At 40.7% G+C, this 277,091-nt stretch overlaps 5 protein-coding genes and 1 long non-coding RNA gene across 17 annotated transcripts; 3 read left to right on the top strand and 3 right to left on the bottom strand.

Annotated features, from left to right (window-relative positions):
* Positions 1-45,913: 45,913 nt before the first annotated feature.
* On the bottom strand, positions 45,914-73,643 carry DNAAF10 (dynein axonemal assembly factor 10). Its single transcript, XM_079941064.1, has 8 exons — positions 73,290-73,643; positions 62,689-62,789; positions 60,057-60,187; positions 57,783-57,884; positions 54,929-55,044; positions 54,087-54,221; positions 51,353-51,450; positions 45,914-47,168 (listed from the first exon to the last, which is right to left on the bottom strand). The coding sequence occupies exons 1-8, from the start codon at positions 73,470-73,472 to the stop codon at positions 46,961-46,963; spliced, it is 1,074 nt and encodes a 357-aa protein (XP_079797190.1). The 5' UTR covers positions 73,473-73,643; the 3' UTR covers positions 45,914-46,960.
* A 265-nt stretch (positions 73,644-73,908) lies between these two features.
* Positions 73,909-83,720, top strand: PNO1 (partner of NOB1 homolog). Its single transcript, XM_079940916.1, has 7 exons — positions 73,909-74,198; positions 74,433-74,582; positions 77,152-77,235; positions 77,429-77,489; positions 77,723-77,840; positions 82,260-82,330; positions 83,012-83,720. Exons 1-7 carry the CDS (start codon positions 73,992-73,994, stop codon positions 83,077-83,079), a joined length of 759 nt encoding a protein of 252 aa, XP_079797042.1. The 5' UTR covers positions 73,909-73,991; the 3' UTR covers positions 83,080-83,720.
* A 4,605-nt stretch (positions 83,721-88,325) lies between these two features.
* On the bottom strand, positions 88,326-169,607 carry PPP3R1 (protein phosphatase 3 regulatory subunit B, alpha). 3 transcript variants are annotated; one of them, XM_079940608.1, is made up of 6 exons: positions 169,581-169,607; positions 114,984-115,023; positions 98,000-98,176; positions 96,864-96,923; positions 95,156-95,340; positions 88,326-90,039 (listed from the first exon to the last, which is right to left on the bottom strand). In XM_079940608.1, the coding sequence occupies exons 2-6, from the start codon at positions 114,994-114,996 to the stop codon at positions 89,992-89,994; spliced, it is 483 nt and encodes a 160-aa protein (XP_079796734.1). In that variant the 5' UTR covers positions 114,997-115,023; positions 169,581-169,607; the 3' UTR covers positions 88,326-89,991. The 3 variants fall into 3 exon arrangements, with proteins under 3 accessions (XP_079796734.1, XP_079796732.1, XP_079796733.1); XM_079940606.1 differs by lacking the exon at positions 169,581-169,607 and adding an exon at positions 146,711-146,834; XM_079940607.1 differs by lacking the exon at positions 169,581-169,607 and adding an exon at positions 140,751-140,767.
* A 785-nt stretch (positions 169,608-170,392) lies between these two features.
* Positions 170,393-174,909, top strand: LOC307196408. The gene is made up of 3 exons (XR_013831129.1): positions 170,393-170,870; positions 171,210-171,316; positions 174,434-174,909. It is a non-coding gene; the product is annotated as an uncharacterized lncRNA (long non-coding RNA).
* Positions 174,910-182,020: 7,111 nt separating this feature from the next.
* On the bottom strand, positions 182,021-202,160 carry CNRIP1 (cannabinoid receptor interacting protein 1). Its single transcript, XM_079941063.1, has 3 exons — positions 201,851-202,160; positions 199,609-199,759; positions 182,021-183,130 (listed from the first exon to the last, which is right to left on the bottom strand). The coding sequence occupies exons 1-3, from the start codon at positions 202,027-202,029 to the stop codon at positions 182,966-182,968; spliced, it is 495 nt and encodes a 164-aa protein (XP_079797189.1). The 5' UTR covers positions 202,030-202,160; the 3' UTR covers positions 182,021-182,965.
* PLEK (pleckstrin) lies at positions 193,280-259,844 on the top strand. Of its 10 annotated transcripts, XM_079941055.1 has the most exons (12): positions 201,896-202,020; positions 208,733-208,792; positions 209,935-210,063; positions 219,146-219,304; positions 244,531-244,686; positions 244,935-245,116; positions 246,924-247,015; positions 250,091-250,275; positions 251,923-252,027; positions 255,614-255,697; positions 256,542-256,611; positions 258,134-259,844. In XM_079941055.1, the coding sequence occupies exons 4-12, from the start codon at positions 219,179-219,181 to the stop codon at positions 258,268-258,270; spliced, it is 1,137 nt and encodes a 378-aa protein (XP_079797181.1). In that variant the 5' UTR covers positions 201,896-202,020; positions 208,733-208,792; positions 209,935-210,063; positions 219,146-219,178; the 3' UTR covers positions 258,271-259,844. The 10 variants fall into 10 exon arrangements, with proteins under 10 accessions (XP_079797185.1, XP_079797187.1, XP_079797180.1 ...); XM_079941054.1 differs by lacking the exons at positions 201,896-202,020; positions 209,935-210,063 and adding an exon at positions 199,784-201,454; XM_079941056.1 differs by lacking the exon at positions 209,935-210,063 and having other exon boundaries at positions 219,146-219,289.
* Positions 259,845-277,091: the final 17,247 nt, after the last annotated feature.

The raw sequence follows: 277,091 nt of genomic DNA, 5'->3' as shown, positions 1-277,091 counted from the left end.
AGTTGTGAGGGTGAAATGCAAGTGTTTCCAGCTGCTCCTCACTAAGTGTTAATAGCTCCCTTAAACGTACCATGATGGGGAGTTTCTTCATGTCCCATCATCAGTGTTTAATCCTCTCTTTTGTTTGGGGATTTTGCCCCAGCAGGTCCTCTGAGGATTCAGGAATTCTAATGCTCTATTTCCCAATATTCCCTAGTTCCTCTCTCTCACCCCTTCAAAGGAAGAGTATCTGGAAAAGCTTCCACTGCAGTCAGTGGCCTTGATTCCCAGGACCACTGAGAAGCCAGGGACATTTATTTATTTATTTATTTTTGCGGTACGCGGGCCTCTCACTGTTGTGGCCTCTCCTGTTGCGGAGCACAGGCTCCGGACGCGCAGGCTCAGCGGCCATGACTCACGGGCCCAGCTGCTCCGTGGCATATGGGATCTTCCCTGACCGGGGCGCGAACCCGTGTCCCCTGCATCGGCAGGCGGACTCTCAACCACTATGCCACCAGGGAAGCCCAAGCCAGGGACATTTTTAATGGAGCTCCACAACTGCCTTCTGAAGGCTCTGGAGCAGCATGAATTCATCTGGACAGCAGAGACACATTTAAAGAAATGCCAAAGTGTTTTATTTCTTCACGAATGATATCTTTACCATTTCAGTGAACATGTTTTTCATTAGTCTTTGCTTCGTAGGGCAACATTGGTTCAGTTCTCACAACTGAAATTCACCCAACTGCATGATGAGTACATGGAGATTCATCATACTATACTTTTTAATATAAGCAACAGAAAAATACAGTTTCAGGTAGTTTCCAATATAAGTTCTTTTTTTAAATTAATAATTACATAATTAAATCGAAATGTGATTTTTAAGGAGAAAAAAAATAAGGGAATGATGTAAGTTCCTTCTGAACTTAAACGATGTGTTTGCCATCTAGCAAGTATTTGGATTGGAAAACTTTTGTCACCTTTCACATTTGATAGTTGCTCTATCTTAGCCCCAGCATCACACTCGCTACTCAGGATTCATCACTGTTCTTCAAGGGGCAGGAGGAGACATTTTCTGTAGAATAGACTGCTTGATTTTGCCCCATATTCTCCACCCATCCAGATGGGGGCCATGTTGGAAGTGTCAGTACTTAAAGCACTAACTGGAAACAGAAAATATAAACACCTGTTTCAGAAGCATAATTTAGAAGCCACGACTCCTCACACTGCTTCTAGTTCCCTGTCTCTGAGCTGCCAGTCCTTGAAGCTTATTAAACTACATAAAGTACCTACCAGCAGGCAACCAGAATCTTACGCATGGACTTGCATCCAGCCCTCACATAACCTTTAAGGGCCTTATTCATGGCATCTCATTTATTGAGCACCTACTATATGCAAAGTCTTCTGTTATAAGACTCCATGTGGTAAGAGACATGGAGATGATTTGCCCTCCTCTCTCCTCCTCTGAAGTTCCCAAAACAAGTTGATGTGTCTACTTTGGGGCCACCCTTGAATCTTTGTCACTAGGAGACCTTCAGCAACATATCTGGTTTTTCTTGGTGGTTCTGTAGAATTCCCACCTCTTAGAGCTTTAGTGTCCAAGTCTTGCAAGTGGTTGTTTAAAAGACCTAATCATTTCATTTCTACTTAAGAACTAAAAGTAACCTAGCTGGTTATTAACCCCAAACTGCTGAAACAATGGCTGTATTAAATAACCCCATTAATAGAATATCATGCTGCATTTCAATATACTAAAACAACAAGAACAACAAAAAACCTGTTTTATTTGGACTTGAAGGTCTACTGTAAAAAAAAATCTCAAGAAGAAAATTAATTGGACCATTGACCAGGTTATGCATTCTCATGTGTTCTTACGTGTGCGTAAGAAATTCTTCAACTTCTGTTAAAAAAATTAAAGTAAGTTCCTCATTGCGATGCAGTTTTGATACTAACTATGCAGAGTTAGATCAAATTTTAGCTAAGGACACAGTAAGCAGACTCCCCTCACCTCAGACACCAGCCCAATCTCCTGGGTTCTTTGGCCACTGCATTTCTGACAAACTGGCCACAAATTTGGAGGTTTCCACTACCCCCTCAGCCTCAATAATTCACTAAAATAAACTGACAGAAGTCAGGAAAGTGTTATGATTTCAGTTTTATTATAAAGGATCCAAATCAGGACCAGCCCAATGAAGAGACATATAGGGCAAGATCTGAGAGGCTCTCAAACACAAACCCTCCGTGTCCTCAGAACAGGTCACCCTCCCAGCACATCAGTGAGTATAACCAACAAGGAAGCTCACCTGAGTTCCAGGTGTCCAAAGTTTTTTATCGGGGCTTGATTACATAGACACGAATGATTGAATCACTGGCCACATGACTGAACTCAATCTCCAGTTCTCCTCCCATATGGCACTGATAGGGCCTGGCTCAAAGCCCCAACCCTCTAATCACATGGTTGACCTTTCCAGCCTAGCCAACCTCCATCCTGAAACTATCCAGGTGCCCACCATGAGTCACCTCATGAGCATAAACTCAGATGGGGTCTGAGGGGTTCACCAAGAACAGCAAAGACTCTCCTCCCACTTGGGAAATTCCAATAATTTAGAGGCTCTCTCCCAGTAACCAGAGACAAAAGCCAGCCAAATTCTTTGTTACATAGCACTAATAACAACTAATAAATAGTTCAAATAGTACTTGGAACCCAAGTTTCAAGCAAGGCTGGAACTGTGTACTGAAACTCTCTTCTGTTGACTTCGTATGACTACTTTTAGCAACAGTGATAGGACAACAATCCCAAGACCTGGCCTGGTGAATTAACTCATGATGAGAAAGTACTTTTGGCTCCTGAAGTGAATGGAAAAATGGGTATGCTGCTAATTATAATCGTGGTTCAGTAACTGGGCTAATTTAGATGGGAAGTTTGGGTTATCCACCAGTTTCCACGGGAGGATGAATTTAGAGGAAAACTTCTGGAGAGGCAAAGCTCACACATCCCATAACTTGGGCTTGGGGAATAACCAAGTGAAGACTGCTGGTCAATACAAGGGTCCTCAATATAATGGGAATTTGGAGTGTCCATGCCTGGAACTCAAGCCCCAGAAGCCCTTATCAAGCCAATTATCTTAGAGGATTATAAATCACAACGACTATTTGAAGAAGTGTTGAGTCCTTTCCCTAAGAAAGGCTGGGACGCTACAGGCAAAAGGAACTTGGAAGGTGAAAAAATTATCCAGACAAACTCAAAAACCTGTTTATGCTAACAAAATAAACTAAAACACGGAAACAATTATCCTGATGCAAAAGAGACTGAAAATGTTTGAGCAGAGACATTTGTAGTAATTTGCACTATTTTGGACTTGCTCTATGCCATGACTTCTGCTAAATGGAAAATAAATAGCTCTCTGTGGAGAGGACCCTGCTTTTTGGTAAATCTTCTGTAAAACCCCTGTCCCTAGAATGAAATATTCGCATCTGGATACAAGAGATAATGAGCTTGAAAATCCAAATTACCAAAATTGGCTTAATCTCAACAATATAATTAATGTCCCACATTCAGAAATTAAGTACTTAATATAAAAGAAGCGTAGGGTGTTACGACGTTCTATTGCTTGTTTTCTTTGTTTTACAGGGTGGGTAGTAGAAATTTCTCATTTTCATTAGCAACCGCTCTTGATGTGTTTCTTTCATTCCAAATGGGAGAGGAATCTCTGTTTTTATGTCTTATGTCAATAGCATATTTTTCCTTTCATATTAAATAATAAATGATATCTCACTACCTTATTATTATCATTCCCTCAACCGCCTGTTAGCCTCACTGAGCAAAAAGCTTGAAGAAATCAAGTCACACTGAATCTCTTCCCTTGGCAGCCGACACACAATGGCCCTGGGGGAGCTTCCCCAGGCCTAGAAGTATAATGTGCAGATCAACAGTAAGGAATTTGATCTGCGTTCAGATCTTGCACTTCTTTTGTAAATTCGTCAGCTAGATTTCCAGTTCTTAAGGACACTGACCTCTTTTCTCCTTCTCTAATTTCTTTTTCAGTGCCTGGAACATTACTATAACCCTGTCTAGTCGTTGATTAGCTAGTTGGTATTAAGTTCATCTTTTTACCGATTACATAAAGAAAAGCCTAGGAAATGTGTAAACTGGTTAGTATAAAGAAAGAAATCTGACATCGTTTTCCTCTCAATGAACAAAAACACAGTGGAAATGTTATACTAACAAAGTTATTAGCAGGAAGAAGCACATCTATATTTTGAAGGAAAAAAAATGCTCTGTTCAATCGGTACATCTAAATGTAATGTGTATAGAATTTCAGGAAAAAATATGTAGCTATATTAGGTCATGGCATTTGGGTGAATTTTTTATTCTATTTTCCAATAGAATTATTCTTTTCTGTGAAATTTTTATATTATGCTGAAATTAAGAAATACAAAGAAAAATCCAGACAGATACAGTTTTGTCCATTAAAAATGTCTTAACTCTTTAATTAGAAAATTTTAGAATAAAGTATTCCATTTAAAAATAAATGGACGGGGCTTCCCTGGTGGCGCAGTGGTTAAGAATACTCCTGCCAATGTAGGGGACACGGGTTCGAGTCCTGGTCTGGGAAGATCCCACATGCCGTGGAGCAACTAAGCCCGTGTGCCATAACTACTGAGCCTGCGCTCTAGAGCCCGCGTGCCACAACTACTGAAGCCCGCACGCCTAGAGCCCGTGCTCCACAACAAGAGAAGCCACCGCTATGAGAAGCTCAGGCACCCCAACGAAGAGTAGCCCCCACTCGCCGCAACTAGAGAAAGCCCACGCGCAGCAATGAAGACCTAACGCAGCCAAAAATTTTAAAAATAAATAAATTTTAGAAAAATAAATAAATAAATGGATGGGGAAAAAGTCAGCCTTTAGAAACTCTACGCTCTGAAAAGGGAAGAAAATTATATTAATAAAAGTAATTTTTACCTTTGGTTTATTGGTAGCATTTATGGCTATGACAGCTTCAGAAGTCTCAAAAATAGACTTTGTAAAGGCAACTGCGGCTACAGCCACACTATTTTAGATAAAGTAACCTTTCTAAATAGGTAATATTTACTTTAAGGCCTTAACGTAAATCAGTGAGTGAACAGTTTAGCTGAATATTGAGTACATATGTTTGTCTTTTCTCTGTTTAAATGTTTGCCTCAAACCAAATCAATTCAATTATGCTTACCCTGTAGAACTTGGCCTAGATCAAGATAACATGATAGACAAGAAAGACAGGCAAAGATTCCAGACTTATGGCCTAAGGAAGAGAGGAGTTTGTTGAGATGACCATGTTCATGAGGCCAAGCCCTACACCTCTATATTAATTTGTGAACAACTGTTATACATTGACTTGTGTCCCCCACCCCAAAAGATGTTACAATCCTAACCCCCAGTACCTATGAAAGTGACCTTATTTGATAATAGGATCTTTGCAGATGATCAAGCAAATATGAGATCATTAGGGTGGGTCCTAATCCAGTAGGACTGGTGTCCTTATAAAATGGGGGAAATTGGGACACAGAGTCAGAAACATACACTGGGAGAAGGCAGAAATCAGACTGATGTATCCAAAGTCAAGGAGAACCAAAGACTGCCAGCAAACCACCATAGGTTAGGAGGGAGGCATGGGACAGATTCTCCCTCAAAACCCTCAGAAGGAACTAACCCTGCCAACACCTTGACCTTGGACTTCTGGCCTCCAAAACTATGAGACAAATTTCTGTTGTTTAAGCCACCCGGGGACTTCCCTGGAGGTCCAGTGGTTAGAACTCCGCACTTCCACGGCAGGGGGCACAGATTCCATCCCTGGTCAGGAACTGAGATCCCACATGCTGCACAGAACTGCCAAAAAAAAAAAAAAAAATGCCTTGGGCAGTTCACTCAAGCCCCTTTCCAGTCAACCCCCCAGACTGGGCTCCCAGGCAACTAGTACATTTTTTGTCACTATAGATTGATATCACTTGTTCTAGAACCTCATATAAATGGAATGGAATCATGCAATATGTATTCTTCCTTCTCTGCCTTCTTTCACTCGGCATTTTTTTTTTTTGACATCTATCCATGTTGTTGGGTATCAGTGGTTAATTCCCTTTTATTTTATGGATGTATAACAGTTTGTCTATCTATCCAGCTGTTAATGGGCCTTTGTGTTGTTTGATTTTTGGTTATTATGAATTAAAAAGTTATAAACATTCAGGTACAAGTCTTTGTACAGACATGTATTTTCATTTCTCTTCAGTAAATATGTAGGAGCAGTACTTCTGGGTCATATGATAAATTTATGTTTATGTTTTTAAGGGACTGTCAAACTGTTTAAAAAGTAGCCATAGGGCTTCCCTGGTGGCGCAGTGGTTGAGAGTCCGCCTGCCGATGCAGGGGACACGGGTTCGTGCCCCGGTCCGGGAAGATCCCACATGCCGCGGAGCGGCTGGGCCCGTGAGCCATGGCCGCTGCGCCTGCGCGTCCGGAGCCTGTGCTCCGCAACGGGAGAGGCCACAACAGTGAGAGGCCCGTGTACTGCCAAAAAAAACCAAAAACCAAAAACAAAAAGTAGCCATAGAATTTTATACTCCTACTTTTCCTACAAGGGTCAGCAAACTTTCTGTAATGGGCCAGAGAGTAAATATTTTCAGACTTGTGGGACATGTAAAGTCTCTGTCACACATTCTTTGTTTTATTTTACAACCCTCTAAAAACATAAAAACCATCTTGGCTCAGGAGTGATACAAAAGCAGGCCTTGGGTTTGATCTGGCACCACTGCCAATTTGTATCAGTCAGGGTTCAAGCAGGAGCCCTGGGTGATACAACCATATATAGATGGCCCTTCATGTCTGCAGGTTCCACATCCGAGGAGTCAATATAAAAAAAGAAAATTTTTTTTAATTCCAGAAATTTCCAAAAAGCAAAACTTGACTTTGCTCCCCACTAGCACCTGTTTACATAGCACTTACATTGTATTTACAACTATTTACATAGCATTTACATTGTATGTCATATTATAAGTAAATTCAGATGATTTAAAATATAAGGAAGAATGTGTGTAGGTTACATGCAATGTTATATGTCGTTTATATCAAAAAATTTTGAAATTAAAAAAGAAAAAACGTAAGTAAGGATTTTAATAATGATTGAAAATATGACCCATATGCTAGAACTATTCAATCACACCTTGAGGCAGAGACAGCATCAGGCAAGGTGTGATCAATCTTTGAAGAATGAGTGAACTTTTTAGAATATAGTACAGGGGCTTCCCTGGTGGCGCAGTGGTTGAGAATCTGCCTGCTAATGCAGGCGACACGGGTTCGGGCCCTGGTCTGGGAGGATCCCACATGCCGCGGAGCGACTGGGCCCGTGAGCCACAACTGCTGAGCCTGCGCGTCTGGAGCCTGTGCTCCGCAACGGGAGAGGCCGCGATAGTGAGAGGCCCGCGCACCGCGATGAAGAGTGGCCTCCGCTTGCCACAACTAGAGAAAGCCCTCGCACAGAAACGAAGACCCAACGCAGCAAAAATAAATAAATTAATTTAAAAAATAAAAATAAAAAAAATTTAAAAGTACCTATGGTACTTTTAAAAAAAAAAAAAGAATATAGTACAGCTGGCCTGGTTGGTAAAGCCTATCCACGTGATAAAACAGGATGGTTAGGAAATAAAGCCACCACTGTGGATACACAAATGCACTGATTCTCAAACTTGCGTGTGCATCAGATTTACCGGGAAGGCTTGCTACAATACAGATCACTGCTCCCTCTCTCCTCCCCGCAGAATTTATGATTCAGCATGTCTGGAGTGGGGAGCTGAGAATTTTCATTTCTGGCAGGTTCCCAGGGGACACTGATACTGCTGGTTCCAGCCTGCATTCTGAGACTCACACAACTCATGGTATTTAACTGAACTCTGGCAATATATGCCGATCGTATTTTAACAGATATAAGTTCATTTGGTTTCAGGATGTAAATAACTTCTCTCCCTGATATTGATTACTATTAAAAATAATGGGGGAGATGTTTTCCGAAAGGCAAATCTTTTTGCCTATCTGAAAAGTTATTTAAAACCAGTCGAAAGACGTGAAGCTCAAACTGCTATCTGGGGACTCCCAGAGCATATATAAGCAGTCATGAAGAAAATGATACACACATTTAATGTTGAATGAGTTACTATTAAAAATCAACCTGTCTTGGGGCTTCCCTGGTGGTCAGTGGTTAGTACCCTACCCTTCCACAGGGGGCCCAGGTTCGATCCCTGGTGGTGGAACTAAGATCCCGCAAGCCACGTGACATGGCCAAAAAAAAAATTTTTTTTTTTAAATCAGCCTGTCTTTACCATTTAGCCTTGTCTGGACTAAATATTCCTGGGCTACAATATAACTCAGGCCTGAAATAGATTTTAAAAAGATGAATTACAGGGTTTCCCTGGTGGCGCAGTGGTTGAGAGTCCGCCTGCCGATGCAGGGGACACGGGTTCGTGCCCCGGTCCGGGAAGATCCCACATACCGTGGAGCGGCTGCGCACGTGAGCCATGGCCGCTGACCCTGTGTGTCCGGAGCCTGTGCTCCGCAACCGGAGAGGCCACAACAGTGAGAGGCCCGCGTACCGCAAAAAAAAAAAAAAAAAAAAAAAAAAGATGAATTACAAATCGAAACTGAAACTTGTTTTATTTCCCCATTTCCATCCCTGTTTATTCACTTCTCATCCTGATGGATCTTTTTCTGCCCTTTCTTTATTATTATTATTTTTTATTCAATGACTCTACTTTACTAAATACCTACAAATACTTTTTCTCTTTTTGTAGGGCCGCTAAGTACTTCATGTCAAGTGTAACAAGCAGGATCGACTGTACAAAGGAATCTATTCTAAATAGCCAGACTTAGTGGATTTGAACTAAATCCAGTGTGTTCTCTACGCGGCTCCAGATAATTTTTCCAAGCTAATGCTATTATGATGTCAAGTGGAAACGGCTCCCCTGACCCCACTTCATCTTATGAAATTATCACCCTCTGTCCTTATCTAATAATGGGTATAACACAGTTAAGTTTTCTGTGTTTAGCCTACCCACTCATTCGAACAGGAATAGTGAAAAGTCATTGGGGCAGGGCTGAGCTATGAAAGAAATATCAATTCCTCGTGTTTAGAGGAGCCCAGAAATGATGTTGATTTGTCAGCGTGAGCTCTAGTGACTGCATTTTCCCATTATCAAAGCCAGCTCACAGAAGCTTAGTCTCTCCTGGGGGAGAGGAGTCACTGAAAATATAATACTTTATTGCTTTCACATATTTGATGTCTATACAGTGACTTGGTGGATTTTATGAGACTCACATTGATGTGATTTGTCAGACTCCAGACAGCTAACTCTTACAGAGCCATGTTGAAACCCAGGCATCTCAGTTTGCTGGAGACGGACGGGGTTCTCGGGATGCAGGACTTTGACTTTTAAAATGGGACAGTCCCAGGTGAACTGGGGCAAGTTGATCATCCTAATAGATCTAGCACATGCGGATGCTAAAGCGTCATTTCTGAAGGTTCAGATGCCTTCTACAGCGCTCTGAAGCCCCACCAGAGGAGATGGCATTCATGTGAAACCCAGAGCACTTGAATAAGGAAGGTAGTTTCTACCTCCTGACTGACCAACCTGAGGACTCTAGCATCACAAGTGTCCTCCCAGAGGAGGTGGCTCCTGTCATCCTGTCACTACTTGTGGGTACACAGCTATTTCCTCACAAAGTTTTTAGCCATATTTTAGTCTGCCGTTGGTGCTTCTCACCAGAACCGATGGGGTCAGAACTTCAGCTCCCTCAGTTCTCCCTTGTAAGGTGAGGCTGATAATACCAAACACTTTAGGTTCGCTGTGGAGAGTAATGAGGTGACGAATGAAAGCAGCTAGGAGCGTGCCTGGTGCACACGTGTCCTGCAAATGTGAGGTTCACCCTTCTTTGAGTTTCTACTGATACCTATAATGGAGAAGAAAATGAATCTTTTAGAAGAGGCAACCTCTAAATGATCACTTCCTAAAGCCTAGGATTTATTTTTGTCAGCCTCTTTCATCTTTTTTTTAAGTTTTCTCTTTAACAACTTTATTGGAGTATAATTGCTTTACAATGGTGTGTTAGTTTCTGCTGTATAACAAAGTGAATCAGCTATACATATACATATATCCCCATATCTCCTCCCTCTTGCGTCTCCCTCCCACCCTCCCTATGCCATTCCTCTAGGTGGACACAAAGCACCGAGCTGATCTCCCTGTGCTAAGCAGCTGCTTCCCACTAGCTATTTTACATTTGTTAGTGTATATATGTTCATGCCACTCTCTCGCTTCATCCCAGCTTACGCTTCCTCCTCCCCGTGTCCTCAAGTCCATTCTCTATGTCAGCCTCTTTCAATGGAAACATTCTGCGAGAATATTTTAACTAAACTTGTATATTGAAAAGGTGCTGGTTTACTATGGTAACATATTTTTTTCCATCCTACATACATAATCTGAAACAGACCCGAACAGAAGATACAACTTAGGGCACAGAAACCTTGAGATCACTGAGATGACCCAGATTGCACTTAAAGGGTTTGCCTCAAAGCATTAGACATAAGAGACACTCCCTGACTTATTTACTATGAACAATAAATTGGTGCAGTGGGTGGGAAGTTTTTAAAACACTTTTTTCTATGAAAAATTTCAAACACGCACAAAAACACAATAGTACAATGGAGGGAGTTGTTTTAACATAGCTGAACTTATATTGCAACACAGGGAGCAGAGTGATTAAAGGAAAATGTTTGAACCTAAGCTTATGCCTCCAGTAATGAAGTAATAATTTATTTAGTAGTCATAGGATTCTTTTTAAAGTGTCATATGGTACTCTCTCTCTCTTTTCTTTTTTTTTGTTTTGTTTTTTTGGGGCGAGGGTGGTAGTGTTTTTTGTATGATACTCTCTTATCAGCAGTGATTAGCGCAAACCACAGTAAAAAAACAAAACAAAACAAAAAAATTTTACCTCGTGACTCATACTTTATGTATGACCAAGAGAAAAGTTTTCTAAAAGAATCCTTACCATTTGCAATGAACTCTGATTCATTCACTTACTCCTCCATTTGTTCAGTATATGTTTGTAATGTTATATAAAATAGGTGGAGTAACATCTGTTTAGAGAACAGGGATGTAGAAAAGAGAACAAATACCCCATTTGTCTCACTTGATCTCCTTTCTGAAGATCTAACTAAAATTATGCAGGAGACATAATTTCTTTTCTGCCGTAGGAAGCCCACAAACCTGATGTTCATGTAGCCTGATTATTATAAAGGAAACTTTGAGTATTTTTCTTGAGAACTGGAGAACCTAGGCACATATGTGTCATTTAGATCCTGTGACCTGTCCTGGGTCAAAATGCATAATCCTAAAGGGACTGCAGAACTTCGGCCCCCAGGCAACAGCCTCCACTCCAGTGCTCTCTTATGCCCTCTCCTGGTGGATTTTCTGCAGCAAAGTATACATCCAGGCAGCTCAGAGTCCCAAATCCTAGACAATTAAACATATCCTTTGCTTAAGCAGTGGGCAGACTACTTGAACTTCCGTTCACCCTGGACCCAGCAGAAAAAAGAAAAGGAAAAGGATAAGGAAAAAAGAGAAGAAAACATTTGGCTATGTCTAGCTTTGGTAACTCCAATTAAATTAGAATTAGAATTATTTCTCATCAACCCATCTACCACTTAGTCTCTTTTTCTTTTCTTTTCCTTTTGTTCCTTTTTCAAGAAATAAACACAAAATAGCGCATCAAAATAGCAATGACTAAGGGGTTGGGAAGAAGGAGCCCAAGTTTGATGTTGCTTTGTTTCTAACAGAATGAAAAAAAAATTCTAAACCCAAACCCTATAATTCAACCCAACTTGTCGTGACCCTCTGATTAAAGCATTTTTTAAAAATAACAGATAGACGTAGAGATCTGCACTGAGATAAGGATGGTTAGCATAGATCAAAAGGAATTGTACATATGTCAGTTAGATTAAGTGACAGGATGTGGGGAAGCGGTGGGGTCCATATCCAGTTACTTCATGCAAGAGTACATTTGTTGAATGCAGGTACTCTAACGGGAGCCGCACATAGACGGAAACTGGGGAAATGAATGGAAGGCGACCTATAACGGTTAGAGTGTTTGTTCTAATACGGATCCAGGACCACATTTCTCCTAATTGGTAATATTACTGTAATGTTTTATAACTGTCTATCTTGCCCCACCCAGGATAGTAAATTATCTTTGAAGCTTTCATCTGGCATTTCTGAGAGGTCAGCGTTATGTGGTAAGTACTCTATAGCCCACATATATAAACTTAGTCATCAGATATAGACAGACTACTTCCCCAAGCCTAAGAGAAGGAAAAATATTTAAAATCCTCCCCCTCTCCACACACACACAAAGATTCCATCTATGGCATTTTAGGGAACAAAAGGGGCAAGTAATGTAGAAGAATGTCAATAGCAATGGATCCCGAAAAAGAAGAGTCAGGAGGCTTTATGGTGAGGTGGGGCTGGGAGATGAGAGGATGAGAAGGAGAAATAGTAAAATGGGAAAGTCACGCCGTGTTTATTTTTCTGACAGGGAAATTTGCAATAGAAGAGTGTTGCTAAAGAGTATAGTTAATGCCACGTATTTCTTTGAGATGCCATTCATACATTACATTTTATAATGAAGATGATTTTGGCTAACTGAGGCCAGGCTATAAATCAGAGAAGTTAGAAAGCCATGTTACAGAAGGTCTGTGCAGCTTAACATAGGGGTTGCTTCCTTATTTAACTTAGTCACCAAAATCTAAAATTCTAGAGCTGGAAAAGACCTTCTCATTTACCTCCACCACGCTTAACTATTCCTCAGCTTAGTAATACTCAAATCGAATCACCTTTTAGCTGAAACGATTCCACACCCTTGATAATCCAACAGGTCAGGACTAGAGTGAGGGGACTGAGGTCCTTGCCTGGGGCACAAAATTTAAGCGAGATGCCGCAAACCTCAGTAATCAAGATAGACAAGATTTTAACTTCCTCTACGCAAATCCCATCTCTGTTGGATCCTGTCTTTATTTAAAATTTTGATACACTGTTCATCATGGATTTTTTGCACTGATTTTTTAAAAATATTATTTATCTTGATTACTGAGGTTTTTGACCCTCAAATTATGCACCCAGAGGCCAATGCTTCACTCACCCCACAGTAGTCCTGGACCTGTAAACCCATTCCGCTACTTATATAACTCCAAGTTCAGAAATTTCTTTCTTACGTCAAACCCAGAGTTTCTCAACTTCAACACTATTGACATTTCTGGCTCAGATAATTCTTCGTTGTGGGATTTTTTCCTGTGCATTGTAGGATGTTTAGTGGCATTCTGGGCCTCCACCCACTAGATGCTAGTAGCATCCTCCCTTTTCCGTCTCCTTACCATCATTGCCAAATCACCTCTGGTTGAAAGCCACTGATCTAAGCAAAGTCACCTCATTTCTTCCCGTTCTCAGGAGAGACAGAAAGCAGCTTTTCATCATCCTCTAAATAACAACCCCATGAAAGTCTTTGCTTTGTAGAGTGTGTGTTTAATTTACAACCTGATTAGAGTGACGATAATCATATTAGTGTGTCTAGACTTACGAAGGTCAAACCCCTGGCCTCTGCAAGGTTTATTCCTATCTTATATCTGACATCTCAGTAGACCACTTGGCCATCTGAAGCAGTAGCTTCTTCCAGAAGTTCAGAGATGCCTTGTAATTATAAACCCCTTTGTCAAACGGCAAATTCAACTCTCTCATTGCATTAGGCCAGAGAGATTCGTTACCCGGCAACCACATTTCACTCTCTTCAAAGTGAATTCCATCTTGGAATTTATCAGTAACTTTTTTGTAAGCTATCGTATCTTCTTCCATCTCAGAAGCTAAGCCTCTAATGAGTCAGATTACGTTAAATAATTCAGCAGTTCAACTTCCTCTGTGATCTCAGTTTTGTAAGTACTACAATTTGAGGAAGCCATTTTGCTTATAACAGCAGGAAAGATACGTAGTAATTTTCTTTCTTACTATTCAAAGGCCAAATTCATCACAACATTTTTAAAGCACAGAGTCAGACTTGGAAGTCAATTTACACTTGGAAGGTAAAAGTCCACTTCTGGACACCGGTTTTGTAACAACACGCTGAAAAATCCCGTAATCAGCCATGCACACTGCAACGTGAATCATAAATAGATCAATGAGCTAGAAATCATTCCCAATGATCCACCATCTTCCACCTTCACCCTCTACTCTGTTGAACTTTCATAAAATTCTGGGTCCATGTGTGTTTTTTCTTCCAGGTGGGAATGATGTATGTTGGAGTCAACCTACATTAAAGATAATGAGTCTATATATTATACCAGTCAGGGTTGTTGGCTGCAAGCAACAGAAACTAATTCTGGTTGATTAAGCAGAAAATAAAGCATTCGTTGGTGACTTGTGAAATAGTTCCAGGACTTTCCAACGCGATTGGAACCAAGCAAGAAAAGGAAACCAGACGAGGGAAGCTTTGCCGCAGGTGGACCCCAGCCAAAAGACATCATCTAACCCACCTAGTAGGGAAACCACCACCACTGATCCACCATTGAAAACTGGAAGCCACAGATTGCCTGGCAACCACAGACACCGGACTTTAGATGATGCTCCTCCTGCTACCACCCCCGTGGCACCTCTGGATTCTCCACTGTCTCTGCCTCTTTAATGTCACCAACTCCCAATTCAGAGTCTCTAGCAGAGGCATCTGTTTAGTCAGGCCTGGGTCACCTGCCTGTATTCTAGCTGCAAGAGAGGATGGGACAATGTCTGGACTTTTCAGCTTCTAAAATAGGAGGCAGGTCGCCAAGGAAATGACAGGTGTCCATTAGAGGTGTGATAAAGGGAGGTGGTTAATAATAACAGATGAAGTTTTGGTCTCTGAAGTCGGACTATCTGTATTTGAATTTATGCTCTATTACTAGTTATGTGACCTTGGGCAAATTACTTAAAGCTTTAATCATTTCTCTTTCCTTATGAGGATTAAATTAAACTATCCCTGTATGTACAGTATATGGTACATAGTAAGTAGTTCTATCTATCTGTATATGTGTGTGTGTGTATAGACACATATGTGTGTGTATGTGTGTGTATATGCCAGCATGCAACATTGATAACAGAGATAGAGTTCCTCCACCTCCGTTCCCTTCCCTCTTTTATAAACACCTACCAGATACTGAGACCGAACTTGCCTATCTTAGACTTTTCATTTAGTTTAATGCAGAACAAGGCAATTCAGTTTAACTTTGGTCTCCCCAGTTAAAGCATACGTGATCTAGGAGAGTGACACCAATGAAGGAATAATTATAATTCACCATATGCTATAGTAGCATGAAAATGAAATTTCAGAGAAGGATAGGATTAATTTTATCTGGGGAGCTAGAAAAATCATTATAGAAGGAACTTGCCTGGGAACATAATGAATGGGTAATAAGATTTTTCCAAAGAGTTGAGAGAGAAGGATTTCTACCAGGCAGCGAGAATACCCTCAGCACAGCTGTGTAAGTGCAGGGTGTGCCTGGGAATTGGGAAGAGTTCAGAAGGACAAAAGCAAGGAATTGATGGGAAGGTGGGAAAAGATGAACTGGGAAAGATAGACTGGGGCCAGACGGTCCAAACCCTCAGGGTCACACCAGAGTGGTATCTTTTCTTCTGCTAACACACATGCCAGCAAGACTGCTAAGAACTGATCAAAAGCCCCAGCAATGTGTCTCATCACTGCTACCAATATGTTAGGTCAATATTTATTCCTGATAAGATTTTTAATTCATTATTCAGAAGTTCAACCTATCAACTGAAAAAAGATGCACAACTAAAAGTTGAGAATTATATTTTATTCAGCAGACTTGCTGAGGACTTAAGCTTGGGATACGGCCTCTCAGATAGCTCTGAGGGAATGTTCCAAAGAGGTAATGGAGGGGCCAGGATATATTGGAGGTTTTGCAACAAAAAACGGGTGGTCAGAACATCAAAAATTAATTACTGTTAATTAAAGAGAAAGCAGATATCTCAAAGTAATGAACTTAGCACTTTTCTCTGTATGGGAAGATGCGAGAGTCTGGGCTCATTGAAATCATTCCTTTGATATGCACCTTAACTACCTAGGACCACTATCCTGCTTTTCTCCATCCTGAATCCCCTCAGGGTGGGTGCACAGTCGGGGCGCGGCTGCAGTGGTTGACAGTTTGATGGTTGTCCCATCCTTTGTTTACTGATATGGCAGGTGACATTTTTCGTCCACAAACCCCAGGGATTAAGGTTGGCTTAAGGGAGACAGGGGAACAGGCAAAGCTTGTCCCAGTTCTTCATTTTGTTAAGTCTTCCTGTCCCTCCTAACCTAGGTCCCCAAGGCCACCTGGAAGCCTCTGCCTGTACAGGACACCCAATGCTATACTGCCAGAGGTTTCAGGCTCTCGCTTGTGTTCCCAGCTCCATGTCCTGCCATTCTTCTTCCCCCACCACTCATCAGAGCCCCGATTTCTGTCCAGGACGAGATTGAGAATGGGCCAAACAGCTAAACCAGCCTCCACGGCAGCCCTGGTCCATGGCCATTCTTAGTAACACATTGTGCTCATCGCACAGGTCTCCCCAGAAACACCATGAACAGTTCTCCAACCTCAATTTCTGTTTGCTCCTAGACGTACATTTTTCCCAACCTCTCTTCCGCCCACCCCTGCCACAGTTAGAACAGATGCTCTCATCAGATAGAAGAACTTCTATCCACCACAAAATAAGGGTGCTCGAAAGAGGATTGCTCCAGAAAGTCTAAAGAGAGTGGCTGCTTCTTCGTTTCTCCTCAGGAAATGGAAGCAGCTTTGGGCTGGGCCTGAATCTGCTCTTTCCTTCTGCACCTAGAGTTTGGTCTCAACTTCTGCAACCCTATGAACCAACAGATCTGAGCCCAGGGGCTCCAGCCTCCGCAGGACTGGAAATGGAAGGGTTTGGCCCCTTGCTATGAACTGGGGCTTCAGCACACTGATTGCAGAGCCGAGTGGGTTTCTTTCAGCTTTTGTTTCGGCTGCCAAGAGCCTGGGGGCTCATGACCTGGGAGAAGCTCAAGAATGTCAGGGAGGAGGGGTGAGCCCAGCAAAGGCAAGGAGGCCTGGGGCTGAGGGCCATCCCCAGAGCTCAGGCTGAGAGGCCTCTGTGCTGCGGGGCCAGTCTCTTTAGTAACCTATTCTGGTAAGACACGAGGGATGGATAAAAATGAGCCATTATACACGAGACAGATCCGTTCCTCCAGTGGCAATATATTTTCCTCACATGCTTTTCTCTTCACAGCAAGTAAATGCATGTGAAGCCAGTGACTCTGAAGTCGGTCATATTGAATTTACTCAGTTTTCCTCAAGTCTTCAAGCGTGAAGTGTTACAAACCTTCATATGTACACTGGGGAAAGAAAGGATGAAAAAAAGCTCCAAGGCAAGGCCTAAGGAAAAGCCTGTGAAAGAAAACGGTAAGATAAAGCAACACAATTTCAAATCTTAATCTCTTGAAATGGTGCCTTGAAAGCCACACTTTCCACATTTCTGAGTGGAGCCTTCAAAACTCCGTGTCAAATCACGTTATAACCTTGCTTCTTATCTGTTTGTGAGAGATTTCAAGGGCCAGTAATTCCCCCAGATGTGGCAGAAAAGTTCACGGTAGAGATTTGCACACTTGACTAAGCTTCCTGCATTGCTTTTTGTGAGGACTGGTGAAGGAGAGAGATTTGTTCTCCCTTTCAGAACTAAATCATGCCACCGCCAAGGACACAGTCTCGAAGCCAACTCCCTTGGTCAGATACTCTCCAGGACAATGACTTAATACTATATACTCCCTGCTTTGGTCCAGCAAAACACGTAGCCTGGGAGAATGTCCCTGCATTTTTTTCTACCTCATTTTTTTCTTCTCAAGTAAAAACTAAGAGACAAGACCCCTCCAATGAGGGACGCCTTTGGGTGCCCTCTCCCCAGACACTCTCCTGTGATACCCCATCCCATAACCAGTGATGGCCTGGATATTTGGGTGCTGGCTGGAGGCTGCGGTGATGACAGTGCAGGGGGGCTTAGGAGAGAAGAGTCACGGAAACACTAATAGCTGTGGAGAGAGGGTGTCACCTGCCATAGGAAGGGCAGGAGACAACTTATTTTGTCTTCTTCTCTACCCGCCTGGTGGCACTCTGACCGGCCTGAGGCTTCCACAGGAAGAGGCAGGCGTGATGAGCTCTCAACAGCATCCTCAGGACCAGGGGTCCCAACACAAGCGTCAACTGGGGTCAGGCAGGTAATGTCAGTGAGTGACTCACCTCAGTTGGTGAAGTGTAAGGCTGTAAAGATGGCTGGAGTCTAGAAGAGAAAAGAAAAAAAAGAAACATCTACTGTGTTATTTGTTTGTTTGTTAAAATAAAGATAACTTTCTGAAACAAAACCAAAATTAGTGCTTCTTGGCAAACTAATATACTTTCTTGTAGGCATGACATTCATCATTCCCTTTTCCTCTTGACTGTCCAGAGGCTCAAAGCTATATTTTGTGCTTCTCTTTGATTTTTTGATTTTCCCTTTGATTTTTTTCCCTCTCCTTCCCATCCTCTTCCTCTCCCATACACACACCCACACACCTGCTTGGTAGTCTGTAAAGATGTGACATAGATAACATAGGAGTAATACTGGTTAAGTATTTCAGAGTTCTTAATTCCTTTTTATTAAGCATTAATATATGCCAAGGTCCTGTTTTTTATTTTCTTCTGTTTTATGTATTTTCATGTAAAACTCTCTACTGAATGTCCAGACTCAATAGAAAAGACTGTTAGGTTAATTCTAAATTCTGGCTCTGCCAGTGAACTCCAAGGGATTCTAATTTTAAAAACATCCTGTTATCTTCATTTTCAGGACTTAAAGTATCTCCCTTTGGAAGCTTTTTCATTTTGTTGTTGTTGTTGTTTTCTTTCAATCACTATCATCTCTGTCTGCAAGCCAAGATCATGAATAGAGATAATATATTTTAGGGAGGGGCCGTAGATCAAAAATTAATCTCTACCAAAGTTAATTCCTGCATAAATTAAGCTGAATGTGTTTTTCAACACCATAAATCCTGTGTAATAGGTATAAATAAAACGTGAACGTGGGTTTCCTTATTTATAACTTCATATCTATGACACTCCAGTGCAGAAAGGGCAAATTTGTTTTTTCTTTTTTAGAGCTGTGGCGCTAGCCATCTCAAAGGTGGTAGCAGACAGTGTAAAATTAGATTTCCTCTCTATGGCTGAAACAGCTAATAATCAGAAGCTCACAGAAAAATTTCCTCTGTGTACTTGTGCAATACCTCATGACCCTCCTCTCGGAACCAGCAAACCAGTAGAACTGTCAGGGATGATTTGAGAATGAGGTGGGAGAGAAACCAACATCTCTGGGGACTGGGAAGTTTGTTCTGCTCCATGAAGTCGGTGGCCAGGTTGTTGGCTTCAGGTTATTCTGGGACTGTAATTCAGTTCTTAGAGAATCTGTGAGGTAGGATGAAAATAGGGCGTCAGGATAACCCAGTTGATCATCCTGTGACCTGCAGGGGGCGCGCTAGTGCCTCATCTGCTTTACTTGGCCAGAACGCACACCCCACACCCCTCGACTGTCTGAATGTCCACTGCTAACAGTTTTTTTAAAAAATTTTTATAGAAATAGAGTTGATTTACAATGTTGTGCTAGTTTCAGATGTACGGCAAAGTGATTCAGTTATACATATATATAAATATATATATTCTTTTTTTACATTCTATTCCATTATAAATTATTACAAGATATTGAGTATAGTTCCCTGTGCTATACAGTAGCTCCTTGTTAGTTACCTATTTTATATATAGCAGTGTGTATATTTTAATCCCAAACTCCTAATATAGCCCTCTTCCCTTTCCCCCTTGGTAACCATACGTTTGTTTTCTATAACGTACTTACAAAACATAAATAGACTCACAGACATAGAAAGGATCTGTTGATTAAGAAGAGAAATGTAGAGTGAAAAGCACTGCTAACAGTTTTGCCTGGGAAATTATGCTCTACCTACCCTCCCACCAAAGCCAGGGCAGCCCATAGCCAATGAGAGCACAAGACGCTCACCCCTTCTTCTCAATTCTGATTTGACGTTTATACTCCAGGACTGCGTTGTCCAACAGTAGCCATGACTCTTATGTAACTATTTACATTTTAATTTAATTTAATTAAAAATTGTATGTCAGTTACACCAGCCATATTTCAAACGCTCGATGGTCCTATGTAGATAGTGGTAACTGTAGTGGATTGTGCCAATTACATAGAACATTCCCCTCAGTGCAGTAACTTCTACTGGACAGCACTGCTCCAGAGTCTACCCCTATGGATCCCACAAAGGCCCGTCCTGCTTCCATATCTGACTTCCCTGCTTCCCTTGTATTTTTTAATTTCTTTTCTTTTTTTTAATAGTTCACAGATTTTATTCTAACAGCTGTAATTATAGTGCTTGTTTGTCGAAATGAAAACTGAAAACAAGTATACAAAACAGTGGATTATTCATTGTGTATTGAAAGCCGTAAGAGGTTCCATGACGCCAAATAAACCAGTTGGGAGGTTTTCCCCAAGACAAAGTTTAACAGCTCCAGCTTCTTCGGTGTTTATCCAAATACAAAAGAAAAAAGTAGAGGTTATTGTTTTCGATGGCAAATCTGACGCTTGCAGGCTGAGGGAGTGAAAGCACATGTAGACAGGGGCTCCGAGGGGCTGGCGCTCAAGGATGACCACCCGCGCCCCTGCTGGTGAGACCCCAGAGCCCGGAGCAGGCAAGCAAGGGGACTGCAGGGCTCCTGCTCAAACCAGAGCGCTCCAACCAAAGTGCCCATGCTGACCAAAGAAAAGGCTGGGGTTCCTCCAAGGGGTCTGAGAGTGGTGGATGCAGCCTCCAGCCCATCTCCTGGGAGGCCATGTAAGCACAGATACAAACACAAATGCTGCGGTGTATGGGATGACCCGAGACAGAGCAAATCACAGGGACTCTACTGTGACCATGCAGAATGGATCATGGCTGGTTCTGCCCCGTTTCACGTTCCCAATGGGAAGCAGACCACTGGTGGACTCAGGCCATTACTGCAGAACCTACACTAGGCACATTGCTCCCTTCTGTGTGTTCAAGTCTTCTCCTTATCTTGTATTTGTAACTGTTTTTAAAAATGCACTGCGGGCTTCCCTGGTGGTGCAGTGGTTGAGAGTCCGCCTGCTGATGCAGGAGACACGGGTTCGTGCCCTGGTCCGGGAAGATCCCACATGCCGTGGAGTGGCTGGGCCTGTAAGCCATGGCCGCTGAGCCTGCGCGTCCAGAGCCTGTGCTCCGCAACGGGAGAGGCCACAGCAGTGAGAGGCCCGCGTACCACACACACAAAAAAGGAATACAGTTCAATTCAGAGTAGCCGCATTTTTTTTTAATCAACGTGTAGTTGACTTACAATGTTGTGTTAGTTTCAGGTGTACAACAAAGTGATTCAGTTATACATACATATATATCTTTTCTTCTTCTTCAGATTTTTTTCCCTTATAGGTTATTACAAAACATTAAGTATAGCTCCCCAGACGAGCCACTTTTCAAGTGCTTGCTGTCACCGTATTGGGTATTGCAGTTCCAACCATGGCCTTAACTTAAAATCTGTCCATCTGTCAGTATATCAGGAATGAGTTCCATGAACAAGGACAAATAAGTTTGTCTTCTGGGGCCTCATGTACAACTACTTGATCTCTAAAAACCCCTCAAGCTCTAAAATTCTTAAGCTCTGTGATGTCTGTTTCCAAAGTCTCCTCCAGCTGATTCAACCAGTGTGACCTACTGCCTATCAAACCAGCAAGATTTGAGGTAGTGAGCTATCCATTCGTGTGTGTGTTTGGGCCTGTGTGCAAAAGTCGGCCCGTTTTCAGATGGCATAGGCTGTCTGCAACTGGGAAAGGAGACTGGCCTGTGAAAAGAGTACAGTTTGGTTCATGGCTTTTAAAGATAATTAAATTAATTTTAAAATCATTTTTTAATTTAGTTTAAAAGCAGTGAGCTTTACCCATCTATGTGTAAAATTTAACTGTATATCCACACAACTATTAAGTAAATATATACATACACACAGGGATATTCATTGCAATAGTTTTTAATATAGCAAAATATTGGAAATTAATTTTGTCTACCCAAAGGTAGCTATTAAAAAAATAATAATAAGAGGCAGTTCTACAAACTAGTGGTTACCAGTGGGGAGGTGGGGAGGGGTAATATAGGAGTGGGGCAGTAGGAGGTACAAACTATTGGGTGTAAGATAAGCTATAAGGATGTATTGGACAACACAGAGACGATAGCCAATATTTTGTAATAACTGTAAATGGAGTGCAGCCTTTAAAAATTGTATTAAAAATTGAACATGCATGAAAATAAAGCCATAAATCAACTAAAAAAAATGAGGCAGTTCTAGACTGAAGTGGAAAGATCCCCAAGAAATTTTATAAAGTGAAAAAAACTAGATGCAGTACAATGTATACTCTCACGTATAAGGGGAAAAGAAAATACACGCACATGTTGCAAGTGCATAGAACAGTTCTGGAAAGTTGCAAAATCAACTGGTAACAGTGAACAGGTGGATGTCTGTGAGGAGGGCAACTATATAGTTTCCTAAGGAATAGAAGAGGGGAGAGATTGACTCTTACTCTTGCTGTATACTTTTTCATACACCTAAACTTTGTGCATATATTATCTACACAAAATAAAGTGCAAATGATTAATTTTAAGTGAGATTAGAAACAAAATAATTTAGAACAAGTGTTTCCAAACAATTAAACGTGTCCACCTTACAGAGGATTTTAAGGTCAAATAATATTGCTCACGTGGATGCCCTGCACAGACTGCCATGGAGTAGGTGTGAAATAGATCATCAATAAGCGTGAATTAAAACAAGAAAAATTACAGCTACCCTCATTTACATTAAATAGTGAATTCCTTTAAAACCTATGGCTTTCCAACTGTCATGACACTATTTCTTTGGAAGGAGCGTGATGGGCTGGAAAAAAAGAAGCCGGTGGGATTAGGTGGGCTAGACTGGAATCCCACTCAGCCACTTCCTAGATGGGTCACTTTTGACAAGGTGTTTCACTTCCCTTTAAGCTCCACTCCACATTTGGGAGTGAGGCGGGGAGGGGGGTGGGAAGTCTGCCAATTTGTAGATTAACCGATTCTGTGCATGGGTTTAAAAAGACAGAGCCACATACAGAAAATCTCACCCTCTCTTAGGAAAGCCAAATGGGACACACTTTAAATGTTCTCAACGTTGCCCAGATATATGCTGCATTCACTTCTCCCTCTTGCTTTCCCTTACTCTTCTCCAGTGGAGCTCCTTTGCCATCAATCAGGCATCCAGCCTGGAGATTTGTATCAGAACAGGACACTCCATCTGTATGATAACGGCTAGGTTTGTCCGTGGAAAGAAGGAAGAAGTAGATAAAGCAAGTGGGGTGAGACAAGGAGGGCAGTGTAGAACCACCAGTTATCTGGACAAGAAACTTCCTAGTCACCAGCCCAGGAGAAAAGAAATCTGGATAGGTGGATAGGACAGTAATGAACTCTCCTCCTACAGAAAAGCGTAAAGGAAAGCCTCTGGATTCTCTTTTGCAAAAACATTTCATCTGGTTCCGGAGTATCTCCCCTGGGATTTACGATGGCCCTGGGTGTGGCCCCAGGTATGAGAAGCAACCTCACTGCAGAGGCTCTGCCTGTAGACTGGTCCATAAGGTCATGCAAATAAACATATTCTTCAAAGACTGTGGTCTGAGACCACACAAAATGCAAGGTGTTCGCAAATTGGAAATAACAGGATAAACTTTAAACAGTCATATTAGTTACTTTTTTAAGAATCAGCTCAGTATGTTTTCAGGTGAAATATCTCTAAATTTAAAGCAATGGGCCCAATTTTTAAAAATCCGGGGCCCAATTTTGAAAAAATTGCAGTAAGACCTCCATTTTTAATGTGTTTCTCAGACTTGTGAACACCCTTCGGAATTTCTGGAATGTATTCACAGTAGTCCCCCACCTTATCCATGGTTTCTCTTTTTGAGGTTTCAGTTACCTCGGTCACCTGAGGTCTGGAAACGTTAAATGGAAAATCCCAGAAATAAACAATTCCTAAGTTTTAAATTGCATGCCATTCTGAGTAGCATGATGAAATCTCACACCATCCCTCCCCATCCTGCCCAGGGGTCCCCAACCACCAACATCATCTGCTCCTGATATGTAACCATCAACATCATCATGTCTTAATGATCCAGGATCACCCAAAGTCGATGATCCTCCTTGATGTATTTTTATGTTTTGTTTTGTTTTGTTTTTTTTGCGGTACGCGGGCCTCTCACTGTTGTGGCCTCTCCCGTTGCGGAGCACAGGCTCCGGACGCGCAGGCTCAGCGGCCATGGCTCACGGGCCCAGCCGCTCCACGGCATGTGGGATCTTCCCGGACCGGGGCACGAACCCGTGTCCCCTGCATCGGCAGGCAGACTCTCAACCACTGTGCCACCAGGGAAGCCCCCGTGATGTATTTTTAGAAGGTCAGTAGTAGCCTAACGCTCCGTCACAATGCCTACATCATTCACCTCACTTTATCTCATCAAGCAAGCATTTTGTCATCTCACAACATCATGAAGTACAGTGAGTCCAGTACAATAAGATATTTTGAGAGACCACATTCACATAACTTTTATTACAGTATATTGTTATAATTGTCCTATTTTATTATTCGTTACTGTTTTAATCTCTAACTGTGCCTAATTTATAAATTAAACTTTATCATAGGTAGGCGTGTATGGGAGAAAACATGGTATAATATATATAGGGTTTGGTACTATCCACGGTCTCAAGCATCCACTAGATAAGGGGGGACGACTATATTACTTTTTTTTTTTTTTTAGAATTGTGTTGAATTGTCAGGACACCCAGCTGGTGTCTGGAGCATTGCTTGGTGGTGTGGAGGAAACCTCTTCTCATGTTGGAATCGGTAACAATCCTTTTAGTAAAGTAACAGTAAGTTTATCCTATAATTCCCAACTTTGCAGATATCCTATTGAACCACTTGGTTAAAAATGCAGACTCCTGTGCCGACTCCAGACCTACTGCAAGCGCGTTTCTGGGAGGGTAAAAATTTGCATCAGTAGCTGTCCTTCTCTCCCAGGTGATTCTTACATATACCCAGGTCTGAGAAAAGGACCCCTCTGGATGGGCTGCACAGGCTACTGCATAGCTGTCAGCTAAGACAGATTCTGAGGGCCGACCGCAGTCCATCACCTTTGATGGGACTCACAGCAGAACGGGCTAAGAGCACCAGCTCTGAAGTCAGATATGCTGGCCTGAATCTTGGCTCTACTGAAACCACACAACTCAGATGGCATTCGAACGCAGCCAGAACTCAGATTGGGACTCAAACCCACTGTCTTTTAATTCAGCCCCCAAACTTTTTGGCACCAGGGATTGGTTTCGTGGAAGACAATTTTTCCACAGATGGGGGGGGGTGGGTGGGTTGGGAATAATGCGAGTGGTAATGCGAGCGATGGTTCAGGCGGTAATGCAAGCGGTGGGGAGCGATGGGGGCAGGCAGATGAAGCTTCGCTTGCTCGTCTGCCGCTCACCTCCCGCTGGGCGGCGGGATCCCTAACAGGACTTGGACCAGCACCTGTCCTCGGCCCTGGGGTTGGGGACCCCAGGTGCGTAATTGAAATCACACACCTGGTCTTAGGACTTAAGAAGTTCAGGTTCTTTATGTCTCAGCGCGGAAAGAATTCAGCAAGAGGCAAAGTGATAGGTAAGAAGTAGATTTATTGAGAGATAAACGATCCATAGACAGAGTGTGGACCATCTCAAAAGGAGAGAGCGGCCCTGAAATAGGGGGTGGTTAGTTGTTTTATGGGCTGGGTAATTTCATAGACTAATAAGTGGGAGGATTATTCCAACTATGTTGGAGAAGGGGCAGAAATTTCCAGGAATTGGGCCACCGCCCACTTTTAGGCCTTGTATGGTCTGCCTCGGAACGTTCATAGCACCTGTTGATGGGGCATTTAACTAATGTATTACAATGAGCATATAATGAAGCCAAAGGTCTATTGGAAGTCGAGTCTTCTGCATCTTGGGCCTAATCAGTTCTAACCAGATTTTGTCGTGTTGTCAATGGCTATGTCATCCTTTTCAAGGTTGTGCCCTGCCCCTTCCCTCCTGTCTCACTACAGTTAGTCCACTACATAAGAATCTTCAAGTTGCAAACTTTCAAAGATGCTAATGTGCATTCTTGTGTCCAATCATGGAAGTTAGTTCACGTATCTGGCGTACATTGTCACCTGTGTGCATCCTCGACAAGTGGGGTTGTGTTTTTGTGTACTTTCCTGTACAGTACTATATAGAGTACAGTAGTACAGTGTCTTTATTTCAAGCCCAGGATGTCGGGAAAGAAGCATAAAAGCACAAGTGATGTAGCTGGTACTGCTAAGAAGTGCCAGGTGTTGTACCACACTACTGTACTTTTTAAGGTACTGTAATGTAAGATTAAAAATGTTTTCTTTACTTTTTGTGTTTGTTTTTTATGTAGTATTTGTGTGAAAAGTATTATAAACCTATTACAGTACAGTACTACATAGCCGATTGTGTTTGTTGGGTACCTAGGCTAACATTGTTGGACATACGAACAAATTGGACTTATGAACTCGCTCTCGGAACAGAACTCGTTCGTATGTAGGGGACCTATTGTACCACTTTACAGCTGGGTGACCAAGAGCAAGCTACTTAGACGCTTAACCTTTGTTTCCTCATCTACCAGGTAGGGTTAATGATTGCACCTAACTCGTAGGGTTGTAAGGATGCCATCAAGGGAAGTGACGGTTAATTCTGTGTGTCAACTTGACTGGGTGACAGGATGTCCAAATAGCTGGTAAACGTTATTTCTGGATGTGTCTGTGAGACTGTTTCTGGAAGAATTGGTAGGCTGAGTAAAAAAGGTCATCCTCACCAGTGCAGGTGGGCACCACCCAATCTGTTGACAGTCTGAATAGAACCAAAGGGCGGAGGGAAGGTCAACTTGCTTTTTCTGCTTGAGCTGGGATGTCCATCTTCTCCTGCCTTTAGACGTCAGTGCTCTTGGCTATTGGGCCTTTGGACTCAGACTGGGACTTTCACCATTGTCTCCCCCCTTTCTCAGGCCTTCGGGTTGGGACTGGAACTACCGCACCAGCTCTTCTGGGCTTCCAGCTTGCAGAGGGTAGATGGTGGGATTTTTCAGTCTCCATAATCATGTGACCCAACCCCTCATTCTAAATCTCTCTCTATCTCTATAGATCCTATTAGTTCGGTTCCTCTGGAGAACCCTGACTAATACAGACTTCAACATATCTTTTTTAGGGGGGCACAGATCAATCATTTATTACATGACACATGGCGACAGCCAGAGAAGATCAAAATCTGAGGAAGAGTTAGGAGCTGGAAGCCATGGACAGAGGACCAAGTCAGGCATCAGGCATCAGGCCGTGGATCGTACTTCCTGAAGTTAAGGGTTTGAAGGAGAGTGAAGGCGGTTAGATATGAGCTGCTATTTCTGTCTGTCTCCAGCCGAGGAAGCCAACTGCAATTCCAAAGAACACAAAGGGAAGCGCTCTAAAATGTGCCGCAAAATGCCCAGTTCCTGAGCCAGACGCTGTACTGGAGCTAAAAAAAGAAGAAAGTGGGGGCAGAGGGTGGCTTTGTACTTATTTTCCTCCAGTCCCAAGGGAACAGACAGTTTTAGCTGGAGACTTTTACTGCCGAGATTCTAGCAAGGTTTTTCAGAATGCCCCAGTCATCGGCACATCCATTATTGCTTGGGAATCCCAATTTCTTAGGCATTTTCCACAACCCATTCAGACTCCGTCAGCAACCAAATCCTCCTACAGGGATGTCTCTTGATTTAATTTCATCAGACCTGAATGACTTGGCTGGAGCCCTCAGGATGCTTCACTTAGACATTACGCATTCAGAGTGAACATCCAAAAACATTCTGACGCACAAGCCACATCTGCTGGGCATTAACACAAAGATTCTGGCCCTTCATACTTAGAATTGGCATCCATATACGTGCTTCTTGGCATCCATATACGTGCTTTTAAATGCTTTGTCGGACAAGCCTTGGCTATCGCTCATGCTGATGCTTGTGAGGGGGGCGTGGAGAGGAGAGGGTCTGGATGCTAGCATTAAAGCTGAGATGCACTGGGGTCCTAGAGGTGAAAATGAGTGGATTACACCCCGACACATGACCGTCGATGAACCTGATTGCACACAGTGACCAGAGGGAGGGAATATCCAGAAATAAAAGTAATAATAATAATTGCTCCTTACATTTTCTGAGCATTTACTAAGTGCTCTACAAGTATTATATAAGCCTCTCAGAGATAGGAACTTATTGCCCCCATTGTAAGGGTGAGAATACTGAGGCTTGAAGGAGCTAAGTGATTTACCCAAGGTCATACAACCAGTTAAGTAGCGGTGACTGAAACACAGGCAATCTGACTTTGAAGCCAGCCCTACTCTATTTTTTATTTTGTTCTATAATAATTGATACACACACACACACACACACACACATATATATGGCACATATGTTACAAAGTGTAGTAGTAACGTAAATACTCATAAACCCACCATGCAACTTAAAAGATGTGTCATTACCAATATCTTTGAAGTGAGCCACATGTTTCCATATGTCCCATCTCCTGCCCACCCCCAGCAGAAACCACCATTCTGGGATTTTGTGTTTATCACTCTCTTTGTGTTGTAAAACAGCTTTTATCTAATAGGTATATATCCTTAAAATTAAGTTTAGTTTGGTTTTGAGCTTCAAAAATGGGGTTATATTATATACAATCTTCTGTGACTTGCCTTTTTTTTTACTCAACATTATGTTTCTAAATTTCATCCACATTGTACTGGTTAGCTGCCCTTTCATCATTTCCACTGTTGGGCTCCGTTTGTTTAAATAGACCACAATTTTTTTTTGGATGAATAAGTGTTTTATTCACATTTTAAATTATAATTCACATTTAATTGCATGGAGAAACAAGGATCTTATATTGAGAAAGATAATTCAGGATAACCTGCTTGAAACTAATTTACTAAGTTCAACCTATAATCTCTATGCAATTTCTTTTTTTATTGAAGTACAGTTGATTTACAATGTTACTGCTATACAGCAAAGTGACTCAATTATACACACATATACATTCTTTTTTATATTCTTTTCCATTATGGTTTATGCCAGGATATTGAATATAGTTCCCTGTGCTATACAGTAGGCTCTTGTTGTTTAGACCACAATTTATTTATACATTCTTCTATTAAGGAACATTTGCATTGTTTCCAGTTTTTGCTGTTACAAACTATGCTGTTATGAACAATTTTGAACTTGTCATCAGGTACACATGTACAAGGATTTCTCTAGATATTGCAGGGCCAAATTATTTTCCAAAATATTTGCATCAAAATACACTCTTCAGATGTGTATAGGAGTCCTTGTTTGTCCACATTTTCACCAGCACTAGGTATCGTCAGTCTTCTTCTTAGTGTTTGCTAAGTTGGTGGGTGTGTAAAATGGTGTCTCACTTGGTTTCAATTTGCATTTGTATCTTATTATTATTATAAATCATATTCAGACAATGTTTGTTTACATTTACCTCAATTTAGCCTTCAGGTTTACTAGGTATTTTTGCTCATCACTCCTGCTTATATTTCTGACCTTGCTACTGAGATAAATGTTGCTTCTTCTTGAATTATATCCTTTAGAAGTTCATGTTGTTAAGAGCCATTGGTTGTAAATCCTCTCATTCTTTGCTACTCTGAAGATGCCTCTATTTATTCCTTGTTCTTAAAAAAAAAAAATCTCCTGGAACACAATCCTATTTTGACAGTATGTTAACCAACTTGAAGATATTCTATTGTTGTCTGTTTTCCTTTGTTATAATTGAGAAGTTTGCCATCAGCCAATTTGTCTTTACTTTGTGGGTGATCCTTTTTCTCTGGTTATTTTTGAGATCTTCTCTTAGGCTTTGGTATTTGGTAGAATCATACGGATATGTGTCTAGGTGTGGAAATTTTTATCCCGCTTGATACATGTTGGTCTAAACTCCACTTGATCATGGTGTATGATCCATTTAATGTGCTTTCGGATTCTGTTTGCTAGTATTTTGTTGAGGATTTTTGCACCTATGTTCATCAATGATATTGGCTTGTAGTTTTCTTTCTTTTTGATATCTTTGTCTGGTTTTGGTATCAGGGTGATGGTGGCCTCATAGAATGAGTTTGGGAGTGTTCCTCCCTCTGCTATATTTTGGAAGAGTTTGAGGAGGATAGGTATTAGCTCTTCTCTAAATGTTTGCTAAATTCGCCTGTGAAGCCTTCTGGTCCTGGGCTTTTGATTGTTGGAAGATTTTTAATCACAGTTTCAATTTCAGTGCTTCTGATTAGTCTGTTTATAATTTCTCTTTCTTCCTGGTTCAATCTCGGAAGGTTGTGCTTTTCTAAGAATTTGTCCATTTCTTACAAGTTTTCCATTTTATTGGCATATAGTTTCCTGTGGTAATCTCTCATGATTCCTTGTATTTCTGCAGGGTCAGTTGTTACTTCTCCTTTTTCATTTTTAATTCTGTTGGTTTGAGCCTTCTCCCTTTTTTTTCTTGATGATTCTGGCTAATGTTTATCAATTTTGTTTATCTTTTCAAAGAACCAGGTTTTAGTTTTATTCATCTTTGCTACTGTTTCCTTCACTTCTTTTTCATTTATTTCTGATCTGATCTTTAGATTTCTTTCCTTCTGCTAACTTTGGGATGTTTCTGTTCTTATTTCTCTAATTGCTTTAGGTGTAAGGATAGTTGTTTATTTGAGATTTTTCTTGTTTCTTGAGGTAGAATTGTATTGCTATAAACTTCCCTCTTAGAACTGCTTTTACTGCATCCCATAGGTTTTGGGTCATCGTGTTTTCATTGTCATTTGTTTCTAGGTATTTTTTGATTTCCTCTTTGATTTCTTCAGTAATCTCTTGATTATTTAGTAGTGTATTGTTTAGCCTCCAAGTGTTTGTATTTTTTACAGATTTTTTTCCTCTAATTGATATCTAGTGTCATAGTGTTGTTATTGGAAAAGATACTTGATACGATTTCAATTTTCTCAAATTTACCAAGGCTTGATTTGTGACCCAAGATATGATCTATCCTGGAAAACGTTCCATGAGAACTTGAGAAGAAACTGTATTCTGTTGTTTTTGGATGGAATGTCCTATAAATATCAATTAAGTCCACCTTGTTTAATGTGTCATTTAAAGCTTGTGTTTCCTTATTTATTTTCATTTTGGATGATCTGTCCATTGGTGAAAGTGGGGTGTTAAAGTCCCCTACTATTACTGTGTTACTGTCGATTTCACTGTTTATGGCTGTTAGCATTTGCCTTATGTATTGAGGAGCTCCTGTGTTGGGTGCATAAATATTTACAATTGTTATATCTTCTTCTTGGATCGATCCCTTGATCATTATGTAGTGTCCTTCTTTGTCTCTTCTAATAGTCTTTATTTTAAAGTCTATTTTTTCTGATATGAGAATTGCTACTCCAGCTTTCTTTTGAGTTCCATTTGCATGGAGTATCTTTTTCCATCCTCTCACTTTCATTCTGTATGTGTCCCTAGGTCTGAAGTGGGTCTCTTGTCGACCACATATATATGGGTCTTGTTTTTATATCCATTCAGTCAGTCTATGTCTTTTGATTGGAGCATTTAATCCATTTACATTTAAGGTAATTATTGACATGTATGTTCCTATTACCATTTTCTTAATTGTTTTGGCTTTGTTTTTGTAGGTCTTTTCCTTCTCCTGTTCTTCCTGCGTAGAGAAGTTCCTTTAGCATTTGTTGTAAAGCTGGTTTGGTGATGCTGAATTCTCTTAACTTTTGCTTATCTGTAAAGATTTTAATTTCTCTGTCGAATCTGAATGAGATCCTTGCTGGGTAGAGTCATCCTGGTTGTAGGATTTTCCCTTTCATCACTTTAAATATGTCCTGCCAGTCCCTTCTGGCTTGCAGAGTTTCCGCTGAAAGATCAGCTGTTAACCTTATGGGGATTCCCTTGTATGTTATTTGCTGCTTTTCCCTTGTTGCTTTTAATATTTTTTCTTTGTATTTAATTTTGGATAGTTTGATTAATATGTGTTTCTCCATGGATTTTTCCTGTATGGGACTCTCTCTGTTTCCTGGAATTGATCGACTATTTCCTTTCTCATGTTAGGGAAGTTTTCAACTATAATCTCTTCAAATATTTTCTCAGACCCTTTCTTTTTCTCTTCTTCTTCTGGGACCCATATAATTCAAATGTTGGTGCATTTAATGGTGTCCCAGGGGTCTTTGAGACTGTCCTCAATTCTTTTCATTCTTTTTTCTTTATTCTGCTCTGTGGTAGTTATTTCCACTATTTTATCTTCCAGGTCACTTATCCGTTTTCTGCCTCAGTTATTCTGCTATTGATTCCTTCTAGAGAATTTTTAATTTCATTTATCGTGTTATCATTGTTTGTTTGCTCTTTAGTTCTTCTAGGTCCTTGTTAAACATTTCTTGTATTTTCTCCATTCTATTTCCAAGATTTTGGATCATCTTTACTATCATTACTCTGAATTATTTTTCAGGTAGACTGCCTATTTCCTCTTCATTTGTTAGGTCTGGTGGGTTTTTACCTTGCTCCTTCATCTGCTGCATATTTCTCTGTCTTCTCATTTTGCTTAACTTACTGTGTTTGGGGTCTCCTTTTCACAAGTTGCAGGTTCATAGTTCCCGTTGTTTTTTGTGTCTGCCTCCAGTGGGTGAGGTTGGTCCAGTGGCTTGTGTAGGCTTCCTGGTGGAGGGGAGTGGTGCCTGTGTTCTGGTGGGTGGGGCTGGATCTTGTCTTTCTGGTGGGCAGGGCCACGTCCAGTGGTGTGTTTTGGGGTGTCTGTGAACGTAGTATGATTTTAGGCAGCCTCTCTGCTAATGGGTGGGGTTGTGTTCCTGTCTTGCTAGTTGATTGGCAAGGGGCGTCCAGCACTGGAGCTTGCCGGCCGTTGGGTGGAGCTGGGTCTTAGTGCTGAGATGGAGATCTCTGGGAGAGCCTTTGCAGTTTGATATTACATGGGGCCGGGAGGTCTCTGGTGGTCTAATGTGCTGAACTCAGCTCTCCCACTTCAGAGGCTCAGGCCTGACACCAGGCCGGAGCACCAAGACCCTGTCAGCCAGGCAGCTCAGAAGAAAATGGAGAAAAAAAGAAAGGAAAAAAAAATTTTTTTTAATTATTAAAATAAAATAATAATAAAAAGAAGAGAGCAACCAAACCAATAAACAAATCCACCAATGATAACAAGTGCTAAAATCTATACTAAGATAAACATAAGATTCAGAATCAGTCACAGACAGCACACCCCAAGTCTACAGTTGCTCCCAAGTCCACCACTTCAATACTGGGATGATTCGTTGTCTATTCAGGTATTCCACAGATGCAGGGTACATCAAGTTGATTGCGGGGATTTAATCCACTGCTTCTGAGGCTGCTGGGAGAAATATCCCTTTCTCTTCTTTGTTCGCACAGCTCCCGGGTTCAGCTTTGGGCCCCGCCTCTGCGTGTAGGTCGCCGGAGGGCGTCTGTTCTTCGCTCAGACAGGACGGGGTTAAAGGAGCCACTAATTCGGGAGCTCTGGCTCACTCAGCCCAGGGGAGGGAGGGACGCGGAGTGCGGGGCGGGCCTGCGGCGGCAGAGGCCGGCGTGACGTTGCACCAGCCTGAGGCGCGCCGTTCGTTCTCCCGGGGCACTTGTCCCTGGATCCGGGGACCCTGGCAGTGGCTGGCAGCACAGGCTCCCCGGAAGGGAGGTGTGGATAGTGACCTGTGCTCGCACACAGGCTTCTTGGTGGCGGCAGCAGCAGCCTTAGCGTCTCATGCCCGTCTCTGGGGCCCGCGCTTTTAGCCGCGGCTCGCGCCCGTCTCTGGAGCGCCTTTAAGCAGCGCTCTTAATCCCCTCTCCTCGCGCACCAGGAAATAAAGAGGGAAGAAAAAGTCTCTTGCCTCTTCGGCAGGTCCAGGCTTTTCCCGGACTCCCTCCCGGCCAGCCGTGGCGCACTAACCCCCTGCAGGCTGTGTTCACGCCGCCAACCCCAGTCCTCTCCCGGCGCTCCGACCGAAGCCCGAGCCTCAGCTCCCAGCCCCGCCCGCCCCGGCGGGTGAGCAGACAAGCCTCTCGGGCTGGTGAGTGCCGGTCGGCCCTGATCCTCTGTGCGGGAATCTCTCCGCTTTGCCCTCCGCACCCCTGTTGCTGTGCTCTCCTCCGCGTCCCTGAAGCTCCCCCCTCTGCCACCCGCAGTCTCCCCCCGCGAAGAGGCTGCCTAGTGTGTAGAAACCTTTCCTCCTTCACAGCTCCCTCCCACTGGTGCAGGTCCCATCCCTGTCCTTTGTCTCTGTTTATTCTTTTTTCTTTTGCCCTACCCAGGTACGTGGGGAGTTTCTTGCCTTTTGGGAGGTCTGAGGTCTTCTGCCAGCGTTCAGTAGGTGTTCTGTAGGAGTTGTTCCACAACTCCTGATGTGTTTGTGGGGAGGAAGGTAATCTCCGCGTCTTACTCCTCCGCCATCTTGAAGGTCCTCTCTCCCAGCAAATGTTTTTAAAGAGAACACGCATGCTCTTCATGCCCTTCCTTCCACCGTGACCTGGAGTGTGCATATCTGGAGCCCTAGCAGTTCTTAGATCATAAGAACAAGGGCCCTAACTGAGATCTCAGAGGATGCACTGACCGGCAGGAAGCAGGTCCCTGACAAATTTGTGTTAAACCTGCTCTGGATACCTGCTTCCTGACTTCTTTTACGTAAAAACAAATAAAACCATGTATGTTTAAGTCACTATGACTTTGGATTCTCTGCCAGGGGTGGCTAAATTTTGTCCTAAGTGACATAATCATTGCATCTTGTTTCCTTGTGTGTTTGGTAATTTCTTATTTTGATCTTTTTTTGGTTTTACATAATCTGTGGGAATCCTGAAAGCCTGAATTAATGACACCTTCCTCCAAAAAGGATTTGCATTTACTTTTTCCTGGAGTCATGTGTCCTACCAACAGGGAATGGCTTTAAACTTCTTAATGAGGGCATGGGCCCTGGCAGCAGGCTCAGGGCTTAGCTTCCAATCCCTACGTTTGGGGCTGACACTGGCATTGATCCTCCAAGCCTTGCAGTTTGCTTCCCTCTCTTGATTCTAGTTTTAGCTCATTATGCATGTATGTGTATGTTCTATTATTTTGTTTTGTTGTCATTGGAAATTTCCCGCTGTTTCTTGTGAGAGTTCAATGTATTACAAAGCATGTTTCATCTGGATCTAATGCCATTGTAGCAGAATATTACATCAGGGCATCATTCTGCCAGCAGCATCCCAGTTTCACCCTTAAGATGTGCTGCAAAGGCTTCACATCTGCTTGGCCCACTCAACATTTGGGTGCAAATTTGGTCCAAGCAGAACTCTTCTGGAAGCTAGGTTAGTACCACTTTCTCTGACCACAGACTTGACTCTTTTATTTGTGTCAGGAGTTCAGCTCAGTCATGAATTATGTTTTTTAGCATTTCTGACAGCTCTTTCAAATTACACAGGCTCATTTCTCTGTCTGCTAAGACTCTGATACATCTCCAGGAACATGTATAATAAAATGTTACTAATGGGATCATATACTTATTACAATATGTATAATATCCTGCAGCTTGCTTCTTGGTTTAAGAACATATCCTAGTCCATCTCAATACTTACAGTCGCCTCATGCTTCTTTCATAGATGCAATACTATTCCATCATATTACCACAGTGTTTGAACAATTGGATAATCGATGGACATTTAGGTTGTTTCCAATTTTCTATTATAAATAGTGCTGTGCTGTAATAAACGTGTGTGTGCGTACGTATGTGAGAGTCATCTGTAGAAAGGATTTCTAAGAATCAAATTTTTGGTTCAAAGAGTATGAATATTTCACATTTTGAGGGATGTCACCAATTTGTCTCCCTCCAAAACTGTGCTAATGTAATGGTGCTTGGGACAGAAACTACTAATGCCAACGCAGTGTCCATTTCCCCCTAATTCCTTAGTAAGAGATTCCCTTTTTCGTTTCAGAGTGGTGTTTTTGCCTAACTAAAAGCTGCATTTCACAGCCGCACTTTCGTTTAAGTGTGACCACGTGACTACCTTCTGGCCACGGAACTGTGAGTGCAAGTGTTTGTGTGGAACATTCTGGAATACTGCTTACTGGAAGTAATGCCGCTTTTGGCCCTTCTGCCTTTATTCCTCCTTCCAACATGCATGGTGGTTGGATGGCTAGCATCCCCCTAGCCATCTTGGACCATGAAGTGATGAGAATAGAAACCATGCACTAGGCATTGTGGAGAAGAAAGAAAGGAGGCAGAATCATGGAGCACCACCCTACAACCCTAGACTGCCTACATCTTGACTTCCATCGTATTGAGAATAAACCCAGGATCTTCTGGGTCTTTGTTACGTGCAACTGAATGCAATTCCTAGATGACACCTTTCCTTCCAAACATTTAACCAATAAGCCAGTCTTTACTGAGTACTTGCTATGACGAGCCCAGTCATGTGCTGTGGATTACTATCACAGTGCCCTTGCCCATCCCCAAATTGGGCTGTCATTCTTGGAGGGGTAAGTGCCACCAGGTGTGTGGCCTTGTACATTGACTCCCCATCCTTTCTCCCTCAAAGGTGATCTCAATCCACAGGACTAACTGAGCAAACTTGACATTCTCATCTTTGGCGCAGATCACCTAAGGAAATCAGTCTATGGACGTGCACACACAGACACATACACACAGACACACATAGACACACAGACACACACGCACACACACACACACACACACACACACCAGTGCATACAGAAAACCAAACAGCTTCTCGCAGGATCCACAAAACTTCCTTATCTTCCAGTCTCAGGAGTTTTCCAGAATAACCCTTCAGCACTCTTTAAGACAGGGGTCCCCAAGCCCCAGTACCGGTCCGCGGCCTGTTAGGAACAGGGCCGCACAGCAGGAGGTGAGTGGCGGGCGAGCGAAGCTTCATCTGCCGCTCCCCCATCGCTTGCGTTACCGTCTGAACAAACCCTACCCTCCCACCACACACCCCAGCCCGGTCCGGGGAAAGATTGTCTTCCACGAAACTGGTCCCTGGTGCCAAAAAATGTCGGGGACCGCTGCTTTAAGAGACGTCCTGCCTGATGACTGATGTGACACGTCTACGGAATAAAAATGTGCAGAGTTAATAATTCAAAACTACTATTGCATCAATGCAATTCTTGTTGGTTTGTCAATATGGACTTTTTCAATTAGACAGTTTTATTACAGTGATGAATATCAACAGCACAATTAAGAGACTACTGTCCTAACTCATGGTTGGCTTTGCCTAACAATCCGTATTTGCTATTGAATAAATGTGGTGTCTGTGGCCTTCCGAAGACTGAGGGGCCTTTATCAGCAGCGGAGCCTCTCCTGTCCCTGGTGAGGATCTGGCAGGAGTGACCTTGCCGCCAGAATCCTTCCTGACCGTTGTAGTGGCCCATCACCTCCCCTCCCTCCCCGGGGTCTTCTCTACTCTACGTCAGGAGCCCCACCCTGCTGGCGACAGGTGTCACAGAGAGTGCCTGACAAGTAAGCTCTGAGTCCCAAACCAAATCTCACTTTTCCTGGTAAATAAAGACAGCAAATAAAATTCCTTTTCAATCTCCATGGGGTCCTATAGAACTCGTCAAATGGGAACCATGTGTGGCAAAAGCTCAGTCAAACCAAGGGGATCTCTGTTCTGAGTAATCATTCATCGCCACCTGAGTCATTTTGCCTGTTTGTAGGGGAAGGAACAGAAGTCTGGGGACCGAAGCTCACTGGCCTGGCTGGGCCTGGGCTCTCCTGAGCTAATCGGGATGGTCAGAGAGAAGGAGTGCTTCCATCTCATGACCCAGGCTGATAAAAGAAATGATCACATACTGAGGTCTGGGGAAGTCATTCTGGCTTAGCCATGAGTTAACTTGAATTTTATGTCAACAAAAACAGCCCGTTTGGGGTCTGTCAAGCATACGGTGTACATGTGCTTTAATTATTAAAGAAAAGGGCACATTGACCAGAAGTAAAGATGGTCCATGTTAAAAATAAAGATTAAATGCCTCCCTTCTGGGACACCAATGCTGGTACTCCTTCCGTGGTAAGACTTCCTTTCCAGGTGCCAAGGCCATATGGACCCACTGTGTACGTGCTGATGTGGTTTTTTGTTGTTGTTGTTGTTCTGTTTTGTTCTGTCTTTTTGAAACCTTGAAGGAATATATCCCTGACTTGTTCAATGTTCTTTGTTCTGACAACATAGAAAACTGTGCTGGAAACCATGCCTTTCCAGAGGCCTTCCTCAGTCATCTGAGAGTTTGTCTCCCAGGCTATTGTCCTCCATTGGCTCAAATAAAACTTTCTATTCCTATTATAGATTGTTTATTGATTATTTTCATCAACAAGGCCCAATCATAGGCCCACAGATTCTAAGCAACGTGAAGTTTGGGGTGGTTCCCACAGCAAAGTCAGGCTGCACCCGCAGAGAAGCAGGCCTGCAGCTGGGCGGCCGGGACCGCAGATGTGTGTAGAAGGCTGGGTCACAGTCTGCCCTGTGGACACCGAGCTCCGGCATCAGACCTGGGGGCGGCAGCCTTACAGAGACTGCTTAACCAGATTCCACAAGCTGTATGGTCACATCCCTGAAACAAGCCCTAGTGACTTCGCTTCTCTGATTGAACACCAACTGATACCCACCCCCAATCCCCCTAATAGAGTCCTCTTTAATATAAGTTATCTAGAGTCTATTTCTGTTGCTTGCAGCCCCCAAATCCCAAACCATACACATTGCATAATGCATGTGAAAATGTTTTCAAATTATAAAGCACTACATACATGCATGTTCCTGTTCCTTTTGCTAGTATAGACTGTGCTAGAAAGATGAAAACTCTAGGGTCAGACGGACAGATGCACATCTGAACTCTGCCAGGTAATACTTGGATGACTTTGGATGAAGATACTTACTCTTTCTGAGCCTGAGTTCCCCTTTGTAAGATGTGGGTGAAAGTCAGTAGTTAGCACGAGTATCCACGCATACAAGAAATTCCCAAGCTGTCTCTGGCTTAAAAAAGAAACAAGTTCATTTGTCTTCAGGCAGCAGTGAAAGTAAACAGGCTGGGGCAGGCCGTTGGCAGAGGGGGGTCTCCCCGGCCATCAGGCCCCAGGCTCCCCACATTCTAGGCTCTACCGTCTTCCTCAGGGTGCCCCCCTCCCCATGGTAGCCACATCTACCTGAAAGGGAGGCCGACAAGTGTAATCTTCATTATGTGTTGTAATAAAGACTGGGCTTCTGTTATTGAGGAAGGGGGAAATCGTGGGCACCGGCTGTCGTTAGGTGTGGTGGAAACCGGTGCCAGTGTACCCGTGAGGGGTAGTTTTCCTTCTCCCCTGCTGCCCTTACAGTGCTCCCTGCTCCCTTATGCTCCCACCAGAATCCCTCCCAAAGTCTCCCTTCATTCTGATAACAGTTTTTTTTTTTTTTGGCGGTACATGGGCCTCTCGCTGTTGTGGCCTCTCCCGTTGCGGAGCACAGGCTCCAGACGCGCAGGCTCAGCGGCCATGGCTCACGGGCCCAGCCGCTCCGCTGCATGTGGGATCTTCCCGGACCAGGGCCCGAACCCATGTCCCCTGCATCGGCAGGCGGACTCTCAACCACTGCGCCACCAGGGAAGCCCTGATAACACCTTTTAACAGGACTTATATCCTTAAGTTAAAGGGGCAAAATTGATAGGAAAAAAAAAATGCACCAACAGCTTCCACCAATGTATCAAAGAGGTGAGGTTCAGAGTTTGGGTTCTAGAGATGGACAAACCATGTTTCCACTTCCTGCTTCCTGGCTGTGGGGCTTTGGGCAAACCTCCTAGCCTCTTGAAGACTTTCCCTCAATTGCCAACATCCACAACGACAGTGCTGACCTCAGAGTTCTGTGGTGAGGACTGAAGAATCTAATGCAGAAGGGGAGACACTTAGAATAGTGCACAGTAAATATCACCTGCTATGATTGTCAATATTACTATCTATATATGTTATCTCGGTCAAGTCTTTCTAGAAGCAAGCTAATGGTTTTCCCTCCTCGTTCACCCTTCACGGGCTTCTTCAGTTTCAGTAGCCTGAACAGTGAGAAAGAGAATGAGGCTTCTGACGTTTCTCCTAAGAAGCTTTACCGAGCAGATCTGGGAAATCCAGAGCAAGCCTGATGGCCCTTTGCAGATGAGTAGGGACTGTGGCCGCGAGCACTCCCGAGACTTCTGGGTACGTCCTCTTAGCCTGTGACCACCCCCCCCACAGGAGCTCAGCACCCCCTGGGCGGGTGTTAACATTTCCCCCCATCTATTGTTCCCGAGTCCATCGTTCAGAGCCACTGTTCTGTGGCTGTGAGGACCAGGCCAGCCCCACTCTTACTGCAGGCACAGGCTTCCTCGAGTGTGAATGTTATCTGTCACCAGATAACGGATGTGCTCAGCCCAGGTCAAACGCTTGCTTATCTGCAGGCTGCTGAGCGCCAAGTCTCTGCTTCTGTTCCTCCAGGTCGTTTATTTGCTACCCTTATCGCCTCTGACCATGGTGTGGTTTGCACACCGGATCTCAGATTCTGGTTTGTGGCCTGAGAAGGTGCCCTGCTTCTAGGGAACTGGAGTGTAGAGCGGCCTCCTCGGGCAGCGCAGGGAGAAGAGCCCTGGGCCAGGGGTCAGGACACGCAGCACCCAGTCTGTCTCTAAATGATCGGATTGGGCTCAGCGGTCTCTGATGCTTCTTCCAGAGCCAATATGCTGATTTCCTACAAAAGGCCCAGCGTGAGCATTCTTAGGGCCTGTGGATGAGGAGTGTCGCCTGCCGTATCAGTAAACAACGGATGTTGCAGCCATCAAGCCCTCAGCGACCGCAGCTGCCCAGACTGTGCACTCTGAGGGGATTCAGGATGGAGAAGGGCAGAATACTGGCCCTAGATACTTAAGGTGCGTGTCAAAGCAATGAGTTCAATAAGCCCAGACTCTTGCACCTTCCCATACAAAAAAAAGTGCTAACTTCATTAATTTGAGATGTCTGGTTTTCTTGAATTAACAGTAGCCTTTTTTTTTTTTTTTGCGGTACGCGGGCCTCTCACTGTTGTGGCCTCTCCCGTTGCGGAGCACAGGCTCCGGACGCGCAGGCTCAGCGGCCATGGCTCACGGGCCCAGCCGCTCCGCGGCATGTGGGATCTTCCCGGACCGGGGCACGAACCCGCGTCCCCTGCATCGGCAGGCGGACTCTCAACCACTGCGCCACCAGGAAAGCCCAACAGTAGCCTTTTGATGCTCCAACGACTGGTCTTTGTTGCAGAACTCCTGTGTATCCTGGCTACTTCCTTACCTCTCGGGGCAGAGTCCCTCAGAGCACGTGAGAGGCTGCCTCCTGGGCTTGAGTCCTCAGAAAGTCCGCCAAATAAAACATCATTCTCCAATTTTAGGTGGTGGGCTTTCTTTCAGTCAACAGGCCAAAGAAGAAAAGTTGAAGAAGATTTAAAATGAGGAGCAGGAAGTGGGAGTGTCTTCAGCCTCCTAGTGAGGGAAAACCGTGAGTTCCTCTTGACCGCACTGTGGATTTGATGTTGCTTGTTTTAGCTTGTGTGGTCCACGGCGCCGAAAGTGGGCAGCTGGAGGCCTCCCGCTCATCGACTTGTTCATTCGGAAATAGCTTGCAGGGAAATTCCCTGGCGGTCCAGTGGTTAGGATTTGGCGCTTTCACTGCCGTGAGCCCAGGTTCAATCCCTGGTTGGGGAACTAAGATCCCGTAAGCCACAAGATGTGGCAAAAAAAAAAAGAAAAGAAAGAAATAGCTTGTAAAAACAATGACTATATCCCATGCAGATCCCAAACAAGGTGGGGGAAAATTCTAGAACGATTGCAGGAAGTTAAGTAATGGCATAAAGAACTCCTTACTTTAAGAAATACTTCACGTTACAAACAACTTACAGAATGAACTGGTGGGGGGTGGTCGAGGTATATACTATTTATTTACTTTATAAGATGATTCCTCACTTTATAAAAAGCCAGATGTCTCCTCTTGGAAGTCAGCTCTCATGGTGCACTAAAAGTACGGTTGACACTATAATAAAGCTAATTAGACAACTTTTGAGTAATAAACCCATTGTGTAAAACAAACATAGCCATGTTATACAGTGTTATACACGAAGTGTTTTGGGGTTTTTTGTAATAAACACACTCACATTTGGGGGATAAATTTCTGTTAAGATAATGTCTTTCTCAAGGTCCAATGTGACTTGTGTGCCTACTGTGAATTGAACAGTGAAGATTTTTCAGGTGCATGTGAAGGCAAAATCCATTTTCTTCTGTGATGAAAGGTCTGCAATGCCCACCTTTTTCCACAAGGCGGAAGCGTGCAACAGGGTAGTTAGTTACAGCAAAGGCCTGGGGTTGGGAATGCACAGCCTTGGGCGAGAGTGCCTCCTTCCCCGAGGAAGACAATTCACTAAAAGTTGAGCAGAGGCAGATCTGATGCTGCCTTGGCAAACCGAAAGCCCAAAGTACAATATTTGCCAGGAAACTTTTGGCTGTTCTCCTGCAGAGAAAGGATGAAATCATTTTGTGTGATGGACATTCCTTAGACAGAAACAAATTATTTTTCCTATATAAATACAAAATTTGTCCATCTAAGTCATCAACAAATGTGATTTTAGGTAGATACCAATACACACTGAATCATAAACATATTGTTTTCCCTTCAAGTTTCTTTTGTGAATTTATAGAAATGCATGAGTTAAAATAATTCATTCATGTTCTAGTGCTTGTGTCTTTGGACAAGCCCTGGATGGAAAGAGTACTTAAGACTTGAAGTAAATTGTTAGTAAAAATAAATTCCCAAGGAAAGAAATTTAGGGTAGAAAATTAGAGTTTGGCTCTTTGGTTTTTTTTTAGAGGGAATTTCCCTTTCATATTTTTGTACTGGGCTGTACTTCCATTGAATGTATGTAAAGGATAATAAAATGATTTAACAGGTCAGGAAAACAAGTGATTCTACTGTATCTTGTCTATACCAGCTGAAGGAGAAACCAAAGGGCCTATTAGGTGCCAAGACCCAGATCTGGCCTAAAGCAACATGAATTGATCACTCCATAGTTCTCACTTCATGGGAGAACCTAGCCAGGGGGACTTTATGCTTGACTATGTGGCAGAATCCCATTTCCCTGTCTTCCTCGGTACCAGAGCTCCCAGCTGTCAGCTGAGTATATCACTGCAGAGAATAAAGTCTATGTTTCTCAGACTTACTCTGTAGGTGTAACCAAGCCATGGCCAGTGGGATGAAAGCAGAAGTGGTGTTCTTTAAAGTGGCAGAGCATTACTTTCCTGATGGTTGAAATGTGGATGTGATGGTTGGAGCCGGAGCAGCCACACTGGGTGTTGAGGAGAAAGGTGGATCATGAGGAGGGTGGAAAAACAGGAAGGAGAAACCCAGGTCTCTCATCATTATGGAGCCATCATAGCAGCCTGGACTGCCTACCTAGATTTTTATGAAAAAGAAAAATACAAATATTTTGTGTTCTTAGTTACCTGTAGCTGAACCTCTACATCAATAGAGGTATTTTGAGAAAACAGGTCACAGGTAAGATGGAATTTTTACTCATTTTGTCATTATTTCATAATTTTTATCACCAATCAACGCTTAATTGAACATTGTGTGAAGGACAATGCTGGGTGACCTGGTGTTATCCTTAAGGATGGAGGTGGATCAGGACACCATAAGCAAAGGTCAGTTGCTAAAAAAAAATCCTTCAAGAAAATTGCTCCAGCACTACTGTATAAATGCCGCTATATGTGGTCACAGCCATAGCTGTGTTTTCCCTGGGAGCAGAGGTTGTGTTTATCCTGACTTTCTCTTTGTGATCTAAGAACACAAAGTCAAAAGACTGTTCCTCCCTTCAAGGCTGCTGTTTGATGCAAAACATGCAAAACCCATGGATACTGCATTAATAGCTGTGGCATTGTGAGGCCAAGATGCATCTGTTCCCTCTGTGCTGTTCTGATTAAGAACCACTTTTCTGGTTCTAGGTTGAGGATGGGCAGGTTATTTTCCCTCTAGATCCCTAAACAGTGTCACAGATTCTAAATAAATGAGTTCTCGTGCTGTCCCTTGTCCACGCTAGCCCCATAGGGAAGATGGAGTGGGGAGTCCATGGGCCAAAGGATTTCTCACCACTCCAGGGGTGTAAGGTCAAGTGGGGCAGGGGACATCTTCTAGCAGCCTTGAGTCCTTAGCAGGCTGGGTGAGGGACAGGACTTCTGTCAGCAAGTCCCAACAGATCTGAGAGCGGCATGTGCCCAATGCCCAGGCGCTCTGAGGAGCAGGGTCAGGCCCTTATAGGGACTTATTATACGACTTAGAGGGCCTGCTGGGTCCAGCCTAGCTCTAAGGGAGAGCTCCGTGCAAACAGGGGCCTAGCAGCCTCATCTCATCCAGAGTAACACGGTGGGGCTGCACAACACGATGACATTCCAGGAGGAGGCTTCCTGGGCAGAAAGCAGCAACCAGTCCCTTTCAGACAGAGCTAAAAGCCAACGGCTCACTTATTTTCCAAACCAGCCATAGCATCTGAATGCAGATGGTGGTATTATACTCACGTTGCACCAGCCAGCTTTATAAAATCCAAAGCCTACATGCTTCACCTACTTCAGGGGACAATCTGGTGACCAAAGGAGAAACATTTCTCCATGAAGCAGCCCTTGCCTGGAAGGGCCTAGGCCCCATGGTGAGAATTATTCCTGGGGTTCCTTACCAAAACATTCCATAATTTACCACCCCACCTAGCAAAGTGCCACATGTTAACACAAAAGAAGAGTGGAGACAAACTTGCAGTAAGAATGTGCCCGATGTCCGAGGGACTCCCTGAAGACAACAGAGAGGCATGTTTTAAAGAAGTGTTCCATCACCAACAATTTGACAATATTATAAGAAAAAACACGAACATTAATGACTCAATTCAAAAATTTCTTCCTCTGAGTAGGAAGAAATTTGAGGAATACCATATGCAATTTATTTTGTATATATTTTCCTTTTAAAGGACGTACAATATAATGAAAAACACCTACATCTAAATAAGTTTAAAAGAACATTCAATGAATATAAAAGAAATGCTAAGCGATAAGAAAGCATTGTATCAGTTTCATTGGCAGTATTTTTCTCAGTGGTATAAGATAACCTCACAATCAATGACATCTTAGATTTAATGAAATTCAAGTGTTTATTGTTTTTGACTTAAGCTTCTCTACTTATATCACCAACTATAAGTGTTCTAAAAGAATTTCACAAATTTTTCATTTTTTCTTTGAAAATTAAAAACAAAACCCATCAGGGATAGGCTTTTTTAAAGTTCAATTTAATTTTTACTTTCATAATTATGTCCATAGTATTGCTCTATAAACACTTTGGGAATTTCTTTTAAAGTTTAATTTTCTGAATTTAATATTCCAAACAAGTGACTTTCCAAGAACTCCCGAAATCACATGAATTTTATGAATGTTTTAGGTGATTCTGTCTCTTGAAAGGGGGGCGGTGCTTAATTAAAGGGTGATGAATTCAATTCCTCTGAGCTTAGCTACAGACATGGTGGGCACTGGAGAAACAAAGTGACTTAAGAGGTACCTATTAAGCATTTATAAAGCAAAAAAAGGGACTGTGTTGGCTTTATTACTCCCGTTAAAAGAATCAAAACTTCTAGGGCTTCCCTGGTGGCGCAGTGGTTAAGAATCCACCTGCCAATGCAGGGGACACAGGTTTAATCCCTAGTCCGGGAAGATCCCACACGCCACGGAGCCACTAAGCCCATGAGCCACAACGGCTGAGCCTGCGTTCTAGAGCCCATGCTCTGCAACAAGAGAAGACACGGCAACGAGAAGCCCGTGCACTGCAACAAAGAGTAGCCCCCGCTCTCCGCAGCTAGAGATAGCCCGCGCGTAGCAACGAAGACCCAACGCAGCCAAAAATAAAATAAATAAATTTATAAATAAAAAAAAGAATCAAAACTTCTACAGATTTCAAAAACAAAATTTATTCACAAAATATATTAGAAAGTTTGACAAAAAAACAAGGCTACAAAAGCCCCACAATCTTATACATCTCAAACAACATAACCACAATCAACAACCAGAAAGTCTCAGGAATTCAACTCCTGTTTTTTAAGTTAAAAAAGAGGTCTCTGTCAATCATAGTATTTCATTTTATGAGTTAAATGGTCGAGACCAATGGCCTAAATCTTGGCTGATCATGTCATTTTGGTATTTTATAAAGTAATGTTCTTTACAGAGATTTACTGACACTGAAATGTCTCAAAGTGTATTTATTTATGAAGGTTAATTCACAATAGTCTTACCAAGGCAAACTATTTTAAACCAAATTAAGTCACTGCTACGAAACTGTAAACTCTAAAATGCAACACAAGTATTACTACAGAATATGGAACTTTGGGGATGCAAAATGAATTTAAAATAATTAAATATAGAAAACTTTCAACTTTTTACTAGAAATAGAGGGGAAAGGAACAGAGTTGGCGCTGGAGACTCTGGTGCCCCCATGTGCAACAGCAAACCACCATCCAGTCCGGTCACTGGACACACCATGTGGCCTTCACCCGGAGGGATGCTGGCCCAGAGGTTTGCATCTGGGTCCTTTTTTCATCAGTCAAATCCCACTTTGTTCAATGAGAATCAGAGGATCCCAGAACGTAGTCTAAATTCTCTGAGTGTTGCTTTGGAAGGTTTCAAGTCCAAAGTCTTCAGATCAAATTTTGTTGAGTTTTGTAACAATCAGTACTCTTACCATTTGATCAAATGAACTACAGATGCACAGACCCCTCTTATCTGGACTCCAGTCCAAACTTGAAATGGGCTGGGTAGACAATGTAACATTCTGCAGAAGGCTGACCGAACCTGCAACTCCCATCTCTACACCCTCGGAATCTTTCTTTGACCGCTGAATTGGGTATTCGCTGAAAACAAGATCAAAGTGGTAAGAGGAGATAAGTCTTAGCATCCGTCATTTTATTCTTATACATATACTCCAATAACTATTTTTATTTCTCACTTGACTACTGGAACTGATAAATACTTAAGGCATCTTTCTAATAATGAGTTGTATGGAAATAAGGAGACAATATTTCAACCTCAATCCCAGCCCCCCAAAGTCTCATAAAGAAGCATTCGATCTACTAAAAACGTTTAAACATCATTTCTGTTCAGCATGAGTAGGTATCTTTTCTTTTACTATGAAAGTCCTAGGTTGATCTAGCATTCTTTAATAAATTGACTTGGTGCTCTAGACGTCATTGCCTCAAAAAAGAAAACAGTGATTCCTAGAACATTTGATTTTCTATCAGCTGAAAATATAAATTTATAAAATGATAAGGGCTGAAGGGTAACAGCTCATAACTATGACTTGGTCTAGATTTGAGAGAGGGAAAAATGGAACACCCCTCCCCCATGGAGGGATACAGGGGTATTCCTCCTCAGAAGGTCTTTTAAAGCCTGTTAGGTATCAACTATGATACTACCTTTATTTCAAAAGTGCTAATAAAGACCAAGACTTTAAAAGGCATGAAGCAACTCAGAAGCAGAACAGAAACAGAAGTAGTGATAAGCAGATAACATTCTATTCTTTCTTCCTCACAGACCCTACACCTTCTTTTGATTTTTTTTTTTTTTTTTTTTTTTTTTTTTTGCGGTACTTGGGCCTCTCACTGTCGTGGCCTCTCCCATTGCGGAGCACAGGCTCCAGACGCGCAGGCTCAGCGGCCATGGCTCACGGGCCCGGCCGCTCCGTGGCATGTGGGATCTTCCCGGACCGGGGCACGAACCCGTGTTCCCTGCATTGGCAGGCGGACTCTCAACCACTGCGCCACCAGGGAAGCTCCTTTTGATTTTTAAAAGGAATAACACATTCAGACGGATAAACAGGTTACAGAACATTTTTCATGTCTCTTGGCAGAGGCTGCAGTTATTTAGTATTTAAAAGATAACATCAAGATTTTTTTTCTAATCCTCCATATCATCTATTAAAGTTTTAAGAGCTCACTGAAAACTAACTGGAAACTGGCAGAAGGGCTCCTGTACAACCAGGGCTGCAAGAGAGATACACAGGTAAGTGGGAAGGGAAGAAAAGCGATCAGGTCAGGACCTGTGCCCCTGGGAGGGGACTCAGGAAAAGGGAGAATACACAGGCAGACGCCCACCCTGGGGAGTGACTGATGAGAGCTACAGATCGGGCGCCCCCAGTCCCCAGATCCTACGTTGGGGAGACCAGCCCCCTTGGCTGGTTGGAGGGCCGCTGGGACCAACAGGAAGGCTGTCAGAAGCCCAGGCTCTGTTCGTGAGGAGTGTCCACATGCTGGCTTGCCCCCAAGGCAGGGCGGAAAGGTCTGCCCTAGTGGCTGCTGGATTTCCCACAACTGCCTTGGCGTGTGCCCCAGCCCAAGACAAGCGAACACACCAGCCCCACTGACTCCACGGCACAGCATGGCACAGGATCTGGGGCAGCTATGATCAGGGAAAAGACTCGATCTTGGAACTCAGAGGCGAGCGCCCCAGGGCGGAGGCCGGTGGGGCAGCAGTGCCTCTTGCTGGCTCTTCACTCAAGCAGCACACCAGAAGCGGCCTGTACCTCTAATGGCGGCCGCTGCCCCACACAGCTCACCCCTCCCGACACAGGCCAAGAGTCTACACAGGCCCCTGCCGCCCTGCAGTGTGGCTCCACAACAGCGTGGGGCAGAGGGGGCTGGGGACAGTGCTCAGCTGTGAGGGACAAAGGGGACTTGCACCCGTGGATACACCTGAACAGAGCAAGGGAAAACAACTGTGGGCGCCTACACAGGCAGCGCATTAGAGACAGCTTGGACCTTGGTCCGTGGCCAACACAAGCCGAGAGCCCGCACGGGCCGCACCTGCTTCAGCACCTTCCCACTCCAGGGCAAGGGTGCCGGTGGAGGAAAAAACACACTTAAAGAGCATAAAGCTAGCTTGGGCCGACCCTCCTGGCTTCTGTTCCAGCAACTTGGGATCAGATCCCTACCCTGATAGGGCAACAATGGCCACTGAACAGAGGGGACATCCCACCTCATACGTGGCTCCAGCTCTAGCCCCTCCATCTCCAGCTACATCTCCGACCAGGGTGATAGCTGCCAGCACACCCCAAAGATGTAACTTGCGTCCACGTCAAATCCAGCTCTCTCACCAAAGAGCCTCCCATATGAGAACACCCCTTTAAGACTTAAATAAGTAACTATTTCAACTAAATTCATAGAGGCAGAGAAAGTTAAGCGAAATGAAAAGGCGGAGGAACTGCACTCAACTGAAAAGGCAAGAGAAAACCCCTGAAAAAATAAATAATGAAACAAATAATTTACCAGATAAAGAATTCAAAGCACTAGTAATAAAAATGTTAACTGAATTAGGGAAAAGAATAGATGTACACGTGAAAATTTTAACAAAGAACTAGAAAACATAAAAAGACCCAATCAGGGACTTCCCTGGTGGCACAGTGGTTAAGAATCCACTGGCCAATGCAGGGGACACGGGTTTGATCCCTGGTCCGGGAAGATCCCACATGCCGTGCAGCAACTAAGCCCGTGAGCCACAACTACTGAACCTGTGCTCTACAGCCCGTGCTCCGCAACAAGAGAAGCCACCACAATGAGAAGCCTGTGCGCAGCAACAAACGCGCAATGCAGCAAAAAAAAAAAAAAAAAAAGACCCAATCAGAAATTAAGAACTCAATAGGTGAAAAAAAAAATACAAGAAGGAATGAATAGCAGTAAGTGATACAAAAGAACACATAAATGATCTGGAAAATAGGATAATGAAAATCACCCAATTAGAAGAGCAAAAAGAAAAACAAATCTTAAAAAATGAAAACAGGGACTTCCCTGGTGGCACAGTGGTTAAGAATCCGCTTGCCAATGCAGGGGACACGGGTTCAAGCCCTGGTCCGGGAGGACCCCACATGCCGCGGAGCAACGAAGCCCATGCGCCACAACTACTAAGCCTGTGCTCTAGAGCCCATGAGCCACAACTACTGAAGCCCGCATGCCTAGAGCCCATGCTCCGCAACAAGAGAAGCCACCGCAACGAGAAGCCCGCGCACCACAACAAAGAGTAGCCCCCGCTCACCACAACTAGAGAAAGCCCACGTGCAGCAATGAAGACCCAATGCAGCCAAAAATAAATAAATAAAATAAATAAATTTATTTAAAATAAATGAAAACAGTTTAAGAGATCTCTGGGATAACATTAAGTATACAAACATTCTAAAGGCAGCAAGAGAAAAACAAAAAGCCATATACAAGGGAATCCCCATAAGGCTATCAGCTAATTTTTCTGCAGAAACTTTGCAGGTCAGAAGGGAGTGGCATGATATATTCAAAGTTCTGCAAGGGAAAATTCTGCAACCTAGGATACTCTACCCAGCAAGATTATCATTTAGAATAGAAGGAGAGATAAAAAAACTTCTCAGACAAGGAAAAACTAAAAGAGTTCAATACTAAATCTACCTTAAAAGAAATGTTAAAGGGTCTTTTCTAAGTGGAAAAGAAGAAAGAATCTATAGGAAAGAGAAAAGCCCACTGGAAAAGGCAAATATATAGTAAGGGCTGACGCTCAAACGCAATGACAAGGCTTTTCCTGGAGACCAATTAGGGTCCTCATGCTCTGTGTCCATTCTATCATAGTGATGTTACCTGAACTTGGGCAAGTCAATTATCAGGAACCGAAAATAAGAATTTCAACCCTCTTCCTTTCTTCTAGAGGTACTGCTCTAATGGCTGAATTATAATATTTCACAAAAGCCTTTGGTCAAAGTTTTCCTATTTTTTAAAAAAACTAGCAAAAAGCATGATTTCAAATATATGAAAAGAATTGTTCATAAGCTACTCTAATATATGGAAGATGTCACTAAAATACATATTTGGTGTGTCAAAAGAATGTTAATATTTACAAAGTATAAAATAAGTATATGAGTAAAAAAAAGGCTTAGAGAGTAATGCTTATGTAATACCATGAAATTTAAAATCATATCAAAATGAACCAAGTCAAAGGAGGAAAAACAGACAAAAAGTTTAATCGAATCCTACTTTACACCCACAAGTAACTTAAAAAGGAGCACTGTGCACTGGTAGGAACTTACTACTTCCAGAGGTGCAGGCTGCCGGCGCCTCCCGCTGTCAGGAAGAGCTCTCTGTTCTGTGGTAGGTGTCGGACCTGCCACACAGTCGATTTATGAGCCTGAACAGAATGAGAGGCACACAAGTGGTTTATAAGTTTATATGATAAAGAAAGACTATCCTACACAGAGAACAGATTTGTGGTTGCCAAGGGAGAAGAGGGGTGAGGGAGGGATGGATTGGGAGCTTGGGATTAGCAGATGCAAACTATTATATACAGGATGGTAAACAACAAGGTCCTACTTGTATTGCGCAGGGAACTATATTCAATATCCTGTGATAAACCATAATGGAAAAGAATGTGAAAAATAATGTATACATATGTTAACTGAATCACCTTGCTGTACAGCAGAAATTAACACAACATTGTAAATCAACTACACTTCAATAAAATAGAGGAAAAAAAGACCATCCTAGAAGAGAAGCCTGTAAAAAAAAAAGATTTTTACCTCTATCACTTCAACAACAATTTCAACAGCTTCTATCACTTCAATTATAGTTACTATTATAAAAGTTAACTATTTTCTGGCACTTCTCTTTATAATGGCTACAGAGAGTTACAGGGGCTCATCAGGAATTAGGAAAAGAACCATTCCTCTTTACTGCTTTACAAAACAAAGTTCTGCTGGATTAAAAAGAAAGATTATCAGATTAAAAGTCTTAACATTTAACCTTATAGTATCATACAAATTACACAAATAATTTAAATATCTCTAGCTCACTCTAAGGAGGAAAAAAGCCTCAAAATACAAAGAAATACTTCTTCCTAAAGGGAAAGAAAGGATAGATTGAACTTCTTTTTAATAGACTTTATTTTTTTAGAGCAGTTTTATGGTCACAGCAAAACTGAGTGGAAAGTACTGAGAGTTCCCATAAACAGAATGAATTTTAATGTAAAGCTCTCAGAGTCTTACCTTCAATTTACACTATTTGACTTGTCTAGTCTTCAAAATAAGTACCGGGAGGACTTATAGACGGTGTTTATGGTTATAATAAGCCCAGGCCTTTATCAGTCATATTAAACAAAAGGATAGAAATGGCAACTGGATGAAGGTTAACAGCTTGTAAATCAATCCTAATAATGCTACATTCACTGTGGAGAATTTAACAAGACAGGGAGAGGGAGAGAGAGAGAGGGAAGGAGGGAGGAAGGAAAGACTTCTGCTTTACAGAAGCAATGAGACCAGCCAACTTGAGCTAAGCCACACATAAGACACTTTGCATTTTAGTTGATGATCAGTCTTGACATTTGATTTTAAGTCTTTTAAGAGAATTACCATTAGCAGAGAAAAACACATATCTCAAAATGCACACTTTAAGTGTGTGAGAGTCCTCAAGTGATTAGGTTCAAGCTGTTAAACCTTAATTTGTTTTGTAGCTTAAACTTCTCTTTTTCTCCTGGAAGTTGATAAAAAGCAAAAAGAGGGGAAATGACTTGTTAAAATATACCAGTCATGTATTTGACAGATTTAGCAATTACTGGATTAACTAAACGTAACAAAAAAATTTTGGAGACACACTATAATTTCCCGTTAATGAGAAATGTGTTGCACTCGTATTTGGAACAATTTAGTAAGTGCTTTATGTTGTGGACAGATACTTCTGAAATGACAAAGGCAAACAATATTATAGTGTATAGTTAGTTATCTTAAGAATATAGTTCATCAGGCAGTAACAGTAACTTACATGCAATAATAATTATTTTAATAATGAAATAAGACAAAATAGGAAGGTCTGGGAAGTACTACTGACTCCACGACATAGGGAAAGGGAGCAAGGGAGTGAATTTTTATTTCCTGAGCAACTTACATATTTTAATCTTATGGAAACTACAAATCTATAACTGATTTTTCTTTATTTTTATATTCAAGAAAGCTCAGAGTGACATTTCCAACCCATCTCTTGCAAGTGACAGGATGTTTCAGCACGAATTTTATGCAATGCCCTTACTCCAGACATCAACTTCAGTTTTTTAAACCAGTGTTTTCCATTTGTGCAGCTTTCTTCATCAATTTTTCTAATGTTGTAATACCAAATGTTTCCCTCTAAGCTACCTAAAATACTATTGGGAACAAGGCAAAGTATGCATATATGTATGTATGAATAAATAAATTTGTATTTACATTGCTACTATGTACCAATCACAGTGATTTGCACTTTAAATAATCTCATTTAATATATCAAACTGGAATATAAAAATAAAATGTGATGAAATGACATAATGTATATATGTTGATATACTTTGCAAAGTATATAATTAGTATTGAATATATATTGGCATATACCTAAAAGTATATAATTAGGTATTAATACAAATATATATTTATTAGGAAACACCAGGCTAGGTTTTGTTGACCAAATTCCTAAACCAGCTAGTTTTCTTGCGATTGCTCCTAAACTACAAAATAAGAGTCATTACCAACTGAGGCCTTTATTATAATCAAGAAGTCTAGCAGAGAGTGGCACAACACTGTAAATCAACTACACTTCAATAATAATTAAAAAAAAGTCTAAAATTGACAAACTTTAGAAAAGTACTCTTTGCACAGAAAAGCTTGTCAAGATCCTGCAATATATTAAAAATAGCTCCCTTCATATAAAAACCTGGAAGGAACTTGGTGACTAATTCTATTTATCGTCTAAAACAAGCTATAGCGAATATTCCTCTTCATAGAAAGACATTTCCCTCGTATTTACCTTTTCTGAAACAGAAGCAAAACCTTTGGTTGGATGCTGTGTTCTCATGTCAAAAACATGAAACTTTCCTTCCAGAGACGTAGCTACTAACTTATTCATACTTATGTCTTTTCTGTCAAACTCCAAGCTACATACCTGAAAATAGAGAATATTTATTGGTGATCATTCATTTAATAATGATTAATTCAAGAGGTTCTTTCAAACTAAGTAAAACAACTTTAACATTATCAGTTCATGTGAAAGCATTTTAAACAATCACTTTACCTTTGAATCCATATATCAAATACTTGTAACTATAAAAATCTCTTCTTGGTTAATAAGATCCACAAAATCATCTAGGGTACCCTGTTCTCGTGGGTACATTTGAAAAGCCATAATTTAGCTTTTTACTGTTATTATGTAATTATTTTATAAAGTTAAGTCAAGGCTGACTAGAGAAAACAGGAGGGAACCACATTCTTCACTAAAGATGTACAACCTGGGAACCAAAAACCTGAAAGTACTTGGGAGGCTATTACAAGTTCAAGCTTCCTGATGTTAGCAGGCCTCTTACTAGGTCATTTTAATACCACACTGCATGGTCCACAGGAGTCCACAGATGGACCACAGGCGTAGTGACTCACCTGGTACATCACACCACATCTGGGTGTGTGTTCACTTTCTGATGAGAGCATCCCTGATTTTTATCAGACCCTCCAAGGTTAAGCCCCAAAAGGTTAAAACCATACATGCACAGAGGGGTTTTACTGAAATGAGTTATTAGAGGAGCTTTCCTTTTGTAGTAGTTCAGGGTGGGTAAAAACACATTCAGAGAATCTGGAAAGAATCCAAATGTACATTACCCCATTTTTTATATTTGCCTCCCACCGTAAAGACATATTTCTGAGATCAAACAGCTTGATATCTCCGTTGTCATAGCCAGCACACACTACACGTTCCTCTTGATTGTAAGCACTGCCTGGAAATCAAAACACAACATTTCAGACCTTCATAAATGCTCACATGAAGACTGCTAAAAAAAAACTTACGAAACTACACAGATAACTTGTATCAAATCAGGTGAAGAAATCACATTAGGTAGAATCTCATTTTATTAACCCTGACAGGACATCAAGATTATTAATTTGGTATCTAATATTGTTTACAAGAAAGAGCTCATTCATTGAGATTGTACACTCAAGGGATACATAAAAGTGTTTATTGGATTTCAAATTCTCTCTATTCTCTATTTGCAAAGACTAACAGTTCAAATGGTAGTAGGATTTGGTAGAATAAATACAGCTAGGCTTCCATTGCTTTCTTTGGCAGTAACTATATTTGAATGCCAACAGAAACTACTTTAAACTTATTTATATTTTGCAAAATGTTGTTCTGGTGTTATCTCGTCTTTGCAAGGAAACCTCAGATAAGCTGTGGTGCACTGTGATGTATTTTTAGTTGTATGGATGACTGCACCCAAAGTAAATCTATAATCTGCAGTGAAACACATCCTGCTCGGATCCAGGGATTTTTTTTTCCAGAGTACCTCTTGCTGAGGAAAATGTGTTAGGTGAGAGGGAAGCCCCTGTTAACTGTGCCAGGCTCTGTGGGCATCTTAACCCAATGCCTTTGTTCTCTGCTGCTTGCAACTCCCTTTTTCTTATAAACTCCAGCCCTGCATTTCCACTGTAGGCTCCACCGAGATGACACGACAGCATCTGAAACTCATGATGTCTGAAACTGACCTCACCATCTTCCTTTACAAACCATCATATCCTCTGTGGCACTTCTTCAATTAATAACATCATTCACCCTACATTCAGCCTCAAAATTCAGTCACCTCGGAAATAATCCTTCCCCTTGTTCCTCATCTCAAAAAACCTGCCAAATTTTATTTCTTTTGCCACAATATTATCTTCTGAATCGACCCGCTCTGCTCCCTTCTTATTGCATCTAACCTACGTGTTTCCTGGAATATTGCAAAGAGCTTCGGAACTCATATTCCCTCTGCCACTCACCTCTCTCCCCTACATGACACCAGTTCAGTTTTCCTAAAGCTCTGATCACATCTCATCCTTGCAAAAGCCTCCAAAGGTTTACCACTACCTCCAGACCATCGAAACACCTCTGGCCATGGCCCTGTGCCATCTTTAAGGCTATTCCTACCACCATTCCTTCTCTGTACTTTCCTCCCAATGCTTGCAATCCCCTCCCAATTTCAGTGGTTCAAATGCTACATATCCTTGGTCTGAGGTTAGTATGTTCTTCCTCTCCAGTTATCACTCCCTTGGGATTCCTTCTGCATTTATCCATGCTTCTGTGACCTTTTATCACTCCTACCTCATACTATAATTCATGTAGATAGCATGCCCTCTTTATTAAAATTACAAGCTTCTTGAGGCAAGAATATGAGTCTGTTTCACCTTTGTATGACCACAGCTATGCACATACTTGGCATTTACAAAAACAAACAAAAAATGGTCAAATCAATGGATAAATGTTCTTTCTTTAAATTTAATGTCCTACATTTAAAATGGAACTTACGTCCCTTAGATCAATGATAAAAAGCCTTTAATGGACCCAAAGTTAATTACTTTTTAATTACTACATATATTTTTATATGATGATTCTAAACACTAACTCTGAAATTTCTGCACAAGTGTGCATGTCTTCAGTTTATATTATTGCTTGTAATATATATACACACAGAGTAATTTTAATATACACACACAATGAAATCTCCTCTCAATTTCAGTGGTAATTTATTTTTAAAATCGGAAATCTTTCCTCTGATTAAATAACAATTCAATTTAAAAATAACATAAAAAGCTAAACAGTTCACATATATCATTTAATCTCACTTTTATGTCTGTTAACTACACTGGATTATATAAGAAAATAAAGGTTTAAAATGAAATATGGCCCATATCCTTTCTTCCTTTTTTTTTTAAAATCTTTGGCTGCACTGTGTGGCATGTAGGATCTTAGTTCATGGACCAGGGGATCAAACCTGTGCCCCCTGCACTGGGAGGGCAGAGTCTTAACCACGGGACCACCAGAGAAGTCCCGGCCCATATCCTTTAGTAGCAAAAATGATTGTACTTTTGGTGCTCAGTAAGAGATACAAGGGCAAACATCAATTAGTCCTACAAGATCAATATTCATTTTAAGTATATTACTAGAGGAACATGGCTAACAACTTTATAAGAAATAATTCTGTAATGGCATAACTATTTTCTAGAAAATAAACATACTCTGTACATAGTAAAATGTAGGATTTGTTAGGTTACCATTCGCATCTGAGGCTCTACTTAGTTTCACTAATGGCATTTGGTTCTAAACTAGGTCAATATTATCAAGTTAAACAGAAGTACACAATAATAGCAAATATTTTTGAGCACTTAATATCTAAGCACTTTACATGTACTAACTGAATCCTCACAACAACACTATTATTTGTTACTTGCATTTTATAAATGAAGCAAGCAAAAAACAGAGAAGCTTGATAACCTGCCCCAGGACACACAACCAATAAATAGCACAGTGAGGATTCAAACCTAGGCCCCAGAGGCTGCCATTAAACACCATGTCTATTTGCCTCAATAAACTGTCAGATAATCCACAAAACAGACTATAAAGAGGCTATTAGGACTTTCTTGAAGCACTGTCCTTTTTACCATCTGATACTTCAAATGCAAGGGTACTTTAGTAATTTACCAAATGCCACCGTCCAACAGTCTCTCTTGTTTTCTCCTTGTACAGGTTCCATATTAGCAACAGGATCATCTTTTTGCCTTGGGTCCCACACCTTCACGGTTCCTGACATTAAAAAAAGTGAGTTGGCAAAATTCAATAGTGAATGATGACATTTCCTTCTGCATTCTCTTCATACGGCTTCCTATGTACATGAAGATATTATAGATGTTATAGTATCTGAAAAATATTCACATTCTTCTGACTTCCAATTGGGCAAGTTGCACTTAATATCAGAGATATAACCCACATGTTACTGCCTGATTTGGTTTCCGATTAATAGATACACACAAAAGCCAACAACTGTTCCTAAGTCATCATCAACAAGGTATGATTGACAAGGCAAACACAAATGTTATGTAATTCAAATCATGTCTCACTTTCTTGGTTTAAGACTAAAACAAATGTAGTATTTATTTAGAATAAAGCCGGCGTCATTTTAATGCTTTTTCCTTACTACTCATATAATCATTGCCATTTTTCCTATGCAGATGAATAAAGTAATTTTTACGTCTACGATTTCTTATTTGGAGTTTTAGAATACCATTTCATATACAATTAAGTTTAATTTCCCCGTGGCAATAAAGAAGAAAGAGGAGTTAATAAAAGTAACAAATAATTCTTCTCAATTTAATTTCAACTCCCTCATTTTAATGCAAATTACACGATAACTAACTAGCTAGTGTCACTAACTTTGAGAAACACAAAGACATAATAAAGTGGCTAAAAGGCGTAAGTGAGAACAGGAAAAGGGTAAAAAAATTATTAAAAAACGATACTAAATCCAGGAAAAGGGAAGATATTCCACTAGACTTATCAGGGATAAAATAAAGTTGGTCATTAAAAAGGCTGCTTCAAGGAGAAATAAATTTCCTACAAATGTGATGAGTTACATCATTCTACAGGGTTCATACAAATTGATAACATTTATATTAAGTCTGTAACAGTTAAATGAGAAAAGAACACAAATAGACAATTCACAAAGCAAAATTAACTAATAAACAAATATAGAAAGAAGTTAACACAAGTCGGAATGGAATACCATTTTATCTCTAAAATTAGGGGGGGAAAAAGGAAATCAATGCTGGTAGGGTAGACTGGAAATCTACCTCACCTACTGTAGCTGATAAGGTAAACAGGTACTTTGGAAAGTTTGACAATTTTTTTAAATCATAAAGTATGATTATTCCAAAAGAGCTATATACATGATAATCTTCTCTTCATTATTTTAAAGTCACTCTCCCAAAATAAACAAAAACTTAAAGCAAATCGAATGCTCATTAACAGGGGCATGGCTAAGGACACTGTGACACATCCACAGGATGGAATATTATGAAGTCATTAAAATGATAATTATGAAAACCACATGGAAACAGCAATATTTACCTAAGGACAAAACATTAAATAAATAAGATACAAAATCGTATTTACACTGATAATACATGTAAAATTGTATCTATGACTGGAAAGGAAAATAAATCTAATAGTTATGCTGGTGTAGCAGACTGTTATTTTTCCTTCTATATTCCACACTGTTTCTATGATTGGAAAAAAAATACCTGATTTCTAAAACACAGCTGCTCTTGAGAAACTATTAGAAAATTAAATTCCACTTTTCTTTGGAAACAATTTCCTCATGGTCTTGAGCAGCCACTAAAAAACTAGCTGAACCAACTAGGGTACCAAATCACTTACATATCCCTTGTGAAGCAACAAAAATTCTGACTCTGTTACATTCAGAACAGCTCAGGACACCGAAAGACCTTCCCTTGTTCGTCACTGCAGGCGGGAAAAGCAGAGTTGGAGCTCTTGGAGCTTTCTACAATGCTCAGCGGAAAGACCACAGAACTGCAGTGTTCAAGCAGCTGTCAATATGACCATTTTCACAAGTACTAATTCTGCTTTGCAAAGAAAGAAAAAAGCTGCCACCCACAGTATATCATCAGCTGCCTCAAAAACCTGTAGAGACATTTTAAATCCTCAAGGTTCAGAGGAAACTATGGTTGTTAATAGTTGAACTAGCTCAAAACTAAAATAGTAAGTGCTATGCCTCTAACTTGAAATACCCCCGAAGTCTGAAACAACTGAGGGATATGCAATCAAACCTGCCTATCAAAAAAGTAGAATGTTAGCTTTAGGGGATCAAGGATTGAGGAAGATTTCCACATAGAATATACTGTTGCACAGAGACTTACCTAAAAATAAAAAAAGTAAAATACACAGCATATTCTGACTTACCGTCTCGGCTGCCGGTCACAATTTCAGGTGCCCCTTCCCCGATTCCGAGTCCACCTACACCATCTATAGTATTTATAATTTCTTTATGGCCCTGTACAGAATATACTGGGATCTCTGGAGCTTCCAAATTCCTAAACAACAGAACACAGCTTCTTACTTACACATGCCCCAAATGTTTAGTATACTACTCAAATTTAAGAATGCATGCCATATTGAGATTTTTGTTTAAAAATAAGGGTTTTGCAGTTAAGGTAATTTACACACTTACGTCCACATTTTCCTCTCCACTTTAGCTTCTTTCAAGGCCTCAATGAGAGTTGTCATCATTCAACTTGGAATTCTAAATCCTGAGCCCACTTTCCTCAGTGGTCCTCAAAGATGATCGATCTAGGACCTCTGCACATGAATTACCACGTATGCTTGTTAATAAATGCAGATTCACGGGCTCCTCCCCAGACATAACGAATAAGTATCTCTGGGATGGGGCCCCAAATCTGCTGACTTTCTGGTACACTGAGGTCTGATAATCACTGCTTTAAATACAGAGTAAATGCAAAGTGATTTAGAATATTTCCAAAGTAGTCTTGGTAGTTTGATCTTGGGATCTTCTGAGAGATTAAAATATGAGCAGTGTTTACTTTGTATACCTTTCTTCCTTAATAATATATTATTTTCTCACTGAGTTCCACACTGATTTTCAACTAGGTATGTTTTTCAGTTTATCATCATGCTGGTCACAATAAATATTATAGTCAAACTGGATGAAGTTTGTCTAATTCTAGGTTAGTTACGTGAAGGGAATGCAGGAAAGTACCCACTCCTATGTGTGTCTGAAGACTACACTACAGGGCTGGGTGAGTGGCTGAAGTAGGTTATGCTAATACACCCTTCTCTTGCCTCCCAGCCCTTGCCCCCGCTCTTCTGCTTTTCTACTGGAGCCTCCTTCCACATTTCTTTTTAACAAGTCAGTTTTTAACAACTTATATTTCTTCTTTTTTAATGAACGTAGCTCTTCATGACACGTAATCCCAATTTATTACTGGGCCCAGATTTATCAGTAAAATCTTGCAAATCAAAATTTGAGAAGTTCAACCTAGTTTAGAGTTGATGTTTATCTTTGTGGCGTAATTGTGAAAGCATCAAGAGACTAAACAGGACTGAGGTTCTATTTAAAAGAACTGTTTCCACAGACTTTGAAACATCACTTCTTTTAACATGAAATTATGACTCACCAATGAAAATAAAGCAGTAATACGTGCACTAGACTAGGAAGCTCTATTAGGGAGATAGTCAACCGTTATATTTGTTGCATATTCTTGTGTTGAAATATATTTATTTTAAAAAATAATACTCAGACTGGTCTCTCTCCCAAGTTCTTTGAAAGTTTATGACAGAGCAGGTAAAAACTAATGCATTCTAATAAATGCTAACTTAATTATTAAGTAGTTAAAGCAAGGGAAATTAAAATAGCTTCATTCTATGTTATATTATGACTCTAAGACAGATAAATATATCAATGTAATTTAATTACAAATAGCAAATTCTAAGTTAGAATCAAGAAAGGTCAGAATAGAAAACATAATGTAGGGAAGACAGCTCCTCTAGAACATTACTGTATACTTTACATGATTAAGAGATATTGCTGAAAAGTAATTACAGAGGAATTTCAATTTATTCAACTCTAATTTAAATATGAGGAAATAACTCTAGGTAAAACACGAAAATTAAAAGCACTTGGGGGATTTCCCTGGTTGCGCAGTGGTTGAGAATCCACCTGCCAATGCAGGGGACACGGGTTCGAGCCCTGGTCTGGGAAGATCCCACATGCCGCAGAGCAACTAAGTTGCTCCGAGTGCCGCAACTACTGAGCCTGCGCACCGAGTGCCGCAACTACTGAGCCTGCGCACCTAGAGCCAGTGCTCCGCAACGAGAGAAGCCAACTTAATGAGAAGCCCGTGCACCGCAACGAAGAGCAGCCCCCCGTCTGCCTCAACTAGAGAAAGCCTGCGCACAGCAACAAACACCCAATGCAGCCAAAAATAAATACATTTATTAAAAAAAGAACATTACAAAAGCATTTGGCACACTTGTGATTTTGCTCATTCGAAACAGGTTTATCTTGATTTACTCAACAGATGTGTTCCTAAAAACTTGTACTCAGCTAAAGCATTAAAAGAAAAAGTTTTAATGAATTGAGAGTTCTATGTTAAAAAATTAAAACATACAAAAATACAGTGTTTCATTCTGTAATGCCAAGTATCTTTTAAAAATGTAAATGATATCTAATGTTTTAGTGTTATACACGAGCATTTTTATATACTGTATCCTTCATGGTGGAGGGGAAGAGCCCTTTATTTACAAATATGGATCTTAAATGCTAGCACCAAACAGCACGTGTGGAAATAAATATTAAAAACATTATCTGAAATAGCTAAAGAAAAATAGGTTAGTATTTTAAAATGGATATTGAACATGAAATCTAAAAATATATATGAGGTAACTGTCATATTCTCATAAATAGTTAAAATTTAACAAAAAACATTTCAAAGTTAGAATTCTTTCAGAGGAAGAGTAACACAACTATCAAAAAAATTGCTTATCTCATGTCTTAACACTGATGAAATAATCTTACCATATATGAAGGTTTCCAGCAAAATCTCCAGTAGCTAAGTATCTCTGCTGTAAAGATGTGGCACCAAATGTTCCACATTTAATGGGTTTGGCCTTTTCAATCTTGATGTAAGGGAAAGAGAGAGGATACATTATTTATGTAAGCAGCTATCCATAATCCACGATATTTATGGCTCTATTATGGGAATTAAATAAGGCACAATAAAAAAGGCAATTAAAACGTTTTCTGATTTTAAAAAATGATCATGCTTTTCCTTTAGTCATTTTTGTATAGTTTAAAAGTACAAGCAGACCTCAGAGATATTGCAAGTTCGGTTCCAGAACACCACAATGAAGCAAATGTTGCAATAAAGCAGGTCACATGACTTTTTAAGTTTCTCAGTGCATGTAAAAGTTATGTTTATTCTATACTGTAGCCGTGCAACAGCATTATGTCTAAAAAGACAATGTACATACCTTAAATAAAAAATACTTTATTGCTAAAAAATGCTAACCACTTTCTTTGCTCATCCATTAAGAAGCAACTCCTTATCCATTAATGTTCTCTCATAAGATTGCAGCAATTCAGTCACATCTTCAGGCTCCATTTCTAATTCTAGTTCTCTTGCTATTTCTACCACAACTGCAATTACTTCCTCCACTGAAGTCCTGAACCCCTCAAGGTCATCCATGAGGGTTGGAATCAACTTCTTTCAAACTCCTGTCCATGTTGAAATTCTGACCTCTTTCCATGAATCACTAACGTTCTTAATGGCATTTAGAATGGTGAATCCTTTCCAGAAGGTTTTCAATTTACTTTGTCCAGATCCATCAGAGGAATCATTAGCTATGGCAGCTATAGCCTTACGAAATGTATTTCTTAAATAATAAGACTTGAAAGTTGGAATTACTCCTTAATCCATGGGCTGCAAAATGGATGTTGTGCCAGCAGGCATGAAAATAATGTTAACCTCATGGGTACATCTCTATCAGAGCTCTTGGGTGACCAGGTGAATTGTCAATGAGCAGTAGTATTTTGAAAGGCATTTTTTTCCTGAGCAGTAGGTCTCAACAGTGGGCTTAAAATACTCAGTAAAATATGTTGTAAACAGATGTGCTGTTATCCAGGCTTTATTATCCCATTTATAAAGCACAGCCAGAATAGATTTAGCATAATTCTTAAAGGCACTACGATTTTCAGAATGGTCAATGAGCACTGGCTTAAAATTAGAGTCACCAGCTGTATTAGCCCCTAACAAGAAAGTCAGCTTGTCCTCTGAAGCCAGGCATTGCCTTCTTCTTTCTAGCTATGCAAGTCCTACTTGGCACCTTTTTCCAATAGAATGCTGCTTCATCTGCACTGAAAATCTGTTGTTTAGTGTGCCCTCCCTCATGAATTATCTCAGCTAGACCTTCTGGATAACTTGCTGTAGATTCTACATCAGCACTAGCTGCTTCATCTTGTACTTTTATGTTATGGAGACATTCGTGTGTTCACCGGAGAACTTTTAACTTCCTTCGAGGACTTTTCCTTTGCGTTCACAACTTGGCTAACTGTTTGGTGAAAGAGGCCCAGCTTTTGGCCTATATCGGCTTTCAACATGCCTTCCTCCCTGAGCTTAAACATTCTTAGTTTTTGATTTAAAGTGAGAGACCTATGACTCTTCCTTTCACCTGAACACTTAGAGGCCGTTGAGGGGCTAATTTCAATATTGTTGTGTCTCAGGGAATAAGGAGCCCAAGGAGAAGGAGAGGGAGAGGGACGGGGAAAGGCCAGTCAGTGGAGCAGTCAGAACACATACAACATTTACCAATTAAGTCTGCAGTCTTGTCGGGGTGTGATTCGTGGCACCCCAAAACAATTACAACAGTAACATCAAAGATCACTGATCACAGATCACCAGAACAAATATATTGTGAGAATTACCAAAATGTGACACAGACACAAAGTGAGCAAGTGCTATTGGAAAAATGGCGTCGATAGACTTGGTCAACACAGGGTTACCAAAACCCCGCAATTTGTAAAAAATGTAGTATCTGCGAATGCAATAAAGAGAAGTGCAATAAAAGGAGGTATGCCTGTATGTCCAAAGGATGAGTGTTGCCTTTCCTCTCACCTCGCTAATGAGACATTCAAATGCTGGCACCTCTAACACCTTCACTGGTTTGCAAATATGCAGATTTCAGCATTTAATGTGGTATTCTTCTTTAAGATCCTCAAAGAATAAGGACAAAATGAAGGTATTATTCTTTCCAAGTGACTAAAGAAACAAAAATGCTTATGCGTCTCTTATAGTTTTCCCTGAAAAACCCTATAAACTGAGAATGGTTATGTCCTCTGAGACCCCTTCAGCACACAGAGATTTGTACACCTGTGTGCACCAAAGGCACTGCTATCAGCATGGATTAGCCAATCTTTTGAGGTTTCTTTAATTTGAAAGGCTATTGGGAGTTCCCTGGCAGTCCAGGGGTTAGGACTCTGCGCTTTCACTGCCGAGGGCCCGGGTCCAAACCCTGGTGGAGGAAGTAAGATTCTACAAGCCACACAGTGCGACCAAAAAACAAAAACAAAACTATTGCTCCAAGTATTATATATAACAATTGACCCTTGAACAGCACAGGAGTTAATCCACATATAACTTATAGTCAGCCCTCTGTATCCGAGGTTCCTCTGCAACCGTGGATTCAACCAGCCTTGAACTGTGTAGTACTGTAGTATTTACTCTTAAAAAATACCTGAGTATAAGTGACCCGTGCAGTTCAAACCCATGCTGTACAAGGATCAACTGTAATCACATCAGTAAAACAACCACATGCAAACTCCACCTGCCCAAGTCACTGAATCAGTCAGTCTCTCTTGGAGTCTACCTGTCCGGCTGCCTTGGCCCCCGGAAACTCTAGGCAATATGGAATTGAGGGCTGCCCCACACCACACTCTAGATGTATAATAGCACCTTCCACTTACTGTCAGCCTCAACAGGGCAAAACAATTTCTCTTAGTTTCTTACAATCTTTTTTTTTAATTTTTAATTAATTTATTTTTTTTATTCCTAACATTCACAGAAGTAATACGTGTTCCCTATAGAAATTCAAACAAAACTGTGGAATCTAGAAAAATGGTACAGATGAACCGGTTTGCAAGGCAGAAATAGAGACACAGATGTAGAGAACAAACATATGGACACCAAGGGGGGAAAGAGAGCAGGGGGGAGATGGGAGATTGGGATTGACATATATAAGAACCTGGTATATAAAATAAATAAATAAATAAAATGAAAAAAAAATTCAAACAAAACCAAAGACTGAAGGATGAAAAGTGAGTTTCCCTTCGACATGCCTCAGAAGTAATCCCCATTCTTCTAGACCCTTTTCTACACATTGACAACCACATATGGATTTGTTTTAATATGCAGAGGGTCATAATATAGTGTTCGTTAACTTGATGTTTTTTCACTTAGCAGTATATCCGGATGAACTTTTTTCCCCTCCACAGAGTTCTCCAGTTTCTAGGGCACCTCCTCTTGTAACCCTTCAGTTGCTGAGCCCATCTTCAACCCCCCACCCCACCAGGGTGGGTCCGACTCACATACTTTGTGAAAATAATTTCCCCGCCACTTTCAATGTTTGGTTGGGCATTTCCACATAGGATATACATAGCAATTTTCAAAGAAGAAAATAAAATTCACGTAACACAAACTATAACTGAACTTTTCCTTCATGATTCAAAAGACATCAACATATGCTCCAGGGCTTTGGAAACTCCCACCTTGCTGAGCTTTATCACTGTTTGGGATCTGGATAAATTAGCAGTTACTATGTAGCCTGGTCTAAAATAAAGCATTCACAGCCTCCTTGGAATTGCCCAGTAAACTTTGATTAAATTGTGTTTAATCAGTCGCCTATAATAACACGGTTATAAAAGACCGTATTGATGAGAAGCACAAAACCACAGAATGTTATTTTTCTCCTTTTTAATATAGGTGGTCCAAGAGAGCATCAGTTATTCACTACACCAGAAAACTGATATTCATTTATTTCAGCTATTTTTCCAATTTTATGAAAAACCTATCTCACAATGGGGCAGCATGGAGATCAAAATCTTGTCAATTTAACAAAGCAGACAGTTTCCAACTCCAAATCACTTATGTTCTCCTCACCATCCCCTCCCCCAAATAAAAGTACCTGAAATAACATATTAATAGTGATATAGCGGACTTCCCTAGTGGCGCAGTGGTTAAGAATCTGCCTGCCAATGCAGGGGACACAGGTTTGATCCCTAGTCCGGGAAGATCCCACATGCCGCAGAGCAACTAAGCCTGTGCGCCACAACTACTGAGCCTGCGCTCTACAGCCCGTGAGCCACAACTACTGAGCCCACGTGCCACAACTACTGAAGCCCATTGCCTAGAGCCCGTGCTCCGCCACAAGAGAAGCCACCGCAATGAGAAGCCCACGCACCGCAATAAAGAGTAGCCCCCGCTCACCGCAACTAGAGAAAGCCGGCACGTAACAATGAAGAGCCAACACAGCCAAAAATAATTTTTTTAAAAAAGGAAAGCTTTGCTTAAAAAAAAAAAAAGTAGTGATATAGCTAATCATTCTTAATTAATTAATTAATCACTGTAGCTAATCACCTAATCACACTATTAGAACACACTTTTTTTTGGCTAAACTAATTCAGACTTCCAACTGAGGCCAACTGATAAAATAGCTACCCACCCCTTCCTCCCATTTGTTTCCCCCAGCACCAAGTCACTGATAATGGCTCCCATGATCTAAGGCAGAGGGTGAAGACAGGCCTCTCAGGCAAGAAACAGCTGGGCCCTGATGGACAGGAATATGCTTCCAGGGATTCGGGTATTAAGAGCTGCAGGAGGGCTTGCACCATACACTGATATAACTCTCTGGGAAAATTCTTCCCCAAGTAGCCCTGGGAAGACTGGTCACCCATTTTCTTCTCTTCCACCAGCTAGAGCATTCTGCTTCCTGTAATTCCACTGCTATCCCCGGGAGCCTCTGATCGGATCTCTATTCTTCTTAGGCCATGGAACAGATAAAAGTTGACCCCTACTTTTCAGTCCCTACAGTAAGCACACAGTTCTAAGAGTTTACTGCTGCTAATAAAAAATTGGGAAGCAAAAGCTTTCCTGTTATGGCTTTACCTAACTTTTGCCTTTAGGCCCTTTGGAATAGAGAAACCATGCAACTGGAACCACTGATCTTCCAGTACCAACATAAATTCTCTTTCTCTCTCTCTCTCTCACACACACACACAGCTAATGGATATGTTTTACTCAAATTTAGGTTTTCTTCAGTAATTTTTTTAGCTTGTCTATTAGGAAATACTAGCTAATAAAAACCAATAAGAAAACCTGGAAATGAGGATTAAAAATTTTATGTATGGTTACTTCTTGTGATCTAAAGATCAGAGTATGTATAATATAGTCAGATTTTTCTACTGGGAAAACCCTTCCTTGTGCAGAGATGGAACTGATAATTGCAATATTTCATGGTGTTCTAAAAACAGCACCATAATGTCCAGATGTTCTGACACCTGAACACATCTGAGAATTCCACCTTAGGAGAAACCAAACTGGGAACCATTCCATTACATGATGGGCCCTATACTAGTTTCACATTTGTCATCGCAGATTCTAAAAGTGGGTTTTATTGCAAATACAATGAATGAAATGAAACAACATGTATCTACATTTAGAGGCACAGACTCACAAGAGTAGTACAAAGGCCTGTGGTATATAAAATGTACAAAGCCCTTTGAAGTCTGACCTTGCCTGTCTCTTTGACCTCATTTCCTGTTTCTCCCCTTCCACACTCCAGCCACACGTGCGGCTTTTTGTTCTTCAGATTCACTGAAGTCATTTCTACCTCAGGGAATTTGCATTTACTGTTCCCACTGCCCCGACTGCTCTTCCCTCAGGTCATCATGTCCTCTCCCAACTCAGATTTCAGTTTAAATGTTACCACCTCTAAGAGGCCTTCCCTACCCTTCCAAATCTGAAGTGAAACCCCCAAATCACTATCACTTGCCCTCTTTAATCTTCATTTCACTTATCAACAAAATTCTTGTATTCATTCAATTACCTATCTCCTCCCTTTCTAGAATGAGTACCAGGGGAATGGGGCCGTGCCCAACTTGTTCAACATGTAGATGGTGCTCAACATTTGTTAAATGAAAGTATAAATGAACATGGATTAATCGCTCAGTCCTAGCGCTGGGGAGAGAGAAACCACTGCCAGAGGTCATGTTCCTATTTCTCCCACCATGTTTTCACCGGACAGACTGTACAGTTTCCGGTGTTGTTTATATGCAATAATGAAAATGGCATCCATACAGGGAACACTAATGTATCAGACACTATTCTGGATGCTCTTCTGTACTAGACCATCCTTTCTCTTTCTAACACATGCAACTGCAAACTAAGTGTTTGAGACACCCCTTTCCAGATGAGGGACAGGCTTGGAGGACTAAGTGACTTGCCCAAGGTCCCCAGAGCCAAGTAGATTCCAAGCTCCTTCTACTAAACTACGTTGTCTCCAGGCCTGTATGTAAATCAATTAAATAAACATTTTCTTATGTAGTCCCCATTCTGTCAACCTGAGTCATCAGAAGTACCAAAGAAATGTTCCAATCCTGAACTAGACTGGTGAAGTAAATGAGGCCTGAATTAAACCTACTTTCAGATTTGTGTCCTTTGGTTTTACCTTCATTCATGTCTTTATTTTTTTTTACATCTTTATTGGAGTATAATTGCTTTACAATGGTGTGTTAGTTTCTGCTTTATAACAAAGTGAATCAGTTATACATATACATATGTTCCCATATCTCTTCCCTCTTGCGTCTCCCTCCCTCCCACCCTCCCTATCCCACCCCTCCAGGCGATCACAAAGCACTGAGCTGACCTCCCTGTGCTATGCGGCTGCTTCCCCCTAGCTATCTACCTTACGTTTGGTAGTGTATACATGTCTTTATAAAATACAAATATATGGTATTCATGCTTCCCTGATTCATCCTTAAATCAAATCTCTTTTATCCTTGTATACTTATATCAAAGATTTATAGGTACTAGTGGTCTGTTCTGCAAGAATCAAATTAAACTCAAAATATAGAAAGCTACTGAAAAATAAACTCAAATGTATAAGCATCTTGTCATCTGCACTGCAGCGAGGGCTGCACTTTGCTCAGAAAGGCTGAGCTATGCTGGCAAGTGGACTTAAAAAAGCAGAGGTGTTTGCTCTTTCCTTAGACATTCATGGAAATCATAATAGTAGCTAAATTAAGAGGACACTGGAATGAAGCTAATTTTTTTTATAGTTCATAAAAGGGCCCCCTCCCTGTCCCTGTTAAATCTTTTACCTTTGGAAAAGGAAAGATGCAAAGAATTCAGCAAACACTTAAAACTTTTCTTGTTGGAAAACTGGGTAAAAAAAATAAAGATCTATTTTGCGAAATTTGTCCCACAAAGAAAATTAGTATATATTAACTTTTGCCATATGATACTGAAAATGACCATCAGTGATGAGCATATTTGACCTAGCTGTTGGTTCTCTTTGCTCTAATAAGTTAACCTGACTAAGGAAGCCCAGGATCCATAATTCCCAGCAGAGCTATTTTTGTTCTGTCTGTGGGTGGGTCTAGTACAGCTTGTCAGTGTCTCCTCCGCCACATCCTGGCACCACTTAATTAACGTTAAAAGGTTTAGTCACCCAAATGTTAACAAGCAGTGAACTCTGCTGCACAGGGACTAAAAAAGCAGAACTTTATTAGCCTATTACTAATTTTTAAAGTGTAACTAACCCCAACTGTGATTCCACTTTGCAAGGCCACCCCTAGTCCTTTGGGCCAATTAGAAAAACAGGTGCCCGCTATGGGCTGAGGGAAGTCTCACACACGCAAGGCTTGATGAGAGACAGAGATGGATTACAGCTCTCTCTTGAACCCTTGGCCAGACACCTGTGTGCACTTCAACAAACTGCTTAACCATATATGAAGGCCCTGCCTTCACTCCCTATCTATCTGCTTAGTAACAAGATAAGGAGGCACCAACAAATACCCATTTGCTTCCTTCATTTTATCTTGGACAAGACTTGAATTCTACAAGGATATAATCAAGTATGGTTCCTAATATTTTAACAAATAATTCATCTAGCCCAATGATAGTCAACCCTAGTACTTATTAGAATCACCTGGTGGAAGTTTAAAAAATACCGATGCAAAAAAAACAAAACAAAAAATCGATGTCCAGGACTCACTCTAGTCTAGAGGCGAGAGTCCCAGTGCATCAGAATTTCTAGGGGTGGGACCAAGGCACGAATATTTTAAAACACACAGACAGACACACAGACAGACACACACACACACACACACACACACACACACACCACAATAGCAGCAATACACATTCGGGTGATCCTGATGCACAGTAAGAGTTGAGAATCACTGAGATTGTATTTAACATATATTCTTTCCACTGCATCATCACAGCTAAATACAATGTAAGCTCTCAAATTTGTTTGTGCATTTGTTTTATCCTCTCTTTAGACAGTAGGTTCTTTAGGAGGAGGGACTCACCTTTCAAATATCTTTGGTTCTTCTTTAGCGTAGTACCTTGAAATGACAGGTTCTCAATGGACAGTTTATGGTAGAAAAAGAGAAGAGCCAAAGGATATAGGCAAAAATATAAAAAGTGGTTACTCCTAGTGTTGAGATGGGTGACATTACTTTTCTCCTTTTTCCTATCTATATTTTTGGTATATTCTATCATGAACACACATTACTTTCATTAAAAAGCAAAGTTATTAAAAAAAAAAACCTGCTAGAATCTTCCAGAATCTCTAGAATAGACAAAGAGCACTGTTTCTCTTTACATAACAAGTGTATTCCTGAAATGTACCCAAGTCATACAGCCTTATAAAAAGAAGTCAGCAGTCTATAGATACTCTCTGGTTAAGCTTTGACTAGTATTTGTTCCTAATAATTCACTTTTCTTTCTGCAATTCCAATGTTTCCTATTTGTTCCAACTCCTGACCCCAAGTGATTAATGATCATCAATAAACCAATATTTAAATGTCCCAAGTTATATTTTTTTACAGACATAAATTTACTCATTCTTTTAACAAGTAATTTATTGAGCGGCTGCTTCTTACATAACACATTAAAGAAAGAACTACTGTCCTTACTCTCCGGGAGCTTACAATCTAATTAGAGATACATGGGATAGAATGATATATTTCTGGCACAGATAATAAGTACCATAGGAATGCAATGTAAAGAAAAGTTACTTTGTGTTGACTGGGGACTAAGTGATGAACAACATAAGGAAAGGTAGAAAAGAACAAGCCATGTTTAGGAGTAGAGTGCCTGGCTAGAGAAGACAAACTGAACAAGAAAAGTGGCATTCATAGAAATTTAAAGTGGGATGAGCCTTATGTACCTTCGAATGTAATCCTTCCTATTGCAAGTGTATTCACCCTTTACCTACCAGTTTAAGCCCTAAAAGCCGTAACTCCTCCAAGCAGATTCTCTCCATAGCTTTTGGTCCCTGGAGTTACAGACTTCCCTGCAGTCTATTAGGACTCTAAACATCTGAGTATGACTGATCTTTTTTTTTTTTCAGGCAACCCAAATAAAGACATTTAAAAAACTGTAAACAGGTATAAAAGTGTTATTTAATATAGTTATTCTCCAATTCTTTCACTAGTAATCTTTTACAAAACTTGTAAACCTGATCGTGCCACACCCTGCTTAAAGCCCTTCAGTGATGTCCCATTTTTCTTACAAAGAAAGGCATAAATCTTTTAAATGACCTACAGCTCTTGCAATGTCTGGTCCCTGCTTACTACTCTTTTTGTTTCTGAAGGAGATAAATGTGTCACCTATCGCTGAGCTGCTTCCTCTGGAGCTATCCTCTACTCCTAATTTGGCCTAGTTAGCTTCTACTCAACCCAAATCTGTTTTTTTGTTTTTGCTTACTCTCAAAGAACCGTGTTCCTTTAGGTTAGAGAATTCATCTCGGTTTGTGTTTTATGTATTATTGGTTTGATTCTTTAACTGATTCTCTCTCTCACTAGAAAATAAAGTCCATGATATCGGGGACGTTGTCATTTACATGCCTGAGAATACCAGGCAATCAGCTGATACTTGTTGAATGAATAATTGTTGTTAGATTGTCTCCTCCGATTACATAGCAGGCAGTCCAGTGCCTGCTTTGGCTCTGCTTGTCTGAAAAAGCATTTTACTAACTTGTACCTATTAAGAGACTCTCCACAAACAACTGCGCGCTGCCCAGAAAGGCCTCGAATTTAAACAGGAAGTCGTTACGTCACTTCCACGGGGTGGCTGGAGGAAGGGACCCGCGGCGCGCGGATGAACTAGCCCGACGAGAATTCAAGTCTCCAACCAAAGCGTTTTGCCTCTGAAGTATTCCTCAATCTCGGTCAGCTTAGCTTCTCCCGCGCTGCTCGAGCGGAGCTCTGGGGGGACGCTGAGCAAACGCTTTGGCCAAAAGGAATACAGACTCCCCCCCCCGACCCCCAAGATCCGCACTCTCCCCCCAACGGCAGTCCCAGATCTTGGAACTGGGCAGTCTCGAGCCGGCACCTACCTCCCGAAGCAGCTTTAGGTCCCCCTGCTGGATCTCATACAGCTGAATGACGCCGGTGCCGCGTGCGAAGTTGCCCATGGTCACAAATTTGGCGCTGCAGGGCACCCACTTACAGTCAAACACCGTGTAATTGAGGCCCTTCTGGATATGGGTGATGATCTGAGGCTTCTCGAAGGCCGACATGGTCCAGCCGATTGATTTCGCCTCCGCCAACAGGCACACTGCCGACAAACCCTGACAAAACACTAACCTGGAAACCAGACTCCAAACGTCAAGAATAGTTTGTCCCTCCCGCTTGCCGTACGCGCCCGCAGACGCCCTAGCAAGTTGGTTTTAGGTGTCTCAGATAATGCCGGATGCTCTACTGAAGGCACAGAAGATTTTTCTTCACCAACAACACAGACTTGTTTATGCCTTTACCTTCTACCTTTAGTACATATACAGGTTAGAGATTACAAAAATTTTGGCTGCGAGCGGCGGGGCAGAGGGCGACCATAAGAATCAGTCATATTTTAGGACAGCCCTTCCCCCTGCCCAACAAACACACACAAACTCCTGCTCCAGGTCCCCTGCCTGGGACTTCTTAGGAAAGGGGGCGGAGCCCTAGGGCTGGTTGGCGAAGGCTGGGTCCTGCGAGGCGCGCCTGCGCTGTGCAGCCCAGCACGTGTTCGAGCAGCAAGCTTCCGCTGGAGTTTCTTGAGGATGCAAACCGAGATGGAGGCACAGAGTCCCTTGGCCGAGGCCGGCTTCACCCAGGTCACCCGAAAAGGTGGCCGGCGGGCGAAGAAACGGCAGGCTGAGCAGCTGTCCGCACCGGAGGAGGGCGAGGACGCGTCCCGCATGGACACCGAGGAGGCCCGGCCTGCCAAGAGGCCCGTCTTCCCGCCCCTCTCCGGGGACGGGTTTCTGGTACTGGCGGGGACCGAGGGACAGGAACGGGGCAGGGGCCAGAGGCGGGTCAGGACGGTGGCCTCTGGGTGATGTTGAAGCTTCTTCTGGCATGAAGCTCTTAGAGAGGTGACTCTCCTGATGTTTAATTCGTCCAGTTAAAGGGGTGTTCTTGATAATCAGCTGTTGTTTCATATCTCCACCCACCCCCTATTCCTCCAGACAACTCCCGAGTTGTGTTTTCTTGTATCATAGGGTGGGAAAGAAGAAACCAGAAAAATTCCAGTCCCAGCTAACAGATATACTCCCTTAAAAGAGAACTGGATGAAGATATTTACACCTATTGTGGAGCATTTGGGACTTCAGATACGCTTTAACTTGAAATCGAGGAATATAGAAATCAGGGTGAGGATAATGTTAACTATTTTCAAATATACTGCGGTTTCTCTTTTCTACGGGGATGAAAAGGTATGAATAGACTTTCCTTAATGAGGCTTATTTTGAATGATTTTCTTCCAGTTTTCTAATATATTTTAGTGTTTGAACCTCTCAAATGCCTTCAAAATTTGCATACAACACAATTATTAGTTGAACTCATAAGTTCGGTCTGAAATCATACTAAAATACCAGCTGTGTCTTAGAAGACTTTTAATAATGTTCTGTTTTAATTGAGAAAAGGCTTAGTAAAGAGGTTGTCATGTTTCAGAAGTATTTAAATAAGCAACCAAAGTATTTGCTGCAGTACAGGTGCTATATATTTTAGTGGTATTTTTTTGAAAAAAAAAAGTATTAAGTGTAAATTATGTATAAGTGTGTTTATTTACTTTTTCATTTGTTCATTCCATGATGTCAGTCTAGGAGTTAGACAAAAGTAGTAAACTTTGGGGTATTTTGGTTTTTTGTTTTTAATTATTTATTTATTTATATTTGGCTGTGTTGGGTCTTCGTTGCTGCATGCAGACTTTCTCTAGTTGCAACGAGCGGGGACTACTCTTCGTTGCAGTGCGCGGGCTTGTCACTGTGGTGGCTTCTCTTGTTGGGGAGCACGGGCTGTAGGCGCGCCGGCTTCAGTAGTTGTGGTGCATGGGCTCAGTAGTTGTGGCACACAGGCTTAGTTGCTGCGCGGCATGTGGGATCTTCCCAGACCAGGGCTCGAACCCGTGTCCCCTGCACTGGCAGGCAGATTCCTAACCACTGTGCCATCAGGGAAGCTTGGGGGGGGGTTCAGGGTGCCAATTTTGTATCAAAATCAGTGACCAAAAGTAATTATATCTTCCTTTTTAATGATTCATTATCAGGACTGGTATAGACTCATCTCTGTTGAAGGACTAGAATAATGGAATAAAGCAGGGAGGCACTGGTCTAAATAGTTGGCAAAGTTTAAAATACAGAACTTGACAGTAGAATTCCTCTTTGTTCCCATTGGCACTTTCATTCAGGTTTGTATGGCTTTCTGCCAAAACCTCTTGTTTGCTTATAAGTGTCCTTTACCTCATTGCTTTAAACCTCCTTTCACCACTCCATCCTCTATGCCAGAGCCAGATTAATTTTCTCAGACCACACTGGTTTTATTGATATCTTGGTATCTTCAGTAATTCTGAAAGATAAAAGTTTTTGACTGAATTTGCCTTTCAAGTAGAAGTCTCATTCCCAAGTTCTCTCACCATCTCTTTGAACATTTTTCTGTCCGTCATTATGGATGGATTTGCTCTCTGAAGGCCCTCTCGTCCCTACTCCCTTTTTCTTCCTCAGTTTCATCATCTTTCAGGGTCTAGCTCAAGTTCTTTCTCCTTTACCGTCAGTCCATTTTTCAGTCTTGTCTTCAGGGCCTAAACGTTTATTGTGCTTAACTGTCTTATGAATTGCAGCACCATCAATTTGGATTCCACTGACATTTGTTGATACTGCTTTGTGCCAGACACATAGCAGTGGTTTGGCAGGCACTACGTCATTTTGGTCTTCAGGACAGCCCTATGAGGTAGATGACATACCCCATCTAACAGATGTGAGGAAACTTGCCAAGGAGTTTCTTGGCCAAGGTCATCAGTGCTAGTAGGGACTCTTCCATTCCAACCTCCTTATTTTACAAATGAGAAAACTTAAGACCTAGAGCATTCATGGGACTTGCCTAAAGTCACATATAGAATTGCGACTGGGATCTAGTTTTATATGTGCCATTACACAACCCTGTATGGCTTCAAATTTGTCAAGTATGTGGTCTCCTCAACTCAATTGTGAGTCTGTGTGGGGGAGGAGAAATGATGGTTTTGGAATCAGATCTGTGTTCAAATCTTATTTTTTTACTTTTTGGTACTTGAGTTTCCTCAAATACAAAAGTATTTATCTTACTTAAATTTAGGTTGACACGAAGATTAGAGCTATAGTGTGTCAAGCACCTTTGTAGTACACATCATTTACAGGGATGGGCATTTTATGAATAGCACCTGTATCTGTGATTATGGAATAAACTCTTTGAGGGCAGGATCCCCTGCTTAAACCATTCTTGGTAATTAGTACTAGAGTTGTGGCTTTGGGAAAGAAAAATCAGCACAGGAATGATGGTTGAAGTCGGGAGATTAGATCAGGACTCCCAGGGAGACTGCATTGAAGGAGAAGAGAAGAGGACCAGCTTGGGTGGGATGGGCCGAGGATGGAGGTCCTTCAGAATGGGAGCCATTGGAGGAATCTTGCTGGTAACTCCAGAGTCAGATCAGCCTTGGAGTACAGTAAGTCATTTGACAGTCTTTGGGGGCACTGCCCAGTTATGGAGTTAGCAAAGTTTTGTTTTGAAAATTAAACACGGTACTTACCAAAAACTGGGTCATAGAGAATATATTGGGGAAGGGTGGTAGTGAAGGAAATTATAATAATTGGAAAGGTCAGTCCTAGTAGTTTGTTAGAATATTATCTTTTTCATTCCGAGCTATAATTTGTGCTCCATAGCCACACCTTTTTTTTTTTTTTTTTTTAACAGACTTGTAAAGAAACCAAAGATGTTAGCGCTCTGACAAAAGCAGCTGATTTTGTGAAAGCCTTTCTTCTTGGGTTTCAGGTAGAGGTGAGTGATTTCATGATATCTGAAATGGGGGCTCGGAAAATACGCCATATGACTGTTTTGATGGATTTGGGCTTTTTTATGTTTTGTTTTTTAATTTGAGTGTTGTAGTTCTACAATTTATGAGAGTTAGCTTAACACTCATTCGCAGGTGCCTGAATGGAAGAGCTTCACAGTGTGTATTTCTGTATTGTAGGACGCACTTGCCCTCATTAGGTTGGATGACCTCTTCCTAGAGTCTTTTGAAATTACAGATGGTGAGTGTATGGTGGTCTTTTCATATGAACTACTGGATGGTACTTTTCTGTTGCTTTGTCTTGTACCTGAGTCTCAGCTTTCCAGTCACATCAGTTGAGTTGTGTTATTAGCAGCTTTTCAAAAATGTGTTTTATGTCTTTCAGTAGGGAAATTTGGCTAATGATTAAACTTCCCATGGAAGTGGGTGATGCTGGGATGGCTTCCCTCCTGAGGTCTTGCTTTTCTCATTTAGTTAAGCCCTTAAAGGGAGACCACCTGTCGAGGGCAATAGGAAGAATCGCTGGCAAAGGAGGAAAAACCAAATTCACCATCGAGAACGTGACACGGACGCGGATAGTTCTGGCTGATGTGTAAGTATGTGATCTTGAGAAAATTATTGTCATAATTTATAGTTGATCGTTTGCTGGTTTCAAGAAGTGATAAAGATTGTATTTTACGTATAACGTAGCCACTAAATCTTTGTCAGGATATGGTTCTGGATGAATAGTTACCTACTTTGAAAACAGATTTCGTTGAGAAAATCTTAGATATTATAGCCTTTTTCTCAATTAGTAATGAAGGAACTGTTTAGAATCACTGTTAAAAGAAATTATATGACAGGTGAAGATTGAAATAGTATCTCAGGAGAATCTATTAAATCAGTAGAGGAGAGCAAGGAGTAGGTGTGTTGAATGCCATCGTGAGACTTTCCTTTAAAAAAGAAAAACATAAATGTATATACACACACATGCACGTATATATAAAGGCCTTTCATAAAAGGAAGGTGACCATTGCACATTGTGGGAAAAACTAGAGAGCAGTTATATGTGAACATCAATAAGATGATACAGGCTTAAAATAAGGGTGCAGGAAGTCAAGCTGGGATTACGCTTCCCTGCCGGAGGTTGAAGCCGCTCTGTTGCCAGTTTGGGGTTACTGGCAGATGGCGCAGAGATTATATAATGCCGTGAAGTTGGGAAATGAAGCAGTTGACTGAGAGGAGGAGGGACCTGCCTACTGCTAAATCCAGAAATAATTTTATTTAAAATCATCTCATCTTTGCTCTGAACCAAAGTACTCACCATTATTTTCGAATCTGAATTTTAGACGATTTTTTATACTGTAAATAGAAAACTGTTAACACTATATTGGTGGCCCTGTTTACCTGAAGACAGGTGTGTTATAATTTTGACCTTTTATGACTTAAGCCTGGAGTTGGGACCACGGAGCCATGGGAAAAACTCTTTTGAACTAGAAATTTCAAAAATTGAAATGTTTACCACACTTTAAAATATCATAAACAGCCCTAAAAGTTTTTGTTAATTTAGAAATTTTAAAATGTAACTGATTTGCTAGTCCAATTATGGTTAACGCATCATATTAAGTTTATAATTTATAAATGTATCAGTGTATTTCTAAGGGTTAACTTAAAATTTACTCATTGAACTAATTTTTTAAACAGCTGTATTACAGTGTGGTTTACATACAATTAAAGTCACCTGTTTTAGGTATATAATTCAATGGGTTTTTGGCAAATACTCTGCAGTCCTGTGATCCCACTGTGCTCATTTCCATCAACCCAAAAGTTCCTTGTGCATCTTTGCGGCCCCTCCCAATTCCCAGGCAATCACTCATCTCATTTCTGTCACTATGGTTTTGCCTTTTCTCGAAATTCATATGGGTGGAAATACACAATATGTAGTCTTTGATATATGGCTTCTTTTAATTAGCATGTTGTTTCAAGTTTCTCCATTTCGTTGGGGGTTAGTAGTAGGTTTTTTTTCAGTGCCAACTACTGGCAAAGAAATGTACTGTCTTGCAGTTTTTGCTGTAAATAGGCTAATTGGAATCCACATGTTCAACAATTTATATTAGTTGTGATGCAGCCATAAGATGGACTGTTATGTACCCATAAATGTTATTTTTGATGAGTTGCTGAAAACCTGGCAAAGATCACAGTAGGATGTGAACAAAATATAAAACTGAAAACCATTTGTTCCAGATACATTCAGGATATCAAATGGGAAAGAATGTGACCTATATGTCCTGGGACCTGTATGCCATTCCAACCACTGCCCCATTGCTTTGGTTGTTTTAGCAGCAAAACTACTCACACTGTATGTATCCTTGCTTCTGTATCTCCTCATCTTTCATGCTGTACTTCACAGAATTTTGTTTTTATCGAAGTTACACATACACATAACTTTAAAATAATTCCTCCTGTCTGCTTCCATTTCCCCCTCCTCTGAGGGAGGAAATTTCAAGTCTTCAAGTTCAGCTAGCTGACTTGTAAAAATTATTTTTCCTCTGTATTTCCAAATATCTTTGTATAGCAGCTTAATTTTTCCCCCTCAGATTCCCTGTTGCTTTTCTCCTGTGAAAGATGAAGATTCCTCTTTTGGACTTCCCCACCTCCGCTCACATGCTCAACCTTTCCAGCGCTCCCGTTTGCTTGCCCCTCCCTTTACACTGTGGGTTTGGTTCGACTCAAGCTCAGTATTACCTGAGCATGAAATCGGTGCTCAGGGTATTAACAGCTGAGCCAGGTGGTGTACTGTGGTTACTTTATCTGTCCTCTGCAACTTTGTTGTCACATGAAGAAATAATTCTTATGTTTCTGTGTGCTTTCTCAATATTTCAGTGTACTAATTGAATAGAAAGCCATACATTGTCTGTATCTCCGCTTGGTGGACTCAGATGCATCAGACATTTTAGAAATCTCTCCTGGAACCTTCTGTTCCAGAAGCGCTGCTACCCTCTGCCTGGCACACAGTTGCCATCCCGGCTCCTTCTTTCACCATTGCCCCTTTGGTGTTTGAATCCCTTGGTTCTTGGATTCTTTGTCCTGCGTCCTCCTTGTTTTGGTGGTAGGTAGTCCTGGAGCTCGCTTAGCACAGGAAGGACATTTTGTGAGACCTGGTTGGGAAGATGTCTTCTATTCTGGCCGAGTATACAAATCTGTTGTAAATCATTCTCATTCAGAATTCCTTCCTGCAACTTCATCTTCTAATCCTTCTATTCAGTTTTCTTAACATCCTGTTGTCAATTCATGAGTGCCTGAAAATTGCTTTTCTAATCTCACTGGTTTGGGGGTTTATTTTGGTTTGTTTTTCTTCTTTTCTCCCTAGAGTTTCTGTTTCTGTACTGCTTTATTCCGCTTGCTGGTTGTGCCTTCTACTCTTTTGCACTGGGTGCTTTCCTCGGATTCTGGTTCCTCAGTGTGGGCGTCATATGTTAAGGGTGGGGCCGTAAGGAGCAGACTAGAAACCTGGGCTCGGGATGCTTGTGAGTGGGCTAGGGGCGGGGGGCTGGTGGCCTGTAGGCTTCACTTAGGATGATTGCCAGCCTGTTTCTTTGGGGAAGCCCCGATGTCAGTATCTTTAGTCTTTCCCAATGAGCAGGCCAGGCTCCCCAGAGAAGTATTCTCCAGTCTCTCTGCTGACAGACTCTGGGAGCCCAGTCACGAAGACAGTTGGAAGTCTCGCGGCTCATCGTGCAGACGTTTGCTTGACATTGCCCCTGTTTTCGTCATGGTGCTCCTACTTCCACTGTGCCTCGTGCCCCTGGTCCAGCCCCCAGGGCTTTCACCTTCTGCAGTGAGCAGCCCCACCCCTTAATTTTACCAGAGTTACAGAGGGGTAGTAAGGTGGTTGCCTGGTTGCCCGGAGTGGGGAAGGAAACCTGGGGATCATCCTGAACAGACTTAACTGATTCTCTTGTTTTTAGCCTCGTTTTTACCCCAATTTCAGAAATGCCTGAGCCTTTGGAAGGGAGAGGGTTCTGTTTGACGTCCCCCCTGAAGATTTTGGTGTCAGTTTACTAAGTTTACTGATATTTTGGAAGATGGGCTCAGAAAAGCAAAATGCTATGTTCTCAGTCTAATTTGAACTATTTGGCAAGGAATGCCCAGTAAAATGGTCTGGATGATCTCCAGAGAGTACTGAAGAAATTTAGAGAATCTTAAATCTTTTTTCTTTCTTTTAATTTATTTTTATTTATTTATATTTGGCTATGTTGGGTCTTCGTTGCCGCGTGCAGGCTTTCTCTAGGTGCAGCAAAGGGGCTTCTCATTGCGGTGGCTTCTCTTGTTGTGGAGCACGGGCTTTAGGCACATGGGCTTAGTAGTTGTGGCTCGTGGGCTCTAGAGCGCAGGAGTTGTGGCGCACAGGCTTAGTGGCTCTGCAGCATGTGGGATCCTCCCGGAGCAGGGCTCGAACCCATGTTCCCTGCAGTGGCAGGCGAATTCTTAACCACTGCGCCACCAGGGAAGTCCCTAAATAATCTTCAGAAAGCTTTGCAGTTAAAATACAAATATGTTTTAACTAAGTACAGTATTACCTGCATCTGGGTACTTTAATATTCCCAGCTCTGCCAGTGCGTCATCTCGGACAGGTGTTTTGATTTCTCACTAACTTGTTTCCTCGTATGTAAAGTGGGAATAGCTTCTGCCTGATAAAGCTCATGCAAGGATTAAATGAGAACATGGATGTAAAGCCCTAGCGTATTGGAGAGCACTCAGTGGATAGGAGCCATTATTCACCAAGGGTCTTAAAGAACTGAGTTGTTTTTTAATTTTTTATGTCTTTCCCTCATAATTTTTTACTGGGATGTAATGCACTTATCATTCCCCTTCAGAGTGGTTTTCGGTATACTTACAGAGTTGTGCGGCCATCACCACCACCTTTATTTAGGCATGTGTATCTATCATGAGTTTCCAGAGTTTCTGGATCATGGGACTTCGTTAAGGAAATGCTTTTTGTTGCTAACCTGTCTCACTTTATCTCTTGCAGGAAAGTTCACATCCTTGGTTCTTTCCAAAACATCAAGATGGCAAGAACTGCTATCTGCAACCTCATCCTGGGTAACAGCAGTTTCTTCCTATGTTGTCTTCTCTGAAGGAAAAGAACAGGGAATTTAGGAACTCAGATCCCATTTGCAGGTCACTTTAGGGTCAGGGTGATGATAAAGGTAGCAAGCAGAAACTCTTGGGGGCTGGCAAATGTGGGCCCAGAGAGAAAGCAGGAATCTTTTTGCTTGGATTCCATCTGCAAACCCGAGAGAAAGGGTTTATTGGATTACATTGCTTACATCGTCGCCGCGTCCCCTGATGAGGTGCGCTAGGGAGCCCTTCCAGAATAGCAGGCAGCATTGTTTTAGGTTCAGCCAAAGGGGAGCTGCTGAGCAGCATCAGTCAGTCATCTTAATCGATTGACTTAGTCCCATTTTCAAACCACACTTGCGGTCAGAGCCATGGGTTGTAGCGCGTGCTCGAGAAATGTGTGGGATCCACCGTGGTGCCCAGGTCAGTTGTGCCCAGGTCTGACTGGCTGCTTTTCGAAACGTTTTGACAACTCGGAGTCTTTGGCTGTTAGGATTTAAAATGTGCTTTGGAGAATATTTATGTGGTTTCCTTTATGGTTCTTTTGTCGATTTAAGGTAGATCCAGCGGAAAATGTCCCTGTCCTTTGTAGAGTTGCAGACCATTTTCCATGTAGCATCTATATGTATACGTGTGGATAATCTTTTTTATTTTCTCCTGCAGGAAATCCTCCATCAAAGGTTTATGGCAATATCCGTGCTGTGGCTAGCAGAGCGGCAGACCGATTCTGATTTCAAATCAGAGACTTTTTACCTTGTCTTTGAATTCTAGAGAAAATGCCTTTCCCCTCTACAAGTGGTCACCAGACACCATGTGAAGAACTTTTCAGTCGTGGATACCATTATTTATACGAGCACATTAAGTATAATTTATTTTTTCCGTTTTAAATCACATATCGATTTGCATAGTTTATAATCCTCTCATTTGGAGGGAAACTTATTTAAAAAAACAGTTGTATATTAGCTTCCAAGTTCTTTGTTTATAAATTTATAAAAAGTTATTTCTTCTCTATGAGTTGTAATTAAAAGAATTATCTCAGAAAACCTCTCTTGACTTGTGACCCTTAATACTGGATGGTGTGTGAATATTTTAGACCCAGGTCATAGCAGCAGTTTGGATATACTCTGTGGACCAAGGAAGGCTAATATTTGTACCTATTTTTGCAGTTTGTAAAATTAAAGATTACATCACAAGGTTGATGTGAGGAAGGAGTTTTATTTTTTAAATAAGTGTTTAATGAAAGCAGTCAGACCTTACCAGTGTTTGGGTGTACTACTTCTAAGTAGTAAAGGTGAAATATGATAAAAGAATATTTTTACCCCTAAGAAAACTACTATATTCTGCAAATGTAATAGATTGTTTTAACAGGTGTCTGCCTAAATGTTCTGATTTATATTATGCATTTTTTTAATGAAAGGAACCTACTTCATTAAACTGATGTTATTCTCTTGTACATTTCTGCAACCCTTGACCAAAACTTTAATGATAGGAGTATTAGAAAGTACATGTAAGAACTAGAAAAAGTGTTGTTTTAAAGTATTGCTATTAAGCTTTCTATTAGTTACATGTGCCACTATCCCAAACTATTTTGTACATTGCATTGGGATTAGATATACTTAATATTACAGTGGGAATCCAGTGGGAAATTGCTGGAAATGTCCCAGCAGTAATTTTTTTATCCTTTGGCAACACAACAGCATGGAGAGTGTATGTGTATGTTGATATCATTTTACTCACATCCTTTTGAAAAGGAATTTGTCGGGACTGCCTCATTCTGGAGCCTGCAAAGGCTTCAGGAGGTACTTGCCTACCCGCCACGCTTTGTCCGGGAAGTTATATGCAAAATTGTGAGTGCTTAGGGTGTACTTTTCTAAGGAATGGGTCCACAGTTTTAATCAGGTTTCCAAAGCGCTTGGCTGAGATGAACCATCGCTACGTAACCATAAACATTTTGTGCTGATTCTTAAAGAGCATCATTTTGATTGGAAAAACACGGGTTTTCTATGTTAAAGTGAAGTAATCTTCTGGTATTTACTTCCTTTTGAAGATTTCTTACGTAGTTAGAACTATCAGTAATATAAGAGCAAATATATTTCTTGGGCAGTTGCTAAAATTTGGGATACTGAACTTTTACCGTCTTGAGTTTTGGGCCTCTCCCTGGGCAAACATCCCCCAACCCCCAGGGAATCAGCACTGCTTGGGGCTTGAAAGGGAAACAAAATGTTAGAGGAAACCCAGCTAATTCCTGGAATGGAATAATGAAGAAAAAATAGAGGTAATAAATCTGACTATATCACAGTGGTAGTTGCAGTGGGAGTTGATCTTGACCTGGATCAAATCACTTCTTCAAATTCTTCTCTAAGGCCTGGACATGAAATCTAATAACCAAAAACCTCAGCGATGCTTATCCGTATTTCTGTGGCGTCTGTCATGCTAACCTGTGATTATTTTAGTGTCTGCCTCCCACCCTAAAGCCTCCGATCTTTAGATTCTCAGTATCTAGTACAATTTCGGACACATCATGTAACAGTTTATTAACATATTAATTGCTACTTGGCTGGGGAATGGGCATGAAAGAGGAGTATTTTCTTAGATATTCAGTGGCCGGTAAGGGAAGAGAACTTGTTTCCTCCTAGTCGTTCCAGAAGATTTGGACTCCAATTCTCATCCTATCTAGAGAAGAAAGCTCATGTTCATTGAGCATCTGGGAAAGAGACCTGATTTTCCTGATTCCAGAACCATGGGACAGCATGCTTAATGTTAGATTATTGAGTACACGGTGACAGTGTACATAACCATCCTACAGCTTGCAAAATGCTTGGATTATACAAATGTTAATTACTCATTTGGTGAAAGAAATCATTCAGAGACACCAGTAATCTGAAGGAGGTTTGGGAGAGCAAGGACTCGCTAATTTGATCTGGCTAGCTGATAAATTTATAATGCCCAAGGTTAGTAAAAGGTGGAAGTGGCAGTGGACTTTAGCTTAAAATGTGAGCTAATTTAATGAGCGATTTTTGAGCATGTGGGAATTTCTGAAGACTAAGAATTGTTTGAAGAACTTCCCTGGTGGTGCAGTGGTTAAGAATCCGCCTGCCAATGCAGGGGACACCGGTTCGAGCCCTGGTCTGGGAAGAGCCCACATGCCGCACAGCAACTAAGCCAGTGCGCCACAGCCACTGAGCCTGTGCTGTAGAGCCCGTGCGCCACAACTACTGAAGCCCGCACGCCTAGAGCCCATGCTCCGCAGTAAGAGAAGCCTGCACACCGCAGCTAGAGAGAGCCCACGTGCAGCAGCGAAGACCCAATGCAGACAAAACAAAAATCCATTCTATGAAACAAAAATTGTTTCAAGACATATATGAGCTTGAACAGCATTTCTTTCTAAGTCCTGGAGGGTATCCAGAAAGATTTCTACCATCTTGTCTACTCTTTCTTTTAAACTGTGGTAAAATATACATGATTCACCATTCTAGCCATTTTGAACTGTACCGCTCAGTGACACTAAGTACGTTCTCATGCAACCATCATCCACCATTTCCAGAACTTTTATCTTCCCCATCTGACAGTGTACCCATTCAACACTAACTCTACCTCCCCCTCCTCCTGGCCCTTGGGAACCACCATTCTACTTTCTGTCTCTATGAGCTTGACAACTCCAGGAACTTATATAAAACACACAGTATTGGGCTTCCCTGGTGGCACAGTGGTTGAGAGTCCGCCTGCCGATGCAGGGGACACGGGTTCGTGGCCCGGTCCGGGAAGATCCCACATGCCGCGGAGCGGCTGGGCCCGTGAGCCATGGCCGCTGAGCCTGCGCGTCTGGAGCCTGTGTTCTGCAACGGGAAAGGCCACAACAGTGAGGCCCGCGTACCGCAAAAACCCCCCCAAAAAACAGTATTTGTTCTTTTGTGACCGGCTCTTTTTTCTTAGCATGTCTTCAAAGTTCATGTGTGTTACAGCATGTGTCAAAATTTCCTTTTATGGCTGAGTAACATCCCATTGTATGTATATACCACATTTTGATTATCTATCTGTCATGGATGTTTTGGTTGCTTTCAAGTTTTGGCTACTGTGAATAATGCCGCTATGAACACGGGTGTGCCAACACTTCTAGTCCCTACTGTCACTTCTCTTGGGCAAGTATCCAGAAGTGGAATTTCTGGGTCATATGGTAAATCTGTGTTTAATTTGAGGAACCATTATACCATTTTTCCACAATGACTACACCATTTGATATCCACACCAGCAATGCACAACAAGCCTTCCAGCTGCTTCATATCCTTACCAACACTTTTATTTGGCTGATGGCAGTGCTGACGGGCCTGAAGTGGTATCTTGTTTTAGTTTGCATCTCCATAATGACTAGTGATACTGAGCATCTTTTCACGTGGTGGTGGCAATTTGTGTATCCTTCTGGAGAAATATCTCTTCACGTCCTTTTGCCCACTTTTTAATCAGGTGGTTTTTGAGTCGTCGTCTTGACATATTCTAGATAGCAATCTCTTAGCAGATACACGATTTACAAATGTTTTCTCCCATTCTGTGCATTGCTGTTTCACTTCGTCATCTTTTCTACTCTTAAGACCATTAGAACTAGGTAAAGAAAGGGAGACCTAGGGTTTAAAATGTTAACTATTGGTTTAGGCCTAACTAACCTATACTCCTAGTTCAAAGAGCCAAGGAATCCAGTGCACAGTATCTCATAACTAGTGCATGCCTGACAATATGGGTGTTTTGGGTATAAAACACCGAGAGCCCATAATTCACGTGGGCCAGGTACATCATTTCCCGTCACAAGAACCTCAAGTGCTTATTACAGCGCAGGCATGGCGTGGGAACCCTCCAGAGTTGCTGAATGAATAAAAGTCTCAAAATTATACTAATGCTTACCTTTTATGAAGTGAGAAATTAGTGGATAGAATTTAACATCACAACCTGTAGAAACAAGGTGTCTCCTATTACCTAATTCATTGATTACGTATTCATTAAACACTAAGAACTAGGCAGAATCTAGACAACCAGGTCTATCAGTGAACAAGGGACAGAAATCCCTGCCCTTGGGGAGCTTTCATTCGTGTCATTTCCATAACCGGGGAAGACAAATACAAAATGCTTAAGTGAATCATGTCAGAAGAGGTTAAATGCTATGGAAGAAAACAGTGGGGTAAAGGAGAGTCAGGTGTATTAGTGTGTTTAAATGGTGGCCAGGAGAGTTCCTGTTGAACCAGGACACGGCTGAAACCCTTGGAAGCATTCCCTGTGGGTAGCCTGGCGGGTGAAGAGACGGTGCACAGGCCTACAGAGGAAGCACGCCAAAGGCTTGGGGAAGCACGGAGGCAAAGGAGGCTGGAAGCAGAGGGAGGGTGACACACCGGGTTCTGCAGGTCACTGTGATGACTTGGGTTTTCACCCAGTGACAGAGCAGACTTACTTATGGCTCATAGTCAAAGATCAAATGTCAACTTACTAGAGTTTTTAAAAAATCTGAAAGAGTGAAAAAAAGACTATCCAACGGCCGGGAAAGCCTGAAGACCACTGTGAATACACTCAATCAAGTTTCAAATATTTTATTTTCTTATTCATACAGTATGAAGTTTTCTAAAGATCCCACAACATGATGTTTCATGCAGAAGAAAAACTAAACATTCAACATAAACCATCCCTCCCCACCCACCCACGCACGCTAAAAAAAAAAAAAAAGAAAAAGGAAAAGAAAAAACCCTCAGTCCCCAGTAAGGAAATAATGTTTGCACTATTTTTCTGTAATGCCAGCCAAGATATGCACAAGCAAGAGAAATAGAAAGCATTTGCTAAAATATCTGTAACAAATACTTATGTACAAAAAATTCACAAAAGACTAGTTCCCCCCCTTGAAGCAGAGCACATGGCAGTTGACACTGGAACAGATCAAACCACTGGCTGGGATTATAAGCCACGTACTGATCCAGAGGAAGAAAGTTACATGTAGTGGAGATTTTCAGTTTGAACATTAACATTTCCAAAGTTTGGCAACATTATGTTTTAAAATTATGCAAATTATGTAAACAAGAGGTACATACTTTAAATCGATCTACATGCAAAACTCCATGTCATGCAAGGACACCAAGCACCGGGATTTCTCTCACAGACAGAGCCCATGGCGTGCAGCACTCAGCTGAAGGAACAGCGATGGCAGGCGGGTGTGCCCAAATTAAGATTCTTTCCTCTTGATTCAACCTGCCTTTTCCCACTCATGATTATAAAACCAGTTTTCTAGAAAAACTATATAGGGAAAGACTACAGTCCTACAAAGCTAACCAGAATGTCTTCTTCCAGCCAATAGTACCTTTGCAGAAAAGGGAAGGGATAATATCAAGTGGTGGAACATGGTAAACTACTTTTATATCACACAAATTTATTAAGTTACCTGTTACGTATGTGGGCAAATCAAGAACACCATTATGCACTCTCTAAGCCTTGCGGTAAAGAAATTTAAGAGGTATAAGTTTGGATATAATTTTGCTCTTCTGTGGCATATAGATGAGTAAGGTTTCTCCCATGTAAGTCATAAATAAGTATATGTGGGTGTAGAGATACACACATGCACATTAAATATCACCAGTTTCAGATTAGCTGCAAGTCTTTTGAAACAGAGAAAGGAAATTTATGGTTTAAACGTAAGCTTAATGACAATTTACCACCCATGTAATGAAACAAATAAACGGATAGCCTAAGCAGTTACATGATTATTTCAGGAACTCTTCAATAAGTCATGTCCGAGATAAATCAGGATTGCCTCAGATAGCTTCTGTCCTTTGCGAATAAAATCACAACAAACTGACACTTACTCAGGGACATCTAGTGAATGTAATGGCTCCTAGTTATGAAGTAACAGAATGAGGTGGCCATAAGCTCTGTGCTGTTGCTATATGAACACAAGAGCAGCAGCGCTGAACTATACTTTCTGCTCAAGCAGAGACGTCGTCAAAGCTGCGCAGCAATGAGACACAGTCCCTGGAAATATATCACAGGTATAAATAAAGTTACAAACTCCTTTGTTACAAAAATGTAATCAAGGTAAATAATAAGATGTTAACAAATGCTTTGTCAATCTCTCAAAAGAGAAAGGGCAGGACAAGGAAAATAGCTGGCCTAACACCTGGCTCAAATTGTACAATCTTCAATCTATTTATAAAACTGTGTGAAATAAAAGTAAGGATGTTGAATGTTCTGCTTGGCACTTTTGTACTCTATCATTTTGCTTCTGAATCAAGTATATTAAATTAAAGCCAACCTACTACACATATAGAAAGCTACATATATCTATATATAAATATTTACATATGTATATATAGATACTTTCTTGTTATAAAAGATGAAGAAAAATAAATTAAAAAGCCAACCCCTTCCCTTTCTTCACCACATTGATATGCTCTTTTCATGCTGCTGTCCTTCAGCTTTAAAGTGCTACACTGAGTTATTGAGAGAATAAGAGTTCAATAACACTTAGTTGGCTTCATGAGGCTCATGTTGGAAAATGTGGCTTCACAGAGAAAAATACTTCCATTTAAATACACAGAGAGCATTGCTGGACGTCTTGAGCAGATCTTCAGAGATGGAGAAGAAAGCAAAAGTGTTGGGTGGTACTCTTTACAGAAGAGTCACACGTCTACCACCATCTTTTTGTGAATATCGAGGCCGCCTACAACCTGCAACAGAGAGAACAAATCAAACTTGACCAGGTTCGACGGACTCCCTTGTACTAGTCTAACCACTTACCAAAACTACAGCTTAAAAAACATACTACTTTAGCCATTTCCAGAAGCTGTTGTTTTTAAAAACCTGCATTGCCTTTTGTTAGAACTTTCGTGGCTTCCTTCTCCTAGGATAACATTTTCTTGTGTTCTAGCACTAGGGCTGGCAAATTTTTCTGTAAAGGGCTAGGCAGTAAATATTTCAAGCTCTGTAGGCCATGTATAGTTTCTCTTGAATTCTCTTCTCCCATTTTCTTTTTTAAACACCACTTTAAAATGAAAAAACTTTTTTAGTTCAAAAACATACAAAACAGGCCACATGCAGGATTTGGCCCACTCTTTCGTCTGTCGTTTCGACATGGCCTTTAGTAGTTTAATATTAAATGATAACCAGATGTTACCATAAAAACTGTCAGAAACCAAATGCAGGCTTCGCTGTCAGTCTGTTCTACAATATATCAAAAAGTAATAAATGAATAAAATTTTCTGCACATTACTTTCCCATGGAGTCAAATACTTGTAAAGTTGTTACAGACACCTCAGTGAATACTGACATGGCCATGTGAAGTGCAATTACCTGTATTATTATTTGGGGCATAAGTTTTATTAAGTATAACCTGTATAAAGAAAGTAAACCATAAATGTTCACAGCCTGATGAATTTTCAGAGCGAACACCCAAGTAAACAGCAGCCAGGGAGGGCATCACTGGGGCTTCCGTGGCCCCCTTCCCGCACTGGCCACCTCCCTCCTCCCAAGCCACCGCCCGCCAGAGGTGGTCACTATCATGATTTAACACCATAGGTTACTCTGGTCTGCTTTTATACATTTTATAAATGAAATCTTTTGTGTCTGGCTTGTTTCACTCAGCGTTGTTTGTGAGATTCATCCATGTTGTTCTGCATAGCTACATCTGTATTATTTTTAAACCTTAAAAATTTTTTTTTGGAAAAGAAAGCTTAAACAGCCAGCTAGTTCTACAACTTCTGTTATGAAAACAGCAGTTTGCTATCTTGCCCTCAAATTTCTTTTTACTTAGAGGCAATCATTTAGAATTTTCAGCTGATTCTCAGTATTTACCTATAGGTGTCCAAATAACACCCCTACATTGCTTTTTCTTGGATTCAAAGTTTTAGGCATCATCCACTGACTTCCCACCACAGAAGATGAAGATTATACTTTCACACACACCTCTCCCTTCTGTCTCCTACCACATATACTTCCCACCTCTCCCACGCTTCAAAAAATTGTATCTTTTTTTTGATTAGGCAGAAATTCAGCATTTTATTTATGACTATATAGAATACTACTTACAGCAGAAGAGAATTGTGTACTATAGTTACTTTTTCTTTCCTGCACATTTGTTTTGCTACAGTTAATAACTGATCTTTTTCTTTGCCAGGTGTTCTATGTATTTATCATTAATTCAACCCTAAACTTTGTTCTAAACGCACTTAAATATATTATGTAATTCTATCAATTTTACTGTCTTGAAATCACTCCCAGAGCTTTCCAACCTGCTCCCATCCAGGCCTGTCATCTATGGATCCTCCTTCACCATCATCCTAGAGATTTCCTTCTTTCATGTTGGACCTTCTGCTTCCTGGATCCCACATTGTCTTCTTTTTTTGATTTATAACCTTTTTATAGTGGGAGCACATCCTCTAGTAGTTTCCCAGAAAGGGAGGCCTTGCATACCTAAAATGTCTTTATTTCCACCACCTAGTTTGAGTTTACTGAGAGTTCTCACTTGAAAATAACTGTCCCTCAAAATTGTGAAGGCAATGCTTCCATTGCCTTCCAGTTGCCAACTCTGCTGAGAAATTTGCCACCATTATGATTCTTTGTATGACACCCTTCCCCTACCCCTCTACTTTAGCTCTTTGGAAGTTTGTAGAACCATCTGTTTGTTTTAAAATTTCATGACAATGTGCCTAGGCCCACATTTTTATATACTATGCTGGGTACTCAGTAAGTCTTTTTGGTCAAAGAAGCTCATTACTTTTGATTCTGACATATTTTCTTGATTCATTTTTGACATTTCCTTCCTTGCATTTTCTTTCTGGACCCCTAGCATCTGGGTGTTAGACCTCCTAGAATCTACTTCAAAGTTTAAATGTCCGAGAGCTCTTTTATATATTCTCCAATTTTTGTTTCAAAAATCCAATATATTATATCCCTGAGGATAACCATGACAGATTTTTGTTCTACTTTGAAAGTTGTCACTGGCCTTGCATAGCCTGCTTCTCCAAGCTTCTTTTTCAGGTGTTATCTCATCTCTATAATCCATTTTAGAGGCTTTCCTTGAATGTTTGGTGATCCATGGCTCTCTGCTCCTGTGGAAAGGGCACTAGAGCCTCCACATACAAAGTGGGGCTGTTGACTGTGGCCTGCGCTTTGAGTGATCAGTTAAGACCATTTCTGGAGATCAGATTTCCCAAAGAGGGCTGTCCCATCTCTTGCCTGGAGGGTACAAGTCTAGCTGCCAGGGAATCAGGTTAGGGAACTGAGCCTTTCAGGGATTCCACCTTATAAACCAAGTTGCTTCTCAGCTTTCCAAGTTTCTAGCTTAGAATTTTTACTCCTGTCTGCTAAACCAATTAACCATTCAACTTTGTAAGTTGCCAAATCTAGTTAACTATCCTCTCTGCTATTCACTTGGTCCTTGTGGGTTTATAACCTTTTGTTTTTAACCCATTTAATTTCAGTGGAGGTTTGAGAGGAAGCAAAAGTAAATAGATGTGTTCAGTCCACCAACTTTAATCCTGTCACTAATCATTTATAATATTTGTGCATGGTAAAGTATTCTGAAAATGTTAAAGTAGGTATGTAGTATGTGATCTTATTTAAAATAACTTCCTTGGGACTTCCCTGGTGGCTCAGTGGTTAAGAATCCGCCTGCCAATACAGGGGACACAAATTCAAGCCCTGGTCCGGGAAGATCCCACATGCCATGGAGCAATTAAGCCCATGCACCACAACTACTGAGCCTGCGCTCTAGAGCCCATGAGCCACAACTACTGAGCCTATGCACCACAACTACTGAAGCCCATGCACCTAGAACCCATGCTCCGCAACAAGAGAAGCCACTGCAATGAGAAGCCCATGCACCACCACGAAGAGTAGACCCCGCTCGTCGCAACTAGAGAAAGCCCATGGACAGCAATGAAGACCCAATGCAGCCATACATACATACATACATACATACATAAACTGTCTTTCTCTTTCACTGTTATAGCTTAAGAAATCAGAATAAAGAAAAATCAATGAAGCCAAAGTTAAGAGCTTGATAAATGTTCCAAAAAGTTGGCTTAATACACAAAACATTTTTCTTCATTCCTGAACTATGCCCTCCAAAAATACAAGTAAAGGCAATTTATCACAAAATGCTGAAAAACAAACTCAAAGCTTAGCTTATGTCTTCAGTGTAAATAGTACCATTTCTATACCTCGGGATGTATTTTAATTTCCTTTCACTGGTAAGTGATTTACATGCAAGTTTTAGTTTATATTTACTAAATGCAAGTAGTCTTCACTTATATACATCCTTTCCATTAACACTCCAGTCAAGAGTTTCCCTTTTTTGTTTTGTTCCCTCAAGTCTTGGAATTATTTTTTTTTCCTTCTTTCGAAAACTGGCTGCTACCTATGATGCCACTACCAGCATGGTCTCAGGTCGCACACAATGCGATGTCCGTCCACGGGAGTCCTTCAGCAAGTACTGGCAACAGTGAAGGAGGAAGGACTTCCCTGGTGGCGCAGTGGTTAAGAATCCACCTGCTAATGCAGGGGACACGGGTTAGAGTCCTGGTCTGGGAAGATCCCATATGCCGCGGAGCAACTAAGCCCATGCACCACAACTACTCAGCCTTCGCTCTAGAGCCCATGAGGCACAACTACTGAAGCCCAAGTGCCTAGAGCCTGCACTCGGCAACAAGAGAAGTCACCGCAATGAGAAGCTCATGCACCGCAACAAAGAGTAGCCCCCGCTCGCTGCATCTAGAGAAAGCCCGTGCACAGCAACAAAAACTCAACGCAGCCAAAAATAAATTAATTAATTTATTAAAAAACAGTGAGGGAGGAGACACAACGGAGGGACAGGACACAGAGCAGTACCACCTGGCACGGGTTCCAAATCTCAAGGCTCAAGCCTATCTAATCTCTTCCAAAAAGACCTCGAGTGTTCTTTAAACTAGAGCACCACCCTACTTTTTGAAACAAAATGCAAAGATAGTATTCCCTTGAGATGAAGAAAGATCCTTAAAGGATCACGTGAACTTCTACTTAAATGCTGAAGTAGATACTTAAGTCCTTATATAACACACAAAGTAATTTGTTTTCCCTGGTGTCATCTAAGTAAAAAATGAGAAGAGGAGGAAAGTCTTTTATAGAAAGATTTCCCAGTCATGACTGAAATTTTTCAAAACTTTTTCTTTGTTATCTTTGCCTTTCCTTTGCATTGCTCAGTATCTCTAGCTTACAGTTAAAACTGCTTTTAACACATCAAAAAGTTAGTATCTTTGCTTTAGGGGCAGGAGTAAAGAAGAGAAGTAGTAAACTGGAAGCTAAGCCGTTGCCCCAGTTTCCACCTAGAGCTAGTTGTCGAGGCCTTCCCACAACTGTAGCCCCTGCCTCTGTGGAGCCCTTGCCCCAGCGTACAAGGACTACCCATCAGTAGCTTAGAAAAATAAAATCACCCTTTTACAAGGCCTAGCTGCTGAGTTTAAGACGGACAGGGACTCCATTTCTGTTGTCCTCATGAAACCAAGCCTCTGGATTCCTAGCTGAAACTCATGAACTCATATTTCCCACAAAAGTATTTTCAAACAACCTAGCTGTTCATTTGGGAGGCTACCAATAAGTAAAAGTTACTAGTACCATTCTTGTGGCATTTTATCAGACAATCACTGAGAATAAAATCAGTAACACTTACAACAAAGAACATTTCAAAACCTTGAATATGGAGCAATTAGGCAAAATCAAAAGTAGAAATGTCTAGGGCAAAATAAAGGAATTCTCTATTAAGTGGTATTAAAAAGGTTTTCATGAAGTGTAACTAATGAATGTACTTACAGCACAGAATTCTTCAAAGGATATTCTTCCATCTCCATCCTTATCTGCATTTATTATGGTTTTGTCCACGATTTGCTGTAACTGTGTATCTTTCAGATTGTTCCCCACCATCATCTTCAGCACCTGGAAGAGTTCCCCATTGGAAATATAGCCATCTTTATCCATGTCATAGATACGGAAAGCAACTAAAAAGAGAGTAAGGAAAATCAATGGCAAAATCAAAGGCAATCACAAACGAATACTTTCAATGAGAGAGAGAACAATAAGCTGCCAAACAATTAGAATTCTACTCTGAGGACAGCTCCTTCCTACACAGAGATGTCTCTAGGTGAAAATGGTTAAGAGTATATGGGCTATGGGACTTCCCTGGTGGTCCAGTGGTTAAGACTTCACCTTCCAATGCAGGCGGTGGGTTTGATCCCTGGTCAGGGAGCTAAGATCTCACATGCCTCATGGCCAAAAAACCAAAACATAAAACAGAAGCAACAAATTCAATAAAGACTTTAAAAATGGTCCACATTGGGCTTCCCTGAATCCGCCTGCCAGTGCAGGAGACACGGGTTCGAGCCCTGGTCCTGGAAGATCCCACATGCCGTGGAGCAGCTAAGCTCGTGCACCACAACTACTGAGTCTGCGTTCTACAGCCCGCGAGCCACAACTACTGAGCCTGTGTGTCACAACTACTGAAGCCTGCGTGCTAGAGCCTGTGCTCCGCAACAAGAGAAGCCACCACAACGAGAAGCCCATGCAGTGCAACAAAGAGTAGCCCCCGCTCGCCGCAACTAGAGAAAGCCCACGCACAGCAACGAAGACCCAATGCAGCCAAAAAATCAAAAAAAAAAAAAAAAAAGGTCTACATTGAAAAAATCTTAAAAAAAAAAAAGTGTATATGAGCCATGGAATCAAGACTGCTTTGGCCAATTAGTGTAGCCTAGTGGTAAGTTATTTACCCTTCCTAAGCTTCATTTTCTGCACATATTTAATTGGGGCTAATAATAGTTCTAACCTCTCAGGTTCTTTACAGTACCGAATGAGATAATATACAATCAAAGACAGCAAATGCTATTACTATTATTCTCATTTGTATCAAAAAGAGTTCGTTTGCAAAGGATGTTTGCATATAGCCTGCACCTCAGAGAACTGTTATAAATACAACATCTCTCTAGTTAAGAGCTGAATGTTTTAAAAAGATATCAGATGTTCCCTATGATAGAGGCAGCCTATGTAAACCAAAATAGTGGACTTCTGGCTAAATAATTCTGAATACAACGAGTGTAAATAAAGTTAACCTAATCATATTAGAGCATTTCTTCTCACTTTCATGCCAACATTTTATAATAACTATAAATGGAATATAATCTTTAAAATTGTGAATCACTATATTGTACACTTGTAACTTATAAAACACTGTACATCAACTATACTTCAATTAAAAAAAAATCTCTTATCTAAGACATGTAATTCATATGGCTGTAGAAGGAAATTCTATTTTCCTTCTATCCAACTAAAAGCAACAATGACACATCATTAAAAAATGCAAACTGCAAATGTCCAGAAAGGATTTTCTCCAGAATGTAAAATTTTTGTTATGTTTACTAAGGATCTAGAATAAAAGACATCTTTTAGAATATTTTAAAAGGAGGTTATAATGCAGTATGGGGTAGTGGTCTTAAGAGGGAGAATGAACTCAGTGAAGAGAAATACTTACACCTCAACTTCTGTTCCTTATCTCCTTTGACACTGAACTGAGAGACTCCCTCAATGAACTCTGAATAAGAATAAAATATGTTTACAAATCAGAAGTTTCAATTTTTTACAAAGAAAAACAACACATACCCCCCCCCACACACACACACACAAACCCCTACGTGCTGACAAAAAGATATTTTCTTGCTGCAAAAGAAAATATTACTAGCTGTGTTTAAAACTGAAAAAGCCAAATTTGAAACTTCGTAACAAACGAGGTTCTATATATATACATTTTAATCTGAACCTGGAGTTCTCTAAAGTCAAATCAATTTAAACAAATATTTACTTACGCTACAGAGCATAACACTCAAAAAAAACCCCATATTCTTTAAGCTATTTAACTCTTTTTTCTTAGAATATGACAAAAGGAGGCTTTAAAAAAATTTACATTGTTTGGCAGGAAAAAAAAAATTTTGGATTTCTGGCTCCAAAATTCAGAATCATTTAAATAAACTGTTGGATGTTTCATTAACAAATGGTCATTTTTCTTCACTGCCTGCTAAACACTAAATCATAACCAGTTTTAAAGCCCTTCACTTATAATCCAATTCCTCAAACTAAAATAACAAAATCTGTTGATTCCCTGGTGAAATGAAATGTTTATTTACTTTAAAGTGTAGAATCAAATGGTTAATATTAGCAAAAGCGCTACTGTCTTCGTAAAATCTTAGATTAACTAAATTAATCCTTTCTATGATAATACTCATATCCTTATTACTTCAGCTTACTTTTTATTGCTGACTTAGTATTGTCTCATTCTTTTATAAAAGGTTTTAAAAATGTAGCTTCTAATATTGTAAGTTTCCCTAAAGTGAGACTAATTTTCGAACAGCAAAAGAAATTCTAAATCCCATTTTTCAGATTACCTTAAAGGGCAATTTGATCATTTATGACCCCAAAAGTAAAAGATCTTATTAGCCCATTAAGGTTCATATATCACAGACTTTGAGGTTTTAATGTAATCTATCTTTATAAGAAAACCAGTAATACACATTCAAGAAAAACTAAATTTTTCAGACATTTTTGTACACAGAGCTGTAAGATGCTATTCACAGATTATCTAACTGGTAGTTTAAAAAAAAACTACTTCCTTACCTTTAAAGTCTACTTCTCCATTCCCATCTGTGTCAAATATATCTATTACTCGCTGTACTAAGGGATTCTGTTGTAACTCAGGCAGAGACATGAACTCTTCCACACTCAAAGAACCAGAATTGTCCAAATCGAGCTTCTTAAATCTCTTTCCTAGCCTTTTAATTTCATCAGCATCAACTAAAAGCAAACAAAAAGAGGCAGCAAGATTTAACAAACAATTTTGTGATAATTATAGGAAAAAAATTCACCACTTATCCAAGAGTTTAATTTCCAATTTAAAGAGTTGCATATACGATTGACTAATTTCTTATAACAAAGAAAATATATCATAAAATTTTTTTTGTTACCCTTTTGTTTGTCTGCACCTGCCATAACATACAACCAACTGTATGCTGAGTAAGATATTACAAGATTAACAATGCTAAGCTGATCATGGAAGTCACGTGGTTTTACCAGGCAGACTAAATCAATCTCTATGTACCAGGCACTCTAATTTTCACTTATCTTGTAAAATTTTAATTTAGTTTATTTCTAGCAGTTCGTGGTTCAAAATTTGAACATGGTTTGAACACAGTTCAATATTCAAAGCCTCCCTCCAACGTTGCCAGCTTCTTGAATATTCTTCTAAAGATATTCTTTGCAAATATGAGCAAAGAAAACCCAGCATTTTTAGATTTTAATCCTTTAATTAAATTTTTAAGAAAAAATTTTATAAAGGTTAAATTTTTAAAGGTTACTATCCGTTTACAGTTATTACCAATATCCTAAAAATCAGGCCCAGATCTTTTTAAAACAGATCAAACCCGCCTTGGCAGCACCATCAAGTGCTTCAGCTTTGCACTTCGTACAAGCTAAATATAAAGAATTCCAACTTTTGGCACCAACTTTCATCAAAGATTTTTTTCTGCTACTTGGGATCATACTCCCTTAAAACAGATGAACAAGGAAAAACAAACAAACCTCACCCTTTTGACTCATCTTGTGACTCAGAGATACTGTTTTTCATATGTTTTGCCAAGCTGAAACTCATGTTATTTTTCCACTTTTTGTAAGGATACCTTTGGGAGGATTATCTTTTTTAGTAGTTGGAAGTGCCTACATATTCAATTTACATTATATTATACAAAGTATTGTAATAGTTAATCGTATAGTCATACATATATGTATGTCTCTAAAATTTAAGATATTAAAAACTTAGATATTTTAGTCTGAGTTTATAATATAGGTATATATTATAATAATATAGGTATTACTATGGAATGTTTACATGGAAAACAGCAAATTAAATTGTTGAGACCATACCCAGATCACTGCACCCTTGAATATACTCAGGAATAAATGTGAAATCTAGATGGTTTCCTATTTTAACAAGTGATTTCAAGAATCTTATTAATATTACCACATAAAATAATTAAGAAGTTGCCTTTAGAGAGCTCATGTTGCTACAGTAAGTTTAAATAAATATTTCCAACTGGACATATTAACGCTAGAGAGTATATAATATTAATAGAGATAGAAAGGTTGCTTATTCATTCATCATCTTCTCAGATGAAGAAACATTAACCACCTCTCTTTATTATACATATATTTTTTATCATTTAGAAAAAAAGAATGTAAGAGATTCCCAACAGTAGCAAAGAGATGCAGGCCTCTGGCTCTTCAAGCACTGTTATTACTACACACACACACCAAGCTGCTACTCCACTGTTAGGTGATTTTGAGGTTTCTCAGCATGAAAAGGAAAAGGAATAAGCAGAATGGTAGAAAAATAGATTTTCCTCAAATTTTAGCCAATTCTCCAAATTTGTAAAACAGTAATAAGTAGCAACAAGACTACTCCTTCAGGAAATTCTTTTAATAGCCACTTTATAAATAATTTATTACCTATTAGTCCATAAACAATTTAAAACAAAATAAAGCAAGTCTTATCAAATCTTCCTAGTGATAATCGTATCTTCAAAGAAACAACTAAATGCAATGTGGGATCCTGAATAGAATTCTGGAAAAGAAAAACTTTCCAGTGTCACAATTTCTTTTTTCACTAAAATATACAGTTTAACAGTACTGTAAAAATGTTAATTTCTTGATTTTGATAATGATAATTGCACTTCAAGTCTGTGAGATGTTACCATCAGAGGAAGCTTGGGTGAGTGATATTTGGGAACTCTATGATTTTCGCCACATTTTTGTAATTTTTCCTTAAGCCTCCTCCTATTTGTAACAACTCTTAATTTTTCTCCTTGTGTTTCATGACTTTGAAACTTCTGATCCAGTATTTTGTAAAATATCCCTCAGAGTGAGTTGCTGATGTTTTTTTCATGATTAGAATGCTTTGGGGCAAGAATACCATAGAAATGATATGTCCTTCGCAGTGCATCATTATCAAGGGGTTCATGTCAACATGTCTTTTCACTAGTGATGCTAATTTTGATCACTTGGCCAAGGTGGTTTCTGCCAGATTTCTCCACTATAAATCTACAATCTTTCCCTCTGTATTAAAATATATTGGGAGGGGGCTTCCCTGGTGGCGCAGTGGTTGAGAGTCCGCCTGCCGATGCAGGGGACACGGGTTCGTGCCCCGGTCCGGGAAGATCCCACGTGCCGGGGAGCGGCTGGGCCCGTGAGCCATGGCCGCTGAGCCTGCGTGTCCAGAGCCTGTGCTCCACAACGGGAGAGGCCGCAACAGTGAAAGGCCCGCGTACCGCAAAAAAAAAAAAAAAAAAAAAAAAAAATTGGTGGGGGAATACTCTGAGACTATTCAAATATCCTACTTTCTCCTCAAACTCTGATCTAATTGGAGCATCATCTAGGTAGGTCTTGTTTGCAAAATTTTATTACTGTGGTATTGCCTAATAATGATTTTCTTTTTCCCTCATTATTAACTGGACTGTTCCTGTCAAAAAACAAAACAAAACAAACCTGTCCCCTTTCCCTATTTGTTTCTTTATTCAATTATTCGTATCAGCATGGATTCATGGGTACTTATTTTATCCTATGGGTTAAAATCCAATGTCACATTACCTGTTAACCAAATTATTCCAGCTTTCTTCTTTAGGTACTACCTCAAGCTGGCTCCTGTGTGACTTTTCAACAATCCCCAATTTGAGCATTTCCTTATTTTCTGGCACCATAAAATGTTCCATTCTCATCCTGACTATGTATTTAAGAAGATATGCCCCAATCTCGTTTGTATGGCAGGATATTTAGAACTATGCTATAGAATGAAAACTATAGATCCCTAATAAGGGATCTTAGAGGTACTGTGGAAAGAGCCCTCAGATATGATAAAATTACCTATGGAGAAACATGTGTTTTTTTTTTTTTAATTTATTTTTATTTCTGGCTGCTTTGGGTCTTCGTTGCTGCACGTGTGGGCTTTCTCTAGTTGTGGCGAGCGGGGGCTACTCTTGTTGCGGTGCGCAGGCTTCCCATTGCGGTGGCTTCTCTTGTTGCGGAGCACAGGCTCTAGGTGCGCGGGTTTCAGCATTTGTGGTGTGTGGGCTTCAGCATTTGTGGTGCGTGGGCTCAGTAATTGTGGCTCGTGGGCTCTAGAGCGCAAGCTCAGTAGTTGTGGCACACGGGCTTAGCTGTTGCACGGCATGTGGGATCTTCCCGGACCAGGGCTCGAACCCGTATCCCCTGCATTGGCAGGAGGATTCTTAACCACTGTACCACCAGAAGCCCCGAGAAACATGTATTGAATAACCTTGTAAAGACTAGCACAAGAATGAAGCCTTATAGTGTTGTCGATAGAAGCTATTGGGTAGTTTTTCAACATAAAGATTAATTTAAAAGTTTTAAAGTCTTCTGTAAAATTCATCTTCTACAAAAGTAATGACTGTATTTCCAATGTTATCCCAAATAAGAAATCAAAACCACTAGGGGGCGCAGATAAAACCTTCATAAGCAGCTCCAAAAAACTGCCTAATTTTATAACAACCTTGTGATTACCCTAGCAGTCTAATATTTATATTCTACACAGAATACTTTAACAGAACAAAGCAAAGAAAGCTCCCTATTAATACTGAAAGAGAATCAAAAGGGCATATTATGAAAAATGGACATTTGTGCTGTGTCTTTTCCTTACAAATGAAAAACTTTCATCCACTTTAAAAGGTCTAGGTTCTAGAGGTATATCATAATTTTCCAATGCAAGAGGCAACACATGCTCTTGGTGTTTCTAGATTAAAATTATGACACACTTAAAAATTATTAATTATCAAATATACAAGAGCTACACATCAGCACCAACAAAAGAATTATCAAGTTGTAATCAAAACGCTAAAAAGAAATTTTAAACCAACTTTGGGAAATAACTGATATTCCAAAAACGCATTATTAAATATACAATTCTACAGGTTTTGACAAACATATACACCTACGTAAGCAGCACTGCAATCAAGACAGAAGCACATTTCTATCATCCCAAAATGTTTCCTAAGGTCCTTTCCAGTCAATCACAAACACACCGCACCCCCTCCCCACCACAACCCTAGGCAACCACTGTCCTGCTTTCTGTAACTAAATTCTGTCTAGAATTTCACATAAATGGGATCATAGATACGTACTCTTGTGTCCATCTTCCTTTTCTCGTTAAGTTTTTGACACTAATCCAAGTTGTTTCATATGTCAGTAGCTTCTTCCTTTTTATGGCACAGTAGTATATATATAGTCCATTGTACGGATATACTACAATCAGTTTATGCATTCATCTGTTAACAGACATTCCTATTGTTTCGTTTGGGACTATTAGGAATAAAGATTCTAAGAATATTATACTTAAGTCTTTTTGTAAACAAATGTTTTCCTGGAATTGCTGGGTCATAGGGTAAGCATACATTTGACTTTCAGAAACTGTTAAAAAGTTTTCCAAAGTGGTGTACCATTTTACACTCCCACTGGCAATATCTGAGAATTCCAGGAGCTCTACACCTCCTTGCCAACTCGTGAAATTGTGAGTCTTTCTAAGTTTAGCCACTCTGCTGGGTGGCAGCACTATGCAATTATAGTTTCAGCCTGCGTTCCTCTGAGGATTAATTATCTTGAGCATCTTTTTCATGTGATTATTGGCAGCTGATATATCTTCATTTAAGTGACTTCAAATATTTTACCCTTTTAAAAGGTGGGCTGTCTTTAAAAAGTTGTCTGATTCTCTCTTTATACTGATTAGTGCAAGTCCTTTGTCAGGTGTAGGCATTTCAAGTATCTTCTCCCAGCTTATAAGCTGCCTTTAAGGAGCAAAAACCTTCAATTTTGATGAAACCCATTTTTTTCTTTTATGATTCATGTTTTACAAATAAACTAAAAATCCTTGCCTATGGTGGTCGTGAAGATTTTCTCTGATGTTTTCTTCTAGAAGTTCCATAGTTGTGGCTTTTATGTTTAAATTTTTGACCCATGTTTTTTGTACAAGTAAGGGTAAACTTTTATTCCAGTTATTTTGTTCAAAAGGCTCCCCTTACACTGGTACCTTTGATGTTTTTGTCAAAAATCAGTTAACTGTATAAAGTAACATGTTGTACACCTTAAATTTACACAATGTTACATGTCAAATATCCAATTAAAAAAAATTTTTTTAATCAATCAATGGACTGCCCTGGTGGCGCAGTGGTTAAGAATCCACCTGCCAATGCAGGCGACACGGGTTCAAGCCCTGGTCCAGGAAGATCCCACATGCTGTGGAGCAACTAAGTCCATGCGCCATAGCTAGTGAGCCTGCGCTCTAGAGCCCGTGTGCCACAGCTACTGAAGCCTGCACGCCTAGAGCCCGTGCTCCACAACAAGAGAAGCCACCGCAATGAGAAACCTGTGAACTGCAACGAAGAGTAGCCCCCGCTTGCAACAACAAAGACCCAACACAGCCAAAAATAAATAATTAATTAAAGAAAAAAAAGTTTTTATCGAGTATAGCTGAATAAAAGACTAGAGTTATTTAAAAAAAAAATCAATCGAATACACACACATGGGTTTATACCCTCTACTCTGTTCTACTGATTTATTTATCTTATGCTAATACCACAGTTTTATGTTTTAGTCTTTAAATCAGGGAACACTGTCCTCACACTTCGTTGTTCTTTTTCAAAATTGTGCCAGCTCTTCTAAGACCTGGGTTTTCCCATATAGAATTAACAATTATTTGGTAATTTTTATTAAAACCCTGCTGAAAATGATTGGGATTGTCTTGAATCTACAGATCAATCTGAGTAGAACTGATACCTTAACAGTATCAAAGTCTTCCAATCTATGAATATGGTACCTCCCTCCATTTACTTAGGTCTTTTTAAGTTTCTCTCAGTGACGTTTCATAGTTCGGTGTATAGATCTTACATATATTTGGTTAAATTTACACTTGAATATCCCAATGTTTTTATTCTATTATAAATGGTATCTTTGTCAATTTCTTTTTTTTTTCAATTGTTCACTGCTGTTATAGAGAGATTCCACTGCTTTTTGTATATTGCCCTTGTATCCTACAATCTTGCTAATAAGTTCACTTCTTATTTCTAGGAACAGGATTTACTACATACACAACCATGTCATCTGAGAATAAAGACAGCTTTACTCCTTCCTTTCCAATCTGAACGTATTACGTTTCTTCTACTGGACTTAATGTACTGGCTAGAACTTCTAGTACAGTTTTGACTACTATTGGTCAGAGTGAAAAACTACTTTTTTCCCCATGGAAAGCATTCAGTCTTTCATCATTAAATAAGTATGATGTTAGCTATAGGTTTTTGGTAGGTGCCCTTTATCAGGTTGATATAGTTCCCTTCTGTTCCTAATTTGCCAAAACTATTAATCATGAGTGGCTACTGAACTCTGTCAAACAAATGCTTTGCTACAACTATTAAGAAGATGTTTTTTCTCTTTTATTACATCAATATAGTGAATTACATTAATTGATATTTCTAGATAAAATCGTACTCCTGGGATAAACTCCACTTGACCATGCTTTACTGTCCTTTTTACATATAGTTGGATTTGACTTACAAATATTTAAGGATTTTTACACATATGTTCATGGTGAATACTGGTCTACAGTTTTCTATAATGTCTTCGGTACTGCTATTGGTATAACGCTAGCTTCTATTTTCTTAAGGATTCTTTATTTTTTTCCATTAAATGTTTGCTAGAATTTACCAGTAAAGCCATCTGAGCCCTGGAGTTTTCTTTGTGGGAAAGAATTCAATTTTATTAATAGATATAATGCTATTAAGATTTTCTATTTCCTTTTGTGTCAGTTTTAGGAACAGGCATACCTTGAAGATATCGCAGGTTTGGTTCTAGACCACTGCAAAATAGCAAGTCACATGAATTTTTTGGTTTCCCAATGCGTATAAAAGTTATGTTTACACTATACTGTAGTCTATTACGTATGCAACAGCATTGTCTAAAAAAAACAATGTACATACCTTAATTTAAAGGTAAATTAAATTATGCTAAGTTTAATTAATAAATTATGCTAAAAATGCTAACCACCATCTGAGCCTTCAGCAAGTCGTAACAGAAACATCAAAGGGGCTTCCCTGGTGGCGCAGTGGTTGAGAGTCCACCTGCCGATGCAGGGGACACAGGTTCGTGCCCCAGTCCAGGAAGATCCCACATGCCATGGAGCGGATGGGCCTGTGAGCCATGGCCACTGAGCCTGTGCATCTGGAGCCTGTGCTCCACAACGGGAGAGGCCACAACAGTGAGAGGCCCACGTACCGCAAAAAAAAAAAAGAAACATCAAAGATCACTGATCACAGATCACCATAACAAATATGATAACAATAGTGAAAAACTTTGAAATATCGCGAGAATTACCAAAATGTGACAAACAGACGCAAAGTGAGCAGGTGCTGCTGGAACAATGGTATCAATACACTTGCTTTATACAGGGTTGCCACAAACCTCCAGTTTGTTTAAGTTTTTAAAAAGCCAAAAAACAGTATCTGTGAAGCACGATAAAGTGAAGTACAATGAAAAGAGGTCTGCCTGTATTCGTTTTTTCAAGGAATTTGTCTTGTTTCATCCAACGTGTAGAACTTATTGGAATAAAACTGTTTATAAAATTCCCTAGTTATTCTTTTAACATCTGTAGGTATGTAAGTGATGTCAGTTGTTTCATTACTAATATTGTTAACTGTGTTTTCTTTCTTTCTTCTAGAATGCTTCTTCAAAATGTGAATGCTATGTACCACTAACTTCCTCCTACCTTAGGTAAAAGATACAGTCAAAAATGATTCACCACCTCAAAACTCACAGAGGCAAATGAATACTGTCCAAAGATGTCACAAAAGAAGCTACACACTTAATCCTAAAAATACATTCTTAGAATTGTCTTCAAAGCTCACTGAGTTTCGGGAGAAAATCTGTAATAGAAAAGCCATGTAATGTAAAAAGTTGGAAGAAACCTTGGAGATGAAAAACTCCAGATGAGGATAAAGACCCAGAGAGTTAAGTAAGTTGCTCAGCCTGTAAAGCTTGATGGCAAAAGCTGGGCGACGGGATTTCTTGAAATACTTTCCGATCTAATTTCTTTCCTTGTTAGTTACATCAGAAGAGTTAACATAGAAGGTTAGGCTAAGAGATACTAAACACTGTTGTTCCTCAACCTGCACTCTTGGGCCAAGTATGGAGAAAAGGGAATAATAAGAATATTTCCACTTCAGATAGATAAAAATCAAACAACATATTTTTAAGATGTTCTCCTACTGGTTTTCCTGCTGAAGGTGTTTGTATTACTGTTGTTCTTCTCTTTTCGGTTTATTTACATTGTGGTTCAAATGAGAATATGCAATAAGCATATATTTATAAGATCATAAAAGCACATCTTCAAGTTTTCTCACTAAGTTATTAATAACCCTGGCTTGAAAGTCACACACTTTTTTTCTTTTAACCTAAGTATACTGTGTAGGTCAGTAACATATCTTAATCAAAAGATATGGCTCTCAAAGAGTTCCACTGTTTTTGTACGTCAAATCCAACCCTAACCCATTATATCACATTCTCCAAGCTTTTCTTTTATCTTTTCCTATGATATGCTGCAGTTAAACATATTAGTTGCACTTTTCTTTAGCTTTGTTATCAGTCCCCACCACCAACTCCCCCCAAAATATGGTATTTTCACAAAAGCATGCATATTCAAGAGTCTTCTTTTACTTTCAGCCCCATTTAGTCAAAAGACTTATTTATGGCTGCTCGAGAGCTCAATCTGGTTTATCGCCAAGAATGTAATACTGCATCCCCAGTCTCTGCTTTTTTCCCTTGCTGCCTTGCCTTTTACCTTAACATTAAGAAATTCCAGCATACAATTTATATAATGACTTTTACTTTCTTCTTGATGACATCTTCCACAGACAATTCTGGCTTCTTGCTCTAATTTGAACCACCTGCTTTCCAGGTCCCTGGCATAGTTGTTATCCCGGGATCTTCACTGGTGTCTTAAGAGATTTAGTTTCTTGGATCTTGTTTCATCTTTTTTCTCTAACTGCTCCTTCATTTTTCTGGGTACATATTCAAGAACGTATGAAAGGTAAATTTCCCAAGTCCTTACATTTCTGGAAATGTCTTTAATTTGGCCTCTCACCTGAGTAATCATTTGGTTGCTATCAAATTCTATATTTAGGAACTCAGAACGAACTTTGAATTAACTGCCCTATTGCTTTCTAATATCTATTGCTGCTGCTAAGAAATCCAATGCCAGTAGACTCTTTTATTCTTTTTGAGGCCAACCTTTTCCCTGTCTAGCAGCTCTTAGGATTTTCTTTTTGCTCTTGGACTTTTAGAACTACAAAAGAGGTTGACACCAAATGGAGATCTTTTTTCATCTAAACTTCCCGAGTATCAGAATGCTCTTTCAATCAGAAAACACGATTTTTTAGGTGAAGAAAATTTTCTCCTACTATTTCACTGATTATTTTTGCTTTTATTTCATGTAATATAACTTTTGAGATGTCTTTTAGACAGATGCTATTACATTCTGTATTTGTTCTCCAAGTTCCTCTTTTCTTGCGTATTTTTCCATCTCTTTTGCTCTAACATTCTGAGGGAGATCCAAGAATTTATACTTTTGCTAAATGGCTAGCTAGGCTTTCTTAAACCAGCTAAAGTAACTGTCTTCTACATACCAGCTACAAAATTAATCAATTTTGTGGTAGACTATGAAATTACTACATGCCACGGACTTCACTGCTGAAACTACCAATTTGTTAAGTGCTACCATGATGCCAAAATTTGACAGTATGGATAAAGAAAACAGAGCTAGCACTTCACTTTTCTTAAGACTACTCATCTAAAAACCTGAAATTTTTAGAATACAGTAAACAATCCAGGCATTGTTTTTTAAAAAGGTACTGTGATGGCAAAACAAGGTAGCAACTTCAAGCCTAGGCGTTCAAGTTCGTGCACTATACTTCATTACTCAGCAATAAAGCTTTACTGAAAGAAAACAGAATATAAGTAATTCTCAGTGGACTAGGTGAAATAAATTAGAGTTCAGGATCACTAATTACTAAGTAAATGATAAATCATGGCTGGTAGATTAAGCAGCATGAATTATTTGATACATTTATGAAGATTTAAACCTAAAGTAACAAGTGTACAAGTCAATTTCAAAGTTAGTGACATAAAATTTTTATGGATATTAAAAGTTTCCTCCAAAGATTTCTGAGATGATAAATAAAGATTTGGGAGTAAACCAGAAATTACTCTTTAGAACACACATCACTGAAAAATTAAAGTGAACTGGAGGGCAGGAGGCGCTGGCGGGACGTGGGCCTGCAAAACCATGAGCGAAGCGGGTTCGGGCCCTCGACGGTGGACGCGAGTGTCCCGCCTGCTCTCCTTTAGCGCAACCCATCGGCTCCACAGGAGGCGATTATGAAGCCCCTTGATCATAAGAAGCTGGATCTGGATGTGCCATATTTTGTAGATGTCGTAAGATGACAGAAAATGTAGCTGTTTATATCTGGGAAGACCTTCAGAAATTTCTTCCTGCAGGAGTTCTTCATAAAGTAAAAGTATATGAGGGCTTCCCTGGTGGCGCAGTGGTTGAGAGTCCGCCTGCCGATGCAGGGGACACGGGTTCGTGCCCCGGTCTGGGAAGATCCCACATGCCGCGGCGCGGCTGGGCCCGTGAGCCATGGCCGCTGAGCCTGCACGTCCGGAGCCTGTGGTCCGCAACGGGAGAGGCCACAACAGTGAGAGGCCCGCGTACAGCAAAAAAAAAAAAAGCATATGAAACTGACAATAATATTGTAGTCTATAAAGGAGAATAACTCTTAGAGGTTAGTACTATAGAATGATTTAATTTCTTTCCATATTTGAAGAAGATCTTTATCCCCTTGGACAATTAAGAAGTCATCACATAACTGTTACATCTCCGAATTGTGTTCTGGAGCACTTGATTTACTGGAATCATTGTGAGTAAGACCTGTTTTAAACTCAAATCTATCTTAAAACCAAATTGTAATGTATTCTGAGTATCATTTAAAGAGTGCTTCACCTATAGATTAAAATCATTTCAGCAACAAAAGAAAAAAATTAAAGTGAGTTAAGCTGGTACATATAAGAAAGAAAACATAAAAGAATGCAGAAAAAAATAAATGTAAAATATTTAAAGCAAACTCAAAAAAAAAAGAATGCAGAAATGAAGGAGGAAATCAAATTAACTTTAGATTAACCTTTTCTGTGAAAAAGTTTTCTGTTTTCAAAACAAAGAAAAACCCTAGTCTAAGTAAAAAATATGAACATGTAAACCTCGCTGAGACAACTGTGAGCAGAAATTAACAGCACAAATTGAAGTCAATATCTCTATGTTTTCAAGTCACTTGTAAGTATTTAAACCAGAAACAAAACTGATTGAATGAGACTGTTTACTCAAAATGAGAGCAGTGTCCTAATGGCTAAAGGTGTCTTCAAGGTTTCTACAGATAGTTCATTATGCAAAGGGAAATGTTCCTTCAGAGGCTGCCAAGCTCCTCTTGGTTCACATTCTAACGAAAGAAAATTGAGAAAGCTCTTCAGATAAAAGACTGTTTTAGTCTTTCATCTACATTCAATCTACAAAATAGTCCCTCTGTTCACCAACTTTATCAAAATTATTCAGAATTATACTGGTTTTATCAACAGTAAAAAAATATTAGTTGAATCTGACTTTCCACTCATACTTCCTCCCATGCTCCAATCTAGCCCTCTGCTGAACTATCTAACCTAGTATCTTGCACTCAGCCACTTTTCCAAATTATCATGCCAAGTTACAACCACAGTCTCAACTTTGAGCAAATCACCCCAACAGAGTATACATTTCCTACTCCAGACAGGCTAGCCAACAGACAGAAACAAAGTCACAATGGCCTAAAATAATTTAACTCAACAAAAAGCAAACACTCAATTAAGAGACCAAAAAAAATCAGAGAATACCTAACTATGTCTTAGACAAGTCCAGTTTTGCCTAAAATCGTTCATGTAGACAAACATAACATTAAACTTGTAAGAGTTACTATAAGAGAGGCTGTACAGTATTGTGATTAAAAATATAACTCTAGAGCACGACTGCTTGAGATTAAATCATGGTTTTGTTACTCCACCTGCTGCTGTGTGATCTCAGGCCAGTTACTGATGCTTGTTTTCTCATCTATACAATGGGGAAAGTAACAATACCTCTTTCATGAGGCTACTGTGAGGATTAAGAAGGTAAATAAATGTATGTGAAATGCTTAGAACAGTGCCTGGCATGTGTTAATGCCACGTAAGTACTTGTTATTATTTATGAAAACAAGTGGGGTGATTGGTAACTACTGCGTTTTTCTAAAGATACAGCCTTTAAAATTATCCAACTAGCTGTCTCTACAGTCCAGCTCTGAGCTCTTACTAGGTTATTCAGTCAACAGATACTTACTCAGTATCTGCTCTATGCCAGGCATCGCACTTCCACTTCCACTGTCAATACCTCAAACCTTTTACGGGTGAAAATGAGCTCAACCGCCTCTTATTATTAAGGCATGCTATACTGCATGCCATACTTAACTATAATTAAATAACTACTTCTCCTTGATATTACTCTTAGTTATTTCCCGCCTCCTTTTTCCACTCATTAAAAAAAAAAAACAACTTTATAAGGGAAACTTTCAAACACGTACAAAGGTTGAGAGACTCATAAAATGAATCCCACATATCTATCACCCAGTTTCAACCACTGACACATTAGAATCTTATTTATACACCCACTTCAATTATTTTAGAGCAAATCCCAGACGTACCATGTCCTTATAACTGTTCAGTATTTATCATCTATCTCTAAGGTATTCTTTTAAACCACAATATTATTACAACTAAAACATTAATTATTAATAATTAATTCCTTGATATTAAATAATCAGTGCTCAAATTTTCCCAAATAGCACAAATGATTTTACAGGTCTTTCCACTCCATCAGATTTAGCAATTAGGCAATGTGTCAGTAAAATGAAGGTGACCATGGGAATTCTCTGGTGGTCCAGTAGTGAGGACTCTGTGTTCTCACTGCCAAGGGCCCAGGTTCGATCCCTGGTCGGCAAACTAAGATCCCACAAGTCACACGGTGTGGCCCCCCCAAAAAATAAATAAATAAAACAAAATAAATAACTACAAGGAAGGTGACCTTAATAACAACAGTGTCAGCAAAGTAGTAGGAGATGAAAGCCAGATTTGAGCAGGCAGAAATAAGGAAATGGAGATCACTGTATATGCTCATGCAAAGCTCAAATATGAGAAAGAAAGGAGAAGAACGGGGAGGCACGTGCAGGATCAGGATCAAAGGGGAGTTGATTATGTCTGTAACGTGAAGAAAAATGAAGAAGCGGAGACACAGGTAAAAACAAAGAGAAACTAAAAACATAAGGTCCTAGAGATGAGAGGGGATGAGATCAAAAGCACAAGTGCCAAGGCTGACCTTGAATAAGAGAGGTATAACCTAAACTCTGATATTGAAAGGAAGGAGTTATTAAGCATGAGTACGAAAATGGGAAAACTTCCGTGTGTGGCAGGCAGGGGGTGATGGGGTGAGGAGGTAATGAGGTTAACACTTAAAAATGTTCTCGGTTTTCTCAAGCATTCGGAGATGAAAATCACTGATTAAAAGTAGGGTACTGGAGAGAATTATGCAGGGGGTTTAGATAAAATACTGAAGATCTGGATGGAATTTAAGGAAACTGAAAGGGACAAATGACCAGACAGGTGAAAGAATTAATCAGCATTCAAATCTTATGTAGATTTCAAAAAACAATTTCAAACATCACCCCTTCCATGAAGCTTTTCTTAATTTTCTTAACCAAAGGTAATTTTCCCTCCTTGGAACCTTTGCTTCTATTGCTCATAATGGTTTGTTTCCACTGTAAAAATTGATGCATTTCTTCTCTTTATCCCAGTAGCTAGACTGTAAGCATTCTGTGGGTACTTATCTGTGTGTCACAGGGTTAAAAACAGTACTTTACAGCATACAATTTAGAATCTTACTACCGTTTTAAAAAAGAGCATAATTTAAATACTAAAAGAACATATGAGACAGTAACTACTAAGGTGAGAGGACTACTGAAGGCCTCACAGAGAACACAGACCTGAGCTAGGTCTGGAAAGGAAGAGAAAGCACAACTTGAACAGGGGAAGTGTAAAAAGTAAAGTGCCTCAAGGATTGGTTTTAACATTTTATACATGGTAACAGCTGTTTACAAATAACACTAAGCTCTCCCATTAATAAAGAAGTTTTGCAAATGAGCAAAACAAGACTTACTACAATGTGTGGGTGGGGAAAAAAGTGGTGGTTTTAATGTGAATAAGTTCAAATTCATCCAAATCATGTATAAAATATATTATAGTAAACCAATTAGAAAATAGAGGAAAACTACATTTTTACTGGATGACAGAAGAATTCAGACAGATTCATATCTAGTTGAACAATCACTGACAAGTACAGATCTTTACTGACAAGGCTCAAATTTCATCAAAGCACAGATGAAGTCCTAAGAAAGAAGACTTACTAAGTTCTAAAGATAAAACGGAAAGAGAGAGCTTTTAACACTGTATGAAATCTATTTCAAATACTTACTATTTAAAAAAACTTGGCTTTCACCATCCTGGATGTAGCGAGGGGAACATCCATCTTGCCTTTTGCCCTGGTACATTTTTCTTTGCAATCAGGTAAATGACCCTCAGTCCCAGATCTTAAAGGAGTGCAGAAGGTAAGAACCTGGGACATCTTGCCCCCTTAGGACCTCTGTTCCCTGACCAAGAAACAAAAACTAACCTCCTAGTACCTCATACTTTTCAGAGCTGTACTCCCAACAGCCTACCCAACTCTATTTGCAGCCTGAATCCTAGCTAATTACAGGCTTCTACACCTCCTTCTTGCCCACTAGCAACGGGAGGAAAACACCACAGGCTCAAGCTGAACAGTAAGTGGCAAGGCACAATTCTGAGCAGAACTCTTTCAATTCTAAAGAAACTATACAACTGACATGTCAATTATGGCACAGACAAGAATTATAGATCTAGATAACACTCGGAGCACTAGTCTGTAAGTACTCTATCTTGACCACATTTCAGAGGTCAAACAAAAACAGCCATAGACAATGTGAGCAAATGGGCATGGCTGTGTTCCAATAAAACTTTATTAAAAAAACTGTAGATAAGGCAGTAGTTTACCAACCTCTGGTCTAGAGAGTCATAATTAGATTTGGTTTTGGTCAGTTCTAACAATACACTGGATACAACATTTTATCTTCATGTTTAAAACAGAAATACACACCTACACATGATCAAAATTATATAAGAAATTCATAAAGGAAAGCCTGGGAGGAAACAGTAAAATAAAATGTAAATAGTAGTACGGATGGCCAAACTATGGGTCATTGGTCATAGAGTATCACCATAAAAAAAAAGTTTAAAAAACTGTAGAAATTACAAAATGGAAAATAAAATGGATTAATAAACAAGTAATTTAAGCTTATGGTAACTGTTCTAAAGAAAATAAACAGGGTACTGCCCATGTTAGAGAGAATCTGAAGAGAGCATAGAAAGAGAAAACATCTCCAAAGAGGGGACATTTTATAGGAGACATTTATGCTGAGATCTGAAAGACGATGAAGTTGCTCAAGAAAAGAGCTGATGGAAGAGCATTTATCCAGAGCTCATAAGCAAGCAAAGGTGTTGATGAGAATGAAAGAAACTGACAAGTGTTCTGGGAAAATAAAGGAGACTAATGAAACAATGAGCAATGGGGAAATGGTTTTAATAAGACAAAAAAGAAGAGACATCTCATTGCAAAGTAAGATGTCTCCAAACAAGGCAGGACCAGCTTCATCAAACAGGGATGGCAGAAAGGGCAAGGAAGGTTCAGAAGAGTTTGGGAATTCTGGGACCTCAGGACGGTATCTAAACTTACCAGCGTCCCCATTCCAATTCTCATGACCTCCCTCTTCCTCAATCATTGTACTTTCATACAAGAGACCTTTTGATTTTTATTTAAGCTCCCTGGTCCTCTGATCCTTGAATCAAGAATTTCTAAGATTGTCATTTTCTTTCTTTATGTTCTCCAGTATAGTCAGAACAGCCAGCCCACCCACACTTCTTATACTCCTCCTCCCCAGAAACGTCTTGTACGATAGCTCCTTAGTCTCTCAGTTTTGCCTTCAATAAGCACTTCATTTTACATAACCACAAGTTAAGTAAGTTAACTGTTTACTTGCAGCTTTGTTAATCTAAAAAACTTCAGTTGGGTTAAGCCACTGAGATTTGAGGGTCGGTTTGTAATTACAACATAGTGCAGACACTAATAATAAAGAGGTCTATAAAAAAATCTTTCCCTATTCTGGTAACTCAGAAACACTCTAAGTCAAATTCACTGCCATTTAAAATGGTTAAGGGCTAACTTCGCTATATAAATTTATAGAGGCGTAAGATTTACATACATACATATATAGAATGTGAAAATAAAAGAAGTTCTTGATAAGAATATTTGACTTACAGTGTGAGCACATTTCCAAAGGATAACTTGCCTCATTTCCCTGGAGGAAAAAAAAAAAAAAATTAGTCATAAAATTGGCACAAATGTCTTTAAAAGATTGAACTTAAATATTCTGAGTCACAAAACATCGGGAAATAAGCCATAAACGAAATGTGTCTAGATCTATAAATATTTTTGATGAAAAAATTATACAGTATGATAGAAAGAGCTCTTGCATTAAACAGGCCTGAGTTGTGGCCCTGTCACTTAAGATTTATGCAAAGATTTGATTAAAATTTATTCGAAATATTTTTAACACCCTAAACATACTGTATATCAAATTTTAACACACTACAGACTGTCAGTGCACTAAGCTGTCTTGCTGGATGAACTCATTTTTGGGTAGAGCTCAGAATAAAGCTTCTCCTGCCATTTCTATTTAATTGAAGAGTTTACTGAGACTGCAAAGCTGTTAAGAAAACAAAAATCCTTTTATACCTGCATTGAAACAGAATGTTCTGTACGCTATGCAACAAAAATAAGAAAAATATTAATAGGAAGGTAGGTCCAATGTAAGACAGCCAGCCACTTGAACTCCAAATTTTTCTTTTCATGAGAAGTCTTATCTCATGGATAAACCCTAATATAATTCGCCTGAACTCCTAATTTACAAAAAGTTTACTTAAAAGTGCTCTAGAAAAACTACAGACCTGACCCAATGCCTACATTTAAAATTCTTGATGACTGGGTCCAGGGAGGTCAAGTAAGCTGGTGAAAGATCACACCATTTGATTAGCAATGGAACCAGAAGTAGTTCTAAATCTAAAACTGTAAAAATTCCAAGTATAACAGACTCACACGAAGTAAAAATCATGAAGAAAATCTTTTTAAAAGTCTACAGAATTTAAAGTAATACAAATTGAATTTTTAAAGTTCAACAACAGATTGAGTATACCATGCATCCTATATCCCATCTATCTAATCTTGACCCTGTCTAGCAGCAAGTGTACAATGGGATTAACATTTAAATATTGATATTTGAATATACTTATGTATCCTAAGAAGTTATTGAGTGCCGCCTGAAATAAGAAGTACCATTTTAGTGTGGCTGGCTAGCTTTTAAACTCTTAAAAGTATCTCTTATTCTGAGTAAACTTAAGGTCTGAGAAAAGTTTATCAGTAAATTAGCATCTTTAATTCCTATCTTGCTGACAATAATTAGTCTTTTCCTTGAAAATTATAGCAGATAATTTAACTGGTTAATCTAGTTTTAGGTCACTTTAAACATCAAATATATATTAAAACAGAGACAGGAGTAGCAAACATTAATAAAAATGACATTATTAATTAGCAGAGATGGAGTTCTACTTATTTTGCACCTTACTTAATTGACCTTAAGATTCTTACCATGATTCCTATCTTTTACTGTCTCACATATTCTTTCATGTCTAAATTTTTTAAATACCCTTTAAAAAATATTATTCCAGGGCTTCCCTGGTGGCTCCCTGGTTGAGAGTCCGCCTGCCGATGCAGGGGACAAGGGTTCGTGCCCCAATCCGGGAAGATCCCACGTGCCCCGGAGCGGCTGGGCCTGTGAGCCATGGCCGCTGGGCCTGCGCGTCCGGAGCCTGTGCTCCGCAACGGGAGAGGCCACAACAGTGAGAGGCTCACGTACCGCAAAAAAAAAAAAAAAAAAAAAAAAAAAAAATTAATCATAAAAATACTCAATCCAAAAAAAGGCAGATAAATAGGAAGGATCAAAAATCAAATGAGGAAAAAAATACAAAGTAACTAGCAAGATGGTAGATTTAAATCCAAGCATTTTGAGAATTATATTAATTACGTTCAACGTAAATGGTCTAATAACTCCAATTCAAAGAAGATACAACTATATACTATCTAAACGAAGTCTACTTTACAGATAGGCTGAAACTAAAAAGACAGGAGGAGATATACCACACAAGTAATAATCAAAAGAAAGATACAGTGGCTAAGAATACTGGACAATGTAGAATTCAGAACAAGGAATATTACCAGGGATAAAGAGGACTATTTCATAACCTTAAAAGAGTCAATTCATTAGGAAGATGTAACAATCCTAAATATATTGTGATATATAATGAGAAATATCCTTGGGTCCTCATTCATTTCTAGCACAAGAGCTCCTTAGAATGTCTCAAGTGTGGAGAGCTATAAAGATTTCTTTTGTTATGTTAATGAGGTGACTATAGGAAAGGACTAAAGGTAGGGGTTGGTGGCCAGGAGAACCAATCGTGTGATTAGAGGTTGGACCTTCCAGTCCCACCTTCCAATCTCTAGGGAAGACAGATAGGCTGGGGGTTAAACCATTCGCCAATGATTTAAGCTGGGCTGGAGACTGAGCTCAATCACCACTGATAGTGATTTAATCAATCATGCCTATCTAATGAAGCCTCCAGAAAAACCAAAAGGATGGGTTGGAGAGCTTCTTGGTTGGGGGGCATGTGGAGATGCAGGGAGACTGGAGCACCTGGAGAGGGCATGGAAGCTCCACACCCCTTCCATGCACCTTGCCCTAGACATCTCTTCCATCTGGCTGTTCCTGAGTTACATCCTCTTATAGTATGTCAGTGATCTAGGCAGTAAAATGTTTCTCTGAGTTCTGAGTGGCACTAGCAAATTACTCAAACTCAAGGTGGGGGTTGTTGGAACCTCCAATCTATAACCGGTTGGTCAGAACTTCAGGTAACAACCTGGACTTGCAATTCGCATCTAAAGGAGCGGGGGAGGGGGCAGTTTGTAGGACTGAGCCCGTAACCTGCGGAAGCTGATGCTATCTCTAGATAGTGTCAGAATTGAGTTGAATTGCAGGACACCCAGCTGCTATCTGAGAATTCTGTGGATGTGTAGGGAAAAATACGTTGTAACTGGGTCCCAGAACCCTTTCATATATAGTTATCCCTCAGTATCTACAGGGAATGGGTTCCAGGACCCTGGCAGATACCCAAATCCATGCATTCACTTGGATCATGTAGTATCGATGCTACAGTATTTATTGAAAAAAATCCCTGCATTAGTGGACTCACACAGTTCAAACATCTGTTGCTCAAGGGCCAACTGTATATACTTAATAACAGGGCTTCAAAATTAAATGTGTCAAATACAGAGAACTGAAAGTTAAACAGACAGTCATATTTGGAGATTTTAACATTTCTCTCACAGTAAATAACAGAAAATAAGTAGACCAAAGGAAAAAATAAGTTGTGGAAGATCAGAACAACACACTATCAACCAAGATGTCCTAAAACAACAAAATATTCTTTTCTACTGCACACGAACATTCACGAAGACAGACATTATTCTGAGCCTAAAAAAAAGTCTCAATAAACTTTAAAGGTTTGAAACCATACAGAATATATTTTTTCATTACAATGGAATTAAGCAAGAGAGGTATTTAGAAACATCCAAATATTTGAAAATGAACAACACAATTCTAAATAACCCATGAGTCACAGAAGAAATGATGAGAGAAATCAGAAAATATTCTGAACAGAGTAAAAACGGAAGCTATCAGAATTTAAAGGATGCAGGTTAAGCAGTCTTTTGAGGAAAATGCTATTACAAGGGAAGTCCAAAACCCAGTGATCTGTTCCCACCTTGAAAAGCTAGAAAAAGAATAAATTAAACCCAAGGTAAGGGGAAAAAGAGAAAAAAAAGCAGAAATTAATGAACTAGAAAATGGACAAACAGAAAGAAAAATCAGTAAAACCAAAACTCATTTTTTGGAAAAGGTCAATAACTAACACCCCAGGCAAATCACTAGAGATTTTACAGACATTAAAAGAAAAATAAATGGATATTCAAAAAAAGTATGAAAATAAAATTTATAACTTAGATGAAATGGACAAGTTTCTTGAAAAATAAAATCTACCAAAACTGACTCAAGAAAAAAATAAAGTTGAACAGCTCTATTGCTATTAAAATAAACTGAACTGGAGTTTAAAAAGAACACACAAAACCTTCTTAACAAAGAAAACTAAAGACTTTGATGGCTTCACTGGTCAATTCTATCATATATTCAAAGTCTGAAAAACATACCAATCCTATACAAATTCATTCAGAAAGCAGAAGGGGAAGGAATAGTTCTAACTCATTTTATGAGGCCAGCTTACCCTGACAGCAAAATCAGACAGTGCCATTACAAAAAAGAAAACTCTACTCCAATATTTCTTCATGACCATGGATGGAAAAATCCTTAACAATATTTGATGAAATTAAATCCAGAAAAATATTTTAAAGAATAAAAATCATGACCAACTGAGGATTATCCCAGTAATGCAAGGTTGGTTTAATATTCAAAATTAACATGGTTCATTATACTAACAGAATAAAAAATGCCATACCTATGGTCATCTCAACAGATAGAATAAAAGCATCTGACAAATTTAAATACCCCTTCTCAACAAAACAAGAACTCAGGAAACTAAGAATCTTCCTCAGTCTATAAAGGCTATCTACAAAAAGCCTACAGCTAACATCATACTTAATATCGTGAAGGAATGCCTTCTCCCCAAGATCAGGAACAACATAAAGTTATCTGCACCAGTGCAATAAGGCAAGACAAAAGAAATAAAAGACATACAGATTGGAAAGAGGAAGTTAAACTGCCTTTACTTGCAAATGACATCATTGTACATGTAGACAAATCCTAGACAAACTACAAAAAAGCTATCAGAACTAATAAATGAAACAAGGTCACAGGATACAAGGTCAATATATAAAATCGAATGTACTTCTACATTCTGCAAGCAATGAAAAATGAAATTAGGATCCCGTTCACTTAGAAAATCATCAAAAATACAAAATATTTAGTAAAATATGTGCAAAGATTGTACAATGAAGACCATGAAACATAACTGAGAGAAATTCAAGATGATCTAAAAAAACAGAAAGCTATATCATGTGCATAGATCAGAAGACTCATTAAGATGGCAATTCTTCCCATACTGATTAACAAATAAAAAACAATCCCAATTAAAATCCCAGTAAAATATTTTATAGAAGTCAATACACTGATTCTAAAATGTATATGGAAATGCAAAGGATATAAACAGCAAACAAGCTGAAAAAGAAGAACAATGTTGAAGGACTTAAAACTTGAAGAATTATTATAAATCTAAAGTCATCAACAGAGTAACAGTGGTACAAGAGTAGACATAAAGTTCAATGGAGCAGAATAAAATGAAGAAAAAAATACATAAACACCCAGAGTCAAGTGATATCTAACAAAGATGTCCAGGTAATTCAGTGAGGGAAAACCTCTGCAACAAGTGATGCTAAAACAAATGGATAGCAGTATACAAAAGAAAAAAAAAGAAAAAAACCCCCAAAGATCTGAATAGATATTTTACAACAAAAGATATATACATAACAAATAAGCACACGAAAAGACGTTTCACACCATTAGATATTAGAGAAATGAAAATTTAAACTACAGTGTGATACCACTACATGTGCAACTAGTGTGTGTTTGTGTGTGGCTAAAACTTAAAAACAGAGATACCAAGTGTTACTGAAAATGTAGAACAAATGGTTGTGTGCTGCGCAGAATCCCAGGATGTCCTGAAATTTCCAGCCTCTGGTATATAAACATCTCCCAGTTATTCAAACACTAATCTAGGTACCGCTGCAAAGTGATTTTGTATATGTAATTAAGGTTCCAAAACAACTGATCTTAGGATAAGATTATTCAGGTTGATCTGTTCTAGTCATAAGAGCCTTTTAAAAAGAGAGAGGGGAAGTCAGAGATTCAAAGCCAAAGAATTCAACACCAGGGAGATGGAGTGAGTCTCTAAGAGCTGAGAGTGGCCTCCAGCTGACAGTGAGCAAGGAAACAAAGATCTCAATCCTACAACGGCAAAGAACTGAATTCTGCCAATAACGTAAATAAGCTTGGAAACAGAATCTTCCTCAAAACCCCCAGATAAGAACTCAGTCTGGATGTCAGCTCTGTGATCCCTGAAGACCCCATGCTAAATTTCTGACCTACAGAACTATGAAACAATAAATAGGTGCTGTTTTAAGCTACTAGGTTTTTGGTAATTTGTTACTCAGCAATAGAAAACTACCACCCAGACATACAGTACATGTAGCTAAAAGGAAAATGTTGACATATCAAGTGTCAACTAAAAATGAAACTCTTATACATTGCTGGTGGGAACTAAAATGAAAACATGGCCACACAAAGATTTGTACTCATATGTCCATAGAAGCTTTATTGTTAATAGCCTAAACAAGACACAACCTAAATGTCCATCAGCTGTCAAATAGATAATACTGCGGTGTATCCAAACAACGCAGTGCTACTCACTAATGAATAGGCAAAGACTACTGATACACATAACATAGATAATTCTCAAAAGTTACGTTAGAAGAACGCAGATACAAAAGGTTACATGCAGCATGATTCCATTTATAAATCCTAGAAAAGGCAAACTATAGTTACTGAAAGATCAGGGGTTGCCACGGATCGGAGGGTGAATGCAATGGGGTACCAAGTAACATCTGAGGGTAACAGAAATGTTCTACATCTTGATTGTGGTGATGCTTAAAAAACTATATACATTTATCAGGACACATTAACTGTACACATGAAATTGGTAAACTTTATTATATGGCAAGTTATACCTCAATAAAGGTGATTTTTATAACTTAATAAGGAGTCCCAGGTATAATGGAATTGTTTCAGAACACATAAATTTAAGTCTCTAGTTAAGATAAAAATCTTATCACTTCTTAAAAAATAATAATATAGTTTCCAGTCATGCTATTATTCCAAAACCATATGGGATCTTTAGTTTCATAAGACACATATGCATTTCAAGATAACAAATTATATATTTTTCAGATTATCTTGTAGTATCATGAGGAACCAGAAACTATTTATTAGTAATCTTGACCCTTATAATTTTTTTCATCTGTTATTTAGTCCCTTTCTCAGATTATAAAGTCCAGGATGGCAACAATCTCTTATTATCTTTTTATATCCCTAGCCAGATTTAACATTATCCTAAATTTACTGAAGGAAGAGTTTTACAGGTGCATGTAAAAATCTACATAGCCTTAAAAAACTTGGTTTAAGTGGAATTTTAAGCATCAATGTGTTGAACAGTGAGCCTGTCACTTTGAGGAAAATAACTGACACATGAAACATGAAATATAGAAAACCTCAGCAAAGAAATAAAAGATATAAAAAAGAACCAAATAGCAATTTTAGAACTGAAAAACAATAATTGATACAGTAACGCAGTAAGTAAACTCAACAGAATAGAGCTGACAGAGGAAACAGTCAGTAAACTGGCAGATGGAGGAAAACAAATTACCCAGTCTGAACAACAGAAAGAAAAAAGACTGAAAAAAATAATCTACAGAGCCTCAGGGAACTGTGCGACTATAAAAAAGATTTAACACTTGTCTTCTACTTCTGAGAATAAAGAATATCTGTTTTAAAAGTTACTAAGATGGTCTGATTTTATCCTAGAAAAAAAACTGATTTGTGGTAATTGGCAAACTTTGTCTTTCAGCAAATAAAGACATTTGGATTGATTCTAACTTTTTCCTCAAGTCCATATTATTCAGCATTTTAAAAATAAATTTATTATGCTTATCAATTTTGGTATACAAAAAAATCAGTAAGAATATGAAAATATGTTCTAAAGAAATTTTCTGGCAAAGAAATGAAAAAAATATTTTTGGATCTTTTTATCTCATTTTGTTTAGAGTTTCTTTGATCTTAAAGTGTCAAGATGTGAGAAAACCAAAATAAATTTTATAGATGCATACTGTAAAGTTTAGAATATTTTCAAAGGGCATGCTGTCAGAATATTTAGACATTCATCTTTATGTAGCAGACTTTAAGAAGTGACAGCATTGTCTTATTTGGTTATAGACTCTCCTTGTGAAGTATAAATATTATTTCAGTAATAAGAGTAACTGCTTGCTTATCTGAAGTGCATATAAATGCTTAAAAGATAAAAGTGAGCATCAAGGAAAGTAAAAATCTAAAGTTTTTTAATAACTGAAATTTTAAGAATTTGATTCTCCCAATACACCATTAAGGATAAGGTAGGTTTTTATAAATGTTCCTTATCTGAGTTAGCTCCTCCTAAGTATCTTTTTCCTAAATGTTTTTTTTTCAAATTATGAATGGGTCCTGAATTTTATCAAATGCTTTTTCTTCATCAACTGATATGATCATGTAATTTTTCTTCTTTAGCATGTTAATATGGTGTATTAGTTGATTTTCAAATAGTGAAGCAGCCCTGCTCCATCCCTGCCTGCAATGAGCCATAAATTCTATTTGCTTATATTTTGTTAAGGACTTTTGCATCTACATTGATATAGTAATACTGACCTACAGTTTTCTTCTTGGGATTTTTTTTTTTTTTTTGTATCAAGGCAATAGGGCTAAACTACCTAATTCATATTGGGTGAGATGTGGTGGTCTGTATTTTTCAAGAAACTGGTCCATACATCAAAGTTGTCAAATTTATGTTTGTAGGGCTTCCCTGGTGGTGCAGTGGTTGAGAGTCCACCTGCCGATGCAGGGGACATGCGTTCGTGTCCTGGTCCGGGAAGATTCCACATGCAGTGGAGCGGCTAAGCCCGTGAGCCATGGCCGCTGAGCCTGTGTGTCTGGAGCCTGTGCTCCGTAACGGGAGAGGCCACAACAGTGAGAGGCCCACGTACCGGGGAAAAAAAAAAAAAAAAAGATTTTTAAAATTTATGTTTGTAGAGTTGTTCATAGTATTCCCTTTATTATCTTTTTCATAACTGCAGGGTCTATGGTGATACCTTTCTCTTTTTTAAAAATTTATTTATTATTATTACTTTTTGGCTGCATTGGGTCTTCGTTGCTGCGCGCAGGCTTTCCCTAGCTACGGCGAGCAGGGGCTACTCTTCACTGCAGTGCATGGGCTTCTCATGGTGGTGGCTTCTCTAGTTGCAGAGCACAGGGTCTAGGCACACAGGCTTCAGTAGTTGGGGCTCGCGGGCTCTAGAGCACAGGCTCAGTAGTTGTGAAGCACAGGTTTAGTGCTCCGCGGCATGTGGGATCTTCCCGGACCAGGGCTCAAACCCATGTCACCTGCACTGGCAGGCGGAATCTTAACCACTGCGACACCAGGTAAGTCCAATACCTTCTATTTCATTCCTGATACTGATAACTTCGTTTTTTCTTTAATTTCTCTCAGTCTTGCTAAAAGTTTGTCAATTTATTGATCTTTTTGAAGAACCAGCTCTTTCATTGATTTCCTTTACTGTTCTTCTGTTTTCAATTTCACTTTTCTTTATTCCCTTCCTTTGGGTAGATTTTTCTTTCTTTTTGGTTCTTGAGATAGAAGCCCTCTTTCTTCCTCTCTCAGGAATCCAATGAGACAAGTGTTAAATCTTTTTTATAGTCCCACAGTTCCCTGAGGCTCTGTAGATTATTTTTATCAGTCTGTTTTCTTTCTGCTGTTCAGACTGGGTAATTTCTTTTCCTCTATCTGCCAGTTTACTGATTCTTTCCTCTGTCTGTTGAGTTTACACACTGCATCAGTTTACACACTGCATCACTGTATCAATTATTGTTTTTCAGTTCTAAATTGCCATTTGGTTGTTCTTTATATCTTCTATTTCTTTGCTGAGGTCTTCTTTATTTCATGTGTCAGTTATTTTCCTTGAAATGACAGCCTCACTATTCATTTTTGAGAACGTGTCTGTCAAATACTCAAGTGTGAAGGACCAGATTTTGTCAGTTGTTTTCAAGCAATTTTGGTGTTCTATGAAAAAGATAGCTACTTCAGCTTAAAAATCACATAAGTGCTTGTTTTCCCTTAAAACAACCACCATAAATTACATACGCAGAAGTGATGATTTATACATATCATTTCGTCATACAGGGTATTAAAGATACATGTAGTGGTTAGATTTGATAAAATTAATACTTTTTACTGCTTTACCAAGGATATTGTGAAACTGGTATTTTTTAAAACTGCAATTGCATGGCAGTGAATACAATGATTACTGGTACAGTACAGTGTCACTGTTCTGATTCATGCTAAGGTATCAGCAGTTTTACCAGCCAGTGCTTTTGCACCATCAGTGCAAATGTAAACAGAGTGGATTAAACAAATATTATTTTTGTGTTATAATGAAAACATTTTGACCTCATGGACCCCCTGAAAGAGCCTTGGGGATTTCCCGGGTATACACGGACCACTCTGAAAACTACTGATCCAATCCAAAGATCATATTTAAATTTTGCAAATTGAGAGTATTAGCATTTGAAGAGAAATTCACCAGTGAAAAAGAAAGCAATCCAATACAGCAACAAAACCAGTAGACTATGGATCTATTTTCTATTTGTTCTAATACTTTATTATGGTTCCATAATAATATTCTATATTATTCTACAATACATATGTCCCAATAGCATTCTTTATAGAAAAAAGAAATATTGGATCATGTATTGTATTCAATAGTCATGTCTCTCTTTAGCATACTTTAAGTCGGAACAATTCTTCAGTCTGTTTATATCTTTCATGACTTGTGTCCACCGCATCGGCAGGCAGACTCTCAACCACTGCGCCACCAGGGAAGCCCCCTTCAACATTTTTTACTTTGCTTCCTCCTGCAGGGAAAGATTTCTTTTTCCTTCCTATCTATATGTACTTAGGTATTTCAGTATGGACTTAATGAATTTTATTTCAATGGGTTATAATCTTTTATCATTATCTAATTTGATGTTTAAATTGTCCCACATTTGGCCAGTGGGAACCTTCCCCTTCAGGCTGGTTCCTGTGTCCTTTTAATATATTCCCATCATTCTATGGGCCTTCCTAACCTTCTGGCACAAGACGTTCCAAGCATACATTGTACTTTCCCTGCCCCAGTCCTGAAATCAGCTATTTCTCCAAGGAGCCCAAGATTCTTTTAGTGGAGAATGGTTAATGGTACCACTTGATGAGGAAAAGTTCTTAATTTTAATGCAGTCTAACTTATTTATCTCTTATTTTACACTATGACTAATTCATAACACACCAGATTATTCTTTTACTGAGCTGCCTGAATATAAATATAGCTTTACTATATGAATTTATAACTGTTTATATTGCTTTATTAATATTCTGAAATATTTTTCTGCACGTAAAGAGCCTGCTATTTATACCCTTTAACAGAACAATTAGTGAGGAGAGGGGGAAATGCCCATCCATGTGTCATACAACATGCTAGGCACGATCAAAGTATAAACACAGCAGATTCTCAAGTCCCCCAAACATACAATTTTGAAACTGTAAAGGGGCTACGGACATGCAGGTAGATATATCCAGCAAGTACAGAACCTGGGCTCAGGGGCCAGATCGTGACTAGAGATACGATTTTGGAAATATCAGCATACAGATAATAGCCTTCACCACTAAAAGGAGAGTCCATTAAAAAAGGGAAAATGAAATAAAAAATAGGAAAATACTAACACTTAAAAAATTATATGAGAAATTCACTAAGAATAAAGCAAATTATTAAATACAGAAAGAGAATCAGTAGAATACGGATCTATTTTAATAGTTTAATATTCCGTCATGGCTTTATCATAATCTATATTATTCCATAATGTTTTCTTAGACTATAATAGAGCATATATAGTATTTTGTTTCTATTATGGATCATATTCTTATATTGTTCTAGAAAGCATACAAGGAAAAATTTTAAGAGGGAGTTAAGAGTCATAAAGGAGACAAATAACAATTATTCCCATTTTGGGGTGTAGGTTCAGACTTTATAAAGTCATACTATTAAAAGCAAGGTGTAGGACTTCCCTGGTGGCACGGCGGTTAAGAATCCGCCTGCCAATGAACCCCAGGGGACACGGGTTCAAGCCCTGGTCCGGGAAGATCCCACATGCCACGGAACAACTAAGCCCATGTACCACAACTACTGAAGCCCACATGCCTGGAGTGCACGCTACGCAACGAGAAGCCACTGCCGTGAAAAGCCCGCGCACCGCAACGAAGAGCAGCCGCTGCTCGCTGCAACTAGAGAAAGCTCGTGCGCAGCAACGAAGACCCAACACAGTCATAAATAAATAAATAAATACATTTTTTTTTTTAAAAAGGCAAGGTGTAACCTTAATTTGCTCAGTAACAACTCTTAGTTATGCAGATTGCTACACAAAGAGCAATTACCAACACTAGCCCTACAAAACTATCTCTAAAATGATCTTAATTGAGGGCTCTTTTCATCTGGTTTTATTCTAACAATGAAATTACTTTTCTTCAAATTAAGACAATTTACATGAAGTTCTAAAATCCTTCAGCTACTTTAAATGTACCAATCTAAATTTCAGTAACTACTTTAGCTCAAACTAAACATGCAATTGGGATTTTTTTTAACTTTAGTTCTTTTAAAATTATTTATTATTTATTTATTATTTACTTATTTATGGCTGCACTGGGTCTTCGTTGCTGTGCATGGGTTTTCTCTAGTTGTGGCGAGAAGGGGCTACTCTTCATTGCGGTGCACGGGCTTCTCATTGCAGTGGCTTCTCTTGTTGCGGAGCATGGGCTCTAGATGTGCAGGCTTCAGTAGTTGTGGCACACGGGCTCAGTAGTTGTGGCTCGCAGGCTCTAGAGTGCAGGCTCAGTAGTTGTGGCACACGGGCTTAGCTGCTCCATGGCATGTGGGATCTTCCTGGACCAGGGCTCAAACCCATGTCCCCTGCATTGGCAGGCAGATTTTTAATTTCCTTTAGAATTATTTTATTAAATCATAAACGTACAACTGCTTCTTAACTCTACACACATACAAAGTTTTTCAAGGAATAACATTCTATCCTATTGCACTATGATCCTGGCTAATATTGTTTCAGAACTTTGAGAAAAACTGTTAAAAGTATTTCACATGTTACCACTTACACATTTAACATTATCTAAGAAGGAATGCTCCTGTTGCAACAAAAAATAGAAATGAGGTTTTTCCTCTCCTGGTAACAAGGAAAATAAAGGGAAGAGTGAACAGGCTAGGGAAGCAGCCTGAAAGAGTTAATCAATCCTAGTTATCTTGTAACTGTTACTAGTCTGTATTATCTGTAACTAGATTTGTCCTTCACAAAGCTAACCTCTAACACTCTGACTCTGTGTGAATTACATCCTGCACCTAACTGCAGGCGGATTCTTAACCACTGCACCACCAGGGAGGTCCCTGCAATTGGGATTGACATGTACACACTGCTGATAAAATGCCTTTCCATGAAAACAAACAAACAAACTAAAAATGCAATACAATAAATGTTGTTACTCTGTCGAGTTCTAATAGATTTTTTTAAAGGTAAAAACTGATGGATCTAGAAAACAATCTTTAAAAGTTAGCTTTGTGAACATAAACATGGATGGAAAAAGGAAAGTTAACATCACAGAATACAAAAAAAAAGTATTATGTGCTGGGTACTCTGTTAGAGACTTTATATACCTTCTCATTTATCCTCCCAACAATCTTCTGGGTAAATGGGATGTCAAGGTTAAACAGTTTGCACAAGGTCACACGGTTGGTAGTGGCAGAGATCAAATTTGAACTCAAGCTAATATAATTCCCATAGTATTCTTACCAATATATCATAAAGCCACACGCTTTCTGTATTATACAAGAGAAGAAGTAAGTTAGTGAAACTGTTTTCATCCCAACTTAGAACACTTAAATTCAAGTGGCTTGTTGCTGACAACTCACACAAAGCCATTTAAAAATGTGTTGTTCATATATCTAACACAGTAGTAACAATCACAGAAACATGACAATGAGAGGGTGTGAGATAGGTGGAGACAGCTGAGAAGAGGAGGAGTAAAGGGATGGAATACTTTACATGGAAACAAACTGTCCAACAACTTCTTGTAGAGAACAATACTAATTTGGTACTCTATTTTAATTTAAAAACACACACAATCCCAAAACAAAACTCTAACGTCATAGCATTTTCAGTAATTATAATTGAGAAAATAATCTCAAAACAGGAAATAAAGTCCTAGCTGTGGAAGAGTTCTGGATTATGGTAAGAGACCACCCTGCCTATGGCCATAGGATATAGTTTTAGTAGAGAGAAAGTATATGGGGTTATGGAGGTTAATGTTGCTAAAGCAAGGGTGTACATGAAGACAAAGTGATAGTGGAACCTAGAGGGACAATATGACACAGGTACTTAAATTCTGAATGAAAAACTGTAGTATCCAGAAAGATGTCAGATGATAACAATGCGAAGAAATTAAGGAAGGTTCAGTCAGAACAAATGACTTTGCAGGAGAAATTAGAAGTAATAATCTGTTAGGTAGCCAAATCAGGCCTACCACCTCAAGTATTTTTTTTTAACTGAGATATAAGTAATTGACATATAACATTATATTAGGTTCAGGTGTATAACACAATGACTCGATATTTGTATATGTTGCAAAATGATCACCACAATAAGTCTAGTTAACACCCAACACCATATACAGTTAATAATTTTTTTTTCTTATAATGGGAACTTTTAAGATCTACTCTCCCAGCAACTTTTAAATATGCAACACAGTATTAACTATAGTTGCCATGCTGTACATTACATCCCCATGAGTTGTTTATTTTATACCTGGAAGTTTGTACCTTTTGACACCTTTACCCATTTCCCCCACCCACCACCCCTTGCCTCTGGCAAACACCAACTCTTACCTGTTACGGGTAAGTTTGGTTTTGGGGTTTTGTTTCTGTTTCTGAGATTCCACATATAAGTGAGATAAGGTATTTGTTTTTCTCTGACTTATTTTAGCAAAATGCCCTCAGGGTCTGTCCATAATATTCCAAATGGCAAGACTTCCGTCTTTTTTATGGCTAATATTCCATTGCATATACAAATAGATATACCACAATTTCTTCATCCATCCATCCATGGACACTTAGATTGCTTCCATGTCTTGACTACTGTAAATGCTACAATGGATGGGGATGCATATATCTTTTTGAGTTAGCTTTTTCATTTCTTTTGAGTAAATACACAGAAGTGGGATTGCTGGATCATACAGTAGTTCTATTTTTAATTTATTAAGGAAACTCCATACTGTTTTCCATAGTGGCTGTCACAATTTACATTCCTACCAACAGTGCACAAGGGTCCCTTTTTCTCCATATCCTTGTCAACACTTGGTATCTCTTGTCTTTTTGCTAACAGTCATTCTAACAGGTGTAAGGTAATATCTCATTATGGTTTTGATTTGCATTTCCCTGATGATTAGTGATGTTGAGCACATTTTCATGTACCTGTTGGCTACCTGTACGTCTTCTTTGGGAAAACGTCTATTTAGATTCTCTGCCCATTTTTCAATCAGACTGTTTTTATGCTATTGAGCTGTATGAGTTCTTTATATATTTTGGATATTAACTCCTTATTGGATACATAATTTGCAAATACTTTCTCTCATTTGGTAGGTCTCCTTCATTTTGTTGACGGTTCCCTTTGCTGTGCAGAAGCTTTTTAGTAGTCCCACTTGTTTAGTTTTGTTTTTGTTGCCTTTGCTTTTGGTGTCATATCCAAAAAAATCACGGCCAAGACTGATGTCAAGGAGCTTATTGCCTATGTTTTCTTCTAGGAATTTTATGGTTTCAGGCTTTATGTTCAAGTCTTTAAACAATTTTGAGTTGATTTTTGTGTATGGTGTAAGATAGTGGTCCAGTTTTCCCAACACCATTTATTGAAGAGACTGTCCTTTCCCCCATTTTATATTCTTGGTTCCTCTGCCATAAATTTATTGACCATGGATGCATAGGTTTATTTCTGGGCTCTCTATTCTGTTCCATTGATCTATGTGTCTGTTTTTATGCCAACACCATACTGTTTTGATTACTACAGATTTGTAAGGGTTTTTTTTTTACATAATAGCTTTATTGAGATATAATTCATATACCATACAATTCAACCATCTAAAGTGTACAATTCAGTGGTTTTTAGTACATTGACAGAGCTCTGCAGCCATTACCACAATTAAATTTAGAGCATTTTCATCTCCCCCAAAACAAAGTCCATATCCACTGGCAGTCACTCCCATTTCCCAGCTTCACCCCAGCCATAGACAATCACTAATCTAACTTTCTGTCTCTTCTACATATTTGCCTATTTTGGATATTATATATTAATGGAATCATACAATATGTGTTCTCTTGTAACTGGTTTCTTTTACTCAGCAGAATATTTTCAAGATTCATCCATGTTGAAGCAAAAATCAATACATTTCTTTTTACGGCCAAATAATGCTTCGTTATATGGATATACCACATTTTATTTATCCATTCATCAGTTAATGGACATTTGAACTGTTCCCATTTTGGGGGCTGTTCTGGAACATTTGTGTACGTGTTTTTCATTTTATGTCTTATGAGTATATACTTAGGAATGGAATTACCAGGTCTTATGGCAACTCCATATTTAACATTTTGAGGAACTGTTTTCTAAAGCAGCTACAACCGTTTACATTCCCACCAGCAATGTTATGAGGGTTCCAATTTCTCCACATCTTCAACAGTTACCTGGTCTTTTTGATTACAGCCATGCTAGTGGGGTGTTAAGTGGTATCTCACTGTGGTTTTGATTTGTATTTCCCTAATGACTAATGATGTTGCCCATCTTTTCATGTGTTTACTGGACATTTGTTTGTCTTCTCTGGAGAAATGTCTATTCAAATCCTTTACCCATTTTTTAGTTGGGCTGTCTTTTTATCGTTTAGTTTTAAGAATTTGTTATATATTCTGGGCAAAAGTATCTTATCAGATCTACAATTTTGGTTATGGTAAACTTGGTACAGAAAATATTTGTGTTAATGAGGCTGACAACACGGGGTGGCAGCTATGTATTGGTGAGGGAAGAGGTACAGTATAACATCAGAAGCCAGATATAATTCTCACTGCCAATGTTCCCATCAAAAATCTGGGACTTTTGTTCCAAGTACCAAATAAAATATTGATGAGGCTGTTTTTAGTACTATAAGGCCTATCCTCTGGTGATGTAAAGTAAGCTAGCCAGCTAATAAAAACTCAGCTGCCTGAATAAGGAATTTGGTCTTTTTTGTGGTATGCAAGAAACATGCAAAACACAACGAGACCTAAGAAAGAAATTGCTATGAGACTTGCAAGAAAGTTTTTCCTTTCTAATAAAGAGAACTTGAGGAAGTGTCCCCTGCTCTTCCTCAGCCAGATGGTAGTGTCAAATTATGACAGCCCTCTCCTGACACGCAGAGCTGTAAAGTACACTGGACTTACGTCTCTGATGAAACTGATGAACTGCTAAACTACCCTGTAACTGTCTGGCTCTGGGCTTCTTATTCTGTGAAATAATACATTCCTTATTATTTAGGCCACTTTTAGATGGGAGGATACTGTTACTTGTAATCCAAAACATTCTGATACATTTTCTACTTTGTCAATAAGCACATTACTGGATGGACAGAGCTATACAGAAATTAGAATGAAGTGATTATGAAAGCTAGATCTGCCTAGAACACTACATACTAGTTTTCAGTAGTTTGATTTTTAAAAATGTAAACAGTATTTTGCACTTTATCAAACATCTTAGGTACTAACTTACCCAATACCCACCAGAACTCTAAATCAGGCAGTCTGTGGCTATTTTACAGAGAGATATATATATATATATATAATCCTCCAGTATAGGTCTTCCAATTCTATATCCCATGTGTGTTCTACCACATCATAGTATGTCTCTTAGTATCAAATACAATGCATTAAAAGCAATATAATCAATAAACCATATGGAAAAGAATATAAAAATAGTATGTCTATACGAGTAGTATAACTGAGTCACTTTGTTGTGCAGCAGAGAGTGGCACAACACTGTAAATCAACTGCACTTCAAAAAAAAGCACCATAATCAACAACAAAATGATTGCAGTATTCTTTCAGCACTTAAATAACTGCTTGACATTATACAACTCTATGAGATGAGTAATGTGACTAAAATGAATAATAAAATGTCCAAAGAGCTGCTATATGTTAAGTTTAAACTGGGCAAGCAGAGTGACCAGAAGAAATCTAGCACCTTCTAATAGCTCTACTGAAGCACTTACAGTGTATTAAAAATTTTCCCTCTACATGCCTGACTCAATCTATGCTGTGAGGTCTCTGGGGCTATTTATTTTTTCCTGACATCTCTGCACCTAACACTATGTTTGACATATGTAGTATGTTTGCTAAATTAAGAAATCAAAGATTTAGAGTCTCAGCCCCCCTTTACCAGCTGTTCTAGAATACATCTAGAAAATGTTAAGATAAATCAGTTTAAGTAAACAAAATTAAACGTTCTTTATAAATTTTGAGTGTTATTTATGAAAAAGTTTGCTTACCATTTAACAAATGAAAGTAACACTCACATATAACTGACACTTTACTCAGATATGTAAAAAGAATCTTAAAGCATAAAAGAGTCCTATAACTTTTAGAATCAACAGCAATTTCCTTTTTGGTAGCTTTCCCGTTGTGCCTCACACACTTGTGCTTTCTAACTGTTTATTCACAGGACTTTCAAAGACCTCCCTATCCCTAGACGACAGATATAACTAATTCAGTTGCACCTCAGCTTCCCAAGCCACCAGGACAAGTGCCTACCTACCCATCCTGCATTAGCATTTACATGCCATGAGAGATACTGCACAGGGAACTGGCTTTACCAAGATGAATAAAAATGCATGCTCTGCCCATGGCTTGGCAGAGGAGGCAATGACACACAATGAAATATGGGGTGTACTATAACGACAGTTACTTACAAATGGCCACTGATTGCCTGGAGGAGCTGGGAAATGCAACTGGGACAGGATCTTGATGTTTGCCAGACAGAGAAAGCAAGCGGAAGGACATTCAGATGGAAAAAAAAGTACATACAAAGGCACCAATAAGTAAAAAATGATGAGGCACTTGAGAACCAAGTAGTTTGACTTGGTTATAGCATAAGCCTGGCTAGAAATAAGGATCAGAACATGAGTGCCATGAAGAGGAGTTTAAATGTTTAATTCTGAAGATATGTCACTGACTTTTAAATAAGGTAGTGACACTAGATTTCCTTTTCAGAAGAAAACCTAGTGGCAGTATGGAAGACAGAATGAAGAAGAACTTGGGAGGTAAAAAGGGCAAAGCCTCAAGTAGGCTATAGAAATAGTCCAGGTGAGAAATAAATGAAACTGCAATGATGCCAGTGGCAGCGGGGATAAAGAAGAATTTGACTCAAGAGATATTTGGGGATCTAAATGACAGGACACACTTACCATAACATGATACTTATGTTCCTGAAAAATCTCCATGTTCTTAAAACTACACATTAAAACAAACAGTCGCACATTAAAAATAACATGGCTTAAGGAAAAGAGTTGGAAGCAAGACACTCAAAACCTGTGCAACTCTGTAACCAGAGTATTAACAAAACCAACAAGAATCCTAATAAGCATATTAACATAGTTAAAGATGTGCTAAGTAACTAATAAGCCTGGCACTTTCTAAAGGCACAGCTCAAACAAAGTACAGCTGTCCCTCAGTATTCACAGGGATTGCTTCCAGGACCTGCCACAGACACCAAAGTCCGCAGATGCTCCAGCCCCATAGTCGGCCCTCGGTATCCACGGTTCGCATCTGCAGGTTCAACCAACCCCCACGCTCGCAGTACTGTAGTTATTGAAAACAATTCACGTGTTAAGTAAGTAGACACACGTAGTTCAAACCCACGTTGTTTGAGGATCAAATGTAATAGAAAAAAGTGTAAAGGGTATTTGAAGCTAAGTTACAGAAACAAAGAAAAAATGCACAAACATCTGGGGGAAATGTGCAATAAATTCTTTCAACACAGATAAATGGCCAAAATCAGTCAAGAGGAAGAATGTGGTATATGGACAGAGTACACAGAACTCTGTCCTTCAGTAGCTTGCTGCTGTCACCTGTGTTGGTGTACTTTAGATTCAGCTGCCACTGCTTACGGCAGCAAGCATTGATATGCTGGGAACGTTGTTAAGTACATTTTCCTCTTTATGGACAGTATGTGAGCCAGTCTGGAATGCCTCAAAAGCCCCTCGAGTGAGTGACTAAGCCTCCCACCTCCAAACCAGGTCAGGAGGTGTTCTGTGTCATACTTTTAGTACAGACTGTAACTGATGATTGCTTTAGGTACTAGTGAAGGGGAGTAAAACATATACACCAGGTTTCCAGATAGGAGTGAATGGACAGATACTGTTTCCATTAAGAAAAATTAGGGAATAATGAAGCATGAATATGAAGATAATATAATGCATGTGGTTTTTGTTATGCTGAGTTTGAGGCGTCTTACAGACATCCTTATTTAGATAAATATCAAGTAAGCAGTTAGAACTCTGGACTAGAGAAGAAGAGAATGATGTGGGCTGAAACTATGAATCATCAGTACACAGGAAATGATGAAACTTTGAGAATAAACAAAGAATTCATGCATTTACTCAATTCACTCATTCAATAAATATTTATATAATATATACGAGCCTACACTGGCAGTTAGGGGGGTATAAGAGGGAAGAAGACAGCCATGATGCCCACTCCCACAGAACTCACATTATATCATGGGGAGACAGAAAACAGCCAAACACCCATAGAGCTAATTAATCATGTGCTACAAAGACATAAAAGGTACTAAAAGAGTATAACACAGGAACATGGCCTGACCTGGCATGGGGGTGGGAGGCTCAGTCACTTGAGGCACTTTGGAGGCATTCCAAACATAGTCCATGCAAAAGGCTCTGAGAGTAGAATAAACAGATGGAAAAACAAACATAGCATAAAATACTGAATAAACGTAAGGTTTAAGTGGCTATAGTATAGAGAAAGCAGAACATGGTGGAAGAAGCTGAAGTAAACAGCAAGTAGAACGAATGAAGTCTACAGGCTATGCTAAGGATTTAGTCTCTACAATGTATGAGATTTTAAATGGGAAAGTGATACAATCATATTTAAGAGGGCCCTGGACCAAAGCCAGATGAGAGGCAAGCAACAAAGATCAAAAATGGTCAGAGAGGTAGAGGAGCCACTAGCAGAAAACGTTACAAAAGCCAGAAGAGGAGAGAATTTTAAGAGTTCCCTACAAGGCCCAACATAACAAAGAAGTCAAGTAAGAAGAACGAAGAACCAAATACATTTAATGAGTGATTTCCAGACACTCTCTATTGTCACCACTATCTCAGGTGCTGTGATTCCCATTTTACACATGTACTAAACAAGGTCTACAGTTTATAGCATTTGTTCAAGGTCACTTAGCTAGAAAATGGCAGAACCAGAATCTAACGTCAAATCTTCCCAACTCCCAACCTCATGCTGATAATTAGAAGAGTACTGCCAACATACTAAGTTTCAGTAAAATGCAGATGCGTTATCATTCTAGACCAGCGCTGTCTAACAGACATTCATGCAATGCTGGAAATCTTCTATATCTGCGCTAATGCAGTAACTACTAGCCATAAGCAGCTACTGAGCACTTGAAATGCAGATATTGTGAAGAACTGAATTCGCAATTTTATTTCATTTTAATTAAAGTTTAAATAGCCACATGTAGCTAGCAGCTACTGAACTGGACATCACAGATCTAGACTGTAGAAGACTGAAAAACAGAAAGTAAGCAAATACAGATGAGTCAAAAGTATGATGGTAAAGAAAGAATGACAGCTAGACAGGAAGGCAGAGCTGAAGTATACCTGTTCATTCATAAATTCACTATTTGAGAAAGATTACTATGAGCTAGTTTATAATTCATGAAATTCTATTTATTAGGAAAACAGTTGCAACGTGAGCACACATAAAATCACAGATTTCCTTTATTTACCTATTAGCACTTGTTTTTCCTGACATTCTAATTTTTATTAAAGATTACCTTATAAGCAAATAATTAAAGACTGCCTTACAATCTGGCATGCAATAAGCTGGATGCCAGCTTACTGCATGCCTATAATAGGAGGTTGCTTGTGGCACTGCACTCAGGAGCATATGAAAGAAAACCATCCCTGAAACTAGATAAAGTATAAATAAATAAAAGTGCTAACAGACAGCTCTAACAATGCCAATGGTAAAGGTCTGACTCTTTTTGTAGGTGGCTGCGCTTCACACTCTCATCCCTAGGTTTTAAACTGCATACCTAATTCTTTTTTTTTAATTAATAAATGTATGTATGTATGTGTGTATGTATGTATACATGTTTGGCTGCATTGGGCCTTCGCTGTTGCATGCGGGCTTTCGCTAGCTACGGCGAGTGGGGGCTACTCTTCGTTGCGGTGCGCGGGTTCTAGGTGCACGGGCTTCAGTAGTTGTGGCATGCAGCCTCAGTAGTTGTGGCTCGTGGGCTCTAGAGCACAGGCTCAGTAGTTGTGGCGCATGGGCTTAGTTGCTCCGTGGCATGTGGGATCTTCCTGGACCAGGGCTTGAACCTGCGTCCCCTGCATTGGCAGGCGGATTCTTAACCACTGCATCACCAGGGAAGTCCTGCATACCTAATTCTAACATACAAGTAAAAGTGAATTCTCTGTATTGTTCACAAAAGTCAAGAGAGACCTGGCTAGAGCACAGTTGAATTTAATAATGCTCCCAGAACACAAGTCAAAGTGCTATCTCATTTACAGAAATGTTTTCTGGGATAGCAATGGGGCTACCACGTGGCCCTCCTGATGATACTGGTAAGAAACGGCTTTAACTAACAAAACAAAACTCTGAGAAAGTAACCTATAAGAACCTATGACTTGCTGAATTACCTGTACTAAACTTTAAAGGATTTCCTATAGAAATCTTCAAATGTTTTAAATATTTTTATAGTACAAGACTATAAAAACCAAAGACAAACCCAGAAACATTAATTAGTCACATTTCATTTCAAAATTTCATTCCTGCACCAGATCTATACATTAGCTATAATTACTGTCAACCCATGACCACAAAGTGGATATGGGAGTCCAAGGAAAAATCAGGAAAGGGAGAAAGTGAATATGGACTGTTGAATAAAAAGTTTATTTGGAAGGGCAAAAGTGAGGAAGAAATTTTAATCTGGCAAGCTTGAAATAAAATAGATGCTTTCTCCACTACACTTCAGAGATCATTTTCTCTTTTTAATTTAAAAAATTGTTATCCATGTTGTTAATAAGGTGCTAAGTGGAAAAGTAAGTACAAAAAATGTTCTAGTAAAATAGTATTTTCCCTAGAGTAATTTCATAAGAATATTGACATAGTTCAGACCCTAGCTGAAGTACCAACCTCAACCATTATGAAACTGCTAACTAATTTAAAAAATTATGCTGAGTTGTTTTTGACTCAATGCTTACCTTGGAATAAAACTGCCTGTAATCTGTAAACTACAGCATGACATCATTAAAAATCTCTTTAAGTCTGACCTTTTTAATCTTAATAAAAGCTAAATTATAAAAGATTAATAAATCCACACACTGGCATAGCTTAAAAAAAAAGGATGGGGGGAACACACCAAAATAAACTTCTTGTAAGAATATACGAGAAACCTAACAATGATCAACACAAGGAGAATGGATGGCCAGGAAAGACTTTCCACTGTATACCTTTCAGTGTGGTATTATTTTTTAAGCAAATGTATTGTGTGCTTAGAACTTTAAAAAAGTTTTAAGAGTATTAACCTTCAACTAGATGTTCCCCTTACCATAAAACCTGAACTCAGAAAACAGTTCCTTTTAGAACTGTAATTTGATCAGAAATTACTAACGCAAAGACTGACAAAGTATTAAGCTATTTTCTTGTTAAAATTCCTGTTTCCTAGATTAATTTCCTAAGTCCTGGGTCCACCTACTATTTAATAAGGTTTACTTAATACCCTGTTAACTGCCTATCAAATCTTTCAAAATCTATACTGTAATCGTTTGTTTTCCATACTCCTCACCCTCAACCTCACCCCATTCACCTCAGCCTCATTCTCAACTTCAGCAGATGATCTTGCCTCAAACTAGCCCCAGTTGCTGAGGTGATTTTAGGTCACCTAGTTTGAACTCCATTATTAAAACATACCTGTCATCATGGCCTACTCTCCTCACCTTGTTTTTTTCCCTCTTTTTTGATGTCCCTCCTTTCCTTTTACCCATCTTCTTTCTACCACTTCTAGGGCTCATTCCACTAATCATCCTCTTCCTCACAGATCCCTCTCCCTGCTTCTCTTCTAACTCTAAAGAATACTGACATTGGGACTTTCCTGGTGGCTCAGTGGTTAAGAATCTGCCTGCCAATGCAGGGGACACGGGTTCGAGCCCTGGTCCGGGAAGATCCCACATGCCACGGAGCAACAAAGCCCGTGTGCCACAACTACTGAGCCTGCGCTCTAGAGCCTGCAAGCCACAACTACTGAGCTTGTGTGCCACAGCTACTGAAGCCCATGTGCCTAGAGCCCGTGCTCTGCAACAAGAGAAGCCACCACAATGAGAAGCCCGTGCACCGCAATGAAGAGTAGCCCTCACTCACCACAACTAGAGAAAGCCCATACGCAGCAACGAAGACCGAACGCAGCCAAAAAATAAAAATAAAAATAAAAATACTGACATCTCCTATCCTGCAAAGAATTACCTCAACTGTAAACGACTAGAGTTAACTTTTCTTTGTCCATTTTTCCATAAATGTCTCAAAACTGACGCTCACTGCCTCCACTGTCTCATCAGCACTTACTCCTTTATTCTACTTATTTGTCCACATGTTCCTTCTTCAAACGCTACTTAATTATCTATCATATATCAAGTATTTGGAATATAACAATGAAAAGACAAAGACAAGGCCTCTGCATTCTCAGTTTACATTTCTTTGCAATTTTATTTTCATTACCTAGGGCTTAATTGAAGTTGCTGTCTCAAAGATTATAACCTCTATAATAGTTTTCATTTTTATCTCCTCTCTCCCATGTCAATGGATGAGAAAAATCTCTCTTCTTGTCTAAGGAGACTCATTATACCCTCCTACCTCCCTGGGGCCCTCAAACTATTAAGAATTCCATCTTTTCTCTTTGAGTCTTCAACTGCTCCCTCCTTCCTGGCTTGTTCTCTTAACCCCCAAAATAAATTCTTCCTCAAACCTAAATTTTCTAAATTTCATCATCTCTCCGTAAGTCAAAGCATTAAAGAACAGTCTCTACTCAATCTCTGGCCACCCATTTATTACTCAACTCACAGCATCCTGGCTTTCCTTGCTACCAGTACAAAATGGTGTTTTTCTGTACTATTGCCAAAGTCACCAGAACTCTTCTGATCCCTCCAAAAGACACTTTTTTTTTTTAAAAAAAGGGAACCCTAGTACACTGTTAGCGGGGATGTAAACTGGTACAGTCACTATTTATTTATTTATTTGGTGGCATTGGGTCTTTGTTGCTGCGCGTGGGCTTTCTCTAGTTGCAGAGAGCGGGGGCTACTCTTTGTTGCGGTGCGTGGGCTTCTCGTTGCCGTGTCTTCTCTTGTTGCAGAGCACGGGCTCTAGATGCGCGGGCTCTGTAGTTGTGGCGCACGGGCTTAGTTGCTCTGCAGCATGTGGGATCTTCCTGGACCGGGGCTCGAATCCATGTCCCCTGCATTGGCAGGCGGATTCTTAACCACTGCGCCACCAGGGAAGTCCCCAAAAGACACTTTTAAGTTCTTCTCTTTCCTGATCTCTGCAAAATCTAGACACTGCTGACTCCTTCAAATATGACATCACTCTGCTAATTTTCCAACTACCTATTTATTCTCAGACAACACTGACAGGTTCCTCATCTCCTACCTGCCTCTTAAATGCAGTGTTCTTTAGGGTTTGTCCTCTTCTCTTATCGTTTTATATTCTTTCTCTATGGGATTTCATTCAGCTTCATGACTTCAATTACTACCTAGAACAAATACACACAACACTCAAATCTTTAATATAAGCCCACATTTCTCTTCCAGATCCAGATATAGCCAATTACCTGTTGGTCATATCCACCTAGGTGACCCATGACTACTTTATTTATTTATTTTATATAAATTTTTTTATTTTTATTTTCGGCTGCGTTGGGTCTCCATTGGTGCACGCGGGCTCTCTCCAGCTGTGGCAAGCGGGGGCCACTCCTCGCCGCGGTGCACGGGCCTCCCACCGCCGCGGCCTCTCCTGCTGCGGAGCACGGGCTCCAGGCGCGCGGGCCTCAGCAGTCATGCCGCACGGGCCTAGCCGCTCCACCGCACGTGGGGCCCTCCCGGACCAGGGCCTGAACCCTTTTCCCCCGCATTGGCAGGTGGACTCCCAATCACTGCGCAACCAGGGAAGTCCCCCCATGACTACTTTAAATTCACCATGTCCAAGGTAGAAATCATCACCACTCCTCCAAATCTACTTCTCCTGTATCTCCTAGACAGAGAATGTGCATTTCTAACAAGGTTCCAGATGATGCTGATGCTGCCAGTTCAGGATCCACATTCTGAGAGTCACTGCTCGAACATGCTGCCCCTTCCTACCTCCAGGCCGTCAGGTTCCCACATTCTGAGAGTCACTGCTCGAACATGCTGCCCCTTCCTACCTCCAGGCCATCAGGTTCCCACATTCTGAGAGTCACTGCTCGAACATGCTGCCCCTTCCTACCTCCAGGCCGTCAGGTTCCCACATTCTGAGAGTCACTGCTCGAACATGCTGCCCCTTCCTACCTCCAGGCCGTCAGGTTCCCACATTCTGAGAGTCACTGCTCGGACATGCTGCCCCTTCCTGCCTCCAGGCCGTCAGGCTCCTTCTGCTAGCTCCTAGACCATGGTATCTATGCAGCAGGCACTGTTAATATTTCACAACACTCTATCTTATTGAACTTAGACTCGTGCAACATAGCATTCTAAGCAGTAATTACCAAATGATGAGAGAAGACTAGAGATGAAACAACAGTCAACCTAGAAAGCTGGATGTTTCTTGAGGGCGGAATAGCATTCTAGGGTATCCCTCGAATCAAATCTTACCCAAGTACATAGGCTCTTGATAAATATTTGCTGAGTGGATGGCAGTATTATCTATCCAGTCACCCAAGCCAGAAGCCACAGCAAGATTCACCCCCTCCTTCCCCATAATCCAAGTCACCAAGTCCTATCTTCTGCCTCCTAAATGTGTCTCATACCTGGTCCCTCCTCTCCATCTGCACTGTTATTATGTTCTTTCAGGTCCTTAATATCTCACTTTACAGTAATAATTTTTTAATTGGTCCCCATGTCTACATTCAGCTACCCTATTTTATCCACATGACCATAAGATTGATCCCTCTAAAACAGTAAATGAGACGATGTCATTCTCCTGCTTAAAAACAATAACTTCCCACAGGCTTTAAGGAAAAAAATATTAATTCCCTCATGTGATATGCAAACCCTTCTAGGATCCTGCATCAATCTACCTGACCACTCTGTCTCTCCATTCCACCCTACCCCCCTACCCTCCAGCCATGCTGAACTGGCTTATATATTCATTCCTCAGTGGCTTTAAACATAAAGCTTTCTACCTAGAGTGTCTTTCCCACTGGCTAAATATTCATCCTTTTAAGCCTCAGCTCAGGCACCGTCTCTTCCATGAAGCTTTCTTTGAGTGACATTCCTTCATCTCTCCATCCAATCCCCACCTCAGCTTGGATTACACCTCTCCGCTGCCATGTGCTCTTACAGCACCCCATGTTTAGTCTGTTAATAGCACATATCACACTGCATAATAATTGTCTTGTTCACCTAGTTGATTAAGTTCCTTGGAAACTATAATTATGTCTCCTGTTTGTATAGTCAATGCTAGGTATATTAACAGACACTCAACTAAAATTTAAATAAATACATTCCATGCTATTCTCTAAACAGTGGCTCTCAAAATTTAGCATAGATCAGAGCTACCCAGAGGTATATAAATCTAGACTGCTTGGCCCCAGCCCCGGAGTTATAGATTCAGCTGGTTCAGGGTGGGACGTAACAGGTTCCCAGATGATGCTGATGCTGTCCAGGCATCACAGTTTGAGTGTCAGTGCTCCAAATCTATGTTCTCTCTTCCTAGCTCCAGGATTTAGAGTCTTTTCCTAGCTACCTCCAACTCTGCCTACTGCAATGCTAATCTTTTTAGACCCAGCTCAATTGTCACCTCCTTCATAAAACTTCCCCTAATCCCCAAAGAAACTGATTTTGCTCTTTCCTCAATTTCTGTCCAGCTTTGTGTATATTATTCATATGGTAACATGCTAACTTTCTTTCACACCTATTGGCAGTTGTCTCATGTTCTCTACTTAAATGAAGGCAGGAAACCTGCCTTAATCATTTTGATATCCTCCACAGCCTGGCAGAGTAACCAGTGAAATGCAGACGAAACCTACAAGTATTTGTTCATCTGAACGAATCCCTGCAGACTGCCCCGACTCTGGGCCCACAGGTCTGTCTGACTGGCTTAATCCTCCTGGCCCAAGCTGACTTCTTACACTGCCTTGTACTTTTGCTTGCCTTACAACCTATGACAGATGCCTGATCCTCGCACACTTGTCTGTCCCTCTCTCATTGCTGACTGACCCTTAGTCAGTTTCTTTGCCTTGTACTCTGAACGCTTTTATTTTCTTAACCACTACGGGACATAGTAAATGGAGAAATTTTCTCTTTATGATTGATCTGAATTTTAATTCTGCTGGCCATAAGACAGGTTGCTTGCTTTTTTCTGAAGTAGCCTTTCTTGGTCAGAGAATTCAAACTAAAATATGCTGTGTACAACTCCAAGTGCAGTTATTGTAGACAGCAATAAATGTGTTTTAGGTTCTATTTACAGATGGTGGAGATAATTGTAATACAAAGTTTAAAAACACAAAAACATAAAGAAGGTCACTTATGATATGTAAGGTTGGCCTAAGAAACAAAACTTAAAAGAATAACTAATTATTTATGCACTATGTTCACATATGCATCCAAAACAAAATTTGTATTACCTATTCCAACGAAAAAAAGATACCAAAACACCTGGTCATATTTCTGAGTTACACTAATGACACAGTAAAAACTACATCTGATACATAAAAAGTTAACTGTTTCTAAAAATGCCCCTACAAGATTTACTCCTTCAAAAATTACTGAGAGGCTGTTTTCAATCACACCGATCTAAACATTCTACTTGATTATTTTATTCTTATTTTACCTCTGTGTGTAACACTTAAGTACTCTATCTAAATCTATACATACCTACCTAGAGAAAATATTGATGATATATTTATTTCAATAAATAAACATCCATTTATTTAATCATAGACAACTGACCAGTAATGGTTCAAGAAAAATTCTTTGGAGCTCAGTACTCACATTTTTATATGCATATGCATAATTTTCAGCCCATCTGCTCAACAGTTTAATATGACCCAAATAGAGATGAAGGGATATAACAGGAAAAAAAGAAGTAGGCTACTTTTAAGGTAGCAAGTAAAATTAATACCTGTCAAAAAAGATTCTTGATAGGCTCAATTCAATCTCTAAACCTTTTTACTTTCCCCTTACTTGAATTAATCACTGATATTCATAAATTAAAATCTGCTGACAAAAATGTATGTCCATAACACTCAGTAAAAGTTATAAAGATTTTCCAAAGGGAATGAAAGTTTTCAGAACTGTATGCCCAATTAACAAGATAAATGAACCAGATCACTCCAAAGTCCAATTTATTTGAATTAATCAATATTCCATATGGCAGAGTTGAGCTACAGTCCTGACACTTTCGAACCAGTGCTATATTCAGCAGACCAACATAATCCTAAAAGTTGAGGGGCCACTGTCACAACAAATTATGTCCTGAAATGTTATTGAGAGGACGGCAGGAAAAAAAGCCAAGAGTGAATCAGAAAATAAATACTAAAAAGGAAACTGTAAAGAAGAGAGAAATAATGACCTGGAAGAAAAAAATCTCATACGGTGATTTTAAAATATTTTTGAAAAATAAGGAAACACTGAGTATCAGGAAGATAAATTTAAGACCTAAAAGAGAATTTTCAAAATTCAGCGTGTTGTTCAAGAAAAAAAAACTATTTGGAAAGCAGATCATTCTGCTATACACTGCATAAACAACAAGACTAGGTCACTGTTCCTCAAAACGTATCATTTATAAATAAAGGTAAAAACACTGGACAAAGATCTTCAAGATCTGGACCTTCAGGTAAAATACATGTATAGAGAAGTTGTATTAAAGCACTAAAGTTCAATTCATAACTCCAAAAGATTATGCAAAAAAAAAAAAAAAAAAAGGCTGCACTATGAATGGCTCCGCTCTAACTTGTTTTCTGTAGGTCTCGAAAAGCCTAAGTTTTGACTCGGAAGGCCAAAATCGTCTCTGAGCTGCCTCCGAAGTTGGCAGGGTAAAACTTCCTCTACATATCAAAACCACTAATCATTTATTAAGTCTGCTCCTAATCTGAATTTTAAGGACACTAATAGGTGCGCTTAATCATTTGTCCTGTTTTAAATAAAAGCTGACTTACTTGACTAATGTCACTTTCTTCCCCCCCAATCACACAAATTGATCCCAAGTTGCAGTCCACAGAATTTCTCTCTTCACTCACCCACCGCTCTATTTTGAAATGCTTAATATCTACATACAAGGTGAAATAAATGCAATTACAAGGTGCAAGACATTACGCCAAGCAATCCGTCGAAAAATCTTCGGACAACTGTTCAAAGACTTGTAGAAAAAGCCTAACGACCAAATCAACTGTTCGGATATCTGATATAGATGAAAAAGCACTGCAAACTTTTTCTACTATGCATGCAATTCTTGATTACAAAGAGGAAACTGCACCGGCTAGCCGGAGCGAGAAAACCGGTAGGGTAACAGGCTAAAAGGGCGTCGTTGATTTCTTGGCTACAGTGACAGAGGCGGGAGACACACCCCTAGCGTCGGTCGGAAACACTACAGCAGTGAATTCTACCTAGGGATTAATGTGAGGCTAAGGAAAGACAAATTTAAATCGCCATGATTCAAAAACAATCAGCACAGGAGAGACTTACGAAGGTAACAAAGAAAACGAAAAACCCTTGGCAGTAAGTAAGCACTAAAAAATAAGTATCTCCGTTTATCACAAACCGAATTTAGACTTGTTTTCATGAATCTACACCTTAGACCTCTCCGGTTCGCCACTGCAGAGTAAAGCAGCAGCGAAAAACAACCAAAAAACAAAAAACCTCGTACGTTTGCAAACAGCAGTGAAATAAACACGAACTGGAGAGGGGGAAGTAAGGCAGAATTCCTTCCAAGGCTCGTTGCTTGAAAACAGAGTATGAGTGGGAGAAAGAGCAGCCCTGGAGAGAAAGTGGGTCTTATATAAAGGGCCATTTGCCACACATGATTTCCACAGGATTCCGGAATCTCCCCGAACTTGAGAGAGTGAGTCTGGGGGTGAGGGGGGGGCTCCACGTGGAAGAGGGTCCGGAGAAAGGGAAGGCAGGCCGATCTGAGGGCTGTCCGGAGCGGACGGCCCGGGCAGCGGGGTGTCGAGGCCGGGGCGGAATCCCGGGGGCGCGGGGGGGTGGTGGTGCGGAGGGGCGCCCCGCGGAGGCCCGGGGGCGGGCGGCGGGGCCCCGCCGTTCTGTCAATAGGCCGCCCGCCGCCCCCGGGCCGCTGGGGCTCTCTCGGGTCTCTCGAATTTTCCACCGGGGGAAGCCGCCCCGGGGCGTCCGGACTCGCCCCCGCCCCTGGAAGCGGCGGGCGGGGAGCGATGGTGCGTGGGGAAGCCAAAGGCTCACCATTTTGCTGGGCGGTCGGCGGCTCGCTCGCGCGGAGGAGTGTCGGCGCTCAGACTGGCTCCCGCAGGAAGCTGCGGCGGCGGCGGCGGCGGCGGCGGCGGCCCAACTACGGTCGGCTGGGGCGGCTGCGGCCCTCGGGACGCCCGCGGGGGAGGGGGTGCGGGCTGGGGGAGGGGAGGCGGCGCCGCGGAGACCGCGCCGGCCGGGTGACTGGGCACACGCGGGATCGGGCAAGGAAAAGAGAAATTAAGGTCGAGATTCAGAGAAGGAGAGCGCGGGAGGAGAGACGGCGAGAAGGGGGAGAGACAGAAACGGGGGGGAAAGGGGGCCAGGAGGCTCGGGGGCTGCAGCCTCGCGCTCGTGCTCGCGCCCGCGCAGGAGCCGTAACGGACTCACTGCAGTGGCTCGCGCTGACCCGCAACCTCAAGGCACGAAAAAGGGGGAGGGCGGGACAGGGAGGGGAAAGCGGAGCGCAGCGGCGCTCTGGGCGGAGGGCGGGGGCGCGCGCGGAGCCGGCAGCGGGGGCGGGGCTTCTGCGAGCGCCGCACATCCGGGAACCCGCGCGCCGGCTCGGCGGCGGCCGCCGTGGCGGCGCTCTGGCGAGCTCTGGTTGGGGAGCTCGGAGCGCGCCGACCACGTTCGCCCCTCCGCCGGTCGCCCCCTGCGTGCGGGGCGGGGGGAGCGCGGGGGCGGGGGCGCGGACGTTGGTGACGTCGTGTGGCGGAGCCCTTCCTGTCATGTGGCTGCAGGCGGGCGGGGTGGGAGGGTGAAGGGGAGAGACGCAGGGCTGGGAGCAGAAAGAGGAAATACGAGGGTGCCCGGGGAGGGAGGAAATGCAAGGGGTGCGCGAGCATCGGGCGAAGGGAGCCCTGGACCCTGGAGTGGGAGCCTCGTTGGGGAGGAGGAGCAGATGAGCGGCCTTAAGGTCGGAACCACCCAGGTTCCTCACCAAAAAAAAAAAAGGCAATCCCGGTCCTGGGGCTAGAGGGAATCAGTTTGCACTCGAAGACAGGTATCTTTGCACCAATGTGATGGCTTGGACCCCCTACAGAATGCATGTCGCATCTAGACAGTTGTCACCCCGGTGCAGCACCCGCAGGCCCACACTCCAATATGGGTTGGCAGTCAGGAGCCGGGTTGGAAAGACAGGAGAAGAGCCAGAGTTGGCCGCAGCTTGAGGCGCGGGGAGTCACAGGACAACCGAGTAGAGGGGCTGCTTCCCACTGCCGCAAAGCCCTTGTCACCCAGCTCTGGATTTTCCTTAAACCCTCCAGGCTACCTTTTGACACGGGGAGGCAGTGTTTGTTTTGGAAAAACGCTATAAAACAGATTGACCACTTGTCCCTTTAGTCGTGCTGTATCCACTGTGGTGGCAATTAGCATTCCCGGAAAATTCAGACAGCGGTGGGAAATGGAGTACAGAAAAGCATAAGGAGGAAAGTTATGAAAAAGCTGCCAGGAGAGGTGTGATAAACATAATGAAGAAAACATTTTGCAACAGTTTTAACCACTTCTTTTCAAGTCTGGATAATCTCCTGCGTGTGTGTGTGTGTGTGTGTGTGTGTGTGTGTGCGCGCGCGTGTGTGTGAGTGAAATAGAGCAAGAGATGTTTACTGAGTGGTCAGAAACTCCTTATCGACAAATCCTTTTGAGTAGTTTTATAAAAAGCTATAGTGTTTTTAAAGGCAGTCTGTTAAAGCTCCTTACGTGAGAGTTTTATTCTTATGCGCTGTGATAAGCACTCATCTTTTGTAACAGAAGCTCAGTGATGTGCGCTAGGTCTCCCCACCCCACCCCCGTTTCTTTAAGAACTACTTTGTTTCCGTGTCAGAATAAATAAGGAAAAGTAACTTTGATGACAAGCTGTATCACACAGTGAATGTATCAAGGAAAGGCCAAGAAATGACCCTGTTTCTTCCACCGTTTAAGAGTCTTGACTTAGATATATTGCAATTTAGATTCTAAAATGTATTCCAAAACGGGGAAATCCCTAAGGCAAATTGTCATTTACGTTTTCTAGGTATATTATTTTTCATTAGTTTTTCATCATATAATTAAGACAGGCTCATTTTTTTTAAAGTGCAATATTTTAAGCATTCCTCCCCCTCAGCTCCACATCTCAGAGATAATATAATCACTGTAACTGCGTTTGTGTGTCCCTCAGACATATTTAGTGAAAATCAAATTTATCATTTTGACTGAGGATTAAATACTAAGAAGGAATTTGAGCTATATGGGATGCAGTAGGTTTAGAGTAACCCATAATTTTGTCATGATTTGAGCCAATTCAGAGTATAATCATTTAACAGATATCTATTGTGAACCTAAATCAGGAATTCAGGAGCTCAGCACTGTGAAAGGTTGGTTAGCCTCTGTGACTGATGAAAGCAAGAGACACAAGGCCAGTTCACTTGTTTCTTCCCATCCTGCAAAGGTACCAGAGTTCACCACTTACATTCTCCCAGCTTTGTGTATACTGCATAAAATACAGACACATAGCAGGTAACATCTCTGACACTGAAACAAATTATTCGGAATCCATTAAGAGAGGTAAATCCAAAATGCACCTTTAATACCCTTGTTTTTCCCCTGAGGTCAAAAAAGAAAGTATGATAAATAATCACTCAACTTTTGTCATTTTCCACTAAGGCAACAGGTACCAAATAGCCCTGCCAAAAACGCACATGTTTTTAAATAATTAGAAAAGTGAAGAGGCAAAGGACGTATCTAATAAGTGGATTGTTATTCCTAGAAAACTTAGCAACCAAAAGATGATTCTTGGGAAGCATTATGGAGGTGAGTTGGAAGGAGAGACACTTAAGATAGAGTTACCAGTTACAAGAATGGTAACAGCTAGGCATGCAGTAATGAGACGTACCAATGGTGGACAAAGGAAGGGGTCAACAGGAAAGACATGGAGTAAAAATGGACTGACTATGCAACTTAGCAGGTGTAGGGAACAAGAAGAGGGAGAAATATAAGATGACTAGTTTTAGTTTGGATGACAGAAAATAGTGTTACCGTTGAGAAAAAGAAAGAAATCAGGAGAAGTTTGATTGCTGAGTGAAAGAGATGAGATTGGATTTTAAATGCTAAATCTGTGTTGCTGGTGAGATATCTTTGTGGAAGCACCCAAGTAGAAAGAAGCCGGAGGTGCAGGGTAGAAAGGGAGAGAGATGTGGGAATCAACTGAAAAATAGAGATTGTAATTGAAATCTTCAAATGTCCCCTCACTTAGTGATAAGAAAAAGAAAGGACCCCAAGATCGTAATAAAGTTGCTAAGTAGAAAAAAATTTTTTTTAAGTTTTAAGGAAGAGAGAGAGTAATGTTTACAGTCATATTTGACCACAGCAGCTTTAGGCTTCAGTATCTCCATGGTTATCTTTAAGAAGTTAGATATGTCACAGGTAATTTTATCCAGATCGTTGTGATATCCAGAAATCTGCCTAATAATAAAGGTCTGATTGCTGTTATTTACTTATATATCATATATAAGAGTGGCAGAGGAGCTAAATTACCACTTCTGTAGTTATTTAAGACATTCCAGTGCAGTATTACCCTAAAATACCCACTTTCATTCATGATTATATTGACTAATGTCAACGAGAAACCACATTTAATTTTATACACGTACATGGGAAGAAAATGCCAATTGAAAAAGAGACTCAATTAAAACAACTTATCAGTAATGTCTGTTCCTTTTTAGTACACATAACATACATGTTAACATACATTTAGAGGAAACGTCTACCTCTCCTCCTAGATAAAATATATATGTCCCAGCTCAAGAAGCCAAGATTTAAGAATATTTTGTACCCTTCTGCCACCTAGTTTCACACACAATTCTCTTTGCTGTGGGCACCAAGGTTGCATGGGGAAGAAATCACCTTCCTTCCCAGAATCCCTTTTTATACTGAGAAGAAAGCAGGGATGCCAGCTAGTCCCCTGCTCCAAGGTGTGGTTGAGCAAAGGTTCCTTGGCACCTGAGATGGCAGGGAAGTGGCTAGCTCCCCTCTTGCTAAGCAGCAGAGGTTTGAGCCAAGGATTCTGAGTTCCATCTGGGAAACTCATTTCTCCATAGAAACCATTTCACAGAGAGTTCTATAAACAATGGCCTTCTTAACAAAAGCCTACTTAAATTATAATGTAGCTGAAACTCTGTATTTGCTATTAAAAACACAATGATAGAAAACAGTGCTGTTAAAAATATATAGCTTTATGAATTAATGAGTTTAAGGGAAATGTATACCAAGTGCTGGATGGAATTTTTTTTTTCAATTTTAAGCATAACTACTTTTTAAATTATGGAGCATATGCAACTTTAAAGAGAATTAATAATATTGAATCTGTTCAAAATAAAATCTTCTCTATCATTTACTTTTCAGATGAAAGCCAGATTAGAAATATTTCTTAATTAGGAAAAGTTTCCAAAAATTATGTGGTAAATTGGCTGTATAAGTTATTCCTGTATTATATACTGGACAAAAAAGGAAAGGGGGTGAAGGAGCTTCCAGGGATTGATTCCTGAACCTCTTAAATCCACATCTAATTCCACGTGCTGAACAAAAAATCCACAGTGTTTTTAAAGGCAATACGTTAACACCTTTTACATGATGCACTTTATTATATTTCTATACTGATTATTTTTCTATATGATAAGTACATTACAGTTGAGTAATTATATGCATAAAGATGACAGTTGAAACCATGAGAAAGAGGACAGAAATCAGAAAGCATAGAAGCAATAGGGCCAGACCAAGGGCAGAACCAAAGGTAACATCTACATTTAAGTGGCTGAAAGAGAAAGAAGTGACAGAAAAGAAAATGGACTAGGCAGAAGGGCAGGAGACCCAGCAAGGATGCTCAGGAAGCCGAAGGAGAGGGGTTCGAGAGAAAGGGGTGGTCCAGCAGTGTTGTCAAAGAGGACCAAGACAGATGGGGTAGCGCAGGGAACTGGTTTACATTCATACATATCCATTGAGATGTCCTAGAGTGTGTCTTGAAATAGTTTTTCGAATTAGAATTCTCACTTATTTCTTTGCTCTCTTACACATAAAAATGAGGACCAAGAAAAAGCCATTTATTTGGACTCTGATAGTATTTCCATTTTACTAGTTTACGAAGAGTATTTACCTTATAGCATTTACCCAAACAGTATTTACCTAAACATAACAGAAAATATGATTTAAATGAAAAACAGATATAACACTAGAGAAAACCTGTTTGTCGTACTTGTTAACTCTCATATATACTTGCACACTCACATTATCCCCACATGCTCCACACAAGACCCTACTTCTGATCCCACCTCTGGCTCAGTCCACTTCTGAATGAATTATGAATTTTCCGTTTATGAATTTTGGATAGTTGTTTAAATCTAAGTCTGTGTTGTGTAGTGTGGTAGCCTCCAGCCACTTGTGGCTGTTTACATTTAAGTTAATTAAAATTGAATAAAATTCAGTTCTTCTGTCTCATTAGCTACATTTCAAGTTCTTGATAGCTGTATATCTAATGGGTATCATACTGGCCATCACAAAAAGTCCTATCGAACAGCACTCATCGAAATCCTTTACCTAAAAATATTCATCACCAACCAGTAAATAATGTTTGTTTATTAGGAGGGTAAGCAAATTTCAAATACAAGTTAATTGAAACTAGCTTAGGTGCCCTTGGCATTTGAACAAACATGTAATAGACACACACACACACACACACACACACACACACACAACAGAAAAGTATATCTGGACAAATGAAAGTGTACTAATCTCAGGAAAAAACTGCAATGTGGATATATTAGAAAAAGAGAGAGACTGAAAAATTAAAAATTTAAAGATTATTGTCAGTACTTATACTGACAAAAAATGCATATATTCTATATTAAAATGTTTAACATAGCTTTTTCAACATCTAACTGTATTGCAACAAACATAAAAAATTTAAAGTTATAAAAATATTTTTAGCAACTGCATAGAATTAATAGTTAATTTACTTTGTTTTCATTACAGACATTTTTTAAAATTTATTTATTTATTTATTTTTGGCTGAGTTGGGTCTAAGTTGCTGCGTGTGGGCTTTCTCTAGTTGTGGCAAGCGGGGGCTACTCTTCATTGCGGTGCGCGGGCTTCTCATTGCGGTGCGCGGGCTTCTCATTGCGGTGGCTTCTCTTGTTGCAGAGCACGGGCTCTAGGCACGCGGGCTTCAGTAGTTTTGGCTCATGGGCTCAGTAGTTGTGGCTCATGGGCTCAGTAGTTGTGGCTCACGGGCTCTAGAGCGCAGGCTCAGTGGTTGTGGTGCATGAGCTTAGTTGCTCCGCGGCACGTGGGATCTTCCCGGACCAGGGCTTGAACCCGTGTCTCCTGCACTGGCAGGCGGATTCTTAACCACTGCGCCACCAGGGAAGCCCAAAAGAGTTTTATTTTTTACTGTAATCTGATCTCCATATTTTACCCACAGCATTAATACAGATTTCAGGTAGCAATCAGGACACTATAGAGAAGTTTTAAAATGCAAAGCAAATGTATAAGGGATAAAGTATGAAACCTGTCATCTCACAGAGATTCCTAAGAGATCTTTAGTAAATAAGGGATCAGGGTTTCAGTTTTATAGTCCATCTAAAAATAACATTCCTTAGTGCTGAATCAGGACTTTGAGCATACAGCATACTGAATCCTCTTCTTTCAATGACCGGGGTTTTTCTCAGGGAATTTTCAAGGTAGGCCTTGGCTTCCAAAGGAAAGGAAAGGAGTAAGCTGGCAAAACAAGATTGGTTTGGCATAGAATATCCATTCACTGACTTAACCCAGCTGATATATGAAAAGGTAGGCACACAAGGATCAGGCTAAGCCCTAGAAAAGGGAAGAGTGTTTTGCAGATTATAACCCACAGGTACTAGGGATTACTCATTTTAGATGGCAGATCTCAGAAGTGCCCCCAGACTTTTCCTGGGAGTGAGGAGGCAATGCAATGCCATTGCAGTGCCATTAAGGGAAAACCATGCCCTTACGGTATGGTAAACCATACCTGGGGCATAGCTTAGGATGGCATTTCCTAGACGGATGTGTGGAGAGTGGGGAACTCTGAAGCTCAATACGAGGCATTAGTAACCTGTCCTTTACCTCCATTGTTTCCACTAGAGGGAACTACTCTGAATGGTCCACTTTTGAGCAAGCCTGGTTCTCGCTTTTGCGTGCCACTGGACCCTGGGTAATTGTTTAGTGACATAAATGGAAGAGCTTAATTCGAAAGGGCCCCTGGGGGAAAACCATTGGATCAGTAACATGGTTATTATGGAAAACGTTTTACATACAGAAAATTACAAAAAAAAAACCATCTGTAATCATGTTAGCAGGAGATATCATTATTTATATTTGAATGTGTATCCAATCTTTTTTCTATGTATATACACAGGAAAAAAATTATGTATGTATAATATATAAATGTATATGATATATAAGTATATTATATATATGTTAAAAATTGGGACCTACTGTCTTATATTTTTCTACTTACTATTTTGGAAATGTTTCCCACACCTATACATATTCTTCAAGAATGTGATTTTTAATTTTTATATATTCATTAATGTTAATGTATGCCATAATTTATTTAATGACTCCAAAACTTAATTTTGATTTTGGTTGTTTTCAGTTTTTCCTATTACAGACAACAGTATATTAAACATTTTTGTAAATCTCTGTGCACATCTCTGATTGTTTTTTTAGGATACATTCATAGTAGTGGAATTATAGAACGAAAGGGTGTAAACATTTTAAAGGTTTTGTATCATATATATAGAGAGAGAGAGACAGAGAGACAGAGTCTCAGATTACTCTCAAGAAAGTTTGTACCCATTGTAGACTCCCACCAGCAGTGCACATTTCCCAACAACTGTACAAACTATGTATTGAGATTTCTTTTTTTTTTTTTTTTTGCGGTATGCAGGCCTCTCACTGTTGTGGCCTCTCCCATTGAGGAGCACAGGCTCCGGACGCGCAGGCTCAGCAGCCATGGCTCACGGGCCCAGCCGCTCTGTGGCATGTGGGATCTTCCCAGACCGGGGCACGAACCCGTGTCCCCTGCATCGGCAGGCGGACTCTCAACCACTGCACCACCAGGGAAGCCCTGAGATTTCTTTTAAATGTAGGTTTTTAAAAAACTGGCACCTCATCATAATTTGCATTTCTTAGTTTACTGGTAATATTGAACATTTTTCTTAAGTTTTGATCTTTTAACTCAACTGCTGAGAATATATTCCTGTGACATACCTGTTCATTGCTCACTTTTCTTGGGGAAATTTGTCATTTTTAGTGATTTATAAAAACTTTTTGTATATGAAGGATATGATCCCCTTATCATGTGTTAGGATGATTCCCCCCAAGCTTGTAGTTTGACTTTTGATTCTATTTGTGGCATTTTTAAAGATTATTTTTCCATTCTGCATATGAGGGGGAAATAACGTATGGATGACAATTAAAATGTTCATACCTTTAATATATAAATATCCTTCTAGTTAAGTAAGAACTTTTTTCATATAATTAATCTATCTTTCCTATGCTGAACATTATAGAATATATATTCAATGGTTAAACTGGAAGGTAGACTAGTAAATTACCAACCACTATTTACTTACAGAGTATGTGTTAATTAAGGCTGACTTGACAGTGGCTACTAACTCTGTTTTCTATGGAATAGCGAATCCAATTCATTCAAAACTTCATTTGACCTTAAGGAGAAGCAAAACTGATCTGTCAATCATATTCTTCAATGAAGAGGAAAGTAACGTATGAAAATGTTGCATCAAAGCCACGTAATGAACTATACATGCAACCAAAAATTAAATCTTCAGAGACTGAAAATAGCTGAAGATACCTTCTGAAATTGTCAATGACCTAGGGTCAACTGTGTGCATTATTTTGTCATAATTTTGTATCAGTTGCACACATAGCCTATACAATGTATATGGTTATAAAATGGTATGTGGGATACACATTACTTTATGTTTTTTCTCTATCAAGTACATACACTACTCAAAAAATTACACAAAATTGTATATCGTATTTTTCTTTCTCTCCATGGTATCCTAAGTAAGGTAAATTACAGAAAATTAAACCAGCCTATTATTTGTACATAAATGTAACTGCAACATAGTTCCTCTACATTTATATTTTATGAATACATGAAAACAATCTGCTTCAACAAAAGTAACATCATAACTAAATATAGTCATAAGCCCAAGATCCATTCTGGGTAGTTAATTCGCATTCCGTTTTTCTGCTGGAATGGGTTCTTCCTTGTGCAATATTTTAAATTAGAAATATCTTCTGGGGACTTCCCTGGTGGTCCAGTGGTTAAGAATCCTCCTTCCAATGCAGGGACATGGGTTCGATCCCTGGTCGGGGAACTAAGATCCCACATACCGCGGCGCAACTAATCTCTAAAGCCCATGCACCACAACTAGAGAGAAGCCCACGCGCCCCAATGAAAGATCCCGCGTGCCACAACTAAGACCCAATGCAGGCAAATAAATAAATAAAATTTTTTAAAAGAAATATCTTTTTTATAAAAAAAGAATTGACTAGTTATATCAGTTTTCCTTGTAATGATTAATTTATCATAGGAATTCGCTTTTTCAGGACAAACTGGTTGGAACAAAAATTTGAATTTTTCACTAGCATATTCTCTATAATGCTGTTCTTCCAGAAAATGTAAGAGTAAACAAAAAGGCATATTTCATTTTTTAATTTTTTTGCGTTATGCGGGCCTCTCACTGTTGCGGCCTCTCCCCTTGCGGAGCACAGGCTCCGGATGCGCAGGCTCAGTGGCCATGGCTCACGGGCCTAGCCGCTCTGCGGTATGTGGGATCTTCCCGGACCGGGCCACGAACACGTGTCCTCTGCATCGGCAGGCGGACTCTCAACCACTGCGCCACCAGGAAAGCCCAAAAAAGGCATATTTTAAAGAAATAAAAATATACAATGTAATGTTGTAAATTAAGAATATTCAGTAAATGAACCATGCCTGCATATTCAAGACTGTATCATTAAAATTGAGTATGCTTTTTAAAAAGTAATTTCCTCTTTTGAAAAGAATTTATGAACATATATGAGATACAAAAAATTTATAATACTATAAAATAGAACTTGTTCCATAAAATTGGCAAATTAAACTAGTGTTAAAATTCTCAAGGTCATAGCTTGAAATTGCAGTGTAGATATATTTTATGCATTTTGTCAGATTGGGGAAGTTGACTGTATTTCTAGGAAAGTGTTTTAATTAAAAAGTTGTATATTTTTGAGTAAGGCTGAAATGTTTGGTAAATAAGTTTCGTCCAGTGGATTCTGTTTTCTGTGATTTTAAAGAGCATCTTCAGGTCTTCATAAAATCAGATAACATTCTCTTAACTACTCTGAGTGACAAATCAAAAAGAAGAGAGATGTTAACATACAAGCAGATCACCTTTGCCCGGAAGCAATTGAGTTTCAGGACCCATTCCACCCTAGACACAAATTTTGTCAATGATGATTGTGCTTAGTCTCTATTAGCTTTTTCCATTTTTTTTCTTAAATAGCTGCTCATATTAGTTCCAAGACACTACTATAATCATTAATTACTTCGTCTCAGCAGACAAGACTCTCTCTTTCACTATCAAAGCATTTACAATTAGCAGGATCTTTGTCCTCTTCCAGCGTCAGCATCAGTAGCCTTAGAAGCACAGTTTGCCAAGAAACAAAAGGACTCTGCAAAAGGCAGTGGGGAACAGTGAAGAGTAATAGAAGGAGGAAACAGTAGAGCCTCCGGTCCAGCATAACAACTGCATCCATGTCCACCCAGAAATCCAGATTCTAACTGTACTCTTCCTGTTCACCACCTCCTCCTTTCTCGCCCCTACGCTAATCTCAAGCTCTGAGCTTTGATATCCTCAACTTACACTCTCTTCCAACCCACAGTTGGAAGACCAGTTGGAGACCCAGTCCCTGGGTCTCCCTGTTTCCTTGTTTCCTTTTATGGGATTCTATAAAACACTAAAATTAGCAATTAGGATGTATCCACCCAAGAGCCAAAGGATGGTTTTATTTGCAGAAAGCAGGTTACAGAAATTTCTTTAAAATTGATTGCGATGTCTAAATGCTGGGGAAATACTTGGCTATGACTGAACAGAACCTGTCCGTCATGCAGTTGAATAAATTGCAAAGTAAGAGCACAACCCACCATGATATATTTTAATCTGCTATTCACTACAAAACAATCTTGATGCTATAGAAGAAAGACTTTCTTCTAACAGAGAAGGCTGAAACCCTATGGTCCTTTTAAACTGTGACTATATCTCTCATTTTTACCTTTTCTAAGTTATGCAGCAATACAGGAAACTCTTCTTAATGATATAGGATAAAGAAGGGTTTGATAAAATGAAAACTTTTTGCATAATAGTAGTCATTTTAAGTTAACTAAATATGTCAAGATCTGATTAGTAATGGATATTTTCAGTGTAGACTAAAACCTCATTAATCGGGACACCAGAGATGTTGAAATTCATCATTTGCCTTTAGCAGATGCCTTGAGGAAAAGACTGGTCTTTGGAGGACAAAGACAAAGTGGTCCTGGTGCTCAAAGGGTGTGTGTTTAAGAGTAAGGACTTAGAGGGTTGAGATCAGGAAAGGGGGCTCAGCAGACTCAAATCAACTAGTGGCTGAAGTGCGCATGTTCCTGTCATAGAATGAATAGGCGTTGGACAGGCAGGGTCTGCAGGATGTTTACACAGTGGTGGGTGGAAGAATTAGGCCCTATAAAGACTGAGTTTAAGAACTGTGAACCCCAAAAGAGTGCTCCAGTACCAAGCGTTGGTGAAGCAAGGAGGGATCTGAGCTTGGCTGTCGAGCAGGGTATAGAGAATCATAGGTGTTACTGGAAGGGCATGGGAGTGAGTATGAACAATTTGTAAAGATACAAACTTAAGCACTTTGAAACTCGTACCATATTTTTAATCTTTTTAGTTGACTGAAAATAATTTTGTGGATCTAAGAAGAGTGGAGGTTAAGTTCTGGGCCTGGAAGTAGAACTCAGGTCTGTGTGACGCCAAAACTCAAGCTTTTCACCACTATGTTATACTGCTGTTTGGTGCATAACCATGGTGTATGCCTGTGTGAGTGTGTGTCTGTGTGTGTGTGTGTGTGTGTGTGTGTGTGTGTGTATGCACACATTCACCGTTTTTATGTGTTTGATTTTCCTTTAAAATAAAATAATAACTAGGCTTCCCTAGTGGCACAGCGGTTAAGAATCCACCTGCCAATGCAGGGGACACGGGTTTGATCCCTGGTCCGGGAAGATCCCACATGCCGCGGAGCAACTAAGCCCGTGCGCCACAACTACGGAGCCTGTGCTCTAGAGCTCGTGAGCCATAGCTACCGAGCCCACGATCCACAACTACTGAAGCCCGCAACCCTAGAGCCTGTGCTTCACAACAAGAGAAGCCACCGCTATGAGAAGCCCGTGCACCGCAACGAAGAGCAGCCCCCGCTCACCGCAACTAAAGAAAGCCTACGCGCAGCAACAAAGACCCAACGCAGCCATAAATAGATAAATAAATAAATAAATTTATCAAAAAAATAAAATAAAATAGGATCTAAATGCTGGAGAGGGTGTGGAGAAAAGGGAACCCTCTTGCACTGTTGGTGTGAATGTAAATTGGTACAGCCACTATGGAGAACAGTACAGAGGTTCCTTAAAAAACTAAATATAGAAATACCATATGATCCAGCAATCCCACTCCTGGGCATATATCCGAGAAAACCGTAATCTGAAAGGATACATGCACCGCAATGTTCATTGCAGGAGTGTTTACAATAGCCAAGACATGGAAGTAACCTAAATGTCCATTGACAAATGAATTGATAAAGAAGATGCGGTGTATACACACACACACACACACACACACACACACACACACACACACACAATGGTCAGCCATAAAAAGAATGAAATAATGCCATTTGCAGCAACATGGATGGACCTAGAGATTATCATACTAAGTGAAGTTATTCAGACAGAGAAAAACATATCCTATGATATCACTTATATGTGGAATCTAAAAAATGGTACAAATGAACTTATTTACAAAACAGAAATAGAGTCACAGATATAGAAAGCAAAGTTATGGTTACCAGGGGGGAAAGGAGGGGAGGGATAAATTGGGAGATTGGGATTTATATTTACACACTACTTTATATAAAACAGATAACTAATAAGGACCTACTATATAACACAGGGAACTCTACTCAATACCTGTAATGACCTATATGGGAAAAGAATCTAAAAAGAGTGGATATATGTAGATGTATAACTGAATCACTTTGCTGTACAGCAGAAACTAGCACAACATTGTAAATCAACTATACCCCAATAAAAAAGTTAAAAACTAATAATCAAATAAAATAAGGTCACTCTGTCTTGTAACTCTTTTGTTCATGTAACACACTAGGCTTTGGAGAGCTCTGGTAACAATGGTTCCAGGGCCCCAACCCTAAGCCTAAGAAGCATATTTAAACAAAGGTCAATTCCCTCCATAAAGAATCATCCCAGAAGGCCATACTAAAGCTACCAATGACTTGAGCCTTTAGTCTGTCAGATAGCAAGCCCAGAAGTTGAGATGAGGGAAAAGACAATGGTCCAACTTCTCTGACTTTGTAAAAACAGCCAAATCATGGATACATTTGGGAACATTCATGACCACAGACTCACCAACTTTTTCTCATTTGGAATTTTTTTCTTATTTGGAATGGGGTATTATGTAGAAATAGCAGAAATAGAATCTTCTCCTCTGTCTTCTCAACTAGTGTTTCTACCTAGTAGATAATCATATGTAACAGTAAACTTTAAAAAAATCACAACTTTGTTTATACAGTAAATAAATGTGTTTCCAAGATACACAGGAAGCAGATATATGAAGAAAGTGAATTTTTAAACTATCTTTTTTTCATTTTAAACCCAGCTATGGTTTCCTTGCTTGAACACGTAGCCCTCCATAATACTGTTTTATTTTTATATTTCATGTTTGGAGTTTGTGATTATATAAAGTACATCAGAGAGTGTATTTTATTAATATGGAAGTTGGTGAATCAGATCCAGGTCCTTAAGTTTTGTCCAGAGTTTTGCTCTGCATTTGCTCGCTTTTTTCAGGGGAGCAAAATAGTCCTTCCCTCCAATTCCTCCACCATGTGGATGGAGTAATCACAACAAATTTGGGGGTCCCTGTGTGTTAGTAGGGTATAAATATTGTTGAAATGAACCGCAATTTTAAAAATGGCTTTAGAAAAATAAAAATAGAAAACATGCCTCTCAAGATCACAATCCCTACCTGGGATGCATTTTCACATCCCTAACATGAAGGATTTAGAATAAATGAGGACTAAGCCTCATTCCTTCCAGCTCTAAAGGTCTATGCTTCCATTGTTTCTAACAGACCTTGTGAACCTGCCAGAACAAAACCCAGCAAACTCCAACTGCAGCCTCGGAGAGAACAAAGAGGCTCCTCTTTATTTCCTGGGCTCAGTAACTATTTCACTTCAGAATCTCATTTTAGTGGCTGCAAAACTGGGACCTGCCACTTTCATTTCAACCAGGATCACATGGATCAAAGTCAGAGAGAATCGGGCATTCTTATTCAGGATATACACCTGAAAATAAATTTAAAAACGAAAGCTAGGGAATATACTGATAGAAAAAAGTTCCCATGACAAAATAATTTTTTTAAAAAATATTTATTTATTTGGCTGCACCAATTCTTAGCTGTGGCGTGTGGGATCTAGTTCCATGACTAGGGATCGAAGCTGGGCCCCCTGAACTGGTGGGCGGATTCTTAACCACTGCACCACCAGGGAAGTCCCCTGGAGCTTTTTTAAAGAAGGAAGTCTACTAGTAGATTAGACTCTAATATTCCAAGAGAATCTTTGGCGTAGAAATAATTTACAATGCCCATACTACTAGAAGAGTAGGTGATAAATGGGAGAGAAAACAGTTTGAAAATCTTTATAAATAAAGGTCTCCTAAAAAAGCACACACACAAAAGGAGAATTAGTTAAAATTTCATGTAATCACTTAAGGTATTTAAAGGCTCTGTTGTCTTCCTTCACTTAAGCCCGCATAAATTTCTAGAGTTTTAAAAACTCAAAATACTTAATTTATTCTGTATTTATTTTATCTGTATTCAATTATTACGCAATGAAAATGTTTCCTGAAGATTCCATCAGCGACACAGTGTGTGCATGGCACACACGCCATAGTACAAATTGTTCTTAATCGATGCCATCAAAAATAAATCGAATCCACAACCTAAGAACCAATCTGGAATCTAACTTCTCTGTGGTGGAATTAGGTGTGTTTTAATTCCAGGTAATTGATTAGGTCTAATTACCGAAATAGAAAACTTCTAATTTGCCAGCAGTCAGTGTTATAACTGGGGTACACCACTGGAAGGTAGCACTGGAATTAAAGCATAGACCTGAATGTTAATTCACCCACGTTCTGCCTACTAGCCCCATTCTCCTCCTGAACTACACCCCCATGTGCCTTTTGCATGCAGAGATCTCTTTGAAGCTGTAAGAGCTTCATGCGTGGGAAATCAGGGGATTTAAGCTGCCTTATACAAAAGCATATGATTTGGAGTCCAGGGGATGCTGAAAATTACTACATATTAGTAGTCTCCTTCTGGGGAGCTCATCTGAGTATGAGACCCTCACATTTTGCATTCCTTGCACCTAGGGTGTTTAAATTGGTGGCCTCAATCCTGTAGCACCAGGGTTTGTTTTCACACTTACTTAGTTCCCCTGGATTTTTTTTTTAAACCTACTTTGACAAAAAAAAAAAAAAAAGGAGCAAAATAGGAAAAGAAAGCAGGGGCGGGGAAAGAATAAATCATTACACAGCTCTCAACCTCCACAGGGAAACAGCAGTACAAACCCACAGATCCAGAATTGTCAAGCAATGGGGCTGTTTGTTTACAAGTCTTAGAATCAGTTATGTAACTAGATGAGTTAAGGAAATCAAGTGAGTGTTGGAAGGCCAATACTTTCTGAATTAGTCAAAAGACTTGTCTCTGAAATAGATTCATAAAGACTTTGTTTACTTATTTTTAGTTTCTTTATGAATTTCATTTTTGAGTTAATTGTACCAAAAATACAGTGTTTCTATGCAGATAATGACCCCTCATTCTTGATCATTGATTTTGGATACTTGAAAGCACTTTCCCACCACGGGATTTGTTAAAGTGATAGCAAGCATTTATAAGGGAAATTGGAATAGTTTTTTATCCACTGACCCAGAATTCCTCTGTCTGATTTAGCAGGAGGACGTATTATATGACCAATGGATTAATTCTAATTCCTCTCCAACCCTCACCCCGTAACTTCTTTTTTAAATTGGTTATTTGTTTTATTTTTTAAATTCTGCGACCATATAATGTTTACAAAATGAAGACCTTTAAACCTATTTCTTTTTCTTTTATTTATTTATTTTTGGCTGCACTGGGTCTTCGTTGCTGCGCGCGGGCTTTCTCTCATTGCTGTGAGCGGGGGCTACTCTTTGTTGCTTTGTTGCGGTGCGCGGGCTTCTCCTTGCTGTGGTTTCTCTCTTGTTGCGGAGCACGGGCTTTAGGCGCGTGGGCTTCAGTAGTTGTGGTGCGTGGGCTCAGTAGTTGTGGCTCGCAGGCTCTAGAGCACAGGCTCAGTAATTGTGGCGCGCCGGCTTAGTTGCTCTGCGGCATGTGGGATCTTCCCAGACCAGGGCTCGAACCCGTGTCCCCTGAGTTGGCAGGCGGATTCTTAACCACTGCACCACCAGGGAAGTCCCAAACTTATTTCTATATAAATAAATTTGGGGGGGAACTGAAACAGTGTAAAAATTTCAACTCTAAAGAGAAGTTAGAAAATCAAATGATTTAAATAAGTCATTATATTGGACTATAAATTTCATAAATAAGTTACTCCCAACAAAGCTCTTAAATAAAAAAGTTTTTATGATCTTTTAAATACCTGCATTTATATTTAATACTCTTTAAAAATATGATTTTTTCCCTGAAATCTTACAGCCAGGATTCAGTGCTATGAGTATAATTAATCAACTTCTAATAGCAGGTTAAATTCAAACTACTGAGGTTTCAGTCAGTAAGTTTATGGAACATTGTTTTTTTTCTCATCTAGCTAACTTGTCCTTCAAATTAAGTTGGTTTAGTGTTATATGTTACTCCCTGGGGAAAACCCTAAGGGAATTGTTGGAGAAGAATTATGTTTTTCACCAGGCAGACAAAAGATGAATTCAGGCCCTCAGAGGATCTCCTCGGGGTGTTTTCTGCTAATGGTGCCAGAGCCCCATGACCAGAAGGGAGCTGCACAGCTGAGACATGGTACCCAGAGGGCCGCTTAGCTGTTGTACCTGCCACAATAGACACTGAGAATAGGGATTAAGTCCAAGCCAACCTTTCAAGGTAGTATATGGGGAATGGCTACTTTGTTTTCATTTAATTTGAGTCTTGGCATAGGGCAGGATATTTGGTGGCCTATGTCCTTCTACCTAAGTTAAAGGTAGGGTTGAGTTGATTCATTGTCTAGAGAAAAGAGGAGTGCAACCAACTATAATAAAAGACCTCTGCTTATGGGTAATATTTCAATAAATATGTGTTCCCAGTCCAGGAGCATCACTGAGTCTCCATAATTGGGGGTCTGATATTTACCAGCCTACAACAGTGATGTGAGTTTGATAAAGGCTCTCCACCCATTTAATTGTGAGTGAATATTAAACAGGAATATGAGTCAAAATGAAAGGACAAAGATGAATATCTACTTAAGACTGACTTCTCTCAATTGCTATTCAAATTCTTAGGTACTTCTGCACTTTAAGACCATATCATTCCAATAATAGGCAATGAAGATGATTTATTCCATTTACGTGGAGGTAAATTTTGTGCATATTTATACATTGTATAGGTTGTTAATCACTGTTTAAAGATAGTGATAGTGTGCCTACAACTGTTTAATTATCTTTATCTTGTCTTGCCTGCTGTCCAAAGACATAAGAAAATATATTATTATCATGTAAGTGATAATCACAATTATAATAATGCTTTACCAATAATGCTTTAATATAAATAATGAGCTTAACCTTTCAAAGCACTCTTAGGTATATGAGCTAATTTATACATCATTAGAGCTCATTATTCCTTATATACATTTTTCTGAGATGTGAAATGGCATCTTGTCTTCACAAGATGAAGATGGGATGGATTTTAGACATCTCAAAAATTAAGTATACTTTATTTCTATATGTGTATTATACTTCAATACAAAGTTTAAAGACTTTGATAATATAACATGCATTTTGATTCGGTATCAGAAATTACTAAGACTGAGTGGGCTAAGTCAATTCTCAAGAAAGGATATAGGTAGCTTTTATTTTTCCTTCAATAAAAATTTATAAAAGTGTCTTTTTAAATTTTTTTTGGCGGTACGCGGGCCTCTCACTGTTGTGGCCTCTCCCGTTGAGGACCACAGGCTCCGGACGCGCAGGCTCAGCGGCCATGGCTTACGGGCCCAGCCGCTCCGCGGCATGTGGGATCTTCCCGGACCGGGGCATGAACCCGTGTCCCCTGCATCGGCAGGTGGACTCTCAACTACTGTGCCACCAGGGAAGCCCCAAAGTGTCTTTTTTAAAGTCATAAACTGTCTATCCTTCAAAATAAGTTTTACCACATGATTTGGAGGTGCTCTTGGGCTCTCTGGGGATGGGATTGAAGTTCTGTTAGAATATCTTAGTTTAATTTTTAAGTTCTGAGAGAAGATGGGGACAGAGAAGAAACGCATGTCTGTACAGAGCAGGGGAACTTTTGGTATAACTTCTTGGAAGTGGCTGTTTCAGGTGGTGAAAAGAGCGTGGACTGTCCAGTTGTGCGGGTTTCAATCTCTGCTCTGTTATTTAAGCTCACCGAGCCTCGGTTTCCTCATCTCTAATACGAGAATGTGGCTTTGCAGAGTAAGTGCTCAATACCATTACTGCAGGCAGGAGACATCAACGAAACGACCCCTTGGATGTCCTTTAAATGCTAGACTTAAATCACTGTAAAATAGATGAACCAATTCCCTTTCAATAGTGAGTAGTTGAAAACATCCCCAAAGATGGCAGAATAAGCTATTAAAATGGGTTTTATAAAGAAAAAAAACCCTTCTTCCTTTGGCTTTTATCAACTATAAATGAAAGCTACTCTATTCATAGTCTAAAGCCGAGGAAATAAGCTTTTGTAACATGCTAATATTTTCACCTCAGGAAAATAATTGTTCCTAGGAAAGACAAGTGTTCCTACGCTTAACCCTACTGTTTGAAGTATAAGGATTTGTTATATTTTTTTGCCTGAATCGAAAAACCAAGGACGGTTTGAAAAACTTTAAGCAGTGATCAAGTGCCATGTAATTCTGAGTTATGAATTATCTGAGGACGTTAATGGAGCACGTTATAAATATTAATTAGTTTTTACCAACACCCTGTGGTAACAGCTTTATTACCCCTCCTCCCCTTTTAACAGGCAAGGAAACGAAGATTCCATGAGGCCAAGCACCTTACCCTGGGGATATGAGGAAGAAGTTGCCCAGCCAGAAAAGGGAATCAGAGAAGGTTGGAATCAGAGCCCTGTGTGTTTCCAACTTAAGAAGAGACTCGTTCCTTATGTATAAAAACATTTCTGCTTCTCTTCAGATTGATATAGTTGAGGGAAAGTGGTTTATGTGTCCTCCTGAGACTCTCAAAAATGTTAGCTATTTGTTTCCAGGACCTGCAATCACAAATCATGTGTTGGTAGTACTAACCCTTCCAACTTTGAGATCTAAATTTATTTAGTAAATTTCAGATTGTTCCTATAAATGGATTAAAAATGGAATTTAATAAAAACAATAAAAATCAAAAGCAACAAAGAAAATAAAAGATTTTCTCCCTAAGCAGATAAGTGATTTACATGTTTATTGTGGTTTTACTTTTAGATATTTGTCTCAACATTGTAACTTGTAAGGTAACCCACAGATTATTTTACAATCTCCTCTTCTGAGTGTTTAAAGGGCACTCAGTAAAGACTTACTGGTTGAAACACAGATACCCCTCCCAGTTATAGATCGACCAGTGACTAGTATAGAAAGTTTTATAATTGATAACACAGTGTATACACAGCTACTTATTCAAATATTCAGTTAATAAAGCACATTTACTGGTTTAACCAAGTAAGTTGTGATTAGAAGAAAGAGCCAGAATTAGCCATTATGACTTCAACTCAGTTAACTTTGATAAATAAACACCTCGTGTGATTTCTTCTTCAAAAGATCAAACTTTGACAACAGGAGTCTGATGTATAACTTTTAAAAAACAGAAAGAGATTGAATGTGTCAAGAGTCAGAAAAACATACATTGTCCAAATTTTGTTTTCCAAAAAATCACTTATCCTAGCCAAGAGTAAATAACAGAGGGTCCTTGATCATCAGTATTGGGTAGTATGAAAGATGGAAATCACCATCACTGGGTAGGTTTTTTTCCATAATAAACTACAATATTGGTTTATGTAGCATCCATATAACTCTTTTCTGTTATACTTTTGGAGTTGCCGTGTTCAAAGTAACACCTGGAAATTGTTGACTATAATACAGAAAAATAGAATTGAATTTGGTCTTTTTTTTTTTTTCTCCTCATTTATTGAATTTGGTCTTATGAGCTAGGATTCAGCGTCGAGGTACTGCAGCATACTTCTGAAAATAAGCCTTGCAAATGTTTTCCACTAGAATATTTATGGATATAGTAATTTAGGCAGTCATTCCCTAGAGTAGATTATGACATGCCAGTAGCTGAAAGATGAGAATAAAACCTAAAGTGTCCAGTTGCAACTAGAGAGAGCCATAAAAAACCCACATTAAAAATATTTTTAAAAAGCACCTTTTTTTTTTTTTAGATTGGTACTAAGTTAAAAAGATCCACACATTTGGGAAATTGTCTTTATGACTTTTTCTCACAGACCACTTTCCTTCCTGTTTGTCGATTAAAATAAATAACGCCTGAGATTTTAATTTTAGTTTCTCAAACAAGACAAAACCAGTTGAACTGCTTTATATTGTCTCCTGAGCCAGGAATTGAGGTCAACCGTCACGAAAAAATAACCACAATTTGACTTTTTGTGTTTTGTAGGTTAATACCAGCAAAGAAGGGGGTGAGTTGTTTATATCCTTAAAAATAATTTCAGAAGAAATGAAAGTCTTCAGCTCACTATTAATCATATTATTTCCCATTTTTTTTCCGGTGAAGAGTTTATAAATGCCAGTAAAGGCCTTCCTTTGTAGAAGTTACTGAGTTTAAATACATGTGAAATGCCATTGCTTCGATAGATAGCTTCATAGACAATGAGATCAAAGCTGTTAACATACATTTCAAGAGCCTTGGCCGACTGATGTTCTTACAACCGTCATATTTTAGAGACCTTTCGAAATCATGAGTTACATGAAATAGAGTAAAGAACCTAAGAAAAAATTAGGCAAGATTGTTTCATTGAGCTGTCCCTTTCCCCTCTGGGGCCTATTAACTACTACACAAACAAGGCTGCCTCTTATTTCGTCTTATTTGGCGTTGGTACACACCTCTAAGTGAGTGGAGCCAGTCCTCTAGAACTGGCTGTCTCCTCTTGAACAGTTTGTTATTCATATTTCAGTCGCTTTTTTTTTCATGCCTCTTTTTCACTTCATGACGTCAGGGTATCTGATACTGATCAAATCAATGGAGGTAGCCTAGGGTACAAGCATTTCAGAATAGGATGTTAATGCAGTACTGGGTATATCTCACTCACTGGCACAAGCTTTTTGATGTTGGAGCAGAAAAAAACTGTTCAGAAATGTCTCCTTGCCTCCCTCGCAGGGTTATAGTGGTTTACCAGGCCAAGAATTAAACAGAGAAGAAAGGAATCCATTTTTAAAGGCACATCCTTTAGATGACAGATGCAGAAGCCACATGTATTGGCATTTCATTACTTAGAATCTTATTCGAGTATCAATGTTTATCTGAACACAAAGGAGGACGGAGCCAAAGATTCAAACTGTGTTTAATTTGGACTCACGTAATTCATGCTTGGGAAAAACTTAGGGGTACGGAGTCTTCTGCCCATTCACGTGAAACACCCATTACCATTAATAGGGATAACCATGTTTGTTGAAAAGAAAACCTGTCCTTTAGAACTAACTTAGACCTTAGGGACAGAAAGATGTCCCCAGCTAATAGCTGATGGGAATTGTACAGTCTCACATTTGCTCCCTGCTGACCTGGCATCACTGAATTTGGAAAAGCAGAGCCAGGTTCACCCGGGGGTAGCAGAGAAGAAAACTGTTTTGAAACAAAAAAAAAAAAAAAAAAAAAAGAAAGAAAGGTGATTATACTTCAGGCTTTTAAATTGAGTCACAGAAGTCCCTGCCTAATTATATCATGAAAACAAGCTCCAAGTTCCTAGGAAAGAGAAGGTAGTGGTAGATTTATTCTTGTTTACTCCTTTCAACCAACCACACTTGAAAAGGTTTTCTTAAAATAATGAAATTAGACTCATCTGATTAGATGAAATATTTCAATTTGGAAACCAAATGACATTTCATTTTCAAGGATTCATGGTAAGGGAAAACAGATGGGAAAAATAATCTTGAGCCACAGAAAATCACAAACCTTGGGTATATCCTATCACTAACCTTCTTGACCCCAGATGTGAACAAGAGGCCAGCCAGTCACTGAGGCAATACAGTATTAAAAAACCGTTGTGGGTGGAGCATATTGGGAGGTGCTGAGGGGAGACAAGAAGTCACGGAAAAGCATAGTTCTTACCTTTAAAAAGTGTATGACGGGGCTTCCCTGGTGGCGCAGTGGTTGAGAGTCCGCCTGCCGATGCAGGGGACACGGGTTCGTGTCCCGGTCCGGGAAGATCCCACACGCCGCGGAGCGGCTGGGCCCGTGAGCCATGGCTACTGAGCCTGCGCATCCGGAGCCTGTGCTCCGCAACGGGAGAGGCCACAACAGTGAGAGGCCCGCGTACCGCAAAAAAAAAGAAAAAAGTGTATGATGAAGTCTAAATATTAGTACAAAGCATGTGGATGTTTGCATTCACTTTCTCGCCTTGACATTTTCTCTCCCCTTGGAGAGGATAATAAACTACAGGGTCGGGAGGAGGAAGACTTGGGCTTCTCAGTAGTCTCTCAAATGGGGTGTAAACAGATCTCTGAACAATCAGAGCCCTTCACTAGCTTCAGAACAGGATAAGGATTAAGAAGACAAGCTTTGAAAATAGATAAACCTGAGCCTGTCACTTGAAAGTTTCCAAGTCTCTGTTCCCATATCTGTAAAATGGAGCAATGATGCTCAACCACAGGGTGGTTGAGGAAATCAAATAAGATGAAATGTATGAAATACTTAGCACAGGGTTTGGCAAATAGCAAGAACTCGAATGAACAGTAGTCTTTGCTATTATTAATGATGGATAGTGGCTAATACTCATTTAATATCTAGTGTCCTTTGCATGGAATGTTCCTGACCCTCCCCTCTGGTGTTTATCTGTGGCTCAACTGGCCACACAGGGAGTGTCAAATACAGCTCTGTAACCTTGGTGCCCTTCTTGGGTTTTATCCAGAGAGCAACTCAGCACAATGCCCCTGCGGAAAGGATGGGGTGGGAGTTGGGGATAAAAAGGTGAAAACTCATGCCAGGTGCAGTGGGGATTACGATGAGAAGCGTGCCTTAGCCAAGCGAGAGCCACTGCAGACACCTCTTGGCATTCCACCCATGGGGACTGAGTAGCTTCTGTGTGCCAGGCTGGCCACATTGGTGTCCTGAAGAGAGCACGTATTTTCACTGCTTCCTGCTAGGCTATGCTATCTTGGGGATTGGGAATCTTAGGCACGTGATTTTGGAATGAAATATTGCTTTAGAAGAAAGAACAAAACATTAGCTAGTTTAGACCAGTCCAGGATAGGAGAGGAGATAAGCCCTGCTGAAGAGCCCTGTTGAAATCACAAATGCTGCATTATCGTGGGATGGAGAAAGAAGATAAGTGTAACATTTCTGTCTTCTGCCCACATCAACTGAGGTGATGGAAGATGTGACTGCCCAAGAGAATTAAGGGTAAGTGGATGGAAAGAAAGGCCTGGTCCTGGAATTAGGGAACCTCGGGTGATGAGGTTGCATCACAGAGAAGAGTTCGATTATTTTTATGCATCTGATTAAGATTTGACTTTGGAATATCATTGTAAGGTGGAGATCTTGAGATGAACTGAATATATGTGAACCAAACTGTACAACTTAGATTGATACGGAAAGAACTTTTTTTTTACTTGAATATATTTTTATACCAATTAAATAGAAAATCCTCTTCTCCCATCTAAAGAGGAATAAGAGGGAAGTCTGCGGCTTGGAGCCCTGAGCTCTAATAGTTGGTGCATTAATTTGTTTCACTCTTTGAAGTTAGGAAGTTAGACCCACATTCAGGTGTCATGGAGGAGCCCAAGAAGCTTCAAGGTCGTCCAGTCTGTCCTGCCGCCGGTACCACCTAGTGGCAGCCAGGAATATGTGTAAGTATCTTTTTAAAAATTGCTGTAAAAACTTACAAAAAGCATACATCAGTAGAACTCATTGTTAAGACCAGTTTAAAAACGCGCGAGAATTTAGAGTAAATTGTCAAGGGTTCTTCTGTTCCCTCTCCCAACCCCACTGCTCTTCCTTATTATTCTTAATAGTAACCTGCCTTTGCTATGTATTTCCTCAAATCCCGACCTCTCTCTCTGTCTCTCTCTCTTTCTCCTTCTCTCTGTCTCTTTCCCAATCTGTCTCCCTGCACTTAGTTTTTAAAAACAGAAATGGAGGGGCTTCCCTGGTGGCGCAGTGGTTGGGAGTCTGCCTGCCGATGCAGGGGACACGGGTTCGTGCCCCTGTCCGCGAAAATCCCACATGCCGCGGAGCGGCTGGGCCCGTGAGCCATGGCCGCTGAGCCTGCGCGTCCGGAGCCTGTGCTCCGCAGTGGGAGAGGCCACAGCGGTGAGGGGCCCGCGTACCGCAAAAAAAAAAAAAAAAGAAATGGAATCAAACTAAATATTATGGGGTGATTTTTTCCACTTCCCAGATATCTTTTTTAATTGAAGTATAGTTGATTTACAATGTTGTGTTAAATTCTGCTGTACAGCAAAGTGACTCCGTTGTACATATATATGTACATTCTTCTTCATAGTCTTTTCCATTATGGCTTATCTCAGGATATTGACTATAGTTCCCTGTGCTATACAGTGGGACCTTGTTGTCTGACTTACCAGATATCTTTAAACCTATTCCCTAGCACAGCAGAAGCTATCACCAAAGGGCCCAGACATGACAATATGCTCACAAGCTCCAATGTCAGGTTGGCTTTCAAATTCTGAGCTGGAGGAGGTATGTGAGCATTGAAAGTACCTTCCCTTGGATGAGCTTCTTGACTCAGAATGGCCCTTATCACGTCCCCTGCTGGATGTGTACCAGCCTCGTTCCCTGTCCTGAGCTCCAGCCGCTCTACCTCTCCATCCCGTGGCCTGAGCTCTCTCCGTATTCTCCTCAGAGACCTCTCTGCCCCCACGTGCAGTTGTCTGGGTTTGGCCTCCTCACCCCTCACCGTGGCAGATGCTTCTCTTCTCCTCTCCCTGCTCCAAACAGGGAGATCACTCTATACCACACACAGCATCTGGTCACTTTGTGCTTCAAATACTCCTGCAGCTTCCATTTTCTATCGGGCAAAGCCAAAGCTGCTCAGCCTCTGTGCAAAGCTCCCCATGGTCAAGGCTCTGCCTCCTTCCTCCTCCACCATCCCCTGTGCTCCAGAATCCCTTCTTCTGGAGCGGACCATATGCCTTCACCTGCGATACCCTGTCACACCCCTTCTATGCCCCAGATGTGCTTTCTCTCATCCTCCTGAAGAGAATCATTTGTCAAGATGCAGCTCCAATACCATCTACGAAGCCACCTTCATCTCCTGCAGGCTCCTCCTCTATCCTTTCATGTATTTTGTATCCCCTTCTAGCCGAGCGTTTACCACATTTAATTATAACTATTTGGCGATGAGCAACTGGAATATTTATCGTAGTACCCTCACCATTTCCTGTCCCACAGAGTAGATGGCACACGAATGTTTATTGAACAAGTAAATGAACATTAAAGAGAAGGACTACAGTCAATAGACCTTAGGGCAGTGGTTTCTAAACTTTACTGTGGTAAGGATCATGACGGTGCTTGTTAAAATGCAGATGCTTTTTTTTCTTATTGAAGTATAGCTGATTTACAATGTTGGGTTAATTTCTGCTGTACAGCAAAGTGATTCGGTTACATATATATATATATATACACATTCTTTTTTTAAATATTCTTTTCCTTTATTGTTTATCATAGGATATGAATATAGTTCTCTGTGCTAGGACCTTGCTGTTTATCCATTGCATACATAATATCTTACATCTGCTAACCCCAATCTCCTACTCTATCCCTCCCTCAACCCCCTCCCCCTTGGTAACCACCATGCAGATGCTTTGGAATTACTCTCAGAGAGTCCACCTAATTTGTCAGGTGTGAAAATGTAGAGCTCAGGAATCTACATTTTAACAAGCATCTGAGATCACTCCGATGGCCTGTGAGAGGCCCTTGCAGATTATTAATGCAAAGCAAATAATCTGAAAAAAAAAAAAGAAAAGAACCTTTGTTCCTGGAGCTGGCAGACACTGGAGAATGTGCTTATGCCCATAAGGGATGCCTTGATGTAGTGGTTGTTGGCGCTCCTGAGAATAAATGGATACTAGCCTAAGCTGAAGAGACCACGGTGCAGTGAACTCCGTGAAGACTCTCACGATGCACCAGGCTCTATGTATACAAGGCCTGGACTCTTTCTTTTTCAGACCAATTGTCGTCAACTCCCATCTGTTTGTTTTGTTCCAAGAGTCACTATTTAGCCAGGCCCAAGCTGGCTTAATCATTAATATATTGCATTTCTGACAAGCCTCTCCCTGGATGTTCTCCAAGCATTTTAGCAGCTTTCAGCCTGTCTTCTCTCATTCCCTGAGGGAGGAACAAGTACAAGTTCACGCCAACGCATTCGAGAGGCATTGCTCAGAGCAGCTCCTGGGGCACCAGATGCAGGAGGGAGGGAAAGAGTGGGATAGCTCCCAGCCCCCTCTCCTCTGTTCCATCTCCTTTCCCCACCCACCCTGCCAAATGCTCCCTGGTGTCTTCAGCAGGTGGCTCCCACCCCTGCCTTCAAGTCTGCTCAGGCAATTTCCCTCCTGAGATAAATGAGCTCCGAAAAGATTCACGGGCTCTAGACGGTGCGGGACTGCCAAGAACCACATGTATCTGGCCAAAGTGAAGGCTCGAAACCACTAAGCAAAGGGCTCTTGCAGAGACAGAGGTGGACACAGCTTAGGCTCCTGTACAGAGGTGGGACTTTCAGGCAGCCAATGTCCACCGGGGGCAGAGCTCCAGTTCTCCGGGGTCCAGGCGCTCCAGCCTCGGCCACGTGGATCTGCCTAGACTTGCCCTGACTTCTCATTCCTGTGACTTTCCTTCTGGTAAACGCCTCTCAGCTCTACAGACTCTGATTTCCTCAGATCCACTGAGGTTAACCCAGTTGAATTAACCCAGTTTCTGATTTAGGTTCTTCTCTGACCCACATTTGCTAGGTCCTGCCTTCTCAGGCGTGGCCTCCTTGGCCTGCCTGGTCTTCAGCCTCATGACTCCAGCCTTGATGAAGACACACAGAGGATCAGCAGACCGTCTGTGGAAAACACTGAACTCTTCTCTGATTGTTTATGAGGAACATCTGACTTGTCAGTTTTCCGGAAGGATTTATATAAATGAAGGAAAGAGGAGAGGACTGCACTGGCATCTACCCCTTGGAAGTCTGTTCAGTGGTCTGCCCTCTGGAATTGTATTCCCTGATGCTTTGTGGAGATGGTTTGACCCCAACAGCTTGATTTCTAGTCTCAGAGGCCCTTCTGCATCAGTGTCTTCAGGTTTTGAAAAAGTAAACATACAGTAAAATGAACTCTGTGTGTGTATGTGTGTGTTGCGTCCGTTTCTATGAGTTTTAACACCTTTATAGATTCATGCAAATACCACCACTACCAGGATACAGAACAATTCCATCCCCTAGGAAACTCCCTCATGCTGTCCCTTTGAGTATCCAAGTTTTATTTTAAGGCCTTAGATCTCATAAAGATCACTAGGGAAAGGTTAAGCTCCATAGCAAAGTTAAAGAAGATAACCTGTGTTCAATATTTGAAGGGAATGGTCATTCAGGACTGAGGTACTTCTACAGGATGAGGACAGATTCTCACAATCCCAAGTTCTAAATGGGTTCTTAGGTTGTCTTCCCAAGGAAGTTGGCTCAGCTCTCCCTTCCTACTCAGACAAGCAAGAGCTACTTAGCTCATGGGCCATGTCTCTCTGTGGACAGCCTTTTCAGTGGGAGGGAAATGTCAGCTTCTGGGGCTGTCAGAGATCAAGGGTTCGTAGACTTCTTTTTTTTTAACATCTTTATTGGAGTGTAATTGCTTTACAATGGTGTGTTAGTTTCTGCTGTATAACAAAGTGAATCAGCTATACATATACATATATCCCCATACCTCCTTGACTTCTAGTGGAGGATAAATGTATTGGAATCATTTGGGTTTTCATTCTGCCTCTTCCACTCACACTAGCTGTGATATTAACCTCTCTGAGCTTAATATCCTCATGTCAACAATGAAAATCTTATGTATATTATGGGGTGGTTTGAAGGATGTCACAAGATCCTATACATAGAACATCTGCCACAAACCAGGCGCACAGTGAATGTGATTTTTTGCGTTTCTTTTCCCCATTTAATCCATCCCCCCCAACCCGCCTCTAAACAGAATCCTATCCAAACTAGCTCAGTCAGCGTTTATCTTATTTTTAAGCCCATAAGAGAAAAAAGATGGCTTAATCTTTCTCCTAACTCATCCCAGGATTTTTAACTTTCCCTGGCAGGAAATGATTTCTTAGAACTAACTTAAAACAATTAAAACCAACTTAAAACACTTTTTCTTTTTGGAGTAGTTCCACTATAGAGTCCTCAGCAGAAAAAGAGAGTAGCTGGCCGGGGCAACTCAGATGCTGTAGAGAAGAAAAGGCTGGATTACGTTGTGATAATACACACCCCCCAAATCTCAGTAGTGTTTTACAATAGTTTCTCATTCTTCCCCCCTCCAAAAAGAGGGATTGATGTAGCTTAGAGGAATGGATGGATGGATAGATAAGTGATAAAGCAATGATAGCAAAATGTTAACTATAAAATCCAGGTGATGGGTTGTGGATTTCGGTTGTACACTTCTTTCAATTTTTCTGCCTATTTCAACATTTTTCACAATAAAAGTTTAGGGAGAAAAGTTTACTTCTCACTTATGCTCTAGGTCCAGTAAAGTTTGGCTAGGGTTCTGCTTCATGTCTTCTCACTCCAGGATGCGGGATGATGGATCATCTTGAAAGCGGACGGTTGCCATGGCAAAGGGAAAGCGAGCTCTGCTGGGTATTGCACAGGCGGTTGGCTGTTTCAGCCTGGAAGCAACATACATCGTTTCAGCTCACAACTCATTGGCCTGAGCTCCTCTCACATGGCCCTACCCCAGTCATGAGAGTGCAGTCCTGTCATGTGCCTAGGCAGGGGAGGGCTGGAAACATTTTATGGGTAGCACAAAATGACGACCCTGACATAAATAGACTCCTTCAAAGCACCGCACACCTTAACCCCGTCATCATTAATAATACTAACATGAAAAGGCATATTCACTTCAAGAAACATCAGAGAGAAAACTCAGATGCTTTTTCTTACTCATCTACCTGCCTTCTTTCAGTCTCCTTTAAAGGGAGCAGGACTAACCCATTAAAGGCTAATATATTCCAAACTCCTTGACTTTTTTTTTTTTTTTTCCCAGCCAGTCAGCCATCCAGCTAGCTCTTTCTAGAATCTCATCACTTTTTTTACTGAGTCAGCTCATTCTCACTGAGTCAGTCAGAAAACGTGGAAGCCATCCAGAGAACTCCAGAAAGGCAGAAGTTAGATGGAAGCTGGTGACGCTTTTCAGAAACGGGGTCATCAAAGAAAATATCTGAATAAACACGATTTCAAAATTATTCTTGACTCGACACTTTAGAGGAGTCAGGAAAGACTTCATAGCTGATGTGACATTTAAGTTGGCACTTGAAGGCATCTGCTAGGAAGAAAATGGAGCAGGGCATTCCAAGCAGAGGGTACAGGCTGTGCAGTGTCGAGGAGGCTGTCCCAGCTCTGAATACCTGAAGGAGAATCAGAAATCCACTGTGGGCAGAGGCTAGAGTGCCTGTCAGGATTACTATTCCAGCACAAGAGTGAGGCCAAAAATATTGTCATATTTTTCATTGGTCAGTAAATGGGGAATAAAATACCATACTTGCTAAAAAAAAAAACAGAATTAGTCTTATCTAGTGCTCGAACACTAGTTCCTATGACTTCAAGTAGTCAAGGTCCTCTTCAAGTAATTTGCTGTGCAGAGAGCTATAGGTTTCTAACTGAATACAGAGTTTCTAGAAATGGAATGCTTTTATTTATTGACAATAATTTAGAGTCATCTATATAGACTTAATCGATTCACAGTAATTTTGGGGGAGGGGAAGGCATTGATCTAGTAGACTGCAAATAAAGGAAGGCAAAACCACCGGTTAAAAAAACAAACACGGCGGGAGTGTGGGCACAGGATGAAGTCATTTCAAATAAAATGCATCAGAAGGAGGGTGATGAGGAGAAGAGAAGGAAGGTGTTTTGCTTGTGACATTATTTAATCCTAACACACTCTGAAGTGGATAGTATTGTCACCATTTCACAAACGAGAAAACTGAGGGTCAAATAAAGTCATTTCTTGTAAAATCAGCTGTTTAAACTTGAGCCTTATTTTTCAAAATCTGAGACATTTTTCTTCTGTAAAACGGACATATGACATGCGTTGCCTACCTCACAGAGCTGTTGGGAGGATTAAAAGACATAACAAATAGGGACTTCCCTGGTGGCGCAGTGGTTAAGAATCTGCTTGCCAATTCAGGGAACACGGTTCGATCCCGGGTCCAGGAAGATCCCACATGCCGCGGAGCAACTAAGCCCGTGCGCCACAACCACTGAGCCTGTGCTCTAGAACTGGTGAGCCATAACTACTGAGCCCGTGCACCTAGAGCCCGTGCTCCACAAGAGGAACCGCCGCAATGAGAAGCCCGTGCACCGCAATGAAGAGTAGCCCCCCGTCGCTGCAACTAGAAAAAGCCGGTGTGCAGCAACAAAGACCTAACACAGCCAAAAATAAATAAATTTATTTTTAAAAAAAGAAGAAATAACAAATAGAACTTTTGACATCACTCTTGACATTTATCAGATTTTGAAGAAATAACAAATAGAACTTATGACATCACTCTTGACATTTCTCAGATTTTAAGTTCTCTGATTCTGTCCGGATGTTTGCATATTATTAAGAACTGGGTCTTTGTAAAAGAGACGCCCTGGTGGCGCGCAGTGGTTGAGAGTCCGCCTGCCGATGCAGGGGACACGGGTTCGTGCCCCGGTCTGGGAGGATCCCACATGCCGCGGAGCGGCTGGGCCCGTGAGCCATGGCTGCTGAGCCTGCGCGTATGAAACCTGTTTGTGGAGAAAGTCTTTCCCTAACATACCTTAAAATACATTACTTCAAACTATTTATTTTTAAATAATTAAAAATATTGTCTCTACATACATTCTCCTTCTCTTCCCCCTCCCCCTCCTCTTTCCTTCTTTTCCTTCTCTTTCTCCTCCTCCTCTCCTTCCTTCCCCTCCTCCCCCTCATCTTCCTCTTCCTCCTTCTCCTTCATCATCTTCTTCTTCTTCTTCATTTTTTGTATAAGACCAGAGCACAAGCTTTGACCATCACCCATGCATGGAATATTCTTTTAAACACCTTCAGTTTTCCTCTTTGCATTTTTAATACTTTTGTTTAAAAATGTATTTTGTCCTCTCTGACTTTTTAAATAAAATGTACCAAGTAATAATGTTATGTGCCAGTCACAATTTTATCTACATTAACGTATTTAATCCTCACAACCACTCTTTAAAGTAAATATTTTTATTATCTCCATTTTCCAAATGAAAAACTTTAAACACAGAACTTCCCTGGTGGTGCAGTGGTTAAGAATCCACCCGACAACGCAGGGGACAAGGGTTCGAGCCCTGGTCTGGGAAGATTCCCACATGCCACGGAGCAACAAAGCCCGTGCGCCACAACTACTGAGCCTGCGCTCTAGAGCCCGCGTGCCACAACTAGTGAAGCCCGTGCGCCTAGAGCCCGTGCTCCACCACAAGAGAAGCCACCGCAATGAGAAGCCCGCGCGCCGCAGCAAAGAGTAGCCCCCTCTCCCCGCAGCTAGAGAAAGCCAGCACGCAGCAACGAAGACCCAACGCAGCCAAAAATAATTAATTAGTTTAAAAAATGTAAGCGCAGAGATATTAAGTGACTTGTCTAAGGTCACACAGTTAATAAGGATTTGAATTGCGGCATCTTGGCTCCAGAATCTGAACTCTTAAACACTGGGTCATGATGAAACATTTGTGAAAATAATGGATAATCTTCCTAAATAAGAGTCATGATGATGTATATCAATTTTTATTTGATATCCACAGAAACTATTGTGGTTTAATTCAGGATTATGTCCCTATCTATTATAGTTTTTGACTTATTTTATCTTCTTTCAACATTTTTTCTTGGTCCTCTCTCTGTGAAAAAAATTTATTTTCAGTATATCTGTCTCTACAAATTGCCTTCTTTCCTCTAATTATTCTGCATCCAATTTCCTAAGAGCCAGACACTAGATCACCTTATAAGTTAGAACCGTCTTTAAAATACGAGTCATGAGGCTTTGAGTGAAGACCCAAGCCTTTAGTGGATGGACTTGGTGACATCTGTGACAGAGATCTTTACTTTTTGGCATGTTTTCTGTTCTCCACTGGGATCTGGATGGCTTAGATGGTTGGATAAGTGACTTCTCAATAAGCAAGGTGTCACAAAATAGAAATTCAAGGCATTTCTACTCTCCCACCTGTTCCAAAGTGTTTCAGTCATCATAATAATTAGAAGGATGGCCTAGTTCCTCAAGCTTCTGGGTAGCCACCCGATGCTTAGAAGTAGAGAGACATGGCTACAACTTGTATAAAAATAGCCTTCCAGATGGCTGAGGGGCAAAGTTACAACTCAGCAGCTTGATATAGCTGAGCACTTGAATCTGGAAGTAGGAGGAGAGCTATGCTGAGAAGTAGCCAGAGAGACTGGGCTTGAGTCCAATCATAAGTAGAACAGTAGATGCCAGGAGAGATCACTTAAGGTGGCAGATTAGCTGTTAAGATTTCCTGTTTACTTCATCTCCATCCCCTCCCCACCTCCCTTGATTCAACCTTACCTCTTAGCCTCAAGGGAAACATACACACATGCGCACACACACACATTTAAACAAAATAAGGAGAATACAGTAGAGGTACAAACCATAAATCTTAATGTGCTTTAGAAGTCTACTAGCCGAACTCATCTTAGCCACAAGAAGAATGATGGTGAGCAGTTGAACTCACCCAGTGTGTCTCCGGGACTTCGATGCTCCAGCTTCTGGGCTGGGGCTCTTCGGTGGGAGGGTGTGTCCAGTGACATGGGCCATGTTTCCCCCAGCCCTGCCTTAAGTCATTCCCAACTCAAAAATGGAAATGGGCAAAAGCCGCAATATTGCTTCCACCCCTCAAGGCAAATACTAAGACTCTGATGGATGAGTCACTAGCTTGAGAGTCCTTGTTTCCCAAATGAAAATATTTACTCATCAAATGTTTCAATAGGCTAAGATATGTAGTTTTCACATTTGCCCACCTTCTAATAACTGCATTTCCACTGGATATTCTGGAGTAAAACTTAAGCCTCTGTCTATGGTAAACCCATTGCTTTAAATATCTCAGTGTTTGAAGAGTGTTGGCTTTTAAAATACAGTAATTAGGAGCGGATTAGCGCTTATATTTAGCAACAGTTAATAGACACTATCGTTTTTGAAAAACAAGCGAATTGAGAAGCATACTCCTCTCTTTTAACACCGCTCGTGATTAGCCCAAATCCAAGGCATTACTGTGCCCTGCTGGCAGCAGAGCCTCATTGCAGGTAAGTAACACAGGTGCAGAGGGTTTGGGGCCAGCCTTCCAAATTCATTTCCACAAGAAACGGATTCTTTGCAATAGTCCCATTAACCTTGCATATTCTTACATGGAAGGTTCACAAGGCAACAAAAAAACAAATCCCCAACTGACTTTTTCCAACCCAATAGGATTTGTGCTTCCCAAGTGAACATTACAATATTGTTACCTTTCAAGAGAATGTTTCTTTGCTTCTTAGGGAATTCATCCTCAATCTACATGGAGTACAGGCTTTGTGCCAGGTACCTTGCAGTGCCTGGGAGCAGGCAAGGAGGTCTCCATCCTGATGCACATGCACTGTTACAGCACCACATCCTAAAGCTGCCCAGCTATATAGCTGGCTGATAGGGGTGTGGTCACCCTGGAAGGAGGAATGGAGAGAGGATAGGAACAAGCATTTTTTTGATTGTCCACCAAGAGCCCAAGCCTGTGCTAGCTTTGTTGCAGCCGGTAGAGTATTCCCTGTTTAATGGTCAGAATTGATCTATGAGTTAAGTGTGCTATTTCTACTCCAGGTATATCCCCCTCACCCTGCAACACAGATGGCGGTCTTGTAACAGAGAAGAACAAACCTGACTCCGTATTGGATCTATTCCTTTAGCCCTAATCCTTGTGCTCTGTTGCCTGTGCTTGGTCATGCTGGTTCTGCACCTTTGGTAAAAGAATGTTGCCTATAGTCTGAAATATACAGGATAGCCCATTCTCAAGGCTCTGACCTTTAAAAGTGTAACACTTTCCCAATCATAGAGAGATTAAAAAGTTGCAGAAGAGAAAATAACATTGTTTTGTTGGAGGTTTACAGGAACATCGTGACCTGACCTACATGGACAGCTTCAAGAACAAAGGATTCCGGCACCAAGAAGTTTGCAACAAACAGCCACACCGCCTCCTCTTTCAATATAAAAGATGCCTGAATTCTAATCTTTGGGACAGTAGTCCACCATCTACCTGGTCTGCTGGCTTTCCGAATAAAGTCATTATTCTGTGCCCCTCCACCTCATCTCTTGATTTACTGACCTGTCGTGTGGTGAGCGGTACCTGCCTGGATTCAGTAGCAATCTTAGTAGAGCTGGCCTGGAGCAGAGGTCCACCTGCTAGACAGATATTGCCCAAATTAAGAAGGCAAGTCAGGGATGATTTTCAATGCCTTTATTAAGAAATATCAAAAGTTGATTATAGTTCCATACACAGTTTTACAAAGTTCAAGTGGAGGGGAATGTAGGGAGGCCATCAGCATGCCTGTTTGGACACCACAGTCACTTGCCAAAGAGTTAACCCTGTCACTTTGGTCACCTTGTGTAACAGTGGTCCACACAAGGCTCGTTCCCACTTCCACTAGGCCACAGCACAATACCTTACATTATTTGAGTTGTAATACGTTATAAACACTTCTTAAATATTTGTCCTTTTCTTTCGTCATTATTCTTCCCTGAAATAGCCGAGCTGTTTATAGAAAGCACAACACTCGAGTCCCATGGACTGCTGTTTGCATCACATTTTCACAAAGGCTACTTTGACACAGATGGAAAACATCCCAAGTTACATGTTACCCTTGCACACTTGGGATGGAACCCAAGCACACTGTTATTTTTTATTTAACATTTAACAAAAAAGAGGGAAGCACTCAACTTGGAAACGGAAGAGCACAGTCATTCAGTGGAAAAGTTAAGTGTGGGACACAGCCTGCGGATTCCACGGAGCTCCTCCAAGTGGCCACCAGCATGAGCAAGGGCAACTGGAGGCAGGAACACCAACACAGAATACAGAAAGGGAGTCTCTTGGGCAGGGTACATCATGACCTTTTATGTCAGGGACATTGCATCAGAGGGGAATTACACATTCAGAATAATCAGGGCTGGTAGATAATTGGCACCCAATGGGAGACAGCAACGGAGTGGTGTGCCTTGGTGAAGGCTTGTGCTGGGTTATCTAAAAGTGGATCTTTGAAGAGACTGTCCAACAGCATCAGAAAGCGCCATCTTTAGAGGAAGGACTCCTTGTTCACCCACATGAGACTGCGGGTCTCATTGGGCTTGCATTCGTACTCAATGACGGAGAAGGGGCTTCCCCACTGGCAGTGATCTCGCTTGTGGTAATTGTAAAACTTGACCTGCCACACCGTCTCGAAGGTCCCAATGTCAGTGAACTGAGGGAAGAGAGACATGCCCCATCAAAACCTCATTCTGCCATGAGCAAACGTAAGAGTTGACGTTCGTGAAAGAGATATAATGGGGAAGAACAAATCTGACTCCATATTAGATCTGTTTCTTTTACTTCAACCTTTGTATTCTATTGCTTTTGCTTCGAGTTAAGAATGTTGCCTATGGCCTGCAATATACAGGACGGCCCATTCTCAAGGCTCTGACCGTTAAGAGTACAACACTTTCCCATTCATATAAAGATAAAAAGTGCGGAACAGAGAATAACATTTGTCTTGTTGGAGGTTTACAGGAACATCGTGACCTGACCTACATGGACAGCTGCAAGAACAAAGGATTCCTGCACCAAGAAGTTTACACCAACCAACTCCCCCTTCACCCCTGCCCCTCACCTGTTAGTATAAACGAAGCCTGAATTCTGACTGGGGTAAGATGGTTCTCTAGGACATTAGTCGGCCACCTTCTCAGTCTGCTGGTTTTCCAAATAAAGTTCCCCCAATAACTTGTCTCCCGACTTACTGCCTGTCATGCAGCGAGCATAGTGACTTTAGACTTAGTAACAGATGTACTGTGTAATGAGGTGTAATCTGTGTAATCACTCCAGGCTCTTGTGGTCTGAAAGCTTAGGCCCTTACTCTAATGAACTATCTTCCTTTATTGTGAGAGAGATTTTCCTGAAAAGCTGTCTGTAAACCATTTATTTCTCTATAAAATCTTATTCCCATCCCACTCATGGCATTTGTTATCATATTGCCTTTAATACAAATAACTCCCCAAATGTATCTGTTTCCCATATTTAGGTTCTGGAAACTTCTCTCAGAATCTCAGAATTTCAGAGGTTGCCACAGAAGGGAGATTGGGAAGAGAAGAGAGGGAATGGTGTTTAATGATTGTCTTTGGTTTCTTTTACGAAAAATAGCTGTACAAAATAACATGTGCACAACGACACGAAACAAAAGCTACAACTGCCCTCCATCGCTAATTTCAATTCCAGGGAAAACTATGTTATCGGAAGCATTTGTTTGTTAAAGACCCTACTTGGACTTTCAAATACTATTGAGTGTTTATAAGCCACGCCCATGTCTCAGGTTCTGATTTTACATCACCCAACACCCTATGTGAGTACCTACTGTGTGCCTCGTACATAGGAAAATTTGTATAAGGCATGATCCTTTGCTCTCAAGAAGTTTGCATTCTACTTCCAGAAGGTAGGCCCTGCAAACACTGCACGGAATTCTACGGAGTCCTGAGCACACAATTCTCATGCAGCTGAGAAGAGGGCACAGAATACCCTAGAGGCCATTGGGCAGGGGCTCAAGTGGCCTGTAGGGTAGCCTGACCCTGCCACTGCCTCCTGGAGCTATTTAGGGGATGTGGCAGTAAACAGCATGATGCCTGTCGTTATTTTCTCCTCTGACCCACCCCCCGTCATGGGAAGAGGCCAGGCCTGACTTAGCAGGGTTCTTAGACTTGTCAGGAGCCAGAAGACATCGTGGGGGAGGGCTGTGAGCAATAGGAGCCTTATGCTTGCGGCTGCTACAGGAGGAGGGCGATCAGGTGCTCCCCAGATAGCCTTCCAAGATGCTCTCAAAATCATAGCCTGCCCCATTGCCTCATCCTGCTAATCGGACTCTAAAACAAGGTATGGCTTGCCTTTGAGAAATCTGCTTGACCTGAAACAGTAGGTGATGTACCTAGAGTCCACAAATCTTCTCCCAGGTAAGAAAATGAAGGATCTCTTTTTAGAGAGTCGTAGCTTAAAGACCTGTGTACATATATGCAGCTTTATTCACAAAAGCCCCAGCCTGGGATCAACCCAAATGTTTCATCATTCACCTGGTGATAGACACATTTTGGTACATCAGTAAAATGGCTTTCTTCTCAATAAGAGAACATACTGATTCAGGCAGCAACAGTGATGGATCTCAAAGACATGCTGAGCAAAAGAATCTAGACCCCAAAGAATACATGTACTATATGATTCCATTTACATCCATATATTTTATATCTCCATATAATTTATAGTGATAGAATATCATCTATGCTGACAGGAAACATCTGTGGTTACCCAAGTTACCTGGGGTAGGAGGAGGGAATTGATGATAGATGAAAATGTGCAAGAGGGAACTTTCTGGGGTAATGGAAACATTCTACATCTTGATTGGGGTGGTGGTTACAAGAGTATACGTATGTGTTTGTTAAAACTCATTGATCAGTACACTTAAAATGGGTACATTTGTTATATGTAAACTATACAACAAAGTTGATTAAAAATTAGAACTATGGATTTTTAGTGAGCACCAAGGAAACAGGTATTCTGAACACTGCCAGTGGGAACTGAATTACATAGCCTTCCGGAAGGGTGATTTGTATCAAGTAAAGGTGTGAACATACTTGGGTCCAGTAATTTCACTTATAATTTACCTTAAGAATACCACAGGGTTTCGAGTAGTGAAAAATTGAACACTAACTTTCCATCCTTAATTAATTATGGCATATGTGTATAGTGGAATACTATATAACAATTCTAAATGTAAATATTTACTAAAATTTTTCTAGTATATTCTATATTGTCACCTGAACTAAGCAGAGTACCAACAAGACTGTCTAGTGTTAATTCCATTAAAATTATACATGTGAATGCTGATGGAATAAGTTTTATTTTCTTCTATGTACTTATTTGTACTTTAAAAATTTAATGATTGAATTGTACTTTTATAATCAGAAAACATGTTAAGGCAAATTGTAAGTATTTACAAGTATTACCAAATAGCTAATATCCTTAATATAAAATATTATATGAATTAACTAGTAAGAACTACTAAGAACATTTGGATAAAACTGGACAGTTCATTAAAAACTTGGCTAACATCTGAAAAATATTCAAATGTAATATTATTAGTAATTAAAGAAATACATACTTTACAGAGATATTATTCACCTATCAACTTAGCAAACATTTCCAAATACTGGAAGCAATTTAAGCATCCAACTTTAGGAAATTATTATGAAAATGGTGGAATATCTGTACTATGAATTTATGTAATCACTAAACAGGAATTTAGTTTTAATGATGAAAGAAAATGATTACAATTTTAACAGAAAAAAGATTAAAACACTTTATATACATTATGAGTTCAAATACACAAAATAAGATGTATAGAGAAAAGAAAATGAAAAAATATTAACAATAGCTCTCTAAGAAATTGTTTTTATATCTTTTCTACTTAGGTTTTCTGCAATAAATAGTTACTTTTATAATCAGAAAGAATATTTTAAGTGGTGAAATGAATCTATCACCCCTGAAAAATGAACATATATATCCCTTGAACCCTAGGGATTTAATAAATTCTATTAAGGATACATATATGCTAATGAAAATATTACAACTTTGTTTACAATAGGGTAATGGTGGTAATAACAAACCGATATCTCATTTTACAAATCACCAAGATGACTTATGATTATTTTTGACCAGCACAGGACACTGTACATTTTAAGTGCAACTGAATTAAATTAAGTTATAAAAATATTTTACAAACACCAGCTAAACTTTTGAGGGAGCAGTTTGATATCAGGCTAGGTAAGTGGGAAAGACAATACCTTTTCTGAAACAGATATAAATAAAAGTTGGTCACAAAAACAAACAAAGATGATCACGACCACAGGCAAAAACAAAACAAAACAAAACAAAAAGGCTTAAGGCACTACACTTATACCTGAATGACCTTAAAATTAATAAAGTCTCAATCTAAGAGTTCTCAGTAACACAGGAGACCAAAATAGAAGTCTGTTGACAGCAAGTCACAGCTAAAGATATGGGATGTTTAGGTGCTTCTACTTTGTTTCTGTTATTAATGTTGGACCCAAGGTCTTATTAAAGTAAACTTAACTGCTAAATAGGCATATGTCTTCCTCTCTCCCACACCTTAGTTGTTTTAACTTCCCATTAACCTTCCTATTCTTCCTTCTAGAGTTCTATTTCCTGGGCATCTCTCTACCTAACTCAGGATTTCTTCTCTTCTGGCTAAGAACAGATGTGCTATCCAAAGCTGACATTACTCTTGAAGAACAGAGGAAGCAACTACAAGCTCTCCATTCCCTCCCAACCCATCTGTGCCTTCCAAGGCAAATTTACCCGGGCAGGCTCCCAGGTTATGCAATTATACATGGTATAATTCTGTGCATTTAATAGTTCTTTTTTTTTTTAATACAATTACTTTCACATATGTCATTGCACATTGGTGTTGTGACTGGTTGTAACATCTCCATTTTAAGGATGAAAGAACTAATATTCAGAGAGGTTAAGTGAGTTGGCCTAGGTCTACACTGTGCAGCCAGCTAATGCTAGAGGCAGGTCAAGAAGCTAGGTTTCCTAATTCCCATCTAGACACTATAATCAATGTACCAAATTATTTATATAAGCAAATAAGCTAAAAGGTACTGAACGGTTTTTCTTTTTTCTCCCTGAGTGAGAAGAACATCTATGAACTGCCGTGTGTAGAGTGCTTTAGGACACTACTATGGACTGAATGTGTGTAGCTCCCCAAAATTCGTATGTTGAAGCCTAAATCCCCAACGTGATGGTATCTGGAAGTGGGGCCTTCCAGAAGTAATTAGGGTGTGAAGATGGAGCCCTCATGAATCGGATTAGTGTTCCCTATAAAAATAGACATGAGAGGGATGATCTCTCTCTTTCTCTGCTTTCCTTCATGTGAGAACACAGCAAGAAAGCAGCTGTCTGTGAATCAGAAAGCTTGTTCTCACCAGATACCAGGTCTGCTGGCGCCTTGATCTTGGACTTCCAGCCTCCAGAACTGTGAAAAATAAATATTTGCTGTTTAAGCCACCCAGTCTATTCTGACACTGACACTCTACTACGTATCTGGACATTTTATTTGCCTTAGTGTTCTTATAAGTTGCAAGGCTTGGTACACTTTTATTTCACAACCAATGTGAGAGAGAACCCATCAGCTTCCAAAGAGAGGAGACTCATTTGTTGTGTTCAGTAACAAATGAGGAATCTGAAGAACTCGTTTTAAACAATTTCCATGGTGGTCTTACAACCAGATGCCCTAGAATCCCCAGAGTACTTCTCTCTACTCACCATTCCACCCAAATCCACTGGAGACATGTGAAATTCACCAAGAATAGAGTCACTTAGAAATCCACTGACTTGGGAGCACAGAATGAGATTATATTGATAGAGACATGATGTTATTTCCTTAGTAAATAAAATCAGTATAAATAAGCATCTTGGGGCTTCCCTAGTGGCGCAGTGGCAAATCGAGGCAACACAGCTTAACCATCCATGTTACAAATAAGTTTTTCACCAACCATCGTTTGCCTTTTAATTTAAATTGCCTTTTAAGGAAAATTTAACTTTGTTTACAATGTTTAACAGGAATTTTACATTTATGTAATCAAAGCTTTCCATTTTCACCTTTGGATTTCTTCCATTTCTTTAAGGTTTTAGATTAATTCTGTTCATTTTGATTTTTTACAAAGTTGACTTTTTACAGATAACCCTGGGATCCATCTGAAATATCTTTTTGACGCATGGCATCCAGAAAGAACAGCAGTGATGTTTCCCCCAAATAGCCAATTACCCTAGCATCATTTAGCCAATGATTTATAAAAATCTGACAAATGACTCTGAGGTAAACTTAGACTCATAAGAAGTTGCTTTGGTGCACCTTTAATTCAGCTTCCCTTGCTGGACTCACCTACTTGATTAACTGCATTTACTTGGGGATCTCAAGACTTCCTTATTACCTGTGAAAGTGGTTGTGTCTGTAATTTACAATACTTAAGCTTGACAAAAGTCATAAAATAGTGTTAAAACATATGTAAGGCTTTCATCACTAGAATGAAATTTTCAATTAACATTATAGCCGCTGACTTGATCAGGAAACCTTCTCTAATTTCAATTAATAATAATTCTAGGACTTCCCTGGTGGTGCCGTGGTTAAGAATCCGCCTGCCAATGCAGGGGACACGGGTTCGAGCCCTGGTCCAGGAAGATCACACATGTTGCAGAGCAACTAAGCCCGTGCGCCACAACTACTGAGCCTGCGCTCTAGAGCCTGCGAGCCGCAACTACTGAGCCCGCACACCACAACTATTGAAGCCCGTGCACCTGGAGCCCATGCTCCACAACAAGAGAAGCCACCGCAATCAGAAGCCCGTGCACCACAACAAAGACCCAAGGCAGCCAAAAAATAAATGAATAAAAAGTTTTAAAAATAATACTAATTTCAATTGGAATAGAATCACGTATTACAGATAAAATACAAATGCATGGCCAATGCTCACACCAAAAGCTGTGCCATCACTGTTGGAACAATCATTCACCTGCTTCTTCTAGAGTGGAAATTATATTTAAGAGCCTAGGCTTTGCTGCTGGGACTCATAAAATGCTAAATACCAGCTTAAATCTTTTGGAAAATGATGTACAGTATAAACATATAAATCAAGTTTGAATAAAAGGAAAGTTAAATCTCATAAAATCCAAAACTATGGGAAAACCAAAATAGACTGTCAACTCTATGGGAAAAATAACCGTCTTCATTTTAAAAGAAGAAATCATAACAGAAAATGAAAATTTTTAATGTAATTATATTTCTACACAATGGAAAATAAAAATAAAGCGATAGTGAGAGAAATATGACAGATATGACAGATTGGTTACCTTTATTAGGAGTCTGAGTTTTTTAAAAAATAATTTCCAACAGAAGTATTGATGAAACATGAAAGAATAATATACACAAGAAGAAACAAAATTAAATTAACAAGTAGAAATGTTCATTCTTGTGATAGTGAAACGTAGAATAGAAAATCTATTTTTTAAAGTAATTCTCAATGATGTCATAATTTTAACAAAGCCAGTAGACTTTATTGCTAGTAACATTGTAAAATAGTATGTACATCTTAAAAAAAAAAAAAAAAAACCACCAAAAAGGCCATATGTGGGAACAGCCATAAAGATTCAGTTCTTTTGACCAAGTATTTTTACTCAGATTGAGGTAACTATATGCACAAAACTTTACATTATAGCACTTTTTATGAAGGGACAATCAATATATCTAATATCTGGGTAAGAGTGTAATCATTATGATATATTGTGATAGAGTCTTATGTCACCCTTAAAATTATAAAAATGAATATGTAGGAAGTTGTACAAAATATGTATTAAAAGCTATTGCAACTACAGAATGTATATATGTGGAAGGTAATCTGAAAATGAGCCATATCAAAATGTAGGGATTACTGGTGCTTTAAAAGTTTATGCACATTTCTGAACCTTGTCATGATATTTTACAATTTTTTAAGAAAATCATGCAAAGCCCTTGAAATGCTGGGATGCGTCCCCACACTTCTCTGTGAGTCTGTGCCCAACCAGAAAGGAATCCTACATAAATTTGTGGGATTTCAGTCCTATTTGGTGTGATCCTAAATGACAGTATTTGAGAATCTGACTTTCTTCAGCAAATAATTAGTACCACACCCCTAAAGGTAAGTTTGTAATTTTCACACCATGTTAGGGCTGACAGTGGTCTTAGTGATCAGATAGCGGAATCCACCTATTTGCATTGAGGAAACAGGCCCATTGAATGAAGGTTTGCCTGGAATCACAGTTAATTACAGAAGTAGATGGCATCCCAATACCTTCATAACTTCCAGGTCTAATTCTGACATTCTAGACGTTTCCTCAGGCACCCATAGCACTGATGTTTCCCTTGGTGAAGAATGCAAATTTAATAATCCAGGAACTTCCTGCTTAATTGATTGCATTTACCTGGATATTTCAATGTTTTGGTGTTGTCTGTGAGAGTGGGGTATGTCCATACTTTTTAAAACTTAAGTTTGAAATATTGGTAACTTAAAAACATTGTAGGATAATGATGAAGGCTAGCTGAAAGCTTCACCACTAGAATGAACATTTGAATTTAACATAAGAGCTGCTGACATGATCAGGAAACCTCTAATTTCAATTGTTTTCCTTAGAATCAGCCTATTACAAATAAGATACAAATGCATGGCCAATGCTCAAACCAAATGATGTGCGATCATTGTTGGAACAATCAACTATCAATCACCTGCTTCTTCTAGAGTGGAAATTATATGGACGAATCTAGGTTTTACTGTTGGGACTCAGGATTCATTAGTTACAGCATAGAGATTCTTGTCAGTACAACATCCTCCAAAGCATCTAAACCTTTTAGCCGTGCCTGGACAGGCAATCCTTTTAGCCGTGCCTGGACAGGCAATCCAGACTTACGGTGAGTAAGAAAATCTTTCGTTTCATGACTCGGTCTAAATCATTCTCACATTAAAAAAATACCTTTGTTTCATTCTCATTCAAAATTATGTAGAAGTTCTCACTTTACAGATCCAATTAAGAAGTGTTTAATTGAGTTCTTTCTAAAATAAGTTAATCTTCCTCCCTAGGGTTCTGTTTACACCTATAGCAAAAGAAGTATGACTCCACCCTTCTAAAACCAGAGCAAGTTATACCTCTGGTCCCCTCAGCCCATACTGGTTCCAGGGAGAAGGTGGGGAGGTCTGCTCTCCTGCTCTGTGACCACAGATGGGGTACAGTCTCATCTATGGTGACCACTCCTGCACTTGACCCAGTGCTCAGTACCAGCTCAGTGAAAGAATGAACAACTTAAAGTTAGCTCACTGGCCCTTGGGCTCTCATTAAAATTCTGACAGATGGCCAACAGGCACATGAAAAGATGCTCAACATCACTAACTATTAGAGAAACGCAAATCAAAACTATAATGAGGACCACTTCATACCAGTCAGAATAGCCATCATTAAAAAGTCTACAAATAACAAATGCTGGAGAGGGTGTGGAGAAAAGGGAACCTCTGTACGGTTGGTGAGAATGTAAATTGGTGCAGCCACTATGGAAAATGGTATGGAGGTTCCTCAAAAAACTGAAAATAAAACTACCACATGATCCAGCAATCCCACTCCTGGGCATATACCCAGACAAAACTATAATTTGAAAATTATAAATGCACCCCTATGTTCATAGCAGCACTATTTACAATAGCCAAGACATGGAAATAACCTAAATGTCCATTGACAGTGAATGGATAAAGAAGATGTGAGATAGATAGATATATATATATATATATATACACACACACACACACATACATACACACACACACACAATGGAATATTAGCCATCAAAAAGAATGAAATAATGCCATTTGCAGCAACATGGATGGACCTAGAGGTTATCATACTAAGTGAAATAAGTCAGAAAGAGAAAGACAAATACCATACGATGTCACTTATACGTGGAGTCTAAAATACTATACAAATCAACACATCTATGAAACTGCAGACTCACAGGTATAGAGAACAGACTTGTTGTTGCCAAGCGGGAGGGAGAGTAGGGGAGGAAAGGAATAGGGGTTTGGGATTAGCAGAGGCAAACTATTATATATAGGATGGAAAAACAACAAGGTCATACTGTATAGCATGGGGAACTATATTCAATATTTTGTGACAAACCATAATGGAAAAGAATATGAAAAGAATATATATATCTATATATATGTATAACTGAGTCACTTAGCTGTACAGAAGAAATCAACACAACATTGTAAATCAACTATACTTCAACAAAATTTTAAAAAATAAACAAAAATAAAATTCTAATAACTTTATTTTTTTATTAATTAATTTATCTTTGCTGTGTTGGGTCTTCATTTCTGTGTGAGGGCTTTCTTTAGTTGTGGCAAGCGGGGGCCACTCTTCATCGCGGTGCGCGGGCCTCTCACTATTGCAGCCTTTCTTGTTGCGAAGCGCAGGCTCCAGACGCGCAGGCTCAGTAGTTGTGGCTCACAGGCCTAGTTTCTCCGCGGCATGTGGGATCCTCCCAGACCGGGGCTCGAACCCGTGTCCCCTGCATTAGCAGGCAGATTCTCAACCACTGCGCCACCAGGGAAGCCCTCTAATAACTTTAGTATTTGCAGTTCTGCTTCGAGTTAATGTTTCCTTTCAACTCTAATTACATATGCTATTCTCGATACACTATGGTAGAAGGACACTTATTTGATTTAAAAGAGATTTATTTTGATCCACCAGCCCTTTGTTGGATGTGTGATCTTCAAATATTTTCCTAGAAGTCTAAAAATACCTTTTAAAATGTGTTTCTGTAGAAATGGATGATTTCCTCAGAAAAACAACTAAAATTGACTCAGTAAAATCTTCAAAGCCCCCCAACGGCAAACATTATGGACTAAGTTGAAAGTTAGGGATATTCCTTCCAAATACCATTATTTTGGATCCTGACTTTTATGGGGAAATTCTGTCAGACTTTCAAGTAACAGCTAAATTCTATGCTATGCAAATTGTTTCAGAGCACAAACTATGAAAATATGCCCAATTCATTTTATTAAGTTATTAACCCTCACACCACATCTTAAATGGTGAAGAACCTTCCAATTGTCCTTTGCCTATCTCCTACATATTGCTACTAGACCGATTTTAACAACATGCAAATCTTGTCACATTATCAGGAACTGGAAGCCCTACATTGAAATGTTTTTAAAAATGGGGAGTTGGTGGGTGAAACTTACGTAGAGAATTAGAAAATCTGACAAAATATAAACAAAAACTATTTGAAGGCTTTAAAAAGCAACTCAAAGCAGGACAGAAACCAGAGTTACCCTTGAAAGATCTCAACTATAACAGTTAAGAATTGTCCGTGCGGCTTTTTTGCTTGAGGTTACTCCCCAATCCCCCGGCAGTTCTGGCCCAAGTAAACGGCACCTTTATCTGCGAGAAGTGGCAGAAGACAGTGTTCAGGGATGGCAGAGCAGCTGGAAATTTAGGGAGAAAATCCTGGAAACAAGAGAGCTACGGAAGAGGTGAGACCCAAAATCTGACTATAACTCTGCCGTAATTCTTCCCTAACTGCTTGTATGGGCTGGTGGGAGGGGGCTTTTTCTGCTTGAAAAAGCGGACAAACCAGTAGAGTCTTTTTTTTCTTTCTTTTCCAAACAACAGAAGTTTATTGTCTCACAGTTTGAGAGGTTAGATGTCCCAGATCAAGGTGTCAGCAGGGTTGGTTTCGTCTAAGAGAAGACTTTATTCTTGAAAGAGAAAATTATGTTGAATAAGATTTGTAAGTTCACTTTTTTGTTTGTTTGTTTTGGTTTTTTAATTGAATGCATTCCCAAACCTGAGAAGTTGGAGTCTTACTGGTTTGAAAGTATCAAAGCAAAGGGCTCAGGACTGGCAGAGCAGCTGGAAATTTAGAGAAACCTCAGGGTGGATGGATCCCAAAATCTTAGTATAAACTGTCCAATTCCTTGGCTGACTGCTAAACTCCACTGGAACAAGGGAACCAGGCTAGAAAAGCAGCAACTGGAAGTTGAAAAAAATTAAGCAGAGATATCAGCTGCTACCCTGCTGAGAAGACAGAATTTGTAGTTTGAGTCCAGCAATGTTACCGCATGCTAGAATTTAAAAAGAGACTAATCCTCAGAAGAATAAAAGAAACTAGAATCAATAATATATTATCTACAATGTTTAGTTTCTAATCAAATATTATCAAACATGTAACAACACAGGAAAGCATGACCCACATTCAGGAAAAAAAGTCATTCCTACTCTAAATGGGGCCAGATACTGGATCTACCGAACGAGTATTTCAAACCAGCAATTATAAATGTGCTCAAAGAAGTAAAGGGGCACATGGTCTCAATGAGCAAACCTAGGGAATCTTGAGTGATGCAAACTATAGAAAATACAACTAAAAAACTCTAGAGCTGAAAAGTACAACGACAGAAAAAATTTCAGAAAATAAACACAAGAGTAGCCTGGGAATGGCAGAAGAAAAAAAATCACTGAGCTTGAGTATACATCAATAGAAATGATCTAATTTGAACAACCAATTTTCTTTTCTTTTAGAAAACTGGACAGGACTGTAAAGATCTGTGGGATAATACCAAGCTGTCCAATGTGTAATTGAGGAACTACAAGAAAAGAATAAAGTTGAAAAGAAATCTGAAACAAAATAACAGTTAAAAATACCCAAATTTGGAAGAACACTAACTTACAGATTCAAGAAATTCAGTGAGCCCCAAGAAGAAAAGATTCAAAGAAATGCACACTTTGGTGCATATAGTCCAACTATGGAAAACCGAACTGTACAATATACAAAGAGATCATTTTACTCTGTGTGTATATGTGTGTGTGTGTGTGTATAGCCTCAATTAAAATACCTTAATGCAAACAAAAGAAGGAAATAAATAATTAAGATAGGATCAGGGGACTTCCCTGATGGTCCAGTGGTTAAGACTCCAGGCTCCCAATGCAGGGGAGCTGGGTTCGATCCCTGGTCGGGGAACTAAGATCCCACATACCACAACTAAGCCCATGGGCTGCAACAAAGACACAGCACAGCCATAAATAAACAAACAAACATACAAATAAAAACTAACTTTAAAAAAAAGATAGGATCAGAAATCAATGAAACAGAAAAATGGGCCAGTGGAGCATATGAAAACAAAGCTGGGTTTTTGAAAAAGCCAATAAAATTGATAAATCTCTAGCTAGACTGGTTGGTGGGGGGGGGCATGGCAAATTATTAATATCAAGAATGAAAGAGTGGACATCATTAGAGATCCTAAGACATCAAAGAATGGTGGAGGATTATTACCAACAATTTTGTGCCAACAATTTGACAATTTAATTGAAATAAATGAATGATATCAAAGACCAATTACAAAAATTAACTCAAGGGACTTCCCTGGTGGTGCAGTGGTTAAGAATCTGCCTGCCGATGCAGGGGACACGGGTTCGAGCCCTGGTCCAGGAAGATCCCATATGGCACAGAGCAACTAAGCCCGTGTGCCACAACTACTGAGCCTGCACTCTAGAGCCCACGAGCCACAACTACTGAGCCTGCGTGCCACAACTACTGAAGCCCTCACGCCTAGAGTCCGTGCTCCGCAACAAGAGAAGCCACCGCTATGAGAAGCCGGTGCACCGCAACGAAGAGTAGCCCCCGCTCGCTGCAACTGAGAAAGCCTGCGTGCAGCAACGAAGACCCAATGCAGCCAAAAATAAATAAATTTATAAAAAAAAATTAACTCAGGGCTTCCCTGGTGGCGCAGTGGTTGAGAGTCCGCCTGCCGATGCAGGGAACACGGGTTCGTGCCCCGGTCCGGGAAGATCCCGCATGCCGCGGAACGGCTGGGCCCGTGAGCCACCGCCGCTGAGCCTGCGCGTACGGAGCCTCTGCTCCGCAACGGGAGAGGCCACAACAGTGAGAGGCCCCAACAGTGAGAGGCCCGCGTACCGTAAAGAAAAAAAAAAAAAAATTAACTCAAGAAATAAAACCTGAATAGCCCAATATCAATTAAGGAAATTGAATTTGTAACTAAAAACCTTTAGACAAAGTGAAATGCATGCTTTTATTGGTGAATTCTATCCAACATTAAATAAGAATAATATTAATTCTATACAAACTCTTCCAGAAAACAGTAGAGTGAACAACTTTCCAAATAATTTTATGCAGCTAGTATTATTACTCTGATACCAAAAACCAGACAATGACAAGAAAAGAAAACCATAGACCAATATTCCTCAGGAACACAGATATAAAATCCTCAATAAAATGTTAATGAGGGATTTCCCTGGTGGTCCAGTGGTTAAGAATCTGCCTTCCATTGCAGGGGACGCGGGTTTGATCTCTGGTCGGGGAACTAAGATCCCACATGCCATGGGGCAACTAAGTCCGTGTGCCACAACTACAGAGCCCGGCCGCAACGAAGAGCCCACGTGCCACAACTAAGACCCGATAAAGCCAAAAAAAAATAAATAAATATTTTTTAAAAAATGAAAAAAAAAATGTATCATACATAGAAAAGCTTAGGGATTCTACAAAAAAAATCCCGAACAACTATTAGGACTAATAAGTGAAATCAGCAAGGCCTCAGGATTCTAGATGAGTATAGAAAAAAATCAATTTTATTTCTACATACTAGTAATAACCACCATTTATAGTAGCATTTAAATATGAAATACCTAATGGTAAATTTAACAAAGTACGTATAAAATCTGTACAGGGAACACTGTAATACATTATGGAGATGAATGAAAGAAAACCTAAATAGGCAGATATATTCATGTATCAGGAGGTTCAACAGTAAAGTGTCAAATCTTTCCAAACTGGCATTTAGATTTAATGCAAACCCAATTAATACCCCATTTTTTGGAGAAATTGACAAGCTCATTCTAAAATCTATATAACAATGCAAAGGGCCTAGAATAGTCAAAATAACTGAGTAAACAAAGAGGGAAGATTTAGGCTATCTGATTTAAAGACTACATTATAGACCATGAAACAAAACTTTTTGGGCTCTTCTAGGTCTTTTGCATTTCCAAATTTAAAAGACTGATATATAATTAAGTATGTAACGTAACTGGAATTCTCATACATTGCTGGTTGAAATATGAAATGGTACAGCAGTCTGGATATTTCTTATATGGTTAAACATGTACTTACCATGTGACTCATCGAATCTCCTCTTAGGTATTTACTCAACAGAAATGAAAACATCCTCACTCTAAAACTCATACTCAAATATTCATAGCAACTTTAGTCATAACCTCAAAAGCTGAAAACACCCCAGCTGTTCATTTATTGGTGAAGGAACAAATCAACTGTCGTATATCCTTCCCATGGAATACTACTCAGTGATAAAAGGAACCAACTATTTATGTGACAACATTATGCTACAATGACGTTATACAAGAACATTATGCTAAGTGAAAGAAGTCAGACACGATGCTACGATTCTATTTACATGAAATTCTAGAACTGTTAAAACTAAGTTATTGAGACAAAAAGGTCAGAGAGGGCTAAGCCTGGGGCCATCGATTACAGATGGGCCTGGAGGAATTTTTGGGGATGACAGAAATGTTCTATATTTTTGTTGGGGTGGTGATTATACAGTAGTTAAAATCTATGTAACTGAATACTTTAAATTGGTGTATTAATGTATTTACATACAATTTGTATGTAAATTGCTTATCAAAGTTGACTTACAAACCTTCAATGAATTCCCACAGGCATTAAGATAAATTCAATAAGGAAAGAAGGTCCTGTAACATCTAAACCCTACTTTCCTCTCCAGCTTAATCTTTATTTTTTTTAATTTTTAAAATTTTTATTGGAGTATAGTTGATTTACACTGTTGTGTTAACTCTGTCTTAATCTTGAGTCAGTCTCTGCCTCACTGTCTGCTCCAGCTATACAGGGCTTCTACTCATTCACTGAAACACATTCTGCTCTCCCCCAGCTGTTGATCCTTGTACCTCCTTTTTCCTCAAATGCTCCCTCTTCCCTCAACTCTTACATGTCTTTAGTTCTTTCTCAAGAAAGCCATCCCCTAAATCTTGAGCTAGACTAAGACCCCTGGTATATATCCCAAGGGTACCACTACTGTTTCAGTACATTTTGTCTAATAACAATTATCTACTTTATTATTGACAATCATGTATAAAGTATGTTTTCCTCCTCTAGATAAGAAGCCCCATGAAGCCAGGGATATCTATTTTGTTCACCACTCTTCTCCCAGTGCCTGACATATATAGGAAATCCTTATATATTTGCTGATAAATCAACCAAACAAACAAAAATTTTAAAACCCTAAATGAAATATTAGCATATTGAATGTAGTAATATATTACAAATAATAAATGACATTAAGTAGTGTTTATTTTAAGAAATAAATGGAAGTTTAGTATTTCAAAGTATATTTTATATTTATTCCATTAATATATCAAAGAAGAAAAACTATCTCCGTAGATGGGAAAAGGAATTAGAAGAAATTCACACACCTCCCAATTTAAAAAAAATACCTCTTAGTGAACTAGAAACAGGATGCTTTAACATAATAAATATTTGAAACTAACGTTGTATCTAACAGTGAAACCCTGGAGACAAGGATTACCACTATTAGTAGGCAACATTATTCTAGAAACATTAGCCAACGCAGGAAGGCCAGAAAAAAAAATCAAAAAATGACACAATTATATGTAGATTATGACTGTCTATCTGAAAAACCCAAGATCGTCGAATGAAGAATTTTAGTAAGCAAGTTCAGTAAGGTGACCAATTACAAAATACACAAACACGTACTGTCAAAGCAATGTATTTAAAACAATGCAGCTTTGGCGTAAGTGTAGACAGATCAATGGAACAGATTACAAAAATGTAGGGAGAGACTTAAATTTTTGCCACATAAGAAATTACTATGAAACCGATCACTGGAGAAGCATGGATCATTTAATTAATTGTACTTGGACATTATGAACAAATATATTCGAACATGAAACCATGAATTGAAATAATGTTTCGTATTTTCTTTTCCATGGTTTCCACTTGCCTTGGCACCACACTCCACAATCCCAGGCAGGCCTTACCGGCATGGTGATCTGGATGGGCTGCCGTTCTCCACTCTTGGTTGGGGCCACACCTTCTGTTTCATATGTTCCTGTATATACGATTCTGTCCCCATCAGGCTCTTTAGACTTCAGTTCCAGCGGGACAAGCACACCACCAATGGAAATGTTCCTGCAACGGACTTGAGTTGACCACATATGGTAGGAATTAGCTTAGGCGCCCTGTCCTGGTCTGGACCACAACTCCAGGCAAAAACCCCATAGGGTGTGGCTAACAAAGACACTGTGGTGTGGCAGAAAGTTCTGAGAGTTTAGGGGGCTTGACTTCCCCAGCTAACCAGTCATGTGACCCTAGGTCAACTACTTAATCTCTCTGGACTGACATCGGTATTCTCATCCAAAGTACTTGCACAAGGCTGAGTTATACTCTGTCAATGGTCTTCCTCTTTAGTTTCTCATCTGTGGAGCTATTAAAAACCTACCTATACCCACCCCATCTCAAACCCCAGAGAATAGGATTCAGTTGGTCTGGGGTGTGGTTTGGGCACTAGAAAATTTATTTTAAGGTTGCATAGGTGATTCTAATGCACAGGTAGGATTGAGAATCACTGAACTAGTTCTCTAATGGTTTTTTCTTCTGTTCCAACAATCAGGGGTCCCATAATTTGGGGTACTCTTCCTCAAGCCAGCCACACACCAAAAATTCTCACTGGCATCATTTCTTCATGTTAGGGTAATGGTTCTCAAAGTGTCATCCCTGGACCAGCAGTATCAGTATCACCTGCCAACCATCAGAAAGCAAATTCTTAAGCTCCACTCTAGATATAGTAAACTAGAGTTTACTACATCTAGGATGGGGCTCAGCCACATGTGTTTTAACGAGCCCTCCAGGTGATTCCGACGTAGACTCAAGTTTGAGAACCACTGGGTTAGGGCACTGAAAAACTTTGATAAAATTAAAGTGTAACCCAAAAAAATAGTTTTATCATTAACACAAATTTGTTTTTACATTCACTTGAAAAATAGAGAACTATCTTGAACGAAATAGAACAGATAACTTGGTAGAAGGGGTTTTGCCAGGAAAGAAGGGAAAGAAAAAGTCTGCATTATAACCAGATGCACAGAACACTGGGGAATGTGAGGATAATGGGTGCTTGGAGCTATCAGTGATGGGGACAAGTAAATGGACCAAGAGCATTAGACACACCTCAGGTTTGGCTCTAGGTCATTCAGTTGGAGCCTGGCATCTAGAAGGCCAATACAAGTTTGTTGAATTAAGAACTACTGGAGGACACTTAAGCTATAAAAGGTGCCAGGTGGAGTCAAAGCCCTCTCCACCCCACCTCCCAAGCTCAGCCAAAGGTAGATACAGTATAGGATGGTTTATTTCCTCTTTCCACACTGGACTTTACACCATGCTTACGTGGAAGCTGAGAGGTAAAGGGTTCCAGTCCTGGATACTTCCCCATAAGCTACTGCACCCTCCTACACTGACTTGCCAGCCAGAGCCTACTGGATGCATCAACCTCTGGTAGCAGAGAAGAGATAAACCTGCCACGAATAAATAAGTATAAAAAAACCATCCTTTTGTTGTCAGGATGTTGCTAATCACCAGGCTGAACAGACAATTCGGGAGAAAAAGAAAAACACCAGGCAAGGAAAACCGGGAAACTAGGCCTAAGCAGAGGAGGCTGCCTTCCGTCTTGCTCTTCCAGTTCCGGGGTCCCAGGCTCATAAGGGTTGATGGAGGAGTGGGGAGCATCCCTCAGGGAGCCCCAATAATCACCCGCCCCCGACTTTACACCTCATTCCTCAGCCTTTCTCCTTCCTTCAGCCTCACAGAACGGGGCAGAGGACCGAGATTGCGGTAAGTGAACTCCGCGGCGAGCTTCTCCCCTCTGCCCCACCCCGGCCGCCTGCGGGTCCGCGCCGATGGCTGCACAGAAGGGATGAAAATTCTACAAGGAAAGAAAAAGCCCCCAACCCCTGGCTTCCTGTCGCTGTTTTAAACATCCCACCCCGCGAGGCGTGGAGGGAAGCGAGAACAGCGGAGACAGTAGTGTAAGGCAGAGGACGGGACCTAGGGTGCAGGGAGCTGACCTTATACCCGCCCCCCCACTTCCTCCCCGCCAACCTCCTGGGCCCGCTGGGCGCGGTGCGAGGCAAGAGGTGCCCAGGAGAGGCTCAGGCTGTCCCGGGGGCCTCGGTCCACCCCGCGTACCCCAAGTGGGGCCGGTCAGCCGCTGCGCGCGCCCGCACTCACTCGACCTGCAGCGTGGTGGGCTTAATCTTCACCTCCACCTTGTAGGAGGAGCCCGTGAGCAGTTTGATGGTGCGGTTCTGGCCGAAGCGCTGCCCGTCCACCTTGTAGAAGACCGGGCCGTCGTTAGGCTGGATGCGCAGCGCGATGGAGAGGCGCACAAGGCCCGGCAGGTCCCCCATGGCTGGGCGCGGGAGGGCGGGCGCGGCGGCTCAGGGGGGGCGGAGGACTGCGCTGGCTGCGACCCGGCGGCTAGAGCGCGGTGGGCGGAGAGGAAGCGAGCGGAGGGAGAGGGAGGTGGTGGAGAGAGGCTGCGGCTAGGAGCCCGAGCCGTCGCGGCCGTCAGCCCCGGCTTCCGAGGAGCAGCTCCCGAGGATGTGACCCCCCGCCCCCCTTGGCGAGGAAGCGCGCCCCAGGGACAGCTCCGAAGTCCCGAGCTCCACCATCCCCCGCTTCCCGTGCCTCGCCCTCCGCGCACCAAGGGGCTCGCTCCGGCCCGCAGGCCGCGGGCTGCTCAGCGCAGCTGGGTGGGAGAGAGTTAATCCTGTTTACGCACTACAATCCCCTCCAGCTGGGGAAGAGGACATTTTGGCTCCTCCTAGAGCGGCGCGGGGCGGGGGGAGGAGAGGATTGGGAGGGAGTGGGTAGGTCCTGGGTTTAAGTGGCACTACACCAAAGGGCGACACCTCGGAATCTGGACACCCCCTCTGTCAGCGAAGGACTGCGGATACCATTGCTTGCAGATCGAGCCCCAACCAGGCAGGAGGAGGCTGAGAGGCGAAAGGGAGCCGGGAAGCGGGGCTGGAAACCGTTAGCCAGTGATTTTAATCTCAGGAAACATGTCTTTCCAAAGCTTAGGGGACATGGCTGAGGGAAGGCGCAATTCCATCTAATGTGGACTGCACGCCATGCTGAACTAGGAATGTGTGCAAGAAAAAGAAAATAACCAATATATATTCAAGGGGCTACATCTTCTCATGGGTGTTTATTTCCATTATGCATGTCCTTGTCTCAAGAATGACACCGTGTAATGAATCACATATATTTACACAGATCTTGTAGGATGAGCTATTAATCCTGTCACAGGTAACTGGCATGTCTCTAAGGCATACATAGGTGGTGACAGTGGCCAAGGGGAGGGATCGGTCAAAAGATTAATGGCAGGGCACCCGGTGCGACACCCGCAGGGTTTAGGTTTGCATATTAAGCATGAAGTCAGTTGACAGCTCGCGATTTTGGAGACAAGGGGAAACCAAGGGTGTTATGGCTCCACTGGGAATGACTTCGGATAGTGGACCGTGGTCACCTGCTTCAGCACCGCCTGGTGGATAGTACCAGGGCCGGTGAGCACACCTGGGGAATGGAGAAACGGGTTAGTGAGGACGAACGGGTAGGGATGCGTCTATTTGGTGGTTTTTGTTTACTCAAGGTAGTACCACTTTTCTTTAGAAATAGCACCATCTCGAAGGTGTGATTTGTCTCTTGGAAATGGTTTTCTCATCTGTAAAATGGAGGGAGGGAAGCAGATGCTATCTTTTTTGGTAGGGTTGTTGTGAGAATCAAATGAGAGAATGCACATTCCAGTGCCTGACTCTAATATTTGCAATTATTATTAGGTGGAAATGCAAATGGTCGATAAGCATATGTAAGGATGCTCACCATCGCTAGCAGAAGAGCCAGAGGAAAGCAAATTGAATCAGTAATATCAAACTATTTGGCCTATCAGCTTGGAAACATTTTAAAAGACTTAAAATTCAATGTTGGTAAAGATGTAGGGAAATCAGCCCTCTTAGAAGTAATCCGATGAATTTATTAAATTAAACCATATATATGTGTATATATCTATATCTGTCTATCTATATATCTTGAGTCAGAAATCCTACTTTAAAAAAACCTGCCCTTCAAAAGAAATAAAGGCATCATTACATTGTATATAATTGGATATATGTAATTGTAATATGGGTGTTTATTGCAGCATTGATTGTGAAAATCAAAACCAAGCATAAACTGAATGCTAACCAATGAATAAATGGCTGGAACAGTTCTCATACACCCATACTATAGGATTTATGCCACTGTTAAAAATAAGTTGTATGTTCTATTGGCAAACATGTATATTTAAAACTATTAATGATAAAATTGGGGCAGCTACACAGTGGCAAACTGTGGAAGCCTGAGGGCAGGCATTTGTGCCTGTGTCATTCATTGCTGGATCCCTAGAATACACAGAGTAGTGCCTGGCACATAGTAGGTGCTCTGTAAATATTTGTTGAATTGAATTTCTGTCCTTGTTTTTTTTTTTCTGCGGTACGCGGGCCCCTCACTGTTTTGGCCTCTCCCGTTGCGGAGCACAGGCTCCGGACGCGCAGGCTCAGCGGCCATGGCTCACGGGCCCAGCCGCTCCGCGGCATGTGGGATCTTCCCGGGCCGGGGCACGAGCCCGTGTCCCCTGCATCGGCAGGCGGACTCTCAACCACTGCGCCACCAGGTTTAAAGTTTACAGTTCCGTGGCATTAAGCACAATCACTGTTGTGCAACCATCACCAACATCCATCTCCAGAATGTTTTCATCTTCCCCAGTTCAAACTTACTTTCTTACTCAGTGAATGCTCAGAACAGTGGCAGAATGTCTGGCTGTAACACAGTATTATAGGTTGTATCTGATTGGTGAGGTGTTTAATACTAGGCACATGATAATAACTAACAGATGTCTTTTAACATGCAGGTGTTATGGCAATTTTAATAATTTTTTTCACAAATGCAATAATGTATTTTTAAATGCACTTTAGCTGAAAACCACATAGTGCACCACCAGATAATTGATTACTATAATAATTATATTTGCAGACTCTTACATAATTCTGTACTTTTTTCTTTTTAGTATGACTTATGTTTCCTATTCTTTTACTTACACCACAATACTACACCTGAATTGGATGGGATTCATTTGCAAGTGGTTGCAAGTAAGGTAACTCAATTCTAACCAGTTTAGGGAAAGACTGTCTGGGTATATTATGTAACAAAAGGCAGAGTGGATGAAGCAATATATAGCAGAGGGAAAGGGTCAACTGGACCTCAGGAATAACTGGAACTAGAATTTTTAGAACCAAATGTTTGGAGAGAGAGAATCATTTCCCAAAATAAGGGGTGCTGTTTCCCAAAGAAGGCCCAGTGAAGGTGATGGGCAGGAAAAAGAAAACAAATACAAGAACAAAAATAAATGATGGAGGGGTATTTGAGCTGAGAGGGTCTAAGTCTGGTGCCCAAACTCTGAGCCTAGTGCCTGGTAACCCTGTCATCATGGATAGCCCTTGTCAAGTTAGTCAGATTCAGCTCCCTTGACCCTGCCTAACTTTGTAGAAAATACGACGATGGAGTTCAAAGACCAAATGGGAATTTTTGATGATCTCTTGAAGTTTATTCTGCATTTAGAGTTCTCTGATTAATTAAGAAACAAATTGAATAAGGGAAGTTAGAACAACTGGGTGTTTCCCACTTCCCACCCCTCGTCTCTCTTCTCCTCCTGCACACATGTGCCCACACGCTCAGGTGACTGAAACCCCTTCACACTGGAATGGAATGCACAGTCCCAGTCACTTTCTAAATGTATAGGACGTGTTTGTGGACATAAAGAAGTTCCAGTGCCCTGAAACCACAGAATACAATGCGATGATTTCCTGCTAATGGCTGGCCTGACTCCAAGCTTCTGTTAGGATCATGTGATTGACTTGGCAGAGTGATCATTATTTTCTTGCTTTTCCTGCCTTATGTTTTTCAAAATGTCATCTTGAACAATCACAGGACCTTTAATACTGACAAGTAAGAAGCAATAAACAGTGGGATAGATTGTGCATTGTCACTTAAAGCACCATATACTGTCTGCAAAGATACTGAAAAGAGTGATTGAGGAGAACTGGAGAGTTACACAGCAGGTTAAGAAGCAGTGAATAAACTTTTTTTTCTTGAGAGGGAAAGATGCTTTAAACCACAAAATTCAGAAAATCTGACCAGTGTTTTATGGAAAATAATGTGCAGGAAAAAATTCCCCCTCTTCTTTTACTAGTTCCATATGTGACACACAGACATTCCAAAGGCTGGAGTTAAGTCTTGGTTTCAGGGAGTGTCTTAGTACAGCAGGGTTCGTAGGCTGGGCACCCAGACAAGGGGTTGGGTTTTGAGTCAGAGCAGAGGAGTCTTGAGAGCAGCAATACGTGAAGGGTTAGTGTTAGGAGCCCAACAGATCTTGGTCTAACATAGGTGCTGTATTAATTAATATGCATGCATAAAAAATTACCCCCAAACTGAGCAGCTAAAAACAATACATACTGATTATTTTACAATTTCTGTGGGGTTAGGATTCTAGGGTGATTTTATTGCAGAGTCTCCTCTCCCATAAGGTTGCATGCAAGCTGTTAGCTGAGGCTGCAGTCATCTGAAGGCTCGACTGGAAGAGGAAAATCTGCTTCCAAGCTCACTCACACGGGTGTTGTCAGGAGGCCCCAGTTCCTCTCTGATGTTGGCTGGAGGCTTCAGTTCCTTGCCATATGGGCCTCACCACACAACATGGCAGAGATCTGAGAGAGAGAGCATGCATCCGAGACAGAAATTTATAGTCTTTATAACTTCATCTTAGAAATACGCTTAACATCACTTCTCCCACATGCTATTGTGATATGGGAAGGGACTACACATGGCCCATGAACTAAGAATGATTTTACATTTTCAAATGGTTGGAAAAAAAATAAAAAGAATAATTATATTTAATGACATGTGAGAAGGACGTGATTCAAATTTTAGTGTCCATAAATACACTTTCCTGGAACACAGCTATACTCACTTGTTTAGGTATTGTCTACGGCTGCTCTCACTCTGAAATAGCAGAGTTGAGTAATTGCAACCAAGGCTGTATGGCCTGCAAATTCTAAAAGATTTACCATCTGGCTCTTTGCATAAAAAGTTTGCCAATCCCTGATTTAAAAAAACATTTAAAATAATGTCCTTGTTACTCATATTGGCAAAAGAATATGAAGAACTTTAAAAATTGATAGTAGAGTATATCTTAGGGATTAATATTTGTGTAATGACATAGGAATAATATATTAACTCTTATAGGCACTCTGATATTTCTACGTTCATTCGGCATATATCCAATTCAGATATTTAATGGACAATGTGCTATACTTCAATAGATAATGGGAGGCATTTTTAAACACTTCTGGTGTTTGATGAGAACAAATTCTCCTTATTTGTTGTATTTAACATCGATTTAATCTTTATTTTTTAAAAAATAATCTTTAAATTGTCATCTATTTTGTATAAGTTGTTAACTTTTTAAATATATGTATTACAGAAAAATCAGAGTATAATATCAAAATCAGAATATAATAAAAGCAAAACAAAGAAAAAATGTCTACAGTTTCACTTACCCTGTGGAATATAATCACTGTATATTTTAGTGTATATATTTATATATTAGGACAGAAATTATAACATTTCCTAGATCCTTTAGTTTGATACAGTACATTTTACATATCCAAAAATATCATATAGTATACAGTGTTTCCCAAATGTAGTTTGACTGCCAAAACTCTTTCCTCAAAATTAATATTAATATCACCGAGTGCACTAGTGTTCTATAAATGAGTGTTCCCATAAGTATTGAGAGATACTGTGTTGGATACACATCTGGGGATGTTCTCTTTTAAGTGTCATTTGTTGAGGGTCTAGAATAGACTCACATCATCTACTAGTAAGTTTTAAATAAATAGAATCAACCTCTATTTCGCTTTAATTATGTGTAATGTACTTAGGGGGACTGTGGCCTCCCGTCCAGTGTGGACTCCTCTTCTCTCCTCTGGGTCACCCAGCTCTCTTTGGTGGGATGAGAGGCAGGAAGGGCATGGAGGCAGCAGAAAACCACAGTCCTAAGCAACTGATACCCAATCAGGAAATCCACCAGAATGAGAGTCAGCCCAGGGTTTCTTTCTCACAGCAGTGGCGATAGGTGTGGGGCAACATAAATTCATGAACATTTGACTGTGACCACACAAAGGAGGAAAAACAGGTGGCCCAGTGGTTTGAAACACTCCTTTTTATCCACTCTGCTTTGACTGTAACAGAACCACCGCACATCCATTTGCACGGGCTCTCAGGCCCTGCCTGATTCCCTGCAGTCTTAGTGGGGTTGCCAAATACAGTGCTCCGTGCTGGCCAACATGCAGGGAAAAAAAGCAGTTTGGAGATGAGTCCTAGGGAGATGGTGATTTTCACTGCTGCGGGCTGAGGGCCACCAAGGTTCCCGTGCTTTTTGAGGCCTGAGCATTCTACTTGAACTATGGGAACTTACTAGTGTCCTCCTAATAAATACTTTTTATTATTTAAATAACTGAAGGGTAGCAGGATTTGCCACCCCCAGATATGGCATTTTGGCATAATGATTAACTTGAGCCGAAGGCATCTGAGAAGAACTGATACGAGAAAAGCTCTCTGCTCTCCCCTATTTGCCTAAAAGTAGGACATAAGTTTATAAAGATGTACCCCACTCCTCTCTCTATCAGGAAGGTCAGAAGTTAACCACCGAGACTATTCTAGACCCTTATCAACCCAGAGAAGGCACCAGAAGAATCTACACAACGAACCTAGCTGAAATTAGCTCTTATCCACTATTGACTTTCCCATATGTTTGCCTTCCCATAATCTGCTGCCTGCCCCTAGAAACTCAAAGTCTTTTTCTTTAATCTTGTCACTTTACTAGAAAATTATTGTTCTTTGCTAAGATGCTATATAAGCTCTCTGTGTATTCCCAGGTACAAATGTGATATGCCTGTCAATAAGCCTCTGTTTGTTTTTCCCTTGCTAACCTATCTTTGTCTGTCTAATTTGCAGGATCCCAGTCAATGAACCTAAGATGAGTAGAAGAAAATGAAAATTTCCTCCCCTGCATAGGTCAGAGTCAGTTTTTCTTACTGGCAACCAAATAATAATAAAGTGTGGATGGGTGTGGGGATGGTCTAACCAGGGAATGTACACTAATGTTTCAGAAGTAACAGTTGCTATTTTTCTTCATTTGTTGTGTCTATATTTCCCACAATGAATAATGAATATTGTATTAATGTATTGCTTTTATGATACAATATGAAAAGATAATCAAACTACTTTTACAATTGGGATCAGAGACAGAGATGGGGCCGGGCAGCTGGGATGCATTGGTGACCACAAGTGATTTTAATTTAGATCTGACCTTTTCGGGAGTTAAGGAAAAAAGTTGAGACAGGAAACACATGGGTTATTTAGTCTGATAAAAAGAAGGACACATATTTTTCTAAGAAGACAAGGTTTTTCCTGGCACTGAACTTGAGGATGGATTTTGTATGTGTGGGTTCTTGTTTAAGGTACACTGAGTAATCTAATAGATATCTTAAGATGTGTTTTTGCAAAAGACAGAATGTTCTTAAGATGATTTTTTTAGATTAGCATGCTGTAAAAATTATGAGACATCTTAATATGGTGGAAACATTTCTGCCAGAGACCAAAATAATAAGATCGAAGTAAGTTTCACTCTCCAGATATTACCCGATACAAGTAATAGGCCCTGGCTCCCACTCTCACCTACCTCAGAGCCAAATTCAGAATTTCATTGCTTCTTCCAAAGTAGATCCAAATTCACATTATTATAAAAAATGGACATATTTGTGGTTGGTTTGTGATTCACATCCCTCACCAAACAGCAAGAACTTAATCAAACTCATCCAGTAGAGTTTGTTCCTCTTTCCAGTTACTCCATTTTGTCCTTTCTCTTCCCCAGATTACTACAAATACTCTCTGTGTTCCAGGTTTAGCTTTTGTCCTCAGTTGAAGACAATCCAGCTCTTGTCTGTCTTGTTCAATAAGACAAAAGCCTAGTTTGGTTAGTGGAATAATTTCCATTTGTTGTTCTCAAGCAAGACCCTTAATGCCTTACCAACCTACCAAGAAATGAGATCTGAAAGTCTTCTGCTTTTGACATGATGGTGGACCAGATATCTCCTCTTACAAAAAAACCAGAACTTACAAAAAGCACAATTTTTATTATATTGCTTGTATCACAGCAAACAGAGAACTTTCCAAAGGAAAAAACAAAACCTCAGTGACTCTCGTGCCTCTGAGAAGACAGAGTTGAACAGGAGGGAAATGAAATTACAATATCAGCCCTGCAATCCAGAAACTAAGCTGTTAAGGTCAGTGGCAAGACGGAGGAGGGAGAGGAAGGGAGGGATGAGCCCAGGACTCCTGATGGTCCAAATATGGGTTAAAAGTGGTTGCAGGTTCGCAGCAATCCCAAGCTCCTGGAAGACGTGAATAAAAATCATATCTGGAGGAAGCATCCTCAACTTGGGCCACAGATTTTAAACAGATGAATATCAACCCAATGTCAGCTTACAATCAAAGATCACCAAAGCCATCTAGATAAAAGAAAAGAATGAGATTCCATACAAACAATAAACAATAAATTTAGACTACCAAGAACTCCAGATATTAGAATATCAGACAGCAACTATAAAATAGCTATGGATGAAATGTCTAAAGAAACAAAAGATGAAATCACGATGATGTCGTAGGTCAAAAGAGACTATAAAATAGACTCAGGTGGCTATGAAAAAGAAGTTTAGAGTCAATGAGACCAAGTAGCAACAATCCCTTTCCAAAAAATATTTGGGGATAGAATCAAATATTCACCAGCAGTAGAATGGATAGGTTTTGGACAATAAAATACCATACTTCAATAAAAACTAGAGCTATATGCAATAATATAAATGCATCTCTCAATGCCAAACAAAAGAAACAAGATCCTCAAGAAATACAAATAATAGGATTCCATATAGTTCTAAAACAAGCAAAATTAAGCTACAGTAATCAAAACCGTATGGTACTGGCATAAAGACAGACATATAGACGATAGAAGAGAATAGAGAGCCCAGAAATAAACTCTTGCATATATGCTCAAATGATTTTCAGTGGGGCAAAGTATAGTCTTTTCAACAAACCGTGTTGGGAAAACTGAATATCCACATGCAATAGAATGAAGTTGAACTCTTAACTAACGCCATAAAAAATTAACTAAAAATGAATCAAAGCCTTAAATGTAAGACCTAAAACTGTAGAACTCTTAGAACAAAACATAGGGCAAAATCTCTGTGACATTAGATTTGGCAATGATTTCTTGAATATAACACCAACAGCTCAGGAAATAAAAGTAAAAATAGATTAATTTGACTACATCAAAATTAAAAACTTCTCTGTGTCAAAGGACACAATCAACAAAGTGAAAAGGCAACCCATAGAATTGGAGTAAATATTTGTAAATCATATACCTGATAAAGGTTAATATTTCAGAATATATAAAGAATTTCTACAACTCAACAACAAAAACTCAAATAACTATTTAAAAATGGGCAAATGACGTGAATAGACATTTCTTTAAAGAAGATATAAAAATGGCCAATAAGGTGCAGCCACTGTGGAAAACAGTAGGCAAGTTCCACAGAAAACTGAAAATAGAACTACCATATGATCCAGCGATCCCACTCTTGGGCATAAACACGGACAAAACTATAGTGGTTAGAGATACACTTCTGTGTGTGCATTAACACGTGCATATAAATTACAAAGGAAAGCACAGTTATTATCAAACAGTCAAGATAATGGTCATCTCCAGGAAGAGGGAGACGTTTATGCTATGGAAGGGCGTATGTGGTTTCTAGGCTGCTGAGAATATCCTATTTCTTGACTTGGGTGATGGTTACACACACATTCACTTTGTAATTTTTCTTTAAACTGTTCCTATGTTTTATTCATATATATAAAAGTTTTAATGTTTTTCTTTAAAACGTGTGTATACATTTACACATACATATGTGTATATATACACAGTAGTGAATAAAACATAGAAACAGTTTAAAGAAAAATTACAAAGTGAATGTGTGTGTATATATGTATATGCATGTATATATGTATATGCATATGTATATATACATATCTATGTATACGTATGAGTTTATTTCTTTTTCCTTCTGTAACAAATTACAACGAAGTTAGTGGCTTAAAACAACATAAATTTATCTTACAGTTTGGAGCTCAAAATGTTTCTTCTGATGGCTCTGGGCGATCCCTTTCCCTGCCTTTTCTAGCTTCTAGAGGCCACTTGTACTCTTGGCTCGTGGCTCCATCATCTATCTTCGAAACCAGCAACGTAGCATCTTCCAATGTCTCTCTCTGCTTCTGTCATCACATCGCCTTTTCCTGATTCTGACCCTCATGCCTCCCTCTTACAAGGACCCTTGTGGTTACACTGGGCCCAACTGAATAATCAGGATAATCTCCCATTTCAAGATCCTTAATTTAATCACACTTGCAGGGGTTCTCTTGCCATGTAAGGTAATAGGATCATATTCACAAATTCCAGGGATTAGGCTGTGGACATCTTTGGGAAGCCATTGTTCAGCTTACTGCAAAGTGTTTAATTTTGGGGGGTCAATTTTTGTATTTTTTATTAAGTTTTGAGATTTCTTTATCTGTTTTAGTCTTAATACAGAAGTGATCTGTGAATGTTTTCTCCGGATATATGCCTTGTCTTTTCATTTTCTTAGTGGTGCCTTTTGAGGACCTCAGTTGTTAATTTTGAAGAATTCCAATTCGTTTTTCTTCTGGATCATGATTTGCTGTCATATCTAAGAAATCTTTGCCTAATCTAAGATCTCAACAAAATTTTTTCCTATTTTTCTTCTGCAAGTTTCTTTTTTTAAATTAATTTATTTATTTCTTTTTGGCTGCCTTGGGTCTTTGTTGCTGTGCGCGGCTTTCTCTAGTTGCGGCGAGCAGGGGCTACTCTTCGTTGTGGTGCGCAGGCTTCTTACTGTGGTGGCTTCTCTTGTAGAGCACGGGCTCTAGGCACACGGGCTTCAGTAGTTGTGGCTCGCGGGCTCTAGAGCGCAGGCTCAGTAGTTGTGGCGCACAGGCTTAGTTGCTCTGTGGCACGTGAGATCTTCCTGGACCAGGGCTCGAACCTGTGTCCCCTGCATTGGCAGGCAGATTCTTAACCACTGTGCCACCCGGGAAGCCCAGCAAGTTTTTTAGTTTTAAGCTTTACATTTAGAGTTATTATCTATTTTGAGTTAATTTTTATATAAGGTGTGAGTCATAGGTCTTAAAAATTTTAAGGTTTAACCATATGGTATCATTTATATGTGGAATCTAAAATATGACACAAATCACCTTATCTACGAAACAGAAACAGACTCACAGACATAGAGAACAGACTTGTGGTTGCCAAGGGGAAAGGTAGAGGTGAGGGAGGGATGGATTGGGAGCTTGGGGTTAGCAGATGGAAACTATTATATATAGAATGGATAAACCACAAGGTCCTACTGTATAGCACAGGGAACCATATTCAATATCCTGTGCTAAATCATAATGGAAAAGAATATGAAAAAGAATATATATGTATAACTGAATCACTTTGCTGTACAGCAGTAATTAATGCAACATTGTAAATCAACAATACTTCAATAAAATACATTTTAAAAATAAAAATTTAAATCTTGAATGAATGATGCAAAGACCAAAATATAGTGAGAATTTATCAGCTGCAGGGGTGGTTAGTATTGGATGCTCTATACTAGCAGCCTCTTGGCCATAGTATTCCTTCCAGAACACCTAGGTTTCTGTCTTCAAGTATGACAACTATACTGAAGATGAAAATTATATTTGTGTTCAACAAAACATAAAAAATCCCTAAACAATGTCCCAAAATAACAACAAACAAAAACACCTTCCTTAGAAACCAGTTTGTGATGATAAATATTCTTTTCTCTACCACATTTTAAAATGTTTAAATAAAGGTTTTATTACAGACACTGAACAAGAATAAGACCAACTTACATTGTACTCATTGTTTGAGGAGTTAGCTAAGGAGACCTGAACTGAACAGTATACTTTTTTCTATCCCGGTGATATTTAAATCGATGTCTTAGAATATTGCTTGTTTGGCTGGTCCCTTAATGCATCTCTTTGTTTATGTGTCTCTTCTCAGGTTTCCATGATGGAAAGAGATTTCCCCCTTATTATTATATTCTAATATTTTGATCTTATTTGGTTGAAATTTGGGAGAGGAGGGAAGTGAAATAGGAGTTCTCAAAACACTCTGGACCTTTAAATGCTTAAAAATTATTTTTATGTCTACGTCTGCCTTTTTGATGTTGTCCACTGTGTTTGCTTTATACAAATAGTATAAAGCAAATACAGATAATTTCTAAACGAGCACTCTCAAATGCTAAATGCTACAGGATCAGAGATGGGAGAACATGGGTCCTGGCACTAGGTAGGTCCTGGCTTCAATCCCAGCTTTGGTGCTTATCAGACTTTAGAGAGTTTCTTAGTCTTGCTGAGCCTCAGATTTCCCTTCTGCTAAATGGAGAAAATTATACCTTCCTTGGATGCACAGACTAGGTGCTTTATAAACCTAGTTATTTGGAGGAGGCCATGGGGCTTGAGAGGAGGCAGAATTCGGGGCTGGATCTTGAGGGATGGATGGGATGCTTTCTCTGACTTTTGCTTTTCACCAGCTTCTTCGTCTCTGTGAAAAAGTAGCATCCCTCCTCCACTGCCTGCCTTTGCTGTTACCATGGTGATCCAGGTTCCATTTAGCCAGAGTTTGTGACAGGACAGATTGGTTTCGCGATTTGTGAAATCTCACTCTCTAAAATAAGGACCAGGCAGTCACGGCAGCAGTAACAACATGGTGTTGGGTAGAGCTTCTGCAACCTCTCAGTCACACAGTAAGTGGAGAAGCTATTGTCAGCCTGGGTTGGTGCTGTCTTCTTTTTAATATATATTTTTTTGGTTGCGTTGGGTCTTTGTTGCTGCGCGTGGGCTTTTCTCTAGCTGCGACGAGTGGGGGCTACTCTTCGTTGTGGTGCATAGGCTTCTCACTGCGGTGGCTTCTCTTGTTGCAGAGCACGGGCTCTAGGCGCACAGGCTTCAGTAGTTGTGGTGCGTGGGCTCAGTAGTTGTGGTGCTCGGGCTTAGTTGCTCCACGGCATGTGGGACCTTCCCGTACCAGGGATTGAACCCGTGTCCCCTGCATTGGCAGGCAGATTCTTATCCACTGCGCCACCAGGGAAGTCCCGGTGCTGTCTTCTTATTTTTTTTTTTAATTTTTATTGGAGTATAGTTGATGTACAATGTTGTGTTAGTTTCAGGTATACAGCAAAGTGAATCAGTTATACATTTACATATATCCACTCTTTTTTAGATTCTTTTCCCATATAGGCCATTACAGAGTATTGAGTAGAGTTCCCTGTGCTATACAGTAGGTCTTTATTAGTTATCTATTTTATATGTAGTAGTGTGTATACGTCAATCCCAATCTCCCAATTTATCTCTGTCCCACCCTTATCCCCTGGTAACCATAAGGTTGTGTTCTACATCTATAACTCTATTTCTGTTTTGTAGATAAGTTCATTTGTACCCTTTTTAGGAGGGGCTGTCTTCTGGACTGATAAGATATAGCAGTTGAAGATTGCCATTAGCTTTTGTTTCACTTTCCTTCAGTTTCTTTTTTACATCACATGCCTTCGTGTTCCGCCCTTTCTACCATCAAAGGCCTGCTCTTAGCTCATTTGTTCTTACTCAGCTGACATAGTAGAAGTCATGTAGTGGGCCTTAAACTTAGAGATTTCTTAGAATTGGTTTCAGAAAACTTTTTATTATGGAAAATTTCAAACATTAAAAAGTAGACACCACTCATCACCCAACCTCAGTAATTATCAATTCTTGGCCAATGTTTACCTCTTTGCAATTTCACCCTCACCCATATTTTTGAAGCAAATCCCAGAAATTGTATCACTTAGTCCATAAATAATTCAATAGAATCCCTAAAAGATAAGAATCGGTAAAAAAAAAAAAAAAAAGATAAGAATCGGTGTGTGTGTGTGTGTGTGTGTGTGTGTGTGTGTGTGTGTGTGTGTGTAAAACAGGACCACAATACCATTTACAATGACCTTGGAGATACCCTTCATCACTCTTGGAGAAATTATGAAGAATAAAATTATTGACTTGTGTTTCTTCTCATGAAGGTTTAACTGAAACAAGAATTTCTTTCCTGTAATAAAAATCTAGAAAATTAAACAAAATATATGTGACAACTATTGCTAGACAGTGGATGGCAGGCAGCATAGGACTGTGAAATACACAAGGGGAGCCCTATGGTAGAGTCCCAGCTTGCCGTCTGTGGCCACTTCCAGGCTGTGGTGCAGGAAGGAGAATGTAAACAGAGCCTAGTGGACACACTGGATTGAGGAGCAGAGATCAGAATTATTGGAGACTGGCTAGAATTTGCAGGGCAGAATATCAGTGAGGGGGGGATTGGCAGGGGGACCGGTGGTGGGGAGAGAGAGAGAGAATGAGGATGCTCTGGATATCTGCAGGGCAGTCGCTGAGAATCTTTGGCTAACTGATCGTGTGGAGTGAAATTCCATGAGATGAGGAAAGAACCACCAGAAAGCACTAGGTTGAATAATTCCTGGAACTCACACAAAGCTGGGAATGGTTTGCATTGCTAGCAACCAGAGTGGAAAGACCTTGTAATAGTTGCAGCTCCTTTGTTGTACATTACCTTTGATTTGGTGAAAATAAGCAGTTAATGGGCCAAAGTCTATAAAAAAAAAAAAACTTATGTAGATAAGTATTGTCTGAATTAGAGCCCTGATACAGAGCCCACCCTATGATAACCGGTTAGCAGGAACCGTCTTCTATTAAATCTCATCATTCTGAGTGATATAAAGATAGGCAATGCTGTAACCCTATCTTTTAAGTTTATTTCTCAATGAATTTTAACCATTTTTGGATCAGCTGTAAGCTTCTCCTCATCTGTCCATTTGTTATATAGGAAATAGAAAAAAATATGTCTTTCTCTGCTTCACTATATGTACTTTTAGCTGTTATCTAACTATGATCAGAAAGCTTAATACAAACACCTTAAAAGCCGTTATTTTTTATCAGCATCCTTCCACTCAAAATTATTGATTGGTATTCAACAACTTCATAGGGAAGACCAAGATGATTAATTACTTTTGGTATATTACTTTTCAATCTTCTGTCTTAGTGGGATCACTATGATTCTGTGTTGTTTAACATCCGCCTATCTACTGCATCCCACTCCCAGCTTTGTTCAGGGCCTTTTTTTTCTTACTGTGGCATGTTCATGTCCCTAAGAGCATCTAGAACACTATACTTCGGGAAGCAGATAATAGAGCTATCCTAGTAATGTCTGCTTTTGTACTCTTCTAGTTCAAAATCACTATTGCCTATGATATACAACCTTGATTAATCATTCACAAATTTATATATATATAAATTTTAGAGTGGACCACCAACTGTTTTCCAAGAAGAATCTCTGTCCTGGCATAAAAAAACCCTGCAACCACCAAATGCAGAAGTGGTATATTCATCTGTAAGGTGTGAATTATTTGTGCATTTGACTGGAGTTAGCCTGTGAAGAGGGAAGCAATATTAATCTTTTTACACAAAGGATAATATGCAGTGTCATAGTTGTGTACCCTGCTCTTTTCCACTTAGCAACATACTCATTCATCCATTCATTTATCATTTAAATATTATTTATAGAGTTCTTAATAAGTGTCAGGTCCTGTTCTAGATGCTGGGCATGCAGCCTGCCTTTTGATGTTTGTCTTGCCACAAGAGTAGCTCCTGGCAATCCAATTGGCAGGACTCAATGGGACTGAGTCTAGCAGTAAGGTTACTCTGTTGATGGAAACAGGTCATGGAAAGCAGCACACAAACTTCTTTGGGCTCATCAGTGATCCAGTAGGGAGTCCAAACATAGTTTCCATGAACAAGGTCAGGGTATGTGTGATTCATCTTGAAAAAGAGACCTTTCTGCCCTAGTTCCCCTCCTGTCTCTTTATATGATTCCAGTTATGTCAGCCCAAGGCTTGAGTGCCCATTTGCTACTCTCTCAGTAAACAAGACAGATAACAAAAAAGTAGTATGTAGTGGTCCACGTTTATGCAAGGAAGTAGAGCTGTGAGGAAGCAAACCCAGGATCAGCTCCCCAAGCAAGTCTGCTACTCACCCTTTACTTACACACATGCACTCGAGGGGGAGACAGACAAAACAAATTGTGTATCGGTAGGTGCTATGATGACCAAGAAGGAGAAAGAAATAGAGGATGATGCAAGGTGCTACTTTATACTTTGAGGAGGGGAGTCCTTGTATACTTGTTATTCGCACACCGGTAAGTATATCCGTAGGATTTTTGCTCAGAAGCAGATTTGCCGGGTCAAAGAATATGAGCTTTTTGGAATTTTGATTTAGCCAAATTTCCTTCTGTAGCGTTTGCTCTCCTTTATACTCCTACCAGCCACGTGCCTATTTCCCTACATCTTCAGCAACACAGGATGCCATCTAACTTTTGACTCTGAGCCATCTGATATGTAAAGAATTGCATCTCATCTTTTTTCGGGTTCACACATTTTTCATAAGTTTAAGAATCATTTGAACTTCCTTTCCCATGACCTGTTCATGTTCTCTAACCATTTTCTATTGTCTTTACCTTATTTCTTTGTATGAATGTTTAGTACATCAAGGAAATAATTCTTTTGCCTGGGATATGTAATAAAATATTTTTTTCGATTTGACACATTTTTTGCTTTTTTCATACATAGTTTTTTTTTTTAACTTTTATGTAATTTAATCTATCAACCTCTTATGGCATCAGCACTGTGGGATTATAAAAATAATTTTATCTCATGTTTTCTGAGAGGAATTTCCAGATATCATTTTTAGTATTTATATTTTGATCCATCTCTGGAATTTATTTTGACATAAGGTGTGAAATGTAGAATATATATATATCTGTAGAATATATATATCTGCTTTTTCTATATGTCTATCATCACTTTGATGTATCGAATAACAACTTGATATAATTTCAGAGCATATACATCTGCTCTTAATTGGCCACCTAGAATATGCACGCTTTAGGCCTTTGCCAAAGATTATAACCTCAAATTTTTACTGCTAAACTTTTATCTTAAGCACTTTGATGAAAGATGATTTACATGGAAGATTGTTTAAAGGATATTCTTCTGAGATTTTATATAGGTGTGTGTGTGTTCAAGTTTTATTTCTGCATTAAGACAGAGAGTTTTATATATAACTCCTATTGGTTTTTTTTTTTTTTTTTTTTTTTGCGGTATGCGGGCCTCTCACTGTTGTGGCCTCTCCCGTTGTGGAGCACAGGCTCCGGACGCGCAGGCTCAGCGGCCATGGCTCATGGGCCCCTCCGCGGCATGTGGGATCTTCCCGGACTGGGGCACGAACCCGTGTCCCCTGCATCAGCAGGCGGACTCTCAACCACTGCGCCACCAGGGAAGCCCTAAGAAGGTGAGCCCTTTGAAGGTGAGCATTTATTTCCTTACCTCAGATTTGTTGAGAGATTTTAAGAAATTGCTATACAGAATCCAAGATTGCATTTATCGTAGAGATATTTTATTCAGTGACTTCTGTATAGAAAACACAGTAAGCGTTTTTTTTTTAAAAAATGAAGAGTCAATGAAGCTTTGTTTCTTCTTTTGAAATGGTGACTCTTTTTGGGGTGGGGTTGATGTGAATTTAATGATGGATTTCTCTTGGCTGCCAAGCGCCTGAGGGACGGTATGCCAGGTATTGTGTGGAGCTTGTAGGCTCTGGAATGAGACAGATCTGGATCAAATCCCATCCAATTGTCCTTATGAGCTGAGCTGCCTTGGGCAAGCCATTTATTTATTTATTTGTTTATTTATTTATTATCTGAGTGTTCTCATTTATTTTTATGAATAATGTTTGTCCTTTAAATAATTTTTTAATTGAACGATAGTTGATTTACAATGTTTCAGGTGTACAGCAAAGTGATTCAGTTATACATACATATAGATTTTTTTCCATTATAGATTATTACTGGATATTGAATATGGTTGCCTGTGCTATACATTAGGTCCTTGTGATTTATCTATTTTATATATAATACTGTGTATCCGTTAATCCTGAATTCCTAATTTATAACTCTTCCTCCTTTCCCCTTTGGTAACTATAAGTTTGTTTTCTGTGTCTGAGTCTGTTTTGTAAATAAATTCATTTGTATCATTTTTTAGATTCCACATATAAGTGATATCATATTATATTTGTCTTCCTCTGTCTGACTGACTTCACTTAATATGATAATCTCTAGGTCCTTAGGCAAGTCACATAACTTTTCTGTGCTCACTGCCTCACCCGCAAGCCAGGTATAATAACCAGTTGCCTCGTTAGATTGGGAGGATTAGATGAGGTTAAAATAAATGAAGGGTTAGCACAATGCCAAAACATAGTAAGCGTTCAATAAATCTTAGCTTATTATTATTATTGATTCGTGTTGATCAAAGTGTTAAGAAGTATGCCATTTTAAAAATGGTTTATAGCATTTGGAAGATTAACGTAAGTCTTAGATGCATTGACATCTGTCCTTCCCAGGAGGAGCTGAATTATTTCTCTTTTGCTATTGTCCTTAACATCCTAGAAACCAGGGGCTTGAAAAAGATCAAACTGTCAAAAAACAAACAAACAAAGCAAATGTGAGTGAATCCTGTTCATTTCATAGAATCATAGAATCTAGGTGTCAGAAAGGAATTTAGATGTTATTTGGTCCAGTTTCCCTTCCCAGAGTTATTTGCTAAATATTTAAATAAACCCCAATTTTAACTTTTTTCCCCTATAAATGACACTAAGGTGTCTTTTTTTTGGCGGTACGCGGGCCTCTCACTGTTGTGGCCTCTCCCGTTGCGGAGCACAGGCTCCGGACGCGCAGGCTCAGTGGCCATGGCTCACGGGCCCAGCCACTCCGCGGCATGTGGGATCTTCCCGGACCGGGGCACGAACCCGCGTCCCCTTCATCGGCAGGTGGACTCTCAACCACTGCGCCACCAGGGAAGCCCTACGGTGTCTTTTGAAAGAAATGGGAAGTCAGTTTGAATCGGAACGAAATGTGTATTTATTATTTCTAATTTGTCAAATATTTACAGAACCAAATCAGGATCTGATATTTCACTTGGTTTAATTCTTTTGGGAAACAATTTCCTCCATCTTTCATGGGAGGTTAGCTGCTAGCGGGTGGGAGATCTCACAGCGCTCCTGGCACCCACTCAGATCTGGTACCCACTGTGGTCCTGCACAACCAGGCAGTAATCAGCAACCACTGCCGCTGCTGCAGAGAGGACGTTGTGCTGACCCGGGAATAACAGCTCTGAGTTGATGATGTCAGTAACTTTTAAAATAGCTTATTTAAAAATCTCTTCCGTGACCTCAGCTATACTTAATGCCACTTAGCTCATCTAGACATGGGCAGGAAATGTAAGAAGGATAGGTGACAACTGGAACTCCAAGCAGCTATATCTTCAGAAGCCCATTTTAGGAAAGAACTTGTCTGAGCAAGTTGAAGATTGAAGATACACTTGGTATCAAGTGACTGTGATGTAGATATAGAACTTGTGTATCCCCAGCCCTGCAAGTCTGGGGAAAGTCTAGCTATACAACAACAGTTGTACATGGTATTTCTCAAGCTCTGCACATACCTTCTGTGATGGGAGCTCTGGCTCCCTTCTCTGGTCCCCTGTGTGTTTTGGAAATTCTGCAGAAAATGATTCATGGGGACTCATGGACAGCTCTATCAGTTACCGTGTGTTTCCCCCGTTGGCCCTTCTTAGCATTCTCTCCTGCAGCTCAGGCTGCCACCGCAGCAGGCCATGCCTCCCTAGGTCTGCTGCATCCAGGCTGAGGATTCGTAATGCCAAAGGTGCTGATGTCTGCACTGAGAGCACGTCCCCCACTTGCATAGCCACTTGCAGAGGGTGCCACTGCCAGTCCCTGACAAGCTGTGCTTAGTCTTCTGGAGCCTTCAGTGTAGCTGAAGCAACTCCAAACCAGAGGGCATATTTATCTGTTCATTGGACACCAAAGCTATACCCCCAAATCTCCAGCAATCTATACCCGTTACTATTAAAATTTTTATAGACCATTATTAAACATGCTCTTATTAAAAAATCGACAGTTGATTCCACAGCACCTAGATCATCACAGAACTCAACAACTTTTCAGCCTAATAAAAATTCCAAGTTTGGGGCTTCCCTGGTGGCGCAGTGGTTAAGAATCCTCTTGCCAATTCAGAGGGCACGGGTTCAAGCCCTGGTCTGGGAAGATCCCACATACCGGGGAGCAACTAAGCCTGTGCGCACAACTACTGAGCCCACATGCCTAGAACCCATGCTCTGCAACAAGGGGAGCCACCACAATGAGAAGTTCACGCACCACAATGAAGAGTAGCGCTCTGCTCGCTGCAACTAAAGAAAGCCCGCACAACAACGAAGACCCAACACAGACAAAAATAAATAAAAAAAAAAATTAAAATAAAGTTCCCTTTAAAAAAAAATTCCAAGTTTGTTCTGCAAAAATTAGCACATAAAGTTTTGAACTGGTTCACGTCCTGTTTTTTCCCCACTTATTTCTATTGAATGCCTTTATTTCAGTCTATACATGCTTTGTAATTCATTTAACCAACATTTTATTCTTGCACATTTAGATGTCCCCCTAACTTCTCATTACAGTGGTCCCTTGGTACCCGTGGGGAATTGGTTCCAGGGACCCCTCTCAGATACCAAAAATTGGCAGACACTCAAATCCCTTATATAAAATGGCATAGTATTTGCACATAACCTATGCACATCTTCCTCTATACTTTATTTTTTTTAATACATTTATTTATTTATTTTTGGCTGCGTTAAGTCTTCGTTGCTGATCGCGGGCTTTCTTTTTAGTTGCAGTGAGCAGGGGCTACTCTTCATTGCGGTACGCAGGCCTCTCATTAGGGTGGCTTCTCTTGCTGTGGAGCACGGGCTCTAGGCACGCGGGCTTCAGTAGTTGTGGCACACGGGCTCAGCAGTTGTGCCTCATGGGCTCTAGAGCGAAGGCTCAGTAGTTGTGGCGCACAGGCTTAGTTGCCTCACGTCATGTGGGATCTTCCCGGACCAGGGCTCGAACCGGTGTCCCCTGCATTGGCAGGGGGATTCTTAACCACTGCGCCACCAGGGAAGCCCTTCATGTATACTTTGAATCATCTCTAGATTACTTATAATGCCTAATACAAAGTAAATGTTATGTAAATAGTTGCTGGTGCTTAGAAAATTCAAGTTTTACTTTTTGGAACTTTCTGGAATTTTTTTTTCTGAGTATTTTCTATCTGCGGTTGGTTGAATCCTTGGATTTGGAACCTGTGGATATGGAGGGCCATATTATAAACCACACTGCACAGAACATCCTCATGGCTGTATTTCCCCCTCACAACTATAATTATTTCCTTAAGGGGGAAAATTCCTGATTGCTGAGTCAAAGGAGTTGTATTTTTTTAAGGCTTTTGCTATACACGATCTAGTTGCCCTCTGCAATGGTGGGACTGTTTTACACTCCTACCATGCTCTTGACAACTCTGAGTAAATCATTAAAATAAATGCTTACTTCATTTATATGTAATTACTGCAAGAATACATGCACACTGTAACAAGTTCAAATCATAAGTGATTGAAGTGGAAGGTGAAAGCCTTCTGACTTCCCCGACTTCCTAAAACATTTGGGGTTATGTTAACAGTTTTTGTTTGTTTGTTTGGTTGGTTGGTTTTTTAGTTTTTAGTTTTTTGCAGTGAAAGCACAGGGTCCTAACCACTGGACCGCCTGGGAATTCCCAAGGTTAACAGTTTTGTGTGTTTCCTTCCACTTTCCTGAGCAGTGCACCTAGAAGAAGGCAGTTCTGAGACTTTGGCATTTACCTGCTCTGATGTGATGAAAAAGACCCTGTTGAAATATAAAATCACTGCTTTTAATGGAAAACACTTAAAATATCAATTCACCCTCTTTCATTTCCATATTTATTTCATTCCTTTCTGTACTGTTTAAAATGTTTACTGGTTTGTACTATTTTGATAATCAAAAAAAATCCATGAGTATATTTACAAATATGTTAGAATTGGGATGACCTCTAAGGGATGTCACCTGTTCCCCAAAACTATAAAAAAGAAATTTGTTATATTTATTATAGTGTATGCATATGACAGAGTGCTGAGAAAACTGTTCGAAATTTAGTTGAGGGGTTTTCTGTTGCTGTCCAGAGTTAAGGACAAAGGATCATACTGTAGCCTGTTCCCCTAACCTGCAAAAAGCAGGCGTTCCCTCCCTCAGATTAGGAGAGGACAAAATGGCAGGCACATGGGCTAAACTGAGCTTGCCACCTGCTTTTAAGTGGCCTGCAAGCTAAGACATTTTAAATAGAAAAATCAAAAGAAGATTAATATTTAGTGATACACGAACATGGTATGAAACTCAATTTCAGAGTCCACACAGAAAATTTCACTGGCACATAGCTGCACTCATTCATTCATTCACATATTGTCAATGGTGACTTTTGCGCATTTAAATTTTGAGAGGTACCAACCACATTGTTCCCCAAAGAGATTTTTACTAATTTATATTTTCACTAACAGTATATGGAAGTGCACTCATGCTCTCACCATTATAAAAAAAAATTTAAGTCTGATGGGCAAAAAATGGTACATCCTAATTGTTTGAAGTTGCATTTTATTTTTTAATTGAAGTATAGTTCATTTACAGTATCGTGTTAGTTTCAGGTGTACAGCAAAGTGATTCGGTTATACATATATATGTATATATCTATATTCTTCTTTTATTTTTCTGATTCTTTTCAATTATAGTTTCAAAAGATATTGCATGTAGTTCCCTGTGCTATACAGTAAAACCTTGCTGTTTCTTAAGTTGCATTTTTAAAATTACTACTGAAGTGGGAATTTTTTCATCTTTATTGGTCATTTATACTTATTTTGTGAAATGCTTTTTCATATCTTTTGACCCTTTTTTTCTCTTGGGTTTTTTTCTACTAGATTGGTAGGAGTCCTTCCTGTATTATGAAGAGTAACTTTTTGTATTTCATACTTATTTCAAATATTTTTCCAGGCTGTCATTTATGCTTTCACTTAAAAAAAAAAAAACCCTAGTATTTACTAAGCACTTACTATTCAATACATACCAGATACTCACCTAAGAGCTGTTCGTACATTACCTCATTTACTTCCCATAGCAAGTTTATGAGGTGGAGACTATTATTTTATTTATTTATTTATTTTTTAGGAATTTATTTTATTGAAGTATAGTTGATTTCCAATGTTGTGTTAATTTCTGCTGTACAGCAAAGCGATCCATTTATATATACATTCTTTTTCATATTCTTTTCCATTATGGTTTATCACAGGATATTGACTATAATTCCCTGTGCTATATAGCAGGACCTTGTTGTTCGTCCACTCTATATATAATAGTTGGCATCTTCTAACTGAGGCAGGGACTATTATCACCCTAGTGTTAAAAACAAGGAAACAGAGTCTTAGACCACATGGCTAGGGAATAGTCGAGCTGGGATTAGAACCCAGACAGCTGGGTCTTGTGCCATAATCTTCGCCACTCGTCCATACGGCCTTCTTTGCAGGCATCACCCAACATCTCCTGTCATCTTCACAATAGTCCTAGAGGTGGGTGCCGTTGCTATCTGCATTTTACAGATGAGGAAATGGAGGCTCAGAGAGGTCAGGCCATTTGCCCAAGGTGAGAGGTAGAGCTGGAATCTGAAAGTGAATCTGTCTCCAAAGTCTGTGTTCTTACAGTTTCCCAGCATCTCCCACTTTGAGGACCTTTCCCAAATGGAGGAGCTCTCAGCAGGGTTGGCTGAGCTCAGAAGGGCTTGGGAAGACCTTGCTAGGAACTGCAGGAGTCACAAGGCTTTGTGTTCAGGCCTCCTGAGCTCCATTAAGCCCCGCCCAGTTTTCTGACCTTGCTTATTTAGAAAACTCCCTTCCTCCGTCCTAAACTTGCCCATGCATCACAGTGGGATATGGCATTTACGCGCTGGTCAGTCTCTAATGGGACCCTTGAGTCTGTAGGACACTTGTATCTCACAAGGCCCCTTTCTCCTTGTTCTGGACCACATCCTGCCTCCTACCTACTCTTGTTTTTGGAAACAAAAATTAATGTGAGAGCGCGTGGGTGGTGCTTGAATACACCATCTGTGTGAAAGGAGATTTCAGGGTCTGTGTTATGGGCAGCCTTCAAAAACAGTCACCTTATGGTGAGAGCTGGAGCAGGCATGTCAGGCCATGGGATGGAAATCATGTGTCAAGGACGTAGAACAACCAGATCAAAGGGGGTCTGGATCCCAACCCCCCAGAGCTGTATTGAGACACTGGATTGTTTAGGTTCAGCTTGTCGTATGAGAGACGAATAAATGTATCTTGTTTAAGCCTCTGTTTTATTTGCTTTATTTATTTATTTATTTTTTGGCGGTATGCGAGCCTCTCACTGCTGCGGCCTCTCCCGTTGCGGAGCAGAGGCTCCGGACGCGCAGGCTCAGCGGCCATGGCTCACGGGCCCAGCCGCTCTGCGGCATGTGGGATCTTCCCGGACAGGGCACGAACCCGTGCCCCCTGCATCGGCAGGCGGACTCTCAACCACTGTGCCACCGGGGAAGCCCAGCATACATTATCTGTCAGAGGCAATAGAGTAAATATTTTAGGTTTTGTGGGTCACATGCTCTCTGTCACAACTGCCAAACTCTACCTTTTAATGTAAAAGTGGCCGTAAACAAGGCAGGGATGAATAAGTGGCTCCGTTCCAGTAAAACCTATTTATGACCCTGAAATGTGAATTTCATAAAATTTTCATGTGTCACAAAAATCTTCCTTTTTTTTTCCAACCATTTAAAAATGGAAAAACCGTTCTCAGCTGATAGGCCCTACAAAAAGCAAGTCGTGAGGGGGCTATGGCCTACAGGCTGTAGTCTGCTGACCCCTGCGCTAGACTATTGACAGAGCGCTTGTAAAAGAGGCAAACAAGCTCTACTCCCATCAGTGATCGCCCGGCTCCTGCCTGAGTATTGAGATTGGAAAGGTTGGGGAGATTTCCTTGGAGAGCCGTCCGTGTGCTGTACTCCCATCCCACTTCCCCATCCCCCATTTGGAAAGGGAGGACATGCTCCCTTCCCCTTGGACCAAGTGGAGAGGATTCAGGGGTACTTTCAGAGTGCTCCAAACTGGAAGTGTTTAAAGAAGGGAGCCCTTGGGTGGAGTACTTCTCACTAGGAGGCAGAGATGAAAGAAATGCACTGGAGCAAAGCTGCAGTCTCTCTGCCTGGAGGCCCAAGAGCTTGGATTCTGGGGCCAGATGCAGACTCCTTGAGGGGAAGCCTGCCTGGGGTAGCTTAAGAAGGATCCTTTCCACAGAGACCAACAGGAAGGATGAAGGGACCCTTTAAGGACAGCTTATCTGGTGAAACTCCAGAGGCTGCGGGGTGATGGCGGGGAACATCCAGGAGGGAGACCTTGTCCACATGGACGGGATTGTTGCCATCATCAGCAATGGCGGAACCAGGATGTACATCTTGGGAGAGAAGGAGCCAGGCACAGTGCATCTGCCGAGCGCCAGTGCCAGCTGGTAGCTGTGCCAGTCAGGCAGGACCCAGTCCAGGGCTGACACAAATGAGCTCAATGCAACTGAATGAGTGAGCAGCGCTGCTCATGGTGAGTGAGTCCACTGGAAAGGAATCTGCACCGTAGGGCATCTTTCATGCCCTTTAGGTTATCATGAAAAGCAGAGTTTTTCAAATAGTTTTAATGATGTACAAAACTGAGGAATTAAGGCACAGTGCCTAACAGTCTCTCCCCTCCCCCTAAGCCCAGGAGCTAAGGCAGATGTCCGAGATGTTTGACCCAGGGTCAGGCCTGATGATGTATCTTTCGCCATATCTACCTCCCCCTTAGATCCCGGAGAGTCCAGAAAAACCTGACCTAGCAAATAAGATTGGAGAAGGATAGGGCGAAGAAGCTGAGCAGAAACTTCCCTCTTCACTCCAGGGTTCAAATTGGGGCTGGGGAAACTGTAAGTTAAACAAAAATGTTTGGAGTGTTTAATATTAGACTGGACTATAGTTAATACGATTTATTAATCAAGTTAATACGATAGGCTGATTTGGGTTGTTTGTTTTAAAAGCTAAGAGTTCTTGGGAAATACGTGGAAACTGCCCAAGATTTCACCCAAGGGGCCGAGAAGGAACTAACTGATTGTCAGAGTGGAGCTTTGAGAAAAAGAATAGGTACTTTGTGATTGTACCCTACTGGGTCTAGCTCCTTCAGGAACATGTTACAGTTGGCACTATCAAATCTTTTCAAATGTGCTGATTTTTTTGTTTGCTCGTTGTTCTTTAAGAGAGAGCTCTATATCTTTCAGTGTCAGAGTTGAAATGAGCTCTATCCCTGTTCATATCTTTCAAGCCCATTTCAAGGAAGTAGAAAAAATGTTAGATTTACTAGTGTTTTGTTTTAAAAGACCAGAAGCCTACTTGCTTGGGATATAGGCAAGGAAATGGAAGCGAGGAGCTTCTGCAAGCTTCTGTTTGAGTTGCCGCTTGGTAGTCGTTTGGGGAACTCCTTTGGGCTGCAGCTAGCCTGTGAAGGGTCTATTGTTCATGGCAAAAGGCACCCCCTCTGGGCCTAGCAACCTCAGGATCACGGTGCTTAATTGGAGGAGGATACTATTGCATACAAGAAAAAGGCATCCCTTCCCCAGGGCAGCACTGCTGGAGGTCTTGTCAGACACCTTGAATCTCGCGGCTGTGGCAAACTGTGCGCGTGTTCTATGAGCCTGCAGCTCCCGCTCGCCCACCCTTTCATCCAACAATTGCCCCTATCTACAGGCAGCAGTAGCATTGCCCCTTCTCCTCCTTCAGATCCACTCTCTGTACAAGGAGTGAGCTGACAGTAAGTGCCCAGCAGCGCTGTTCCACGGTGCTTGTTTTCCTGCACTTCTCCGAATGTGCTGGCAGGACTGGGATTTGGTTGGCATCGACCTTCAGCAGTCCATACTTCCAATAGCTAGTCCTCTCAGCTTGGCTGTATTAGTGGGATTCTTCTGGGGACCTATCTTCTTAGTTTTTGGTTGTCATTGTTGGTGTAAGACCTTTATTTAATGATATCTCTAAAAATCTGAAATTTGAGTGCTTTCCATCTTTAGACAATTAGAGACTTACACACTGCATTAAAATCTTGAGATCACAAAGGTACACTCTTTTAAAAAGCAGTGTTCTCTACCTCCATGATCTTTACAGGGAGAGGAAGAACTGACAAAATGAAGTTTCCACTGCAAAACAGTCCTGAATGAATTTAAAGCCTTTCTGAACAAATAGGATGTAAACCTAACAATACGGAAATTTTCCCGTCAGAATCTCCATCTGAATGGGATAAAAATTAAGAAGGTGAAGATAAATCGGAAATGCTTTCTTTTTATCACAGTATTGAATACATTTTAGAATAGTTATAGATTTACAGAAAAATTTAGACAGTACAGAGAGTTCCTAAATGCCCTCTACCCAGTTTCCTCTATTATTAACATTTACATTAATACGGCATATTTGTCACTATTCATTAACTGATATTGATACATTATTACTAACTAAAGTCGATACTTTGTTTAGATTTACTTGGTTTTCCCTTAATGTCCTTTCTCTGTCCTGGATCCCATCCCATGTTACATTTAGTCCTCATGTCTCCATAAGCTCCTCTTAGCTGTGGTAATTTCTCAGAACTTCCTTGTTTTTTGATGACCTTGACAGTTTTGAGGAATGCTGGTCAAGTATTTTGCAGAATGTTCCTCAATTGAGGCTTGCCACATGATCAGATATCAAGAGTGCATACTTTCAACCTGACTTAACACCATTGATGTTGACCTTGATCACCAGGCTGAGGCTGTGTCTGTCAGTTTTCTCCACCATAAACTTACTCTTTTTTTCCTCTTTCCATGCTGTACTCTTTGGAAGGAAGTTATTATAAGCGGCCCATGATTAAGGAGTGGGGATTTAGCCTCCATCTTCTTGAGGGTGGAGTATTTACACAAATTAGTTGGAATTCTTGGGATAGATCTGCCTTTTCTCCCTCATTTATTTACCTGTTCAATCATTTATTTATCTATTTTATTCTTTGGGCTATAGTCCAATAGTGCTTTATCTATTTTGTTGTTTGAATTGTTCCAGCTTTGGCCATTGGGATCTCTTTCCGTTGGCTCCTGTGTCCCTTTGACGTAACCCATCATTGTGGTTTTATTTATTTATTTAAAAAACTTTTAGCACTTCCTTGCTTTCTGACACTACAAGATGCTCCAGGCTCATCTTGTATATTTCCTGTCCCAGTCCTAGAATCATCTGTTTCTCCAAGGACCCCTAGTTCCTTTCATTGGAGATAGTGTATCAAGATCTGGGCACTAGTGTCTTGATCAGTTTAGGTTGCTGTGACAAACTACTGCAGACTGAGTGTCTGATAAACAACAGAGATTTATTTCTCACAGTTCTGGAGGCTAGACATCCAAGATCAGGTTGTCACTGTAGTTGGGTTACGATGAGGGCCTTCTCCCATGTTGCAGACTGCTGTCTCCTCATTTTACCCCCACATGGCAGAAGATCAGAGAGAGAGAAAGCAAGCTCTCTTGTATCTTTTTATTAGGTCACTAATCCCATTCATGAGCGCTCTACCTTCATGGAGTAATTACCTCCCAAAGGCCCCATCTCCTAATACCATCACATTGGGGATTAGAATTTTGGAGACATATAAACACTTAGTCCACAGCACTGTGAACGCTGCTACCAGGGTGTTGTTGCTTCTAGGCTCTCAGTTGACAGAGCAAGGAAATACATGTGAAGCAAATGGGTATATGCATATATATACTTTTATATTTCTTTTCTCATTGCCGCATGAATTCTGTGTCTGTTGGGAAGAATTGCTTAATATGTGCTCTCAGTTATGCATTTTGAGCTGGAGGCCCATTGGGCAGCAACTAGATATTCTCTAATGGGTTTAAAGAAATCAACAACTTAAGGCTTTTCTTTCATTGGGAGATAATTCTCTTTGGATCTCTTGTGCTTCCTCACAATTGGCAAGGAGAGACACTATCTTTTCAAGGATGTTTGTACAGTGAACAGTAACCTTGGGAGATGGAGATAGGATCTCTCTGCAGAGCAAGGGCAGATTTGTTTACTGTCCAGTGTAATGAGGATAATGTCTCCTTCTGAGGCAAAGTTTGGGCAGGTTTGCTTGCAGCCCATGGTCAAAGATTGGGGCTCAGTAAGCTCCTGTATGTGCAGCATCCCTCTAGGCTGCTCCGTCTTTTCTCACAGCAACTGGGGACAAGAGGAATGACACAAACACGAAGCCTATCCTGCCTACTGTGTTGTGAGTAACAAAGTCCTTTGTCACATTGTAAGGTCCGGAAGTCTGGTGTCTTCCAGCGGCTTCCACAAAACTGTGCAGACTAGTTGTAAGCTTGCACATAGGTACACCTCAGACTTTTCTCTGGTTCTGACACCTTCATTTAGGTTGAGTACTAACAGTATTCCGATATTTCTCAGCTAGAGGTAAGCCTTTTTTGGAGTTACCAATGCTGAAGAATAAGTTTTTAAAATTTTAAATTAAAAACATTTAAAACGTTTCAAAATAAAATCATCACTCACATACAATAAAAGGAAAATTTTATTTAGCTCATGAATTAAAGTGGGAGCCAGCCAGCTGTCACAACTGGTTCAAAGGAGAAGTCAAAGACAAATTGATATGGAGTAAAGGAATGGTAAAATCAATTTACAAATGGACAAAAAACTGGCTTTTTCCACGGGGAGTAGGGTGGGCTTGAACCTCCACCAGACAGAATTTATTTGCATGTCCATAGACAAGAATTATTTGCATTGTTATCAGGTATCCACAATTTATAGAGTTGTACAACAATTCAAATACATGGAAAGCACAAACTCCATAGAATCAGATAACCTGGAAAGGTGTGCTGTAAATGATGCCTAGTTTTCCACTGGAGACATGCACTAATCTTTTTTGCTTATTCCAAAGTCTTAAATATTCTTTACACCAATAAAATGTACTGTAAGAATTGTTTCCAAGGTATTGATCCAATGTGAGAGAATTAAAAGGAGGACAGAAATAGAGTTTTAAAAGTAAGCCTAGAAATATACACATAAAAAAGATATTGGAAGAGGTTCTAATTATCTGATCTGGGAATAGAATCCATCAGAGCAGAAGAGCATTTGCTCAGACTCCGTCCAGTAAGAGAAGGAAGTCCTAATATGTCATTGATTCAGACAGTTCCCTCTAGTGACCACTAGGGGTCGCTAAGCAGGCATTTGGACCCCTGACCGGAGAGGCAGGGGTGGCAGCGTTTAATCCAGCCGTGGTAATGCTCACCTGCTTAACACATCTGGGAAGCTCATTGGTGGCAAGAGATTTTTCCCTAGTCCAGGGCCTGGCACATAGTAAGTATTCAATACATATTTCTTGAAAAGAATTATTCAGGATGCAGGGGGTGTTTTTACACTGTAGGCATCTAAGAGATACGATATTTCAGAGTAAGGATTCGTTAAGACTTCTGGTCATATTAGGACAAAAGGAGAAAACATTATAAATTAGAAGTCACTAGGTTAATTAAACAAAAAGAGATACATTTAGCCATGAAATTAGACTTGGTAAATCTGTGAACAGTTTCCATTGCCTGTACAAACACCAATGCAGCAAAATACTTGTTTCAGTGCGGACCTGGCCGTCCTCCTTTTCTTTGTTTCTGTTTTGCTCAGATGCCATCAAATGTTGATTCTTCCACTCCTATCCCCCCAAACTTTCTAATTTCTTACTGATTTTGGTGCAATGAGAAACTGATGGCAAGTCATCTATAATTCTAAGGAATCGATTAGGATAAGATGAAAAGTGAAAAATAGAGGGGCAATGACTAGGGGTTAGATCCACAGCTGGAAGGAAGGAGGAGAGCGAATCAGGAGGCTCTTAGAAAACCCCAGGAACAGATCTTCTCCCTGCCCTTGACTTTCTGGCTCCTGACACGCCTTCTGTGGACATCTGTTGTTTTTGCCTGCCTAGGGGCCCTTCCCTCTTCTACTGTTAAGAGTGCCTTGATTTTACCCTGGGGGGATGAGCCCCTCCCCGACTGGACGGGGCTGTTGGTTCATGTGCTCCCCCCATCAGATGGCTGAGGGGTAAGCACTAAGCAAGCTAGGCCAACCAAAGACCCGGTCACTGGAAACTCTTGTAGAGCCTGAAAACCACCGGACTTCTTTCAACTTGGTGTCTCAAAGAGACCGTCCATTACTTCTTGCTTTGCAGAATCCCACCGCTGTGCTGTTTTCCATCCTTTCAAAGACCTGAGTCTTTATTTTTTCCTTCAAGTCCATAGCCACCCCACATTCATCTAGTAAATTCCTATTTGCCTATATAAGCCAGAGTTTGTTTCTTCGTGACTGCAGCCAAAGAATGCTGACTGATGTAATGGGAGAAGGAAACTAGTCAAAAACCTAGTCCTATGTTACTTCTATAATCTCAGTTGAACTTATCATTGAAAAGAACTAGCTGTAAGGAAATGGAGACTCCTTGAAAATGAGGCATTACTAACGTTTATAGACACATTATGTTCTAGACACTTTTCTAAACATTTACAAGTATTCTTATTTAAGAATACTTACCTAAGAATGACCCCATTGAATAAATGTTATTTTTTCCCATTTTACAGATGAGAAAACTGAGGCACAGATGATGAAATAACCTGCCCATTTTCACATGGCCAGGTTCACATTCTCAAAGTTTATTCTGTAGAATACAAGTTTTTCAGACGTGTATTAGTTTCCTAGGGCTGCTATAACAAAGCACCACAAACAGGGTGACTTAAAACAATAGAAATGTATTGTCTCACAGTTCTGAAGGCTAGAAGTCTGAAATCAACTGGCAGGGCCATGTTCGCTATGGCTGCTTTAGAGGAGAATCCCGGCCTGCCTCTTCTAGCTTCTGGTATTTGCCGGCAATCCTTGGCATTCCTTGGCATGTAGAGGTATTCCTCCCATCTATGCCTCTGTTTCTCTCTGTGTGTCTCACTCCTCTTCTCCTAAGGACACTAGTCATATTGGATTAAGGGTCCACCTACTCCAGTATGACCTCATCCTAACTGATTACATCTGCAATACATTTATTCCCAAATAAGGTCACATTCTAAGGTACTGGGGGTTAGGACTTATTTTGGGGGTCGGTCATTTTTAGATATTCATGTTAAACATGTTTTTGAGGGGTTTTTTTCCACTTTAACTCGTCACAAGAATGTTGATAGCAATTGCTCAAAAAAAGAATTATGTGGTCAAATAAATTTGAAAAACACAGGATTAACCACCATTACAGTAGGATTCTCGGCTGTAGTGCTTTGGGAGGGTCTTTAATTTGTTAAGCTGAAAGGGAGCCAGCAAACTGGGACTGTAACACACAATTTCTCAAACATGTTTGGGTATGAACTTCTTTCTACTGTGGGGTTAGTGGTGTGTGTGACACAGATCACAGGCCCGATGCGAGGTAGCAGCACCCTGTTAAGGACCCTCCCTACTCTTCTGGTCCTTAAGACAACTGCTTTCTTCTCTGAGCATGAGTTTCCTTATGTCTAAGATAGAGGCAACAATATCCTTTCCCCTGTGGGTTTCTTATAAGAACTATGCTAAATGAGGTAGGCTGAAACACCCCTAGGAGAACACCTGGGACAGAAGTAGACATTCACTTAATAGTAGTTGCCTTTGTTATGCTAACCAGACAGTTCTGAATTTCTGGGCATTTTGATTCAGCCTTTCTAGACTCTCGGATATAACTCCTAAGCCAGGAAAATTTCCACCAGTAGGGTTTTCTTGTTCATTTTCCTTTTCCTTTCACCATTTTTTTCTCTTTAGGAGAATTATTTCCTTTATGATAATAAAAATTGACCTTAGGTAAATATTCGACCCAACTGTACTTTTGACAAATCTCCAATGTTAGCAAAAAATGGGTTGTTTCACTCTGCAGTTCCTTATTCTAATCTTCCACCCCGGTGAGGGGAAGAGGATGTGATCACGTGATTGCCAGCAGAGGGGAAACTGTGAAAGGGCCCTCGCTCTAGAAAAGCAGCCCACAACAGCCCCAGCTCTCAGAGGAGGGCGAGCTTCTGAGGCGACTTCTGCGGCGGGACTCGGCCATCTCTTTGTCCGTCCGACATGGAACCAAAGCGGATCAGGGAGGGCTACCTTGTGAAGAGGGTAAGCAAAGTGCCACCTAAAAGGGTGTCCCTGGAGATAGGGTGGGGGAGGATTGGAATCCAGCTTTGCACTCTCTACCTGCTGAACCTATTGGGCTGAAACGGGAGAGCATCGCAGCCTGTAGAAGGTTGGAATGGTGCGGAGAAGCCAGTACGCGTTCCATTGCCTTGTGGTTCTTAAAAGTGAATGAATCCAGCTCAGGCGTCAGCACAGCTTGATTTTGTGGGGCTGAGAATTCCAGACGACAGGGTCTGGAAATCCTTCAGGATCTAAAGCATCCTTTTCAAGAGTCACACATGTGTGTTATGCTAGAAGACTGAAACTCTTCTTCTATAGAGGTTACTAGGAGAAACTATTCATTTGTTATTTAAATTCTTCTTCCCCTCTTTTTTTGTTGTGGAAAAGAGGAAGAAGAAAATATTAAAGATGAGCGGATATAATGATACAGTCATGGTAGCTTATTCATCCTTTTTTTATTGGACTGAAATCTCTTCACTCACAGTTCTTAGTGAATTTGTATAACGTGCTGTTAAGGTGGTAGGTAGATTAACCATTTTAAAGATTAGAAAACAGAGACACAAGTTTACTCAAAAATGCTTGGTTTCACTGGTGTGGCATCAGGAAATTGAATTTCATTAGCACTGCTGGTTTTTCTCCTGATGGTGGGTGTATGCTGTGTCACTGTGATACTCCCCAAGAGGGTGAGTTCACACATAGGGCTCGTTGGCATCCTGTGGACAACACCTATAGGAACATGTAACTCACACCCACCCAAGTGAGTTCAGGGTATTAGAAGTGAACTGAACTCAGTACGTTCCAGTTTTTAATTGAATGAGAGCATAATGGTACTCTGTTTTAGGCCATCCATGCTTTAACATTTTAACCTGAAAATTCTACTAAGAGGAGGTTAAACTGCTCACAGTGCTGCCTGATTCTGTTTTGATTTAAATCTGGAAGGGGCCTTAGACCGTCTGACCTCATTCCCTCATTTCCACAAGAGTAAGCGGAGACCCAGAAGCTGGGTGACTGCTCCAAGTCACATGGCTGTGACAGATTTGGGACCAGAAACTCACTCCCTGACTCCTGGCACTGAGCTCTGTCCAGTACACTGGGATTTTCATTGAGTAAATTCAATCTAAGTTAGGGTTTGTAATGTGTCTATGGTCGTGAGATTTACGAGTAGATGCCAGAGAATAAATGAGCCTTCAGCTGGTATTCTTTCTAGCTAGCCATATTTTGAAACATCCTTTGGAAAAGACACATGTATATACACAGAGGTGTATGCAGACTCTTTGCAATAGGCACTAATACTCTCTTGAGAGCCAACAGTAATTAATGTTGACATTTCTTTCCTGGTCACTTAGGCTAGTATCCTGAGAAGAACAGGTGAATGGAAACATTTTCTGCAAAGGTTTTTTGTTTGTTTGTTTTTTTAAAAAAACAATTTAAGCATTTTGTAATTAAAATTGCTGTTATATTGTATACTTACATTTTAAACTCTATAAATTACAAATGATTAAAAGACTCAATCTCTAATAAGTGAATCTGCCCCACTAGAATATGATGATGAAAGAGTTAGGGTTGGCAAGCATATGGACTTAAATTAATAAATTTTTAAATCAGTGAGAGTAATTCTCTCAGATCATAGCCTGTAAAAGTCAGTCTAGAAAAAGTACCTAGAAAAAAAACATGGTGAAATTTCATATTTATTTTTCCAGTTTATATCTCCCATAATTTTCATGTCTACAATTTACATCTTCATACTTTTTGCATTTTTCTCTGGGGCCTTTTGAACACTCTCTGTTATAATGTGTTAGGATTCTCTAATTTGTTATTTTAAAGAAATACTTGATTCAGAGATTCCCTTTGTCAGCTGCAGAACTGAAGTCAGAATTTCCCAGTAAGGTGCTAAACTTCCTAACTTCTTTAGACGTCATTTTTTTTTTCTTTCAGATACTTCATATACATGGGTTAAAAAGTATTTGTCAGGAACCTAGCACACAGTAGATGGTACCTAAGTCACAATGATTATTAATATCAGTATTGCTGTATACTTCAGTAGATAGGCAGTCCTTCTTAGACGCTATTGGTCATATGCCCTGCTTCCTGGATTGGTTGCCAAGTTAATAGTGAAGAAAAGAGCATGAAGATCTTTCTCTGACAAGGCTGGGAGATGCCTTGACTATAGTCATTGATGTTAAAGCACGACAGGCGATAATATATGTCTCCCTCGGTTCACCTTTTTTTCTTACGCCGTTTAAGATATCTGGGTGGTAATAGAGAATATATTTCTCCTTATTCTTGTTTTATGAAATAATTTTATTGGATATAAAGATGTTTTGGGTGGAAAAAATATAACATTAGAATATGCTAGTACAAGGATTTTATCAAGTCAGTAATCTTGGGGTCAGTAGTCAATGGTATCGACTATATAATGTTTCTGCTTTTCTTCTGTGCAAGATAACTGTCCACATTTCACAATTCAGGTTTCCTCCTTTGCCTCCCTCCTGAGATCTTTAAATAGAGTTGATGGTTAAGAGCAGGAGGGAAAATACATGATTCTGTCATTTTGCAGCTTTTTCATTCTAAAGAAGACCCGGATTTTCTTGCCTCAAAGTCTTGCCACTTTGACTTCAAAAAAAAAGAGCACTTAGAGCCTGCCATGTAGCAGCTAGCCACTGTATGAACTCCATCTCATTCAATCCTATCCACCCTATACCCCTATCCCCATCTTACAGATGAGAAACTGAGGCTCAGAGAGAATAGGTGGCTTGCCAGTAAGAGGACAGCCTGGGATTCAAACCCAGGCTTGTCCAACCACAAAGCCCACCATCTCGTTGATCCCAGGAAGCCTTCTGAAAAGCAGGCTTCCCAAGCCAGCAAAAGGGAGGTGAGATGAACTTTGCAGAGCCAGAGTGGGGCCTGGACAAACTGTACTGTGGGCAAGAGTGTGTGTAGTGACCTCAACCTCCCTTTTCCTCTGATTAGGGGGTTACTTCCAGCTAATAAGCATATTTTGGAGGTCCTTGAAAATATACTACTGATTTGGATATGTTTATAATCATAGCTTAAAAAGAGGGAGAGGGGCAGATTACACGCAACCAATAACCTAGACTCCACCAAGTCACGTCACCAACCAGTCTCATTCCTAGAGGTTTATGCAGCCAACTGTCGTTTCTATGACAACAGCCAGCATGTTGAGTGGCAGGGCTGACCCAAGGAGTGTTTTAGGAATTTAGGTGGCCTGTGAGGCTGGGGGAAAGCACAGAAATCGGGGTGGTGAGAAAGAGAAGGACAAGAGGCTTGGTCAGGAAAGAAAAGGGCTGCAAAAAAGCTGATGTTCTGATAGAAGGAGGAAAGCCTGGGGCAAAACAGAGAGCAGGACTCAGGGGTCTCTGCCCAGCAATTCTTTCGAACGGCTACCTTGTCTTCCAGACACCATGAAATAATCCCTCTTGATTCGCACACGTTGATTCATTGTCATCAGAGTAGCCAACATATGTAGAGCTTACCCTGCAGCAGGGACAGATCTAAGCATTTAATGCATTAATGCAATATATATATAGTGGGTACAACTATTACCCTTACTTTACAGTGGAGGAAAGTTAGGTACAGAGAGGCAAAGGGCCTTGCCTAAGGTCACACAGCTATTCAGTGGCCGAGATTGACTGGAACCCAGCAGTGTGGTCCCAGTGTCACAGAGAGCTGTGCCTAACCGTGTTATACGTGGCCCTCATGGGCTCAGATTGCAGTGATTTTCTCTTCCAAAGCACCGTTGCTGTGATGCGTGGTGCCCAGGAGAACCTTAGGCCAGAATGACTTCATAGTATTGCCTACAAAACTGTGTCATCTTATCTGCCTATATGGTTACCATTTTTTGAGCACCTACTACAAGCTAGGCATAGTGATCAGCCCTTTAAGTGTATTATCTTATTTAATCTTTAGAACAATGGGAAATTGGTAGTATTATTATTTTCATTTTATAAGTGAGGAGACTAAGTTTTGGAAAAATGAAGTAGCTTGCCTAAGGTCACACAGCTTAGAAGAGGCAAAGTTGAAATTTGAACCGAAATCCCTAAGACTCCAGAAAACATGCTGTTAAGACACTTTGTGTCATTTTTCTATTGCTAACCTAATATGTTTTTATTGAGAAATTGTCCAACCTGGAGGAGTTTTTTTATGTAAAAAATATTCTACTGAACAGATTCGTTTCCTTGCCTTCAAAGTATTCAAACTGGCACAAAATGACCATTGATCTGGGATGTTATACAAGTGATGTCATAGATCAGGTTGGACAACTAGATGAAGCAATTTATGATGTAGCAGAAATAAGGACTTCATAGAAGCAACATCAACTTAAAATAACATGTCCCATGAGTGTGGGAGCATAGATGATACTCACTCACAGTTCTGCTTTTGTTCAATATGTCATTTTGACCATCATATAGTTTTCCTTTAAATTCTAGCTATATGTCAACATAGGAAAAGAGAAGTTTGAAGAAAAGGAGAAGTGAAAGGAGGTGTCTTCACTTGGTAGGAGATGTCTGGGAGGGGCTCGGCACCACAATCAAGCTGTCCCCTCCCTCGGCAATGAGTCATGGCTTCTTTCTGTGAAGCCACACATGCGCAGGAAGGCCTGTCTCAGTTTGTGCATTCATCACACCGCCCTGGAGTTGCAGGTCCAGGTCACTCTCTCCCCTGTTAGATTGTGAACATCTTGAGAGCAAAGATGGCGTCTTGTTCATGTTTATACCCCAACACCCAGGCCAGTGTCTGAAGCATGGGAGCTGCTTTATCTTTCATTATTTGTAGAGAAACCAAAAAAACCTCGGGGGTTCATATTATAGTAACTTAAAAAAATAATTTCTAATGGGGTCATTTTTAGGTATTCATGTTAAATATGTTTTTGAGGGGATTTTTTTGCAGTTTTGTTTTGTTTTTGCTTGCAGGTGAAGCCCAAGTGTTCAGATGAAGGCAAGGGCATCTGGAATTAGAAGACTAAAGGCATAATAGTAATAACACGTTTTTAGAACAGACGTGTAGAATCTGAGGATTGAAAGGAATGTAACATATTTTGATAAGCATTTAACTGAACTTCTCATCTGTGGCCTGAATTTCTTTTACTACTCTGTTCACAAGCGTGCTAGAAGACCTCTTGTGCCAGGGAACTCACTAATTTAACTTTCTCCCTTAAGTTATGCAGCAAACTGTTTTCTTCTGAAACTTTCACCTACTGAGACTTCAAAACAATCGAAATGTTTCACACCCTTGAAGACAGTCCTTATCTACCCTGCCTGTCCCTTTCTGGGCTAAAACCTACCAGTTCCAACAATTTCCCCAAGAGAGATGCCATCCTGTCACTCTCTTTTGAACAGCCTTCACTTTATCTGTAGCTTTGAGGTTTCCTGAGGTCAAGTTCATTCTCCAGGTGCAACCATAAGTACAGAATTACAGGGACTAGATACTATTTATTGGGTGCTCCCTATGTTCTGGATATTGCCCTAAGCAATGTTCGTGGATTATTTTATTTAATCTCCCAATCATCCTAAGAAATAGGTGATAGCATTATCCTCATTTGCCAGATGTAGAAAACGAGGTTTAGGGGCTTCCCTGGTGGCGCAGTGGTTGAGAGTCTGCCTGCCGATGCAGGGGACACGGGTTCGTGCCCCGGTCCGGGAAGATCCCACATGCCGCGGAGCGGCTGAGCCCGTGAGCCATGGCCGCTGAGCCTGTGCGTCCGGAGCCTGTGCTCCACAAGGGGAGAGGCCACAGCAGTGAGAGGCCCGCGTACTGCAAAAAAAAAAAAAAAAAAAAAAAAAAAAGCCTGGGCCACCCAGCTCCATGGTCACCTACCGGTGATGCTCCATTTAAAGTTAGAACGTTGCTTTTCTATGCTTCTATTTATATAGCCTACAAATGACTTTAGTTTTTTTGATAGCCCACATCAAACTGCTGACCAATAGAGCTCCTTTTTTTTCCCCACGCGCCCATTTTCCCAAATCTTCACCAATACATTTTATAAATCTTTTAAAAAAATGTATTGAAGAATAAGTTTATATTTTGTTTAATATGCATTTGTTTAAATGCTGTTGAAGCAGTACATTTTTATGTTTATTGGACCCAAGCATTTCTTCTTTTGAGAACTGGCTGTTTCTATTGTTTGTCCATTTAAAAAAACATTGAGAGGGTTTGTATATTTATTATTAATTCTAAAGGGTTAAAAAGTATATTAAGGGGCTTCCCTGGTGGCACAGTGGTTGAGAGTCCGCCTGCCGATGCAGGGGACACGGGTTCGTGCCCTGGTCTGGGAGGATCCCACATGCCGCAGAGCGGCTGGGCCCATGAGCCATGGCCGCTGAGCCTGCACGTCCGGAACCTGTGCTCCGCAACGGGAGAGGCCACAACAGTGAGAGGCCCGCGTAACCCCCCCCAAAAAATATATATATTAAGGATATTAACCTTTAATTATATGATACTATATTATAAATATTCATACCTTTTAATTTGCTTTTCAGTTGTTCAGGGTTTTTTTTGTTGTTGTTGTTTGTTCATTTGTTTTTTTACTGTACAGAAATTCAATTTTTTTAAGTGGTCAAATATCTTGAGCTTTAAGATTTCTTCTTTTGGTATCATGCAACGTCAGACTCTTATGCACTAAACTAACCACTTCCATGATGATGTACAGTGACTCACTTGGAAACTTTAAATTTGACTCAACATTTAAAACCTGCCCATTCTGACATGTAATTGTATAGGTTTTGTCCTATAATGGAGGAAAGCAGGCATATGCCACATATATATTTACTTACATATATAAACCTTATATATTTATAGTATCATAAAACATATTATTATATAGGATCATATTATGATGTGATTTACAATTTAGATGTTTTATGATTTCATGTACACACATATACACATATATGAGGTTATATATATAGCTGGCTAAGTGGCCTAAAAATTGATTTAGATTCAAGAATGACTCAGTGAGAACCAAAATGAAGATGGCATCTAAGGGGAATGGAAAGAACATAAAATTAGGAATCAGGAGGCCTGGATTCTAATCTCAGTCCCACATTAACTGGTCAGGTGTACTAGGCCCAGTCACTTAAAGTGGCCTCAGCTTTCTTACGTGTATGATGAGGCTGTTGGTAGATGATCCTAAATGCCTTTCTGGCATGGGCAGTCCGTGATCACACTTCTGGGTTTGCTCTTGGGTGACCACCAGGAAGGTTAAGGACAGAGAAGGGTAAATATAGCGGTCATGGAGAGGAGGTGCTGTCAGGTTATCCAGGGAGAAGCCAGCAGGTGCAGAGGAGAGAGATGACCCAGAATTCCATCATCCTAACCTAACTAACCGCTACCAAGACTGGAACAAAGTCCCACTTTATAAGCTGTCCGATTTCCCTTGTTTTACCAAGTATCAGCCTCCTCAATGCCCCTGAATCCCAAATGACACATCCTCCACCCAGTGAGCTGTCAGACCCTGAGGCTGCATTTGAATTAGTAAAGCACAAACTCATTTTGAATAGTTGGCTCCGGAGTAGTTTTATTTTATTTTTATTTTATTTATTTATTTATTTTTGCGGTACGCGGGCCTCTCACTGTTGTGGCCTCTCCCGCTGCAGAGCACAGGCTCCGGACGCGCAGGCTCAGCGGCCATGGCTCACGGGCCCAGCCGCTCCGCGGCCTGTGGGATCTTCCAGGACCGGGGCACGAACCTGTGTCCCCTGCATCGGCAGGCAGACTCTCAACCACTGCACCACCAGGGAAGCCCGGGAGTAGTTTTATTTTAATGGTCTACGGAAGGAATGTAGTGCTGGCTGACGTCTCCTAATTTTATCCCGGTTCCAAGGTCAAAAGCCCTGAGTGACTCTGGCAGTTATAAATCTTTGATAGGTCAGAAGTGGAATATAAAATTTGAGACTTGAAAGGCATTTCAGCAGTCATCTAGTCCAACTTCTTACTCCTAGCTCTGTGAATAGATCTTTTATTAATTTCATTTATTTAAAAGTTTTTAGACTTGTCTATAGATTTCCCTAAAAGCACATCCCAAATTTTAGTATGTAGTAGTATCATGTGTTGTTCATTTATTTATTAATTTTTCCCAATTATTTTGAACATTTTCAAACCCACAGAGAAGTGGAGAAAATAGTATGACTACCTATATACTCTTTCCCTAGGTTTATGAATTGTTAACGCATGGCTACATTTGTCTTATCTCTGTATTTCTATATAAATATACACACATATTTTTATCTGAGATATTTGAGAATAAGTCAGCTTATCATGCTCCCTCATGCCTAAATATGTCAAAATATATCTTCTGAGAATTAGAACATTCTCCACAGTTTTCCAAATTGGATGTACCATTTTGCACTCCTGCCAGCCACGTATGGGAGTTCCAGTTACGTCCTTGCCAAGTCTTGCTCTTCTCAAGCTTTCAAAATTTTAGATGCTCTAGTGGGTGTGCAGAGGTATTTCATTGTGGTTTTAATCTGCATTTCCCTGATGGATAATGATGTTAAACACTTTTTCAGAGATTTTTTTTTTAATGTAGTGCCTCTTCCAGTCTTTTGCCCATTAAAAAAAATAGATTATTTGTATTTTTTCTTATTGATTTGCAGGAACTCTTTATATTCTGAGTTTCTCTCTGATAGATGTAAAACAGAAGGACATTTGATTGAAATTATTTCATGTGTTGGCATAGTGTCTGACCTTGCCCATTTTTTCAAAAAGGGAAATAATTCAGTGCTAGCATGAATAATTATTCTGCATGTTCAGAAAAGAGATAGTGTGTATTAATTTAACACTTTTTTTTTCAGCCACTAAAACAAAGGAAACACTTGGACAAGCAAAATGATAGTCCCACAAGTATTTATCTTCTTTGCATAAATAGTCTTCCTTTTGGGAAACTGGACCTTTATATAGAGGCTGTTTGTATTTTAAGATAACCAGCAGGATCTTCTGGGAACTGGATGATAACCCCATTTTGTGGTAGTCATGACAGGGTGACATCGTGGGTTCAAAGATAAGAGGCATAGAACCCTGTTCTCTTCCTTTTCCAAAACCCTCCCAAAATATAGATAAAAAAGAGAGACTTCCTTGATGTAGTCAGAACGGTTATCTGTTGATAAAGGGACAGTTGGCATTAATCCAAACTGAAAACTTTAAGTAAGGATATTCCTAAAGGCTACACTGACATGACAGCATCATGCTGGCATTAGAGACGGTTCTGCAGGTGATTCTCATACCTCTTAGCCATGCCTGTACACAAGGCTGTGCTCTGAGTTACAAATGCGGGTCGCCTGTGTCCACACTGGCCAAAGCTAGGCTATTTATCAAGCCCTTTGCCACCTATAGAAGAGTTTTAGAAAACATCATTACCCAGCTCTTTCTGTTGTCATTACAGGGGAGCATGTTCAACACCTGGAAACCCATGTGGGTTGTGTTGTTAGAAGATGGAGTTGAATTCTATAAGAAGAAAAGTGATAACAGCCCCAAAGGAATGATTCCCCTGAAAGGAAGCACTCTGACTAGCCCTTGCCAGGACTTTGGCAAAAGGATGGTGAGTTGATGTCGTTAACCACCATGAATACCTTGTCAGGGGCTGACCCTTGAGACCATGCATAGCCTGCAATGTGAATGGAGTTTCCTGGGCCAGTCCCTCTCCACACCACCCACCCTCTACCCTGGGCATTTGGGTCTTTCTTGGCCAAGCACTTCCAGAACAGGGTTGGCTCAACTGCTGTGCTTCATAAGAGACCTCAGCCCCTTGAAAGGAGTCATTCCTAATGGGATGTGTTTTGATTTCAGTTTGTGTTTAAGATCACTACGACCAAACAGCAGGACCACTTCTTCCAGGCAGCCTTCCTGGAGGAGAGAGATGGCTGGGTTCGGGACATCAAGAAGGCCATTAAATGCATTGAAGGAGGTCAGAAGTTTGCCAGGAAATCTACCAGGAGGTCCATCCGACTGCCAGAAACCATTGACTTAGGGTGATTTTCTTTTTTAAAAAATTATTTTTTAACATCTTTATTGGAGTATAATTGCTTTACAATGTTGTGTCAGTTTCTGCTGTATAACAAAGTGAATCAGCTATACATATACATATATCCCCATATCTCCTCCCTCTTGCATCTCCCTCCCTCCCACCCTCCCTATCCCACCCCTCTAGGTGGTCACAAAGCACCGAGCTGATCTCCCTGTGCTCTGCGGCTGCTTCCCGCTAGCTATCTATTTTACGTTTGGTAGTGTATATATGTCCATGCCACTCTCTCACTTCATTCCATAGGGTGATTTTCTATGTTTGCTTCCCTTCACTCTTCCCTCCTCCCACCCTGCTTCTTGAGGAAATCTCACAACAGATCCTGCTCCAAGGCCTGCTTTGGTCACCTCTGAAGGCTGTATCCACCCTTCCAGGTCCATAGTACTGGCCCTTGGTTTACTAAGATGTTTACCTGGGTCTGAAGGAGTGATTGTGGCTTCTCTAAGGTCTAGCAGCTGAGGAGAGGGGGCAGTGGAATTTAAGTTCCCTCATTTTGGGTAATCTTGGCAGAGAGAGAGAGAAAGAGAGAGATAGAGAGAGAGAGATGCATCATTGTATATATGAAGTAGCCATAATAAGTTACTCTTAAAAGAAAGCTTCAGGGTCTATAGGTAGGTAGGAAAAGGCACGGGCTGTGTGTCCTAGCAGGTAAGGTTTCAAGTTCAAGTTCACACATTCAGCAAGGGTGAACACCTCTCCTAGCCGGAAGCCATTTGTTCCTTGGCCTAGATTAATGACCTCTGATGTTGACTGGCCTGGAATTGCAGGTGATGGTTGTTGCCTAAAGGTGGATATCACATGAGCCCCTTTCTCTAGGAGTCTTTTTACTTTTTGCTGGTTTTTGCTTTTATGTGGAACATATCCTGTAACAGGAGCCCTGCCAAGAAGAATTCCATATTGGCTACTTAAATTCCGTATTGGTTTACAAAATGGGTGAGGGGAGTCCTTAGGAGGGGACTGAAAAAAGTCCTCTGCATGCCTCCTGCAGGACGTGGCAGGTCACAGGAGTCTGATGAAATTGGTGCATTGAGCTTAGAGAGAATGAGCACTTTCTCTCACCAAGAAAGCTTTCTGGTAAAGACCCAAGAGGAGTTGCCTAGTCTAGCTGTAGCTGCTGGGTGGGGTGGTCAAGTGACCACATTTCTAACCACAGCTGTCAGAGCTAAGTGCGAATGATGCTTGTGCTACGTGGAGCCACGAGATCCATGAACGTGGCCTTGGGTTTTGTTGCTTGCAATTTCTCTGATAAGGCTATCTTTAGTTCATTACTTCAAGGACAAAAATGAGAATGTCTCGCTGTTTTGCTTTATCTCCTAATTTTTAGGATAAAGGGATACGCTTAGTCAAGACATTCACTTTCTGGGAGGCAAATGTCTATACCAGATGGTCTCTTGAAGGACACAAAGAAATGGGACATGAAGATTGAGCCCCAAGAACATTTCATCTTGGGCACCTAACTGGGGGCAACTCTCCATCTCAGACGCTAAAAATTAAACCAGCAGAGTTTAGTGAATTTAAGAGACGTTAAGTACCTTCCCAGTATGTTTTGCTGAATGTTGCTCAGGCCACAAAGTTATGCAATTATGAACTCTGCCGTCTAATGATGTACTTACGATCTACTGGAGAGATTAGGCTCAGGGTTCACCTGGGGAGGGGGAGGCTTGTACTCAGAAGCAGCCCCTTCGAGGCGGCAAATCCCAGAGAGGACCGGCCATTCTGAAAAGCTCTTACTCACCCATGTGTTTTCCTCTGTGCAGTGCCTTGTATTTGTCCATGAAAGACACTGAAAAAGGAGTAAAAGAGCTGAACCTAGAGAAGGACAAGAAGATTTTCAATCACTGCTTCACAGGTAAAAGGCCTTGTGAGTCTGAAGTGGGGCTTCTGGGGCAGGCGGTATGGAGGCCTCGCTCAGCCTCACGTGTGGGTGATGGATGTAGAGCATGGGGGCGGGGAGTGGGGTCATGGAATGCAGGCTGGTGGACATGATCACTGAACTTCCCCAGCGTGGAAGGAGAAAGAAGGGTGAAACAAAACTTTGTCGTTCAAGATAAAAATCTCAGAAGTTCCAGCTATATCAATCAAAGGGTCATGTTTTGTTTTCCAATAAATGGCAGGATGTTGAAATAGACACAGAGGTGAATAAGGTGATAAACAGGAATCAAGATACCCAATGTAAAATTTAGGTGGAAACATTCGGGATGTCTGAGGCTGCACGGGGTGAGGCATTATGCATTATGGGTTTAGGGAGGTGGTGTAGTGGTTTAAAACATGTTCTTTGGAGGCAGACTTCCTTGGTTCAAATTCTAGCTCTTCAGCGTACTAGCTGTAAAAGCTTAGGCCAACAATTTAGCCTCTCTTCACTTTCCTTGTCTATCAAATAGGGATAATCGTAGTGCACCTACATTAAGGCTTGCTGTAACTGTAATGTGTTTAGAACACACTCTAAGTACTATATGGTACAGGCTCTCAATGCAGTTATTATGGTTAAGGAGTCACACGTCTGCACAGACTATCAATTCTGTGTGTTCAGAAAAGAGAAAGAACTCAGGGGTAGTTGGGATGAATAGAAGATGGTGCCTAAATTCTACTCTGAAAGATGGGTAGAGTTTCTTTAAGTGTTTGTGGGAAGGAATTCTGATGAGGATAGTTAGGCTGAGCAGATGGTGAGGACAAAGTTATGGGGCTGAGATTTCCAGAATATTCATCAGGGAAAGAAAATGACCAGCCTGGTAGGACTGATGGTTCCTTAGGGGAAAAAAAATGAGGAGTACAGTTCGGGACTAGGTTGTCAGATGTCAGACATGGCTGACTTATGGTGGCAATAGAGGTCAAGAGAGGAGAACACTGAGAAGATACAACAGATGGAATCCGAAGGGCTGTCCAATCAATAGATAATGCACAAAAACGGTAGAGGTCAATGTTCTGAAGGTGGAGGATAAAGGGTGTGATCTGGGGAAATGGGGAGAGGGGGTGGGTAGTATCCCAGGGGAATTCAGCCTCAGAGAGTCAAGGCAGTGGTCCATTAGCATGAGGAAAGCCAGGGTTGAGATTTGGAATCCAGATACCAAGAATAAGGCAGGGCCCTAACTCAAGTAGGACCGAGGTCACTAAGACAAAGCCTCTGGAAAAAGAAACCAAGGGGAAGTTCTGGTATAGATCTGGGCACAAGGTCCCGGTCAGACTTATTTCCTGTGAAATGTCTTACTGAGTCCCAGAGTCCTGGGCTTGAACTACTTAAGTTCTCTCCATTGAAGGTCAGACTGGATTCTAGAAATTCAGGTGGCTTGAGCCTTCCTGTGGGACTCGGGTGGTCTCAGCGGAGAGACAAGTCTGTAGCAGAGACTGGGACCCAGGCACTGATGACATGTGATGGAGGACCTTGAATGTCAGGTGATGGGGAGATTAGACCGAAATTGTCTTTTGAGCTTCGGCATGCCTAGCTGAACACATATGGAATCTAGGATTAGAACACGTAAGTGAAGGCCCATGGCAGGTGTTAACTTGGGCCTAAGGTCACTTAAACCCTCTGAGTCTTAATTTTCTCATTCTTAAAAGAGGTCTGTAATTACCGCCCTACCTCTTTTACAGGGTCACTACAAGGATTAAAGTCAGAAATGCAGTATTAATTAGTTTATCCTTCTAGAGAAAGAAAAGTGGGCAAAGCATTTTGTATATGAAATTCATGGAAGGTACACTAATCAACTGCTTTCACTCTTGTTTCAAGGATGGCATATCCTACTGCTCTTGCTTTGATGACCTGGGACCTGTTATGTTGGCTCCCTGGTTGGCTACATTTGTACAGACTACATGTGTGTGTGTGTGTGTGTGTGTTAGTTTCAGGTGTACAGCACAGTGATTCAGTTATACCTACATATATATATATATATATATATATTCTTCTTTAGATTCTTTTCCCTTATAGGTCATTACAAAATATTGGGTATAGTGCCCTGCACTATGTGGTAGGACCTTGTTGGTTGTACAGAATATTTTTCATAAAAAGTTTCATTATAACCTGCTAATAATCCAGTTGATGGCTCCTTGCAATCCTCTCTTGAGGCAGAAGGCTGTTTGAATGGCTTCTCAAGGTCTCTGCTAGACCCTTGTCTAAGGTGTGACATTCGGTGCAAGGGACATCGCCAAATTCGAATTTAGGACATACACGTACTGTCAGGGTGTTTTCTGCTTAAAAACTTGCAATAGCTCTTCACTGCCAAATATCCTAATGTACCATCAAAGCTCTCCCCACTCACACTGGGCCTCCTCTCTCTCTCGTCATTGTTTGCCTTCTTTCCACCAACTCCTCCCCCCACCCACCAGCGGGGCTGCTTCATGCCTGTGTGAATCTGTTCACACTGCAGCTCCCTCAGCCCCTGCTGGTTCCTCTCGGCCCCTGCCTGAGTAGATGGTTGGCAAGCATCCAGTCAGTGTCACTTCCTCTGTGAAACTTTTCCTGATGGCGCGCACGCACGCGGTAGCCCTTCCCCCACCCACCCCTCCACGCCTTCCTGCAGATTTGACCCAGCAGCTCCCTGTATCCATCCACAGCAAAGCACTTGTCACAACACTTATCACGCAGATCCCCTTTTTAGATTCCCTGAGGAAGCCTCCCCAGTACCCATCACAGAACTTAGCTCCTAGCAGAAGTTCTAGGTCATTAATGGAATAAATGAGTGGGTTAGTAAAAACCATTTCTTTATGCACGCCTTGTTCCTTGAGGAGCATGTAAGTGTTTTCAAAACATTTTACATGGTTCCTTTTGTTTCCAGGTATCTGTCCCGCGGATTTCATTTTTCCTTCTTGGAGTAACAGGGAAGATGAGACAAGTCTGACACTTGGGTCATCCGGAGCTCTCCAGGGGCAACTGTCAGTGGCTTGTTCTTTGGTAAAGAGAGCTAACATACCCTCTGATGGTCCCATCCAGGTAACTGTGTCATCGACTGGCTGGTTTCCAATAAATCTGTTCGGAATCGCCAGGAGGGCCTGGTGGTAGCCTCCTCCTTGCTCAACGAAGGGTACCTGCAGCCTGCTGGAGACCTCTCCAAATACTCGGTGGACGGAACTGCTGAGAACCCTTTCCTCGACAACCCCGACGCCTTCTACTACTTTGTGAGTGAGAGAGCTCCCCACCTACTCCTCCTGGCTTGGGGGCTGCTCTGGGCGGGTTCTGGGTTGGTCTCAGTTCATATCCACCGTGAAAGAAAGAGCCCAGCCCTACAGCGTTGATCCATGTCCCTGACTTGACAGCTGTCCCCCTCCACCATGCCTGTCACATCCAGTGAGATTGTTTAAAGGAAAATATTGTTCACTTGAATAGTTTTCTTTATTTACTTTTAAAAATTTGCTATATCTATTCTTATTCTAAGCAAGAATTCTTTTATAAAAACTTATTAGGCCCAGGGGCTTCCCTGGTGGCGCAGTGGTTGAGAGTCCGCCTGCCGATGCAGGGGACACGGGTTCGTGCCCCGGTCCGGGAGGATCCCACATGCCGCGGAGCAGCTGGGCCTGTGAGCCATGGCCACTGAGCCTGCGCGTCCGGAGCCTGTGCTTTGCCGCGGGAGAGGCCACAACAGTGAAAGGCCCGCGTACCACAAAAAAAAACAACAACTTATTAGGCCCAAGTACATGACAGGCACCCACCTAGACAAAGGAGATACAGTAGTGGAAAGAAAAATAACAGGCAAAAATTATGGCCCTCTGGGAGCTTCCTTTCTAGAGGGAGATGTGTAAAATCCCAATGGGCCAGTTTTATATTTCCAAATAAACATTAAAATATGTGACTCAATACAAAATGTGTTCATCCGGGTTCCTTCCCCCTGCACCATGCGTATCCCCGGGGGCATGCTTACCACAGATTGGGAAACACTCTATTGCACAATACGGACTTAATCTTGGGTTACATGAGAAATCTGGCAAAGTGGATTTCTAGGGGGATTCTGGCAATTTTGTTTCTATTTGGGGTCAGAGCACAGAAGTAAGGAAGCTGCTTATAAAAATGAAGTGACTGTCACAGAGAGAGTTTCATTTCACTTTGGGGACATTCCCCTGTCAGAATTTTCTTTTTTTCAGAATTTTGATCTGGTTGTTTATAGCCATTTAAATGTGGGACTCTAAAAATACCCAGCACAGTGGCTCCTCTTCCTCCGTGTGATTCATTGCTCTCTTATAGCTGAGCAAGGCCCAGTTCCCTCCTGACCTCAGAGGATGTGGCTGGACACGTGCTCTTGGTCTTCTCAAAGTGGAGGAGCTGAGTGGCAGAGGGCGTTGTGGAGATTGTGTCATGTGCACAGTGTCTTATAAACTAGCCAACTCTGCTTTCAGGGATTTGGCCATAAGATCCCAAGAGAAGAAAGACTTTAAAAAAAGATGTGCTGAGCTAGACTTCCAATATAGCTTGGGGAACCCAAGAAAATGAAAGGATATTGATAAAAACCACACTTGAGCGGAGACAAGAGAGCATCTAGCAACAAGATATAAGCATCTAGATGGGACTTTCCTGGCAGTCCAGTGGTTAAGACTCTGAGCTTCCACTGCAGGGGGCGCCGGTTCAATCCCTGATCAGGAAACTAAGATCCCACATGCCACGCTGCAAGGCCAAAAAAAAAAAAAAAACCCAGAAACTTTAAAGTTCAAGTTGGAATAAACCAATAAACCACAGGGGGAAGGAGTGGCTGGAGGGGAGAGGGAGATGGAGATGGTATACGTAGCAATATGCCTAAGACTGGAAAATAAACTTGCTCTTTGGTTCCCCAACAGCCAGACAGTGGGTTCTTCTGTGAAGAGAATTCTAGTGATGATGATGTGATTCTGAAAGAAGAGTTCAGAGGGGTCATTATCAAGCAGGGATGTTTACTGAAGCAGGTGAGTGGTCACTACTCTTCCATTCTAACCTTTCTCCCTTACCAAGTCCTTTGTATTCTAAAGCACCAAATGGGATTTTGTTTGTTTGGTCAATAGTCAATTAGAAAATGACACCCACCTAGTGAAAGATAGATAGATAGTTAAGTAGATGATCAACGTGGCATTAGGTCAGGAGGACTGAGGCAGACAGGGCAGAAGCACCTGAAAATAGGGAAATTCGGGACGTCCCTGACAGTCCAGTGGTTAAGACGCCGCGCTTCCACTGCAGGGGGCGTGGGTTTGATCCCTGGTTGGGGAACTAAGATCCCACATGCTGTGCGGCGCAGCCCAAAAAATTAAAAATAAATAAATAAAATAGGGAAATTCTTCTTCTATCAATGTTTCAAGAAAATGCTGACCCTTTCATTAGCTGGAGGATATCAGCTGGCTAAGAGATGCCTTCAAAAGACAGGGATGTTTCATGGTAAAAGTACTTCCATTGGCCTATCCCTCCTCCCTTCAAAGTAACCAGGAAATAGGAACAGGCCATACCTGGAAGAGGAACATCATAAACCACTGAGAGCACGGAAGTACCATTTCAGACTGTGGGTGGGTCACGGTGAGACCAAATCCAGACAAGCTCTGCAAGAGCAGCAGCAGACAAAGGTCAAATCTGCTCAGAGGGCACAGACTCAGTCATGACCAGGTGTCCACCAGTACTGGCCACTGTCAGTCTGCAAGGCAGGGGCTGGGGTGAGCTGAAGAGCTCTGGTTAGTTACCGGGCTCCAAGGCACGGGATGCCAAGAGGTAAGAGAACACAAGGGCTGGAGCTGAGTGAAGAACTCAAGGCCAGCACCTCTACAGGAAAATATGCGAATATTCAGGGTGAAACAACTGAGGCTAGTATATGTTGTCGAGAAGCCAAAGCCGCTTTTTAAGGCCAAGGTCTTGCCCTCGTGGCTGTGCCGTGAGCTGTCTTAAAGGCACTTCTCAGTACGTAGCAGAGAGAATCTGGTTGCTGTAAGGAGATTTCCATGTATTGTCTATAGGTCCCGTGGGACTGAGAGACTTGACTTATAATAGGACCCTGAACTTCCAGGGTGAAGAGAGAAGAACCAAAGTTGAACGTATATTTATACTTAGAAAAGAGAACGTTGATATGGATTTGAGTTTCACTAGGGGAAGTAGGGCATTGGTGTGGAAAACTTACCTTCACATCAGGTTTTGAGAGAACGAGGTCCTAGGGAATAATACAGCCACGGTTTAGAAAGGATTCTAGACGATTCTAATAACTTTTATGACAGGGTGCTCACTGACTAGATTAAAGGAAGAGCATAGGAGCAGGGCCAGCCTTATACAGGGAAGGATCTGGCTGCTGCCCATAGGCAGAGCTTGTCCATCACCTGATTTCTCATTTGTCTGACAAACGTTCCTACGTTATCTGGCTCTTTCATTACAGGTGCTGAAAGGTGGCTGTTAAAGCAGGAATCACTTGGGGGGGGGGAATTTCATTGTTTCCTTTTTGTTGATGTCTTCTATAGTTCTAGATCGTTATCAGCCATGAAGGACTTTTCTTGAGTTAGTTGATCTGACGAGGCTTAATTTAGAGCGGAGCCCGGAGGAAACTGAACATGAAGGTTGAAAAGGGGTAGACAAAGTCCCAGCTGGACTGGACTTGTGTATCCGTGGATCTGGAGGAAACGGCGTGGGGCAGAAGCCTTAGTGTCCTCAGCCCGTGGGCAGCATCAGCTAAGGCAAAGAGCAGGCACTCATAACAAGAATTCTAGAAACTGACGCTTTACAAAAGCCATTCTGTATGTGATACTGCAGATAGAAATGTTCTCTGTTCTCCCATATGACTCTACAGCGTTCCTCGCTCCATGCTTCAGGCAAGTAAAAGGTTCTTTGGAGCTGAGCTCCTTGACCAGACGACCTGCCAAATACCTTAGACCCATTCCTGAAAGCTCTCTTTAGACTCTTCTGACCTGGCATTATGAAGGAGGCACAGTTTGCTAAAATCACAAACGTTTCATCACTTTCTACACAAGCGCAGTGAAAAATTTTGGAAAATTTGTATATGTGCCTCTTAACATGTGGTGCTTCAGAAATAGCGGACAATATTCTTCATATTGGCAACATAGAAACTATGTATTTTCTAATCTAACTTTTTTAGCTTCTGGAGTTGTCATTTGAATTTACTGTGGGAAATCATAGGATCAGCTTTAACATAACATTTTAAACAACTGCTATCAGCGAATTGAAATAACTGGGTAATTCAAGGCAATTACAAACAGATATGAAGGGGCTCCCGTGTGCCAGGCACGGTGCTGGGTGTGGGAGAAACAAAGATAAACAGACACAAATCCCGCCTCAGAACCCACAGTCTAGATGGTGTCAATGGTTAATTCTATGGGGAAGGGCCAAGTCCTATTCTTCATCATGTCTGTCACAACCACTATTGCTTCCAATTTCCATTGCTGCTACCCATTGTTAGTCCCTAATGATTTTATGCCAGGATTGTTGCAATCATTTCTTGATGATCTTCTTATTACCATATTATCTTACCCCTGGCTTATCTTTCATCTAGCCAGCTGGTCCATCCTGTATGTTGTCACCATATTAATCTTCCTAAAATGTCACTGTAATCTTTTCGCTTCCAACTCAAAAGCCACCAATGAAAATACCCCCATGTTTCAGTTTTTACTGTTTGCTTCCACTTTTCCAAACTTGCCTCTGCTGTTCCTCATGAGCCCTGCCTTCTAGCCTGACTGGTCTTACTCATCAGGGTCTGAATATGCCTTGGACATTCCCACCGCTGCTTTTTTTGTTGTCAGTGGTCTTCCCACCCACCTCTTTCTCACCTATATAACTCCTGTGTGTACCACGTGGATAAACGTAGGTTTTTATGAGGCTCTCTTTGACATCCCAAACCCACAATTACATACCCTTCATTTAAATCCTTTGAAACCAGGACCTACTGTATAGCACAGGGAACTATACTCAATATCTTGTGATAACCTATAATGGAAAAGAATCTAAAAAAGAATATATATACGTGTGTGTACATAACCGAATCAATTTGCTGTATACCTGAAACTGACACAACATTGTAAATCAACTGTATTTCAGTAAAAATTTTAAAAACCCAAAAAACCAAAAAAAAACCCAAATTAACTTTCCAAATAATAAACAATAAATATTTAAAGAATTCTTTGAAACTCATTACCTATACATGTTATTTGATTTGGACATTTGCTATTTTATATTTCCACATAGGGTATAAACTCTTGGAAGCACAGGGCCATGTCTTAAATCTCTTGATAGCGCCCCATTACCTAACACAATACACTGTACATAGTACTGTCTTATATAATTCTAAAGCTGTAAGACAATCTTAGAAATAACTTAATCCATGATTTAATAACATCTATCTACTGCTATCTCTCTGACAAAGGTCTGGGTTGTAGCCTGGTTTCTCCTGGAGTTAGGATTTCATCTTTATTTTTTTCTTATTTCAACTCAACAAGACTTATCACGTAGGTACTAGGTGTACTGACTGATGCGAAGAACTCATCCTTTCTTTTTCTGTGTTGATCTTGGATACAGGGGCATAGGCGGAAGAACTGGAAAGTGAGGAAATTCATTCTGAGAGAAGACCCTGCGTATCTGCACTACTATGACCCTGCTGGGGTGAGAGGCTGTGCTCGATAAACCCATCCCACTAGAAGCCTCTGCTGCTTCTATCCGCTGGGCTTCCCAGGCCCCTTTCTGCTCTGCTGAAGCCCCTTTCCTCTTCACGATCCCCTCTTCTTTTTCCTCACCCTCCTCTACCTTGTCCTACCCCTTCTTATTGCAAAGATCTGAGATCGTAGGCTTTGAGGCCAGCAGAATCACAGGGATGGAAGAAAATATCACTCTATGGTCATTTATTTGGTCAACTCAACAGAATTTTCTTTGTTTGCCCCAATCTGATATTTTCAGAGGAACTCAACCAATCCAACACTGTGCTCTTGGCTTGATATGCAAAAAAGTGATAATTCCTCTTCTAGGCCTACTTCAGTGAGAACATTGTTTGAGTCCAGCCATTTGGGCTGTTGATTATTCAGAAGAGGGCTTTTTCCTCAATACAATGAACATGTCTATCTGGACCGGGTCCTCAGCCTCTGCTTGCAGGGCAGGGCTCTTCGATTCCCTCCTGTGGAGGTTATACTACTATGCCTGTTGCCTGGGGCCAAAGGGCTCCGGAAACGTGTGGTCCTTCTCTCATGGGACGTGATGGTTCAGCCTCACTGCCTCCTCTGCCTGCCACTTTCCTCCGGATGTGAAGCTCAGATCGACTTGTGTCTCGTCTTCCAGCTTCCACACCCCCCTGCTGTGTGAACTGAGGGATGGAGGCTCCAGAAGGGGTTCTCTTTCATCTCTTTCTGCTCTTATCTACACCACAGTGAGTCTGTGTGGCTTTTGCACCAACAGCATAAAGAATACCCATACATTTTACTTTGGAAACATAATGAAGGACTCCTCTCTCCTTTAGGGGGAAGATCCCTTGGGAGCGATTCGCCTGAGAGGCTGTGTGGTGACCTCAGTGGAGAGCAACCCAGATGGTAAGAATGAATTTTTGTGGGAGAGAGGTGTGTCTACCCAGGCTCCCTTCCCACACCTGGGCACCCTGAGTCAACAGCACTCACTCCATCACTCCCTCACTCAGGCATGAATGACTTTACTGTCTGAAAACTTTAGAGAGACCCAAAGCTATTCTCTCCCAACTGCTGCACTGGCTCTCCGGGCTTCGGGGACTTGGAGTGGTTTTGTGGATGCCTTGAATAAATCCTAGTGCAATGCTGAGAAAAATCCATCACCTCAGAACCGGCTTAGATGGAGACATTTGTTCCCTCCTGATGCCTGAGGCTGAGCCATGACGTTCCTTAAAGGGGACCTTTTACAGACCAGGAAATATCCCACAACAAAAGGAACATTTGCGCCGTGAGGCAGTGTGGGGAGCAGGAACTGCTCCTGGGTTATAGTTAGGTCTAGGCTAGTTAGTGAGTGGCACAACTTTGCGTTGAGTTGCGTAACTCATCTGGGCTCTCCCGTCTCCTCCGAGAATGATGGAGTCGTACCAGATGACCCTTGGGTCCTGATCACAAGTCTATGATTTGGTGATGAAATGACCGTGTCTCCTCAGGTGTAGGGAGGAGTGGTGTCAGTGGGAAGATGTGGTTCAGACATCCAGACCCTGGTTTCTCCTTGTCATTTTGGGTTTATGAGGTTATGGAGGCTGACAGGAAAACACTGCAGCTGCAAAAGCTGAGATTTTTACTATTCCTGGATCTGCTCACTCGCCTCTCCCCGTAGGGTCTTCCTTAGGGTTGGGGTGGAGAGCGTGCTGCCTTCCGATCTTTCAGCGAAGAGTCTCACTTAGCCCTTGATAAAAACCAGTTCAGGGGGCTTCCCTGGTGGCGCAGTGGTTGAGAATCCGCCTGCCGATGCAGGGGACACGGGTTCGTGCCCTGGACCAGGAAGATCCCACGTGCCGCGGAACAGCTGGGCCCGTGAGCCATGCCTGCTGGGCCTGAGCGTCCGGAGCCTGTGCTCCTTAAAGGAAGAGGCCACAGCAGTGAGAGGCCCGTGTACCACAAAAAAAAAAAAAAAAAAAAAAAAAAAAAGAAAGAAAAAAACCAGTTCAGGCTATACTGATGGCACTGGTGGTGAATCTGGGGGTTTTTTGATGTTTTAAAAAAATATATTGAGGTCAGCTCTTGGTTTATGTTGTGAGTGGAGGAAAGATACTCACTGGACACTATTACAGGGTTAAACACTATTTGTGTGCAAAAGTGAGAAATTTAGTTTGCTTATAAACTATAAAATGTTTCTCCTTGAAGGTTTTACTTCTTAAACACACATACACACACAAGCACAAAATCATACTACACACCTGTATATATAAGCACTATATAGATAATCATATCATGAATATGTATGATCATACAGTGATAGTAAGTTTGAAAATCACATATTTAATTTTTTTGGAACGCTTGAAAAATGAGGACTTCATTGCTTGCAGAAGGAGGGTGAACTAGGGGCCTTTCTGGTGCCCATGCCCACCGTCACTTTTTCTCTCACCAGGCAAGAAGAGTGAAGACGAGAACCTCTTTGAGATCATCACGGCTGATGAAGTTCACTATTTCTTGCAAGCGGCCACCCCCAAGGAGCGTACCGAGTGGATCAAAGCCATCCAGGTGGCCTTCCGGACGGGGAAGTGAGGACACGCCTGCGACCTGCACCACCCCGCTTCCCGAGGGAACCTCATGGATAAGCTCGGTCCAGGACCTGGCCACTTCTGCGACAGATCAGCGAGAAAGGGCCCAGGGGTGGGACATTATCATCTTCGGGGGTCCTGAATTTAACTAACCACGTGCTGCGTGATGTTCGCCTACACCGACCGCATTGCTCACTGAAGCCTCTCTGCCGCTCTCTGTGTCCCCCAGGCAGATATAACAAGCCGTGTGGCCTGGGGACGTTGCTTACCCTCTCCAGGCCTCAGGTTCCTCCTCTGGAAAATGAAGGAGTTGAACTAGGAGAGCCCTGAGGTCCTCCCTAGCTTCAAAAGCCCCACGATTCTAGGACCCATGGCAGTGCAGCCGGAGTCCCTCTGTGGCCTTCAGAACCCGAAACAACTCTTCCCTTTGAAACTGTTGCCCATCTGTACTAAGAGCACTAGGTACAAACCTCTTTTTTTCCCTTTTGCTGCCTTCCCTTGCTCTTGGCCACAGGATCATGTATCACGGTCAAGGAGAACCCTCTTCCTTCCTTGCCCTGCCCAGAAACTTCCTGAGAGCCAGCGCCACAGTGGTGGCTTTAGCTTGAAGCCTTGTGACGACAGCCTGGAAAATTATGTCTTCTGAGAAAAAGACCCGAGGAAACCAGGGTCCTCTCCACGTCCTGAAACTGCCCAAAGCAGACGTGTTCCACTCGCACTGGAGACTGATCTGACTCGGGGCTATCTTTGTCCCTTTCCAGAGCATTTCTCTACCATTTTTTCTAATTAGGAGCAGGAACTCCAAATCTGCAAGATTCTGTTTCATTTGAGTGTTTACAGAAAAAAGTGGCCAGAGGGGTTTTCTCTATGGGGTCTCTCCATGGGTGAAGGGGCTGGACAGCTGCCCGCCTGAAGTGTCCCCCCAGCTCCAGAGGGTGGAGGGGCTGGATCACAGGCCGGCTGATTGGCTGATGAGTTTATACAAAGACAGCTCTGAAAGGACTTACATCTAGACAGCACGTGGAGGTGGCCGTCACATTGTGCCATGCCTTCAATTCTTGAGTTAAAGATACTGTGGTTGTGCCTTAAAGCAGATGCTTTAAGGACAAGCTGTCCGGTCTCCTGCTTGGCCTCTGAGGGGCCTCATGGACCCATCATCAGCCAGCGGGATCTGACCTAGATTCAAATTGGGTACCTGCTTCCAATTTTTGACCCCGTCCACCAACTAGTGATTCTAAACCAAAATTGAGAAGGAAATCTGGTATGTTGTGCAGGTGTATTTTCCAACTTCAGATTTTTAATTTTAAGGCCCTAGTAAGGAAAGGAGAGTAGAAAATTCTTCCTGGTTTTATCAGCTCCTCTCTTTCCCTCCCCCAATTCTACACAATATCCTTGAAGCTATTCCTACCTCCAGACTGTTTTCTCAATGGCCGAGAGATGGAAGACTACCTTTTCTCTGATTCTTTAGTAAACTGTATTAGAACATGCATAGTAGTTTTCCTATATTCAGTGTTAAAAGTATTTATTAATATGGAATCAGTATTGAGTTTTGAAATAAATGTTACCATGTTTAGCGTCTTCTTGGTACCATGACTCTGATGTTTTGCCTGACATTAGTGACTCCCCCTTTTTACCACCTACTTTCCCTTACTGAGGATAACACCATCTGTCATCTCTCAAGTTATCCCAATGACTTTGTAATTTTTTAAAAAACAAGGTGTATTCTAGGGAGCAAGATGATAGGGAAAATAAAATATGGGGAAAATAAAGATAAGGCATAGGGAAAAGGAAGATATACAGACAGTATATCTTCCTATTCCCTAAGTCTTTATCAGTAATTTAAAATTTATGAGACCTTGATTATAATGTTTAGGCAAGCAAAAGAGTCTATAAATGACCATTATTTTTAAGAATGCAGAAAATGATTTACATTAGAGGAAAAGAAGTTTCTAAGTATGGTTGTGCAGGGTGTGCACTGCTTAACTCCAGGGAGTATTAGTCACACTGTGGTCTAGGTGATTGTCACCTCTTGGGAATTGCATTGTACAATCTGCACATTTATATATTGTGGTCTGCAGAGAATTCAAAGCATCATTATGGCTTCCTAACAGGGGCAACTGGAATGAAAGTGTCACTTGCCAAAGTAAATACTTAGAGTATAGGTATACATATTATGTCTGAACCCCTTTGGCTTAGAAATCATATTCAGGCCCCTTCAGCACAGAAATAAGCAAACCCACACGGGGCTGAGCCCCAGAGAGACAGAGATTGCCCTCAGTGATATGGGTCAAGGAAAGTACTACCTGTCAATTCCATTTGAAGAACATTAGAAGCTGGAAAAAGGGCTGCTCAGCATTTACCCAGGGTTCCAATTTAGAGTGGGGAGAAAAATAAATTGGAAGAGAATCATTTATGGGAGAATTAGGAAAGAATATATAAAGGGGGGAAATGGCTTCTTGCGTCATGTGACTGATAGCAAGTCAGAAAAATAAAGCATTAAATCTGATAGATCGATAAATCTAACATCCTTTTGGGAAAAAAAAAGTAGAAGGAGGCCTTGTAAGGTGAGAATCTTCCACTCAGGTGGAGAACAGAGTACTAATTTAAGGAAAGACGTTAAGTGTCTCACAGACACACATACAGTGACTAAAATCCTACCAAAGGGAGACGGCTTTCGAAAGCAGAATGAGGAACTTGCTTAGCTGAAAATAACAACCAGTGTCCCAGAGCTTGTTTGTAGACGTTCGAGAACGCTAAACAGCACATCCCCATCATTTCCTGTGGATTTCAAGGGAAGCCTCCTATGGACAAACCCTCCTCCACCGCCAGCTGCCACCCCACGTCACCCTTAGGGTAAAAAGGAAACCACAAAAGGAATTATTTAAGATTTCATTGTGTGTTCTGCTATGAATGAGGAGTTTCAGAACTGCATAGGGTGCTGGCCCCCATGTTTACTGCAGCATTATTTACGATAACCAAGATATGGAAGCAACCTAAGTGCCCACTGATGGATGAATAAAGATATGGTGTGTGTATATGTACGTATGTGTGTATATATATAGTGAAATACTACTCAGACATAAAAAGGAATGAAATCTTGTCATTTGCGACAACATGGATACACACTGAAGATATTATGCTGATTGAAATAAGTCAGAGAAAGACAAATACTGTCTGATCTCACTCATATGTGGAACCAAAAAAAAAAATGAACAAGCAAAATAAAACAGAAACAAACTCTTACATACAGAGATCTGATTAGCCGTTACCAGAGGGGAAGGGGGTTATGAGATGGGCAAAATGGGTGAAGAGGGTCAACTGTGTGGTGATGGATGTTAACTAGACTCATGGTGATCACTCTGTAGGGTATAGAGAAAAGAGAATCCAGTTGTTGTGGGCTGAAAAAATCCAGAGAATATAAATTACTACTTGTGAAGAGACTGATACTTTGTTTTTATTTTAATATATCGTAGGAAAACATTAAAGAGCAAATGCATGGCCATTTTCCTTTGATGTTCTCCAGAGTTTTACTTTACACTGTAATGCTGTACACCTGAAACTTATAAAAGAAAACAAAACTGCATAGGGTGAATTAGGAGATACCACAAAGGAAAGGGTGGAGGAAAAAGAAAGTTAGAAGAAGCTCGGTTACAAGAATAAACTCCACTTGAAATGATGGCCCTCAGTGATTCTGGCCCAGCTTCAGGGCAAAGGGAAGGTAAATTCAGATTTCACTGGAGGAGAGAAATGAGGATGGGAGAAGAGTGCTTATGACGCCACATTTGCTACTGGACTTTGTTTGACCTGCACTAAGTTTCAGGAGAAAGACGCACACGGGTGTTTCTGGGGCAATCAGGTGATACAGTGGGAAGTACAGTCATCCTGGAGCCTGGGACCTGGGTTTGAAAGCCCTGTCTGCGGCTTACTGTGTTTGCAACACGTCCAACTATTGGCTTCTTTATCCCTAAAATGAGAATCATAACGTCCCCCTAATAGGACTGTTGTTAGGACTCAGTGAAAGAATACCTGTCAGTCCCCTGGCACGTGTGGGTACTCAGCAAATCCTAGTTTCCTTCCTTCTGACCTTTCTGCCATAGAAGCTGTTCGTGGTAATCCAGGTTTTCAAGGCTCTGTAGCAACGGCTTTCAACTTTCGAATAATGTCAGAACAGCCTGTGGAATTCTTTGTCTGAGCCTCAGTGTCAGGGATTCTGATTTCCTAAGTGTGCAGTGGGATCTATAAGTTTGCACTTCTACTTTTCAACAAAAACGAGACGTGTAATTTTAATCAACATTAAAGTTAAAAACTACCAGTAAAGTCCTTCAATCCCCACTGCTTCTAGTGTAGACATTGAAGCAATAGCCTAGCTTTAAAGACTTTTCAAGAACCGGCCTCCACCTACCTTTCCTAACTGATTGCTCCTTTGCCCCCTAATCTCCACCTGCCCTCTCTCTGGTCCTTGGGAGACCAGCACCCCCAAGGGCACCCCTGAGGCATAGAGCACCCTGCTCCCTGTCTCTCTCATTTTTTTTTCTTTTTTTTTTTTTTGCGGTACGTGGGCCTCTCACTGTTGTGGCCTCTCCCGTTGCGGAGCACAGGCTCCGGACGCACAGGCTCAGCGGCCATGGCTCACGGGTCCAGCCGCTCCGCGGCATGTGGGATCCTCCCGGACCGGGGCACGAACCCGCGTTCCCTGCATCGGCAGGCGGACTCTCAACCACTGCGCCACCAGGGAAGTCCGGCTCTCTCATTCTTATTCCTCCTTCAAGATCCAGCTCGATGCCGTGCCTTAGCTCCCCACGCCTCTCCCTTGTCCTTCTCTCCAAGTCTATGGTAGACCTTTCACCTCTGAAATTCTCCATCATCTTTTGAATCAAGCATTTAGGAACAGTTGCATACTGTGTTGCTTGAAGTTACCAACCATGGTTCCTGATTTAGGGTTTGTGTTCTTTGGGGTAAGAAACGTACCTGTGTCTTACAACTCTTTCAATCCCTCCTAATACCTAGTTGAGTGGTTTGCATAGCAGGCACACTATAAATAGCTGTTGGTTAAGTAATGTGAATGAAGTAATCACTAGTCACAGTCAGGAGGCTCCTGATACATCGCCTTGAGCTTAGGGAGATCACTGAAGCTGTAAGAGCAAACAATTCCTGTCTGCTACCGCCATTCTAAGGACTTTGCAGACATGAACTCAGTTAATGTTCATAATAACTCTAGGACATTTATCCCACATTATTCCCATTTTACGGATGAGAAAATTGTGGCCCAGAGAGGTGAAGGGACTTGTCCAAGGACACACAGCTAGAAATTGTCAGAGTTGAACTTCTAGCCAGCTCTGGTTGACCCCAGAGTTCATGCTTTTAACCCCTACTTCAGACTTCCCCTTCATAAGAGCTGAAGTTTAATTAGTGCTGACTATGAGTGCTAGGAACTTGGCTACATACCACACAAGTTTTTCACTTAATTTGTACAACAATCAATTTTTTTTAAAAAACTGGGAGATATATTTGAGTCCAGGTTCTGATTTTAACTTGCATCATTTCACTACAGTTAGTAGCAGTTTATGGTAGAATGACCCCACTTAGAATTAACCCAACCATGTTGTGATTCCATATCTGCCTTTGTCTAGATGAAGGCTATTTTGCATCATCTTTTCCGAATTAATCTGCTAAACTCTTGATAAATATTAGCTTCCTTATACTTAATCTACAGGTAATGGAGAGCATTATTATTATTATTTTTGTTGTTTTTGTTGTTGTTTTGTTTTCTTGGCGGTACGCGGGCCTCTCACTGTTGTGGCCTCTCCCGTTGCGGAGCACAGGCTCCGGACGCGCAGGCTCATCGGCCATGGCTCACGGGCCCAGCTGCTCCGCGGCATGTGGGATCCTCCCGGGCCGGGGCACGAACCCGTGTCCCCTGCATCGGCAGGCGGACTCTCAACCACTGCGCCACCAGGGAAGCCCAAGGGCATTATTTTGATTGGAAAGAAGGGCGGCAGGGAAAGAGAGAAGTTGCATGCTATAGAAGTGATGCCATTGGCAGAGAGTGGAGGAACAATTGGAAATGGGGTAGACATTTGTTGGGCTGCGTCCCCAGTTTGCAAATGAAGGAAACGAGGTTAATCATATTGCTCAAGGGCCCCAAGCTGGTCGCCCAGTGAGATTCAAACACAGGTCAGCCTGGCTTCTGAATCCTGGTGCTCAAGTGCTCTGCTCTGTCGTGGATATATCTGGCTCTGACCACCATTTGACTCTCTATCTTGTTGCCATGGGAACACCCAGCTTACTACACCCACCACGCATGCTCTGTCAGCTGCAGTAACATTTCCCGTTAGGCCAGGGCCACCCTCTAGGCTTTTCTTTATCTAAAGGGAAACCTCTGTGGTTAGATACAGCTATGCAAATAGCTCTGCCCTCTTGATGTTGGTTTTGAGGCTTCTGAGGATTTTATCCTCTAATGTGGCGAAACATTTTCCTGAGTTGATTACTGTATATACACACACATATATACTTGTGCGCTTATTTGTGTATTTAAACTTTTTTTTTTTAACATCTTTATTGGGGTATAATTGCTTTACAATGGTGTGTTAGTTTCTGCTTTATAACAAAGTGAATCAGTCATACATAAACATGTATTTAAACTTTTTTAACCTAACTGTACTGATATCACCGGGTGTATCACCGGAAAAACTGCTATGTGGTCAAAAGCCATGTTTTGTCAATAATAAGAAAACAAAACATAATAAAAAGGGGGACATTTTACTGAAGGCATGTGGTTGACAGATAAGCACATGGAAAGGTGCTCAGCGTCATTAGTCATGAGGGAAACGCAAATTAAAACTGCAATGAGATGCCAAGGCAGGCCTAGTAGGATGTCCAGAATTACAAAGACTGACCACTCCGGGTGTGGGCAAAAGTGCAGAGGAACTGAAACTCTCGTAGGCTGCTGGTGGCAAAATAAAATATTTGCAACCACTTTGGAGAACAGTTTGAGAGTTTCTAAGAAACTTAAACATATGCCAGCCATTCCACTCCTGGATATATTTCAAGAGAAATGAAAGCATATGACTATGTAAAACGTATACAGGAATGTTCATAGCAGCTTTACCTGTAATAATCAAAACCTGGAAACAACCCAGATACACAATAAAAGGTTAATAAAGAGACAAATGATGTATATTTATACAAGGGAATATTACTCAGCAATAAAAAGAAATGAGTATTCAACATGGATGAATCTCCAAATAAGTGTGGTGAGTGAAAAAAGCCAGACAAAAAAGAGTACCTACTGTATTGATATAAAGTTCTACAAAATGCAAATGAATCTACAGTGACAGAGAACAGTGGTGGCCTGGGGACGCGGAGGAGGGCAGAGAGGAGTGGAGGTGGATAAGAATTTCAAAGGGAAAAGGACATTTTTGAGAGCGACGGATGTGTCCATTTATCTTGATTGTGGTGATGGTTTCGCAGGCACACACACAGGTCAAAACTTACCAAGCTGTGTACTTTACATGTACGCAGCTCCTGGTATGTCAGTTTTATCTCAATAAAGCCATGCTTCGCACACGAGAGGCTTCATATTTGGGGTTTGGCAGACACAAGTGTCCTGTAGCATGAGTAGCTGCTCGTGACTTTTTTAGCTGGACCCCCCTGCTCTCAGCACTCCTGAGGGGCTAGTTCAGAAGTCAGCGGAATTTAAAGCACCTTCCCTTGTTTCCTTTCCTAGTGGAACGAGGAGCAGCTGAGAGTACAATCTGGATACCCAGAATGCTTTGGGAGTGTTCCAGCGAACGCAGATTTCTTGCTCTTTGCATATTAAGCGGGCAGCTTCCTAATATCTAGTGTTTAACTTGATAACCTTCCTAAAGCTGTAAGGCCAGGCTCCTGCCTTCCTAAGAAGTGCAGTGAAGCTGCCTGAGATTCTCTTTGCTGACTCTGGAGCTTGCCTTACTGGAGGTGGGCCTTCTGGGCTTCAGCTACCGTTGCCGGGGGTGGGGGCAGGAGAAGGGAATGGGCAAATGCGGAAGGAAGTGGTTGCAACTGGACAGAGTCAGGGCACCACTAGGAAGCTTTCTCTGAAACACCCCATGCCCCCTCTCCGCCCCCAATCTCTCACATTGACCTGCTGTCTTGTGACTTGTGTCTTTATTTTAAACTGTAATATAGAAGAAAGTTCCTGTTATTTTGGAGTGCTGATCAGTTGGGTCTCGTCCAGTCAAGTGTTTCCTATAATTCCCATAATCAAATTTCCCTTTGAATGGCAGCTCAGAGGAAATAGATTGTCTGATGTGTGCAAATCTGTGAAGCTGAACACATTTCCAAGAAAGGCCAGAATGACAGAAAAAATGATGGGTTAGCTGATGAGCTCACATTAAAATTGAAGTGTGGTTGGCTTCACGTTCAGACAAGGAAGACTGTAGTTCCTTCTAACAGGGCACTTTTGACAGAAGATCAACCCACTGAAGTCGAATAATTTTAAATGACTGTGAATTTTTCTACCCCTACTACAGAAGGGAGTTTTATCTCCTAGTCAGTAGGCAGATCAAATGCCAGACCTCCTTCACAAGTTCCTTGCATATACATCTGTAATATAGGGAGCCTTGCATATGCATCTGTAATATAGGGAGGCTGGCACCAACACTGCACCGTTGACCTGAGGATTAAATGAGATCATGGAAGTAAAATGATTTAGGCGGGCATGGATGGTCAACATACAATAGTTTAGCAAGATGTTAAAATGGGATTCTTTTTTGCTCTATTTGGCTGATGCCCTTAAAAAGTCCAGGTACTCCCACATCAAAATAACATAGGGGGCTTCCCTGGTGGCGCAGTGGTTGAGAGTCCGCCCGCCGATGCAGGGGATACGGGTTCGTGTCCCGGTCCGGGAAGATCCCACATGCCGCGGAGCGGCTGGGCCCGTGAGCCATGGCCGCTGAGCCTGCGCGTCAGGAGCCTGTGCTCCGCAACGGGAGAGGCCACAACAGTGAGAGGCCCTCATACCGCAGAAACAAACAAACAAAAAAAAACAACAACATGGGACTTGCAAAGGAAGGATGAAAGCCAGATGTACGACACTTTGCTCTTCTCCCATCTGGAAGACCTAAATGAGAAGAATTTGGAGAGATCAGTTGGAAATCAGGGAGACTGCTTCTTTGGGGAAAGCACTTGCAATGCAATGGAATTTTCCTTTTGACTCCATGGGGGTGGCGTGAGGGTATTTCCCTTCAGCCTAAGTAGACCATGAAAGGCTTTAAGAAGTCTCTGACCTTGACCTGTATCCGATGGAATCCATGTAGCCCGGAAGCTAGTGGCAGATCACGCCTGGAAACAGCCTAAGTCCAGAGGCTGTGGCTGGTGTGCCCTGGTGGCAGAGGCAAGGAACAGAGGCTACTCTGGAATCAGCCTCTACTGGATTGTTGGGGCAAAGCCTGTTTGAATGAGTGCGTCCCAGTGTGGGTCACAGGCGAGAGAGGGCCACGTGGGGCTTTAAAAGATTCTGCCAGAGAGGACTGCCTGAACAGGAAGGATATGACCTCAACAAATGGAATGGGCCATCGGATCCTCAGGGGCTGAAGGAGAAAATGTAGGCAGCCAACCATGGGAACACACACGGCCAGCCTCATGAGAAGTGCATCTTAATGCTGCTTGGGGTAGATGGGGGGCAGTGTCTTTGGGAACCCACCAAAACCTCCCTGAAGAGGCAGCTTTGAACTTGCACAAGTTGAGAGGAGAGTAACACAAGATAAGGTTGGTAACAGGAAAGTAGAACCTTTCCTGTCCCTCGCCTTCCTCGCCACCCCTCTCCCAACCCTTTTTACTTCTGGAGGAGCTGGAAGAAGCAGGGGCGGGGGTACGAGGCAGAGAAATGGAGCAGAACTTGCCATACTGTCACCCTTTCTCCTGCAGGGTTTTCAAGGCCCCCAGGCCTCATCCGTGAAAGGCAGACTCCTTACCTCTAAATGCGTTTTAGAGTATTGTACGGAAGGCTACATTTTAATTACCCACTTGAGATGGTTTTGTGACTTGAAGTGACTGGAGGACTTTTCTTTACCCCAGAGACTGAAAATATGATGGAACCGGCCTGAGAGTCCATCCAGGGTGGGGAAAGTTCTCGCCCCAGAGAACTGATTTGTGTTTTTTACAGTTTTTTTCCTGTAATTGATTTCTAGTCTCATAGCGTTGTGGTCAGAAAAGATGCTTGATATGATTTCAATTTTCTTAAATTTACCAAGGCTTGATTTGTGACCCAAGATGTGATCTGTCCTGGAGAATGTTCTGTGTGCACTTGAGAAGAAAGTGTATTCTGCTGCTTTTGGATGGAATGTCCTATAAATATCAATTAAGTCCATCTGGTTTAATGTGTCATTTAAGGCTTGTGTTTCCTTATTAATTTTCCGCCTGGATGATCTGTCCATTGGTGTAAGTGAGGTGTTAAAGTCCCCTACTATGATTGTGTTACTGTCAATTTCCCCTTTTATGGCTGTTAGCATTTGCCTTATGTATTGAGGTGCTCCTATGTTGGGTGCATAAATATTTACAATTGTTATATCTTCTTGGATTGATCCCCTTGATCATTATGTAGTGTCCTTCCTTGTCCCTTGTAACAGCTTTTATTTTAAAGTCTATTTTGTCTGATATGAGTATTGCTACTCCAGGTTTCTTTTGATTTCCATTTGCATGGAGTATCTTTTTCCATCCCCTCACTTTCGGTCTGTATGTGTCTCTAGGTCTGGAGTGGATCTCTTGTAAACAGCATATATACGGGTCCCTTCAGCCAGTCTGTGTCTCTTGGTTGGAGCATTTACATTTAAGGTGACTATGGATATGTATGTTCCTATTACCATTTTCTTAATTGTTTAGGCTTTGTTTTTGTAGGTCTTTTTCTCTTGTGTTTCCCACCTAGAGAAGTTCCTGTAGCATTTGTTGTAAACAGAGAACTGATATGAATGGGTTATGGGAGAGAAAAAATAAAGACTTATTCTGATTTCTTCTTATGAGACCAGCTTTCCAACATAATGGTTACAGTAGCTATGGTTATGACAGGAAGATATTATTCCTGAAGGCGTATGTGACAGTCCTGAAGGCTGTTCACTGCATAGTCCCAGCTCTCTCTTTTCCAGGAACCTGGTAGGATTGCCGTTTCCCAGCCCCTCGGGGTTGGGTATTGTCATGTGACCTGCTCTGGATGGAGCATTTCATTGTGGTGTAAGACCCTCCCGAGTTCTCTTTTCTCTATCAACGTCCACATCCACCCTGTAGCCACTGTGTAGTGACATGGAAGCCCTGAGCACTTGAAAGTGACCAGTCCAAACTGAGATGTAAATGTAAAAGACATATCAGATTTCAAGGACATAGTAGCACCCAAATTCTTGTAAATATCTCACTAATAATTTTTACATTTGTTACTTGTTGAAAAGATACTATTTTGAATATAGTGGGTTGAATGAAAATATCCTTAAAGTAATTTCATCTGTTTCTTTTTACTATTTAAAATATGGCTATGAGAAAATTTTAAATATACATGTGACTTGCATTATGTTTTTTAAAAATTTATTTTATTGAAGTATAGTTGATTTACAGTGTTGTGTTAATTTCTGCTGTACAGCAAAGTGTATAATGTTTTTATTGGATAGTGTGTTTCCTCCATCAGCCTGGAGGATTCCTAAAGTGCGGATGTCAAAAACATGGAGAAGCTCCTACAGTCAAACCATAATGAATGAGTAGTATAAGCAAGAAATAAAAGTTTGCTCTTTTAAACCATTGGTGTTTGGGTTTGTTTGTTATGGCAGCATTAATAACCTAGCTGTTCTGATTGGGTCAACATGGAAAAGAAAAGGCAGCAGAAGTGAATTTCCTGACTCTCCTATCCTCTCAAATTTCCATGAAAGTTTTTTTTTTCTTCTTTGGACTCCACATCTCCATGATCAACGACCAGAAATGTCAGAATCTTTTAGGATTTTCTTTGTCTTCTGAAGTGGACTCTGGTCTAGCAGTCATTTAGAAGAGAATGGCAAATCCAATAACATTGTGTGGATTTTTCTTTTTTGGCAGTGTCTTGACGCACAGGAAGATAACCTTCCACTTGTCTCGTCTTTGGGTTAGTAAATGAGGTCAACATAAGGCCAGAAGACTCAGTGTCCCAGTTTGGTCATTTGTTTCCTGCCACAGTGAGTGATCCAGTTGGGTAAACAGCCCACTCTTTCTGTTATGCCCTTCTTCCTATTCCTCTTGCTCTCTAGGCCCTCTCTGTGAAGTGTTTGCATTAGCATTTTGCAAGCTCATTCTGACCGCAGTGTGGAGGGTATTTGGAGCTGAGTATCCCTGAGACAACAGTGGCAGTCAAGCCTGTTATCGTAATCCAGGTGAGAGGTAACTGAATCACAGCCTCACGTGAAGGTAAAGCAGGTGAGAGTCCATTTCAGTCAACAGTTGGACAAATATTTACAAAAGGTCCATCGTATATCTGGAGTTGTGCTGGCATGAGAAGTAGCCTAGCCTTACTCTCTGCCCTCAGAGAGCCCCTAAGCTGATGATTTCAATACCCTGTGATTGCTGAGTGCTATTATGGGCGGATAAAGAAGGGGAAATGGGCTGTTTAGGGAACACTTCCCGTAGATCGTGATAACTGAGTGAAGTTTTGAAGGATGGATAAGATTTAGTAGGCAAAGAGTGTAGGAGGCAGATTTGACAGATACTTAGGAGGAAGAACCAACAGGAAGGTAAGAAATCTAAGATGATTTCCAGTTTCTGACTTAGTGACCTGGAAGATGATCATTTCATTGATGAGTGTAAGAAATACAAAAAAACCCAGCCTAGTTAGTGGAAAGGATAATTTTTCTATTTAGATAGAAAAATACTGAATTTAAAGTCCTACTTAGAATCTAGGAATGACTGCCCAGTAGCAGTTAGGGATCTACAGGACAGGAGCAAAGAAGAAGGGTCAAAGTAGAATTTGAGGTTTTGGAGTCATGAGCTTGTCTGTGTACATTTGAAGCTGTAATAACGAATGAGAATGTCCAGGGAGAACAAGAGCCCGTGTATTCATTCACTCACACAGTCAATGTTTACTGTGTGCCCACTTCGTGGTAACTGAAGAAATGTGAGTTCTGCCTGGGTCAGTACTTTAATGACAAACAGGACTATAGACTCTTCTTTCAAGACTCTTGATGGTGCAGAGAAATAGATAAATAGCTGATAATTAGAAATGGGATAGAAAACCAAGAGAACACCCTTTAAGGATGAGAGAGACTTTATGTAGTTGAAAAATTAGTTGAATTTCGCCTACACTTGAAAAAAAATTTTTTGCCAGTGAGAGAAATGTAGCTTAAAAATTTCAGTTGATTGTACACGTAGTTGTTAAATCTGCAGAGATTTCAATCTTTATTAATGATTATAATAATAATTCACATCTATGTCTTATCTGATTTTTCTGTTTTGCAAATGGACATAGAAGACTTCTGCTTCAAAAGAAACTTGCTAGACAAACTTTAATTGACCATCTCCTTATGCAGGGGCGGAAGAGTCAAGACCCAGTCATGCCCTCTGGGCCACAGCATCTGTATAAAAAGCTTAATATGCGTGAACTGTATAGATGATCCCTGTGACGAGATTATACTTTCATTTAATACCATAAAAAGTAAGGAAGTGGAATGGTTGAGAAAAGTCTAGAAAACCGGCTTGAAGCTCTGTTTATACTGAATGAATAACTAAAGAATTAGAGTTTTCCCTTTTTCTTTGGAGGCAATGGGGAGCCATTTGTTCAAGGGGGCCTGGATTGGAGGTAGCTTGAGGTCAGGTGACTCAGGGGCCAGGAAATCAGTTAGTGGACTCTCGTCCTTTATCTGTATGGCAGGTATTAGAGTGTAGGCAGTAGAAATAAGGATGAACACAACCATTTCAAAGGAAGAATCCACAGATGGTAGTGACTGAATAAGATGGTGAGAGTTGAGAGGTACTCAGAGAGGACTGTAGTATTTCGATCCTCTGAGAATAGCAGTTCTTTAGCAGAAAAAAGAAAATCATAGTATGAGGGTGGGCTTGGGACATGAGTTTGTTGTATGGAGAGAGACTGGAGATGTAGAGGTCTGCTTAGAGTCATGAGCAAAGAATGCCTGCAGTTCTAGGAGGTGGGTTCGCCAAAGGGGAACATGTAGAATTAAGATGAACACAGCTTTATGTCGGGCAACTGGGAAGAGCCATGGATGGAGATCAGAAGCAGGAAGAGGGGCCAGCAAAAGGGTTGATCAAGGTGTGGTCAGGAGAAGAAGACTGTCAGAAGCCTAGGGAGAAGTGTGATTCCGTAAGAAGGCACGTGTGACATGCCTTCCACAGCGTCAAAACACGGTGGGTGAGAAGGCTGAGGCCTCCAGAACGCAGTTGGGTGTGGTCATGAAAGCACATGGTGACCTTCAAGGGAGAAGTTTCAGAAGGATGGTGTGGGGAAAAGTCGCAACACAGAGAAAATGGGGCGGGTAGTTAAAAGGGGAAGCAATGGTTGCAGATGACTGATTCATTCTAAAAGTTCGTTACAGTGCATTACAGGGTAGAGGATTGGGCTGTAGCTTCCAGAAGTATAGTAACTCATAGTAACTCATTCATTTATTTGTTCAACAGGCTCATATTAATTAGAGTCCACTAGTGCTTGTTCACTGCTAGGTAAATAAGGCAGGCAAGATCCCCACGATCAGGGAGCTTGCATTCTACTGTGGAGGGATAGTCCATAAACAATCAAGACAACTTCAGATACTGAAAGTGCTATTGATGAAAATAAAACAAGGCAAGAAATAAGTACGTTCCAGTCTGTGGAAAGAGAAAGTGTATAGATCCTGAGGCAGGATTGAGCGCCGCCTGATCAAGGAACAAAAAGAAGGCCAGTGTGTCTGATGTTTGATAAACTAGGGGGGAAGTGATAGGAGACATCAGAGAGACAGGGAAAGGACTTGGGTTTTATTATAAGTGCAAGAGGACATCACTGACGGCTTTTACAGAAGTGACATGATCAGATTGACAACTTTCAAGTTCTCTTTGGCTTCATCAAGAATGGACTACAGAAGGCAAGAATTAAAGCTTGCGGACATGGGAAGCTGCCGGCTAGTTCAGGAAAGAGGTAAGGTTGGTTTAGACCAGACGGGTAGCACTGAAAATGGAGAGAAAGGGTCAGATTTGAGATATGTTTTGGTGGTAGGATGATCAATTAAGATCTGCTAAACGACGTTAGGATAAGGGGAAAAGACAAATGAAGGATGACTCCTAGGTCTTTGACCTGAGTGACTGGACAAATGGCAGAGCCATTTGCTGATATGGGAAGACTGGGGGAAGTGCAGATGTGGGGTGTGGTAGCATCAGGGGTTTCATTTTGCTCACATGCGGCATGCTCTGAGTCATCAAAGTAGAGGTGAGGTCCGAAGGACTGGTTAAAACCAAGTGAAAGAATTTTTTCTTAGAGGAACACTGAATATTTGTAAATCGTAGACTGGGGGTAGGAATATGCTGGAGGGGAAAAGAAAGGAGGAAATGAGGAAGAAAGAGGGTAGAGCTTATGCTGACTGCCCTTGCCATCTCTCTAAAGCAAGAGAGGAAGTCACCTGCAGAGGGGGATTTGAGGGAGAGGAACTGTTGGGAGCTTGAGGAGAGAGGTTTGGAATAGGTATTTCGGAGACTCAGTTGAGAGTAAAGAGCATCAATCTCTAGGTAGTGCAAGGAGGGAGAAAAGCAACTGACATCTTTCAGAAGTCCTTAGTGACCCTAAACAAGAACAAGGAATCCAATGGAAATGACCTGGGCACACAGGTTGGGGTAGAGACGCTAGAAGGAGGTCAAGGGTGTGTTGATAGACTAGGTTAAGGACATGTGTGGGATCCGGGGAGGGGATCTGGAGTAGCCAGAAGAGCCTTAGCGTGCTGAGTGGGGCTGAGCGGTTAGGTTCCTGATGTAGGCAAAAGCTGGGTGAATCCTCTGTGGGGTAGAGATGTGAAAGTGTGGCTACAAGTGTGGTCCACGGACTGGCAGCATCAGTACCCCTGGAAGTCTGTTAGAAATGCAGAAGCTAGAGTTCCAACCCAAATCTCTGAGTCAGAACATGAGTTTTAACTAGACTCATCAGGTGATGTTCTATGCATATAACAATCTGTAATGAGCTGCTCTAGGGAATGAGCTTTCAAAGGTTAAACACTTTTAAAAATAAGATCTGTGTATTTCTGCTGCAGTTCAGAGGATCTTTCTTATAGGTTAATATATTTTACTTTTACATATATCTATGTTTTTCTGATTTTAAAAAAGAACGTATACTTGTTTTAGAGGTGGAAAATATGGATATGTGTGAAGAAAACCATAATTTGAAAAGATACACACACCCCAATGTTCACTGCAGCACTATTTACAATAATCAAGACATGGAAACAACCTAAATGTCCATTGACAGATGAATGGATAAAGAGGATGTGGTATACACACACACACACACACACACACACACACACACACACACACCCTGGAATATTACTCAGCCATAAAAAAGAATGAAATAATGCCATTTGCAGCAACATGGGTGGACCTAGAGATGATCATACTAAGCGAAGTAAGTCAGACAGAGAAAGACAAATATTATATGATATCACTTCTAGGTGGAATATAAAAAATAGTACATATGAATTTGTTTACAAATTAGAAACAGACTCACAGATGGAGAAAACAAGCTTATGGTTACCAAAGGGGAAAGGTGTGGGGGGGATAAATTAGGATGTTGGGATTAACAAATACACACTACTATATATAAAACAGGTAATCAACAAGGACCTACTGTATAGCACAGGGAACCCTACTCGATACTCTATAATAACCTATATGGGAAAAGAATCTGAAAAAGAATAGATATGTGTATATGTATAACTGAATCACTTTGCTGTACACCTGAAACTAACACAGCATTGTAAATCAACTATACTCCAATATAAAATAAAAATTTACAAAAAAAGAACATACTCTTGTTTTAGAAGCGGGAAATATGGATATGTGCGGAGAGGCGGACGTTCAGCCACATTCTCAGGGCCTGTTCCAGCAGTAGAATGAACAGAATAATAACTGCGAGGGTCTCTCAGATGTTCCGTCTCCCCCAAGAAGTATCCCTGGAAGGTGGTATAGCCGCAGAGCAGCTACTTCCTGGTAGGTGACCTTCTGTCAGTTACTTACCCCAGCCTCAGTTTCTTTATCAGAAAAATGGGTATGCAAATAATAGCACATAGGATAAATGTAAGAATTCCATTAAAAATTCATGTAGGGCTTCCCTGGTGGCGCAGTGGTTGAGAGTCCACCTGCCGATGCAGAGGACACGGGTTCGTCCCCCGGTCCGGGAGGATCCCACATGCCGCGGAGCGGCTGGGCCCGTGAGCCATGGCCTCTGGGCCTGCGCGTCCGGAGCCTGTGCTCCGCAACGGGAGAGGCCACAACAGTGAGAGGCCCGCGTACCGCAAAAAAAAAAATTCATGTAAATGCCTTAGGACAGTTCCCAGCACATAATCCAAAAAAAAAAAAAAAAAAAGTTATCATTATATAATAAGACTGTACCAGGATGAGAAATCACTAAAGCAAAGCAAATTTTTAGCACAATGTAACAGATGCTCCTGCTTGGAGGTCTTTGGGCCACTTCAGGTACAGACTGTTGCCTTGAAGGTCCTCACCAGCCATGCCAGTTTAGGAGAACCCTGGAACCCTGGAGGAGACAAGATACACCCCTGATCTGAAGGCGCTGGTCAGGAAACAAAAACCGAGGTCTATGCAAAGGCGAACAAGATGTGGAAATTTTGATGTGGATAATTAGAAGCAACAGAGGGAAAGCCCAGGTCCTGGGATGGAACTCAAGGTTTTCCTGGGGCCTCTTCCACTTTTTACTTGTTATATCTTTTCTTTTTGTTACATAAGCCCATAGCAGCAATGCAATCGCTTTTGTAGTAACCCAGTTACAAATGAAAACCAGAAAAATCAGGAAGTAAGGGGATGAGCTGCCCTCCACTGCCCCTGACTAGAGGGTAAGCAATTTGGAAATCTCCCATTTCCTGATGGTGGCGTGTCCATACATTTAAATGAGCACTGATGAAGCACTATGTTACGTGTTCAAAGTAATGATGTGTGAGGCTACATGAAATGTTTAAATTGCCATGTGGCACATGTAGGGTAGAAAGAATGCATACCTTCTAAGACATTTAGTGAATATGTCCTTCTTTTTGAAATTTCCTCCGATTATAGGTTCTGCCTGAGCTATAGCGATACTGTGTATATGCGTGAGAGAATGATGAAGGATCCTGGTCTTGCTTCTTTAGCGTCCTTTGTCTTCCTTGGGGGACGAATGACGGATTGAAGTTATTTTGTGGACTGGCAGATTTGTTTGCAAGGGCAAAGGTGGTACAATTTGGGTGGGCACTATAGTAAGCACATGCTTGCAGTTCTTCTGGGGGAAAATGCACGCTATCATTTTTTTCCTTGAGGTGTGACACATGTGATACTGGAGTTTCCTAGGATTTTATAAAATAACAGCCATTTACAGAATATGTAGCCCGGGTCAGGAACTCTGCTAAGGACTTTGCAAGGATTGTTTTATTTCAAACTCCCTCTAAACCTCTGAGGTAGTTCCTCCTATGATGCGCATTTTACAGATGAGGACCCTGAGGCACAGAAGGGTGAAGTAAGGTTACACGATTAGACTAGCAGAAATGGGATTCAAACCCAGATTTTGCACTTTTCATCAATGTTACGTTTTCTCTTTTTTTACCCCTCACACTCTTCCTGGGCATGTCATTCAAACGCATCGCTTTCCTTAGCATCCACTGTAGC

This window comes from Stenella coeruleoalba (assembly GCF_951394435.1).
Source record: "Stenella coeruleoalba genome assembly, chromosome: 13".
Taxonomy (NCBI): domain Eukaryota; kingdom Metazoa; phylum Chordata; class Mammalia; order Artiodactyla; family Delphinidae; genus Stenella; species Stenella coeruleoalba.
Note: the sequence above shows the minus strand (reverse complement) of the source record. Positions and strands in the feature narration are given on the sequence as shown.

Bases quoted from the DNA above. Each gene is read 5' to 3' on its own strand.
- CNRIP1 (XM_079941063.1), bottom strand. From the start codon at position 202,029: ATGGGGGACCTGCCGGGCCTTGTGCGCCTCTCCATCGCGCTGCGCATC. The intron at 199,760-201,850 runs GTGAGTGCGGGC...AGTCCGTTGCAG, and splicing joins CCCACCACGCTGCAGGTCGA to GAACATTTCCATTGGTGGTG. The intron at 183,131-199,608 runs GTAAGGCCTGCC...CTCTTCCCTCAG, and splicing joins CCATCCAGATCACCATGCCG to TTCACTGACATTGGGACCTT.
- PNO1 (XM_079940916.1), top strand. From the start codon at position 73,992: ATGCAAACCGAGATGGAGGCACAGAGTCCCTTGGCCGAGGCCGGCTTC. The intron at 74,199-74,432 runs GTACTGGCGGGG...CTTGTATCATAG, and splicing joins TCTCCGGGGACGGGTTTCTG to GGTGGGAAAGAAGAAACCAG. The intron at 77,490-77,722 runs GTGAGTGTATGG...TTTCTCATTTAG, and splicing joins GTCTTTTGAAATTACAGATG to TTAAGCCCTTAAAGGGAGAC.
- DNAAF10 (XM_079941064.1), bottom strand. From the start codon at position 73,472: ATGTCGGCCTTCGAGAAGCCTCAGATCATCACCCATATCCAGAAGGGC. The intron at 54,222-54,928 runs GTAATGTACATT...CTCTATTTTCAG, and splicing joins AGGCAAATATAAAAAATGGG to GTATGTAGCTTGGAGTTTGA. The intron at 51,451-54,086 runs GTAAATACGAGG...CATTCTGTTCAG, and splicing joins TTGCTTCTGTTTCAGAAAAG to GCTCATAAATCGACTGTGTG.
- PPP3R1 (XM_079940606.1), bottom strand. The intron at 96,924-97,999 runs GTAAGGAAGTAG...ATTCTTATTCAG, and splicing joins TGGAGAAGTAGACTTTAAAG to AGTTCATTGAGGGAGTCTCT. The intron at 90,040-95,155 runs GTAAGTACATTC...TCTCTGTTGCAG, and splicing joins CCTTTGAAGAATTCTGTGCT to GTTGTAGGCGGCCTCGATAT.
- PLEK (XM_079941054.1), top strand. From the start codon at position 219,179: ATGGGCCCCTCCGCGGCATGTGGGATCTTCCCGGACTGGGGCACGAAC. The intron at 245,117-246,923 runs GTGATTTTCTTT...TCCTCTGTGCAG, and splicing joins CCAGAAACCATTGACTTAGG to TGCCTTGTATTTGTCCATGA. The intron at 247,016-250,090 runs GTAAAAGGCCTT...GGTCCCATCCAG, and splicing joins TTTCAATCACTGCTTCACAG to GTAACTGTGTCATCGACTGG.